This window comes from Zeugodacus cucurbitae, chromosome 4 (genome assembly GCF_028554725.1).
Source record: "Zeugodacus cucurbitae isolate PBARC_wt_2022May chromosome 4, idZeuCucr1.2, whole genome shotgun sequence".
Lineage (NCBI taxonomy): Eukaryota > Metazoa > Arthropoda > Insecta > Diptera > Tephritidae > Zeugodacus > Zeugodacus cucurbitae.
The window spans coordinates 58,248,050-58,536,407 of record NC_071669.1 but is presented as its reverse complement, the minus strand read 5'-3'; the positions used below and the strand labels follow the sequence as shown (position 1 = coordinate 58,536,407).

General features: G+C 34.8%; 4 protein-coding genes and 2 long non-coding RNA genes across 10 annotated transcripts; 3 read left to right on the top strand and 3 right to left on the bottom strand.

The window, feature by feature from the left end:
- Nucleotides 1-65,986: 65,986 nt before the first annotated feature.
- On the bottom strand, nt 65,987-162,043 carry LOC128921504 (uncharacterized). The gene is made up of 3 exons (XR_008470938.1): nt 161,491-162,043; nt 107,467-107,490; nt 65,987-67,045 (listed from the first exon to the last, which is right to left on the bottom strand). It is a non-coding gene; the product is annotated as an uncharacterized LOC128921504 (long non-coding RNA).
- Nucleotides 162,044-172,100: 10,057 nt separating this feature from the next.
- On the top strand, nt 172,101-176,163 carry LOC105220861 (uncharacterized). The gene is made up of 3 exons (XM_011197394.3): nt 172,101-172,577; nt 175,596-175,794; nt 175,859-176,163. Exons 1-3 carry the CDS (start codon nt 172,191-172,193, stop codon nt 176,161-176,163), a joined length of 891 nt encoding a protein of 296 aa, XP_011195696.2. The 5' UTR covers nt 172,101-172,190.
- A 161-nt stretch (nt 176,164-176,324) lies between these two features.
- Nucleotides 176,325-178,502, bottom strand: LOC105220862 (dynein regulatory complex subunit 2). The gene is made up of 6 exons (XM_011197395.3): nt 178,227-178,502; nt 178,057-178,170; nt 177,862-178,000; nt 177,108-177,730; nt 176,864-177,037; nt 176,325-176,581 (listed from the first exon to the last, which is right to left on the bottom strand). The coding sequence occupies exons 1-6, from the start codon at nt 178,413-178,415 to the stop codon at nt 176,339-176,341; spliced, it is 1,482 nt and encodes a 493-aa protein (XP_011195697.2). The 5' UTR covers nt 178,416-178,502; the 3' UTR covers nt 176,325-176,338.
- A 3,536-nt stretch (nt 178,503-182,038) lies between these two features.
- Nucleotides 182,039-202,963, top strand: LOC105220863 (sialin). Of its 5 annotated transcripts, none has more exons than XM_011197396.3 (7): nt 182,039-182,296; nt 197,786-198,029; nt 200,880-201,183; nt 201,259-201,372; nt 201,486-201,912; nt 201,974-202,250; nt 202,315-202,963. In XM_011197396.3, exons 2-7 carry the CDS (start codon nt 197,965-197,967, stop codon nt 202,652-202,654), a joined length of 1,527 nt encoding a protein of 508 aa, XP_011195698.2. In that variant the 5' UTR covers nt 182,039-182,296; nt 197,786-197,964; the 3' UTR covers nt 202,655-202,963. The 5 variants fall into 5 exon arrangements, with proteins under 5 accessions (XP_011195698.2, XP_011195702.2, XP_011195699.2 ...); XM_011197400.3 differs by having other exon boundaries at nt 182,039-182,302; XM_011197397.3 differs by lacking the exon at nt 182,039-182,296 and adding an exon at nt 182,662-182,801.
- Nucleotides 202,964-216,536: 13,573 nt separating this feature from the next.
- Nucleotides 216,537-216,804, bottom strand: LOC128921425 (uncharacterized). The gene is made up of 2 exons (XR_008470889.1): nt 216,664-216,804; nt 216,537-216,620 (listed from the first exon to the last, which is right to left on the bottom strand). It is a non-coding gene; the product is annotated as an uncharacterized LOC128921425 (long non-coding RNA).
- On the top strand, nt 216,705-231,581 carry LOC105220864 (dual specificity protein phosphatase 18). Its single transcript, XM_029046035.2, has 2 exons — nt 216,705-216,964; nt 230,571-231,581. Exons 1-2 carry the CDS (start codon nt 216,705-216,707, stop codon nt 231,166-231,168), a joined length of 858 nt encoding a protein of 285 aa, XP_028901868.2. The 3' UTR covers nt 231,169-231,581.
- The last annotated feature ends 56,777 nt before the right edge of the window (nt 231,582-288,358 follow it).

Here is a 288,358-nt window from a genome sequence, read left to right as displayed (position 1 = left end):
GAAAATGAGAGTGCAAAAATTAAATAAAATAAAATTGCAAAAACAATAAAAGCAATAAGAGCATCCATTGTCATTGTTTCGTGGAGCGTGGCAATTACAAATGCAAGTGTAAATATATGTATGTATGAAGGTATGTATGAATATGCATGCCCGTCTCTGTTCTCTGGTGATTTATGTGAGCGGTTGACGGCTTTTCGGTGCATTGTTTGACTTGCCGATAAGGTTGTTCTTATTGTGCACAACGTGTAAATAACTGATTGTACTCGTATTTGCAAATTAGGTTTATGTACCTACTATATAGATTTGTATATATATATATATATATGTATCCGCAATATTTCGTTTTTGAGTAATAAATTCGGCAAGTGTTTGAATAAGAATATAAATATTTAAAGCTCGGTATTGACTGTTATTTTTGTGTGACTATATATATTGCTCGCTTTTCATCATAATATTTAAGACGTATTCTTCCCATTATCGCTGGGACTTTCCTCATTCCATAATTGGAAGATCTGTCTGACCCATTTTGGTGGCCGATCCGGTCGTAACAGACCGTATTATTTCATAAAAACAAGTCCCAATCCCATTCAGTCCAAAGATTATAAGGCAGATAATAGACACAGGTATTCGTCGCTGCACATATCTCTTCAAAAACCTTCAATCTAATCTTATGAAAATTGGATAGACTTAATAAAAGTTTCAGTTTTCTGTCCATACTGTTCCTAATATTAAAAAGGATGATCTAGTCATAGTTAAATGAGCTTAACGCGAGAAGTCGAAGAGAATATATATATATATATATATATATTTGGCGTAGGAACCGCTTTAAGCGATTATAGCCGAATTCACCAGAGCGCGCCACTCATTCCTCCTTTTTGCTTTTTGGCGCCAACTGGAAACACCAAGTGAAGCCAGGTCACTTTGCACTTGGTCTTTCCACCGGAGTGGAGGTCGTCCTCTTCCGCGGCTTCCTCCAGCGGGTACTGCATCGAATACTTTCAGAGCGGGAATAATGAGCGACTTATAGAGTTTGATTTTGGTTCGTCGAGAGAGGACCTTACTTTTCAATTGCCTACTCAGTCCAAAGTAGCACCTGTTGGCAAGAGTGATTCTGCGTTGGATTTCAAGGCTGACATTGTTGGTGTTGTTAATGCTGGTTCCCAGATAAACGAAATTATCTACAACTTCAAAGTTATGACTCTCAACAGTGACGTGGGAGCCAAGACGCGAGTGCGCTGACTGTTTGTCGAAGAGAATATAGAATATAAAATTGCCGATGACGGAATGGTCTCTTAACCATATTTGAAAAATCCCCAGATCTGAAGCCAAATTTAAAGAATCAAAATCCAACACATAACTTCTGATCGTAATGAGTTTATTAATATTGAAATCAGATCCACATCTAGATCAACTTTGTAACAATTTCTGAATCTTCCACGATTCTTGAGAACCGAGTGAAACATCCGACACTAAATTGCCAGATTGATAACCACAAATAATCTCTTTCGAAGCCTATGGTAGTCTACATATTTTTTCCCAGGATTTGATCAAGCTTCGTGTTCGGTTCGCAGTGGTTATATTGAGCTTATCCGGCAAATGAATGATTCGAAAAATATATCGATAAGTTTGTACGGCATATTTAAGAAAAAAAAATGTATATCGAATAAATAATTAACCGCTTTCTGGCACCCTTATGGGATGAGAAATCGGCATCATTACTCCAAATTGGTGTTTATTTTCGCACAAATATTTCTCACAAACAACTCATTGACCTCTTATGCTTAGCGGTAGCATGAAAAATGAAGCGAAATCAATTTTTTTTTTTGCTTTTTTTGTTGTACTACTTTGTAAAGGGCTCACAATTTACACAACTCATTGCTTGCTTTTCGCATTAACCAAAATTGGTATTGTTCATTACAATTTCTCCCATACACCCCAGCTTACTAAAATCTATTTTTGCACCATTATGTAATCACACTTCGGCAAATATAATAATACCCAGGCATTATTAGGTTGTAACAATTAATAAGCTACACGAAATTTTTGGCAAGCCTCTGGGCCAGGCCTTAATGAGGAGGTCGTGTGAATGGGAAACGAAATGAAATCATTGAAGGCGAAACACATGAATGAATATACATTTGTGTGTTTATAAGAGTGTATACGCCTAATGAAATCGCAACGGTAAACAAGTGTAAGATAATAACTGTCTGCAGCGAAACGAAAATATAGAAATCAAGTAGAAAAATCTGCAAAGAAAAAAATTTTGCAATTATTAATGACAGCGGCGGCAACAATGAAACCGATTCGCTGCGCAGCAAAGCTATGAGTACAGTAGGCGAAAAAAAACAATAAAAATTTCGAATTCGAATTCGAACGAAATACACGCAAGTAGGCAGTCATAATCACAAAAGAATTGTTGTAAGGGATTTAATAATTGGTAATAGTCGAATTTTTTTAAGTTTTTTTATTTTTCAAATTTTTTTTGAAGTTTTTTTAATTAATTTTTTCCAACAACACCAACAACATTTAGCACTTATTCAGGTTAGATGTATATAATTAGTTTTTCATAAATCACAAGCAACAAAAAACAGCAAAAAAATTCAACAACAAAAAACACAACAACAAAAAACAAAAAAAGTCACTACAAAAACAATTGCGTATGTAAAGTGAGCGCAATGCTCATGGCTCAGCGGCTTATGAGTGTATTTGGCAACAGTAGCAACCAACGCCTACGGCAACATGTTGCGAAGGTGGTCATATATGTATGTATACATGAATATGTGTATAATATTATATTTGTGCCACAAACGTCAGTATGTTGTTGTTTTTTTTATTTTTTTGCTTGGGAGTAGGTCAGGTACACGCACTTGTTGTTTTTTCACATTAACTCTGCGAGCTTAGTTGCATTGAGAAAGTGTTTTTTTGTTGTTATTTTAAGTTTGTGATTTTATTCGCGATTTTACGTGTGTTAAACAGCAGCGGAAATAAATATTGCGAAAATTTGCGAGGTGCAAAAAAGTTTTGATTGATGTACACCTACTCGTGTGAGTGAATTTCTTTGCTTTATTCGAATTTCATCGCAATTAAAGACTTCGGAGCTATACGTATATCTATCGTATTTGACCTTACCATAATATGACCGAAACTCTGGAACCGTTAACCGTTATATGTCATTTCGGAGTTGTGATGAACAAGAATCTATATGGTCCAAATCACAAATCTTAATTTTGTTATAATTAAATATTAGGTTGCCAAAAATCTCCCTCCGCCTTTTTGTCTTTTGAATTTCGCGGATCTTTCGATTCTTTAAGAGGTCATGACATAACCTACAAGACGACGATATTGCGTTCAACAGTTATAGACGTGCAAACATGGAGTTCACTAACGCCGAAATTCGCACTATTTTAAAGTTTTCCTTCGTTAAAAGCAAATTCGCTATGGAAACGTTCCGTAAGATTAATGATGTTTTGGGGGATCGTAATTCATTACTTCGAACTGCGGAGGAATGGTTTCGACGAATCAGAGCGGGTGAAATCGACACCATGGATAAGTCAGCCGGGGGAAGACCTGTGACAACGAATGTCGATCAAATCATGGAAGACATCGAGTTAGACCGGCATGTGGCATCTCATGACATCGCCAATGAGATGGGAGTTAGGTGGGAGTTAGGAGATGGGAGTTAGTCAAACCATTTTAAACCATCTGCAGAAGACTGGATACACAAAAGAGCTTGATGTTTGAGTGCCGCATGATTTAACGCAAAAAAAAAAAAACACGTGGGCTGAATCAACGCCTGGAATATGCTGCTGAAACGGAACGAACTCGACCCATTTTTGAAGCGGATGGTGACTGGCGACGAAAAATGGATCACATACGATAATACCAAGTGAAAACGGTCGCCCTCGAAGGCCGGTGAATCAAACCCCAAACAGTGGCCAAGCCGGGATTGACGTCCAGGAAGGTTTTGCTGTGTGTTTGGTGTAATGGGAAGGGAATCCTCCACTCTGGGCTGCTCCCATATGGCCAGACGCTTAATTATACCATTTACTGCGAACAACTGAACCGCCTGAAGCAGGTGATAGACCAGAAGCGTCCAGAATTGGCCAACAGGAAGGGTGTAGTGTTTCACTAGGACAACGCCAGACCACACACTTCGTTGATGGGTCGTCAGAAGCTAAGGGAGCTCGGATGGGAGGTTTTATCGTATCCACCATATAGTTCGGACATAGCACCAAGTGATTACCACCTGTTCCTGTCCATGGCGAACGCCCTTGATGGTGTAACGTCGAACTCAAAAGAGGCTTATGAAATGAATGGGAGACTTCTACGAGGAGGTATTATGAAGTTGCCGTCTAGATGGTAACGATTATCGAACGAAACGGCGCATATTTGACCTAAATCTGATCACTGTAACAGTATAGTTCTATATAGTTTATCGAAGAAGTCCGCCTTCTTTAAGTGAGTCAGCAACGGAATTAGATTCGTTGGCTTAGCCTGGACCCGAAATATGGTTGTTTCCAGCACAATATTCTACCAAATAATATACAAAACAACGTGACTATTTTCAGATCGAAAGACTCTTAATGAAACCAAATTTGCTATCAATTTCTCACATCCACTCTCTGAGAACACAATTCAAGAGACTGAGATAAGAAAATTCGGAAAAAATTGTGCTAGACAGCGCGAGCGACAAGAGAACAGTGTTGAGGAAGAAATAGAGAAAAAAAGATGCCGAAAATTTAATATAATAATAATAATAATAGATTTTTGAAATTCAATCAAAAAATTATGAGACTGGGGAGAGGGTTTACATACTAAAGTATTAATAAAAAAAAGTTCTGTAATCTGTGAAGTATGCTATAAACTGAAATATCAATGAAAATTGATTATATAGAATTAATAAAAATATGTCAACAATAATGCAATATTCAGCACCCTGTATATAATTACAAATCCTGTTTTGCAACTTCCACTTGAATCCCCCTACTTACAACTGTCAAATTCTAATATTTTTCGCTACTAATACCAAATTTATGGCACTAAAACGGATGACATCAGCGCCATTTGTTAACACAAAACTGTTAATCGCCTGTCAGAATGACAAGCAATAAATTAAAAAAATTCTCTACAGTGCCAAGCGACAAATGCAAGCATATAGTAAGTAAGTAAATATGCATTTGCGACCACAAGTTTAGAACGGAAACTAGGTTAGGTAAACAAGAATGAATTTGAAACAACAACAAAAATGGCTATGCCTCAAAGTGCTTGCAACAGCGCCGCCAAATAAAAGGAAGTCAATTGGAAAAACAGAACCAAAACGGAAAATTTGTCAATGCATTTTGCCGAAAAAGAGCTGGCGAACTGGCATTATGACCAATAAAATGGTCTAAGCATAAAAGAAACTGGAAATCATAAAATGGTGAAGAGGCGGACCTGGATGGGGTCACTGCAAAGCAAATGAGTGCAGAGTGTCAACGACAAGCGATTGTAAATCAAAAATTCCCACATATAAAAAATATTATTGACTTTTGTTGTTATTTTTTTGTCAATGCTCTGGTAGTAAACAGTCAACAACAACAATTGCAACAATTGCAAGAAAAGACCAAAAACGTTAAACTTCAACAGCCAAAGCAGCATATAAATCATTATTGCCCTCAAACTACATGGTTCGCGGAGGAAATGGGTGAGCTGGTGAGTAGGAGCAGTTGAAAGTGCCGTTGCAAATAATATTTATGCTTACTAGGGTGGTTCACAGAAGTTGATATGTATGGCCTCTTTAAATATCACTTCCTCAAAAGGGTGTTAGCAAGGTTCAAGATTGCAGATACAAATATGGAATTGAATTCTTAAGAATTTAAAATTTGAAATAAAAAATCGGGACACAATACCTTAAAATTTTGGGATTTCTAATAATTTACTGTTAACTAAAAATTTCTTCTCTTCAATTTTTAATTATTAGGTCTACTACTTTGCTTCCGCCGTTCTTCCAATAGATGTCTCTAGGGTCAAGCACTGGTCGATTAAATCGACTAAATCGTTTTATATCGATCTTGGACATTTGTGTCAACATTAACCCAACAAAATATTTGTAGAGATCTGTTTGCATCCCAAACTTATTCTCAACTGAAAATGTCATTTTTTGAGCCGTATTCTCGACATTTGCGGGAAATTTTGCTTTTCTTTTTTAATTCCAAGAAAAGTGCGGCTGAAGCTCATCGAATGCTTTCGTATACGTATGGTGAGGCTGGCCTAAGTGAAAAAAGCCTTAAATTTACAAAAAAAAAACGGCGGAAGCAAAGTTGTAGACCAATAACATTGTTAAAATTCCCATTAAAAAATCGGGTAAAATTTCGGTATCCCGAAAAATTTACTGTTAACTCCTTTTTATCTTCGCAATTGTGGGAATAATATCCAACGGATATTCTTATATGTCTAATTGAATTTAAAACTATATTTTACTGGAAATTGTCCTTTTTTATTTAAATAAAGTTCCATTGAAAGGTAAAAATTAAAATATAATAATGACACCAATTCCAAAATGTCGGGATGCCAGAATACGATCCAAATAATTCGGCGAGCTCTAAAATAAGGTTGGAGCATTTTGAGTTTCAATATTAAAAAAAATTCTACATACATATAAGAACAACCCTAATCCAAACACCTATACCTCGTCTAACTGTACAACATGCAATTGAAGATGACAATGCATTAACAAATGGGTCAAGTTGTTTTAACAAAATGCCAAACAAACAACAATACAACAATAACAAAAACAATCTAACACTCGAAGAAATGCCAAGGAAGAATCTGCCGCTAACGGATCACGGATGCGCTGTTGACGCTACACAAAGTGGGTGGTGAAGGGTGGAGGTAGGTTGTGGGTAGCGAAAAGTAAGCGTTGAAAGGGAAACATTTTAAAAATAAAAAACGAAAATGAAAAGTTAAAACAAATAAAAGTAAAATAAAAACGAAAATATCGCTAAAAAAGTAAAAAAAGAAACAGGTGTTGAAGGCAAAATGTGGCACAGAGTGACTTCAATAAATTGACAGCTCGGCATACCAGCCACGCTGCCACTTCATACACTCACGGCTTTTTTTCACTTCTGCCACAGGAACGTGCAACATTTATGATGCGCCAATTTGCAGTTAGTTAAGCTCTGCGCTTCTCATTGAAAGCAAGATAGATGCTAGAGTATGTTTGTATTCATCTCTATGTGATGATGTGTGTGTAACGGTGTGTCGCTTCTCAAAACTATTTCAATCATGTAGTCGTCGTTAGAGACGCTGTGATTGCTTGCCTTCATCAAAATTTCACATTGCGGACGTGCAAATATGCCGGCGATGAAAGGAAATTGCGAAAAATCTAGTCAGGAAAAGTGAAGTGTGAAATGTTGCAAGTGAAAAACGGCGCAACAGCGGCAAGTCTCTAGGGACGATTGCAGGTAACTTTGTTTGGCTTGTGATGAATTGCTATGAAAGTTGTGATGTGGAGTTATTTAAGCAAAATGTTTCAAGTCTCTGATTAATGAAGTTCTTTAATAAAAACATAAGCCAGAGGGATTCGAAAGAATTGAATTTATTTGACTGTACTATATATCAGTTAAAACCACATAAGAAAGCGATATACTCGGAGCTGTTTGGATACCAATAAAGGAAAAAAATGTGGAAATTGAAAAAAAGTGTGGCAACCTCATTTAACTCGACTCGACAATATCCGAGATGTTGCGAAGAGCTCTCAGCTGACATAAGCTCTAAGGTGATCTTGATGATATATTCTCTGTACAACTGAAGGAGCTTAGCTAGGGTTCGACTCGAGTTCTTACTATATTATTTTGGAATGGAATCTGGATATAATTATATACATACATATATCTAGGGAAGAAAAGTTATTTTTTTCAGTGACAAAAGTCTTCTGATAGAATATAAATAATAAACATAATCTCGTGCGGTAGTCTCACTCTTTCTTTCACTCTCTCTCTTTATCCCTCTCTCTGGGCAAACCTTTCGACTAATCCCTTGGAGTCATAATATATTATATGCATTCTGATTGGTATATCATTCCAAATGTTTTTCAGTAAGACTATGATTGTCGCGAAACGAAGGGCGCTTTTCAATTTTTAGCCACTTCTCTGGTTGTTCTTTTTTGCTTGGACCAATATAAGAAAGAAAACGGCCATGACATAGCCATGATTATGTGAAGAACTGTCGCCTACCATTTATTGCGTCTTTACAGATCCAGCCCATGAGAAAGCCTCAGCAGCTTTTTTAACTAGGTCCTATGCATAGAGAAATTTACGAAACTACGGCTGGATGGGCTTTATATCCTGGACTTTGGTGCTGTTTATCGGAATAATGGTATGTAGTATATTCGGAGCAGATCTAGATGTTCTAGAGGAATAAACGGACCTGCAAGTGAAGCTTGTTATAACAGTTAGATATTGATTTAGGGATTTTTGAAATTTATGGCTATTCTAAGCTTAAAATGCACCAAATAAGTCACTTTCCAAATTGTCTCAAGTAAGAGTGAAAATTTTGGAAAGAAATGATACAGCGCTGTCTACTTCAGGGCAGATTATTGAGCGGTTGAGCGGACCCGGAACATCGATCGATGTTTGAAGATTACGATAATATCAAATCAACTCTCGTAAAATGTAATTACTGGTTATTGGAACTCATGTAGGGTTAGTAGAAACTTCTCTAAAACAAATTTCTTGTTTCTTATGAGATATGGGTTACGGTTTGAAGAGACACAGCTCTAAGTCTAACGGTTTTCCTTTTTTCGGTCAAGTAACCTAACCTAATCTCACCTAATATTTAGAGTTAGAGTTTACAGGTATATAAGTAAGCTTTATTGGTAAACAAAAGTAAAAAAAAATTCTAATTGATCTGGTTATAATGAGTATTGAAACTTTTAATCTATTTTTTATATTTTCATGGATTTCTTTATATGTAAGAAAACAAATTTTGTTTATTTACTCGCCAACCGGCCTTTAGTTAATTGGCTGAAATCACCGCCGCTGCGCATAAAGACGTCAATGTTTCAATAATGCCGCGGCGTTGTTGTTAGTCGTTGTTGCAACTTTCACGTTGGTGCAACAAAACAATTTATGCGTCTCAATTTAGATCGACATGTATCAATTTCACATATTTCACCTCAGTCAGCCAGTCAGCCAGTCAGCCCATTTAGTAAGCGTTCGCTCAGCCGTGCAGATAATTTACTAGTGGCGGCTTGTTTTCTTGTTTTTGTAAAGCGCGTCAACAGGCGGCCGTGCAGTAGCGGCACACAAACACACCCATATATGTATATGTATGGATGTAGAGGCACGTATTTGGTAAGCTAAACGGTTCATTAATCATTTCTCTTCACACTTTTCTCATTTCTTTTTGTTGTTGTTTGCCTTTTTATTGTTTGTTTGACGGCTTGGTTTGGTTGATGGGCCAGTAAGGCGCTTGGTCGGCTGGTGGCAGCGTTAAGTGTTAACAATTGTGCGAAAAATAACGCACCGCCTTGCGTCAAGCGCATGGGCGATGATTGTGGTGGCGCATTGTTGTTGTTTTTGGTGTTTGCGTCAACACTTTTGGTGGCTGAATGAGTTGCTTACACTGTTGTAGTTGTTGCTGTTGTGCGTTTTCGGCGACTGCGGTGTGACAGCAAGGCGCCGCTGGGCGCCACAGTAGCTGGTTGTGTCAGTGTGCGTGATTTTTTTTTAATTTTTGTGTGTTTTTTTTTTGCCTGAAAATCGCTGCAAAACATTTAATTTGCCGAAGAAAGTTTTTGCCGCCGCGCGTTGTCGCTTTATTATGACATTAGTTGTTCGTTAGGCCGTCGCCGCGCTCTGTGCAAATAGTATGTCTGTGACAGCGCATAGAAATTGAATTGCCGCCACTTAAATGTTTTCATTTTCACCACTTGCCACACTGCAGCTGTTGTGCAGCAATAACAAAAACAAGTAAGCATGCCGCAACAAAAGCTGGTCAGCGCTGCCCATTTGTGGCGTTGTGGATAATTGTCAAATTCGCCGACTTTTCATACTCGTGTTGACATTTTCGGATTCGGACAACAGGTCCACCGTCCGCCGTTGTTCGTTTGATGCGCAAAAATGTTAATGACGGAACATCAAAGAATTCTGCAGCTTCATTGCAGTGGGTAAGAGTGAAATTCGTGTTTATTGGCAGCTGGGCGGCGCATTGTTGCCTGACATTTAATTGAATTGCGCTGCAGATCTCTATATGGCGTCAGCGCATAGCTTGGGTTTGTGCTTTGGAATTTGCCAAATTTGTTTACTGTCATTGCGGCTGTGATTTCATGTCACTCATACGTCCAGGTGGTCCCTGTGCGTTGTGTGAAAGCAATTTGCATTGATTTCTATTTATTTTTTTTTATTTTATAATTTTACTTTTGTTAAATCTGTGCAATATACTGAAATCGAAAATTAATTTGGAAAATAAAGAAAATGAAAGAAAAATAAAAAAGTAATTCTCTTATTCAGCGAAATGTTGCAGAACTTTTATTCGGCAAGAGATCTGATCAGATCTGACCTAATTTGTTTTTTATTGTGAATGCTATTTTCATCACGACAGGATTTAGAAGTATTTATTTAATACTATTTCAAGGGCTCATACTTAAAAACTCAAAATTTTGCATTAATTTCTTGTTTCAACATATTTTATTTTATGTTTCAATTATCTTTTTTTTAGGTTAGTCTTTTTCAATTCATCAGTGTAGTTCTTAAATATAAAAGAAATGCTTATATAACAGAAAAAATATCTCCCTTCCGCCTTTTTGTCTTTGTTTTGCCTAGTATCTGGCAATATTATACATCTTTGAAAGGTCTTGACATAACCTACAAAACGACGCCATGCACGCTTAGTTTGGATATTGCGTTCAATAGTTATAGACGTGTAAACATGGAGTCCACTAACGCCGAAATTCGCGCTATTTTAAAGTTTTCCTTCGTTAAAGGCGAATCCGACAGAGAGACGTTCCGTGAGCCTAATGGTGTTCTGGGGGATGGTACTCTATCACTTCGAACTGTGGAGGAATGGTTTCGAAGATTCAGAGCGGGTGAAAACTACACCGTTGATAAGCCAGCCGGCGGAAGACCTGTGACGACGAATACCCATCAAATCATGGAAAACATCGAGTTAGACCGGCATGTGGCATCTCGTGACATCGCCCAGGAGATGGGAGTTAGTCTCCAAACCATTTGAAACCATCTGCAGAAGGCTGGATACAAAAAAAGCTTGATATTTGGGTGCCGCATGATTTGACGCAAAAAAAATTCTGGACCGAATCAACGCCTGGGATATGCTGCTGAAACGGAACGAACTCGACCCAGTTTTGAAGCGAAAAAGGTCGTGGTCGAAGGCCGGTGAATCGTCCCAAACAGTGGCCAAGCCGGGATTGACGTCCAGGAAGGTTTTGCTGTGTATTTGGTGGGATTGGAACGGAATCATTCACTATGAGTTGCTCCGATATGGCCAGACGCTTAATTCTACCATCTACTGTGAACAACTGGACCGCTTCAAGCAGGCGACCGACCAGAAGCGTCCAGAATTGACCAACAGGAAGGGTGTAGTGCTCCACCAGGACAACGCCACACCACACACTTCATTGATGACTCGTCAGAAGCTAAGGAAGCGCGGATGGGAGGTTTTATCGAATTCACCGTATAGCCCGGATATAGCGCCAAGTGATTACCACCTGTTCCTATCCATGGCAAACCCCCTTGGTTGTGTAAAGTTGAACTCAAAAGAGGCTTGTGAAAAGTGGCTGTCCGAGTTCTTCGCAAATAAGGAAGTGGGCTTCTACGAGGGTAACAGTTTATCGAAGGAAAAGCGGAAGGGAAAAATGTGCCTACCTAAAATTACAGATTTCAAGGATTGGATTCTTTTTATACTCTCGCAACAAATGTTGCTAAAGAGAGTATTATAGTTTTGTTCACATAACGGTTGTTTGTAACACCCAAAACTAAACGAGTTAGATATAGGGTTATATATACCAAAGTGATCAGGGTGAAGAGTGGAGTTCAAATCCGAATGTCTGTCTGTCCGTCCGTCTGTGCAAGCTGTAACTTGAGCAAAAATTAAGATATCTTGATGAAACTTGGCATACTTATTTCTTGGTACCATAGGAAGGTTGCTTTCGAAAATGAGCAAAATCGGACCATTGCCACGCCCACAAAAGTGCCATAACTAAGCCATAAATAAAGCTATGGAAATAAAATTTGGTATGAAGAATCGCACTATGAAGGGGCATATTTGTATGTAATTTTTTTGGGGAGGTGGGCGTGGCCCCGCCCCCAAATAAGTTTTTTGTACATATCTCGGAAACTAATAGAGCTATATAAACCAAACTTTCGGCAATCGTTTTTTTAGCCACTTCTTAATACAGACCAAAAATGAAAGAAATAGGATAATAACCACGCCCATCTCCCATACAAAGGTTAGGTTGAAAATTAGTAAATGTGGGTTAACTCACTAATGAAAAACGTCAGAAACACTAAATTTCACATAAGAATTGACAGATGGTAGCTGCAATCAGATTTTTTTACAAAATGGAAAATGGGCGTGGCGTCGCCCACTTATGGGTCAAAAACCATACCCCAGGAACTACTACCCAATGATATGTTGTGAAAATAGGCTAAATCGCTTCACAACCACGCCTACTTTCTATATACCAGAACTTTGAAGACAATCTGAATCGTTTACTTTACAATATATAAAGTAAGTACTAGTGAAGATATCGGTGCAGAACTTTGCACATATACTATGTTAATAGTGTGGCAGCCCCATTATAAAAATCGCCGAAATCGGACCATAGGTTTTTAAGGCCCCATATATCGAACACGAGCAACACGGTGCCTCTAACCTAATACTATGGGTTCCAACTTTCAATGGACTTTATACAATATATATGAGGAATATGTGGGTCAAATTGTGTATTATATAATATTAATTAAGTTAAATAAATAAATTGCGAGAGTATAAAATGTTCGGTTACACCCGAACTTAGCCCTTCCTTACTTGTTTTGAACTTATATCAACAAATCCGGAACCAACAGTTCTATTAGCCATGTGGAACTGAAGCAAATTTGTGAATAAGTCTCATAATCTTTCCCTGAGAAAGTGGAGTAATTCTAGTTTTATTACTAATTTTACGTAGAGATCCTCTTTTCTAGTAATCTCCCATATTTCCATATCACAATTTTAGAACAAACAATATGTTCCTATAAAATATACTTCTTCTTAACTCTTGAGAACACGGAAAAAGTTACTGCGACCAGATCTCTAGAATTTTATAGAAGTATGAGGAACTCGAATGTACATATATACTTGTAATTTTCTCATCGTTTTCACAATTTTTTGTCACGGCAGAGTCGCATCAGAGAGAGTTCAAATGCTCTAGTACTCCAGAGCGATATGTTTATAATATTTCTTTGGTATTCAGGGCACCCTCTTCGATCAACGCTTTTCTATCGTCCATCAAAAATATTTGTTTATTAATTTTTGGGCTTTTATCTGTACCCGTCCCTATTGGATGTCCGAATTGATTTCTACGCCTGGGACAGAGCTTCTATTAACTAATATTGGTACTTTGGTACAAACAAAAATTTCATTCACACCGGAAATACGTTATTCGCTAGTTTTTGTCGTTATGCCAAGAGTTAAGTTACTCAAAATGCTATAATCTCTCTTATACATGTATCTACAGGATCTTAGATTTTAAAATACTCAAATCTACTAGCTCACTTTTATAGAAACGAGAGGGATCTCTTTTGATTTATGTATAAGTATTGATTTAATTTTAGAGAATTTATTCGAACCATTAATGCAATTTGTTCTGTTTGCTATTATCATGTGATGTTCTTGCCACAATCATTGTAGGTTTCAGTTTTTTCTAAGCGAACTTATTATTTGACTAACACAATTTTGTATTATAAACCTGTGCTTAATTTACTTTTATAGTAAAAAAATATAGTGAAAAAAATCAAAAATATTTTCCGGATTCAAAACAACCTTGACCCACAAGCTCAATCAAAGAAATATGTAAACATATTTAAAATAAGTAAAAAAAATCTTTATTCATACACGTGCCCATGCCTACTCCCAACCTTAATTAGAATGTAATAGTAAAATGAAAAAGAAAAAAACAATTGATTAATCCATTGACTTGCGGGTGGTCAGTACGCTCAATTTGTTTCGTTTGCCTTGATGCAATTAATTTGCAACTGTTGCAACGCTTGTCTGCCTGTTAAATTACAGTGATTATATAATTAAGCAGTTAATGGAGAAATAAACAGTAAACGCCCGTTCAACAAATTACACACCTTTATACAAACAAAGCAGGCGAACTGGCTTTTTTCCACAGCTCATTCACTCGCTCGCTCGCTTAAGAGGCACTTTACGTGTGTTTGTGTGTGTGTTTGAATGTTATATTTCTGCTTAGTCCAAGTGAGTTGGCATGCAAGTGTTGGCAATACATTAGATCAGCGAGAGTGGAGAATAATAGTAGCATTTACACAGACATGACGTTCGTTCATTAGACAGACGGCTAAGCTAAGCTGTTCAGTGTATGGCTTTAATGAACAAGACAATGCAAGCTTTTGAAATGGACAAGCCAGACAGATTGGATACAATATAAAGACACAAACGTACACATTCATTGGTGGACAGTCAATCAGACGCATAAATAAATATATATGTGTGTGTTTGTGTGTTAAAATGTGGCAAGTTTGTGTCTCACTTTTGCTTCAATAATGCCAAGTAGCCACACCACATTTTGTCTGTCTGTCTGTCTGTCTGTCTGTCTGCATTGCTTGGCTCATTATGTTGGCCAAAGTTTGGTTTTGTGTGGCTGCAACCAGGCACTTCGTTGGCGTTTATCAGACAGTCAGTTGGTCAATCAACGTTTAACACCTGAGTGATTTGTGCAACACAGCAACAAAAACTTGTCGTTTTTGTTTATATAAAATAGATGTAAGTAAGTGGGTAAGTAAATATCAATTATAATAAATGACTTAAATAAATTAAAATCGCAAACATGCAGCACGAATTGCAAAAGCTAGTGGTGCAACAACAACAGTAGTATATTATAGTAATGTTAAAAAAATAAGAAAAACATTTAAAAATGTGGCATAAACAAATACTTGCCACATATTAAACACTGCACTGCATTGTTTTGCGACATGCCACAATATGTTGCAGCAACGCATGGCTGTTTTTTTATATAGTAAGTTTCTAAAATCGCAAGTTTATAAACAACATTCCATGGCACTAACAAGTAGCGTAGCAAAGAGAGACAGCTGTGCGAGTTATAAATAACTGATTGTTTATATATATAAATATATTTATTTATCAAGATAAAAGCTGTGGCATAAATGTCAATACAAAAGCGCTTTCAAATAAATTATAAAAAAATTACAAAAAAAATACAAAACCACTACTCGCCAGCAGGTGACAAAGCGCCAATTGCTGCAGCAATAGAAAATAATTGGCGAAACGAAATTCGACGCGACGAAATTGGACCATTTGTTGGCGGTCCATTTGTTGCATGGACAATGTATGAATGATGTTTGTATTCAATGTAGATTTTACTTCATACAGAGGCTTTTTTTATATATTTATATATGTATATGTGTGTGCATATATGTCTGTATTTATACTAGTGTCGCACAGTGTAACACAAATTAATTTCGCTTACGAGTCAGTCTTTTTTGTAAAGTAGCGAAAAATTGGCCTTTTATTAACAATTTTACATGGCTCGCTACGCTATGTGCCAGTGAAATCTATAAATGCTGGAATGTTTTGCAAATTAAGTAGTTTTAATTGAACATGTATTTGCGCAGGCGCCATATATTTTGTCTGTCAGCTGCTTTGTTGCATACAATATTTGATGATATTGATAAATTCAAATAAAATAAAATAAAATAAAATAAAATAAAATAAAATAAAACAAAATAAAATAAAATAAAATAAAATAAAATAAAATAAAATAAAATAAAATAAAATAAAATAAAATAAAATAAAATAAAATAAAATAAAATAAAATAAAATAAAATAAAATAAAATAAAATAAAATAAAATAAAATAAAATAAAATAAAATAAAATAAAATAAAATAAAATAAAATAAAATAAAATAAAATAAAATAAAATAAAATAAATTCAAATAAAATAAAAAAAAAAATAAAATAAATTCAAATAAAATAAAATAAAATAAAAAATAAAATAAAATAAAATAAAATAAAATAATATAAAACAAAATAAAATAAAATATAATAAAATAAAATAAAATAAAATAAAATAAAATAAAATAAAATAAAACAAAATAAAATAAAATAAAATAAAATAAAATAAAATAAAATAAAATAAAATAAAATAAAATAAAATAAAATAAAATAAAATAAAATAAATTCAAATAACATAAAATAAAACAAAATAAAATAAAATAAAATAAAATAAAATAAAATAAAATAAAATAAAATAAAATAAAATAAAATAAAATAAAATAAAATAAAATAAAATAAAATAAAATAAAATAAAATAAAATAAAATAAAATAAAATAAAATAAAATAAAATAAAATAAAATAAAATAAAATAAAATAAAATAAAATAAATTCAAATAAAATAAAAAAAAAAATAAAATAAATTCAAATAAAATAAAATAAAATAAAAAATAAAATAAAATAAAATAAAATAAAATAATATAAAACAAAATAAAATAAAATATAATAAAATAAAATAAAATAAAATAAATTCAAATAAAATAAAATAAAAAAAAAATAAAATAAAATAAAACATAAAAAAATAAAATAAAATAAAAAATAAAATAAAAAAAAATAAAATAAAAATAAAATAAAATAAGATAAAATAAAAAAAAAAATAAAAAAAAAATAAAATAATATAAAAAAGATATTTTCGGTGAAAAATTACACTTAGGCGCTGAGTTTTTCATATTCGATATCCGGGGCTTTAAAAAGTTAGAGTCCTTCTTCGCCAATTTTTCCACAAGCCACAGCTCAAACACCATATTTGTGTAAAGTTTCATTCCGCTATCTTCATTGGTTCCTTACCTATCTATACTACTATTATAAAGAGGAAAGATTTGTATGTATGTTTGCAATGAATAAACTCAAAAACTACTGTGCCGATTGCAAATTTTTTTCCACCATTGGAAAGCTACATTCACTCTGAGTAACATAGGCTATATTTATTGCTAGAATCTCAACTTTCTGGAAATAGTTCACAGGTGAGGGTATAAAAAGTACTCCGTGATGGAGAATCTTAATCTGAAACTGAAAATCACCTTGCAAGTCAAGTTTTAACTCATTGCAAATAAAATATAATTTCATGTTAGAATTTTCCACATTTTACTTTTTTAAATGAACACACGCAAGAAACGGGAAAGTACATAAATACATATGTATGGGAGAGTGTGTATAAGTTTGTAAAACCTTTTGAAATTTTTCTTTAAACCCTTGCGAAGCCGTAGCGGTCTGCTAGTATATTATAAAGTGAACGAATCAGATGGTATTCAAAATTGGGTTATATGGGAAGTAGATGTGGCTGTGAACCGATGTCGCCTATATTCGTCCGTGTCATCACGGTGTTTAAAAAAATATTACATACTGAATTGCATTAAAATCGGTTGAGTAGTTTCTGAAATATGGTTTTGGGCCCAGACAGACAGACGGACAGACATCCGGATTTCGAATCCACTCGAATTCATCATTATGCCATTGTTATTTATATATAAAAATATAACGTCATATCTTTTTTATTTCTGGGTGATACGAGCAACCGTTATGTGAACAAAACTATAATACTCTCTTTAGCAACTTTGTTGCGAGAGTATAAAAATATAATCATTTTGCATTCCAAATTATACAAGAAAGAAACTATTTTTGGATCTCTGAATCTCTGAAAAAACGTGAAACAATTCATTATCAAAATGGAATATAGCCCTGAGGAGAAGAAATATATTTCCTCTATTGAAGAGGCATGACTCATTTAATTTTGAATTGTTTTGGAATAATGCTAGAATTTGAAAACACTAAGTTGGAGCTCGGTTTATTCCCATTTACGATCAATATAAAGGAAAATGTTTAATTACAGCATTAAGAGTATTTTGTGCCATCAATTATTGCCTAGCAAATAAAATTAGTTAGAGAGAACTAAATTTGCTTTTAAAGTGATTTTTATGAGAAATATACCTTTTCATCTACATCGAGCCTATAAAATATAGCCTAAATTATATGCTGTAATCATTTCCGTATATATTTCATTACTACATTTCTTAATCTCTACAATTTGTTATACACTTAAATTGCAGTTCCCCAAGGTTACATGATGACTCTACACCTTTTAACTGCCGCCTCAAACATTCGCTTTTCATTGCGTGTGCAAAATCTAGTAAAAGTGTATTAAGTTATCCTTATGAGAAGTTATAAGTACTAAGTACGGTGTGGCTAAAAATAGCTATCTGCCGGCCACCCGAGTTGAAAGTAACGATCAACATAAATTGTAATAATAAATGACAGTTCTCGCTTATCGCGCGGCGCATTTAAAGTGACGGGCCAATAAAGTCCATAAAAATAATAGTAAAAATGCTGGCTATAATATTCTTGAGAACAACAACAACAATAAGAGCCATGATCAACAATATTACAACAACATTTAAAAGGCACAGCAACAGCAACAACGTGTGTTGATAGCATTTTTAATTGCATGCAACAACGCGGCGCAATGTCGTGAATGGCAACACAAAGTGAACGCTAAAAAGGAAGCGACGACGACCATCATGAGTGCATACTGAAGCTGAAGTTTGCGACTTTGAAAAGTTGTTGCAACAAGCGTTGATGCTGCTGTTGTCTGCCGCCGCGCCGCCAATCGATGTTGTCCGCAGCTTGACTCTTGGCTGCTTGTGGTTTTGTGTGGGCAGTAGAGTAAATGTGGCAAAAAGCATACGCCGAGCAATCGAAAAGCCAGTGACAACAGGCAAATGATAGTGGTGAAGGGAAGGGAGTCAGTTGATGACTGTTGTTGCTTGCCGCTCTTGCTCTTGATTGCGCTTTGTTATTGTTATGGCAATGTCTGTTTGCTCTCATTGTTGTTGTTGTTGCTGTTGAATTACTAAAGTGCTGTTTTTACAACTCTGGCGTCTTGGCGTTGGTGTCGTTGGCGGCTAAGGTGGCACACCGTGCTGCTGGCACTGCCGGCGGCTGCTGCGCAATCGCTGACTTCACCTAAATGCATTTACTTGGTGAGCGCTAAATTGGCAGTTGGAAGTGAAAAGCGTGATGCTGCGGAAGGCCGTTCATTGACACCGAAAAACGCGAGCAGCATACACACTAGCAACAGCAACAACAACAGCAGTTGTGGCACAAATGGTGCAACAAGAATATTGACAGTGACGAAAAAGTGCAAAACAAGTGCACACAAAAAAAGGAAAAACACTACAACAACAACAATAATTATAACAACAACAATGATTACAACAACAACAAAAATACAAAAGCAGCAAATCGTGTCTGTTTTTGCATTCCATATCAGTTTTTTTCCCATCACTACACCAGCGACAGCCTGCAGCTTGCGATATGACACACACACATACAACTCTGGCCATATGACATTTGAAATATTTCATATGCGCCCATGTGTCCATGTGTCTGTGTGCGCCATTTTTAAGGCAATGAGTCGACAAGTTGCCTCTTTGTAGGCGACAGTCAATGCCAATTGTTGTTGTTTGTGCCAACGATTTGCTTGCTGTGGTGACTAGTTGCCTGCTGCTTGCTCTTGGTTTGCTCGCTAGTGGCTGCTGCGGGCTTGATTGCCAGCGACCACTCTTCGGTTTGTTGGTGGGTGGTGAAAAGCTTAATTGTTTGTTGCCTTATTTGTTTTAGTCACTTTATCGGATTTCACCGTTTGTGGAAATGGCAGATTTTTTTTCTCTTCTGATTTTGGTCTTTGCTATGGCATTGTTGGCCATGTGGCTATCAATGGGCTTGCAGTAGCGCCGATTGTGTCTAATTTTGATTGAAAGCAAATGCTAATGGAATCTCGGCGCTTGATATACAAAATGTCGCTAAATTGTTGCAGCTTTACATTTGTTGTTGTTGTTGGTGGAGATTTGTTAAGTGTTGTTGCAGTTTTGTTGTGGTAGCTTCGATGGAGGTTCGATAGGGTAGTGAGTGATTAAGAGCGTTAATGGTGTTTTTTTCAAAAAATAAGTATTCATGTTTTAACCAGTGTTCAAACCTTTAAAATAATGATGAAAAATATTCCATCTGAATTTCTTCAAAATATCGGAGAGACTTACTTATATTTTCGCAAAGAAATTTTTTTCGTTGTTATATATATGGGGCCTCGTGTTCGATATATGGGGCCTTGAAAACTTATAGTCTGATTTCGACGATTTTTAGAAGAGCAATGCCACACTCTAAATGCAGCAAAGTTCAGTTCCGATATGTGCACTAGTGCTTACTTCATATATTATAAGGTGAACGATTCAGATCGACTTCAAAGTTCTGGTATATGGGAAGTAGAGATATTTGTGAACCGACTTCAACTATTTTCATCACCTGGCATTGGGAAGCTAGGAAGATATTATGAACCGAATTTCATTGCAATTGGTCGAGTATTTTCTGAGATATGGTTTCTGACCCAAAAGTGGGCGGTAGCACGCCCATTTGAAATTGTGTATATCATTTTTAGTTCGACTGTATACGGATACCAAATTTCTTTGTGGGCGTGACAGTGGTCCTATTCCGCCTATCTTCGAAAGCAGCCTTCCTATGGTGTCAAGAAACACTTGTACCAAGTATCATCAAGATATCTTAATTTTTACTCAAGTTATCAGTTTCACAGACGGACGGACAGACAGACATCCGGATTTCAACTCTACTCGTCACCCTGATCACCTTGGTATATATAACCCTATATCTGAAAAAAGGGGAAAAAACTATTTATTCTCTTAGCAACTTTGTTGCGAGAGTATATAAATATTTTGATGTGGCTCAGGATAGTCTACCAAAGATTTCAATTTTAATAAAACTTTGAGAACGGCATGGGTATACGGCTAAAAGTTCCTAGTTCTATCTAAGTTAGAAACAGCCACCTAATGTCTTCGGTTTCAAAAATAAAATAATTCTGACACTACAGACACCACATATCTCAGCTAGAAATCAAGTAAAGAATATCTTATTTGTGGTTACGGGTGTATTGGGCATCCAAATCGGCTTTATTTTTTATGATATTTGATAAAGATTAAGCCCAATTACAAAAAATATTCAAGAGAGTTTAGTAGTCAGCTTTTTTTGAGGTCCCATAAAACTATTAAAACCGTTTTTTAGTCTCAATTTAACTTGAAAAATTGGAATTTGTTATAATAGAGTTCGTAAAAAACCCCGACAAGATCGCGACTCAGACAATTATAGTGATTTTTTCGAAAATTTTTCATTTATATTATTTGGAGAATTCTATTCGGTTTTTATACTCAAATGTTTCTTGCTTCATAGTTTGAGAGAACGTATTTCAAATGTCCAAGTCTTGGCTTGAATTTTATGCAATTTTCTCAGATTATAATTTATATACAAAGACTGAAAAGCGATAGTCATGCAATAAATGAAAAATGTAATTACTACCTACAATTGTTTCGTCAAATAACCGTTAGAATACTTAACATACAAAATAAAAATCACAAGAAAATTATGTCAAAGTTCATTTAACTCGATGTGAGAGCAGTTCGTGAATACATATACTACAGACAGTGATTAAGAAATAAGAACACAAAATGCCATTGTCTTCAAAATTGTGAGAAAATTCAAAACAGTTATTAACAATTGCCAGTTCTTTTCCAAACTCACTAGTTTTCGTCAGCTATACTAACAACTAAGTAAATATATAAACCGTTTTTGACGCAATCATCAGAGGATTATAATAGTATTCCCATAGAGTATAGAGTATAAAGTGGTTGCGCCCATTTTTAGCAAAAAGCGCATAAATGGAAACAGCACAAATATGCTTGAAACAATTCATAAATGAAACTGCATGCAAATTTAGTTTAGTTATGAGAAATTAGCGCAAAATATAAAAAGTTAAAAGGGCAAAAAAAAAATTCGCTTCGTGAGAACTTGCAACTTTAGTTCTATAGTGAGTATCTCAAATATCATTCATTGTCCACCCACACTTCATTTTTTATTTACTTTATTAGACGTGCTTTTATGGTTAATATGTGTTTGTGTGTGTATAAATATGAACCACACAATCGTCATGGGAATGATTTCGTTGCGATCGGTTAGTTTTTCCCTTATTTAAGTCAAAAGCAGTCACTCAAGTGTCTGGCAATAATATTATTACTATTTTATAGTTAGTGTCAGACGTCATTTGATCTTGGTTCTTGCTACTAATTGCTTTTACAACAACTACACACACAAACTGGTTAACCTGTTACGCTTGGTTAATAAAATATAATGAGTTAGTATTGAGCTTTTTGTATGTTTTATAGGTGCTAAAGTACCTGATTCTTATAGTATTTAAAGTTCAGTTTGAAGGTGTGTATTTGGTTTGAAATGTAAAAGGAAATATTTTATATGAATTAAAATTCAAGTTGCTGACGAAATTCTCTCCAACTCAGAATGAATTGGCATATCTATGAAACAGTCTTAAAAATTTATTTTTTAATGAAGAACCTGGTATAATAAAAGGAAATACTTAATTATACTCTCGCAACAAAGTTGCTAAGAGAGAGAGGTCGCACTAGGAAGGAGCATATTTGGATGTAATTTTTTTATACAAATCTCGTATACTAATAAAGATTTACCAACCAAACTCTCTAGAGTTGGTTCCTTTAGACACTTTCTTAAACAGTATAAAAATTGAGAAAGTCGGATTATAACCACGCCTATCTCCCATACAAAGGTCATGTTGAAAACTGCTAAAAATGTTTTAATTTACTAACCTCAGAAAGACCTCAGAAACGCCAGAAGAAATGGCAGAAATAAGTTGCACTCACATTAAAAAAAATGGAAAATGGGTGTGGCGTCGACAACTTACGTGTCAAAAACCATATCTCAGGAATTAAAAATCGGATCATAACTTTCCCTAAATCCATTATACCTAATCATAGGGTTTTTCAAAATACGGTGGGTTTTATTACGCATATATCGGTTAAAATGTGATATACCTTAGCAAAATTAAGAGAGTGTATAGTCTTGGATATAGGGAACCTTGGTGTTGAGAATGAGTGAAAACGGTTCAAGAATTATTTCAGCCCTCACATACTACATAGGTATGTTGATTTTCGTAATTCTTTATAACTTTATGTCGAATATATGGGCCCACCGCCAACAAACTGATTGGACCTTATCAGTGTGGCTTTAGACCTGGAAAGTCCACCATGGACCAGATATTCACCATGTGAATAATTTTTTTAAATGTCTATATGAGTAAAGCTAGATTCTCAAAACCCAGCAGGGGTTTTTTTTTATTGCTAATATGATGGTATTTGAGCTGAAAGTCCAATTTCTAAGAGTTTATCCGTATGAATTGACGTTTTCTGCAATCTTGGTATGATCCTTCTGAGAAAAAGTGGGATTTATCATGCTCGGCTATTTTTTGTAAATAACTGTTAACTATATTCATCCTAGATAGAGAACCCATTTAATAAGATAGAGGTATGTAATTCGGAGAATAAAACCTTAATAGTTTATCTAGGATAGTACTAGACTTTGAAAGTTTTTCGATATGGGAACTGGGACATATTTAATACTCTTAAAAGTGAGGACGCCAAGAACTATCCATACTAATCTATTTCAACTTGTTACTGTTCTAGGTATACACTTTTAAACTTTAATGTTGATGGGGACACAAAGTTCCAACTTGGGTAAGAATATAAACTCTCAAGTTCCTGGTTTCACACTCAATCATGAATCTCATGTGTTCTTTGATGATATTATTCCACACCAATACCTTCCCAAGAACATTTAGTTACTTTCCGGATTCATTTTCTCAACTCATTTGAGACTGTTTCGAGAGGTAGCAGTAAAGGTAGGGTTTCAAAGATGAAATTTACAAGATTGGTAGAACCAAACCATTATTTAGATTTCTGGCTAGAAAAATAATATGAAGAATGAATGATTCCAAAATAGACCTGAAACCACTAAACATCTTTGATTGCAGTTTGATATTAATATGATCATGAAGTAAATGAATAAGCTCAATTTCATATCTGTCAAAGTCGGAACTTCGTTATAATCATTATTGGCAAGCAGTTATATAAATATTTTTACAAACAAATCAATGAAACATAGACAAACCAGGAAATACAGTTCGATAAGGTTAACTAACATTTCCACAGCCGATGAAGGCGGTCTTCCTCACGACTTGTCTTCCATAATTCAACAAGTAATTTTCAGTAGCAATAAACCGAAAATATTTTAATTAACTAAAATATTTAAAACAGGCTCAAACTCTCTTTACTTTCATGAAAGTGAAATTCGGAAAAATGTTAAAGCCACAATTCAGGCGTGTAGTGCCTACCACAAACTGAAATAAAAAGCAAAAATAAAGAGTCAGGAGTTCACGCTGGTCACTGCTACACAAAGACTTGACGGCCTTTTAATTATAGGCTCGTAAGTACAGTTATGACCTAAAATGCTTTAACAATTTTGCACCTCCCTGTCATAAAATGGAGTTGTTCGAAAAAATATTTGCCAGCACGCGTGTGTGTGTATGCAAATGAACGCTAAAAACTATGTACTTTCAAAAGTAATAAAATAGAATAACAACTTTGTGAATAGACGAAAACAGAGTTTTAGCAAAACGAAACGAAACCAAAAGCACGGCAAACGGTAAACGTGCTCCGTTAAATGTTTGCCATTTTTTTTGTTCGACAGCGAACTTCATTAACATTCGGAAATTCATGGCAGAAGTGACTTGCTTTTTAAAAACTACAAGCTTGTAAACAATCATGAAAAATCTCTCACTTAATGACGCGGAGCTCGTGTTGGGCGCGGTTGTTCACATGTGTTTGTGTGTGTGAGTTTCTATGTGTAGTTGAGAGAATTCATTTCACTTTTTATGGAGACCTATAACAACAGTTGGCGTAATTTTTAAAAAATATTAAATTTACCATATACAAGCTAAGTGATAGCTTTTGCTTCAGTGATGAGTGTGAAGAATTGGAATTGATTTCATTTAACTGAATTTAAAATATATTTTGTGTACTTTCTTTAGAGTTTTTGAGTGATTAAGATTTTTCTGATTACCAGTTACCCCTAACGCACTAATATATGAATTTATTCCACAAGTATGACTAGTACGAGGGCTGCTATATATATTTCTGGCCTAGGCAACACTAAGTGTTGCCAGGTTCAATCTGACATTCCCATTGGAAAGTTTGACATTTTTTAGCATAACATCGCTCAGAACGTTTTGTCATTTAATCGTGAATTGTTTTATTTACAGGGAATTAAAAAATTCATCTCGGCCAAAAAATGGAATAAACTCGTGAACATTTTCGTGCGATAATTTTTCACAACTTTCGACGTGGATTATCGCGACAAGAGTGCATCGATGAACTAAAATCTTTGTATGGCTATGAAGTACCATCCTATAGCACTGTGAAAAACTGGTACAACGAATTCAATCGTGGCCGACGCTCGCTCAATGACGAATTCCGCGAAGGTCGTCCAAAAACAGCCGTTGCGCAAGAAAACATCGATGCCATACGTGAACTGATAATGCAAGACCGTCATGTAACATACCTTCACATAGAGGCATGCCTATGCATTTCTCCCACCAGCATACATTCGATATTGCTTGAACACCTGGCCGTAAAAAAGGTTTGTTCTCGTTGGATCCCGCACAATCTGACAATCGCTCAAAAAAAGGCTCAAAAAAGGTGCTTCGAAAATTGGTTTGAGCGCATGCAAAAGTGTATAAATCTTGATGGAGAACATTTTGAAAAACAATAAAACCATTTTCGTTGATAAATATTCCTATTTTCATTATTAGGCCAGAAATATATATAGCAGCCCTCGTATTACCACAGGAACCACAGGAACATTTGCGGCAACGAAAAAACAGACGAATTGGCAAAGGCAGAAGTTTTTCTAAACGATCCGAAGCAGAGTTAATACCAAGCCCGCTAGGATCGATCAGGAGAGAGTTCCATATACAATTTCAACTATTGTCAAATAACAGATAAAAAGTACAAGGGAATGCAAAATAACTGAACAGATATGGTCAAAATGTAACAAAATGTAACAAGAAAGAACACTTATTAAATAGGTCTAGGAAAATTATCTTCAGCCTTATTGCTACCTGCGAACTAGCAGGGAATAAGGAAACAATTTTCCACTTCCTCAGTGAATGCCTAGCCCTATTGCAGATCCCACACAGAACACTGGGAATCCATCAAGCATCAAACCTTGAATTGATGTCTACAAAACGCATAACGGACATTAGTAGCTTCAACGAAACCATAAAATGGTTTCAACGAGAAGATGCAACGTGATAGCAATAATAAGAAGTCAACGCCTAGTGCATCAAAATGGCACAGCTAGTGCTAATTGAGCCCGAAATATAACAGGGATGCACTTCGCCTACCTACCTATTATATATGGTTTGGTATATTTAAGAAATGTTCAAACACCATTAGATCAAACCTGAATTAGAAGAAATAGGCAAGATTTCTTTAGCTTTTCGTTGATGAAGGAAGTTTTCTAGAACGTATCGGAATCTCATACAAAGGTCCATGCTTTCACTGCCACAGTTCAATACGTCAAGATCGGGTATTCAAATATCAAATCTTTGTTTGATTTGACAAAATTTGATTTAATGTTAGGTTAGGTTAGGGACCGGCCGATTTTGGACCATTTTTTTTTGGATTTGGTGAACTAACCGTTTTTCTTAACTGATAATATTTCGAATAATTCAGAAAGATATCTTCTATGCAGACTAATTAGGTATCTATTTGATAAAAATGCTACTTCTACAACAATTTTCTAAAGAAATGTCTATGAGAGCGTCTTTATACCCCATTCTATCGATCATAGCAAGCAAACGAAAAATATTACTACTACCGACCGCATGGCCAGCTGGAAATAGCTAATGTTTTGTTGGAAAACCACACTCATTAATTAAAAAAAAAAAAATAAAAAATATAATAAAAATTTAAAAAAATATGAAAAATTAAAAAAATATTATCTCTAGAAATGATTGAGTTGTGACAAATCTTCAGTTTCACTTTCAAAAAATGACACTTCACAATTTTTGAGCAGGATGTGCTCATTTTTTAATATTTTCAAGCTTAAAAAGACAGATGAAAAATATGAGCAAAATATTAAAAATGATATGTGGCAGGGATGAACTGAAATCAGATGCTTAAAAAACAAAAATAATAATTGCTGGAGATGCTCGCCTGGCATAAAATTAATTATTTGTTCTTCGGAGTAAAGTTAATAGAATGCATATATGGTATATGTGGGTTGCAAGTATCAGCGATTTCAGAGCATAAATAAATTTAGGTCAACTCCGCACGATAAATGGTGCACACTATTTTATTATGTTTTTTAATGCTTTGTATTTTCTTTATTTCAATTTTCTTTAATTTTTTTCTATTTTTTATTTTCGTATTTTTTTATATTTTTATTTTTTTTTGGGTGTTTCCCACTGCCATAATGACTTCATGTATTTTTCTTTTATTTTAGTTCTACACTTCAGCAGCTCCTCTTCGGATTAATAGCGCACATGCAATGAGCCGATATGTTATTTACTTAAATGCATTGAAAAAGGCCAAATGACATCAACTCTTGCATGCCATGCAAAGCCAGCAGCGCTGAGCCGAGGCTCACTGCATACAACTATTTATGTATATATAGACCGTGTGGCTATAATTAGAATTTGTTTTCAATCACATCACGCCGGCATGACTGAAAGTCTAACGACACAAAGCGCTTTCCACGCTCTTCGACATTCGTGGCTTTTTTATGCTTTAATACAAAAACACTACAGTAGTGTTGTTGTACGCTTTAGATTTATGCCCATTTTTCCTACATCTCTGCTCCAGCATTATAGGCTGCCAGTTTTGTCTATGATACATGTGCTGGCTGCCGCATGTGGCATGTTGGTAGGTGTCGTGTGGCGTGTTCAACGAGAAATTCCACTTTCCAGCATTCATTCGTGTATGTATGTCCGTCCGTTTGCCTGTATGCTGATGATCGTCAACTTCATCTAGTTGCATGTTTGGTCGCTTCATTTTCATGCCAATCTTTGCTTTATTTTTAACGCCTAGTTGTTGCTGTTGTTGCTTTGCTTTTTCTTCAGCAATTTTTCTTTTCTAACGCGGCAGCAAACAAGTCAACGATGCTAATGCCGCGCAGCAGCGTTTCATATGGCAATTTTTGAGGTCAGTGTGGCAACGAGTTAAGCAGTAGCAGAGTAGCAGCGCTGTCTGTCATCCAAAGCTGAGTGAGGCATTAGAATTTTTTATGAATGTGTCTGTATATATTTAGTCATTACTTTGTATATTTAATGGTGTTGTGTTGGTTGTTGTTGTTGTGCACTCGAATGTGCAAATATAGAGATTTGTCAGTGACTTATGACCTCCGGTGTGTTTTGTTGGTGTTGCATGAAATCATTTTCACTGCTGTTGTTGGGTATTTGTCTTATTCGAATTTTTAAGGAAAAAAAAATTTTTTTTTTTTTAATTATGAGATTTTCATACTTTTATATTTAATTTAGAAATTTAATTTATTTTTATTTTTTGAAATTTTTTTAATATAATTTTTTTTTTAAATTTTTTTAAATTAAATTTTTTTTATCATTTTATTTTTGACATTATTTTTTATTTATGTATGAAATCATTTTCGTTGCTGTGGGCATTTGTCTTACTCGGATTTTTTGGAAATTTTTTTTTTTTAATTATGAAATTTTCATATTTTTATATTTAATTTAGAAATTTAAGTTATTTTTATTTATATATTTTTTTTTAAATGTTCTAAAATTAATTTTTTTTATTATTTTATTTTTGATATTATTTTTTATTTTATTTTATAATCCGGTGTGTTTTGTTGGTGTTGTATGAAATCATTTTCGCTGCTCTGGGCTATTTGTCTTACTCGGATTTTTGTGGAAAATTTTTTTTTTTAAATTATGAAATTTTCATATTTTTATATTTAATTTAGAAATTTAATTTATTTTTATTTATATATTTTTTTAATTTTTTATATTTTTTGAATTTTTTTAATATATTTTTTTTTTAGTTTTTTACAATTAAAATTTTTTATTATTTTATTTTTGATATTATTTTTTATTTTTTTATATGTTATCAATTTTTGTATTTTTTTTTTATAAATTTTTTATTCAAGTTTTTGCGGATCTTCAACTTTTGCCTCTCAAGTTCCAAATAAATAATTAAATATCTAGTTATTTATTATTAAATAATATTCAGTCAGCCTCTCCATACTCTTCATTTCAAGATTTCATCTTCAATAAAACAACAAAAGTACCACTTTTGAAAGCTGAGATGTCAGCCGCAGGCCACAGATTTGTGAATTTGAAAGCCGTGATAGGTGAAGATCAATCAATTTCGTACGCAAAAAACCAGTTAATAAAGTAATATTACACAAAAAAAAGCCTAACAATAATAGTTAAAAAATACCTGAAGAAGAAACAAAAAATGTATAAACAACAACAACAACACTCATCGGCAACATCTTAAAGCGTTGGTACAAAGGTGAGACTATCTCATTTTGAGGCTAAGCGTTGAGCCATTAGTAGCAAGACACGACCAATCACATGAAGTGGATCCGCGTAGACGAAACAATTCATTTTCCAAAATACCGTGCCATAAATGAATTTGCAAATAATTGCCAATTGACGTTAAAGACTCACTCAAGTCAAGTCCAAGCGCGTCACGACTAAAGCCGCTCTGCTGTTGAACTCGACGCTGGTCGGGTGCGATTATTATGCAGGCACTTCCTGCTGCTCGCACGGCATTGAAAGCTTTCTACTTGCGGCCATTGTTGACCTTCAGCTCAGTGTGCAGCCGTTGCTGTTGCATATTCCTGATAAAAATAGTAATTAAAACGCACCAAGAGGTACTAAAGTGGCTATGTGTTGTAGAAATTAGAATAACGAGTTTTTATTTATGTACCCATGAAGGCCTTGAACATAAATTTAGTTTTAATTGAGTATTATATCATTGACTCGTTATCTTAACGGTATATCTAAGCAATTAGAACCACACTAATGTGTCGCGAATTATTTCGCAAATATTTTTTGTAGTTATTATTGCACTCAATGAGATGCTTTATCTTAATAAAATAATTTTTTGATTAAAAAAATCTTTAAGCTTACCTTTATTTACAGCTTAGTTATGGTTTTCGCTTTGATATGAAAATAAATAAAATTCGAATTATAATTTGAAAATTTTTAATGAATTAATAAATAAAGAAAAATAAAAGATTATATTATAATTAAATCGATAGCGTAGAAAAATGTACATCTCTCATACGAAAAACTCGTTTGCCTATAGAGATGATAGATGGCGTTATTGTGTTTTTGTTAGTTTAGGTAGAGCAATTCCATAGAACATGTCAAAAAATCGATTTTTTGTCCGATTATATTTTATTTATACCATCAAATTTTTAATTCGATCCGACTAATAGCCTTAGAGATACAGACTGAAGACATCGCGTGCTCCAGGCAGGTAGTTTGGTATTGTCACTGAACCTTTTGGGTACGTTTTTCTCAAAACTTCGAAGTCGATTATCAAGATCTCTCAAGTTCTACTCAAGAGATCTTGATAAAATTGAAGATAGATCTTCGAGACACAGTTTTCTAGGACTTGGAAGCAGAATTATTTTCTACAAAAAAAAATTTTATATTAAAATGTTGAGTCAAATCTATGCGAAAAATCAAATTATAATTTTATCCCCTTCTTTTTCTGAGTTCCAGTTTAAAGTCTTGATCAAGTAAGTAACTGTTCTTTTCACTGCAGATGATCCTGCTATAAGTTATGTTGTCAAGGTGGATGCACCTTTTTCCCGAGGGCTCGCCTGAAATGACGTCACAATACCGACTTTTATAAAAATTTTCTTTATAGCTTTAAGGGGCTATTCCAGTGTGACACTATATTTTTTATTTATTGTTAATTCGATAATTTATACTTTCCAATATATCCTGTGAAATCTTATCTTGAATAGTTTTTGAATGACAGCGTTCTAAAGAGTGACCGCTCGCAGGTATAAGCCGCTATAGTCGAAACTTTAAACGCGTTTTTCTCGAAACGATATTTTCCAAAATTACTGACATCATAACTCAACGAGAAATTGTCCGATCGACTTCGAATTGAAACTGAGTATTCAGGAATATATTTACTATACAATGACCCACGATATGTTTGATTGCTTGAAAATTACAATTTGTCATTATAAAAATCGAATCGCAACAAAAGTTGCTAAGAGAGTATTATGTATAGTTTTGACAACATAACGGTTGTTTGTAAGTCCTAAAACTAAACGAGTTAGATATAAAGTTATATATACCAAAGTGATCAGGATGACGAGTAAAGTCCAAATCCGGCCGTCAGTCCGTCCGTCCGTCTGTCCGTCTGACCGTCCGTGCCAGCTGTAACTTGAGTAAAAATTGAGATATCTTAATGAAACTTGGAACACGTGTTCCTTGGCACCATAAGAAGGTTAAGTTCGAAGAATCGGACCACTGCCACGCCCACAAAATCGCGATAACCAAAAACACATAAAGAGCTATAACTAAGCCATAAATAAAGTTATAAAAATAAAATTTGGAACATAGGATCGCATTAGGGAGAAGCACATTTGAATGTAATTTTTTATGGAAAAGTGGGCGTGACCCCACCCCCAAATAAGTTTTTTGTATATAACTCGCAAGCCAATAAAATTATATAAACTAAACTTTCTGCAGTCGTTTATTTCAGCCATTTCCTTATACAGTCCAAAAATGAAATCTTATAATAACCACACCCACCTCCCATACAAAGGTTAAGTTGAAAATTACTAAAAGTGCGTTAACTCACTAACGAGAAACGTCAGAAACATCAAATTTTACATAAGAAATGGCAGAAGGAAGCTGCACGGAGATTTTTTTACAAAATGGAAAATGGTCGTGGCGTCGCCCACTTATGGGTCAAAAACCATATCTCAGGAACTACTCGACAGATTTCAATGAAATTCGGTATATAATATTTTCTTGACACCCTGATGACACTGGTGGAATATGGTCGAAATCGGTTCACAACTACGTCTACTTCTTACATAACTCAATTTTGAATCCTTCTGATTCGTTCACTTTATAATGTATACATAAGGAACCGATAAAGATAGCGAAATAAAACTGTACACAAATACTGTATTTGAGCTGTGACATCACTTGTGAAAAAATTGTCATAATCGAACCATGACTTTTCAAGGCCCCTGATATCAAACATGAAGAACTCAGTGCCTTAGGGTAATTTTTCACCGAAAATATAGGTAAATCTCTAAATAAATTGCGAGAGTATAAAATGTTCGGTTACACCCGAACTTAGCCCTTCCTTACTTGTTTTTCAATATTTTTGTAAAAAAAAAGAAATCTTAAAATAGAGCTGAAAATATACCTTTTTTATGTCCAAAAAACTTCGAAACATTCGATCGAGTAGTTTCTTTAAAAAAAAAATTCACAAAAATTGGCTAATTTTTAATGGGTTACACTGGTATATAGGACAATACAAAGTTTAAACTAAATATTTAATTTTTTATATTAAAAAGTTATTGAAAATAAGCCGTTTTTTCGGAAGCCCTTAAGGGTAGGAATTTCATTTCAGAAGTTGAGATTCTTGATTAACTTTTTCGTCTAAGTAGGAGTATGGCCATCTGGACTTCTGATTTCATAGAAAATATTCATTAAAACGTATGATGATCGGTGATCAAAATATTCTTTATATAATCCATCATGGCATAAATTGTTTGTAATAAATTTCCAGACAATTGTCAAACATCAGAATTAGTTACTTAGGAAATATATTATGGATAACTGAATAAATTCTCTTAAATCCAATTTACACTTACTTTTTTAATGCAGTTTCATACTATTCCATAAGTACCGTATTATTTGCGACCTTGTTGAAAGTACATTAAACAACACTACAAAATACAAAGGAAATACCTTTTCACACTTTCAATTATAATTATGCAAACCTGGTTGCTGAGTACATAAAAAGTGCATTCACTACACTTGATTACAATGGTTCAATAAGTAATTAATTAAAGCTCTGAACAACGCTTTGGCACAACTTCAACTTAGCTTATGTTCGATAAATGAACAATATAATTGCCTATAAACAGCGTTGCCAGTCTCCAACCAATACACACAAACCCACAGACACACATACTCAGATATTCATTAAGCAAAATAATTAGTCAATAAAATGCCGACTGAGCAATTATATATGCGCAGCGTGAGAATTACCTTTAAACATTTGGAACGCTGTGAGCCGACCGATTCTGACTCATCGCACAACAACAACAACAACAACAAACTAGTTTAAGTTGCACAAACTCAGGGCGCAAAACAAAAAATATGGGCAGACTCCAACAAGCTTTGGACCGCCTAGAAGGGTATTAGGTGCAAATTTATTGTATATAGTCATAGTATATACCTTGTATTTGCATGTGTAAAATGCTGATTTGTTTTTGTTGTTTTTCTTTTCTTTATATTGTTGTAATAGCCACACACAGTGCGATTCATTTATATAAATTCTAAAGTCCGCCATAAAGCCTCGCTTGTTAGCTTGCTAATTACAATCCGGTGTAATAAAGTTAATGACTTTTTAGCAGAATTGGTCTTGCGTAAAAACAAGTACGAACATAAAGTTGTTTGTGTGGCTGCTTGCTAATTGGAAAAATACTCAAGTGCGAGCTGGAGAGTTTGACGTGCGAAGCAAGAAACGATGAATATGGTAAATAGTTAGGGGATTACTGGGTTGTAAATTTAGTTGTTTAGTATGTATTTCTAGAAAAATCAATGAAAAATTTGTTGCAGAGTTGATCAATGTGAGTTGTGAGTATGTGAGTCTATGAAATTATAATTGTGTCAGTAACTCGAAAGAGAGCCGAGTTACTTAGAGAGAACAGTATATCAGTATCAACCCCACCCACCCCCACCCAAACATCACGCTTCTTTTGTGTATCCAGCATTATACAGTTAGTTTAAAAAGGGGTGGTGACTAACTCCCATCTCCTGGGCGATATCACGAGATGCCACATGCCGGTCTAACTCGATGTTTTCCATGATTTGATTGGTATTCGTCGTCACAGATCTTCCGGCGGCTGACTTATCCATGGTGTCGTTTTCACCCGCTCTGTATCGTCGAAACCCCATTTCTCCGCAGTTCGAAGTGATAGAGTACCATCCCCCAAAACATCATTAATCTCCCGGACCGTTCCTCTAGCGGATTTGCCTTTACGAAGAAAAACTTTAAAATAGCGCGAATTTCGGCGTTAGTGAACTCCATGAACTCCGGATGTATAGTATTGGCAGATACGAGTTTCTGTAGCGCATTATACATAGCCGCGAAATTCAAAAGACAAACAGGCGGAAGGGAGATATTTGGCAAACCTAATATTTCGATATAATGATAAAGATTTCGACGCAAAGAAGTGCTTCTAAGATAAATAAAGTGGTTAGAGGTCATTTACTGACGTGAACAAGCCACACGCTTTGGAAAAATGTTGAGTCCATCAAATACGGTTCTTTACTTTTTACGAGGAATAGTTATTCATGTTTCACAGCTGTTCAAGATTGTTAGAAATAGAGGTGGGTAGCCTTTTTTCAAAGTGCTTAGTTGACAGACAATATGATGTGTAGCGTCGATCTTCTAACTCGTGAACTCCCTGTTGACACAGGCGACAAAGCGAAATTATGGGCTACTGAATAGATGACAGTACAGGTCGGACTATTGATGAGCTCAAAACTAAACTTCGTGCCGAAATTATGGTTTTTCCGCCCGGGTTGCTTCTTAAAAAAAAATATAAAAGACAGATTTTTTGAAAGGAATATATACGTTTTATATTGACTTAAATAAATCAGAACCTGATATTCTTTCATGCTAGTCTTCCTCCTTCCCTTTCTCCTGTAGTTGGTTCAATTATAGGTTTCTCGGTTAAAATAACCCGAAGCTCCATAAACTGTCCGTAAAATACGCGAATAATATTTTATATGTGAGTAAATAAATTTAAGCATCTCCCATTCTGTGATTAATAAAAATGAGATATTAGCCATAACATGTTATTAGCACTAAATTACGCTTGATTGCTTTAAAACTTATCAAATTAATGTACACTCAGCGCTTATAATTAAGACACAACTACTGAAGAACACACTACAGATTAAGAATTCCATGGAAGTTGAAGTGACGTCAGTACAAAAGCCACATTACTTTTTCTTTAATAGTGATATTTACTATTTATATATTTAATGCTCAGGTTTACTACAGAGTGTATGTATATTAGGTATAGGTTCTATTATGTCAAAATTAATGACATCATCTTCAATACAATTATCAGCTTGTAATATTTATAATTTGTCACTAAATGTAGTAATTAGACATATTACGACATTTCACGATTGTCTAAACGACTAATTTAATAGTCATATTATTGTCAGTTAAACTGACAACTATGTCATTAAATTTGACATAGTGGAAATCGCGCATTAAAAGTGATTTCATTCTTTGAAGTGCCTATGTTTTATATATGCTTTGGAGTATAAATAAAAATTAGCAAAAAATGTTTAAAGATTATTTGGATTACATAAAAAAGTGACTAAATAATATTAATAATAAATATTTTTTTAAGAAACAGCGCATTAAATAAAAAATAGAAAGAATAATTAGAACATTATATTTCGAAATTTTATTTTTCGATTTTCGGTTTCTTTTTCTTCTATAATCTTTTCGAACCTTATATAACATAGATAAACCCACATAGCCTTACTTCCATTAAAGCACACTCTGTGTACAGCCTTAGACACCTCAAGGCATTATCATAATTAAATGCTGTGATAATGACTGTATTAGAGGCGTAAATTATTTATATTCTTAAAATGAAACTTGTATGAAAAAAATTTTAGTTACGCTTTAATATATAATTAAAAGCATATATGTATATCTAGCAACTTGACCCGAAAACATGCAATAAATTTGCTTCCGTAATTATACGAAAATTTGTAAGCCAGTAAGAGAGAACGAACGTGAAGCGTGTGATAAGAGAAGAGTAATAATTAAGTTGAAAAATGAAGATGGTCGAAAAATTGATATAAAAAAATGGGAAAAGAATAAATAAGAAAAAAAAAATAAAAATAATTCTTAGAAAAAAACAAAATTCATATTTTTATAATTTCGAAAATATTTTTAAAAATTATTTAATGCAATAATTTCGAAAATTAAAAATAAAATAAAAATCTCAATATATCAATACATATTTCTTTTTATACTCTTGCAACAAAAGTGCGGTGGTTGGTATTGAAAATGGGCGAAATCGGACCATTGCCACGCCCATAAAATGGCGAAAACCGAAAACCTATAAAGTGTTATAACTAAGCCAACTGTATTATGGCAAAATAAAATAAAAGCAAAATTTTTTATAAAGGATCGCACCAGGAAGAGGCATATCTGGATGTAATTTTTTTTTTTAAGTGGGCGTGGCAAGTGTGAATATCTTGCAAACCAATGAAGCTATATAAACCAAACTTTCTGCAGTCGGTTCTCTTATGTACCCCATCACACACCACAAAAAATTGATATAATAGGTTGATAGCCACGCCCACCCCCCATACAAAGGTTAGGTTGAAAATAACTAAAACTGCGTTAAGGGAGGGGTAAGGTTTAGGTCACTCGGAGAAAAACTAACGAAGTTACAGCAGGTTGAATAACGGTACCTTCAGCTACCTGCGCTGAGTGTACAAAACTTTGAATCGATTTTCCCAAATATGTCATTTTTAAAGTCGGTGACCAGCCTACAGAAAAAACTACTGCATCGATCGTTTTGAAATTTTTGAACAAATATTCTACATATACATAGCTCTCGAATGACGTCGAGTTTTTCCAAAAATTTGAATTACTAACAATTTTACAATAACAAATAGGTCGAGTTTTTCGTAATAAACTAAAGAAAGCATTTTGATTTTTTGGTTTCGGATGATCCAGTGATGCTGTAGGCTGGTCACCGCACAACAACTTTTTTTTCGAGGTGCCTGCAGACCGACGATAAATCCGTTATTCCTCGCTATTTTTCGATAAAACTTTTTTTTTAAGTCTCCTTCAAATGTTGTACTTTCATATAATAATAAGTAAAAGAAACCTACAGCAATAATTTTTTCTTAAAAAATTCATGAAAAAAGGTCTTTTTTCGACGAAACAAACCTTAGCCCCTCCTTAACTCACTAACGAAAAAGTGAGTTCGCCAGCAACACTAAATTTTACAGAAGAAATGACAGAATGCAGCTTCCACTCAGATTTTTTTACAAAATGGAAAATGGGCGTGGCGTCGCCCACTCATGGTTCAAAAACTATAACTCAGGAAGTACTCGACCGTTTACAATGAAATTCGATACATAATAATTTTCTTGACACCCTGATAACACGGATGGAAAATTGGCGAAATAGGTTTACAATCACGACTACTTCCTATATAACTCAATTTTGGATTCCATCTCGTTCCTTCACTTTATAATATATACATTAGGAACCAATGAAGATAACGAAATAAAACTTTACACAAATAATGTATATGATCCGTGGCTTCACTTGTGAAAAAATTTTCGATAACGGACTATAACTTATCAAGGCTCAGATAATCGAACATGGTGAACTTAGCGCCTAAGCGTAAATTTTAACCGAAAATATGGGTAAATCTCTCAGATAATCTAATGTAATTCAGAGGAAATTGGTTTTCGAATTATTAAAATCGGGTCATAACTTCTCCTAGCTCCCATATACTCAATTGTAGGTTTTTAAAAAATACGGTGGGCTTTATTACGTATATATAAGTTAATATGTGAGATATCTTAGCAAAATTAAGTGACTGTATAGTCCTCTCTCGACGAACCAAAATCAAACTCTACAAGTCGCTTATCATTCCCGTCCTGCTTTGTGGTGCTTAGACGATATCAACATCAGATGAGACGACACTAGGAGTTTTCGAGAGGAAAATTTTGCGCAAGATTTATGGTCCTCAGAACATTGGCAACGGCGAATACCGCAGACGATGAAACGATGAGCTGTACGAGATATACGACGACATTGACATAGTTCAGCGAATAAAAAGACAGCGACTACGCTGGCTAGGTCATGTTGTCCGAATGGACGAAAACACTCCAGCTCTGAAAATGTTCGATGCAGTACTCGCCGGAGGAAGCCGATGAAGGGGAAAGCCTCCACTCCATTGGAGGGACCAGATGGAGAGCGATCTGATTACATTTGGAATCTCCAACTGGCACCGAACTGCGAAGGAAAGAGAGGAGTGGCGCGCTCTCATCGATTCGGCTATAACCGGCTAAACGGTTGAACGTCAATCACATACATACATACATACATAGTCCTGAATATAGTGTACCTTGGTGGTGAAAACGAATGAAATCGGTTTAGGAATTACCTCAACCCTCATACGCTATATATGATGATTTTCGTTATTCTATTGGACTTTATACCGAATATATGGGTCAAATTGTGTGTTATCTTTATAAAATTGCGAGAGTATAAAATATTCGGTTGCACCCGAACTTAGCCTTTCCTTACTTGTTTAATTTAAATTGATAACTCTTAATTTATGTCATATGCCATACAAATACATCTAATTTCATTCAAATACTCAATTAGTTGTAATATGCAACTCGCAACAGATAAAAGTCGTCTAATTTTGAAATAAAAATTCAAATGACAAATAAAATTCACGGAATTCACTGCATTCAGTCCGTAATAATTACATAAAATTCCCCTTAATTACAAATATAAACTCATACCGAATGCTGCTACCAACAAAATTAGTTGTAGTATTTACAACAACAATCACATTCATGAACATAAAAACTACTGAATGAAATTGTTCATATTAAACTCAAGCATTTTTATTGGCGCCTAAATCGCGTCATTCAAAATTTATGTCAAAGCAACAAAAAATTACATAAACTATTAATACAACAACAAATACAAAAACACAAAAAGAAGAGTCCACATTTATTGACTGAAAAGAAAAATGTTGCAAAGTAGCTGAAAGAATTTTTACGATGGCCGCGATTAATCGCATACAATTTATCGTCGCTTTGGGTGATTCGCTTGTGAGGTTAAGTCGAGTTGAGTTGAGTTGAGTTGATGAAGTCTATTGTCGTGCCAACATTAATGCTGATGAGCATATAAAAATTTATATTGATGTGCAACAACAACTAAAGTTGGACATTTTTTATTGTATGCTATTTTCAATGAATATTTTTAGTATTTTCCTGAGCTGCAGCACGCGACTGTAGCAGTAATTGTTGGAGATAGAGAGAGAGAAAGAGTGGAAAATGTGCAAGAGCGTGACAGAGCATGGCAGCGAGAGTGAAAATGATCGGTCGCTTGCCTTTTTTGACCTTTATAATTAGCTGAAAGCTTGATATGCTAATCATTGACTTATAGGCCTGCATGCGCCGCTTAAGACTCATTCAATAAAATTACCATTAATGGATTTAAATGCTTAATAAGGCTAAAAAAAAATACATTTTTTATAGTCTACAATGAATAGCGCTTGATTGCACTAACACGCGGTAGTTAGCTAGAAAGTAGCTATGTAAATGACTTGGGTTGTGTAACTCAATACTTTGGTTTATAAATAGAGATGCTTTGAAAGCGCGTATCGATGACAAAAAGCTTTTTAATCTGAAGAAGAAAGCTACGATTCTTCAATTATTTATTGTTGAAGGTATTAATTTGTATAAAATTTCATAACTTGGTTCAAATACATACATCATATTTATAAATAGATTGTATAGATAAGATAATCAGTTATAAATCTATATAATTTTAATGAATAAATATCTCTTTAATATTATTAGCTACCAAATGATAAATTTAACATTTGTTTGCATTTCAAAGAGAAAATAATATAAAATAAAGCAACTGCCTTTATTATGCCAAAATTTGGATAGTGACGAATCGAAGAAGCAACTCACATAAATCCTATATACTGTACTAATGAACTATATATTGCATTGAAAGAAGTGATATAACTTTCATCAGTTAGCTACTTACTCTCCAGTACTGAATTCGAATGGATAACACGCTTAATGCTAGCACCTGGAAATTTTAAGCGAGTAAAAAATGGCGAATCGAAATTCGTTATTCTAACGAGTATTCAATAATAATTATGAATAAGAATTTATAAAGCCGCCTTCGTTTTGCTCAATAATGAATGAAATAATTATAATTTTCCTGTAATTTATATTTTTTCTAATAAATATTTAATTCAATGAATGTTATAGAAAGTTTTTGGAAAATAAATTAAATTATACAAGTTTTCTGAACAAAACTTAAATTTACAGAACGAAATAAGTATAAAGTCACTTTGGTTATTCTTCATATTTTTAATACTTAAAAGAAAAATATAATGTTTAATAAGATGTATGACCTCCATTGAAAACGGTTTGATCAATTGTTGCCCATTGTCCGACAGTGGCATTTCTGAGGCATTTAACATTATCAAATTGCCATCCCTGTTCGAAAACCTTGGCTGATAACGTGGACCAAAGGGTTTAGGTCAGGACCAATTGCAGGCCAATCGGGAAAATTTATATTTCGAGACAGCAAGAAATCAATTGTTTACTTTAAACGATGGATTGCAGCATTGTCTTGCTGGAAAATTAAATTCTGTCCAATAAATTCCTCTCCGAAATCAATTAGCACTTCATCAAGCAGCTTAATGTAGTATTCCGAGTCCATTTTTTTGTTACAAAGCAAACAGGAGTCCTCCCTCTGTAAGCTACCCCAGCCCGAACCATGAGTGATAATGTATATGCAATCAAGCTTCTAGAAAATCATTTCTCACATATTTCCCCAGCATTTTCTTCAGTTGAAAACATGTTGCAAGAGTAAAACAAAATCTACGTAAACCCAAGTAAATGTAGTTGATACTTGAAATGAAAGTTTTAAGATAAAATATATTCTTGGAATTTCATAATTTTTGTAATATTAACATGAGATCCAACAAACCAAAAAATAATGATCAAAGCCGTGATCTTTATCTCGAAGAGATCATAGAACTTAGCATAGTCACACTGCTATAGTCTAGTCTATGCAACCGTAGGTCGCGGTTCTATAGATGATGAAATTCTATCATCTCACCTAAAAGGTGATTTTGATTTTTGATTTCAATACAACAAACACATGAGCTGTTTTCATTGTTAACCTTTCGAGATAACGAAATCAATATTGAGTTGTTTCGCTCTTTCGCAACATAAGGTTCTAGAGTTAAAAAATACTTTTCCATCTCCAGTATTTGTATGAAGAATCTTCAACTCTTCTATAGCTATGAAGTAACTATAAAATCGTGTCTCAGCCAATATAATATTCTTGAGAACTTACAAAATCAAAAAGATGCATAAAAGGTCAGTGTTTTCGAAATATTAAGTAGAAGAAGACAATAGGTGGGTTTAAGAGGCTAAAAATAAGGTTTTTTACAATGTTTTTTTTAAATATATGCAATCATATATTTCATTTAAACCATTCAGCATATCAAAGATACATATTTACACAGTATTTTCTAAAATTGTATCTACAAATTCTGAAAACTCAGTCGTTGGCATCACATATCCCACAACGTGTTTCAAAAACAAAAGGACTTGCGTTGGGCATCATGATTGGTTCATCCAAAATCAATAAACCAAAAATATTTCGATAGTTAATGGATAAATCTAGTTAAAGAACGAAGGAAAAAAGAAAATATTGAAATTTGAATTTTTGACAGAATTTTAATCAAAAAACTCATTATTTTGGTCAAATTTTCAGAATATATTGGCTCGAAAAAAATAGTTACAATAAAATAATAAAAAAATACTTCATTCAGTATCTAGATAGCGTTATTCGAAAGATGTGTGCAAAATTTGAACAAAATCGCTTAATTACTTTTCGAGAAATCGTGTCCACCGATTTGAGAAATTGAGTTTTGAGATAAACGCGTTTAAAGTTTTACATTTAGGCTGACGTGGCCTGATAGGCGGAACTTCTAATGGAAGTATATTATTCGGATTGATTTGGTTTTTTTGGATAATATTTTCAACATTTTCCACTAACCACTCCACGAACCTCTTAATGGAAGATCTTCATGAAATGTAAAATACATTTTCGAAAACGCTCCGGAGATTGGAGTATTGGAAATGGGGAAGCAAGTACATTAGGACCGAGTGGGATTATTTTAATGAGAAATTTGTGATACTGATGGTCTTAAGATAACCACATCTACTTTTCTAATAAATTTAATACTAAAGTGATCCGAAATCATTATAAGACTCTTCTATTTTGACCATTGGGAAAATATTCAATCATACTTATTATGTATATGTAATATAATTAATTTTTCCCTTGATACATAGCTGTAGAATTGAAAGCTATGAACTCATTGAACCCGCACTATTTTCAATAAGCCATCTCATTCGAGTGCCAACAGTCCTAAGAAAGCAAATGAAGTTCAAAGCAAATGTATATATAAATATGTCTGTGTGTTCAATCCGTCGTCGTCCAACCAGATAAAAGTGCAGTCGTTGCAATTATCTATTTTATACTTCATTATTAAAAATAAACTCATTTACATACACACACATGTAAACATGATAATCTGAATTCTTTGCCGGCTTAAATTCTTTGCATGCAACGTCAATTGTTGTTGTTGTCGTGAAAGAAAAGCGAACGAAAAAAGAAGCAGCAAGGCAAGTAGAATGCATTCACGCGGACAATAAGACTTTCCATTTCTATTGCAGCTACCTGCACGCTCATTTCGTTTTCATTCACATAATGCCGCGTGTGTTTCCCTCACATTTTTCAATGCGCTTATACATACATACAAACATATATACCCATAAATATGTGCATTCATTTCACTTCTCTGCTTTTCATGCAGCCAGTATGCGTCTGCCTTGTGGCGTTGGTGTGTTGGCAGCATTTCACTTTTACGCGCAGCTGCCGCAAGCGTTGCGAGGGAAATCTTCCTCCTTCTTTCGACTGCTGCTGCTTTATTTTATTGCCTTTGTGGCACACATACATGCATACACATGCGTGGCACATTATTTGATGACTGCTCATAAGTAGTTGCACCCACACGTCGCAATATGCGGCTCACACGCCTCACTGCTTGGCTGTGCAACCGCCGGCCTCCGCTGGCCCGCCTCCTGCTGCCGCTGTGTCGTAAATCGTGCCACTGCATGCGGTGCACAGGCTTAGTTTGTGGAAAATGTGTAAATACAACAACAACAACAACAAAAAGAAATTGAAAGAAAAATATTGTTGTCACAAATACTTCCCTGTGCGTATTTTTACTATTTTATTACAATGCATACGCTAAAATATACACAGTTAAATATAAATAAAAATAAATATATATCTATTTCTATATACATATACTACACATATATATACAGAGGCATAAATATATTCTCTAGCGTCGCCTCTTTCAAGTTGCGTGGCTAATATTATACAATTTTCTATTGTCTTTTATACTTGTTCGCATTGTTGTTGATATTTTTGTTGGCATTATTTTAATTGTTATAATTATGAACAATTATACAACATGCTGTTAATTTAATATTAGATCGCATGCACGGTTTTTCATATAAAGACACACACATACACACATATCCACACAAATATGTCTGTATACTGTAGCAGCTACTGCCAAAGCATGAAACATTAAGTTAGTAGTATCTGTCTAAAGCGTAACGTTACAACTAGGCTAAGCATTTAGTCAGTCGGTCACGCTGTTGAAAAATTTTTGGGGTACATACATACAAACATTTTTATACTCTCGCAACAAAGTTGCTAGAGAGTATTATAGTTTTGTTCACATAACGGTTGTTTGTAACACCCAAAACTAAACGAGTTAGATATAGGGTTATATATACCAAAGTGATTAGGGTGAAGAGTGGAGTTCAAATCCGAATGTCCGTCCGTCCGTCCGTCCGTCAGTGCAAGTTGTAACTTGAGTAAAAATTAAGATATCTTAATGAAAATTGGCACACTTATTTCTTGGCACCATAGGAACGTTGCTTTCGAAAATGAGCAAAATCGGTCCACTGCCACGCCCACAAAATGGCGAAAACCCAAAACACATAAAGTGCCATAACTAAGCCATAAATAAAGCTATGGAAATAAAATTTGGTATAAAGGATCGCACTATGAAGGGGCATATTTGGATGTAATTTTTTTGGGGAGGTGGGCGTGGCCCCGCCCCCAAATAGGTTTTTTGTATATATCTCGCAAACCAATAGAGCTATATAAACCAAACTTTCTGCAGTCGTTTTTTTAGCCATTTCCTAATACAGTCTAAAAATGAAAGAAATCGGATCATAACCACGCCCACCTCCCATACAAAAGTTAGGTTGAAAATTACTAAAAGTGGGTTAACTCACTAACGAAAAACGTCGGAAACACTAAATTTCACATAAGAAATGGCAGATGGAAGCTGCACTTAGATTTTTTTTACAAAATCGAAAATGGGCGTGGCGTCGCCCACTTATGGGTCAAAAACCATATCTCAGGAACTACTCGACCGATTTCAATGAAACTTGGTTTGTAATAGTTTCCTTACATCCCAATGATATGTTGTGAAAATAGGCCACATCGCTTCACAACCACGCCTACTTCCTATATACCAGAACTTAGAAGTCGATTTAAGTCGTTTACTTTACAATATATAAAGTAAACACTAGTGAAGATATCGGTGCAGAACTTTGCTTAAAATACTATGTTTATAGTGTGGCAACCCTATTCTAAAAATCGCCGAAATCGGACCATAGGTTTTTAAGGTCCCATATATCGAACACGAGGACCTCGGTGCTTCCAGCCTAATATTAGGGTTTCCAACTTTCGATGGACTTTATACAATATATATGAGGAATATGTGGGTCAAATTGTGTAATATATAATATAATGTAAATAAAGTTAAATAAATAAATTGCGAGATTATAAAATGCTCGGTTACACCCGAACTTACTTGTTGAATATCAACATGTGATGCAATATATAATTTTTTAGACATATGGTCACAAGAATGGGTACAACACGCTGATAATTGTATATTGTCTGCAGGGAAGTAAGGAATTTATATGAAAATATGCCATTTTGTATATAGAAATTCCCGTCTATAATTCAATTAGACAGAAATCAACAGTTGAAAGTTGAATTGTAATTAATACTTTTTTCAGAAAAAAAGGCCAGGAACCTCGTAGAAGTAAATTGAGTATCTATCTCTATCTCTGTCTTTATGTTTATCCTTTATGCTTTATTCTGGTTCTGTTTCTATTTCCATTTCTATTTCATCTCTATCCCTATATCTCTATCTCTATCTATCTCTATTTTTAGCTTTCTTTCTAACTCTATCTCTATTTCTACCTCTATTTGTATCTCTATCTCTATCTCCTTCTCTATTAGACAGAAATCATCAGTTGAAAGCTTAATGGTAATGAATATAATACTTTTTTCAGAACAAAAATAGCCAGGCACCTCTCATAGAGAGAAGTAAATTGAGTCTCATTCTCTATCTTTATCCTATATTATATCTCTATCTCTATCTCTATCCACATCTCTATCTCTATCACATCTTTATCTCTATCTCTATCTCTATCTCTATCTCTATCTCTATCTCTATCTCTATCTCTATCTCTATCTCTATCTCTATCTCTATCTCTATCTCTATCTCTATCTCTATCTCTATCTCTATCTCTATCTCTATCTCTATCTCTATCTCTATCTCTATCTCTATCTCTATCTCTATCTCTATCTCTATCACATCTCTATCTCTATCTCTATCTCTATCGCTATCTCTATCTCTATCTCTATCTCTATTTCCATCTCTATTTCTATCTTCAACTTTAGCTTTCTATATACTAAAAACTTAAACTAAAAAGTCGGATAAACCATACAAATGGTTGCATCTAAATCGCTTTAGAGATGATCCAGATATAAATATTTACATCTAAGATCCAGATATGGTCTCATCAACCATATTTTACCCGAAAATACAACTATTGAAACCCTTCGAGAAAATGTAACCTAACCTAAATCCATTTAAAAAGCAAATCTTTCAAATATTTTGAAACTCCTACCATGATCCTAACTGTTACGACTAATCCCGAACCGATCAATATTTTTAGAGATATTTCGATAAATATTTTGATAAATAGTAAATAATCGAGATAAACAATGAAATTTTATATCTAAATTAAAACTTTAGATAGAGAGCAGAAAACATATGGAAAGAAAAGTAATATGGGAAACTGGAATTTTTTTTATCAGGACACTTTGTGAGAACGAGATTCGCCATTTTATGCATTTAATATGAGAGTAAATTGTAGAATATATGACAATTCAGGTAAAAGAGATCCAAGCGCTATTGAAAGAATATGAGAATATACAATGCTAAAAATCATTCATTAAACCAGGGATACGCACTATAGAGAACACCGCAGAATGCTTAAGAATTTATGAATGATTCTCTCGGATATTACGTATGTAATAGTAACTAGATAATCTTTTGGATTCGTTTAGACCTAAATTAAAGTTGGATCAGATCGTATAATCCAGAAGATTTCAAGCTCCAACTCTTCAGAAGAAAATTGTCTTATATACTCTGAAAATCGGGCTCGTGTCAAAGGAACTCCTATTCGGAATGGGAAAATAGTGTTACTTTCACAGAAATCCCGGAGTTTTTAATAAGCTAGTACGTACATCAATAACAACAAAGTCCTCAATAAAACTCGATAATTGGTATTGTAATCGATACTGAATGCAAACGATATTTACTGTTATTATAGAGTAATCATATGTGGCATGCATCGTATTAACTGAAAACTATGTTAAAGATTCTTTCCACTTCAACTTACTCCACACAGTTATTCCATCACTTTTTTGTGCCTCATTATTGACAAGCGTGTTTCACATTAACACACATTTGTTTTGTCTCAATTCCTCTTTATTTACTTAATTTTTCCTTTATAACGACGGACAACACAAGCAATTTATTACCACTCCCCGCTGTTCGCTCTTACTTTTTGGCTTTTAATTCATTTATTGAGGTTATGTTTTGGTGGGTAATCAGTTAATTTGTGAGCCACCAGCGTTTTATGTAATTTGCCAGTTAATTGACTACTTTTTTCTTATTTCTTGTTATTGTTGGCTTTTTTTTCACTTCACTCGCTGGGCGTAACAAACCACTTTTGCACGCGTGTGTAGATATGTATGTACATATGTTCGTCTGTGTACTTGTCGTATTTTCCCGAACTAATGCATTTTATTGCAATTTATTGTCTAACTTTCATTGCTTTTTGTTTTATTGAGTGCTCAGCTGATTAGCTTGTTGGAAGCTGTTTACCGGTTATCTGATATCTTAAAGTTTATGTGCTGAATTTAGTGGCAGAGAGTGTGAGTTGCTTGCATAACCTATAGTGGTTCGCAGTGGGAAAGGCTGAGTGTACAACTAGTTACTTTTGGTCCGATCTCAGACTTTAGTTTATTTCAAGACCTTATTTGGAGATTTTTTAATACTATGCAGAGTCTTAGGTTTTGATAAGGTATTTGATATATGATTTTAGATCTTAAGAAGTACATAATGATGGTCGAAATAACATACTATAATATTGGAGAGAAAATATCCGTTTCTACAAAATTCCGTTCTATTTAACTAGATCGGACCCAAAAATTCGGAAAAATCAAATCTTTAAATTTATATATAAATTATTATAAACAATTTTAAAATATACTGTATTCTCTCTAATAATGGACAGAATTAATTTCGCATTTGTTGTTAATTAATTTTGTTGTTATTATGTGATTGATGGTGTTTCTGATATGCGAATCTACTTGTCGAGATGCTTGTTAGATTATTTAAGCAAAAAAACAAGTTTGTTAGTTGTTAATTACATTTAATGAAAATGTAGAAAATATTCGAATAAAAAGTAGACAGTGCAGTCAGAAAACCATGTGGAAAGACTAGATTTAAAGTAAAGAATAATAAAGCTTAGAGGAAAAATATATATGTATATCTATATAGAGAAAATACGAATATACTAAGAAACAGCTAAGAAGCTTTAAGATTTCATAAAAACAGTGTAAAGCATGGAGAGTAAAGTCTAAGAGAAGGAAGACGATAGATAACCTTTAGAAATATATTATATCTACTATATGTATTTTCATCTTGACTGGTCTTGAAGGTGTCAGTGTTACCTTTTTCCGTCTTTAGTCGGCGTAGTTTACTAAATAACACGATAGGAGGCGCTGTGATTGATGTATTAAAGATTGTACCAGATTTGAATAATCTTTTAAATATTTTTCATAAAACACATACTTAATAAGTACCATTCGACGAATAGTTTGTTTTATAGGTATTATATATTGGATTTTTTACGGTATAACATTTCTCAGAGAGATAGCCGTCAAACTAAATAATCTCGAAAAATCATTTTCATCATCACATATGGTGACGAAGGTTTGGTAGTCGAATCACATGAAAATTTGTAATTGAAGCCACCTCATAGGTTAAATGAAGGAAGAAGGCGGTCAAATATACTTTTCTTGTCTGAGAACACTTCAAAAGTGGTTGGACAACCTTTCATTGATACTTTATCTGTCTGCTTCTTACTTTTTCCATAGTAGAATTGTATACTTCGGTAAATAAAAATACTATAAGAGCTGATGCCCAACATACACTAATTTTCACAAATTTTAAGGCCTTGAGTTCATAATATTAGTAAACTATTAATTCTACGGAATTTCTCAGAAACCATGATCCTTCGTTGAGTCCAGCAAATACAAATAGTATTCAAATATAATATTTCTGCCACAACGATTTCTGTAACTTTTTTAATAAAGCATTTTCAAACACTGAGGATATAAGTTACATAAAGAGTTTTAAGATAAAATATCGAAACATAAAAATTATATAGACTATAACTAAAAAAAAAAAATTAACAAAATCCGAAATTTTATAAATTCAAAGCTTTCATCGAAAAACAAGGAAGTTTTAAATCGAAATTTGACAAAAGTTTCTACTTAAAGTATCGTATTTCACTGCCATAGCTCAGCAAGCCATTAAAGTTTTAAATTTTTGGCAATAATTTCTTGCTGGTGAAGTTATGAACGACACAAAGTCGTAATGAAATCAACAATATTTTTTATTGTCAATAAAATTCAGATAACAACACACGAAAACAAACAAAAATAAATAAAATGAAAATTTAAACAAAAGCGACAGAGAAGCATGTCAGTGGCTTCGATTGGGTTACAAATGGTATGGAATTTTATTAATTTAAACAATTTTTTCGAAAATATATATTTTTAAATATTTTTTAAAATATAAATATTTAAATATTTTTTAAAAATATTTTTCTCAAATAATATTAAAATTTTTCTTATAAAAAATTAAAAATTTAAATTTTATAAACTTTTTTTTATAATTTTTTTTTTAATTTTATAAATTAAAATATTTTTATATATTTTTTTAATATTTTTTTTAAATAAATATTAAAATATATAATATAAAAAATAAAAAAATAAAAAATTTAAATTTTATAAACTTTTTTTTTTATAATTTTTTTTTAAATAGAAAAGTTTTAATATTTATTAAAAAAAAATATTAAAAAATATATAAAAATATTTTAATTTTATAAAAAAAATTTTATAAAATTTAAATAAAAAAAAAATTTTATAAAATTTAAATTTTTTATTTTTTGTAAGAAAAATTTTAATATTTATTAAAAATAAAAATATTAAAAAAATATGTAAAAATATTTTAATTTTATAAAAAAAAAATTTTAATTTTATAAAAAAAAATTATAAAAAAAAAGTTTATAAAATTTAATTTTTTTATTTTTTTATAAGAAAAATTTTAATATTTATTAAAAAAAAATATTTAAAAAATATATAAAAATATTTTAATTTTATAAAAAAAATATTATTTTAATTAAAAAAAAATATTTTTAATTTTGATATACCATCAATCATCATGAATGGTATAAAACACACCAGTGACAACACGCACGCACTCAAGCGAAGTATCGATGTCCAAGCAGAAAGTTACTGGTTAATCGCCGGTAATCAAGGAATAATCATAATGCCATAAAAATCAATAACTATTATACGCACACAAAGGGGCAGCCAGCGGCTAAGCAAAAACAAAAACAAAAAAAAAAACAATACCAGCGCGCATGCTAATAAACCAAAAGCAACGCAATAGAGAAAAGCTTTAACGCGCCAACAACAACGAATACAACTTTCAGCAACGCCAAGTACTTAGAAACTCGTATGTTGCATGTTGCGGCCCATGCATGTGGCAAGCAACAAGTGGTCGGTAGCGATAAGATCGCCAACACGCACATAAACTCTTTGGCATTCGCTTTTCCCTGAATTTGAGGGGAGAGGGGGCACTTATACATTCCACATACGCCATGTGGTGCTGCAACAGGTGGACAGGTGTTTGCTGTCGCTGCTGCAGATAGATATATGCGTTAACTGCCACAAACTATATACATATTGGCATTTATGCGCAGATTTATATATACGAGTATTTCACTTTTTATGCTGCAAGCTCTCGCTTGTGGCGCGAATTTTATAACCGTTTCTGTCAGCTCTAGTGGGCCTACTTACTACTTCGGCCACTTGTTGCCCTGTTGCTCGCTCCATTATTCCGCACTCAAATTTTATATAGTGCAATAAAATTGTTATTCTTTGATGCATAAACATTTTTTATGGGCGTTGCAGAGCAGCGTAAACTGCTCTGGAGAGTGATAGTGGCGGCGTAGGTTGGATGGAGGGAGAAATGTGTCGTCGAATATTATTCGTAGAGAAATTTAAAGTGGTTTGTCGCAGCAAACGAAACTATGTCACTGTTGTTTTCGTAGTTATCGTTTCAAAAAGTGAGGTTAGAAAAACTAAAACGAAACGGGAAATGTATTTCATCAAAAACTGTTATTATTTTATGTTGGGAATAGATTACAAAAATTTAACTCAATGAATTCGGTAAGAAAAAATATCCACTATTTCATATATCATATGTAACGATCTATACGTGGTATGAAATATAGGTTAAAACTGTTTTTTTTTAATTGATCTCGAGATATTTTTGAGAAAATTTAGCTATTAACGTTCCGTTTTTATACTCTTGCAACAAAGTTGTTAGCAACAAAGTTGCTAAGAGAGTATTATAGTTTTGTTCACATAACGGTTGTTTGTAACACCCAAAACTAAACGAGTTAGATATAGGGTTATATATACCAAAGTGATCAGGGTGAAGAGTGGAGTTCAAATCCGAATTTCTGTCTGTCCGACCGTCTGTGCAAGCTGTAACTTGAGTAAAAATTAAGATATCTTGATGAAACTTGGCACACTTATTTCTTGGCCCCATAGGAAGGTTGCTTTCGAAAATGAGCAAAATCGGACCACTGCCACGCCCGAAAACCGAAAACACATAAAATGCAATAACTAAGCCATAAATAAAGCTATGGAAATAAAATGAAGAAGGCTTAGGACTGATTTTCGATAAATTTTTTTAGAAATTTCAAAATTTTTTGTTTTACTTTACATACCCACCTAGAAACATTGAAAAGATTACACAAATTATGGAATTGAATCTGATTTTGAATCAGATCGCAATTTATTTATTTAACTTAATTAATATTATATAATACACAATTTGACCCACATATTCGTCATATATATTGTATAAAGTCCATTGAAAGTTGGAAACCCTAATATTAGGTTAGAAGCACCGAGGTCCTCGTGTTCGATATATGGGGCCTTAAAAACCTATGGTCCGATTTCGGCGATTTTTAGAATGGGGCTGCCCCACTATAAACATAGTATTTGTACAAAGTTCTGTTCCGATACTTTCACTAGTGCTTACTTTATATGTATATTGTAAAGTAAACGGTTCAGATCGTCTTCAAAGTTCTGGTATATAGGAAGTACGCGTGATTGTAAACCGATTTGGCCTATTTTCACAACATATCATTGGGATACAAGGAAAATATTACAAACCGAATTTCATTGAAATTGGTCGAGTTGTTTCGGAGATATGGTTTTTGACCCTTAAGTGGGCGGGACCACGCCCATTTAAAATTTTGTATACCATTTTGAGGGCAGGTCTTCTGTATCTTCTTTATAATGAAATTTAAGGATTCTGTTGGTGTTCCTTACTGAATTAACGCATTTTTAGTAGTTTTAAACATAAACTTTGTATGGGAGGTGGGCGTGGTTATTATCCCATTTCCTCCATTTTTGGACTATATAAAGAAATACCTGAAAAAAACCACTCCTGGAAGTTTCGTTTATATAGTCTTAGTAGTTTACGAGATATGTGAAAAAAACTTAGTAGGAGGCGGGGCCACGCCCACTTTCTCAAAAAAATTACATCCAAATATGCCCCTTCCTAGAGCAATCGTTTGTACCAAATTTTACTTTCGTAGCTTAATTGATGGCTTAGTTATAGCTCTTTATGTGTTTTCGGTTATCTCCATTTTGTGGGCGTGGCAGTGGTCCGATTCCGCCCATCTTACAGCTTGCACGGACGGACAGACGGGCGGACAGACAGACATCCGGATTTGAACTCCACTCTTCACCCTGATCACTTTGGTATATATAACCCTATATCTAACTCGTTTAGTTTTGGGTGTTACAAACAACCGTTATGTGAACAAAACTATAATACTCTCGTTAGCAACTTTTGTTGCGAAAGTATAAAAAGTTCGTACCATTGAAAGATCGAGGGACCAAAGTAAAAGGTGATCCATTTCGAGGTTCCCTACTTAAAAAAAAAAAAATCAAATGTAATGTGGAATGTTTATTATCATTTTAAAGATCATTCTTTGGCATTTAGCTACGTCTCAGATGGTCCATTCGTTGAGTCCAATTTTCGATTACTCGTTCGAGCATTTCGACTGGTCACTGGTGAATGACACGCGTGATGTTTTGCTCCAGGGACTGAATCGAAGTGGGTTTGTTCGCATAGACGGTGTGATATCACATGATCTTGTTGGCCAATCGACCGGCCCGAAACGTGAAATTATCTGCTCACCAGAGTGTTCTCTCCATAAATCCATAAGTGCCGCCGTCTTATTGAAACCATACGTCGCCGAGATCACAAGACTTCAATTTCAGGCATCAAATAGTCGGTTATCATGGCGCGATAACGGTCGCCATTGGCAGCATCATATTTGAAGAAATATGGACTTCTAATTCCACCCGCCCACATACCACACCAAATCATTGTTTTTCCTGAATAAAATGTCAGCTTTTGAATCCCTACAGGTTGCTCTCCGTCCCAAATCCGGCAATTTTTTTTGAACGTGAATTTTCGTCAGTAAGTTGAAGAAATTGTAAACGTTGTTCAGGCGTAAGTCTTTCCGTGATGAAATGAAAAACAATACTGAACAAAAATAACATGACAGCTTGACGCGACTCACGCGAGATCTTTCTAAAAAATACTATTGAAAAAAGTATCTCTACTTGGATCACCTGTTAGTTATGTATTGAAGGTATGTATATATAATATATATATGTATTATTATAAACCCAAACGATTACCCTCCTCCCGCCCAACCGACGCGTGGGGCGCAGTCCGCATACGAGCGGAATATGCCGAATCTAGAGAGGCAAGATATTTTTAAGCGTCCAGTTCTCAAACTGCTTAGCTACAGAAAGAAATATTTCAACAGCTGAGTTGATCAGCTACGCCACAAACCACCGAGTAACGAGATTCAAGCGATTCCGATGATTTTTTCAAAAAAGCGTCCGCCATATTGGATGCGCCATTTTGGTTTTAAAAAAACCAACGCCGGATTTGAAATCAGCGAACTCGACAATCCCCGAAAAACGAGTTTCAAGCTAATCCGATGAATTTGAAAAATCGCTGTCCGCCGTATTGGTTTTCATGGGGTTATCTCAAAACCCTGATCTGATGGGGTTAAGATTCGGATTCAGCGGCCCAAAAACATACAGTACATATAGTAAGAGCCACAGGTCATTGCAATTTTTTTTTGTGTGGCTGTGCGATCAATATACAGCGAATATAGTAACATAAACTGAAAGTTGTCTGGGTTTCACCACTTGAAAAATGTAAAAACGGCCTAAAGTCATGCGGAATACAGTTTAAAAAGCATAAAAGTATACACTAACATACATATTTATATGCATGTATATGTATTGTTGTTTATAAACACCGGTGTCGATTTCCGCCACCCACAAATAAACTACTAAATCATTGCGAAAAATATCATTAAAATGCCATTAAATTTATGCAGACAACAAACAAAGACAAGCGTCGTTACATACATACAAACATAATTTTGATTTTTATTTGCAAATTTTACAAGAAATTTGCGTCCGGCGCACAAAAGTTCGATTGATTGCAAGAAATCGTGTTGCGCCGCGGACAACAACAACAAAAAAGAAAGAAATTTAATAAAAACGAAAATGTAAACATGCGAAATAAAATTGTGTCGTAACAACGTAAGTAATTTTGTTGCGTTCGAGATCGCAAAAACCAAACAAAAAATTGCCATTAATATTTGTGTGGCAACAAGCAAGCAACAAGCGAGTAAGTGCGTGGAACGACCTTAACTTTCATTTGGCATTTCCGATTTTTCGCGGATTTTTTTGTGACTCGGGCGTATTGAATAACAGTAATGTTAACTACATGTCGTCTGGATCAGCGTTTGTAGTCATGCCTGCGAATATTAAGCTATAAAGCTCCACTTATGTCTAGGCGGCATGTTGAAAGCTTCGAAAAAACAAAGTCTCCAAGAGAATTATTGGCTCATTTCGACAACTTGCCACAAACGCAATAAATGTCAGACAACCGTGGTGGGTCGATAAATTCAACAGTTTACATTTGTAATTGAAAATTCGCTTAAATGAGTCGAAATATTAACACAGGTTGTTTGAGCTTGTAATAAATTGTAAATTATCGTGAACATGTAACTGTATTTACATATAACATAACGGCATGTGTCCCAACTCGATGACAGTTCGTTGCATTTTAAATACTACTAGTTAGAGTCTAATAACGGTTTATGTTGGAGAATGTATGTTACAAGTAGTATAAAATGAAAAGTGATCCAAGCAAGTAAGGGTGCACCAAATTTGGACGAAACCTGAAATAATAATTCGGTGATATACAGTCTGATATGTGATCAACAGTCTGATATGTACTCATCCTCACGCAACCTAATTTGGTTGAGTCACATCCAGATACCCGAAAAGCGGCCACTATCGATGATAACACCACAAAATCTCCTATTAGCAGATCGCTGTTCACAGGCTTTGGAGATAACCAACAAGTAGGCTTCTCCAAGGAAAGCGTTGGCCATCAGAAACTTGTTGATGTGATGGATGCCGTTTGGTCATTCCGAACAACAGGCGAAACCGAGAGATCACTTTTCAGCTGTACTTGATGCTCGGTATTTGAAGGAGTTTCGCATGACGAAACATGGACCAGATACCAAGAAACTCTACAAAATCTCGTATTGGCAGATCACTGTTCGAAGACTCTCGAGTTGACCCACACAGTAGGCATCTGTCCCAGGAAAGCTTGGGCCATCAGAAACTTGTTGGTGTGACGGAAAGCTTGTGTCATCAGAAACTTGTTGATGTGATGGATGCCGTTTGGACATTCCGAACAACAGGCGAAACCGAGAGATCACTTTTCAGCTGTACTTGATGCTCGGTATTTGAAGGAGTTTCGGGTGACGAAACATGGACCAGATACCAAGAAACTCTACAAAATCTCGTATTGGCAGATCACTGTTCGAAGACTCTCGAGTTGACCCACACAGTAGACATTTGTCCCAGGAAAGCTTGGGCCATCAGAAACTTGTTGGTGTGATCGATGTCGCGTTTGGACATTGCGGACAACAGGCGGAGCCGAGAGATCACTTTTCAGCTGTACTTGATGCTCGAAATCCGAAAGAGTTTGGCGACAGTTGACGAAACATGAATCAGTTACCAAGATATAGTCGAAACAGTGGACTTCATTCGACGAATTTGGCCGAAGAGGTCTGAAATTGTCTTATCGGCCGGAAAGGCGATACGATTGTGGGTTGCTATCATTCAACTACGTGAAGAAAGACGTAACGGTCACAGAGCTCAACTGTGCCGAATTATTGGACTGAGTTGACGCCGAACGGAGTAAAAACCATCCAGTTTGGAGAAGAAAAAAGTGCTTATCTACCATGTCAACGCACAGGTTCTACGATTTCAATATACATTTCGGAAATAGTACCCAACTTTATCTATTTTGACGATTTCGATTACTTTTTCGATCCTCTCGTACATAACCAGAAATATTAATCGTCAAACCTCAATTCTTCGTCGAGCTTAGAAGGACTGTTAGGCATTCAGAAACCGATTGACCTCTTCCGCTGAATATTTTCATAGAGCAAACTGTATATTTATTTCGGTTACCTTATGTTTGCTACCAACAACCATTCGATTACAGGCCACAAATACCCTAGGGACTCAATCTATTGCGCACCGCTACAAAAAAAATCTACCACAACACTGAGCTTGTTAGCAACAAGTAAATCGAATTACAAAAATTAAAACTCGCGCAATCATTTCTCACTTAAGTGGACCGACGGACGGACGGACAGACAAAGCTGTGATCGAGTTATAATCGTCGGCTGCCAATGTATAATGCATATTATGAGTATTGTTGCTGTTGTTGTTGATGTTTTGAGCATTTGTTGCTGCAACAGATTATGATTGCATGTTAGCATTTAAGCCTCAACAATAACAATACCAACAACAACAACAACCGCATTAATGCAACGACAAAGTGCTGATCTATAATCATACTTTTCAACTACTCGGATTTGATATGTGCGTTTACACACAATGCCACACATACTCACAAACATATACCGTTATGTTGCATGTATGCATTGCTGCTCAATCATTACATTTGCATTTGCCGTTGATTTTTGGGTGAAAAATCGAAAGTGCAGTTGAAGTTTAGCTTGAGTGCAGCTGCGTGATTTTGTTACCGTTTTGTTTGACGGCAGCTTCAATGACGGTCCGTCATCTATTTATACATACGTACATATATAGTATATATCCCAGTGAGTTAGCTTGTTTTGGCTGCCTCTTCTGCATATTTATAATTGTTGTGGGTTCATAAGCGTTAACACGTAAGGTGTCAGTTTCTGATTGCGTAATGCGTAATTACGTGGCTCAAATTTCTTCACGCTGCAGCAAAACTTACAATTTCAGCTGTCTACTCAACTCAATTTCAATTGTTTTTGGTGCATTTTGGCACTTTTGCGGTCAAGTGATCGCTTGTTTGTTAGATGCTTGCGTCAAGCTCTGTTTCACTTTCACAAAACTTGATGAGATCTGATCCAACTTAATAATAGAAATAATAGTAGAAATAAATCCTCGTCTCTATAGGCAAAAAACTGAAACTCCCGATTTTCACAACCTACTCTTGAAGCGAATGCTTCACTATCATTCGCCAAAAATAAAAAAAAAGTCAATTGGTAGTACGAGAAACTCTCAGTCAAGATCCTGGAGCTTCTGGCGAGTCAGTATCGTTGAGTATGGCCTGGCGTTGTCCTGTTTGAGCAAAACTCCTTTTCTATAGACCAAAGTTTCCCGCTGCTGAGCGATTGCCTTCTACAGACAGGACAATCGTTGACAGTATAGCTCCGAATTAAAAGTTCTGCTTAGTAAATGATTCCCATCAACGAAGTGTGTGGTCTGGCGTTGTCCTGGTGGAACACTACACCCTTCCTGTTGGCTAATTCTGGACATTTCTGGTCGATCGCCTGCTTCAAGCGATCCAGTTGTTCGCAGTAGATGGTAGAATTAAGCGACTGACCTTATGGCAGCAGCTCATAGTAGATAATTCCCTTCCAGTCCCACCAAACACACAGCAAAACCTTCCTGGCCGTCAATCACGGCTTGTCTCCTATTTAGGACGATTCACCGGTCTTCGACCACGACCGTTTTCGCTTGATATTGTAGTATGTGATACATTTTTCGTCGCCAGTCACCATCCGCTTCAAAAATGGGTCGAGTTCTTTCCGTTTCAGCAGCATATCGCAGGCGTTGATTCGGTCCAGAAGGTTTTTTTGCGTCAAATCATTCGGCACCCAAACATCAAGCTTTTTTATGTATCCAGCCTTCTGTAGATAGTTTAAAATGGTTTGGTGACTAACTCCCAACTCCTGGGCGATGTCACGAGATGCCACATGCCGATCTAACTCGATGTTTTCCATAATTTGATCGGTATTCATCGTCACAGATCTTCCGGCGGCTGGCTTATCCATATTGTCGTTTTCAGCCGCTCTGATTTGTCGAAACCATTCCTCCGTAGTTCGAAGTGAGAGAGTACCATCCTACTCCATTAATCTTACGGAACTTTTCTCTAGCGGATTTGTCTTTAACGAAGGAAAATTTAAAAAAAGCGCAAATTTCGGCGTTAATGAACTCCATGTTTACACGTCTGTAACTGTTGAACGCAATATCCAAACTAATCATGCATGGCGTCGTTTGTAGGTTATGTCAAGACCTTTCAAAGATGTATAGTATTGCCAGATACGAGCTCTGTAGCGCTTTATACATAGTCGCGAAATACAATCCGTAAAATAAAGTAAAGGCTTCCAATAAATAGTGAATTCGTAACAAGATTTAACTGCGAGAACATTAATTTCTTCTAACTCTGCGGGAAAGTGGTTTTGTTCAACTATTAATCTCTACGCTGTGGCGGCACAGCTTGATCATTTGCAGTTTAAGGTTTTCTCTAGTACTTTACAGTTATTTTGGTTGTATATATGTAACTGTAGTACCATCTACTATTAATAGATAGTAGTTAGTTACAATTTTCTTTTATTTGTGGTCGGTAATCATAATCATCTAACTAACACGAACCTCTTCAGCGTAAATTGCAGACACGTGTCTGGAGTTTTAGTGTGCCCCCTATAAGCTTAGATATGTATTATATATACATATGTATCTTTAATTTTCTGGGTTCCATTACATACTTAATTTTAATACTACTTCAATTGTTTTGTGAGATTTTCTTTTGTTTTATTTCTACTTTTAGGGTAAGAGAGGAGTGAAGAATGACTTTATTTTTGATATACGAAATATAACTGTACACATTTTTTGTTTTCTAAATCTAAGTGCTGAATATATAACGCAACTCTGAAAGACTGATATCAGACTCACTGTTGAAGTGCTTACTGTTGCTGTTCTGCAAACTGACATTACATCAGCACAAAAGTCTATATTGTACACCAAAATAACCTCTTTGTCTGGTCCGAATTTAAAGATGACGAAGAAACCTAGAAGGGTAAGTAACACAAAATTTACATTTTTCATGGGCATTGGACCAAACTATTTTTTCCAGAAGATAAGTAAAAAAATTGTATTATCCGATTTTCGAATTTAGCCTTCAAAATTGAAATATTTGGATTCGAAGTTCAAAAAAGGACTTGTAAAAAAATATATTATTAACAGCTACTAAAAATCCAAAATATATGTAGATAAAATCTAAATTTTCTTCATAATTCAATGGTATATAAAACTTTTTCGTCAAGCTTATATGATACGGTCAAATTTGATCTTCGAAAAATATAAAAAAAAATTATATATCGAAAAATACTAGACCCTTTTCAGTGCGCCATAGCCCGTATAAATATTACAGAAATCGGACTATAACTTTTCAAGGACCCCGATATCGAAAATAAGGACCTGGAAGTTTACGGCTATTTTTTATTGATAATATCAGTAAATCTGTCAGATATTCTAAAGAAATTTTAAGGAGATGTATTTCTTCGATCAGTGCGCGTCTGAGCCAAAAATGGTCAAAATCAAGCCAATATTTACTCTAACCCCCATATATATATAAGTTAATATATAAGTTCTGATGGGCTTTATACTGTATATATCGGTTAGTATGTGAAATATCTTAGTAAAATTAAGCAAACGAAAATCTTGGATATAATGTAGCTTGTTGGCAAAAATAATTGAAATCAGTCCAAGAATTATTCCAGCTTCCATATACTATAAATAATGATTTTCGCTATTCTAGAGGATTTTATACCGAATATCTGGATCGTCTTGTGAGTTATCTTAAAATAATAAAATATATAATATTCGAGTGTAGATGAAATATTCGGTTAAATCCGAACTTAGCCCTTCCTTACTTGTTTCTTGTAAAGATATTAAAAACTTTTTCTATTCAATGGATGTGTCTAGTGCCAGAAATCAAGTCAAAATATATATAAATGATCAATGCCTCAACCGTCTGGCAGTAGTATGTAACTGATTTAGATATATGAAAATAATGTATTATCGATACTATTGTAAAAAGCATTATTGTATAGTTAACTTCTAATTTACAGCAAGTTCTTTTTGTATACATACTTGATAATTGTTTGATTAGGTTGGTACGAGTACAAGTAGTCACGATGTCAATGATTAGAGCAAACAAGAAACACTTAGTTAATCAAATATGCAGCAAGCAGACATTTATTTGAAGACAGAAGCGCGAATGGAGTGTGTTAATATTAGGGTGGGGCATAATTTTGAATAGGATAATTTATAAAAAAAAATCTATAAAAAATATAAGTTATGCAGGGAATGAAAAAGCAGGTTCTTTAATGTGGTTTTCATGCGTCTGGTATTATATTTTAAACTTTTTTGTATGACTTATTCATATTTGTATTTACATAAAAATTTGATGACAGCTGTCATGTAATAAAAACATACTAAAATTAGTATTTTATACCATCGATGTATCATTTAAAATTTTATAGAGATTGTACAGCCATAGAAATTTGATGAAACGCACTTAAAATTTTTGAAATGATTCCTATTATAAGTAATGTATAACTATGAAATGTATGAAATGATGAGATTCTAAGTGATCACAGTTTGCTGAAGTTCTAACGGTACACTCGTTTATCCCGTCTAGACTTAGTGTCGCCTTTATAAAGGTGAAAAGTCACTAAGCAAAGAGAAATTTGATTCAATGCAAGTCGTTTTTAGAACAAAAATAATTTTTTCAATTTTTTTGATGATAATTTAAATGATAATTTACAACTAAAATTGGATATTTGGATAATTAAAAGAAAAAAATTCTTGACATGAGAAGGGAAAAAAAGCTATCGCCTTTGGTAATTGCAACAAAAATAATTTTTAACGAAAAACACTTACAAATTACAAAAATGGGAGATCTGAGACCGTTGTTCGAAATTTATTAAAAAAAAACTCGAAAATTGTGGTAAGAGACCCAAGCCACAAGGTAACAAAAAGCGGATCTTGTGTGGTAAATGCCGAAATGACGAAGCCATCAAAAATTGGTGGACATGTGCACAAATAAAAAATAAATTATGTCGCCCTGTGACCAAGCGCAAGGTGTCGCGGATTTTGAGAGAAACTTGAGGTATAAAATAGAAGGAAACGATCGAGCGACGAGATTTGTCGAAGTTCCAGATAGAGACGAGGTCGGCGTTTGCACAAAAGTATATGCAGAGTGTCATATTTTCATATAAGAAATTCAATCTTGACGGTCCTGATGGTTTGAGCTTCTCTTGGAAGGATTCCGACAAAAAACATGCCCAAAGAATGATTCGAAGCTTTGGAGGGGGCTTTGTAATGGTCTTGTAAATTTTTTAGCAAGACAATGCCGCCATAAATGTGTCGAAACAAGCAAAACAGTGGTTTCATGGAAATCCATTTCTGGACTGGAAAAAATGTTATTCAGAATGTAATCCCATTGCAAATTTATGGGCGATACTGGATTTAAAGGTATACACAAACTGCAATTTAAAAAGGGTTCTGAGCTTAAGAAACGAATAAAAGCTTGTAGGACGGAAATTTCTTAGATAATTAGTAGATAGATTTTTCAAAATCAAAGCATCCAAAGAAGTGTAATTAATCATTAAATTATTGAATATTCACCAGAAAAATAAATTTCCACTGTAATTTTTTACAAAAAGTCAAATGCGTTTAATCAAATGTCTAAGTATTTTAAGCAAAATTTCCAAATAAAAATATTTTGAGTAAAAATTTTTTGTAAATTAACGAAAAAACATTTTTAAAATGATTTCTAAATTAGATATGAGTGCTATTACAAAAAAATATTAATGAAAGATTGAAATTTAATCAAATGTCTACGATTGTATCACGCTTTTATAGGTATATTTAAGGGTTTTATATCGAACATTTTTAAAAATTTTGTTAAATATTTTTGAAGAAAAAAATAATTTTTTTTAAGAAGTACCACCCTAGTATACATTGTTCTAAAACATCTATGCCACCACTGCTGTTGTCTCTCTGCAGCAACCGCTAATTAGACTAAGTAAACAATTTTATCGCACCTCGATCAAATGTCAAATATGTACATGACATTTTACTTATGTTTATGAATCACTCAAACACTATGATATGGGTGTTCTTGAGAGTTCAGTAGTCAATAATATTGAAAACTGCTAAGCACAACTACAAACAAAAGAACATATATATATGGGAGTACACTTGGAATACATTGTCTAGGCCAACAAGAAAAAAAATCGATATAGACACTTTCTGCAACATTGTCGCTTTGGCAAATATGCTGGCATACGCATATAAGTCGTGTTGCACTTTCCAAACAGTCATCCGGCGATGCCACATTTTCCAATGAACAATAACGCATCTGCCTTGTATTCATGGATATAATTATGGAAGTAATAAAAATTGACCGTCAAGCAACCAGTTGACCAACGCACAGTAAGTGCAAGGACAACAACAATTGAACAATGGCACAACAACAACAGCAGCAGTGGCAACAACAATTTTATTGCCAACGCCAATAATAGCAATGTCAACAATTCCCATGCGTTGCTGCCACACAATCGAATTCGAGCCATTAATGTGATTTTAATTTCTAATTGTTTGTACCGCCGCATTCGTTTTTGTTGTTGTTGTTTTATTGTATATTTCTTGCCATTTTTTTATGGTTGCCATTTAGCGAGTGTTAGTTATTATTATTTTTATTATTTTTGTGCCTTTTATGGTAGCATACACACAGAGAGTCGGCACAGGCTCATGCATTTTTCATAGGCGCACATTCAAGCAATGTGAACAATGCGAAATGCGAAATGCAATTTGAAAAGTGAATGAAAACTTTAATGATTCACACCGTTATGGGGATGATAAAATTGTTGTAAATATTGGAAGCCATGAATTGCCGTCGCACACATAGCATGTGGCAAGGTGACGGCGGCTGTAAAGCTCTCCAGTTGCTGGTGTTGGTGACAACTTTCCTTTGTTGGTTGTACAACGCAAGCACCTTTCTCAAAATAAAAGTTTGGAAAAAAGCATAATGAAGGATTAATAAAGGAAAGAAATAAATCCGAAATCTTAAAAATTTTAAAACGGAAGTTCAAATGTGTGTTGCATAAACAGTATTTTTGTGGCATTTTTGTCAATTACGGAAGTATAAAATCGTAAAACTATTGAAATGATTTTTCGGAAAACAAAATGTAAACAAAGTCATTAATTTGGAGCTAAAATATAGTCTTAATTGGTATCGGAAGTCAAATTTATTAAAATGAATATTGAAGCACTTCCGATTTGTGAAAGCTTTTATAGAGCTTTCATCTATTATCTATATCTATATAAAAGGCGAAATTTTAGGTTAAGCTTCTGTAGAGCTAACGAAATAATGCTATGTTTGGAGTAACCGGAATCGAGCTCTGTAAATTGAGTACTTATTGATACATATTTCAATTTATTTAAGAAGAAGAATTTTTTTTAGAAAGATTAAAAACGGTGGCGCTAAATAAGCAATCTTTTGAATCTCCCAAAATTTAGTAGAGAGTTTTAGTTTGAACAAGATTTTTAGTCGGAAATATAATAATGACCCATAAGTGATGATTCTTTGACGTAAAAACTCAAGTGTTAGAACAAAAAAATGATTTTATTGAAAATTAAAAGAACTAAAAGTGAGTATTGTGGGATTGGTCTAAACTAGAGGCAGTAAGAAGATATTATGCATACTTCAGGTTCACTTAGAAACTATTAAGTCAAAAATAACCTCAAAATATTCTTCGAAATTCGACCTTGTGTTCGAGTTAAGATGATCTAATAGGGGATGCTTTGGTTCTCTTCAACTTTTTTATGCAGTAAAATGTACTTTATGTGGTATTTTCCTAGGCAAGGGATCAATACTTCTTCAATTAAGTTCTTTTCGGGAATAAAATGTATTCTCCTTTGTATTTTTCTAAGGGAAGTCTGAACTGGTGGCAATGCCCACGATCATATACTAGTCATCGTCATGAGTTCTAACCATTAATATGAACTAAAATTTTAGTAATTAAATACTAGTGTCTGTATATTAGGCTGACCGCCTTTTTATCTATTGAATTTCGCGGCTATGTATAAAGCAAATCCACTAGAGAAACGTTCCGTGAGATTAATGGTATTTTAGGGGGATGGTACTCTATCACTTCGAACTACGGAGGAATGGTTTCGACGATTCAGAGCGAGTGAAAACGACACCATGGATAAGCTAGCAGGCGGAAGACCTGTGACGACGAATACTGATCAAATCATTGAAGACATCGATAGACCGGCATGTCGATCGACCAGAAGCGTCCAGAATTGGCCAACAGGAAGGGTTTAGTGTTCCACCAGGATAACGCCAGACCACAGAGTTCGTAGATGACTTGTCAGAAGCTACGGGAGCTCAGATGGGATGTTTTATCGCATCCATCATATAGCCTGGACAAAGCGCCAAATGATTACCTCTTGTTCCTGTCCATGGTGAACGTCCTTGGTGATGTAAAGTTGAACTCTGAAGAGGCTTGTGATTCTTTTTTTGTTTTTGATTATTTTCAAGTTTTCATGCCCTTAAATAGACTTTATGTGGCCTTTTCTTAGACAATGATTCAATATTTCTTTTATTCGCCACTTTTTAGGATTTCCCATCCTTATTTCCAAAAGAAGATTGAACCTGATCATCGACCCCGAAAACCTCCGAGTAACGAATTTCAGGCGAATCCGATGAATTTTTCAGAAAAGACTCCGTCATATTGAATTTTGAAAAAAACCAACACCGGATTCGTAATCAGCGACCCCGGAATACTCCGAATTCCAATGAATTTTAAAAATCGCTGTCCGATATATTGGTTTTCTGGGGTTATCTTAGAACCCTGATCTGATGGGATCTGCGTTCCATAGATTCGGGTTTAGCGACCCCAAAAACACATAGTAGATAGAATAAGAGCCCCAGGTTATGACACAATTTTTGTAATTCATAGGTATAGATTCAATGCAATCAGAAATCGAGTATTAGGGAATATAATGAAACTTATGAAATAAATCTTTGATTAGTATGAAGTGGGATGCTTTAAAGATGGAAGAAACTGAAAAATATTCTTCCGATGTCAGTTGAAATCACCAAGAACCGAGTTCATAGCCCAAAAGTACATGGAGTTCAGATTATAAATTCTAGAATTTTATTCCAGCTATCTCTTCTCAAATATTTCCTCAAATTTCCTTAAAAAAAGTAATATTTTAATTTATAATTTTTTTTAGATTACTTAATTCAGTCATATTCTTCAAAATTGCTGGGGTTGTTAGTTTTATTGTGGACACCAAAGCGTGTGCGGGCTTATTAAATAATATAATAAAAGTTCCATAACTCAAATGCTCAAATGAGATGCTCGTGGATTAACTCGTATGTACAAACACATGTACAATTCTTCATATTATGATTCATATAAGAACCCGGGGAAAATTAATTGCCTCCGCAATTATGTAATATTAAAATTTTAAACTACTTGTAAGAAAGACATTAAATAATAGAAGAAACTCGCAGCAAAGAATGCCAGTCTGTCTGTCTGTGTATTCTAATAGTATAGCAGTTAGTATGTCGAGAAAATTCTCATTAAAACCTTATCTTAGCACAGTGACCCCACATGCCACGCCACCGGACCGGACGTTAGTTACAACACACAGGCAGAGTTGGTGATTTTCTTTGGCTGCCACCAGCTTTTCGCTTGCATTGTTCTCCACCAGCAATGATGACAGATAAAGTCAGCGAATTTAAATTTCTTACTTCTTGTATAAATGTCCGTGTGTGTGTGTCTCTCAGCACTTAATGTAGTTTTAATTTGAAGACATAATTGCGAAGGAAAAAGACAGACAAAAGAATTTTCAGATTTTACAATTTTAGAATTTTCACTTGACAGTCGAAAAGAATCCACCGGCAGCGCCTTTAATACACCATTCATGCCACAGCGCATGCGTACAGAATCAGAGGCAAAGTGATAGTGTAATTATTATTTTACAATAACAATATAATTACGTCGTAGTGAGTCTTAGATGAAGCTAGGCTGTGGTATCTGCTATAAGTTTTTGCTTCTATGTTCGATGTTGTCGCATGTCCGGTCCGCAATAGTTCGGAAATGAGCGGTTTCCCATGTTTCCTCGCAACAACTTCGTAGATAGGTAATTAACCGGTGACTGGTGGCCGGTGAAATCAACTAGTCTTTTAAAGGTGTGTACAGTGTGCAATTAAACTGCCACCCACCCACCATACAGCAGTTGACCTGATTACTGCAATATCTAGAGTGTTTACTACTGAGTCATTTTATGTACCAAAAAAGTAAATAGAATAAAATCTACATTTTTTTTTGGAATGTCATTAGTATGGAATAAAAAAAATGATCTCGATAAAGATATTAGTATTTAAATAGAATGTACTCACTTTTGCAGCTTCAAGCGTTATTGGAATAGGGATGAGCTGAAAGAACAAGAGAAAATGTTTATTAAATAGTAGTTCAATAATGGAATATTAAATAAATCAAACACATTATGATATCTGAGATGCTAGTTATTAGAACTAAGCTCTATACTACATTACAATTTACTTAATTTATTCATAATATATGAGAAAAATATGGGATATTAAGACGAAATTGTGGTTGTTGTAGTGACATATAATGTTCTTTGAAGAATGTTACCGATTTAACAGTACATGTTCGAATCAACCTCCGAATTCATTTGGTTGATGTAGTACCTATCGGCTCTAGCGGAAATGACACGAGCTTTGCCGTTTTTTTTTTAAAAGTCTTAAGTGATCCAACACTAGATTTCTTTTGAGAAAAAAAATGTGTTTCTTTTATTTTTTTATTAAGCAACTTGTCAAATAGTCTCGCAACACAATTCAATTACAATACGTACGAAGGAAGTTAAGGAGCTATACCAGTGATATATCGAATATTTGTTTATACGATAGTTTATAAATTCAAAAATATCGTGTGAAAGCGGTAAGGGTCTATCTTGAATAGTTTTTGAATGGTAGCGTTCTAAAGAGCGACCGCTCGCGGGTTTAAACCTCTATAATTGAAACTTTAAATACGGTTTTCTCTGAACGACATTTTTTAAAATTGCTGACATCATAGCTCATCAAGAAATTGACCGATCGACTAGAAATTGAAACTGGGTATTCTTGAATATATTGACATACTATACAATGGCCTAAGACCATTTTTTTAGCTTAAAAAACGAAACTTTTTCATAACTAAGCCGTTTTGTTATTTTTGATATCCCAAAATCTTAGGTCATTGCATATTAAATACCTTAAAAATATACGAACCAGAACTCTCTTTAAAAATATTCACGAAAATCGCCTAATTTTTCATGGTTTACACAGGTATAGCCCCTTAAACACAATCGTTTTAACAACACCAGAGTAACATTAATAGCACACTCAATACTGTTTTCAATTTAAGATGCGTTAATAAAGGATTCATTGAGTTATTCGTAGGAAATTCTAAAACTTCGACTATGAAACATTTTCAGCCGATTTCGACATGAAGAATACCTTCATATTGATCAGAGAAAATTAAATATTAGAATGACTTTTGAAGATAAAACAACCGTATAGTCATGACATACTTTAATCTTAGCTTCGTAGAGCGGATCTGTCCATGAGAATGTTGCTATATCTCGGAATTTTTCATACAACCTCCATTAAAGTATCAGTCGGAAAATGCAAACAGTCGCTAAACTCAGACAGTTCCATTATTTGTCGAGATCGGGCTATAACTTTTCAATGCCCCGAATAACGAACATGAAGAACTTAGTGCCTACGGGTAATTTTTCACCGAAAATATCGATAAATATCTCAGATATTTTAATTTAATTCAGAGGGAATCACTCTACAAAAATGGTTAATATCGGGTCATAATTTCCCCTAGCTCCCATATACCCAATTAAAGGCTTTTCAAAAATACGATGGGCTTAATACCTTATAAATTACCTCAGCGTTCGTATACTGTGGATGATTTTCGTAATTTTAGTGGACTTTATGCCGAATATATGGGTCAAGGTTTAGTTTATGGTTATGGTTCAGTTGAATCAAGTTTGGACATTTGTGGGGTTTGTAGGTTAGGTTTTTTAATCATTAGTTTAAACAACCTAAAACTTCAATTGTATGATCAATGTACTATAGGAATACATAACTCACTTCCTCTCAAGAATTGAAATATAACTACATTGTAATTGATTTTCGGGACAAGGGGAAGAGTTTCATGTGATCAAACAGGGTATTGACACAGTAAAAAAATCTAAAAGTATATTAATCTTCATGATTTTTACGTTAATATATTTATCTAAATAGTTTCTGCTAGCGCCTACTAAATTTCATTTAAAAATTTCTTCGAAATGTGTTACGAAAACTCCAAAAACCATTTTTATTCGAAATCTCTTTATGAGATGAATGCCATTATTCATTGGCAAACACTCCGAGTGGAAAATCGCTAAATGTTTTCGTAAATATTTTGCATATTTTACAGCTCCCCAAATATCAAATCGTACACGCACTAATTTCTTTTTATCTTCGAGTCCCAGTATACTCATATATGAGCGCCTCGCCTGTAGTATGCTGCGTTTTCCACCGTTGAAATTTATGTACATCACTTGTCAGCGTTGCAACTCTATAAAATTTATGCCTTTGACTTTTGCTTTCATCTCGTGATGCCATTGGCGCTCATTGCAGCGATGGCAATGTCGCGGCTGCGGCTGAGGCGGCCTAGTCCGGGACTGCTGTTGGTTATGGAGCGCCTGATGGTGCCGTTGATGGCGAAAATGCACTCACTGCCGTGCGAGCGAACTCATAAATCAGCGCCTAAAAAGGCAGCAACGGAAGAAAACCGATTTTTTTGCGAGCGCGTTGGCGGTGTGGTGTGGTGGCGGGAATGCCATATGATAAATGGCATTTCCAATGCAACGCAGATTTGTTGTTGTGTTTTGATTTGATTATTGACGTAAAATATATATTTAAAGTAGAGATGGCAATAAATAGTGTGTATACAAAACCATATTGATTTGTCAAAAAAAAAAAAAAAAAAAATTATGTGACAACTTTTGTTTTCATTTCCAACACACTCGCTCTTTCACTCTTTATCGGTTGTGGGCTTATAAAGCGCTTAGCGCATTTTATATGATCACAACAAAGGTATCAAGTGAAAAAGAAATTGAAAAAATATATGTTTTATACATATATGTTTGTCTGTCTGTCTGCCTATGCACATTTCTATAGATTATTATGCACGCACGCCTCCGCAACGAATTCGCTCCATTTGCATTAAGAAAAGCATAAATTTGAATTTTACGCCACAGTCGTCAGTGTGGCGCGTCCGAGTCCACCATTAAGTTGCTGCTGGTGGCGGCGGCGGCCAAAATGTGCGGCAGACGGACATATCTAGGCCTTCGCATCAGATCTGCGACTGCGACTGTGACAATATCGTTAGCCGCGACTGACAATCACAAAACAAGTGTGCTGCGTGCATCCACATTAGTTCGTGGGACGTTGTGGTTGTTGTGGTTGCCGGTGTGGCATGCTTGCCGTGCCGCACACCGGCGTGGTGGGTGGCTTTTATTGGTTCCACTGTCGCCAGCGGGCCACGCTGTGCCGGTAAAGCGAGCGCTAAGGCAGCACAACAACAAAAAAAAAAAGAAATTAAAACAAAAACAACAACGTAATAAAACAACAACAACAATATAAATAATAAAATAACAACAACCATAAAAAATAAGAAAACTAGCAACAACAACAAAACAAAAGAAAACTAACAACAACAATTGCCACCGTTAAAGTGGCTGCTGCTATTGCCGACTGCAAAGCATTGGTGTTGTTGTTGTTATTTGGTTTACTTGGCGTCTTGGCCATCAATGCCAGGCGAAATCAGTCGCCATCAAAAGTAGAAGTTGCGATTTCTAAAAAATTTGCATTTAATTGGATGATAGCGCTGACGACAGCCGTAGATGTGCTGTCTCGTTGGTGACAAGTTTTGTTGTTGCAGTTGGTGATTATATACATATATGTTTATAAATATATTTATAACGATGAAATTGAAAATAAATGTATTTATAGTGGACTCGCTTAAATATTTTATTTCATTTTTCACTTTTGGGCGTTCTACTTTTGAAAGAGTCAAAAGACAACTAAACAGTCGTGGCAACCACTCTACACAAATAGTAAATACCTTTATTATTGGTCCGCCTTTTTCATGCTGCTGTTAGCTAGCCGGTGATTAAATGTTTAATTGATAGGTTATATGTATATTTTCAAACTCAGATATCTATTTTTTATTTATTTAAAGCTACATGGATATAAGGTGGTCCATATCAGGAACAATACTTTTTATCGAAGAAATTGAATTTTTCATGAAAAGTAAACTGCGATAAACGGATAAAAGAGAGAGCCATCAAGATCTTTATAAACTTGGAGAGTATTATTACCATAATTTCTTCCATAATAATAATTATGTTATCATCTTATGGATCGCCCTGTTAACTAAGTTGAATCACCTGGTAATAACAATTAGAATATTTTTTTAAAGCATTGTACTTCTAGCCAACCTTAGGTCCAGCCTAGTATTTTTTTGTCTTTATAACTATATTTCCATTAGAACATGAACTAAACATACATATGTATAATGATTTAATCTGGTTCTCTCTTAACTATATACGTATTTTGTTTACCAGTTTCCTACGTGTATTCGTTGAACAATCAATCTTAACCCCATGGAATCATCTTTATGTTTTATAAATCAACTCACTGTCACTCTATCTGTAACTATACATGATAAGACTATTCTTGACAGAGTATTCTTAAGTTAAAATCGGCAAGACAAGTTTAAGTTGAATAATATTTGGTGTAAGAACATGAAGGAAGGTAAGGAGGAAATGAAGGATTTTTCAATAGCGTAGCTGCAAAAGTAGACCAATAGGGACAGCAAATGAAGCCATAATTCTCCCCGCTCTTTTGACATTTCTCAGCAGTAAGGTTTGCCATGTCATCATGGAAAGATATACAATCCAACAACGAGTCGAAATAATTAAAATTTACTACCGAAATTCGGAGTCAGTGGTCTCCACTTTAGGAGCGCTCGTCATAATCGCCCTGTTGTTCACAGGCTCTGTACAAAATGTTTCCGTGCCATTGAGACAAAGAAGTGTCTGTAGTTTCGAGAATGATCAATTGAGAAAGAGCCAAATCAGTCTCTCACAGCATCTTGTGACGTCGTTGTGGTGAATTTTGCGAAAAAATCTTGGCCTACATCCTAACAAGATCAAATTGACGAAAGACCCGAAGCCGTTTGACTACCGAATGGTCGTATGTTCGTGAATAGGGGGCTGAGCAACAACTTGAAAATGGTTAGTGGTCAGGCAACAATCCACAAGTACTCCATGAGTCACCAATGCATCCCGAAAAAATTATATGGGCCGGCGGCGTCATTCGGCCGTACTTCTTCCGTGATGATCAAGACCTGCACGTTACTGTGAATGGGAATCACTAATGCTCAATGATAACCGAATAATTTGGCCCGAATTTGATTATATGGACTTGGACGATATGTGATTCCAACAGGACGGCGCCTCAAGCCGCACAATCGATTTATTGAAAGCCAAGTTTGTTGAACGTGTTATCTCACGAGATGGCCCAGTCAATTGGCCGCCGCGATCGTGCGATTAGACGCCGTTAGACTATTTCCTGTGGGGCTACGTTGAACTTCGAAAAATATCTAACGTGAAATTGCAGCAGTATTATCCGATTTATGCTTGAAAACCATCGAAAATTGAGTTCAGCGTCTGGATTTCTGCAAGCGTGGACGTGGTAGCCATGCAAAAGAAATCGAGTTTCCTACATAATGGCATCGAATGTAACGGGTGATTTTTTTGAGGTTAGGATTTTCATGCATTAGTATTTGACAGATCACGTGGGATTTCAGACATGGTGTCAAAGAGAAAGATGCTCAGTATGCTTTGACATTTCATCATGAATAGACTTACTAACGAGCAACGCTTGCAAATCATTGAATTTTATTACCAAAATCAGTGTTCGGTTCGAAATGTGAAATCCGCTTTTTTATCGACAGATTTTGTTCAGCGATGAGGCTCATTTCTGGTTGAATGGCTACATAAATAAGCAAAATTGCCGCATTTGGGGTGAAGAGCAACCAGAAGCCGTTCAAGAACTGCCCATGCATCCCGAAAAATGCACTGTTTGGTGTGGTTTGTACGCTGGTGGAATCATTGGACCGTATTTTTTCAAAGATGCTGTTGGACGCAACGTTACGGTGAATGGCGATCGCTATCGTTCGATGCTAACAAACTTTTTGTTGCCAAAAATGGAAGAACTGAACTTGGTTGACATGTGGTTTCAACAAGATGGCGCTACATGCCACACAGCTCGCGATTCTATGGCCATTTTGAGGGAAAACTTCGGAGAACAATTCATCTCAAGAAATGGACCCGTAAGTTGGCCACCAAGATCATGCGATTTAACGCCTTTAGACTATTTTTTGTGGGGCTACGTCAAGTCTAAAGTCTACAGAAATAAGCCAGCAACTATTCCAGCTTTGGAAGACAACATTTCCGAAGAAATTCGGGCTATTCCGGCCGAAATGCTCGAAAAAGTTGCCCAAAATTGGACTTTCCGAATGGACCACCTAAGACGCAGCCGCGGTCAACATTTAAATGAAATTATCTTCAAAAAGTAAATGTCATGAACCAATCTAACGTTTCAAATAAAGAACCGATGCGATTTTGCAAATTTTATGCGTTTTTTTTTTTTAAAAAGTTATCAAGCTCTTAAAAAATCACCCTTTACTTTCACAGGAATAAAGAATGAACCGCTCTTATCGAAAAAAGGTTTTTCGATGAAATTAGTGAGTCGTGAACAGCCTAGAGAACGAATTATTTATAACTGTTATGAACATTTGACAACTATACATACTAATCTGTTTGTCCAATCTTTTGCAATCAATCGCACTCTCTAAAATCAAGCATTACTGATTCGAACTTCCTCGTAGGAACTGTCATTGAGCGTTTATTTCTAATTCCATGAATTTTGTATAGTGTAAAAAATTGTATTAAATATTATGATAATTTAAAGACGTTTCTCACTTCATTTTAAAGTGATTTGCTTTTGTTACAGAATGCATATTTTATCATGACTTATTTATTTCATTATTTATTTATTTTTTATTTCTACAATTTTTTACATACAAAACAGTCCAAAGTTTAGTTCTATTAAACATTTTTTTAAGGAAACAAAAATAAACAATAAAAACATGTTTTCTACAAATCAGATTAGTTTTAACGTGAAAAAATGTTACTAGTCGGCCTGAAGACAACAAAATAAACCCAGCAAGTCTCTTCAATGCCAAATCAAAAATTAAATTATTTTAATGCCTCCAACAAAATCGGCTAATCTGTCTAGCTGTCTAGTCGCAGACCGGAAAGGTTACAAAATAACAGACTTTGGGTGATGATGTTGGCGTGAATCGAAACAATTTATGTGCGAAATTTGCTCGGGGGCAAAAAATCGTACATGAAAATATATTTAAATATTATATACATATATATTCATACATACATATCTACATTTGCATTTTAATTAGCATACTTAATTGCCAGTTGTTTTTTTTTTTTTTTTTTTGTTGCTGTTAATCAAATTGTGTTCGCGCTGATATCTGCTGTCGTTTCCGATTTGGCAATAGTTGTGTTAATCAAAAAGCCCACAATCAGTCAGCAATAATTTGTGCCACAAAATTCGATTGAGAATTGTCAACTCATTATAAGAAAAAATAATTGTTACAGCGCACTGTAGGCTGTAAGTAGGGTTTGACGAATTTGAATTCTATACAAAATACTGCAAGTTGCAACTTAATGCAGGTCATGCCACAGTTGCGACTTTTGGGCGGTCAAAGCGTGGCGTTGTCAAGCCGCTTATTAGAGACAGCGTTCTGGACTGGCACAAGCTTTACAAAGTTCTAAAATGCTTAATTTAAGAAACAACAACAAAATTCTTACAATGTTGCAAGCATTTTGCTCCAGTGTTCATAATGTCTGAGGCGGTTTAGAATGTTGTTTTATTACTTTTCACTTTTTTTCTAATTTATTTCTCTGTCTTTTATTTCTACTTGTACAAGAGACAAAAATAAATAAATGCAAAAAATTAAAAAAAATAAATAAATAAAAAAAAATCTGCTGAGTTGCTATAAATGTAATTTAATCGCCGGTTTGTACTTGAAAAGCATTTGGCTACCGTTTGTTGTGTCGTTTACAGTGTTTTGCAATCGCAAAGTGATAATTATACGAGTTTCGCAAGAATATTTTTGCATTTGCAACACTTGCGAAATCCGAGAATGCTGCGAGGCACAAATAATTAACGCAGACAAAAACAAAAAACTCAAAAAAATACTAAAAATTGTTGATAATTTACATACAGTAATTAAAATTTGAAAATTGCAATTGATTGAAGTTTTTTATCTTTCAAAATTTATCTAATTTATTAAAATTTGATTATATAATTGTCTATGCAATTTTGGTCGAGGTCAAGGAAGCCTATTTTATTTATATTTTTTCAATAAATATTATCAAAAAATAAAAACTAAGCCTTTCTGAATTTATATACCAAGAAACGCACTGACGGATTTTCAGATAATTGAAATTTTTTTTCTGAAACTACCTTTTTCTTCGTCTCTTTTTCATGTGTTACTCAGTTTATTTCCCTTGTTAAATAAGTTGGCTAAAATTATAAATTTCAAGTGAAGCTTGGACACCCTTTGCTCGCCGAAAGCAGTTGAACAAAGTACAAAACAAAAAACAAAATCGTCAAGACTGAGGCTCTTACTATGCGTGCAATATGTTTTCGGGGTGTTTCGCTGCATTCGAATCCGAGGTTCATTTAACCCCATCAGATCAGGGTTTTGAGTAGCGAATCGAACAAGTCATTCGATCGGCACAGAATAGATAAGTGGCGAGTTGTAGATGATATTTGGTTAGATAAAAATTGATCAGTGTAATTATCAAAAGCTTTATCACTTACATCTAAAACCTTTTTGCTTACAAAAATATACTTTGTCTACGATTATTATGACTGATAAATTATTTTGTGGATATAAAAGTTGATTAGTTGTGACTCATCATTTTTTATTAGAAGAAAAAGAAAGAATTTAACATGGAAACTATTACTTAAACTGGTAGCTAATCTGCAGTGGGCCAAATAATTGGCAAAGCATATACTTTTTCGATGTTTAAAAGGAGTTTTGGTTACTTCGGTTGTTGAAAGAAGTCGACCCTACGTGATTGATTCCTGAATATATACTAGGTCAACCGAACGAAAGTTCCCGAAACTTGAAGAAAGTGAAGAAGTCGACACTACCTGATTGATTCCCGAATATATACTAGGTCAACCGAACGAAAGTTCCCGAAACTTGAAGAAAGTGCAGTATCATGACTATCATCTTTTGGTATTCAAATAGTTCCTTGAGAGTCACAAAAAGATCATCGATCGATTATTATCCTGCATGTGGGGAATGACTCGATGCTAACTTCGAAAACGACTACTCATTTTATAAATGAAAGAGTAAAGTCGGAGGTGGTTCGTTAATTAGATATTGTTATTGTTGTGAGAGTATGAAACTCTCTCGAAATTAATATGAGAGTAATTACTGAGTCGTTTATAAATTAATATTCATTCTTTTGTCGACTACTTGGGGAACGAGGAAATTTATGTGTGGAATCTATTTTTTATTTATTTACAATTTAAAAATTTGTTAATTTTATATGATTTGTTAAGAAAAAATATTTTCTTTTTTTCAATTAAAAATATACAATTTGCACTTCATATTAAAATAAAATTTCCGACTCGAATTTGCATTTCAAACAATTCGTGCGCATTTGATTAGCATTCGTGATACTTCACAGTTAAAAACAATTGCGAATTAGTTACAGTTTATCCCTAAACCTTATCGGTGGCTAAAAGGAAGTGAGAATGATGCATGCGTGCCACTTCAAAGAGAATTAAATATTCAAAGCGGGGAACAGCTACAAATAAATTTGTATAATAACAGCTTAAAGCACACGATAACAACTTTTGACAGTTAAATGGTTGCAATTGCACTTAAGTGTTGGAGGGTTTGAGAGCAAAAGTGCTTATTTAAATGCCCTTGAACTTGACATTAGCGCTAACACCCTCGTCGTTTATCAAGTGTGTGTTGCCAAGCTCTCAAGGAAATAAGGGGTCACGGTCAAGAACGCTATAATTTTCCAATTAAGAAAATTGTTCGTATTTTTTTCCATTGTTTTGTCGACAATTTCCATACACTTTCGCAGCTTTTCACTTTTTTTTACAATTTTTTATGGACACATTTTTTATTGTTGTTGTGATGTGTCTGCCGCATGTCCTGCGACGACGTCTGACCAGCGCACAAAGGGTTATTGTTATTAACTGGCGGAGAGTGTGTATTGGTGGGTGGGGTGGTTGCTTGTGCAATGGAAACCAGCTGCAATTCAAATGGTTTTTGTTGTTGTTATTGTGGTCTGTTTTTGGTGCTTGGCCCTCCTTCGACTCTTTGTCGTCTAGACAGGCGCAAATTGATTTTTGTCCGCCACGCGATCGTAAAAATATTCACACGAAGTGGCGAAATGGAAAATAAAAATAACAAAAACAATAACAATAAGTACGAACAACTGCAAAATGCATAAATAAAATGAGAGAAATAATGCAAGGCGTGTGCACATGCAAGAATTAAAATATTCCTCTACTTTATCGCTCTTGCAGCAGTTGTCATGAATAACAACTGTTGGCGCTTGCTATTGTTGTTGTTGCTGTTCTTATTGGTGCTAGCGCCGCTGCTGGTTTCTTTGAAGCGCTCAACGCACAGTGTCAACAGAAATGCGGCGAAGGAGTTGCATGCAACCAATGCAAAAACACAAACAAACACATACAGTGATTCTTATATACATACGTATGAGTTCTCCTGCTCATCGCCAGCAAGTCGTCCATCGCTCGAGGGATTTCCATGTGGCGCTTGTGGCACTTGCGGGTGCTTAAACTGCACTTAAGCCACTTTACGACTTTTGCTCCACGGCGTGGCAGCTTATGTTTTGCAATCATTGCTGTTCTTATTGTTGCTGTCATTGTGGTGTGTGTGTTCTCAACCGAAAATCAACGCCTTCGCTTGCTTCAGCGCGAAATTAAATTCCTCGCATGCGATTTTACGAGCACCACATATTCAAATGCTGGCCGAATTTATGTGTGTGTTGCACAAACGTATTTAGTACTGCATGCAAATGAATTTTCGAGTTAAATACGAAGTAAGACTGTGATTCCTTGCCATTCTTAAGTTGGCATTAGTTTCGAGAATTTATTTGTTATTTGCGTGTTATTGTAATTCGCACAGTCACATATCCGGTTGCATGTGGAGTGCGCTTTGGTTTGCCATGTTGCAAGTTCTTTCGTGTGGCTGAGTCAAGTCAAGGCACGAAAATTGTCAGAAATTGCATTTTAATTTCGAATCGAATATTTCACAAGCAATTTGAGCAGGTCCACTTTTGTGCAGAAAATAGAACTCGTAATAAATTATTTTTGTGGAAATAATAAAAGGCGTTGAATTGTGAAAAAAACGGTTATATTTTTGGCAGCAAGTAGTTAAATCGCTTAAGAATGCAATTTATTTGAAAACGTTGAAATAAATTGATTTTTTTTTTAATTTTTCTGATTGCAAATATACCCTAAGTGTCATTGTTTTTAATGTCTTCAGTTAGCTTTTATAGTTTTATATAAGTAAAGTAGTTCTCAAGCGTTCCTATTTGGCAATAGGCTATACTAGCCGCAAACCAGTTCTGAATGCACCCCAAACTAATATTGAACTCATCCCAAATCAGTTCTGACATAATGCCAAACCAGTCCTATACTTTTTCCTAAACAGTACCCAAACTAGAACCAATGAGATTTTAATTCAATTCAAACTAGCTATAAAACTAGTCCTGAACTTATCCTACATATAGTACCTATATTATTTCCATAGAGAACTGAGCTAATAATTTTAGAAAGACTTAATAATGATTTTTATTTGTATTTATATATTATGAAAAAACTAGTTAAATCGTGGTTAGACACAGGAAGTCTTTGGTATCCGATCGTCAAGTTAAGATAACAAAAGAGATAGTTGCTATAGAACTACAATCGAAATTTTTCGATTAATCACCTTAATATCAAGAATCGTCTCTCTGTCATTTTTTTCTGTTCCTAAAGCTGAAATGTCTGCTCTGTGGTGCGATCAATTATGTATGGAAAGCATTGTTCCATGAAAATTAATATGGTTTATATTAATAGGCGCGTTTAATTCACAATTTCTTTGTTCGAGAATTGTCCTCTCTTCTAAAAAACGTTACTTTTGAAATTTGACTTTTCGATTAAAGAAAAATACTCGCTTTACTAGTCTCATTCACTTATATCAGTAACATGTTCGGCGGATGCTATTATGAAAAACTCGTTGGAATCTCTTGAAACTTGTTACACGGCGGTTCTCGGGTCGCTGATTACGATTCCGATGTCGGTTTATCAGAAAGTAAATACAACGAATTTTTAAAATGTGTCTGCCATATTGGTTTGCCATTTTGAATAGTTTTGGGATTTTTCAAAAATCGTAGTTCATTGTTTAGGAAATATCTTCAACTTTAATAACATTTTTAAATAGTTTTATCTCAGCTACTCATTCGGCCGGATTCATGTCAACTGTTGGGGAACGTTTTTTTGACACCTCCTGTTTGTAAAAAAATCTTAAAATATAACTGAAAATATACATATATACCTTATTACGTCCAAAAGATTTCGATAGCTTCGATCGTGTACTTTCTTTTGAAAAAATTCACAAAAATCGCCTAATTTTTCATGGGTTACACTGGTATAGCCCTTAAACGACAAGATTAACGATTGAGTAGGGTTATAGAAACATATCTACGAGAAGAATCAATTTCAGAACAAAAAATTAAATTTACAAAGTATTCGGAGGACCTTGAGGAGTATGCTTCAATAAGAATACATACGTATACTTCCGAAGGATTGGTGATTTTTCGAACTTCTAATTATGTGATTATGATCGTAATAGTGTCACTTCTTATTCTTGTTCCTCATGCGATCTTGTCTTGTTGCCTTCCGTAAGCCAAAACCTGTCTTGTTGAGCTAATGAAGAAGCATTAATTGCCTAAAATATAATTATTCCGCCTCAAGATTGTAAAGATACCTTATATGCCCACAAAACTTCGAAACACTCGATCGTCTGTCTTTTAAAAAAATTCACGAATATTGCCTAATTTTTCATGGGTTATACTGGCACTTTAATAAATATAATAATTCCAACTACTTTTTAATATTTTAGCTTAAATAAATTATCAGTGGTACTAGTAGCAAAAATATAAAGAAGTCGGAATTTTTGCCATTTTATATTTACAAAACAAAAACTGATTAAATAAAAAATAAATGTTTGAGAACACCGAATTCATACTTTATAAATATACTCAAAATGACAACAACTCGTGTATATATTTAAACAACGATGTAAAGCTATATTCAACGCACTATTTATTATTACTTTTAGTGTGAGTTCAAGATCAACAAAAAGTGATTGTCTATATGGCTGTATAAAGCATTAACACAACAGCATAGCATTTGTGTATAACTTTTACTCTCGATCTATAAACTCGCAATGCACACTTTACGTCATCAAAATAAAAATATTTGCTTAACGAAGTCTATCAACAATTGTAGTAGTTGGCGGCGATATTTGCAAAGCTTAATGACTACGCAAATAAAGTGAACAAGCAAATGGATATTTTGTAGACGACGGAGTAATCACGAACTCGCTTTTTAGAGGACAACAACAGTAACTTTAACGGACTGAAAAAGTGTGAATTTTACTATAATTATAGTAAAAAATAAAATAAAATATAGTTTAACATTTAAACAATTATATTTTAATACATTACAATTATAATATGTCGCTTACAACTTATTGGTTGTTAGGGAAATGTCAGACAGCTTTAAAGCTCTCTTTAAACGGTTGATCGATTTTAATTAGACGGTTTGTAATGGATTCAGTCTTTTATAGCCGCATTTATTTCAAGGTCGTTTTTCAATTAAAATGCGCTTTAAAAGATTTGTTAGCTGTGTGAATGAAAAAAACTGAGCCGCCACATAATTAGCTTCCCTGGTAATTCCTAATGAGCAATTGATTTGAGACACCTGTAATATAATTTATATGGAAATTACACAAAAAGTGGAGTAAGTCGCTTACAGTTTTCAATTTCAAAGACACTTATGGTAATTGCTTAAGGCATTTACACTTCAAATGTCTCATCTATTTCCGGCTCAATGGGTTTATATTTCCTTCAGGCAATTTGTCAGTCTGCTGATAATATTTGCATACATTGTACTATAATACAAAGGGTGACACGGTAGTATATATGGGGTATTTATTTCTTGTCGAAGTGAACGATCAATGACGGCTTCGTCCAGTTTGGGAAATTTAAATTTTAAATGGATTGGTTCTCACAGCATGACTATTAAAGATTCCATATTCGCTCAGCAAGATAGTTGTAGACTATTTTAACCTCTAATCCAAGGAACAAGCCTGGATCTCGTTAGGAACAAGAATAAGAAGTGACACGATCATAAGATCACAGACTTTTTAGAAATTCGAAAAATCACCAATCGGCAGTATAGTAGAATCAAAGAAATGATAGATATGCAGTAAATAGATAAACTTGCTGCAGATAAGGGTACTCAGAATACTTTGTAAATTAAAATTTTTGCTCAGCAATTTTTACCCAAAAGTCAGTCTCTCGTGCATATGTTCTCGTTATTTTTGTAGTTCGTGCAGCTTGGGGTTCCTACTAAGTGTAAAACGTAAAAATCTTTGTCTGTAATGACGAATTTTGGTAAGCATTTGATCTTTACAATTAAATCAAGAGCAGTTAACGACATTTTTTAACCTTTTGTTATGCCTATGTCACACTTCGACTTCATTCCGAGGTTATTGGATCACCTCCATACCGCCGAGCATAACTCTGGAAACAACTGATCTTATTCCTTCGAGGGACCTTTGGGCGGGAAGGAGTGGCTGAGGTGAGGCGTGGTGAGCTTCATCACGGATGGGTCGAAGTCCGCGGGAAAGGTTGGTGGGGGAAGTTACTGTCGGGATCTCCGCATTAATCTTAGTTTCAGGCTTTCCGATTATTCCAGGGACGGATATATTGCTTCGAATTTAGAGATGTGACGATTCACTAGGATAGTAGAGCGGCGATACTAGCCCTAAGTTTACTGACCCTAAGTATAACTGACTAACGCCTATCCTCACTGCCGGTGGCATCGTTATACTTTTTCAATTATATTAGTCTGGGTTGACATCCACAGCGGAATCGCGGGAAATTGTAAGGCCGATGAGTTTACAAGGTCAGGAACTTCAGACTCACTATTAGAAGCATGGAAGTATAAAGGAGCACCGTTGCAGTTTGCTAATAGACAGATTTGGCTCGACTGCGATGGGTAGGCGCTGGTCGGTCACTAGCACATGCGCACTCGCAAGATCCTTCTGGCCCAAGGTAAACCGCGGAAGGTCTACCGAGCTCTTCGCGCTCATTAAAGCTAACCTCTCCTTAGTCGTAGGAGTACTTACTGGCCATCAGGGTCCCATCGGGATCCACGTTGTAAGCTTAAAAATCTTACCAGACGCTAGCTATAGAAGCTGCATGGAGGATGATGAAGTGGAATCATCTCATCACTTTCTTCTGGAATATCCCGCCTTTGCGAGATCAAGAAAAAGATTTCACGGCTCTCACTTTTTCGAGCAAGCTCACGAATATAGAAGTTAAAAATCTCCGCAGATTTGTTGTAGGTTCAGGGCGCTTTGTCGACTCCTAATTACTGAACTAGGAGAGAGCCAGGCTTCACAAAGGACTGTCTTTTAAAGTCTACGCGTATTTCCCTTTTAGGGAAACAGCCTTACAATCTAAACTAGCCTAACCTATGGCCTTTGAGAGCAAGTATGTTCACTACTCTACTATATGTATAATTAAAACTGGCTTGATTGTTGGAATTTGTTTCTGTTTTATAAAATTTGATTTATTCAACACAATCCGAGCTGAAACACCCTGTAAACTAACAGCAAAATAAGGTGCATTTGAAAGTAAAAAACAAAAATTTTGTTTCTTCTACTCTGCCACTGAAATACGCAATCCAATGCAGCAATTGATAAATTAGCCAAGTTGAAACGCACATTTCCATTTCATTTCAGTTTCATTTATTTAATTTCCATTTCATGCAATGGCGGCATTCATTTAACGGACATGCGTTTTTGTCCATGCGCCATGAAAAACTGAAATATTTGCGCACGTGGAGATAACGAGACGTACTTTTTTCAAAGAGAAACTACCGTTATTTATATGAAAGTATTTAGTAATTGCATGAGGAAATTGCAGCAATCCGGGGCTAACGGCAGGCTGGACGAAGGTGGTGTGGTGGAAGTATTTCAGGCGCTGATTACGCAGATTGTTGTTGCTGGCTGTTGCTGTGAGTTGTTGTTAAACGAGTTTTTTTTTCTTTTTTGAGTATATTTGCTGCAATTAATAGTGTCAATACAGTTATACGAGTATATATATATTTATTTACTCTCACTGATTCGTGTGCGCTAACCACAGAGTTGTATGGAGATAAATGAATTCGAATTGAATTGATGAGTAGTTATTGGGCTTTTATGGCGGAAATTGTTGACTGATTTTGATTTTCATTTTCATGTATTTGTTGTAAATATTTATTGTAATTGGTACGAAGCGCACAAGTTAGGGCTAAACGAATTTATAATTGAATAAATTTTGAGAAAAAAATTATTTTTTTTTTTATAAAAAAAACCAAAAGCGCCAACAAACACCATCATTAAACACTGACTAACGGCAAAAGGGCTGGACCATTACTTGGGCTTTGCAGCGGTTAAGTCAAAAGTGATGGATTACGTTTGCGGTTGTGGCAATGCGCCGCAAATAGGGGCGGATGAATGAACACCAGTGGCCCGGATGCAAGTTTGGTTGCACAAAATATTGCGTTGCAATAACAGTGGTAATGAACAGCGGAAGAGCCAATGAGATAGGCAACAACAAGTAAGCATTTACAACAATAACAACTTAAGTCTTGAAAACACACTTGAGGTGTCGGCGCATGCGCAGCTGCTGTGGGCGCAAAAAAGGGCAACTGCGCACCGGCAGCGCCAGGCTTTGACTAGTGATTGGCTTTTCCGCTTTGGCAATGAAATGGAGGCGGACAGCCAGTGTCAAATAGACAGCGAGAAAAACACAGATATCTTATTATTAATTTTATGGCTATAAGTATTTAATCACATGGAAGCATATATATACATATGTGAGGGCTAGAGAAGTCATAGACATACATATGTACATATGTATACATATACATTTCTATAAATACATATGTACCTATGCTTGTAAGCTCAGCCCTTGCTTGGAGGCGAGGCTTATATTTTAATTATTCAGTTTCTTGCTTTCAAACACAAAGGCCTCGCGACTAGTGTATATATATATGTATGTACATAAATTACGTGTAATAAGCCACTGACTCCACTTTTTCTCTGCTGGCATTGTTGCTTTGTTGCTCGAGGCAGCGCCGAAATGACACTCAAAGCCATAGAGCAGTGGAATTTTTTTCTGAGCCAACTTGGCCATTAAGTTCTTATGCTTCATACTTTCCATTTTTGCCTAGTCATATACATATAATATATGAGTACTTAGGTATAAGTATTTTTGCCAAATTCGCAGCGCAATTAAGAGCCATGACTTAACACGATTGCGCAGCTTTGCAAGCAATAATAGAAATAAGCTTTTGAATTATTTACTGGGTTTTTTGCAATAATTTTATATTTTAGGCTCTAAAAAGCCGAATATATAGTATAAATCTGTGAAAAAAAGTTTATTGTGCCACATTAAGAGTAATAGGCTTAATTTCAGACCAAACTTTGTATAAAGAAACTTAAGCTGCTTTATTTTTCATAGGCACAGCTGCATGAGTTTGTAAATTTTTCTTTGTGAAAATTTCCATTAAAAACCTAACTTATTAAGCCCTAAGCGAGACCTTTAAACCACAAGACTCTGGTCTTCATTATTCAGTTTCCCCACTTGACATCAGTAACAAGCCTAATGTGCACAAATTCATTGCGGCCACGCCTTATTTTTAAGCAATATACTGAATTTCAAGTCGTTTTTTTTAGCCACTTCCTAATACAGTCCAAAAATGAAAGAAATCGGATCATAACCACGCCCACCTCCCATACAAAAGTTAGGTTGAAAATTACTAAATGTGGGTTAACTCACTAACGAAAAACGTCAGAAACACTAAATTTCACATAAGAAATGGCAGATGAAAGCTGCACTCAGATTTTTTTACAAAATGGAAAATGGGCGTGGCGTCGCCCTCTTATGGGTCAAAAACCATATCTCAGGAACTACTCGGCCGATTTCAATGAAACTTGGTTTGTAATAGTTTCCTTACATCCCAATGATATGTTGTGAAAATAGGCCAAATCGCTTCACAACCATGCCTATTTCCTATATACCAGAACTTTGAAGACAATCTGAATCGTTTACTTTACAATATATGTATAAAGTAAGCTCTAGTGAAGATATCGGTGCAGAACTATGCACAAATACTATGTTAATAGTGTGGCAGCCCCATTCAAAAAATCGAAGAAATCGGACCATAGGTTTTCAAGGCCCCATATATCGAACACGAGGACCTCGGTGCTTCTAACCTAAGATTATGGTTTCCAACTTTCAATGGACTTTATACAATATATATGACGAATATGTGGGTCAAATTGTGTATTATATAATATAAATAAAGTTAAATAAATAAATTGCGAGAGTATAAAATGTTCGGTTACACCCGAACTTAGCCCTTCCTTACTTGTTTTAATTTTTTTTCTACGACCAGTAAATAGATAGAGCCTTAAGTTTATAATCGTTTATTAACATATATTTCGACAGTATATAAATATAAATTTTAAATATTGTGTAGCACAGAAGTTACAGCGTTCTGAACACCCCAGCCTCGAAAAAATGGACTCGCACTTCCTCCACCATTCCAACTGATTGGCTTAACGGAAACAAAAAACATTTGCGATTTTATAATCTGTAAGCTTAAATGCATGGAACGCACTACAATCAAGTGAATATATGTATCAAAATTGGACTTTTGATAGACATGTGAAAAAAAAACTTGCGCATTTTGCGATTTTTTTTAGTTTTTTGTTTTAAAAAAAATTTTCGGAATTTTTTGGGTCCATGCGTTTACATATGCTGAGTACACCCAAAAATTTTATGTCATTCGGTCAAGCCGTTTTTGAGATACGATAGAGGAAAGTTTGAAAAACACGGTTTTGAGAAAAACTAGTTCAAAGTTTCCAGCTGCCAACTGAGCGCTTAGGACAGCTCCTTCTTCTAACTGCTGCAGTTTTTAAACGACTTCGAATTTCTAAAACTCTCTTTACTACCGTATTCTAGACGTGTTAAGAAAGCAATTCATGATATAGGAAAAAATATTTTTTTGAGCCATTACACGGGATGACCCCCTTAATATGAACCTTATATAAAACCAAATTGGTTGTACAGAGATAGTGATTTTATCTAAACATTTTAGCACTCCTTTGTCGAGTTATCGAAGAGTTGTTAACTCCATAATCAAGAACTATCAAGCTAAGCTAAAATGTATTGAATTCAAAGGAATTTGACTGGGTAGCCTTATGAGAACTTTCTAGACGAAAAAGTTATGTCTCAAGTAAATATATTTTATAAACAAAAACAGAAATCTAGGTTAGGTAAATACTCATATAATTAAAAAGAAAACATATGTATTTGTCAAACTATTTAAATTCTTGGTTCTTAAAGTCGAACATTCGGTGATCCACAAATCATGATTTGGCTTTGAATTCGATTAACAAATAAATATTGTTAAAGTGACGTCATTAATGAAAAAAACAAAAATTATCAAACCTTTGAGCAGAGTCTAAAAGTTAAATCCCATCAAATTTGTATACCGGAGTTCCTTTTAATACATTTCTACTAAAATGGCAATACAATTTTGCTATATTGAAGGCCTTTTGAAGATTATGCCTAACTAAGATATATGTATATTCAATTTTAGTAGACCTGATGGAAGTTTTTTTAACTGTCTGCTAGAACTAAATACTTATTATTATATATATAATATAATAATAATTTTGTATACATTTTTGGTGCATATCAACTTGGTCTCCTCCACTACAAGAGCACAATAAATGGTCTAAATTTCACAAGTCCAGCACAAACATATTGCAGCCGTTACAAATAGTTGTTGTCTTGCTATATTGCGAGCCACGTTGACAGTGAGTGAACAAACCAACCACGAAGAAAGCTCTTTGCCGAGTCAAAGGCTACTAAGTGGCTGTCTATTTCATTTAGCTGGCAATTTGGCATTCCAACATTTATAAATTTCAGACAAAACATAACATGTGTGTCTTTCATTTAGAGCGTCGTGCAGGAAGGCAGCTTGAAAGATAAAATTAATTAGTCACCAGTTATTTTTTTGTGCGTGTCTCTAGGCGCAACTGTTTGTTGGTGTGGGCGATGACAGACACTTTTCACAAATAAATTCTTGTGGTCTTTCCGAGTGGCCAGTCCTTCCAGCCAAAATGTTTCCTTGTCTTCACGCCTTCGGCTTCAAAGCACCGCTACTTGTCGGGAAGCTGGACGCTCAGCCGTTCGTAGATGTGCCGAAGCAGCCAAACGATGAGTGAAATTGCAGCCGCAAATGACTGCGGCTACCGGGATTGCGTGGGCCTTGTGCTTGTCTCGACTAAACTAATGCGGCTGTCAAGTGTTTGTGGACGCATTAATTTCACACTTTGCTGATTTCGTGTAGTTCAGTAATTTGTTGCTTGCGTCATGTCGCAGGCGGGCCAGAAGGGGGTTCCTGCGAGTACACGAGGCGACTTTAAATGATTTGTGTGCATGATTATTTCGAGTGCACACACTCATACGCAGTCTTTCGAGTTGTTGTCAGTGATTTTGTGAATGAATTGCTTGCTGCAACTGCTGATCCAGACGCAAAGACAAAAGGTTAGCGGAGATAACGACGCAGGTTGCTTGTATGTATATTCATATGACTTTTAATTAAATGCACAACTTGTTGCCAGACGATGATGCTGCTTTGTGAAAAGCCGCCGCCAATCTTTTTTGCACACAAATAGAATAGATTTGTAATGCCAAAGGACCAACGTGTGGGGAATATTAAATATGATAGTAGAAGGAAATGTCGATGCCATTTGTAATGTGGATTGTCCACATATTTCTGGGTCATTTTGAATTCATCAAATACTTCCTTATGACGAACGAGAAACCATAAAATTTTATTCATAATCGAGAGTATGAACGTGTGATACATTTTTCGAAAATCTAAAGGGTTTTGAACGAACTTTCATAGCTGGCGGCCACATCCGAAGGGTTTAAAGTATTTCCGGATACAATTTTCATCTAATCAATATACTCTGGTCTAGACTTAAGACCCCACTGTTATATATTGAATATAAGATTTCGTATAATCAAAGGAAGTAGTTATACACTCAGAACACAATGAAGATGGAGTTATGTGCAAGGGTTTTCGGACGAAACTACCAGATAAACTGTAATTATTAAGAGACTTCTACTAATAATCTGTAATATTAATCTCTTCCTTGACCTCATTCTCAATAATTTCGGAGTTCCTCCCTACGCTCATTGAGGTCTCTACGGCATTTAGTTCCCAAAATTTATCGAACGTAATTTTGTAATTCTTGAAATTTTCAGTCAGGATTTGCGGTCATTAGAAAATTCAATAGTCAATTAGTTTAAACATATAAGTCAATTCCTATCTGAATCTATACGTCAAGGATGATCTCTGTATATGTAAGGAACATATAAACTAACTAAACTTGTCACTTAGTTCGCTTTGAACTCCCTTATGAATCTATGAATCCTTAGATATGCTTTGGAAAATGATATAAGAGTCTTTCTGAAGGTGTTAGCTCTATATACTGAGGAAATCGACAGAAATTTACGTCGGTAACGAAAGAACAAGCTTAGAACGAACTTAGCTCAACGGCTGTCGGACATCATTGAGATCAAGTGCTATCCCAATAAGTATGTCCGCGAGGAGTGGAACTTCTATTAGAACCTAATAAGACATTTATTTCAAAGTTAGTGAAACAGAGCCACGATTCCCTCCAGCAATTTTGAAAACTCGTACAGCTACTCCTTGAACTTTTATGTTTAACGATATCAAGAATATTATAACCATAAATAAAGGTTTTTCTCAATAGAGACGCTACAAAAGTAGCTCGAAAGGACAGCAAACGACGCCATATGTTTTCTAGAAAAGGTATTTCAACCAAATTGCCCAAAGAACAGCTTTAAGCTGCCAATCATCTCCAATAGCGCTAACGAGTCGCTTGGGTCTATTCAAACGTCATCTTCTGAAATTATTAAAATCATAAAAGAGCTGAATCCAAAAAAGTCGGCAGGACACGATAAAATTACTCCAAAAATGCTAATTGAGTTACCAAATATTGCTTTAACAGTGCTCTCCTTGCTCTTTAACGCTATTTTCAGTTTCGGGTACTACCCAATTTCATGGAAAAAGTCGCAGATAATCATGATAGAGAAACCAGGTAAAGACTTGACACAGCCGTCTTCATACAGACCAATCAGTCTTCTACCCTGTCTTTCTAAAATATTTGAAAAAGTGTTACTATCAAAGATGTCTCCTTTCCTCCATGAAAATAATGTAATACCAACGCACCAATTCGGTTTTCGTGCAAAACATAGCACTGTAGAACAAGTACATAGAATTACTAACGAAATCAGAAGGGCGTTCGAGTATAGAGAGTACTGTTCTGCTATATTTCTAGATGTGGCTCAGACGTTCGATAAAGTGTGGCATGACGGGCTTTTATATAAGATTATGCATAAAACCTTGGAGTCTTATTTAAAAAATAGAAAGTTTACTGTCAAAGTAGGAGACTTCATATCTGAAGAACGACCAATAAGAGCTGGTGTACCTCAGGGCAGTGTTTTAGGGCCAACTCTATACATAATATATACAGCTGACCTTCCAAGAGCTAGTAATGTTTTGACATCAACTTTTGCGGATGACACAGCTTTAGTGAGCCGAAACAAATGCCCAATTATAGCATCAAGAGTATTAGAAGATCATTTGATTTTTGTCGAAGAATGGCTAACCAACTGGCGTATAAATGTAAACGAACAAAAGTGCAAGCATGTTACATTTTCCCTAAGACCAAAATCGTGCCCGGCAGTTAAAATGAACAATATTTTAGTGCCCCAAGCGACTGAAGTAACATATCTTGGTATTCACTTAGATAGAAGGCTCACGTGGAGAAAACACATATCGAGCAAAATAACCTGCATGAAGATAAGAGCTGCAAATTTAAATTGGCTTCTAAACAAAAAATCAAAACTTAGCCTAGACAACAAAGTTCTGTTATATAACGCGATAATAAAACCGATTTGGATGTACGGCATTCAACTGTGGGGTACGACCTGTGCAACCAATATCGATATAATTCAGAGATTTCAATCAAAAATGCTTAGAACAATCACGTGCTCACCATGGTACATGCGTAATGAAAATATCCATAAAGATCTTGGTATTCTCATGGTAAAGAAAGAAGTGGAGAACAGCAGACACAAATATTTATCCAAACTCCGAGATCACCCAAACCCATTGGCTAACGCTTTAGTACATTCTTGCAATCAATCACGTCTAAAAAGAAGAGATATGCCAGCACACTGATGAGCAACGTTTCACCAAAACAACTCAATCACTTGGTTGAGCTTGTCTAGTTTTAATTAGAATTAAGATTTAATAACTTATTGTTAGGCTCCAAAGAGCAGATTCAATAAATAAACAAATATTGAAAAAAAAAAAAAAAAATATGTTTTCCCGCTATTTTGACATTTCTTCTGTAATGTTTGCCCATTTCATCATGGAAAGAAACGAGTCGAAATTATTCAAATTTACTACTGAAATTCGGAATCAGTGGTCTCAACTGTAAGAGCGCTACGTCCAATTTATGGTCAGCTCATTGCTGGCTGAATGGCTTCGTCAATAAGCAAAATATGTGTAATTGGTCGGGCAGCAATCCACACGTACGCCTTGAGTCACCATTGCATCCCGAAAGAATTACGGTTTGATGCGGTTTATGGGCTGGCGGCGTCATTGGGCCGTACTTCTCCCGTGATAATCAAGACCGGCACGTTACTATAAATGGGAAACGCTACCGCTCAATGATAACCGAATATTTTTGGCCCGAATTGGATGATATGAAGCACAAGCACAAGCACAAGCTACACAGCGAATGTCACAATCGATTTATCTTACGAAATGGAGTCACTTGGCCGTCTCGGTCGTGCCAGTTGACGACGTTAGACTATTGCCTGTGGGGCTACGTCTAGTCTATGGTCTATGCCAACAACCCAGAGACGATTGATTGATCGTACGAATATCGAACATGAAATTGTAGCAGTATCGACCGATTTATGCTTGAAAACCGTCGAAAATTGGGTTCAACTTCGGGACTTCTGCCCAAAAAAAAATCATACATAATGCCATCTAATGTACATTCACACGAATAAACTTTTGTAGCGCCGTTATTGAAAACCGCTTTATTTAATATTTCTTGAAGAACCACTGTGTTGTAGCCATGCTTTGTTGCATATAAAGGGTGGTCTGAACGGTGAAAATATTTACTAAAAATTAAAATTTCTCCAAGATATTAACTTTATGAAAACATTAATTTTGCAAAAAACTTTGGAGAATGGTGAATCAAACAAGGAAGTGGTATGATTCGAAAATTCTGACTTAATCAAAAATATATAGAATAGCAAGCGATTATACTACTTTATTGATTTTATATACACATTTTTAATAAGAGAGTAGAGCAGAGCAACTATAACGAGTAGTGAAATTGCGAGACGAAGACATCTGCTTGCCTATTTAGACGAGTTCATACAACTATCTACCGAATCTGAATCGCTTTGTATTGATTTTGCTCACTTTTGTTAGCCACTTATTATAAATGTAAGCAATTGAATTGCTAATTTTTCGAAAATATTCATTTCCTTCTTAACAATTTGAAAGCATCTTCCTGTCGATGGATGGCAGCCAGCTGGCGAGCCGATTTGCAAACTAGTTAGGCGTTGTGCCAGTTCCTTCACTATGAATAATGTGCTGTCGGTGAATATGAAAAAACAACTTTGCTATGCATTTCCGTTGACAAATCCATACAATTTAAATGAAAGCCGAAAGCAACAACAACAACAAATACATATATGATTTTCAAATGTATATTTCAATTATGCTTTTGCTTGTGGCAAAATTTGTAAGTTTTCAGCGCATTCAAATTTATACAAATCATTGCATAATTTATTGGCTTACAAAGCTACAATAACGTATTGATATTACTCAATTTTTGTATTTTTGTTTTTGTTTGCCGAACTCAATGCAATAAAAGAAAACCATTAATTAAAAATAATATCGAAATGAGAAAAAGAAATGCATGAAATTCCTAATTAAAGTTTTTACTCTGCCAGTGCCAGTGCCAACGTTAGAGTTGCCGCGGCAGAGCTTGCGGCGTTTCGAAGTGAGGCGGCCAGCTTCCAGTTGTTGGCCGCTAAGCCAGTGCAACGCAAACGTAAATTGCAGTTACACATTTGCATATAATCGGACATAGTGCATATATATGTATATATACATCCCAATGGACCTCCGCATAGCCAGCCACTCACTTGTGCGCATATGTGAGGCATGTTTTTAATTAGCATAGATCGTTAAGTCTGCAACTGCCAGACACCAGCAGCAATGCAGTCCACAGTAGTTGTTGTTGTTGTTATTATTGTTATTGTTGTAACTACTCTCTTTGTTGGCTTATTACGTTTGTGCCGCATTGCCGGCAGCCATTCCTTCGATTAGCCAACGTCCGCTTGTGGGCACACACACCAACACTGCCATTTATAGATGCGTGTGTTTGTTGTTGCATATGTCCAAACTGTCGTTTCGCCAACTGCTCAGCCCATTTTTAGTGTTTTACTGCAATTTGTGGAATTTCAAGATTTCAATTTTAATTAAGAAAAGCAAAAGTGCGGAAAGATATTTGCTGATTGCCGTTGTTGTTGCTGTTGTCCGCACCAAGCCGTCCGAGTGTGACAACACCTTCAATTGTAAATGTTAAATGAGTGTTGCCTTGAGTAATTGTGGGTGTGATGTTGTCGATATGTTTGGAGGTATGTAGAAAAATATAAATCCTACTTATATTGAGAATATATTGCCTTCGTGTTCAAGTTCATTTCTTCTAAGTACACCTTCTATAATAATCGGGTTAAATCGAAGACCTTTCTTTTGACTTCTTTCTAACTTCCCATTCAAGACGACGTTCTCATAAAGTTAATACAAAAATTCAACACAGGAAAAAAATAAATAAATACTTCTGCAAACAAGTGCTACTTTGGATTGAGGAGGCAATTGAAAAGTAAAGTCCTCTCTCGACGAACCAAAATCAAACTCTTTAAGTCGCTTATCCGACGGACGGGGCACCTGCTTCATGGTGCAGAAGCGTAGTTGTCAACATCCGATGAGACAATACTAGGAGTTTTCGAGAGGAAAATTTTGCGCAAGAATTATGTTCAGAGGACCATTGGCAACGGCGAATACGGCAGACGACGGAACGCTGAGCTCTACGAGTTATACGACGACTTTGACATAGTTTAACCAAATAAAAAGACAGCGGCTACGCTGGCTAGGTCATGTTGTCCGAATGGACGAAAACACTCCAGCCCTGAAAGTGTTCGATGCTGTACCCGCTGGAGAAAGCCGCGGAAGAGGACGACCTCTACTCCGTTGGAAAGACCAAGTGGAAAGTGGCCTAACTTCACTTGGTGTTTCCAGTTAGCGCCAGAAAGCAAGAAGGAGAAATGAATGGCGCGCTCTGGTGGATTCGCTGACTCCTATTCAGTCATATCAATATCGATAGATTCCCAAGAATAATACAATAGAACTATCGCCTAGAGCTCAAATTATGATAAGACAACTCTGTGGTTTATTTTAGAAGTGTATAGACAAGTTCAACAAGAACATGTAAGGAAATGCTAAGTTCGGGTGCAACCGAACATTTTATACTCTCGCAATTTATTGAAGAAATTTTAATAAGATAACACCCAAATTTATCTATAAATTCGGTACAAAGTTTAATAGATTAACGAAAATCGTCCTATATAGTGTATGAGGGCTGAGGTAATTCCTGAACTGATTTCATTCGTTTTCACCAGCTAGGTACACTATATCCAAAACTATACACGCACTTAACAAAGATATAGTATCTCACATATTAACCAATACATATATGTAGATTAAACCCCACCGTATTTTTGAAAAACCTATAATTAGGCATATGGGACCTAGGATATGTTATTATCCGATTTTAATAATTTTTGGAACAGAGACACACTATTAGAATAAAACAATTTCCACTGAATTACATTAAATTATCTAAGAGATTTACCAATATTTTCGGTTCAAATTTACCCTTAGGCGCTGAGTTCAACATGTCCGATATCTGGGGTCTTGAAAAGTTATAGTCCGTTTTCGACAATTTTTTCTCAAGTGAAGCCAGAGATGATATGTACTATTTGCGTAAAGTTTTATTTCGCCATCTTCATTGGTTCCTTATGTATACATTATAAAGTGAAGGAATCAGATGGAATTCAAAATTGAGTTATATAGGAAGTTGGTTATGAACCGATTTCATCCATTTTTCACATGTGTCATCAGGGTGTCAAGAAAGTATTATATACCGAATTTCATTGAAATCGGTCGAGTAGTTCCTGAGATATGGGTTTTGACCCATAAGTGGGAGATGACACGCCCATTTTTCATTTTGTAAAAAAATCTGAGTGCAGCTTCCTTCTGCTATTTCTGATGTAAAATTTAGTGTTTCTGACGTTTCTCGTTAGTGAGTTAACCCACTTTTTGTCATTTTCAACCTAAGCTTTGTATGGGAGATTTCTTTCATTTTTGGACTGTATAAGGAAACGGCTGAAAGACACGACTGCAGAAAGTTTTGTTTATATAGCTTTATTGGTTTGCGAGTTATATACAAAAAACCTATTTGAGGGCGGGGTCACGCCCACTTTTCCAAAAAAAAAATACATCTAAATGTGCCCCTCCCTATTACGATCCTATGATCCAAATTTTATTTTCATAACTTTTTTTATGGCTTAGTTTATAACACTTACACTTTATAAGTTTTTGGTTTTCGCCGGATGGACGGACAGACAGACATTCGGATTTTGACTCGTCTCGTCACCCTGATCATTTTGATATATAACAACCGTTAGGTGAACAAAACTATAATACTCTCTTTAGCAACTTTTGTTGCGAGAGTATACAAATATTAGAATCAAAATTCGTCGCACTCGTGATATCTAAGGAATTTATTTTATGAAATTATTAAAAATATCACAAGGAGAAATGGTAGCTTAATCAGGCATTCATCCTGGACGAACCCGACCTTTTATGCTATTATTGTTTTTCTTTTAGGGCCACCGTCCTGATGTTGTATTTAGGGACTGGTTCTGCGAGACCTATTCAGAACATCGGTTTGGTTTTTAGCTTTCAGCAAAATGAAAGCAGTCCGAGAATTGGCAGTATAAAACCTCTTATTGAATAGTATACAGTATACCTGACAGTAACATGCTCTTCATAAAGTGCAACAAACGTTCGGTGGTAGGTTCAGACTTACTCAATTTGTCGAAAAGCTTCTCTCACAATTATTAATATTATATTAGAGGGACAAAAAATTGTTCCAGAAGTTTTGTTCTAAATACGAACAGTCTCTTCTTAAAGTTATTCTCTTTCGTTCTTATCGTAAGGGATACATAGTGGGCATAGCAATGAAAAATTGTAAGTAAGTCTACAAAAATTAAACAATCTAAAGCTCTCCGAATTAGTTGTGTGCCTAATCTCATATTGAATCGTTCACAGTAGTTGTTATTTATTTGCCCTAAATATATTTAATATATTCACCTTCAGGTCGTTGAAAGTATTTATATATAATGGAAGTCAGTGGATAATCTGAAAACCAAGAAACCCTTATCAAAAGTCATTATCATAAGAGGTCTTTATTAGATATAAAACTTTCTTCCAAACAGCCCGGAGAGATGCTCTTACATTTGTTTTTTCAAAATATTGGATGCCCTCTGAGGCGACTCCTCTCGTGGATGGGCTAAAGAGAAGACCATGTAGTGATAGGCTAAATTACTTGTCGAGTCTTTTATAATTTTAAATGGTAGAAGGAGCGTCTGATTACAATTGGCAGATAGCCAATAGTTTTCTAGCTGCCCTAACAAGTTCTGAAGATTGATATTTTCAGTACCACCGATACAGATGGGATCGCAAAATACTGAAAAGAAGCATCTGGACTAGACTAAAAATACTATCTAAGTGGTATACTAGACTTACTAAATACAAAACAAGCAAGAAGACTAACGCTGATGTGCCTACTAATTACAGCAATGACCGCCGTTGACAATGCCACAAATTGAAATGTTATTTATAAATGATTGATGGACTTGAGACAGCGCATCAACGGGCATGGTATTTACATGGGAACATATTATGTGCCTGTATATACTAATGTAAGTCTCACGAATTTTCACAAAGGCAAAATTTCCCAGTCAAAGTCATTACCCCCACTCAAGTAGCGAGACGAGATGTCCAATTGTAAGTGACACTGATTGAAATCGGCAAATTAACATAATATTAGCACCTCATAAATTATGATGTATGACTCTCTATGTATGTTTGTATGTGTGTGTTTATACGTTTTGTGGCATGGTGTAGTGTTGGTGGGTTTATGTAAAATTGGAAAATTACAATTTCTTATCAGACAATTGCGATCGAAATAAGCAAATTGCTGGCAACAACAAATATGTTTGTATGTAAATATATATGTATGTAGGTGTGTGTGTGTTGCATGAATGAAATGACGATTGTTGTTAGCAATTATCAGACGTCAGTTGTTGTTGTTATTGTCATAAGCAATTTGTATGCAAAACGCATTCGCCTTTGACTCGCTGGCAAGTCTCGCTTCAAACTACAACAAATGCATACAAATGCGCCACACACACACACACACATACACCCAATCACATGTGAAGAGCTGCAATCAAAGGCGAATCGAAGCAAGGCCAGCCAAACGTTGACACGTGACAAGTGAATGTTGTAAAAATTAAATTTTTTTGACATTTTACAAAAGTCCACCACATCTACAACAAGAAAATGTAGGAGGCGCAAGCGCATGCGCAGAAAATGAAATTGCAAATTTGTAGATAAATCTGAAAGAGCCACACAAACTTCATTTCAACCGCAAACGGAGCCACAAAATAACCGTTTTGCCGAATGCAACAACACGTTTGCGTCTTTTGTGGCATGAAATTAAATTAAAGTAGCCATTTGAAGTTATTTGAATGGCTGCGCTGAGGTGAAGTGGAAAGAGAGTGTAGAAAAAAATTTAATTTCTTCAAATGCAAATGGCAAGCGATAAGACAGACAGTCGCACAACAACAACAAAATAGCAACAAAAAGCTTTACTATTGTATGTGCGTGCCACAGCGCGGTGCAGGCGGCGGCGGCGTTGGTGGCGGCGTTGCGTTCAAACTATGTATTTTGACAGATGAATAGAAATGAAATGAAGATGCAAATCAGTGGAGAAATTCATTGCTTCAGCGGTTGTTGTTGTTGTTATTATTGTTGACTGTTTGTGAATGAGTTGTTTTGCTGCTGCGTGCAACTTCTTTTTTTCAACGATTTTGCTTGCTCTCAGTCGCACGTCGCACGCGCAATGCAAATAGAAATCACAAATAACCAACTGTTGGTACGTGCCTGGCATTCTGATTAGGTGTAAATCTGCAAATTGAAGTCACATTGAGATGGTGAACTTTGTTTGACGAAACTGTTGTTGCGGATGTAGGTGGAAGAGTAGTGCTGATGTCTGCTGTTTGTCGATGTAGACTTTCAAAAAATTTTTTTTTTCGTACCATCTTTTGGTGAAGAGACCCATTTTGGTGTCAGAGTTGCATGGAACTCGGATAGCTCGGGTTTATAACAAGAGATCCCGGATCTGACAGAAGATGATGCTATAATACAACATGGTAGAATATTTTGAGTGGTAACGGTACTTTCCAGGTACTGTCTCCACAGTAATGTATGTATGTATGTATGTAATAAGTAGAAACCGTTTAGCCGGTTATAACCGAATCGACAACAGTGCGCCATACCTTGGCGCCAGTTGGAAATCCCAAGTGAAACCAGGTCGCTCTCCACTTGGTCCCTCCAACGGAGTGTAGGGCTTTCTCTTCCGCCACTTCCACCAGCAGGTACTGCATCGAACACTTTCAAAGCTAGAGTGTTTTCGTCCATTCGGACAACATGACCTAGCCAGCGTAGCCGCTGTCTTTTTATTCGCTGAACTATATCAATGTCGTCGTATAACTCGTCCAGCTTATCGTTCCATCGTCTGCGGTATTCGCCGTTGCCAATGTTCTGAGGACCATAAATCTTGGACCGAGTGCGCTGACTGTTTGTTTGATGACGGGAGATATTTCGTCTTGTCCTCATGCATCTCCAGACCCATTCGCTTCGCTTCCTTATCCAGCGGCGTACGCCAGTAGCTGAACAATATTATAGAAGATTTTACCTTCGCTGTTAAGCTCTGCAGAAGATCGAACAGGTCGCACGATAGTGAGTCGCCCTATCTGAAGCCTCTTTTGGTATAGAACGGCTCGGAGAGGTCCTTCCCGATATTGACGAAACTTTTTGTGTTGCTCAGCGTCAGTTTACATAGCCTTATTAGTTTTGCAGGGATACCAAATTCAGACATAAGAGCCGAGATGGGCTTTTAATTGAATAATTATTAATTATAGCACTTGAATTTAATCACCAATAGGACGTTTATATTTTTGAGATTTATTTGAAAGACCTCCTTCATCTCGATAACAAAATCTACCGAACTTCTTTAAATATAGAAAATATTTTGAAAAGTCTACGGAATTCCGAGCAATTACAGTGCCAATGGATAATCCCTTAAACCTCTGAGACTTTTTGGAGCTATTAATTTGTTACAAAAATATTAAACAAGAAAAACAACAACAACTATTTTTATAATTTGTTTCCCCATAGCCACTGCCAAGACAACTTTTCTCTTATAAATTCCCAAATGAAAAAAATCTGCAAGTTTTCGCTTCAAATGACAAGCTGTCATGTCATGTCAAAAGTGAATAAGGTAAACAAATGTTGATGAATAATATTTGAATAATTTTTTCCAGAAAATATGATTAGAAATATGTAGATTTGTATATGATGGTCGCAGTAGTTGAGTATATTGAGTATGTGACTAATAGTTGGTCGATCTTTGGTACAAAACACGGTGTGTTGTTCAAATTAGAGATTTTTAAATATTATAAATATTATTACAAGATGGCAACCCTAAAATGTAAACTGCTTACAAAGTTCATCAACCGTTGAGGTACCTCAAAATAGAAGTACTAGTAATGAAAACCAATATTGAGAGGAGAATTTCGACCTAAATTGCAGCGAAGGGGTAACCATCTAACCTTATATTATATATTTGTTAATACATACTTTTTTCGATTTCCACACACAATTTATTGAAAATATTTTACATATTTGAAAAATCAAATCCAATCAAAGTAATAACAAGTCGCTAACTGAAAAAATACGCAAAAAGCTTTTAGAGCGCAGCTGCAAGTACTCGCCAACTGTCTGGACGACTGCATATCTTTCATGCATTTTAGCGTCTTCCTGCCGGTCAATTCAATCACGGGGCTATTTATATACATATCTCTATATAATATATGCTATATGGCGATACCTAAGAGCGCCTTGAACGCGGTCACTCAATCATTTCTTAATGCCGGCAAAACGTTGCCACTGCCAACAACTCATACATACATATGTATGTACACATTTAAAGTGATTTTCTTTCACTCATTGTCATTTACGAGCATTTCATCGTCTGCTATTCACTTGCCTGGCATATCGGTTGGTTGGTTGGTTGTTGCTAGTTATTTGATTTTCCAAGCGCCAGATGCCGGCTACTTCACTTTCAGCGTGATTATCGGCAAAAACAGGCGTCCAACAACAACATCCACACACACACACACATACTTTATTACCAATACACTTGAACGTCTGTTTGTTTGTGTTGTTGTGCAGTGGCTGGTTGTGTTGCAGAGCGTTTATTATTGCCAATTTCCGCAAATTAAAGCAAATAGTTGGAAAGCCAAGGCAACACAAGCGCGTATATTTACTTATTTATGTATATGCTGGTCTCTAATATACTTTATTACAAGTACAATTTAATTTTCTTTCTCTCTCTATTTATATTTGTATATGTGTGTGTGTGTTTGAGTGTGCCATTTTCGCTACTACCATTTGCTACTGCCATTTCCGTTGCTGCTGCATTAAAGTATGCTTGATATAATGCAAGGAAGTTGCGTTCTACACAAGCGCTGAGTGGTTGTTATCCTTACAATTGTTGTTGTTGTTATTGTCTGATAACCATTTGAAAGATATATTATTGGATTTAACAAATGACAGTTATCTTTATCGAAAATCGATGGATATTTCCTCTTAAATTTTAGCAGTGATGTAGCTAAGTAGAGTTGCCACATATTTGAAAAATTTTATTAAAAAAAAATGTAAAGTTAACTAATGTTGGTTAAGTCTGTTGTTTCCAATCTAATAAATTTTTGAAGTGAGTTGCCACCTCTTTAAAAAATTTTATTTAGTGAAAAAAAAATAAAAATTCCTAAAGTTTTAAAATCAACTTAAGAATGCTTCTAATCGAAAATTTCTTCGCAGTGGGTTGCCACCTGTTTGAAAAATATTATTTCCGAAAAGTAAGTAGGAACATTATATTTACGATGTGAATATATATACAGATTATTAATTCAATGTCTAAATTAATTTTTTTCACGTATATAGTAACTAAAAGAGTTGCCACCTTTTTATAGACTTATATTAAATAAAATTTATAGTGAAACTGAAATATACAACTTCGATATACTGTTATATGTTAGCCGCCGAATATTTTTTCGAAGTGGTTTGCCACCTGTTTGAAAAATAGTACACCAGAAAATTATGCAGGAAAGTTATATTTACGATGTGGAATAATACAAATAATTTGTTGAGTTACTAAATGATTTTTTTTCTGGATTTTTAACTAAAAGAGTTGCCACCTTTCTGTAAACTTATATTATAGAAAATTTATAGTGACAATTAAATATACAACATGGATATGATGCTATATTTTAGACCACATGCAAATATTTTTTCGAAGAGGGTTGCCACCTGTTTGAAAAATAGTACACCAGAAAATTATGCAGGGAAATTTTATTTACGACATAGAATAATAAAAATTATTGATTGAGCTCCTAAATTATTATTTTTTGAATACACTAACTAAAAGAGTTGCCACCTTTTTGTAAATTTATATTATAGAAAATTTATAGTCATAATTATATATACAACATGGATATACTGTTATATTTTAGCCAACAAGTGAATATTTTTTCGAAGTGGGTTGCCATTTAATTTAAAATAATTTTCCAGATAATTTCTTTAAATTTTTTGTAAAAGTGAGTTGCCACCTTTTTAAAAATCATTATCGACAAAATGGAGAGTGTAAGTGTATACATTATAGCTTTAAAACAATAAATTCTGAATAGGAATTTCTGTAAAAATTATTATAGAAAAGAGTTGCCACCTGTGTACAAAATTTTATTCCGTTAGATTAACTAAATATTTTCAATATTACGATTTTTATTAAAACAATTATGATATATAAGATTGTATGGAGGCCAAAATATTTCTGTTGAGTGTTGCCACTTCGTTTTAATATTTAATGCAACTAATTTGATATCTATAATATCGAACTTTTTATTAACTTAGAATCACTGGAACGATGACAAGGATTAGAAATTGTAAAACTTTTTAAGAAAGATAATCAAGAGATTACTTTTCAATCTTATAACCTGTACCTCAGTCAACAGATGCCGCTAATTTCATAAAGGAAATAATTCCAATTAAATTTTCGCTACATTATTTCCAACTCGCATTCTTGCGAACTCAACTCTTTGCGTTTAATCTTAGCAAATTGCTGCATTGTGTCCCCATTATTCAAAGTCATTTCTCAATTAAGTGGACAATAGCAAGTAAACACAAAAACAATTGAGCGCACGTCGAACGTTCGCCAAGCAGCTAAAGCAATCATAGAAATGCAGAAATTCTATGCTAATAATGCATAATTCTCAATTAAGTTCAAGCAAAGTAAAGAGTCAAATATTTCCGGGTGTGCTAATTTATGCCGACGAGTGGACGTGTGACGCGGTGTGGTGCGGACGAGTGGGAAGTTAAGTGGTAACAGACAGCAGCTTCTTGGGTATGTTGGCACTCAAGTGTTTGTGTGTGTACGCAAATTCTTAGGGCGGACATAGTTGCTACATCAATGCTGAATCCATTAAGTCTATTCATTTGGAAGAATTTCGTATGCAAACAGCACAAGCTTGTGCCTTTAATTAATTTACTCAATTCGGTATGGGTTGAGATGAGGCAAACTATTTTTATTCTAGCGTGGAGGGCCTAATGTAGATCAAAATTATTTTTTTTGTATTAGAGAATATTTTAAAAGTCTTGAAGAGTGGTTTTGAAAATAGTTGTCATGGGATTTATAGTTGAGAATTTCAAACTAATCCAATTCCAATCTAGAAACCATAAATCGTTTTCAGAACTTCGATATCAGTGAAGAACGTTGAATACTCTCTCAACTTACAAACCATAATAAGCAAGTGGAGTGGGGATGGGCTAAAGGGGATTCCCTAAATCACTTATCTGGCAATGAGATCTCATACTGTGTCTATAGTATAATGTTTCGAAACACCTGTCAGTAGTCTTAGAAAATGGTATGAAACCTAGAGAACACCCCGATTAATTGCGAATTTTTCGAAGTTGAGGCCGACGCAAAAGGTTTGAAATCATAATATTTGGGAGTAAATCTTGACAGCATGAAGTTGAGAGACCTATATAAGACATCTCCATACATTATTGAGTTAAATTATAATTATATATTACACACAAGGTTCTCAATATAAAAGTAAACCAAAAAGATTTGTAGAATTCGTTCTCAGTACATCAGTATCCTGGATTGAATGAAGAGTTATGGGTTCAAAGGACAGTTAAGAGAACACATTTTGTATGATAAGGTCTATGCTTGTGAGTAAAAACCAATAATTCGTAGAACTGAAGCTATGTACAGAATAGTAATGTCATGAGAAAGGTTCTAGAGTTACAACTTTCTCTTTAAACATGAATTCTAATCTAAAACTTTTTAGGGGAGATTTGCTTAATTTCCCTTAATTCTTATACACAATTCGTTTCTAAGAAACTCAAGAAAACTTTAAGATTAGAGATAATGGTTCAAGAATCTTGAGAATCCGGTCTGTTATGAGCTAGATAGTTGAAGGTTTAAATGCCTTCAAGACATTTATCTACTTCTCATATATTCTAAAGTCGATCTTTGCTTTATTTGGTTCATTCTAATAAACGTTCTCAATAAAGATTAGGTCAACATATTGACTTTCTTACCATCTAAGGTATATGTACTTATTCTCATTTCCCTTCGTATTAAGCATACACTCCTTCACAGATAAATAAATAAATAACTGTCGAAGTGTAGTTATGTGTAATTGAATGCACATTTCAAAGATCCGATGTGACCCAGTTTCAACATTACAGATAATCGCAATAGCTAAGTAGGTATGTCGGTAATTACAAGTACACAACACAGGAAACTAACTAACAACAATAAAAACAACAAACTAAGTACTGACATATATCAACAACAAATAGCAAATGATGTCGGAATGGCAGTCGCCAAACAAATACAAAAACAAATATTTAATATTTATAATGGCAAAAGTGGATAAAGGAAAGTTTTGCGGTGCTGTTGTTGATTGAAAGTCAAAGACCACAACAAAGCGTTGCGTTTACCATTGGAGGCGGCGAAAAGATGTCGGCAGATTAACGAACCAACTCATTTGGACTGATTATCCCATTAGACTATATTGCCAAGCAATTGACGCGATACAAATTTGCGAAAATGTGTGCCAGTTTAGAGGGGAAAGGGCAGAAGAGTGTGGTGGATAAAAATGAAATAATAAATATTTTGGAAAATCAACAACAAGCAAAGCTTAGCTTTAAATATTTATGTTAAATAAACAATGTTCATGCTAAGCTGTAATTTAAGAGGTTTTGTTGTTGTTATTTTTTTGTAGTTGTAATGAAATAATGGTGATTTGAACGAATATCTATTTAGTTGAAATGGTTTCCGTAATTTGGCAACATTGTTTTTAATAGCTGTTTATCATTTAATACAATATTAGGTTATGACAGCTGGTTGATAAGATGATGTAAGTCATGGTTGAACGGTACTCAATTTTAAAAAGAAGAAAAAAATTTATGAAGATGTAATAAGAGAAAAGAAAAAGTTAAATTAAAATTCTAAAATTTACAAATATTATATGAAAACATTAATTTATTACGACCTAAGCGATCTTAAGTTCGCATGGGTCCGAAAATTCCCAAGCAGATTGACTCATTTGTAATTTTCATCACATTGAAGTTATTCTATCAAATATCACATCCTGTCGAACCTATTTAAATATTTTCCCATCACATCGGATAACACACACTACCACATTTTGACACATTACTCTTTAGAGACTTTTGAAATTATTTCCGAGTGATGCCATGGAATTAAAGATCTCTCTCACTACTGTAACTTTCTGGAAAACGTCTAGGAACTAATCTGATCTGGGGTGTTTTAATGGGATATGGATAAACCGAAAAAGTTGATTTAGTAATATATTGGGTTAGATCCAGAGTCACAACTTTTTAGCTGGAACTTAGCAATTTTTAACTTCTATATTCACTATTTCGGGAGCTTGTTCGAAAAAGTGACACCAATGAAATCTTGTTCTTGATCTCGCAAAGGTAGGACATTTCAGAAGAAAGTAATAAGATGATTCCACCTCATACTACTCTATGCAGCTTCTACAGCTAGCGTCCGGTAAGAATTTTAACATTACAGTGTGGATCCCGATAGAATAATGGCCAGTAAGAACCCCTACGACTAAGGAGCTTTATGGAGGGCGAAGAGCTTGGTAGACCTCCCCTGGTTTACCATAGGCCAGAAGGATCTTGCGACTGCGCAAGTGCTAATGACTGACCAGCGCCTGACAAGCCCAGCCGAGGCCCATCTGACCATTAGCAAACCGCAATAGGACAACGGTGCTCCTACATATTTCCATGCTACTAATAGTGAGGATGACGTTCCTGACCTTGCAAGCTCATCAGCCTTACAATTTCCCGCAATTCCGCTGTGGCCTGGAACTTGCAACAAAATGCAATTATTGAGGATCAGTCAAAACATGGACTAAATTTGTAACTAGTAAACGATCTTAAGTCACTAAAGAATACATAACGATTACATTTTTTAGACCCAAAAAGTAATATTGTCTACAGTTAAAAGGCTTCTTCTAATTTTGGAGAAAAATTAAAAACCTTTTTAAGAGAAATGAGATTCATTTGATATATTCCAACGAAAATTCAAATGTTCGGGATATCAATGAGTTGCTAAGGGACTTAAAATAGCAAAATGAAAGAGAGATTATGATTTAGATAAAACTTTGAAGTCATTTAGACACGGTCCAGAGTGATCAATGATTATAGAATTACAAATAAAATAGTATGGATTCTAAAAGAAATCTTCTTCAGTTCTTCTAATTTTAAAACCATTTTTTGCAAGTTCTTGAACTATTGGAGTATAATAAGGACATAGAAAAGCTTATGTGTTTTTCAATTTTTTTTTTGTTGAATTATTGTGAGAATTGAAAAAGTTCAATAAACCTTGCGACACTCAATTAGTCAGTGCAGTCATTAATACAATTTCAGATTGCATGACAAATCGCACTTAAGTCGAGAAAATATTTATTAAATATCTGCAGTCTGCAGACTTAAAAAGTGCAATCAACCCAGAAAAATGCCAAATATTTACAAACAATGCCAGTAATACACCACAGAGCACACATGCATATGCATTACTACAAAGACACGCCTCATAAAAGAGTCAGCAAACAAGTCAATTGAATTAGTTGTCAAAAGCCATGAAAAAGCCCCAACCAATTTCAACCGAAAAACGGTAAAACAAAAGCGTTGCTTTCTTCTTCTTTCTTTTCATCAAATTTACCCGTAAGTTAGTCCGACAGACGGCTTGAGTGCGCGCCTTAATTGAATTCGGAACAATTTTGATGCAGCACTTTGACACCGACAGCGCCGGATTAGCTGCGTTCGTATGGGAAATCATCGTCGCTGCTACACATTTTCGTGTCAACAATGACATTTCGCTATTTGCCACATGCCAAGCGCCCTCAGACGGAACGCGTTGAAAGTTCACACTGTGACTATGAAAGCTCGCAAGCTCACTGGGTGTCGCGTCGGCTCACCCTGCATGTGGCGGTAATCAATTAGTTTAATGGCGCTTACAAAGAAATACAAAAGCAATTTTTCGGTATTAAAAAACTTTGTAAGTACGAGTATATATGTATGTACACTATATGAATTACTACTTGTCTTTTTGGCGCACAGTAATCCACCTCATTATTTCCGACTTTTCCAAATTACTCTATGAATTTCATGTGAATTATGTGTGAACTTTACGAAAGTAAACCCTAAAAGCAATAAATAATAATGAAATAATCAAGCGGTTGCTGAACTTGGTAGTTCACTTTGTTGTGAATTTGTTACGCTTATGGAGTGAACGTAGACTTGTTGGTAGGTTAAATGTTAAAAGATAATAGTATTAAAAATAATAAATTAATTATACATTTTAATAATTAAAAATATGTTTTATATTCTAATTATTGTTAAATTGTGTGAAAAGCTTAAAACTTTAAGGGGTTATGTGGTTTCAGAGGCTAAAAACAAGGGTATTTTTACAATTTTTTTTAATAGATGATATATTTCATTTAAATAATTCAGCGTATCAAACATACATATTTAAACAGTATTTTGTGATATTTTTATTTCAAAATTCCGAAAACTAAGTCATTGTTCAAAAAAAGCTCTTGCCGTGGACATCATATCTCATGATTGGTTCATCCAAAATCAATAAACCAAAAATAGTTCGATAGTACATGGATAAATCTAGTTAATAAAATAAGGAAAAAGCAAAATATCAAAATTTGAATTTTTGACACAATTTAAACCAAAAAACTCAATTTTGTATTATATATTGGCTCGAAAAAATTCTTCGTTCATTAATTAGTTAATGCTATTCCAAAGATGTGTGCAAGTTGAACAAAATCGTTTCATAACTTTTTGAGGTATCGTGTCCAGCGGCTTGAAAAAGTGAGTTTTGAGATAAATGCCTTTAAAGTTTTACATTCGTACTGACGTGGCCTGATGGGATATTTTACTGGGATTGATTTGAGATTTTGTGATAATATTTTAAACATGTTGCACTATTTAATAAGAGAAGAAAACATTTCTTTTTCAAAATTTCAAATATTGAAACCCACCCTCCACTCCTTAAGAGAAGTAAAACAAATATAGTGAACTTTAAACTTTTGACTTACCAATAATTTATACCAAGTAGTCTTCTGAAATGAAAAAAAAAAATAAACATTAGTCTTATATCATTCCCATATGTGTATTTATAAAAAGTTAAACTTGCATTTATATTAATTTTATATAGTCAAGATGGGATCTTTATTATATCGAGGTCATTAATTTTGACAGAAGAGTCGATGAATAAAACAATAATGAAATGTTCTTTAAAAAATATCATCGATTAAAATATTTTTTCTAAGGTTATCTTTTAATTTTTTCTACAGTTGAACTTCTCAAACACGAATCACCACATTCCACAAAAAACCTTCGATTTTGAGTGACTTCCGAGTTACGGAAGATAATTTGTATGAAATTTGATTTCTATTCAAGAGTTCGAGTTATAGAAGTTCAACTGTATATAGGTAGAGAATGGGAGCCCTACAAAGTATCTCGAAACTCTCATTTTGAATTTAATATGGCAGATTTTCTTCAGACTTCTAACTGGTCCCTTTGAAAAAACTGAATGCCAGAGCACTTTTATGAACCCTTTTAAAAAGATCTGGATCATTACTGAGATTACTTATATTTTTGGTAAAAACCCGTTGTGATCTAGGTGAGTCTGAAGATGAAGATGTTCATTACTCTTTATAAAATACTATTGGAGAAACTTGTTCAATCGTAATGTCTCTTTTTATGTAATGAAATGTACCTAATATTCAATTAAGTACAGAGAAACCTCTCCTAACGGAAACCTACTTGAGTGGACATTTTTTCATACATCAAGTTAAATTTTTAGAACAAATTACCCTCTCTTAGGCGGACACCTCTGTTCGGACAAAAATCGCTTGTTGGTGAGTGTCCGTCCAAGAGAGGTTTCACTGTGTAGGATCTGTATATGAGGATGATATATACGACGCATAAGCATATGATTCTTGGTGCCAATTTTGTGATTGCCAACTTATATAGTGGTAATTTTTTAATTTTGAAAATGGACATCTCTCACAAGGGAATTTTTTGGGTATCTTATGAGAATGAAGTATCAATTTGGAGCTAATTTTTTCGAATATATAAAATATACCATGATACATCCAAGGCAAATTTAAGTTAAATACAAAATAAAATTTTTAGATCTATGATAGTTAGTAAGACTAATTTTTTAGAATATTGTGTGAGTAATCATTTAGTATCTTCTATCAATATGCTATTTTTTGACTGAAAATTTTGTAATTATTGGTTTCTGATGTCACTATTTTTAAGTTGGTATATTTTTATATGAAAAAATATTTGAATATAAGCAGCAGATCTAACTCAAAAGTCGAATTGTTTCCAAGTATAATCATCACTAAGTAATTAAACAATCCATTTCGTAAATATCATCGATATTGAGGTTACGTAGTGTGAAAAGCAGATATTTTAATTGAATTGAATTGAATAAATCAATAATCTAGCACTTCCATTAATCTCCGAGATGCTTTATTCATCCATTAATATCAATTGAAATAGGTTAGTGGACAGCTCTAGGACATTTGAATGATTATTAATAGAGATTACAATTTAAAATTGCAATCCATTGCAATACGGTTGAGATACAATTTCAATTCGTTAATTAATGACGTAATTCAGTATAGTAAAAAACTGAATTTCTCGCTGAGCTTTAACGAATTATACTCCATTACTCAAAATAGTGATATTTAAATGGCACATCACGACTTTTTAGTGGGTGACATTGAGAGGTGAGTGAAAAATTTAAAAAATTAGGAGAATTTCAAAGTAAACCAGTTTGGTGGAAACAAAAATATATAGATATATTTTTCTAAATATACTAGTTGTTGTTGTTTTATTTATTTCAGTTCAACTAAAACTTAAAAATATTGCCAACTGCTATGAAAGTACTCACAACTACTCATTCCTTCTGTGTCATCGTAACTCAACTCAACTACTGGTTTTCAAATGCCAACAGGTGTGAGTGCTATGTACCTGCCTGCTGACAAATTACGGTAAGTGAATATAAATTAATAAACTACAAAAACAACAGCAACTATAGCCGAAGAGTAGCTAGCATTTAATTCATTGTTGGCAACTGATTTTTCCCCGCTCATTGGTGGCATTACCACATAGGAGTCAATGCAATGAGCATTTGGAGCCGAAAATTGTATTGATTTATGTGCGATATTAATTGTTTATGACAGCATAATGAGCGTTTGTATGTATATATGTATGTGTGTATGTTCAACACTTTCGCCACCAACAATATGTCCGCATTTTCGACAAACTCGCCACTTGCGGTGGCATGAAAAATGCTAATCACTTTATTGCGAGTGTCGCGTTGCGTTTCACAGCTGTGGCGACCAGGCCGAAACGAGTATGAGGAAATGCAGCGAATTAAACACTTACATACACACATATCCATATGAAGCTATGAATACTTATGACTCAATTCGTATGTTCGTTTTGGCAAAGCTGGCGATATTTCTTTGCTTGCAAAGTGAATGTTAAACTTGAATTGAAGCTTATTAAAAGTGAATTTTCCATTAAAACTCGCATGTAATTTTTCTTTAATACGGTAATTTCAATTTATAATTTAAACAATTTGTTTTTAATTTGGTAAAAATATGCACATGTGCTCGTAGCTAACAAACAGTGAATACTGTTAAGTGTTAGGCACAGGATTTTGCAATTAATATCAATTATTCATTAAATAGACCTTTTATAGAACAAAAAATATTTTTTTTTATTGATTAAAAAAAATTTAAACAAGTAAAGAAAGGCTAAGTTCGGGTGCAAACGAACATTTTACACTCTCGCAATTTGTTGCTATATTTTTATTAAGGTAACACACAATATTACCCACATATTAGGCTTAAAGTCCAATAGAATAACGAAAATCATCATATATGGTATATAAGGGCTGAACCGATTTCACTCATTTTCACCACCAAGCTATGTTAAATCCCAGACTATATGCTCACTTAATTTTGCTAAGATATCCCCCATATCAACCGATATATGCGGTATAAAATCCACCGGAAGTTTGATAATCCGAATATAAGGTATATGGGAGCTAGGGGAAGTTATGACCCGATATGAATAATTTTTGGCACAGAGACACACTATTAGAAGAAAAATATTCCCTCTTAATTAAGTTATGTTATTTGAGAGATTTATCGATATTTTCGGTGAAAAATTACCGTTAGGCACATGTTCGATATCAGGGACCTTGAAAAGTTATAGTCCGATTTCGAATTTTTTTCCACAAGTGATATCACAGTACTTGTGTAAAGTTTTATTCTGCCATCTTCATTGGTTCCTAATGTATATATTATAAAGTGAATGAATCAAATGAAATTCACAAGTGAGTTATATGGGAAGTAGTCGTGGTTGTGAACTAATTTCACCATTTTCCATCTGTATTATCAGGGTGTCAAGAAAATAGTATATACCGAATTTCATTGAAATCGGTCGAGTAGTTCCTGAGATATGGTTTTTGACCCATAAGTGGGCGACGCCACGCCTCTTTTCCATTTTTTTTTTAAAAGCTGAGTGCAGCTTCCTTCTGGCATTTCTTCTGTAAACGTTTTTGTCTGATGTTTTTCATTAGTGAGTTTAGTAATTTTCAACCAAATTTGCCCCTTCCTAGTGTAATCCTCTGTACCAAGTCTATATATATATCATATTAATGAAACTTGGTACAGATATTTCGAATATTCCGATGAAAATTGGATATATATATATATATATATATATAATTCTTACTCAACGACGGACAACCGGACAGGCAGGCAGACGGACGGACAGGCATCCGGATTTCAACTCTACTCATCACCCTGATCACTTTGATATATGTTTATAACTCATCATCCACGCACTTTGTCATAACAACTTACTTGGGCTTAGACATCGACGAATAATGAAACTTCTTCTAAAACCCCCTACCAAAAATACATTGAATTCACTAAGAATAAACACTTCTCAAATCCAGAAAACTGGAAAGGAATTTTTAATTCGAACGCAGCAACAGCACCACAAAATAACTGCCATTGGCAGCACCGAGTATGAGTCATACCGAAATCTGGTAGCCAAACTCCACAAATCATGCTTGAATAGCAGGCATAGAACAAAAATCGAAGCAAGAATGCAAAAAATAAGCAAACTTGATTCACATTGATTTCCAGGAAGTAACATTGCCGCGGTTGTCTTGCAGCCAGCTTCACTCCCTCTTTTGCACTCCCCGGCGCTCCGCTGATAACAAGTTTGAATGTGTGGCAAAAGCCACACTGGCGAGCTAATAGTCAGTCATCCATATGCCCGTGCAAATGTTCTGAGAGTCAGTGAAACTGGTATTTGAAGCTTTGGCATCATTGCCTGAGTGTCGCTTTGTTTGCTCTATACGACTCCTCCGCGCTTTCCTGGCACTTCTTTTTGGCCAGCACTTATACAATTCCTCCCTTTTGTGCCCACCGTTGTTGCTCACTTAGTTTTCTGCACACGACACGTTTGTGCACGCGGTGTGTGTTACAAATATAAACTGATTCTTCCAGTTTTTGACTGTGCAACTTCCGAGTCGCTTGCACCACCGCTCCCCTCTTGCTGACTTGGCAAACTTGGTGGCACTAGAACCACATCATTCCAATAGCCATTCTGGTAAGAATAAGCAAGACTTGCCACATTTCTCAGCGTTCTTGCAAGCTCATTCAGCTTCCTCCGCCCGCACCAACAAAAACTCATATATGTTGTTGTAGTTATGTTGCTGTGCAACTTTTTACTTTTTGCTTATGCTTTCTTCACTTTTTTGAGTTTTTCGTCGTCTTTTTAAGGTATTCTTTTTTAATTCGCTGTCGTCTTTTAATAGCAGGTTAAGTTGGCATTTAAGTTTGTGTAGCCACACATGTGTGTGAGTGTTTAAGATTGTATGTGTGTGTACATGCGTTTGCGTGTCGAAGAGTGCATTGTACTTTAACTGACCGTCATTGAATGCCTGTGAGTCAATGGATCTGGCATCGCGTTTTGGCAACAACAACTTGGCGGCAAATTATAGTATAATTGTGATTACATTAAGTGATATTGAGTAGTTCAGACAGTTTGGTTAAAATAAAATCGATAAAGGACTAAACACTTTGCGATTCTAGTATTGAACTTGAGACAGAGCAAGAGAGAAGCAATACATTTGATTATGGTCAAAAAGGTATAAGTCTTCAAGTCAACGTATACTTCTTGGAAAATGTGGTTATAAGTCATTCTTTAAAAACCTAATTGAACTAATTTCCTTGACAATTTCGTATAGAAAAGAGAAAATTGACAACTGTTTTACTCGATATTGCACTAACCTATAAACTCAGCTCAAATTCACATATAATCAATCGCCAAAATATGTATCTCACTACTACATACGTTGCCTACCTTTTGGCGCATTAATCAATTTTAGTGAGGCAAAAGGGTTAAGTTTATGAATGGTAATATAGTTAGAAAATATTATTATTATTACAAATTATTTACTACATTTATGAAAAATCTAATCAATATAAAGGGTTTTCAATAAGAGCGCTTCAAAAAGCATATTGTCCAAGTCCATATCATTCATGGAGCCATTCAGCCAGAAATTAGCCTCATCGCTGAAGATGATTTGTCGATGAAAATCTGGATAATTTTCAAGTTGTTGCTCAGGCCAATACACGAACATAGGACGATTCTGGTGGTGGCTTCAGTTCTTGTGTCAATTTGAACTTGTAAGGATGTAGGCAAAGATTTTTTGTAAAATTCGCCACAACGACGTCACAGAGATGCCCAAGGCTTGAGAACGACGTGAGAGAGACAGATTTGGGTCTTGCTCAATTGATGCGCTAGCGGTAGCAATATTCTCACTGGCATGGGAACATTTTGTACTGTGTCTGTGAATTGAAAATGTTTCCACTAGACGCTCAGGACGATTATGACGATCATAAATTGGACGTAGCGCTTTTAAAGTTGAGGCTACTGATTCCGAATTTGGGTAGTCAATTTCAGTAATTTCGACTCGTTGTTGGATCGTATAACTTTCAATGATGAAATAGCAAACCTTACTGAAGAGAAATGTTAAAAGCGTGAAAAATATGGCATCGTTTGCGGTACCTATCGGTCTTTTTTAGCGCCCTATTGAAAATCCCTTTATATCTTTTATCTTTATATATAAAATTCTTCCGTACAAGCGTATGTCACAGAACTTCTCTTAAACGGCTGGACCGATTTGAAAGAAATACTTTGTGTTCTTCAGCTGGATTCGAGAATGTTTTGTAATCACTATCAAGTTCAATTTAAATGGTGCATTTAATTAATTTTAAATTTATAAATGCTATTTGCCAACAAAGTTGGCGTCATTATTATTGTACGGAAACAGGTTAAAGGTATATGGAATTGTTTTGGGATAATTTGTTTCGCATATTTATCGAAAAATCCTCTGCCTATCCGATTTAATTAAAGTTTTTTTCTAAAGAGAATATAATAGTGGATTCGAAATCCGGGTGTCTGTCCGTCCGTCTGTCCGTCTGTCCGGCTGCCCGTGCAAGCGATAACTTGAGATATCTTAATAAAACTTGGTACACATAATCCTTGGCACCCTGAGGAGGTTGGTATTGAAAATGGAAGAAATCGGTCCACTGCCACGCCCACAAAATGGCGAAAACCGAAAACCTATAAAGTTTCATAATTAAGTCATAAATAAAGTTATGAAATTAAAATTTGGTACAGAGGATCACATTAGGGAGGAGCGTATTTGGGTGTAATTTTTTTGGGGAAGTGGAGATTTTTCACCGAAAATTTCGATAAATCCCTCAGATATTTAATGTAATTCAAATGACTTTCTTTCTTCTAAAAGTATGTTTCAAAAATTATTAAAATCGGGTTATAACTTTCCCTAGCTCCCATATACCTATTTATAAATTTTTCAAAAATACGCTGAGCTTTACCCCGCATATATCGGTTAATATGTGAAATATCTGAGCCAAATTAAGTGGTCATACAATCCTGGAAATGTAGTATGTTGGCGGTGAAAATAAGTGAAATTGTATGATGATTTTCCTCACAAACCTTGTATAATGATTTTCCTTGTTCTATTGGACTTTATGCCCGATATATGGGTCGAATTGTGTGTTATCTTAATAAAACTATAGCAATAAATTGCGCGAGTATAAAATGTGCGGTTGCACCCATTGCCTTTCATTACTTGTTTTAGTTAAGTTTAATTACGAGTTTTAATACATAACCTAACCCAGCATCACATATCATAGCAAACAATGTAACATTACATAACATAACATAACATACATAAATCAGCATTGCATGCGCTACCAACATTTAATATCTATGTTACTCGCATATTCATTAACGCCGATCAACGTAAGCTATTAGATAAATTGCAAAGCAGCTATACATTTCCATAAGTATATAGCCTATATAGTATAGTATATAAATAAAAGCTATGAAATAGCCGTGAATCACTTGTTGCTTGCTTTAATACAAAACGAGCGAGATTTTTTGCTCAATTTATTACAATTAGTAATAGTATTATTATTACGGTTATTGGAATAATTACGTTTGTCGTTGGCAATAAAGTGAGTACGGTACGATATTACCGCTAACAAACCGATATTACCGACCTCAAACACACAATGGACCAGCAATTAATTCTAAAACAGTTTAGTGTGTGTTTCTTGTGCATTCATTATATTGTATCTACACAAATTTTATATTTTCGTTCAATATTTTGAACATTTTCATATGTGTACGTACAGTATTGTCAGTTATTTATGTTCGACATTGACATTAGCCGCTGACACGCATTAACAAAGCTTGATAAAGCATATGTTGCCGCCATGTGTCTCAAAGTCCAAGTGGAAATGGTAAACAATTTTATTAACGTTACGTACCACAAGTCCCATAAAGTCAAGTGATCTGTGTTTAATGCTTCGTAGTCATGCTATGTGGCGAGTTATTAAGCTTTTGGCTATGTTCGTGTAATATGTATAACTTGTGTTCAGTTGTAGGTTGTAACATTGCGAAGCTTGTCTTACAAGTTTATGTTACACCATGCACATGAGTTTGGGCACTTTCATCCATATTTTATGGCTTTTTAATGCCTATTATTACAATATATAATATTTATATTGTTTTGAAGTGCAAGGCTCGGTTGATGGGGTTTAACCCTCTCATGTTTTGAAAGCTTTTGCTTTTATTGGTAAATGAATTATGACGAGGGTTGAATGAAACAACTGGGCTTTATCCTCACAGATATTTGGGAAGAGTTTAAAGTAAAACAATTTATATATCCCTAATTATCCGATAATAATGTCAGACTTGAAATCCAACGCATAATCACTCTTGCCAACAGGTGCTACTATGGACTGAGTAGGCAATTGAAAAGTAAAGTCCTCTCTCGACGAACAACGAAACTAAACTCTACACGTCCCTCATCATTCTCGTCCTACTTTATGATGATGATGCAGAAGCGTGGACGATGTCAACATCCGATGAAACGGCACTGGGAGTTTTCGAGAGAAAGGTTTTGCGGAAGATTTGTGGTCCCTTAAACATTGGCAACGGCGAATGGAACGATGAGCAGTATGTATTCTTCGACGACAGACATAGTCCAGCGAATAAAACGACAGCGGCTACGCTGGCTAGGTCATGTTGTTCGAATGGACTAAAGTGCCCCAGCTCTGAAAGTGTTCGATGCAGTACCCGCTGGTGGGTTTTTTGGATGGAAGGTAAAGTGTATAACCTTAAAATTTACTAGAGAAATAAGCTTAATAACCAAGTTGTCTTGGAAGAATTTTTGGCTCATATATTTGGCTTCGGGCATCACCGAAGTCATAAAAGTAGGCGACGATTGGCAACCACTTTTGTTCTGGTGATGACAACAGCATAGTGCATAGTGTTACGGACTAGGTTCTAAGTATACATTTGGAAGATCCATTTTCTTAATATAAAATGGCAGTACAGTTAGTTCCGCCTTCTAGATTATATTGGGTGAGAGAAATAGGGGGTCTAGTAGAGAATTAGGGTAGGATAAAATAGGACCATTTGTTTTGATTTGCGAGTTTCCAAAAGGTTAGTTGTCGAGCTAATTGTTCAAAATAATCTCACTCTAGCCAAATCTTACTTTGGACTTAGTAGGTTATGCATAAATATCTCCCTCGCTTAAAAAATAATATGAATTATTCGGTATATAATAATTCAAGTTCTTAAAATGTAAATATAAATGAAGACAAAACAATATTGTAGCCGTGGGGAAGTTTGAGAAGGTTTCTGGAAGTGTTAAACCTTGTAAAAGCGGATGGTGCTGTGCTTTGAAAGAACCGAAGTAGTGATCGCTTTTGGCTTAACTGTTCCGATTTTGTTTCAGGAATGATTAAATGATTGGGTTCCACTGCAGATTTGACTTCTATAATGGTTAGAGAGTCGCAGGTCGAATATTGAAGGTCTTCCATGAAAAGAACCGAATATATTTCGATTATAACGGCAAAAATCTGCACAAAATCAGACTCTGAAAGCTATGTAAATTTCATTTTTAAACCAGCATCTAGTCTAGAAGAGGACTCACGGCAAAATGAGAAGGCTTATACCGAAACAAATTTATTCTAATATCCAAAATGCACCTTCTTCTTGCCAAAATGAAACTGATTTATGGTAACAGTATTATATTTAACAGTTACATTACATTTCACAGTGAATTTCCATTAACGCTCAAAGCGATTTGGGTCAGTGGGTTGCCAAATGTGTCCTGCCACAAATTAACAATAAACATTAAACTAAAGTCTACACACAACAACAACACCTACCCACACAGAACGACATATGTATGTATGCCTACTATTACCTACTAAAGTACCTGAAAACATCACATTTTTAGTGAATATGAACTCAACATGCCGTTTGAAAACTTAAGCAAATGAAGTCATAACAATATTTTTTAGCCCACTTTCCATGCACTTTGTGTGCAACGCGGTGGCAAAGCGGCAAGTGGCGTGTGGGGCGCGGCTGTGAGATTTTCACGGTGGCTTTAAGTAGGCTGTGGTGCGGTGGCGTGTAGGTGGCTCACCAGTATATAGTATGTGAGTTGGTGCAAGTGTGCAATTGGCATACTGACTGTTTGCCACAAAACAGCCCAAACAGCCGTTAGCGCTGCAGTGGGCATTTATGACGGGTATTTTCTGCTAAACCAGATTTGGCACATAAACAAAAGTGCTGCTTAATTTTATGACTACCGCAAAAATAAGAAGGTTTTCCAGAAATTATGGGCGTACAAGTTATTGAAGTGATTGACAAATGCAGCGCAAACATATTAATAGTGCATATTGTGGGTTATATATTTGAATGGTCGATTATTAGGGTGGTTCTAAAATTATTAAATTCTCAGACTAACAAAATGGTGAGTAAAAGTATGACCGAAAATAAATTAAAAATTTAATATTTAATTCGGATTAGAGGCAGTTGAGTAGTCCAATTCTGTGGTTAAAATTCAGACCACCCTAATAATAATATAAAAATTAATATTAAAGTTTTTGAATTTTATTCTCAAAATTCTCCAATTGTGTGGTAAAATATATCAAATATAAAGTAAATAAAAGTCAGGAATTAGGCCTGAGTATAGCTCCCTGAAAAACTTTAATTTTGACAACTTATTTTGGAAAAAAAACTGTAGAATTTCTCTCTATCAGGGTTTATTAAGCATGGATATATAAAAAATTATATTGATATTTGGCATAAAATGGGCCGATTTTTTAAATAAAAACTATTTAAGAAAGCCTCTAAGGGCGCCGGTAACGAACTAGAACTCATACTGGTTAAGACTTGATAGTATTTCGAGATAAGTTTGAAATTGTATGTGCTGAGCCGACAGACCCGAACAATATGCGAATACAGTATAATGCAATGAAACCAATTCATCTACACCCTTCTCCCTCTTTTGAGGAACAGTCGTAGAACCTAACCTAACATCCTTTCCCTATAGTCCGCCACCATCGCAACTTCTTGCTTCCTGCCTTTTCCTGTTAAATAAGCTTAATTACAATTAATTTCCCTCTAATTAGGATCTAGATAATCGTTAAAACAACAACAACAATACAATGGATTTATCAGCGATTCTTTCTAACTCGTCTAATAATTAAATAATGGGTTTAGGAAACTGAAATGTAACTACTTTAAGTCAAAAAAAGTGCAATTTTTGAAAATACTCGACCTTAAGAGATCAAAGTTCAAAGTTATTTCAAACGTCTCCTAACGACACTAAAATTTAGTGGACGATTCCCTTCCCATCCCATCCTGGCCGTCAATCCCGGCTTGGCCACTGTTTGAGATGATTCACTGACCTTCGACCACGACTGTTTTCGCTTGATATTGTCGTAAGTGATACATTTTTCGTCGCCAGTCACCACCTGCTTCAAAAATGGGTTGAGTTCAGCAGCATATCGCAGGCGTTGATTCGGTCCAGAATTTTTTTTTGTGTCAAATCATGCGGCACCCAACCATCAAGCTTTTTTGTGTATCCAGCCTTCTGCAGATGGTTTAAAATGGTTTGGTGACTAACTCCCATCTCCTGGGCGATGTCACGAGATGCCACATGCCGGTCTAACTCGATGTTTTCCATGATTTGAACGGTATTCGCCGGCAGACTTATCCATGGTGTCGTTTTCACCCGCTCTGCATCGTCGAAACCACATTCCTCCGCAGTTCGAAGTGATAGAGTATCATACCCTAAGACAAAAAAGCGGAAGGGAGATTTTTGCCAAGCTAATATTTCATATCTCTGACTTCAGTCGATTTAAATTTGAAGAATTTTGGTCCGATATAATTTTTTAAGAATCACCCTAATATAGATTTATACTATACTCCACTTGACGCTGGTGACACTATATTACAGATATATGAGTATATAGTCTATATGTATATTACTGTATTTATTGTAAGGCAGTGGGTCGAACTAATGTCCGGCTTGTTGACGTTTTAGCGTATGAAGTCATTCACACTCACGTTTGCCAACACGTTACGGCGCAATTAACGGTAAATGCAAATGCAGCATGCTCTGAACTAGCGAGCAAGCGCAACGAAAGCAATAAATAAAGTCAGAGACACATATATAGTATATGTACAGATGTAGCTGTAAACATATGGAAATATCACAACTAATGCCAAGAAGGTGTTGAACAATAAAATTTTAAATTAAATCTAACAATAAGTTTTTATGCGCTAGTGTAGTGCATATGTTCATATATGTGTAAATATGTATATGTATGTATAACAGCATGCAATTCAGTTCCAGTTAGACTCTAACTGTAAGAGTCAAGTCTAAGTCAGCAGCTTGGGCATGCTGCAGCTTCAAAGGTTTTTCGCTCGAAATTCAATCTTTGCAATGGACACACATACAATAGCAACAATAACAACAAAAGCAACACATACTCAGCCGTTGACTTGCTCTGAATAATTTATGGCGCTCCAGTGCACGAAATGTTCAAATTCGCACGCAGCGCGCAGCCGCATAGTCGCCGCAGCCAATTGTTGTTTGCACTTGCAAATCTCGACGGTTTTACGGCTTCAAGAATTGCCTTACATTCACACACAGCTTGGCAGTAAAAAGGAAGTTGCGCAATCTCAGTTGGTAATAAATTCTTTGGTTTTATGACAAGACGTACTGCCATGGCGTGGCAGCAACAGATTGGCGGCTGTAGAATTTAGCGCAGGGAGGGTGGCATAGGCGCTGGCGGACAGCTTGCAACAGCTTAAAGCAACTTGGGCATAACGCAATTCTTGTATGCGCTTGTGCCTGGGCTATGGCGTCACACGCTCAGATTTTTACTTTCGGCGCAATGCGGACAGTGCGTGCTTGCAACATGTTGCAGCAATGTGCAGTGGAAACGCGAATTGTGAATGAACAATGCGTTGGAGATAAAATATATATGAATAGTTTATATGATATTCAACATGGGAATTATATTCTGGGCTTGAGATATTAAAAATAACAAAAATATAATTTTTTGCAATTTTTATTTTTATTTTGAAAATTTGTGTCCCAATTTTCTAAACCACAAAATATTGCATGATAGCATGCAAAGCAGTTTGATTTACGACTCACATGTGCAAAATATGTCGCATACCTTTTAAATGAGTAAATTGTAGCTATTATTTTACTATAGTGATAACTTCGACCCATTTTTTGTAAGTACAGAAAGTAGAAGATTAAATCCAAGAAAATGTAATACCTAGGGGATCAGTGGAGAAATATACATTATGTAGCTCTGCTCGAGTTCGCTTCAACATATAGAAGATTACGGTAAAACCGCCTTCTAAATATAAAAAGTGTGTTCTAACCTCCACCAGATCTTATAAAACAAATCGGTTTAAAAAAAATTTTTTTAATCGAACCCATACTCTTGAAGATATAACCGATTTATGTTAGAGGCGTCAGGCGACGGCGAGAGCTTCTCAAAACTTTAAAGCGTTTTTCTCGAAACAGTGTTTTTACGACTGGCGCATGAGGTTACTCAAAACCTTTAAATCCAATCGGTTCCTAATTTTAATACGTATTCTATACATATATAGCTATGGTATGAACTAGGAAAAATCAAATCGGTGAAGATCTTCATTACGTTTCAAATTGTTTTGTGGTTGAGAGAGATTGAGGAGATTTTCAAATATTAAAATTTTAAAGGTCCGCCATTTTGGTAATTTTTGTGCGAAATTAATAATACTAGTTCATGCCAAACATGTACTCTTTCTAATCCCGTTGGAATTTTTGGTTTCAGATGTTCCAGTTAGCGGAAATCCTATGCACCGCCGAAAAGAAGGGCTTTTGTTTGATCACAAAAAACAACAACAACAAAAAAAATTATATAAAATTTTGTTCTTCTTTTTTAAGTCTTCAAATAAATGTATGGAAAGTTATAACCCAAAAAAAATTGTATTCATTTAACAGCCCATAGAAAATCGTCAAAATTTTAAATCGAGAATGGGGCGCCCCTTAAAATATCAAATATGGCTAGCAAAGATTTGATAAAACAGCTTTTGGGACGATTACTGTAACGACCTCCGATACTTGATGGGCACTATGATTTAGCACTGCGCATGAAGTCGTCGCGATAATTATTTTCAAATAAATATGTATTGTGTTTAATCTCCTCGATTTCAATATGTGTTCCGAACTGCGTTGCTGCTAGATATTTCTTTTAGGAAAATCCATGGTTTTTCAAACACCACTCTCTGGAATTGACCAATCGATGAACATATCGATAAAGTAAACAAAATCGTCGATCCCACTGTTAAACATAGAACAAAAAACCATTTGAAACAATTTAGGTAAGGCTGGATACAAAAATAAGCTCCAAGTAAAGTCGCCACATGAGTTTAAGCAAAAAACCCCATAGACCGAAGCCAGGATAGGCCAGAAAGGTTTTGTTATATATGACCCGTACGACCAATTTTTTTAATCGAATCTATACTGCCAACAATTTCACAGTCTAAAGGAAGCAATCGCTGAGGAGCGGCCAGCTATGGTCAATAGGAAAGGAGTTGTGTTCCGACAGAGCAATGCCAGAAACCATTCATCAATATTGAGTACCCAGAAGCTCCATGAGATCTGTGGGGAAGTTTTTATATATCCTGCTTAAAGAGCGGAACTGTCATCCAAGTCATTACTACCTGTTCCAGTTAGAGACCACAAGGGAAAAGAGTTTATATGAGAGTGGCATTATGAGTTATGGAGGAAAATTAGATATAATTCGTATTATTTTAACTATGCTAAAAGATATTTTCAATGTGACGCAAAAGTAATGCATTTTTTACTCGAACTTATAGTACCTGAATGCTCCTTTCAATTCAAGATAACTAATAGTTCAAGCACTGAACGATGTAAACCCGTCGACGGACAGACCTGATACGACCTATCTTATGAGATTTTAATGTAAATGAATTGTCATCAATGCTTCTACCGCCCGCTTTATAAATCGTTAGACCATTTTTATTTGTTGGATATGAGTTTTGATTTCTTTCAATGCCTTCAAGTAAACTATAAGTATAGTTGACAGTAAATATCGCTATAATTACAAGTTCTCAGTACAAAACCTTCATATGTATTTGAGACGAACTATGAATTTGGTTAGAGTTGACGGTTGACAACCTAAAAATTGTCATATATTATATAATATAATCTTTCATATATTTTCAGCTCCACTTTTGTGCATCCTGATGTTGCCCCGCATATACAATGAGTTTTAAGCATTCAGTCATATAAACAACCATTCAAAGCAATCAACAAAAGGAAAAAACTTCCAGATCCGGTAAAACAAGAACAAGTTTACTAAAGAGTCACTAGCTAACTCTATGGACGCCAAATGTAAATACGCGCTGATATATCTCTAAAGCGCACAACCACAAGCTGCCACAGGAGTTATTTAGGGAAGAAACAGACACTAAAAATAAAACGATAATTGCAAAAAATAGCGAAAGGCGAAAACGAAAACAAAAAGACGCTGCCTTTCGGTCGTGGCGAGCACGCAAACGACGGCATGCGGATTCACGACACGCAAAAAGCTGAAATCTGAAAACTACGCGACAGCCGCACAACGGAATGCCAGAGCCAAGAAGAAGCGAAGAAGCGCCAGACAATAATACCACGAAAATCATTCCTGTGGCGCGGTGTACTCAGCTCAGCGACGGAAGACTTATGTGAGAAACAGCAGTCAGCGATTCCCAAAAGACGCGGTCATAATCCGTAGACAATGCCAGCATGCGCCGCCGTTGCCAAGGCTACACTGTGATGTGGCAAGAGGCAGCAGGTCCTCACAGCAACCAAGACACCATCAATTGGGTTGTACTTGTGGCAGTCAACAGTCAAAATGAGTTGACGCGTTGCAACTTTGCTGCGATGCAGTGCGGTGTGGTGGTGGTGGTAAAGGTATATACGTGTGGCATGCGGCAACAAATCAAAGGTTACAGGCAAAACAAAAAGCTGTTTGGCTCGCCATGAACGGGAAGACGCGGTGAATGCAGCCAAGTATTTTGGTTTTTGTGCAAAATTATGAGAAGCAATTGCAAAAACAAAAACAATTGTTGTTGGTGGTGTAATAGCGGCAGGTAGACGCGCACCTACACCTACAGCCGGCGAGAGCGCGTCGAAGCGCTGAGTTCGGGTTTCGCTGTATCTTAGTTGACTGCCTTTGACATTTTGGTTGAAATCTTCGCTGGCAGTCGCTGGCAGTCGCAGCATTAGCGATCTTTGTTTTATTATTTGTTCGTTGTTGCCTCTCGACTTCAATTGCTGCTAATTTGTGTAGTGATTGACAATCAATAATTTTAGTTGAAAGAATTTATTGCTCTTGAGGTGAAGAGTGAAAGAAAGTGTGATAAAGTGTTTTTAGATGAGATAATGAAATCAAATTCATATTTTTTTGTTAATATACATAATAGTTTCTTGATGGCAATACACTCCAGGTTTTTCCTTAAGTTGTTGGGAGCAAAGGCTATTCAGTAAATATAATAGGACGAAGAGTAGAATAGAAAACAAAATTTGATCTTAAAAAGCTAGAAATTGGAATAAATAGATAACAGAATCATATTATTAAAATTTTGAGAATGTTCGGTTTTGAAGACGAATCGACCAAATCTTTTCCAAATATAGAAAATTGGTTCGAAGGACGCGGATTTTATAATAAGGAATCTTTTAAACTATGTAGGGAGAGTGAAGAAAACACTATGAATTATCTCATAACCCAAATTGTTAGTTTTTCAACACATTCTGGCTCAGTCCTCCGTTTTTTTTCTACCGGACAATTAAAATGTATCAGTGAAATTCTTTATTCTTGTGAAAGTAAATCCGATACCATTATGTATGGAAACTCGACTTCTTGTGCATGGCCATCATGAGTACTCTTCCAGGAGTTCAGACGCTGAAACCAATTTTCGACAGTTTTCGATATTCGTACGAAGTTTATGAATCGTCGCTGGCTTGTTGGCATAGACCATAGCCTGGACGTAGCCCCCCAGGAAATAGTCTAACGGCGTCAAATCGCACTACCGAGGCTATTTCGTGAGATAACACGTTCACAAAACTTGGTTTTCATTAAATCGATTGTGACATTCGCTGTGTGGCTTGTCCAAGTCCATATCATCCAATTCGAGCCAAAAATATTCGGTTATCATTGAGCGATAGCGATTCCCATTCACAGTAACGTGCCGGTCTTGATCTTGTTAGGATGTATGCTAAGATTTTTTCGCAAAATTCGCCACAATGACGTCACAGAGATGTCCAACGCTTGAGAATGAGATGAGAGAGACTGAAGTGTATCTTCTTTAATTGATACGCTAGCAGCAGCAATATTCTCGACACTACGGACATTTCTTTGTCTCACTGGCAAGGAAACATTTTGTACTGTGCCTGTGGATTAAAATTTTTCCACTAGACGCTCAATTGTTGATCTGACAGGACGATTATGACGACCATAAATTGGACTTAAAGTTTAGACAACTGACTCCGATCCGTTGTTGGATCTTTTCATGATGAAATGCCAAATATTACTGAAGAGAAATATCAGAAGAGCGGGGAGAAATATGAGGTCGTCTGCTATTACTATCGGTCTACTTTTGTGGCGTCCCTATTGGAAAACCCCTTTATTAGATGATTGAGTTTCACGTGAGCGATGATAAATAATCAGCATCTGCGTATTTGGAAAATCCAACTAGCTCAGATTAGAGCTCGATAATTCCTTCCTTCCTTCAAAGCAGTGAACTTACAAAAAGGTTATTTATTTACAAAAAGGTTGTCCAGTTTGTCGTTAGTATTTGAGAGTCTTCAAATTTGTACCTAGATAATTTTGGAAAGCGTTCCAACTGTCGAAGTTAATGATCAACGACGCTAGACTTGGTTTCGAAATTTACTTCACCCGACCTGACCCTTAGCTTTATGGAACCGATTGAAATCTATTTATTAATTTCCAATTTCTTCTACTTTTTGTCAAATCTACATAAGGAGAAAAACTTCAACCTTCGGCAACAGAAAACTTATGGTAGGAATTATGGTAGGAATCATCACAGCTTAAATAACCAGCGATAACACAAATAGTTTAGTTCAACTAATAGTTTGGGCAGCATCGGGTGAATGTAGAGTATGAGACAAGAATCTGTTAACTCTGAAATATGTTTCGCCAATGAAAATTATTTGTTTTTGATGGCAATAATTACACTTCAATGAAATTATACACCCTTTATATTATGTACTTATAGCAAATGTATATATAGATTTCGAACCAGTTTCTCATAATAAAGCAACAACTCTGACAAAACAATAAGCGGCCGAGATATAAGAAAGTCTAACAATTAAAACTGAATTAATTATAAAGTAAAGAAACTTTCTTTTCAATAAAAATGAAGGCACTAAATAAAAAGTCGCTTATCACCCACGCTACAATACTCCTGAACTGACACCAAACAAAAAAGTTATAAATACGCCGAGAGCGGACTCTAACTTGTCGTCGTCACTTGGCAAGGTCTTATGTCAATCACTGTCACCGCAACTACAAGTCAACGGCGATCAACAATAAATGACAACAACAATAATAACAACAACAAGCATATTGTCTCACCAATAACAAGCCTGAGCCGCACTACTTACGCCAACGACGCGCCGGCGCAGCAAATTCACGGCAGTCGCTTTGCGCCAGCGAATGTTGGTTGCAGCCGTGATTTATTTCAGCTCATTTTTGGCGTTTGTCGGTTTTTTGTAGCGCCGCTTGTTGGCTACCAGAGTTGCCAACAAATGAGTAACAGTAATTGTAACACAATGCCAATGCCAACAACAACAGCAACAAGGAGCGTTGCACGTTGCCACCTTTTGTGGCAAGCATGGTGGCGTGTTCGATTTGCAGCAGATGCCACCAGCAACAACGACAACAAAAATATTTGTTGTAACATTGATTGGTGAGCGCTTAGCAAAAACACACAAAAAAAGGTTTGTTTGGATTTTCGACAACAACAATAACAACAGCAACAAATGAAAAGGCATAACATTGACGGCTAAACAAAGGCAACGAGAAAAGTAGAGAGAAAAATATAATAAAAAAAAAATAAAAATTTAGGTGAATAGAAATTGGTGGATCGAAATTGCATTTGAGAGACGCGCAACAATGGTAGTGGAAGTGGGAGGACGCGCTTAACATATTGTGGCGTGTAACACAATAACAAGTGTAACAAATGCCTTGGCGCCTATGAAGTTGACGTTGTTATTGTAATTGTTGTTGTTGTTGTTGTGATTGCTGCAGTTGCCTTTGAAGCCATGGTGTATGCCAGTAAGTTATTCACAGTGAAGAATATAGTATTCTGAGCGACAAGGCTGCGACCGCATTGTTGTTGTTTTTTTTTCAAATCTTCGTTGGTTTGCTGGCTTCGTTTGAGTGGGAGGTGCGGCCGTAGATAAGAGTTAGCTGCTTTGCTTTCAACCAACTTTTTCCATTCGTTCAATTTTGGCTTGTTCATTCATATTGAAACAATAAGAGAATAAATTACACAAAACAGACGTGCTCCTAATTTATGAACACGAGAACACGAGAGAAATGCGGCAAGCGCTGCAATGGTTCGATGCATGCTTGTGTTGTTGTTGTTGTACGCCGATGCATCCCAAGCGATTTGGGAAGTTCGCAAGCGAAGCTTGTTGTTATTGCTGTTAACGCTGTTACTGTCACTTGTTGTTGTTGTTCTTGTTATTATTGCAATTGTTGCTGTTACAGCCACTGCCGCGTTCCAACGTTGTTGCCACTGAAGACGACAGACAATAAAGGTGATGAAGGCAACACAACCACAAGGAAAATCCCAAGCACGCGAGCATCTCGGAATAAATAAATTTCTTCGTTAGAAAAAATGCAAAAACAATAGCAACAACAGCAGCAACTAGTATTACAACAATAGCGCTATTTTTGGTTGTTATAGAAGTGTAGAAGAAGCTGGCGCTGGGCGAAAAAAAAATCACACCGGCACACACACACATGCGCACACGCTGCTCATTTCATTAAAGTGAAAGTCAGTTCACATAAGAGTTCAGGATGGATGACTTTGTCGGGTGACTTCCACAACGCAAATTTAAGCGCCTCAACACAGCGCCGTCAACAACACACAGGGGTATAATAAAAATAGCAGCACTTCCAACACTTTTATTTAGCACTAATAACAATAATAATGCGAAATTGGTGCCAACAAAAATGGCAAGGCGAAAAAAGAAAAGCAGAAGAATTACTGTAAAAAAGCTAGAGAGAAATTCCTGCGAGACAGCGCTAAGTGGCTGCTTGCATGTTTAGGTTGTAATAATGAGAGATTATATAGATTAATTCGCAATTACATTGTGGTTTGCGACAGGCATATGGGATTAGCGGTTCACTAAGGTATATGTACTTATTGGTATGTGTACTTGATGAAGCGGTAAAATATGTGCTGGTTATGGGAACTTTCCAACACAAACTGAATTAAGCTAAAATTTGTATTATTCGAAATATGCCACAAAAAATTTTATTTCGTAAAATTTTAATAAAAAACTAAAAAATATTTCAAAAAAACACAAAATATTTTAGTAAAAAAATATATAGAAAAATATTAAAACAAAAAAAATTCGTATTTCGATAAAAAAAATTCCAGTTCAAATACATTTTTATAATTAAAAAATATTAAAAAATAAATATAATATTATTATTTTTTTTTTTAATTTCTGCTGCTTCTTGCAGGAACTGTATATAATCTAAAAATAGTTTTTATAAAAAATTAAAAATTTGAAATAAATACAGTGGAACTTTAATTTTTAATTTTCGACACTCTAGATCCCCAAATAAAAATCTTGAAAATAAGTTATTATTTTGTAAGTTCGTTCAGTCATAGATCAGAATTTTTAATATCCAAATTTCAGGATTTCTATGTTGCCATTCGACTCGTGTGGGTACTCGGTCACCGCTTTATAGTGGACAAGCTTGCAAGAGAGAGTACTCTAGCAACATTGTCGTCGGAATGGGAGCGGGTTGGTAGTCCATGGTGGAGCCATGGTCCTGGTCCTTTGATCTGGTTTCTCTTGCCAAGGTCCATCTCAGTGCGATTATTGGTGCGTTTACTGGACGTTGAGATCGTGGCAGATGCAAGTTGCCAAAGCTGTGTGGAGGAAGGCGAGGTGTAATAATCTAAGCATTTTCTTCACCACTGTCCAGCTTTTGCCAGACAGAGGTTGAAACACTTCGGAGGGCCAATTTTCGGCGATCCTAGCGAATTGGTTAGAATCGACATTAGCCGACTAAAGAAATTCGTAACAGAATCCAAGCGTTTTGCTGAATCTTAAGAATCTTTGATCCATCGGGAGTTTACTGGTATCACAATGGGCAGCGTTCTAAACAGCGTTCTAAGTGGGATGTTCTGTATTTGCAGAGATCTGCCTACAAAGCTAACCTAACCTATGTATGTATGTATCCATAGACCAAAAAGTGAAAAAAATATGTAATATTAAAGATGGAAACCTAAAGCTCAGTACACTAGAAAATAAATTGGTTAACCGAATAACAACTCATCTCATCATTTTCGACAATTTCTTTATAATATACTAGCAGGCCACTCCGGCCTCGCACGGGCTTAATCAAACAATTCAAAAGTTATAAGTTTTTACGCATACATACATACTCTCCGATACATATGTTTGCAGTTTCATGCGTGGGTTAAAAAAATTCGAACATCAAAATATATTTTATTTGCAATGAGCTAAAATTTGATTATGGCCTCTAGGCTTTGATGACCATTGTCGTTCTCTCTGATTTTGAAGGGACCGCACAGAGTTCGACTCCCTATTGTGACTTGTATATTTCTAATATTTTGTTCTTCAAGCCCCTGCACACGCAAACAACTCCGAGCACTAGTTACTTGACTCTCTGGTACGCGATTGCGAAACGAAGAGAATGACTTGCAAGACGATTTTCAGTTTCAGGTTAAGATTCTCCATCACGTAGTCTTTTTGTTGCCCTCACATGGGAACTATTTCCAGAAAGTTGAGATTCTAGCTATAAATATAGCCTATGTTACTCGGGGTGAATGTAGCTTTCCAATGGTGAAAGAATTTTTGAAGTCGACGGAGGAGTTTTTGAGTTTATTCAATACAAACATAGATACCAATCATTCCTCTTTATTACTATAAAATATATACAAAATGTATAAAAGAAATATTAATATATATATATATATATATATATATATATAATACCATCATAAAATATATAATAACTGTATATAAAATATCATCATATCCAGCTAAGACCAAATATCTTCCATGTTTACATCATAATCTGACTCAGATAGACTATTACCATCATCAAAATCTAGCCCATCTTCACTCTCCCAGAGCACTTATCATATTTCACCTTTTTTGAAAGTACTCGCAGAGGGTTCATCTTCTATCCCTGATACAGATTCTGTCCACTTTTCAGGTACTGGGCGGCAGATAACAACACGAATATAAAATATAAATTCTAGCATTTTCACAATTATACTATATTGGATAAAGAATAATATTATTATGTTAATACAACTCTAACAAATAATTTCGACCAAATTAGTTATCACAAAAACGGTACTCACGGACTTTTTTTAGATCATTAAAAGAGAAATAATTATTTCATACATATCTTTTGTGTATCTTGAACCGCTTTCGAAGCGCAAGGAACGGAAGCCCTCTAAGATAAATAATTTCCCCCGTTTTCTACACATTTACCACTGTTTCTTCGCTCCTATTGGTAGGCGTGATGCTATATAGCCTATAGGCTTCCTCGATAAATGGGATATAAAACACAAAAAGAATTATTCAATTCGAACCAGTAGTTTCGGAGATTACTTTACTTACGGAGAAACTCTTCAGCTTTATAATATTAGTATAGATAGACAGTTTTTTTCTAACGAAAGTAACCACAAATTTCATTTCCCGCGAACCAACACAATTACATTACAATTTCTCAGAGACCACGCATGGATTATCAAATGGTGACAAATTTTATGATGGAGCATGGAGTTAGAATATGATAATGCATTAAGCTTTTTTATGAAAAAAAAAAAGATTTCAAGTTCTGATATTTTATCTTAGTAAGAGTGAAAAATCAGGTCAAATAACAGGGGCTATACCAGTGTGACATTCTCAAACATTCTATTTTTTTATTTTTTGCTTATTCTAGTTTTTACTTTTAAAAATATCCTGGAAAGCTGTAAGGTCTTATCCCGAATAGTTTTTAAATGACAGCGTTCTAAAGGTATAATTTTATCTAAATTTTTTTGAGAACTACGCCATTTTGTTAATTTTAGATACTTTTCAAAAATTTTAGGTCATTGTATAGGAAATACCATCAACTTAGAAAAACTACGAAACTTTCTTTAAAAAAATATCAGGAAAATTGACTAATTTTTAAGAAGTGCATTGGTATAGCCCCTAAAAGTTATAATAAATAATATAATGTAAAAAATAATATTATATGAATTTTTACTATTTTTTATTAATTCATATTATTATTCTTCAAGCCACAAAATGCCACTATTACTCATAAACTATAAAACTATAATATAAATATATGAACATTAATAAATTACCCACCAAATTGAAAGGTCAATATCAAAAACGCTTTTTGTAGGCGTATCAAGACACAAAAACAATTTTAATGAACACACAATAATAGCCACTCCACATTTACGACCTTGAATTAATTCAAAAGGCACTCTCCACTGCCCATAGTCCAGCTGAAAGGTAAATATGCCAAGTGATCTGAATGAATTGCAAAACTGTAACGCTAAATCTTATCAGATTAAACATTTTTGCGAATGCTTGCATAAGAGCACCCAAAAACTTGCAACTCATATGTTTATAGTATGCAAAAAACATGAAGGGAACACATAATGAAAGGCAATATGAGTTAATGAAAATGCACAGAAATAAGTGAGTAAGCACATTCCAAAGGAGCTGCATATGGTTTGTATTGATCGACGTATGTTTGTATATATGTATATCTGTATAAAGTACCTTGAAATTATGATATTATATTTTAATATATATGTATGAGTATATATGTATGTATGTGTGTATGAGGGTCTTCAGCAATTTTGCGCCCTTTTTAATTAGTTTGTATGTCCCAGTATTAACTTTGAGCCACTATTACTCAATCAATTCGAGTCTCGAACGATTTTGCAATTTTCAGCATACTTTAAACTGGGTTAATGGTATTAAAAATATATTACATAATTTATATATTATCAGCTGCAAACAGAAGGATATATGAAGCAGTGAGAAAAATACATGGATTACATAATAATGATTAATAAATTAATTTAATGTCTTCATAAATTTAATATTTTTATAAAAAAGATGATACTAGGATATAACATAATTATAGTGCATATCATCTGACTTTAGACTCTTTACTCTATGTAAACTTTTAGTGAGAGGAAACTTTTTACAAACATCGCTGCTATGTACTACGAGGGCTGCTATATATATTTCTGGCCTTGTCAACACTAAGTGTTGCCAGGTGCAATCTGACATTTCCATTGAAAAGTTTGACATTTTTTAGCATAACATCACTCAGAACGTTTTGTCATTTAATCGTGAATTGTTTTATTTACAGGGAAATAAAAAATTCATCTCGGCCAAATGGAATTAACTCGTGAACATTTTCGTGCGATAATTTTTCACAACTTTCGACGTGGATTATCGCGACAAGAGTGCATCGATGAACTAAAATCTTTGTATGGCTATGAAGCACCATCCTATAGCACTGTGAAAAACTGGTACAACGAATTCAATCGTGGCCGACGCTCGCTCAATGAGGAATTCCGTGAAGGTCGTCCAAAAACAGCCGTTGTGCCAGAAAACATCGATGCAGTACGTGAACTGATAATGCAAGACCGTCATGTAACATACCTTCAGATAGAGGCATGCCTATGCATTTCTCTCACCAGCATACATTCGATATTGCATCAACACCTGGCCGTAAAAAAGGTTTGTTCTCGTTGGATCCCGCACAATTTGACAATCGCTCAAACAAAAAAAGGCTAAAAAAAAGGCTCAAAAAAGTGTTTCGAAAATTGGTTTGAGCGCATGCAAAAGTGAAATCTTGATGGAGAATATTTTGAAAAACAATAAAACAATTTTCGTTTATAAATATTCCTATTTTCATTATTAGGCCAGAAATATATATAGCAGCCCTCGTATATATATGTAGGAACTTCTCTACATTTTGTTATTATTTCTTCATTAAAATTTCAGCAGCTCACTTTTTAGAATCTGGGTATATAAATACATAGATCTTTATCTACTCTTATCTCTTACTCAGAGTTCTTCCACTAACAAGAGTAAATCTCTTCTCTTTTTATATCCATCAGCTCCCAAGTTAATTTGCACTCTCTTTCATTCTCAATTTTGTTCACACTTCCTTTTCCGTTCTCTCTTTATGCAGAGAGCTTTATTTCCCCTTCCTGGAATTTCTTCTGCTTTCCGCTTCCGAGAGTTTTACAGCACTGTAGAAAAAATGTTTTTTCAATAACTTACAAATCAATACTAATTCTCGCAATTTTCTCCATTTCTTACAATTATATACTCTCATTTTGAACTCTCAAAAATTGTAATTATCAGGTATTATATTAACATGCATCGTAGTTTCGTAGCCACTTTGTGTTTGTGCCCAGTGATAGTTAAACTTTGGAAGCTTCTTCGCACAAAGTATATACATATGTATATAACGTATATATATACTTATATATATTAAAATAAAAATATTTTTAGTATGAAATTTTACATATGTATGTCGTAATAACGAAATAAACATCTAGTTAGAAAATCACATGTTCATGGAACGATGGGAGATACTTCTCTCCTGAGTTTATTATCTATATTGCACATTAAGTCACTACTCAGAAGAAGCTCCTTGCTGTTATTATAGATTAAGTTAATATAATTATAAACGATTACCTGATGTTAATTTATTGGTTGTATACGATTTTTTTGGAAGTTACGTAGCTTATACTAAAGTCTCTCCACAATCAATGATTTTAAAAACACTTTAAACTATCAATTTTCCCGAATAAACTCCGCACGTGCAGAATTACAACCGTTCGCTTCTAAAGTCGCCGTATACTAATAGGAGCTGCGTAATTGATTTAAATTTCTTCCTTCCAGTGAAAAAGCGTTGATCTCTTTCCATAATTCCAGGAGTATAGCCCACAGTTTAGTTTTCCTTCCGTCTCCTATTACGCTTCTCACATTCAGCGCGCTTATTTTCTCTAGCTTAAGGAGAAGGCACAGGCGCAAATATCCTAACGGTAAATTCTAACGGCGTAGTAACAAATTTATGTACAATGTACATTGTACATACATAATTGCATACGGATAGTTATAAGAAGAGCGCATGTGTACTCTTCTTAAGCGCTGTTTCCAGTTGGAGAAACGTTGAGTGTCTGATTGAAAGAGAGCAAACTCTCGCAGTTTATGTGCCACTGTAGGTTTTAATGAATGGAAGTATTTAATAGATTTTAAGGAAACGGAAATAAAATAAAGTTGTTTGAGAAAAGCATTACTTTCCAATGAGATTTACAGTTTTGCTCGGCTACAATTGGCAAGCTTATATAGATAAATATTTTCTCAGAGAAGATTTTATTGGAAACAATAAAACGAATGATGTGATTTCGAAGCATTGCGGGAAATTTGGAAGGGGAATATTAAAATAAATATTAAGGAGTAGTAGATAAAAGCTTAATAAATGAGAGAGAAAATAAATATTTTCTTTTTCCGAAAAAGAAAAAATGGGAGTGAGAAAGTTAATCCATGAAACTCTCTATTGAATTTTATTATATTTTTTTCTACTTTAACTTTACTCTTTTTACATATTTACTCTCTTTTCTCTCTCTCTCTCTCTTTTCGATTCATTCCTGTATATTGCATGTTCTCTACGTGGTCTTCCAAGTGCATTCCTTTTACTGAAAATATACAAAGCTACATACACATACATATCAACCATATATTATGAAGATTCTTTCCCAAGACAATAATAGTATAAATGTCAATTATTTATTATTACCTTAATATGTGTAGTTTAATGTGTTTTCAGCGCAAAGTAATTAATAATTCAAAAAAGACTTTCACTACTGCTTTTCTTTATAAAATGTTTTACACGCGCAAAATAACAACCACTCACTTCCGAAGTCACCGCGTACTAATCGAAGCTTCCTTAACCTACAGTGTTACTTAAACTGTTATGAAATAATTTGCTGTCATTTACTCATTCCAGAGGTACAGACACCTACATCTTATGCTTCTTTCTTTCCGTTTCCTAGCACTCATACAGAAGAGAAAAGCTTAAGGAGAATGCACAAGCGCAAATGGTGCTGGATCGGAATATTACATTCCAATGAGAATTCAAAGATATCTACCCCTTTAGGGCCGAGAGAGTATTGTGAGTGTCACAAGAAGCTAAGTTAGGCGAAGATCTATGTTGAGATTGTATTATGCATAAAAGAAAGCAAACATTAACAGTTTGGCTGCCAGTGGAATCTTTACTATAAGGAAATAACGGATACCGCTTAAGAGAGTTTAGGAAACGGAAACTTATTAATGGTAATGAAAGGAACTAATTACACGTATAAGAGATTAAGATTGTTCGCGTATAATCATGTGATTATTGAAATTCATAACTGTAAATAGTTTTTTACTTGAGTCAAGAGAACACAACTTTATATGTACACATATTGCATATACAAGAGAGAAAGAGCAGGCAATATGAGGTTAGCTATAATTTTAATGAAATCAGAAACCATTGTCATTTCAGAAGGTTGTCAGAAGGTTCTAAAACAACAACAACTATATACTATGACTTTTTTGAGTGGGAAACAGAAGTTATAACAAACGGATAGATGAATAAACTCTCGGTGGAGCGCTTAAGTAAATTCGAGAGAGTTAATACGCTTTCCTTCAAACAACATGGACTTCAATATGTCATGCAATCAGTATATATCAGATATAGAACATTTCGATAAATATATTACAAAAGAGAGAGAGCAGAGAGTGGACAGTATATAAGTTTTTTTTCAAATTCTGTAAATTTCTATAAAATATTAAGCATTTTATTTATTATCTTATGTAAATATAAATTATTACGTAAAAACCCGCACACACATTTGTACTTCTCACACTAATGAGGAGTTTTGAGCAGAATTGCAAAACAAACTCATTGACATTCGCGGCAATTCTCCTTAATTACTCAAGTACGAATAACAGCAGGACACCAACAAAAGTAAACAACTGCATTCATGCCACCTACCATATACCTACTCACGTACTAAGATATAAATGCAACACAAATTACAACAAATATAAGAGTCAAGTGAAATTCCGCAAAATATGCATTATGCTTCTCTCTCGCACAAAATGAGATGGGGTGTGGGTAATAATTCAAAGGCCTGTAATTTCATTTCGTTGACCTAGAATTGTGAACCTAACATTTAAAGTTCCTCACTTTATTTGCATGTTTGTGTGTGTGCCTGTGCGAGTGCCGGAATGAATGGGCGTTTGACTGCCTTGCAAAACACAGAAAAACATGAAAAGCGGCGTCGAAATGTTTTTTGTGCCTTTTGACAAGCTTTTTGCATTTGCCATTTGTTCTTATTTGTTTTTTGCTTCTGTTATTGTTTTTGTTCTTTCCACTGCGCCGCACTAAATGCTGACATTAAACACAGAAAAGTATGCAAAACTCAACAGCAATGAGGCAAACGGCAGCTAATGTAATGGCATCCACTGAAATGCTGCCGCGGGCACCCACTTTTCTGCTCTGAGCTATAATGTTAATGTTGGTTTTTAAGTCAATTGCATTGAGTGCACGACAGTGTTTACACAAACAAATGCAAAGCATTACATGTTCACACTGGTAGGCGCATATGTGAATGCCCTGCTTGTTCGGAAATATTTGAGTAATCAGTACATGCAAATTGTTTAACAACGAGTAGCTTACTTTTTATACACATGATACGGATATTCCAAATATAAAATACGATATATATAGACCTAGTAAGAAACATTATTTACTCCCATATTGGTTCTTAGGTCTAAAGATAAACTCCAAGAAGGTATGGTACTGAATTGAAGTCACATTAAATCGACAACTCTTAAAATCTCTGCGATTCTTCTTCAATCTGAAACATAAAATTAGTCAATTTTTTCAATAGAAAAAAAAAAAATTCCAAATTGGGGTTGCCAGATTCATCAAGGCTTCACAAATGGTTATCAAAACTAAATTTTCTTGGATAATAGAATAATAACATTGAATAGAATGACAATATCACTCTCTTCCGAATTTAGGAGCAAGTTGCTTTTTACAAAATTAAGCGAAATAAATACAAAAACAACATAACGCGACTTTTCTCATACTTTAATTTTAAAGACAGTCCTTGGCCAGTGATAAATCAGGATTCCTTCCGGTTACATAAGTCCGACTGCTACTTTAACCACTAATAGTTCTTTGAAAATTATATGGTTTCAAATACTCAATCCATTACCATGATAGTGAGTCAATTAGGATATTTATGTCATGTCTACAAACTCTCTGATGAACAAATAAAAAAATTATCATTTAATTGGTCTCAATTTACCATCTAATGAAGCAATTAACTAATTACTCAATTAGTATTTAATTTAGAATAAATTAACCAAAATTTTAATTAAAAAATTATAATTTAAATTTTCTCAATTTAACATCGAATGAATTCTTAACTAATTACTCAATTAGGGTTCAATTTATAATTAATTAATTAAAATTTTAGTTTAAAAAAATTGTCTTAATTTACCATCTGGTGAAGCTATTTAATAATTAATTACTCAATTAGGGTTTAATTTGCAACGATTTAATTAATCAAATTTCAAATTAAAAAAAAATGAATTCAAATTGTCTTAATTTACCATGCAGTGGAGCAATTAACTAATTACTTAATTAGTATTTAATTAAGAATAAATAAATGAGAAATTCTACATTTAATTTAAATTGTCTCAATTTAACATCCAATGAAGTAATTAAATATCACTCAATTAGTGTTTAATTAAGATGTTTATTTGGTTTATTAATACAGAATTTCATTTGCAACTCTATTTATTCATAAGAGACGTCTTAAATAGTGAATAAAATGTTATGACAGGCATAATATTAATTAAGAACGCTTCAATATCAAACATCATGGGTTAACAAAACAACAACAAAAATCTTGGATACCGGATATATTAACCTCAACTTAAAAAAAATCGTTCTTCCGAACTCTTTAAAAATTCCCGAGTATTTGGTATAAAAAAATTACTACCGCATTGACTTTTTGTATCGCCTAACCGTAACAATTCCGTTCAAGCTATTTATTATTGTTTTATTTTTAAATTGTAGCTTGACTTTTTTGCCTCAAAAACATGCTTTTTTCGAGCAATTTGAATTAGATCGCCCCAGAAACGCGTCTAGTGCAGCTGCAGACACACTTTCCCGTTATTTGTAGAAGTACTTTGTTTGCATGTTTATTTATGATTTTTTGTTGTCGTAATTTACAACTCTCTGCTCATATTTTCTTGTTCTTTTTTTATTCTTTCTTGCGACAGCCAGCACGTTCTTGAGCTACTCCAAAAGCCTTAGCCTATTATTGATAATTTCTGTAATTTTCTTGTTGATAATTTCGCTTTTGAAAAAATTCGCAAAAGTGGGTTAAGAAAACGCAAGTGCTTGAATAAGTGTGCGTGCTGCAGCCACTTACTTACTTACTAACTCACTTACTTACTTAGTACTTCCCTCGCAAGTAGACGGCGAGTCAGTCATTATGTTGAGAGTTGTTTGGTAGTCGACAATTGTAGGGTAGGAAATTGTATTTGTTGTTGTTGTTTCTTTTTTTTTTTTGCAAATTTAAATTGTTGCTACATTTGAGTTTGTAGTACTACGTGGCAGAACGGTTGTAAGCTTAAAATTATTTTATGGAATTGAAAATTAAATAGAATTGGGAGCATAACAAGGTTAGAGCGTTGCCACCATTTTGTGAATTTTAATTAATTGAAAACTTAATAAATTATACAAAAAAAAAACGCTATGTGAAATTGCTTCCGAAATTTAGAGTAAGTTTTCACGACAGAGTTGCCACATGTTTAAAAATATTTATATAAATTGATTAATAGAATAAAATATTACAATATGGTTATCAAATAAAGGAGGTTTATAAAGGCTAATAGCTAAAAATATTTGGGGGTAGTGTTGCCACCCTTTTAATTTTTTTTAAATCAATTAGATCTCTATTGAAATCGAAAAATAAATTAGAACGATTTATTAAAAAAAAGTTGAAGAATTCGTTTCGATAGTAATATAAACAAGTAAGGAAAGACTAAGTTCGGGTATAACCGAACATTTTATACTCTCGCAATTTATGTATTTAACTTTATTTATATTATATAATACATAATTTGACCCACATATTCATCATATATATTGTGTAAAGTTCATTGAAAGTTGGAAACCCTATATTAGGTTAGAAGCGCCGAGGTCCTCATGTTCGATATATGGGGCCTTCAAAACCTATGGTCCGATTTCGGCGATTTTTAGAATGGGGCTTCCACACTATAAAGGTAGTATTTGTGCAAATTTCTGCATCGATATCTTCACTAGTACTTCCTTTATATATTGTAAAGTTAACGATTCAGATCGACTTCAAAGTTCTGGTATATAGAAAGTAGGCGTGGTTGTCAAGCGATTTGGCCTATTTTCACAACATATCATTGGGATGTAAGCAAACTATTACAAACCAAGCTTCATTGAAATCGGTCGAGTAGTTCTGAGATATGGTTTTTGACCCATAAGTGGGCGATGCCACGCCCATTTTCCATTTTGTAAAAAAATCTGAGTGCAGCTTCCATCTACCATTTCTTATGTGAAATTTAGTGTTTTTGACGTTTCTCGTTAGTGAGTTAACCCACTTTTAGTAATTTTCAACCTAACCTTTGTATGAGAGGTGGGCGTGGTTATTATCCGATTTCTTTCATTTTTGGACTGTATTAAGAAGTGGCGAAAAAAAACGACTGCAGAAAGTTTGGTTTATATAGCTTCATTGGTTTGCGAGACATATACAAATAACCGATTTGGGGGCGGGACCACGCCCACTTCCCCAAAAAAAATACATCCAAATATGCCCGTTCCTAGTGCAATCCTTTTTTCCAAATTTTACTGTTATAACTTTATTTATGGCTTAGTTATGACACTTTATATGTTTTTGGTCTTCGGCATTTTGTGGGCGTGGCAGTGGACCGATTTTGCCCATTTTCGAAAGCAACCCTCTCACGGTCCCAAGGAACGTGTGTTTCAAGTTTCATCAAGATATCTCAATTTTTACTCAAGTTATCCGTTGCACGGACGGACGGACGGACGGACAGACAGACATTCGGATTTTGTCTCGTCTCGTCACCCTGATCACTTTGGTATATATAACCCTATATCTAACTCGTTTAGTTTTATGACTTACAAACAACCGTTAGGTGAACAAAACTATAATACTCTCTTTAGCAACTTTTGTTGCGAGAGTATAAAAATTTAGTGGAGTATAGAAAGAAAGGGGATCAACTCAGAATATTTCTCGGGATTTTTTCGGAACATTTTAATATTATATTAAAGATTTTTGGAACTTTTTAGTATATTTGAGGAGCTTTGTCACATTTCATTATCGGAACTACTGTTGAACCAAATTGGGATATCTTCGGAACGAGTTTGGGATCATTAAGTGGTCATTTTTTTGGACTATCTCATAAATTTGAGGAGGGTTGCCATGTTGTAATATCGAAATGCCTTCAAAACCACTATTTGCCCATTCTGTGTTTTCGGCGGGTGTATGTCGGAATATTTTCGGAATCATTTCGTACTATTTATTTTTCATTCATCAGAGAAGAGTAGGCCCTGCTGAAGCAAGCTACACGTTTTCATAAATATTTAAGCAAGAGAGAGTGAGCTTTTAATAAGAAATATGAGACAAAACCGAATTAGTTTTGTCGCAAGGACATTTTTAATACCGCATAATGAACATTATGGACTTACCAAAGTCAACGCCCGAAATTAGTGAAATAACATGAAGAAATTTCGTAAATTGTTAATAATAATTTTATGACTCATAAATTTGCAAACTCTTCAACCATGGAATATTTTCATATTGGATTTACATAATAGAAATATGTGTTTTTAACGACTCTAGGTGTTAAAACAAAGCGTCAAAAGCAAGCGTGGCAACTTCAATTTATTATATGACAGATTAGCTATTGTACAAAAATGATAATCTGTCACATAAAAATTACTCAATAAGCATAAAATGTGCTGCTTCACATAATGACTTAGTGAATTTGCACATTGTGAGCTTAAATTAAAAAAAAATATATTATTATTATTTATATTTTCTTAAAAATAAAATATTTTTTGTTTTAAGGTTTTTTTTAGGATTTTTTTGAAATATTTTTTTATAATTTTTAAGTTTTCGAAAATTTTTATTTGTTTTTATATTTTATTACTATTTTTAATTGTAACATTTTTTTGAAATTTTTTTTTGAAAAAAATTTTATTATTTTTTAATTATACTGTTGCAATTTTTATTAATTATTATTATTATTTTTTAATATTTGTTATTTTTAGATTAATTAATTAAATGTAAAATATCATATTTTTCCAACCTCTAGAAAAACCAGAAAGCAATTATAATAAATTTCCCAAACCAAAAAACTCTGTGGAAGCACTTTACATTTCACAACATTGTGCTTTTTTCGCACCACTTTTTCCAGCTTCCGTTGCAAGAAAGTCTGCGATATCAATGTGTAGATGCAAGAAATGTGATAAAAAGTTGCCATAAAATCAACAAGCGTTGAAATTTAATCGGACACACTTATAAATTGTTGTTTAATTATTAACTAGCGTAACCTTAGCTGCCTTTTTTAAACAGCGACACAAAGGTGCAAAAACAACCAACTAACAACAACAACAATAACACAAGCAACCGCACAAACTATTCATATACACAACAAGTAGCAATTCAAGTGTTGTTGCTGTTTGTTGTTGTTTTTGTTATAGGTGCATGTTGTTAACAACTTAATTAAAAATTATTGAACTGAATTTAATGAACTTCATAAAGAGATGGCTTCAGCGAACACACATACACAGATGCATATTCAACACGCATACAAAAGTATATTCACCACATACAGACACAATACACCCACTTTGACACTGTGTAATTGGGTTATTGTTGTCGGCTCGACGTTGACCGTTACGCGTGGCATATTTTCTGCATCAATGCGGTCTTATAGCTAGATATAGATAGTTGGTCGGTTATAAATATAGTCACTTGCATGAGTGTATGTGTGTGTTCGAAGGCAACAATTTCAGTACGCCTTAATGGCTAACTTGCTGGAGCCGGTGTTTAGTTAATTGTAGTGTTAACTTCACCCGACTGTAACCAGAAGAGGTGGATTATAGTGGTCGGGTTAAAGTACATTGTACTGAGGTGTGAAGTGAGAATTTTATATGTGTAAATGTACTTGATATATAATCAGGCCTATTGGAAATGAGTTCATACTTTGAAACAGAACATTTTTGCTTTTCATTTCGATACAGATGGCATCCTCTTAATGTATTTTTATTACTCAAAAAGTTATAATACTCCTTAATATATTACCCATATTTTTTATATGGTTAATATGGTTTTTTATTTTAGTGAGGGTGGCCACCCTATGCTGATTTAAAATTAAATTTTAGGTTTTGAAATTATTTAAAAAGTTTCAAAATTCAATTTAAAATGTTAATTTTTTTATTTTTTTCAAAAAAATATTAATTCCAAAACAGTGGGCAACGCCAGAAAAAATTATTGTATGCTTAATGCTTAATTTAAAGTCTGAACTCAAAGGATTGACAATTTTTTTTCAAAAAAATATTAATTTCCATCAGGTGGCAACTCCAGAAAATATTTTATGCTCAATGTCTGATTTAAATTCTAAGCTCAAGGGTTTGACAATTTCTTTTATTAAAAAAATATCAATTTCAATCAGGTGGCAACCCCAGAAAAAATGTTGTATGCTTAATGCTCAATTTAAATTCTTAACTTAAGTGCTTGACATTTGTTATTTAAAAAAATATTAATTTCAATCAGTTGGCAACCTCAGAAAAAATATTTTATGCTTAATTCTTATTTAAAATTCAAAACTTAAGAGTTTGACATTTTTTTGTTTTTTATTTCGAAAAAAAAATATTAATTTTAATCAGGTGGCAACGCCAGAAAAAATATTGTGTGCTTAATGCTTAATTTAAATTCTGAACTTTAGAGGTTGACATTTTTTTATTTCAAAAAAATATTAATTTCAAACAGGTGGCAACCCCAGAAAAAATATTGTAGCTTAATATAAATTCTAAACTTGAACGCTTTTGTCAAGTTCAATTAAATCAATCATGATTTATACTAATTGTAAACAACTATTAAATGAACATGGCAACTCTGTTTGGCTTTTTTTTAAGTCTACTTCGTTTTCAGTTTTTTGAACTCAAAAACCACAAGTGATTGACCAAAGGATTCAAAGAAATTTGTTATGATTTTATTAATACATACATACATACAAACATATGCATTTCTACAACAAATATCTATCATTATGTAAAACTAAAGATTTTATAACTCACCAAATTGCGAAGGCGGAAAACGGATTTAAATGCACACACACACACACCCACCGGCACTTGCGCGCATGAAAAAGTCAATTTAGCCGCAAAATTAATTACTTCATTTCCGTTATTATTATATTTTCTTCTTCTTCTTTCTTCATTTGCACACTTTTTTTGTTATCGCATACGTAAGTAAGATTTTATCTTCGCCATTTCTTTGTCTGCGGCGGAAATTTCGCATTGTTATGTGCCGCAATAGGCCGGCAACGCCACCACAAACGGTACTGGCATTGTATTCATTTTATAATGAAAAGCAAATAAATTAAAATTTTTAACCAAGTGCGGCTTGTTGCGAAGAGAGGGTGCTGAGGCAAAAAACAAAAAAAAAGCAACAACAACAAACGCTGATAAAAGAAATGAATTAATTCCGCCGGCAACGTTGTGGCAATAAAATAAAGCAGCAAAGCAAAAAAGAAAAAAACAAAATTTTTCTCAATATTGTTGGAAAAAAGCAACAATTTGCCATAAAAGTAGAAAAGTTTGCAAAAAATGTAAATTGTTAATGCCAAACACACGCACACACACTCACAGCTGGCGATGTATTAACACCGACTGCACAAATGCGGTGAGGAATCTGCTGTGCGAAATCCACAGTCCAAATAAAGCTTAATCATTTATACTTAACCGTTATATAAAAATGGTATTAATATGTATTTATGAAATCGCTGTCGAAAACTATGGCCAACATCCGATTCATTACGCTAAACTTTATTTTACGCCAATTTTGGCAAATGAAAGTTAACGGCTAATTTATATTGAAAAGCCGCGGGCTGCGCTTTTGGTGCGGCTAAAATTAATTCAATAATATTATGGCCATAATAAGGCAATTAATATTATTTTCACTTTTATTAATTTTTAATAATTTTTCCTATTCCTATAAATATAATCATACTATATACTGCCACCGGGCTAAAGTTTTGGAGGTGTTGTTCATTCATTTGCCAAAAAAAAGTAATTAATGTTAACACATTAATTTAAAGTTTCGAAATTATTCATAGTAAAATAAAAAAAACTATTTATTTTTTATTTGTTTATTGTAAACATATTACCATATTTAATCACAATAAAATTCATATATATCCAAATTACAACTTTTTCAACTTTTAATTCCATATACATTTTGGTTATATGCGTTTCAGACAGTACCTAATTAAGTCAATTAACTATTTGTACTCAATTAAAGGGCTATACCAGTGTGACACCTTCAAAAAACCATTTTGTTTTGTTTTTTGCTTATTCTATAGTTTATACTTTCAAAAATATCCTGCCGGTAAGGTAAGATCGTATCTTGTATAATTTTTTAATGACCGCTTTCTGAAATTCGACCGCTCGCAGGTATAAACCGCTATATTCGAAAGTTTAGATGCGAAATTGACCGATCGACTTCAAATTTTAACTGAGTATTCTTGAATATATTTACTATAAAATACCCACGAGACCTACGATCTACGCCATTTTGTAAATTTTTGATATTTAAAAAAAAGTTGTAGGTCATTGTATAGGAAATACATTCAACTTTAATAACCTTTTTGAATTTTTTTGTTTCAGCTATTCATTCGGCCGGAATCATGTCAGCTGTTGGGGAACTGTTTTTTTTGCATCTCCGAAGACATCACATAACTCCGTTATTTTTCAATATATTTGGAAAAAAAGTCTTAAAAAATAGCAGAAAATATAGCTTATTATATCCAAAAAACTTCGAAAAATTCGATCGAGTATTTTCTATAAATTTTCTTTAAAAAAATTCACGAAAATCGCCTAATTTTTCTTTTTGCTTTTATGGACTATTTTTATAGGACTGTCTATTAGATTTGCTTTAAAAAACAACATTTGTTCCTCAAGTATCGTTGAAAGTTACACCGAAGTTTAACAATAAATAATCTAAAGGGTTGCCACTTGTTAAAAAAAATTGTCAACAATATTTATGAGATAAAGAGCTAATAGCCTTTTCACACAGAAGCTAATTGGCAGTGTGAAGGGCAAAAATTGGTTTCTCAATCAGAATTTTAATTGATCAATTAATTTGGCTGTGTGAAAAGGCTATAACATGGCTTGAATATGTTTAAAAAGGCTTTTTATTGAAAATAGTTACAAGAGAGATGCCACCTGTTTAAAAATTTAAAATTTTCTTGTTTTAATAATATGACTACCAAATTCGGCAAAAATTAAGTTCTAGTTTCAAAAATACTTTGCAAGAGTTGCCACCTATTAAAAATTTTATTATATAAAGTTAATATTTTTTTTAAATAAGGAAAATACACTAACATATGACCACTAATTCAACCACTAGAATAAGTTTTATTTTCGAAAATATATTGCAGGAGTTGCCACTTATTAAAATTGTATTATATATAATAAAGTTATAAATATTTTTAATAAAAGAAAATACACTAAAATATGACTACCCAACTCAGCAAAGATTAGGTTTTAATTTCAAAAATATTTTGGAAGAGTTGCCACCTATTTAAAAAAATGTATGCTATAAAATTGATTAATTTCAAAGGATTAATTAATTAACGGCTATAGAAATGAGAATATGTAAAAAATACTTATAAATGGAACTAATTGAAGATTAAGTGGCAACACTGTTTAAAATTTTAGATGTAATTATATTAATTTCTATAAAAAAATTACAATATGCACATAAAAAATCAGTATTCAAAAAAATTTCGTGGTGATTATGTTTGAAAAGTGTTGCCAACTGTTTTAAATTTTTTATTCAAAAAATATTTTTTTCTACAATTCCTCAGTTTATATAAATCAAATAATATTGTAGACATACATACATACATAAATGAGTACTATAGTGGATTGTTCTCAGATTTTACTTATGTTGAGTTATTTCATGAGATATATCCCATGCTACATGTTGCATATCTTTACAATTACTTGTATAAATAAATATATAGTCAAATATGCATTCTAATAAATAAATTTCAAAGCGTTCATTTATCAATGAATTGCTCTCGAGATTGCAATTGAACCACTTCCCAGTTACCTCGCGCCATATCCGGTGGCTTGCAATTGAAATTACATTTGTCTGGCGACAAATCAATAAAAAATTCCAGCAGCCAATGCAATTAGAAGTCAACAAATATTGTTGAGAATAAAAACTGTGTTGCAACAAAGCGTTGTGGCAGCGACAATTGCTTTTGATTAGAGCGAGCCGACTCACGGACATTCATATATGTATATTTGCACATGTGGCAACTCCATTCAAGCAAAAAAAAAGTTGTTGTAATAAGTAAACGCAACGGAAATATGTCTTCAACGGTGCAAATAAACATATGAAAAGTATAAACAATTCATTCAAGTTTTATTCTGTTTTTATTTCAGTCTAAAGCAGGCTGCATGAATATGCCTATGGCAACATCACATTCAAGTCTGCAAAGCTTGTAATATGCATAAATTATTTGCTAAACGCTTTGTTAGTTGACAATGCTGCTGATACAAAGCAAGCAGCAATTATCCTGCGGCGAGTATTTTTGTTTATTTATATGTTGTTGTTGCAGTGTTGCACTGTGCGCAGCTGCAGTTGATCGCTGGCAACATGTTTATATACATATGTATATTGTTTGTTGCTGAAATTGTTGTTGTATAGCATACAAATTGCAGATTTTGTTGTTGTTGTTGTTAATGTGGCTATTACATTATTATTAGTTTATTACTATTATTTTTTGGCGTTGTTATTGTTGTTGTCGATATTTTTATTTTTATACCCTGAACAGGGTATATTAAGTTTGTCACTAAGTTTGTAACACCCAGAAGGAAGCGTCGGAGGCCCAATAAAGTATATATATAAATGATCAGTATGTTGAACTGAGTCGATTTAGCCATGTCCGTCTGTCTGTCCGTCCGTCCGTCTGTCTGCATATATACGAATTAGTCCTTCAGTTTTTAAGATATCGTTTTGAAATTTTGCAAATGTTATTTTCTCTTCAAGAAGCTGCTCATTTGTCGGAACTACCGATATCGGACCACTATATCATATAGCTGCCATACAAACTGAACGAAACTGTATGGAAAACTTCCGCATTTTACTACATATCTTCACGAAATTTGGTGTGAGTTATTGCTCATAGAAATAATTTAATCTCCGAAAAAATTGTTCAGATCGGTTCACCATAGCATATTGCTGCCATACAAACCGAACGATCGGAATCAATGGCTTGTATGAGAAATTTTCGCATTTGACGTGGTATCTTCACGAAATTTGACATGGATTACTGCTTAAGGTAATAATTCAATCTCCGAAGAAATTGTTCAGATCGGTTAACTATATAACCTTTATGTTTCTAGCAAACAACCCGGCTAAAAAGAATTAGTAAAATGTTTTCTGTTTTTTTTACTTACTTTTTCTTACGTCTTTAGATTTACTTAAACACATAGTTACCAAAAGAAATGCACTTGTGAAGGGTATATTAGCTTCGGTACAGCCGAAGTTAACGTTTTTTCTTGTTTTTGTTGTTGTTGTCATTGCATTTTTGATACTCTCGCAACCTGTTGCACAGAGTATTATAGTTTTGTTCGCATAACGGTTGTTTGTGTCACCAAGAAATAAAAGAGTTAGATATGGGTTATATATATATAAATGATCAGGATGACGAATGGAGTTGAAATCCGGATGTCTGTCCATCCGTCTGTCCGTCCGTGCAAGCGATAACTTGAGTAAAAATTGAGATATCTTAATGAAACTTGGAACACATGTTCCTTGGGACCGTGAGAGGGTTGTTTTCGAAAATGAGCAAAATCGGTCCACTGCCACGCCCACAAAATGGCGAAAACCAAAAACACATAAAGTGTCATAACTAAGCCATAAATAAAGTTATAACAGTAAAATTTGGAATAAAGGATCGCACTATGAAGGGGCATATTTGGATGTAATTTTTTTGGGGAAGTGAGCGTGGACCCCCCGTGTATATATCTCACAACACAACGAAGCTATATAAACCAAACTTTCTGCAGTCGATTCTCTTACGTACCCCACCACACACCATGAAAATAGTTGATATCGGATAATAACCGCGCCCACCTCCCATACAAAGGTTAGGTTGAAAATTACTAAAAGTGGGTTAACTCACTAACTAAAAACGTCAGAAACACTAAATTTCACATAAGAAATGGCAGATGGAAACTGCACTCAGATTTTTTTTACAAAATGGAAAATGGGCTTGGCGTCGCCCACTTATGGGTCAAAAACCATATCTCAGGAACTACTGAACCGATTTCAATGAAACTTGGCTTGTAATAGTTTTCTTACATCCCAATGATATGTTGTGAAAATAGGCCAAATCGCTTCACAACCACGCCTACTTCCTATATACCAAAACTTTGAAGACGATCTGAATCGTTTACTTTACAATATATAAAGTTAATGCTAGTGAAGATATCGGTGCAGAACTTTGCACAAATACTACGTTTATAGTGTTGCAGCCCCATTCTAAAAATCGCCGAAATCGGACCATAGGTTTTCAAGGCCCCATATATCGAACATGAGGACCTCGGTGCTTCTAACCTAATATTATGGTTTCCAACTTTCAATGGACTTTATACAATATATATGACGAATATGTGGGTCAAATTGTGTATTATATAATATAAATATAGTTAAATAAATAAATTGCGAGAGTATAAAATGTTCGGTTACACCCGATCTTAGCCCTTCCTTACTTGTTTTATTATATTTTTTTGTTTTTATTTGATGCCATTGTTGTTGTTGTTGCTTTTGTTTTTTTGTTATTGTTGGTGTAGCCTCAATTTTGTTGTTGTTGTTGTTGCTCATGCAACAGCTATTGTTGTCTAACATCATTGTTGTCACAAACTGCTATAGTTTTTGTTGTTGATATCTGATAATTGTCGCATTGCAACAAACACATGTCTGCATAGTATTTGGTCGACTCATACCAGGCTTGCCGCCAGCACTCGTAGCCCAGTTATGTCCATCGACAAAATATTTGATAAATAAAAATTTGCTTTAAATTGGCCTTAATTGCTTGGCAATCGATACGGTTTGGTACGGTTTGGTGTTTATCTGCGGCAAATCGGCTGCTAAATTGCTGCTTGTCGCAGTGGGTAGCACATACACACGTCCAAACATACTCAGAGGCCTCCAGTGTACATATGTATTAGTGTGTGTGTATTTGTAATAAATAATTGTCAAATCAAATGCGATTTGGTTCAAATGAAAATTTAGTTTTTAAAAAACTGATAAACCATGTGAATATTTCTTTGGCAGAAATCAAAGACACACACATTCACATATCCACACTCGTGTTCAAAATATATACTCGCTGACAAGCTGTCAGCTAAACGAAATTAACATGTTCACCTCGCTGTGGTGGGAAAAATGTGTGAAATTCGTTTTTAAAACGGGAAACAATGTTTGCGATAAAAGCACACCCACCTGTTAGATACACCGACTGATTGCAGTTGGACAACGCTGCGACACTTAATTAGTTAATTGGCTGTGAGTTCTGGTATTTTTCTCATGGCAGCCGCTTTTGGAAGTTATGTAATACTTATGTTTCGATAGCAGATAGTAGAATTGGTTACCAGGTGCACTATCATGCCTATCTCACATTGGTTGAACGAAATTTTATATCAGATATCTCGAATGACATTTGAGATATACAGTACATACGTACTTGACGAGCAATCACCCACAATACAGGAAGTACTAGGTCAATGAGTAACATACAGAAATTGTAATAATACCTCAGTGGGAATATCTAAAATATGGATCTCTTTGAAGGCCCCGATCACGTATTTGATTAGGATTGATTGATTTTGAACAATAAAATGCTATAAGCTGACTATGGTTCAACCCATGCTGGATAAGTCAAGACGCCTTTAATCGTCTGATACGACAACATCCCATTGCTTGATATGAGACAACCCTCACCGAAGAAGGCGAGACAAGAGCGCATGCTCTTTTGGTTTAGGTTAGAGCAAGATATGTTTTGTGTATTATTAGTCAAAGATGTGTTTGACTAATCCGGTGTGGGTTGAGCCTATGACAGAGCAATATGATCTCGATATTACAAAAGCCGAAAAAACTAACTGGAACCTCGAATTTATCTGCTTTCAGCGATTTATAAAATATTTGAGAGTAAAACAATGCTGAAGAGGGAAAAACACAAAATGTTAAGAAATCCCAGAAATATTTCAGAAATATAATATCTCAGATGAAGAAACCGATTAATAACGATATCTTCGTGCGAAACAGTCTCAAAAGTAATGCCAGAAGACAGTAAGTCGGAATTCAGCCCGAAACAAGCTAAAAATCAATGAAGAAAAAAAAATATGTGATAATACTCAGAAACCGTGGAAATTTATTTCTTGACCCAAACATTCTTACCGTTAAATTCTGATCAGCGGTTGGGAATATTTCAGGCCCAACTGGTTCGTAAATTGCCGCACCTTTGCAGAAGAAAGTTACTGTCTGGTGCATGGGGTTTAATAACCCAATATTTTATAGCTCTCGAAAGGTACAAAGCCAACGGGGTTTCAGATTCCGTATGGCAGATTTCGTTGGGCAACCATTTACTATCGGATTAATTTCAAGAACTGTGTCAGCTGTTGTAGTAATTATCTAGACCCTGATTGGAGAGAAAGTGCATAATTGATTGTCATCGAGGTGATCTAAGAGGAGGCCCAGGAAACGAGAGATTTTTACATAGTTGGATCATAGCTAGAAGGATGTTAGATAAATCAGGTTCATTAGGTATGCAAAGAAGTGGTGGTTTGACTACAAGAACGCTATTCACTGGCAGGGAATCTAAGTAGCTGTTAATGGGGTTTCACTGTGAATGGCGTTCAACGCCTTTATAAAATTGACTGGGTCCGAAGTCTAACAGTTTATTTGGCCAGGAATGTTATATTACTCCGTTACACTACTTCTGTGAGGGTTCCTTAGAGTTCAGAGGTCATTCAAGCTCAAGCCGGATCTAAAGCAAACTAGTCTTCAAAATAGAACCGAGAGGATGGTCTTGAAAGGACCATTTTTAACCGTTCCATATACGGGTATTTGCTTGAAGTAAAAGTTGCTATTTGAAGTAAAAGTCCTAAACCCCTCAAACCAAGAACGCTTCCAATTACACTTGTTTGCATAAATGATTATCCTCTCTGCATAATCAGCCTCCAGCAGTAAAGCTACTGCAAGTGCGCGAGAGTCACGCACTAAGCCTGCGGCGCTGTAACACTTACCCAGTTTCAAATTGACCACTTCCCGGCCAGTGGAATTGCGGGAAAATGTCATGTCTTCAATTACACGACATCGCCGCTTAAAGCTTACCAACAGACCCACCCGCCCTCAGTTCTAAACTCACGGCTACGCAAGCCAACTTGGCTGATGAATTACGCTTGAGAACGCGCGCTTTAAGTGCACTTAAGTGATTTTGTTTTCTTCTATTTCGGTTTGTGAAACTTTCATCTAAGCTCACGGCTACAAAGCAATTGTCCAGCTGCTGGCCTACCCACAAACAGCGAGTTTTCCAGTTTTATTTGATTCTTTTGCTCAATTAAAATTTGCTGATTAAGCCCGCAATTGTGGGTCGCTCGAGCTCGCGCTCGCTGTGGTTGCTATTGTTGTTGGCGGTTTTTTACGGTACTTTTAATGACCGGTTGACAATAATTCGTTACGCTGTGCCGATTCTTTTAAGTTTTGTACTTTTTCATTTTTTATTCTTTTCGCTTTTAGCTTTTTTCTTTATTTTCATCAAAGTGCAGCAGCTTGGAATTGTGGCTGAAGAATGGAAAAAATATGAAGTTAGCTTGTGCGCACGCGCAGCTTTGTGGCATTTTTCATTTATTTATTAAGTGAGCCAAGATGACTAAGTCTAAATAATGCAGTGATATTATTTTTTTTTTTTTTTTGAATTTATTGCTTTGTAGTTATTATTGGGAGAAAATATAGTTCTTTAACACAGAGAAAATTTGTAAGAAGAAACATTTATATCTTTTTTGAAAGCATATTTTTTAAAATTTTTCAAACAGTTAGCCGTTGCCTTGTCATATTCTGAGAATAATTAAATTTGTAAGAGCGAAAGTCTATTTCATATTCCCGTCAGCCTTGGTTATTAAGATGTTATTACTAGAATAACTCATACCTATGAAGCTTCTACTGTCTATCAAGGAAGAATTTACATACTATAGGGCATAAATGATAGTATGTGAATTCTTCCTTTATAGACAATAAACGCTTCTAGTGAAAACAAGATTTCTATTAAGTTCTAACCAGGTTAAGATGAAGATTGTTCCGACCATTATTTAGCATAATTCCATATTTTAAACGGGAAAACTTTTGCTCAGGTCATTTTCAATAAATCCTCAACTTTTAAGGGCTTACATGGGTCTCGTGGGTTCAAAAACTGATTTTTTGTTTTTGCTTATTAATTTCTACAACATCTCAAGAATTTTCAAGTCGATCCGAATAATAGTTTCGGAGATACAGCCTTTAGAAGGTGTGCGCTCCAAGTCAGGCATTATTGTTACTCAAAACTCTAAGTGCGTTTTTCTCGGAACCGCGTTTTCAAAGTCGGTTGTCAAATGTTCTCGAAAACTACTCAACCGATCTTGATGAAATTTTCCACAGGTGTTCGAGATACAACTTACTCGTGCTTGAACGAATGATTTTTTTAGTCAATTACAACTATTTCAAAAAAAAATTCAAGCAAATTTTACCGAAATTTTTATTTATTTTTTTTGGAAAAATTTCTGCCAAAATTTAATTTTTTACTTTTTTTGTCTTTCTTTCATTCAAGCACGAGTTTATGGTCTTACCTAAAAAAATTATTTTTGTTATTTCATTTTGGATGACCCTATCAGGAGTTATGCTGACAACGCGAACGCACCTTTTTTCCGAGGGGTCAACGGAAATGACCTCACAATGGATGAGTTTTAATTTTTTCTTTTTGATAATTTCAGAAATTAGATTTTACATAGAAAAAAACCCATGTAACCCCTTAAAGATTGATTCAACAAAAGGAAGAGATTATCCACTAGGCCTAAAAATCTGTTTTAATTTTGACCTATTCGACAGGAAATAACTAATTCACCTTTTTCCCGTTTATAATTCGAATTATTGTATGTAGATCATTTAATAAATTTTTAAAATACTGTCGAACTTCTCGAATCACCATAGTCCACACAAAAATGTCGAGTTAGAGAGATTTCGATTTTCGGAAGATTTCGAGTTAAGGAAGTTTGAGTTATGGAACTAAATTTGTATGAAATTTGATTTCTAAACGCTACTGCCAATTCAAAAGTTCGAGTTATGAAGATTTTCGAGTTATAGAAGTCCGAGTTATGGAAATTACACTGTATGTATAATTCGTTCACAGCGCCATCTATCAGTTAAAAGAAGCACCTATTTTAATGCAACATTTGAATACTTTGACTGCAGCGACACCTATCAGATGCGATTTAAATTCAGACGATGATTGGGGTCCAATTGCTTTGAACAGAAAATAGTAGTTTCAGAATAATTTGACCGTTCCGTCACAAAAAAAGTAGTTTTTCATCAAAATAGCCTATATAATTAATATAAGAATCAAATTTGGACAAAATACAGACTTTTGAGAAGAAAAATGGGTACAGTGCCTTATACTACAGTGTAACTAATACTATTGTAACACAATATTTCATAAAAAAATATATTTAATACTGAAGAAATTAATGAAATTAAAAATTAAAAAAAAAATTAGCATATCTGGGAAGATATACTAGGCCTTCTGTCTCAATAAATCAGACTTTAACATACATTTCCGTAAACAATAATCCACATATAATATTTTCAGAATTTTTTTACTTAAAAACCGTTCGAAAAAAATATATTTTTTGTCAAATATATCTCTTACATATCAATATCGACTCTCTGTATTTTCATTATTTATATTTTTGAGTGTACAAAACCAGCAACCACAATCTGATTTAAATAATTTATAGCCAACCATTCAAATACATATTGTATTATATATGTATATATGTAAGGAGACATTCTGGCTTTTCTTTCGAGCTGTGAAATTTGGCAAGGCTGCTTGCTTGCGGCTGTTTGTTTGCCCTCGAACGAACGGTAGCCGCAGACGGCTTAACACCATTGTGATACTTTCCAATGATAATGCGCGAGAGCGAGTGCGGGTCTACACATACATATGTATATAAGTATGAATGGCCATCCGGTGCGCTCAATCTTTGATTTGGCCATTTCTTGATTTCTTGGTCATGGTCGGTGCGTATACATGCGACAAGTGTTTCCTCAGCGACCATTTTCACCACACTTTCCACTAGAATGACACACACTTTATATGAATAGTGGATTGGGCATGTGAACGCTGTTGAGTGGCTGCTGCGGCTGGTAGCCAGTGGCTTAGAGGCCGCCTGTCGTCGGCAGCAACACGCAGCTAGCAAACATCTGTCAAACGGTCACTCACTCAGCTACACGCTTTGACTGCGCATTCACTTAGGGACAGTGCGACGGTGGCGGCAGACGCATTTCTGGCGAATGCCATACATTTTAATTGGAAAAGTAAACAAATGAAATGACGCACTGCCGCCGCACACGGTGGCTAACGAACCGTCGAACGCACTCCACTACCAGCAGCGATTTAACAAACCAAGCGACAAGTTTTCAAGACACACATTCTTCCATATAATACATATGTACATAGTAGATACAGACATGCAAAGTAAAGTTCTCTTTATGGTTTTTTGAAATTTTCTTTGCACTTTTCAACAATTTCCTTATTTGTGTTTGTTCATCCAGTTTTGTTGGGTTTACTTGCTGTTTTGTTTTTATAACACATTTCTCCACAATTCTTGTGCTGGTTTACGAGGTTGGTTGGATAAATTTCGAACTATTTGATCTTAACGACCATATTTGAGCTTAAGAAACTCAGTAGATACTCAGGAGTAAGGTGGTTTTTGGATTGAACTCTCGAATTTTCCTGGACTTGATATATGTATAATATTTTCTGAGACAGAATGAGGACTTTCCTAGAAGCGAGTATGGTAGTAGGTATTAGATAGACTGTGTACACTAAGACTCAAGTATAAAAAAGTCGATTGTGAACTTTGGAATAACCTAAAATTTGTAACGATAATGATTGGAAGAAAATTCGTACGTTTTACAAAAATAGGTCTTATTGGAAGTATATATAAGAGGCACTTGGAAGTATTCTATTGAATGTCGGCCTGGATCGCTTGAACAACAGGTTCGAAAAATCTATTTTTAAGGTGATCATCAGCGAGTATAATTTTAAGCTCTAGAGCCAAGAGCTCAAGAGCGAGCGAAACTAGCATCAGTCCGTTCTTGATTAGACCTTTTCACCTCATTATTATCTCCAAGATATTGGTACAAAACTTGATCAAGTGTGACATCACCCATCTTAAAATCACTGAAATCGGGGACTATAACATTTCAAGGTCCCACATACCGAACATGAGAAACTCTTCGCTTGTGACTTATTTCTTGCGGAAAATATACTTAAATCTCACAGATACTATAAAGAAATTGAAAGGAAATATATTTTTCTACAAGTGTGCTTCAGTGCAAGTAGTGGGCAAAAAAGTTCAATTCTACTTGTTCCCATATACATAGTATACGGAATTTCCATGGGAATGAATTTACAGTGGGCTTTAAACCGTATGTATCGGTTAATATGTGGGATATCTTAGCAAAATCGAGAGAACATATAATTATGGATATGATGGAGTTGGGTGGTGAAAATGAGTAAAAACGGTCTAGGAATTATCCCAGCCCACGTATACTATATATTTAGTGATTCTCATTATTCTAGTTGACTTTATTCTGAATAAACACATGTGTGTTAGAAGAAATGGTATAGATTGGATGTCCATAAAGAGGTCTTCACTATTTTTTAAAACCTTCTTTCGAGAGTTTTTTTGGGAATATTTAAGATCTATGTAGCTTACATATACAGTCTACATAAAGAATTTTCTTTTTGCCCAAAAGCAAGAAATCACCTTCTCTCCGAACTCGCCTCGTATTGAATGTCATCTAACGATTCGTGTGATGCCTTTGGCAGCTGCGTTGTTAGATTGTCTCTGCAATTGTGCGTCTACAAGTCAGCCTTCAGCAGCAGAACTTTTATTTTTTTCTTCAACATTTGTTGCTTTTCCTATATAAAGCGCATTAGCATGAGCTTCTATATAATATACATATGTATGTGTGTGTGTGTGCACTCGTTAGTTGGTTCGTTGTCCCAGTTACAATTTTGGTAATTTCTATTTTCGCTTGTTTTGCTGCGACAACTTGGCTGAAATGGTCATTGGCCATTTTTTAATGCGCCTCAAGGCCTCCAGTAGACAAACACATATATATGTACATATGGATACACATATTTATATACACTTGTAGATCATTGACGTTCGGTTGCCTAACTTTTTCTTTACAGTAATCGATTGTTTTTGTTGTTTTTTATATTTTACTTACTTAACTTTTACCGCTTGCAGCTCACTCTTAATTGATCTGGCTGTTTCTTTTTTTTTTTTTTTGGTTGCTTCTGTGCCTCTGTGCGTTTGGCTCTCTGTTTACTTTTTTTATTTTGTTTTGTTTTGTTTATTTTGTAGTTTTCTTGACAAGATCTTTGTCTTTTCAGCAATTAGCGCGCGAGTAGAAAGCGTACGCTTGAAACGAGTTTATTAATCTTGGCTTAGAACTAAATAATTTATTCACTTTAAGCGTTTTCTTATTTTCTTATTTATTTTTGTTGTGTAGAAAATGTAAGTAAGTAGCTGAGTTCTGGTAAGCAGTGGGTTGTCTTTTTACTGGAATAATGGATTTTATTATTATTTAATGCTCTTTTGGAGCATATATATGCTAGTATGAGTATATATACATATATTTGGTTTGGGTTCAAACTTAGCTTTTCATCTATGTTGAAGGGTTTGGAGAGGATTTTATAGCAAATTTATATTTAGACAATAGAAAGATTTTATATTTTGAATTTTTTCACGGATTAAGGAAAAAAATATGGTCTACTGAATCAACCTCATTATAAGCTTATCTGAGTATTGAGCAGATTAGATGTAAATTTTATGGTTAAGAGCGAAAATTTACTTTGACCTATCTGAGGTAGATTTTTGAGGTTCCAGAACTTGGACAACTGGTTTTATAGGAGATCATGGTTTGTACGACATCAGATATATCTCTCATATTTGGAGTGGATGAAACACTACTATATGAAATTTAATTACAGTATACTCTCGAAAAGTAAATTCTCAGAAAGTAAATAATCGCGGAAAAGTTAATCACCTTTAAGATTACACATGCACCTCGAAAAAGTAAATTTTTTAATTTACTTTTCAGAGAGTGTGATAAAAAATTCGAAACGAAACGAAGCAAGCAGCGTTTTTTACAATGTTGCAAAAACACTTACTCTCTTGTTTATCGCGTCTTTTTTGTAAATAAACTCTCCTACTTGATCCACTGGTTTAAAAATGAAAACGATGCAAATCAGAAAAAAAACAAAAGAATATTCAAGATTTTTTCTCTTCATAGTAAATATGTATGTATGTAAATGTAAATAAGTTTTTCATGTAAATCCATATGTTTTATTGAAGCAAATAAATTAATGATTTTTTTAAGTTTAAAAATGCATTTAATATTATAAAAACAGATAATTTATGTATATATTTGGAAAAGTATACCATATATATATATTACTCAAAATACCAATCGATTTACTTTTCGAGAGTATACTGTACTATAAAGATTCTTCAAAGATTCTTTACTGTACTTTTCAACAGCAAATAACGTGAATTAAATGGATAATAACAACAACGAACTCTTTGTTTTTTATGCATACATAGGAGGATGAAGTCACGTAAGTGAAGAAAATTTCTGACTGACATTGGGAGTGGCCCGTATGATTATTTTGCATATGACTCACGACTTTCGGTTTTAGACCAAGTATCCCCTGGAGAGCCAACGGATATCCGTTTGTAGTCGAGCTAAAGTGAGAACCCGCTTCTGTGGTTGCGCCTAGAGTTTGGGACCCGCCACATAAGAACGAATTACAAATGAGTGACCTAACAGCGCCACCGATGAGAACAATGTCAGTCTCGAAATCCAATGCAGAATCACTCTGCATTGATGCTGCATATGCTACCTTAGACTGAGTAGGCAATCGAAAAGTAAAGAAGAACTCTCAGCAAAGCAATCAAATCCAAAAATTTTTAAAAATTTGTATTGGGTATAGTTTCTTGACTGTTAGAGTTGCCAAAGTGGTTAGCTAAGTGGGCATACAATGTCGACCAAAGAAACAAACTTAGTCCTGAACTACCAGTCTCTAAGTTTTGGGGAGAAAACTAAAATATAATCTGTATAAAAAAATTGCCTAGTTCTAGAAGCCAAGAAAGCACACATTGATCAATAAATTCTACCCAACCTCTACTCTGAATTGATTTTAATTATCTCGGTGTTATTTAAAGATTTTGATATCTTAAAAGATATCTTAAATTGATTATTGATAATATCATAATTTTTACTTATTTCTTAATACTATTAAGAAAATTAAGTGTCAATTTTTTAATCTTACTCCATAAGCTCCGCCAAACAAATACTCATCTGTCAAAATCTATTAAATTAGTGAAAATCATTTAATGTTCGAACAAACTTCAATTTCATGCTATGATTTTCAATAACACTTGTTCATTTCATTTTATTATTTTGTGAGCTCATTGCTTTGACATTTCTCAAACCCAGTCCGTTTGTCTTCATTATTTTAAAATTTTGCTTTTATTGCCTTTAAGTATCTTCGAGTGTTTTGTTTTTTTTTTTTTTTTGTTTTGTTTCTTCCTTCGTATGACTTTTGTGTGTCTTTGTGTTAAATGTGAAATTGGTAGCGAGTCAAGTCCAGTTTGTTTTCAATGATAATTTTTCAGCTTGTTAGACTACTTTTCCTTTTATGGCAAAACTTTTTGGCGTACACATGTGATGATAAATAGATAGACGGACGAGCGGTTGCATTTTTTATTTTAATGTGAGATTTCAACTGTTTGCTTGCACTTTTCGTTAAACATAATGGGTAATATTAGAAAAATAGGAGATATGTGCAAAGTAGTATGCAATTACAACAAATATGAGTAGGTGACTTTGTTTTTCAATTTAGAATAATTTTATAAATAAAAAATCATAAAAATATTGTTCTTAAGGGTTAGGTGGGTTTCAGAATTTAAAAATTTGAAAATAAAAAAAATGTCTTATTAAATAGTGAAATATTAGGTTGTAACTGGACCGCTTGAAGCAGACGATCGACCAGAAGCGTCCACAATTGGCCAACAGAAAGGGTGTAGTGTTCCACCAGGACAACGCCAGACCACACACTTCGTTGATGACTCGCAGAAGCCACGGGAGCTCGAATGAGAGATTTTATCGCATCCACCATATAGCCCGGACATAGCGCCAAATGATTACCACCTATTAAGTCTACAACTTTGCTTCCGGTTTTTTTTTTTGTAAATTTAAGACTTTTTTTTTGTATAAAAACGGTTACAAAAATGTTATTAAAAAAATTGGCCGTCGACCATTCTTTCTGGCAGCATTCGTATTCCGTGCAAATGTCGAGAATTCGGCTCAAAAAGTGACATTTTCAGTTGAGAATAAGTTTGGGATGCAAACAGATCTCTACAAATATTTTGTTGGGTTAATGTTGAGATCGATATAAAACGATTTAATCGACCAGTGCTTGACCCAAGAGGGTAAAGTGATCCGATCACTGTAACACTTTTTATAAAGCATTGAATAAAGAGCAAAAAAGCGGAAGGGAGATATTTGACAACCTAATATGTCTAAAATATTATCCAAAAATATCACATTAATCCGAGTAATATTCTAAGAAATATACCTCTTGAAAGTTCCACCCATCAGGCCACGTACGAATGTAAAACTTTAAACACATTCATCTCAAAACTCACTTTTTCAAGCCGATGGACACGATAACTCAAATAGTTATGAAGCGAGTTTGTTTCAGTTTTACACACGTCTTTGGAATAGTATTATTTAGTTAATGAACGAAGGAATTTTTTATATTTTTGTAACTATTTTTTTCGAGCCAATATATTCTGAAAATTTGAACAAAAAAGTGAGTTTTTTGATTAAAATTCTGTCAAAAATTCAAATTTCAATATTTTCTTGTTGCCTTCGTTCATTAACTAGATTTATCCATGTACTATCGAAATATTTTTAGTTTATTGATTTTAGATGAACCAATTATGAGTTATGATGTCCACCGTAAGACGATTTTTTTTTGGACACGTTATGGGAGATGAGGTGCCAACGGCAGAGTTTTCGGAATTTTTAAATACAAATTTCACAAAATACTGTTTAAACATGTATATTTGATTCGCTGATTATATATCTTAAAAAACGTTTGAAAATAATCTTGCTTTTAGCTTCTGAAACCCACCTAACCTCTTAAAAAACTTAAAGAAGTTTTACCCAAAATATTAAGGTCAGATTTTTTCCGACCTTAGTAGTAGTAGTAGTTACTAGCTATTTAAGAAACCCGGATATATGTATATCTAAAATAATGTAGAAAATTTTAACTCAAAACTGCCATCTCAAAAATAACTCAACCACAGCGCCAGCTAGCGGATAATTTTTAGGAGATAACTTATCGAACAGCAGCTTTTCACTCTTGCCATGCAATTTTCATAATTCTTATAGATTTTTTTTTTATAATTTAATTTATTTAATATTTATAACCTCTTCTCGACTATCACTCAATAAATTTTATATATTTTGCTCCTGAGTATGATCAAATGAAAATGTGATTCCCACAGTAATGATAAAAAACCGATTTGTTGAGAATATAACAACAACAAACAGGCATGAGTGTAGATTGTTTTCATTTCCTATTTCCTGAAATTAACTTTTTATGGCATTCGGTGTGTAAGACAGCCAGCAGTTAAACTAAGCAGCTGAGTAGCGCTCTGGAAGACACTTGCGCAAAGTGGAATTAGAATCACACAAATCGAGTATATTGAATAAAAAAAAGAAGCGCATTGAAGAGACGAGAAAAGCAAAAGTGCTGAAACAGAGACACTGTTGTTGTTGGGTTTTTACCTTTTGTGAGCTCGCTTGTATTTATTGTTGTATTTACTTACTAAATTTTTTGCTTGATTATTTGCTTGCTTATTGCTGTGAAGAACACATGTGCTCAGCAGATTTTTTTTTTCATTTTATAAATATATATAATTTTCTACACATGTGCAGACACTTTGAGCCAGGCGACCCAAACTTGGTATGCCGGAAAGCGCTGGCAGCGCGAGGGGTACTTCACTCACCTTAAACTGTTGACTATCTGTCTGTCTATATGAGTGTGCTGTATAGTGAATTTCCGCCGTGTTCAAAGCCGCTTAGTGTTGCGCTTTGTTTTTGTTGTTGTTTTTTTTTTGTTTCTTTATTATCTTTTGCGTTTTGTTTTTTTTTCACCAGTATTCTGCTTTTAAATGGCGTGCTGTGCTTATTAACTTTATTTTTACGGCGTTTGCATGAGCGTCACCTCAGTGGCTTGAGGTAGGTTGCTCACACGCTTGTGTGCGATTTGAAGCACTTAATGGATTAAGTTTGCAAGAAAATGGCAAATACTGATTTTTTTGTTGTTGTTTTTTGCGATTTTTGCATTTTATGTTTTGATAATGTAAGATAAGATTTAGAATATGAGCCGTTCTCTTTATTGTTTTTAAATTTTTTATTTTTGTTGTTGTTTTTATTGTAAAAATTGATTTGCTTTAAGAATTCGAATTTATAATATTTTTAATCATATTTTCACGATTGAGAAAATTTTTGTTGTTGTTGTTTTTGTTGTAAAAAATTATTAGTTTCAGTAATTAGAATTTATAAACATCAAATTTGTAACAGTATGCATTAAAATCATATTTTCACGATTTTAAAAATTTCAGAATTTTTCACCAACACTTCGAAAAATTTATTTTTCAAAAAAATTTCGATTTCGAAAATTTTGAAAATCGTAAGTATAGTAACTAAAAATTCTTCCAATTTTAAAAATTTCAGAATTTTTCACTCAGCACTTTAAATAATTTAGTTTTCAAAAAAAAATTTCGATTTCGAAAATTTTGAAAATCGTAATAACATTTTAAAAATCACTTTAATATACCTCTAACCGTGTAAACCGCTGACCAGAACAACAGCCAGTCAGCTAAAGCTTCGTTCTGACCGGAATAACTGTGCACGACTAATTCCCGACTTCAGCCTGCAGCGGCTGGAAAAACAACACACACACGCCTCTAATCTATTTATCCTAATTTGTTACCATTCAAAAATGTTAACACAAAAGTGTAAATTTTTCCGCAAATTAAAATTACAAAAAATTCCGCACAAAATTAGCACAATAACCGTTACACATACGACCGTACGACTACACACACTCTAGCACACGCACTTGCACTCGTGTGTGTGAAAGATGCGAAAAGTGTTGCGCTTGCACATCCGATTTGAGCATCCGCAACGCAGCGACAACGAATTCCAACTGTTCAACTGTCGGCCGCGAACGCAATGACTGAGTCCACGAGTGCACAAGTGCAGTCCAATTGGACGGCATTCGCGTCTTGAGCGCTGCATTGAGTTGCCGAGTGCGGCTGTGTGTCGGCGCAATGCAACGCAGTGAGGTCGGGTGAATTGTGGATCGTGTGTGGTTGGTTGCAATTTTCTGCGGTGTTTCTTCAACAAAAGCGAAATTGTTATTGCCACCAACCAGCGGCGGCAGCAATGACAACTGGAAGGTGGGGGGAAAAACTTGTAAACAAAATTCATGCGTGTGTATGTGAATGCCTTAGAAGAGAACTTGCATTTGATGTTTTAGCAGGTAATGTTTGCTGATGCTGGTAGTGGTACAGTGGGATGAATGTGCGTAATCTTCGGAAACATTTTGTATTTCATAAAATTTAACTATTTTTGCTCTTCACATATTCGTCAGTTGTATCTTTTCCTTCACATAATCGTATATAGTTTTGCCTATATGTTTGTTCCGCCATTGATCCAATTTTAGCAAATTCCTATGAAGTCAAAGAAGTGAAGATTTTCCTATGAACTGCAATGGAAAATAGTTCTGTTTGCATCGAGTAAATGACTTGCCTATTCTATGAGGAATATTCTTATGAGAAATATGCTCAAATATTGGCAATTAAAGTACTTTCGCGGCCTCTGCTGCTTGTATAAATATACGAAACGTTTTTTTGACCCACTGAACCGAAAAAGAAAAGTGAGGATATGAGTATTTTCTCATCAAAAGTAGTTCTGCCACACTACACTCAATGCTTTCCAAGTTAGACTGATGAAACGGTTTACGAAAGGCACGCAAAGTAGTGAGAGTTCGTAACAAAACATATCAAGTCTGTTATAGCCTATTCACACAGCCAAATTAATTGATCAATTAAAATTTTGCTAAAGTTATACAAGCTATAAAATTTGGTATAAGGATCGCACTAGGAAGAAGCATATTTGGATGTTCTTTTTTTTTCTTTTTACATTTCTTTCTTTCTGCAGTCGTTTCCCGTTCCATTCCATTAAACTCTATTAAAATTCATATAATCGGATATTAACCACGCCCACCTTCTATACTTACTAACGGAAAACGATATCTCTCAGATTTACAAATAAATGGAATCGCCCCCTTATGGTTCAAAAACCATATCTCAAAAACTACTCGACCAATTTCAATGAAACCCTGATGACACGGATGGAAAATGAGGTCACTTCATATCCGGTTACTCCATACCCGGTTCCGGTAACATTATTTCCGGTTTGGGTTGCCTCACATCCTGATCCAGTAACATCATTTCCGGTTCCCCGGCCACGTCATATCCGGTTGATCCATATCTGGTTCCGGTAAAATGTTATCCCATATCTGGTTCCGGTAACATAATTTCTGGACCTGGTAACATCGTATCAGGTTAACCCACATCCTAAAGATAATTTCCGGGACATGTAACATCATATCTGGTTCCGGCAACAGAAGACCCGGTTACCACACCCGGTTCCGGAACATCGTTTTCGGTTCTTGTATCATCAGTTCCCATATCATCATATCCAGTCACATCATATCCGGTTGTTCCCATTGCGGTTCCGTTAATATCAGATATTTTAATGTAATTCCAATGAAATTATTTTCTTCTAATAGTGTGTCTCTGTTCCAAAAATTATTAAAATCGGGTTTCATTCCGTATATATTGGTATACCTTATCAAAATTAAGCGAGCGTATAGTCTTAGATATAGTGTACTTTGGTGGTGAAAATGAGTGAAATCGGTTTAGGAATTACCTCAGGCCTCATATACTATATATGATGATTTTCGTTATTCTATTGAACGAATATATGGGTCAAATTGTGTGTTAACTTAAACTATATCAATAAATTGCGGTATAAAGGATTGGTAAATCGATCTAAATCAGTGTTTTAATCGAACGAAGGCCGGTTAATTCATCAATTAGATCCGGTGCGAAAAGCTTATTAAGCTCTTGAAACTCGAGAGATTATTGTTGAAAATCTCTAAAAGATCGGTTAAGTATTGTTTAAGAGCTCAAAATCATCTGCGAGCTCTTCCAGGTTCGGTCATAGATAACAGATTTTTAAGAAGCAATGTTGTTCTACATCTAGACAACAATCATTTAAGATCAGACCTGCATATAAAGGGCTTAAAATAGGCCTAAAAATTAAATAAATAAACTAATTAATTTGCAAATTACATAAGTCCAGCTGTTCTACGATGCAAATATTCTCCATTAATAAATCCAAAATTATACTTAGTTTTCCACTTAACTGATTGCACATATGATAATACGAGTTATATGCCACTATTGAGGTATGAACACTGGTAAATGAAAATGAATGCAAACAATGAATTTGTGGAAATTGGTAGCAATGAGGCGATGACTTTCAAGCAAACGAATGCGTCGGAAAATGAACTTTACACGCTTTCCACAAACCACGCTCTCGCGCTCTCTCGCTTACGCTCTTCTTAAGCATTGAATGCTTGGTGAGTTCGCTTTTTTCTTGTTTTTGTGCATTTCCTTTTGTTGATTGTTGTTCAGCTGTTTTTCGCAATCTCACCGCTTGCCGGCTTTTGCTTTTGTTTGCATCGGTGTTATTGTTGTTGCTTGCTGCTTACCGCTGCTCACGTGCAAGTATTCGTGTTTGTGTTTGGTTGCGTGAGCCGGTGTTTGGTCGTCGGCAGCAGCTCGTCAGCTGCTTTTATTTTGATTTTTCTTCTTTTCCATTTCCTTTTGCTTTTGTTCACCGGGCGACTGCGCTAAGTGCATTGTTGTTATTGCTATTGTTGTTGTTGTTGTTGTTCTTGTTATGGCATGGCGTTGTTTTAGGGTGGCAGCGCTGTCAGTTAGTCTGTCATCTGTACGGTCACGTCTTCGCTAGCGCCACAACGCGTTTCCGACATGAATCTTCTGTTCTTCTTCGCATGGAGGTGATGAGTGGCATTGTTGTTGTAATTTTCTATTTTTATTATTTTTGCACACTTTCAAAGGGTGGTTGGTTGGTTGGTTGGCCAGACAACTGCAGCTGTTCGGCATTGTTGTTATTATTATTGATTCTATTGTGAACGTAATTTGGACTGATGTTGCTGTTGATTGTTGCTCTTGTTGTTGTTGTTATTATTGTTGTTGATGTTGACGCTGATGGTGCGTGCGTTGTGCGTTGAGGCAGTCGTGCGACTGACGCGCTCGGCACTTAAGTGAATGGGTATGGCGAATTTTTCGGCATTTGTTAAGTGTGCGGAATTTAAAGTGGGGGAAGGCAACAACAACAACTCACATACATTTAGAGATACATAGATCTATATACATAAGGCCATATACTTTACTATCCTTACTCGCTGATAGTCCACCCTTAGTTTGTTATGGTTGTGAGTATGTAGTGTAGTGGTTTTTACTACGAAGGTTGCGAGAGTCCCAAAATGTTCAGACTCGCATTAAATTTTTCAAGGGTAATCCTACATACACATATTTTTATATAGACAAGTGTGTATGTGCTGTTATTTTTGTGAATTTAAAACGGAAGTTCGTGGATGTTTTAAGTGAGTTAACTATAAGTGTGGGTGGACATACATGCATACATATACATATGTATAAGTATATAGAAACAGCTTAAGTACTAAAATTTTGCTATTTCAAGGGCGTTCCTATGATTTATGCTGGCATTTAAAAACGTATTAAAAAGTTCCAATAAAAAAAAAAATGAAGCGGAAAATATTTTTTACGCCAATCAAATTGCTATAAACTGTCTTTAACTATTATTAATTTTGCAAAAAATCGTATAAGAACTTAAGGAGGGTGAAATATAACGAGATCAGAAATTTTTAACTTTTTGTTTTTATAAATTTTTAATTCTCAGCTGTTGAAATGTTTGTTTCTGTAGCTGAGCAGTTTGAGGACCAGACGCTTAAAAATCTCTTGCCTTTCTAGACTCGGCAAATTCCGCTCGTATGCGGACTGCGCCCCACGCGTCGGTTGGGCGGGAGGAGGGTAATCGTTTGGGTTAATAATAATGTCTGCCAATATGCTGATATATATTAAAACTATATTAAAGGGCAACTTAAAAACATTTCAACTAGTAAATACTAATGTTATCTCTTCCTTTCTGAGTCTAAACTTGATTCAAACATCAATTCTATAGACTAGATAAAAAATCATATTATTTGTTACTAATTAATTGGGGCGTGACAAATATGCCGTTCCGCCCATTTACCCATTTTGAGATTCCCAAGCAGCAGCGAACAAACAGAGGTGCGGACGGAAAGACAAATACCCGGAAATCGATTCCCCTGACATTAGTTTTGTAGTGATTTTTTCGAATTTTCTTTTACGACCAAAAAATAGATAGAGACATGAGTTTATTGTGAGGTGTGCATTCGCTCCGATAGCAGAGCGGAAATACTGTACTTCAATTCGATGACAGTACGCTTTAAGATAGTAAGGGAGTGTCTGACATCGTTATCAGTAGCTTCGAACTAATCCGACTTGTGTGGGTACCCGGCCACCGTGGATTCGCTGGAAACTGCAAAGCGGATCAGCTAGCAAGGGAGGATACCCTAGTAACATTGACGCCAGAGTGGAAACGAGTGGGTAGTCCACCTGTGCTATAGCGCTGGATTCACTGACGTCGAGCACTGGTCCTTCCAGTCGCTCAGAAAGATTAATCTCTCGGCAATCATTGGTGTGCTTTCTGGCCATTGACCAACAGGCACACACGCGGTGAGGCTTGGAATCAAGTCAGACGCTGGAGAGCAACCAGTACTTGTGCAGCAGCGAGGTCTTTCTGGCCTGCAGGGGATCACAAATGGTCCTTCCAGCTGCTGTCGCTCAGTAAGGTTCATCTCTCGGCAATCGTTGGTGTGCTTACTGGCCATTGTCCAATAGGCACACACGCGGTGAGGCTTAGAATCACGTCAGACGCTAGATGCCGAAGCTGTTTGGAGGAGGGTGAAGAGGAATCATCCAAGCACTTCCTCCTTCAATGTCCAGCATGCGCCAGACTTAGTTTAAAGCACCTAACACATCTTCGGCGAACCTAGTGAAGTGACTTGAATCGACATTAGCCGATTTAAGAACTTTATAATAGAGTCCAAGCGCTTTGTCTTACCATAAGGGTCTTAAAGATACGTCAGGGTATTCGGGTATCACAAAGGACAGTCAAATCTGTTCGAGTGAGATTCTCGACAATATAAATGTAAATTTTCAACTAAAAATATTGTTCATATGAGCTACAGCGTTCTCAACACCCTGCACTCGCACTTCCTCCACGATTCCTCCACGATAGTGCATGGAACGCACTACGATCAATCGGTGAGAATCTATTACCTTTGTATACAGTTAATAATGGTACACATAATAAACTATATGGACGTCCAAGCGTGGTCCTATATGCTAGTTATTGGGACAGAGAAATATAGAAAAAAATAACAGTTTTATAAAAGAATAATTTTTAACCTAAAAGAATATTCTAATAAAATTCCGTCAGACAAGGCTAAGAAGTATAAGCAACAACAACTTTCGATGGATTATCGGATTATCATATACATATAAGTATACTATGTATGTATATAGTAAACATACCTAAAACCGAAATCTTTCTCCTATATGCTCTATTCCATCACTCCTTCACCACATAAAATTGTCTTTTTGTTTGATTTTATATTTCCTTTCTTGTTTTGCACTTTATTTGCACGTTCCCTCAAGCTGCCGAAAGACATAAATTATTCGGTTAGCATTTATTGATCAATGTTTGTTGGCCAATTGAAAACGAGTTTCGAAACAAGTTTCGATTTTGTTTAATAACTGGTTTCATTAAAAGGTTCTTCCCTTCAGGCAATGGCCAAAGCGCTAAATTAAAAGGTATAAGCAAATAATGCTAAAAATAAAGCCAATTGGACAAGCCTGAGAATTTGTGGAGATTGGTGGCGAAAGAAATGTGAAGGCAAAAGAAATGCGAAGGCGAAGGAGTGTTGGTGAAAAGAAACAGCGGAAGAAGATTGAGAAGAAGCGGAAAGCTACGCTTTTGTTTTCAAAAAGAGAATGAATCTGTGAGTGATTGAGACTAATTTTGATTTAACAAATGCGCAATAAAATTTAATTTCTATGGAAGTTTGGATGGGAACCTTAGAAAATTAATTTTGATTATAAAAAAAGGGTTGTAGTCAGACCCATAAGGGACTGGAGACAATAATAAAATGTCCTGGAAGGGATGTTTGGTAATATCAGATCTCATTTGGCAATAATCTTGAGGTAAATAAATTGGAAGACCCACAAACGTCCATTACACGTACTCTGAGAGATTGATACTTTACATCTGAGAGAAACATATTTATTATAATTTTGAAAATAACTCTGAATTCCGTTCGAGAAAAAGTAAAAAAAAAATGCAATAAATTAGTATATTCTCTATATAATCGGCTGATGATACCTACACTATTTTTTTTAATGCAATACGATCTGACCAATCTATTAATACACCCTTGACTTTTTGCATTATTTGCGTACCTCATGTGGACGGCGCGAGCTATCGCAAAAGCGCGTAGCCAAACATAACGCCCATTATATCGAAGCGCTAGAGGCTAGAACCTCCTTCGCTTACACAAGGAGAGCTTGCGGACACCCAAACATGTGTGAGTTGAAACAAAACGCCTGCAATTGCGGCACTTGTAAATGCGTTGAACAACATATTGCATGCAATAAAATGCGCCTGCCGAATCGAATCATCGATACTTGGCTGACTGACTCCATTGACGGCGGTGCATCGCTGTAGGTGGATTTGTATTGTAATGCTTTATGCTGTACTTTATTGCGGCGCTCAAGTTCAAATGCGTTGCACGTTGTGCATAAAATGCACCGATTCGACGGCTCCGAGGCATGATACGACTATTAATTTGTGGAGTATTTGTAAATATTTGCATGCAATTCATGGCCGCAAGGTTGTTAAATGTAGAGAATAAAATAAAAAAAAAATAAAATTAAAGTGGAACTAAAACTTGCTGTAGAAGAGCATAATTAACTTGCTCGCGACAAGAAACTCGTTGGGAGGTTTAAAAATGGTTAAAGTTGTGGTAGGTTTTTGGTTTTTTTTTTGTAACTGGGAGATCCAAATTTTTGTAGGTATTGCCTTCATAATGAATATGGCTATTTGGAGATTTTTTATGTGAAATATTGTAGTTTGTTTTAAAATGTTCAAGTTATATTGCATTCCACATGAAATCCACATGCATTCCACATATGTTCTACATACAATCCACATTATTTTTTACATCAACCCCCATTCCGCATCAAAATCTTCGAGTCGGACTGCATTCCACTTATAATCCACATACAATCCACATCAGTTTTCACATAAACGATCATTCCGCATCGACTAAGTACTGCTGGAATCAGTATAAACTCGAAATTATGTAAGAATAAACATTCACCAAACAAGCTTAAAAGGGAGCAAAGAATATATGTGATTTTTTAAGGCTTACTTTATCTATGCTTATTAATTTTAAAACGGATTCAACTCTAGGTAGAAAAAATCATTAATTTTAAACATATAGTCTAAAATCCAAAGTCTGTCCTAACTCTTCTTCAGCAGTTATAACTTTCTGTATTTGCCTTTTTTGTATCAATGTACTATGTTGTCTTATAATTGATTCACCTTTCCCTTGCCCTTTAAAGAATATTAAATATCTCGGATTACCAATACCCAAATCAATAAAAACCGTTGAAAAAAAACAGTCAAAACTAAATGCTAGACAGCTAAAATTACCTTTGCCATAGAGTCACAAAGGTATAATACAAAAATAGCAACAAAGTAAAATGCCGACTTAAATAATGGCGTACAGTGTTTTGGTTGCGAAAATGCAAAGAATCCAAAATAAGTATTTAGTAGTAATTCTGCAGTGAATGATCGTTTGGTGTGCGAGACAAATCAAACCCAGTGGGTAAACTGAAAAATTAACCAAAAAAACTAACTGGAAATGTTTAAAATATATAAAAATTCCATATTTATATTTTCTTTTGAAAATCGTTGAATAATATATTAAAAAAAAATTGAAACACGGACTGTTATTGGTCCAAAAAGTACTATTATAGGACCAGTCCGTAAAAAGTGTATTAAAATTTTTGACTGAAAAAAAATTTTTTTTATTTTAAACAGCTCAAAATAATCCAAAAAAATCCATAAAAAAATTATAAAAATATTTTTTTTTCAAAAACTATAATTTTTTTTAGCTCAAAAAAATATATTTGTTTTTAAATAATTGAATCCAATTTAAATTTAAAGTCAACAAACAGCTTTCCATCAGTGATTTACTAATAACCACATTTCACTACTACTGGGCTACTCCAACATACACAAAAAAACGCATATAGCCACCAGATCTGACCACCGTCACGACTGTGCGCTGCCACAAAACTGCTAATGTGCAAAGGAGGAGGATGATGCTACCATGCCCGCCAGCACAAGCAAGCAGTTGATGCAAGCGCGCACAAGACTTAAGCTCACCGAAAAGCGTCTTCTAAAACCAATACAACAATAACAACACCAACGATAACAAATCATAAAAATTAAAAATGAAGAGTTAAAAGGACGCGCGCAAAATCTGCAGACGATGATCGCAACGCCGTGCTGGATTGGCAATTTGAACGCTTTTGTCTGGCCCAGACGGACAGCAGGAACCCTTTGCAAACACACACACACACAGAGTTACAAAGTTTTCGACTTTTCGTTTTGATTACGGTGATAAAGTGGCAACAAAGCAGGCAAGAACAGAAGATAGAGGTGCACACCAAACCGAATAAAATGAGTGAAAATAAATGTGGCAAAAAAATGAAAAAGAAAAAAGAATCCCTTTATGTCGGTGCTTGCAGAAAACTGGTTGGCGCAGATTTACACCACTGAGTGTCTCTGGCTATGTGTGTGTCCAGCACTTTTACTTGCTGAAGCGCTTGGTTCGTAGCTGATTCTTTGCGAGGCATAATTATATTTTTTGTTGTTGTTGTAAATTTTTATTGTTGTTGTTGTTGTAATTTTTTTTTTAATTTTTATTGATATTGTTGTTTTTTGAGTCCTTGTTGTTATTGTATTTTTCATTATTGTTGTTTTTGTTGTTGTAATTTTTACTGTTGTTGTTCTTGCATTCAGTTCTCACGTTGTGTCGCGCCGAAATTAATGTAGCCACTTTGGCTAACTTATCGACTGGCAGCGTTTAACAAGCCCCAACACAAGCGGCAGACACTTCTCAAGAGTTTGTGCCTTAAGTCTTCTGTTGTGCTTGTAAGCATGTAAATTGCTTGGCATTTTTACACAGAATCGCTCGCAATTGCTAAATTAATCGCGCTGAAACCCTATAGCTGCTGCTCAATCAAACAATGTGAGACAAATAAAAATGTGAAAAGTAAAAAAGAAAAAAAACTCCAAAAACAAAAACATTCCATTTCACTTCAAATAAAAGTGAAATATAAAATAAAAAATAATTCGAAAAAAAATGTTAACAAAATTATTAGTGAATTTTGATTGTAATTTTTTGGCAAAACGCGTTGCAGCAAATTTGAATAGCTTCCCCTCGAATTGCGCCGTTTGGCAACGGCCCGCGCATCGCGCTTTTCACGCTTGCCTATGCTCGCCTCAGAAACCAGTCGGTAGTGCCTCGGCTCTCGTTAGAACGCCGAGTTTTCGCACGTGCACCCGTGCGTACGCGAATGATTGGCAGAAGAATTTCGATCGCAAAAATGAGCAGCGCAAGACCATACCAAAATTGGTTTACTTGCATAATCCCTGGAAATATTTTGTGACGAAATGTAATTTGTGGCGAGTGCGTTTGATATGGGATCGGAGTTTTAACGAGAAGGACTTCATACGCGGATCGAAGCAGGTAAACGGATGAAATAGTATAACACAGAAGTTGTTGTTGTTTGATACTTTATAGTTTGCACTTTGTGCAGCACTAAGTTGTAGGAGACCGAATATATAGTTTTCATCTAACAAGTGTCTTCTATATACATATGTATATTAGGAAGCCAAATATCTCCCTTCCGCCATTTTTCTTTTGAATTTCGCGGCTATGTATAAAGCGCTAGAGAGCTCGTATCTGGCAATACTATACATCTTTGAAAGGTCTTGACATAACCTACAACATGACGCTATACATGATTACTTTGGATATTGCGTTCAACAGTTATAGGCGTGTAAACATGGAGATCATTAACGCCGAAATTTGCGCTATTTTAAAGTTATCCTTCGTTAAAGGCAGATCCCCTAAAGAAACGTTCCGTGAGATTAATGGTGTTTTGCGGGATGGCACTATTTCACTTCGTTGGAATGGTTTCGACGATTCAAAGCGGGTGAAAACGACACCATGGATAAGTCAGCCGGCGAAAGACCCGTGACCTTGCTTGGGTGCCGCATGATTTGACGCAAAAAAACCTTCTGGACCGAATCAACGCCTGCGATATGCTGCTGAAACGGAACGAACTCGACCCATTTTTGAAGCGGATTGTGACTGATGACAAAAAATGGATCACATCCGACAATATCAACCGAAAACGGTCGTTGTCGAAGGCCGGTGAATCGTCCCAAACAGTGGCCAAGCCGGGATTGACAGCCAGGAAGGTTTTGCTGTGTGTTTGGAGAGATTTGGAAGGGAATCATCCACTATGAGCTGCTTCCATATGGCCAGACGCTTAATTCTGCCATCTACTGTCAACAACTGGACCGCTTGAAGCAGACTATCGACCAGAAGCGTCCAGAATTGGCCAATAGGAAGGGGGTAGGGCAGACTTCGTTGATGACTCGTCAGAATCTCGGATGGGAGCTTTTATCGTATCCACCATATAGCCCGGACATAGCGTCAAGTGATTCCATTTCCTGTCCATGGCGAACGTCCTTGGTGGTGTAAAGTGTAACTCAAAAGAGGCTTGTGAAAAGTTGCTGTCCGAGTTCTTCGCAAATAAGGAGGGGGCTTTCTACTAGGGGGCATTATGAGGTTGCTGTCTAGATGGAAACAGATTATCGAACGAAACGTCGCATATTTGAACTAAATCCGATCACTGTAACATTTTTTATAAAGCATTGAAAAAAGAGCAAAAAAGCCGAAGGGAGACATTTGCCAAACTAATTTATAACCTATTGTTCCATAGATCGATGTACGATGTCAGAACTTCTGACAATTTTTTCTCATTAGTGTATCAGTTCGTAGTGGCTTTCTATAAGTTTTTTTTTTTGATTTTACTCTACAGCTTATCATGAGTCGATGGGTGGTCTTTTTTAATTCATATTTGGTCTGACTCAGGACCGGAAATCGCTTTGGTATCAGTGTCCCAGTTTCTCGATAACACTATACGGCAAAACCGATTTTTTTTCTGGGTAGTGGACTAATCTAATTTTTTTCCAGAAGATTTCGAAGTACCAAAAATTGGTCTTAAAAAACATTATTAATTACAGGGTATGGATTCTAAAAAATTCAAAATATAGATATGTATATGTAATCTAAAATTTCTTCTTTATTCAGTGGTATATAAAACTTAGAGGTCTAGAGTTTTTCGATATACTATTTTTTGAAGTTCAAACTTTGACCTTTCATAGCAACTGTCATATAAGTTTGGCCGAAAAGGAAATTTTAGATTACATCCATATTTTATATTTTTTAGTAGCTACATATATCCTCTAATTAATAATATATTTTTTTTTCAATTCCTTTTTTCGAGTTTTGAATCCAAATATTTCGATTTTGGAGGCTAACTTCGAAAATGGAAGAACACAATTTTTTTACTTATGACTCAATCGCCGGAAAAAATAAGTTTGTTCCAATGCCCAGTCGAGTGTTGTACAGTGTAATGCAACCGTATTATTCTAGACCCTTAATAGGACGATATCGGCACTTCTCGATTATTGGTTAAATATATACCAAATATGAGGAAGTTGATTTTATATATAATAACAAGTATTATAAAGAATTAAGTGAACATGTTGTCTTCATAAAATGGTATTAAAATGGATAAAATAGGTATCGACCTCATGCTAACCCCTTATACTGGGTATCCCAATATTTAAAGTTCCCACAATAGATTCTACTTAACCGCAATGGACGCCAAAATTCTTCAAAATCACATAAAGAATAGTTTATTATCATACAACAATAACAATAAAATTCCGTCTTTTAAGCAGACTTTAAGGAAGCTACATATATCCATCAATATGGGAGATATCTGACTGGCTGTGTTCCCATTTAGCCCTCTTTACTTCCTTTTTATTAATTTTTAACATTTGTTAAATTTAATAATATTTCGAGAACAAATCAGAATTGTACTCAAAGCAAAATAATATATTTAACAGTTTGACTACCACTGTAATAATCTACATATGTCTCCAAAACGCTTATTCCTACGGTTCAGAGCTGTACTCGCAACCCACATGTCTCCAATTAATAAAAATCAAATTTAGTCTAGACACAAACCTTTTACAGTGTGGTAGATACCTAAAACCACCACGATTAAATATATATATGAAGAATTTGAATATGAGAAAGTCACCTATAAACTACTCTATGCCAATTTCTGAGAACTACCTGATACATTGATAATTCCTAAATATTTAAACACCTTTCAGAATTCTAATAGATTTTAATATGGATTTTTAATATGAAAAGAGTGAGGTTAGGCGGGAGTGATGCATCTAGCGTGATTAGGCTTAACTTCATCGAATCTATAGGTACTCAACAAAAAAGTGGAGAGAAAGTTAAAAAGGTGGTATTTACATCCATCCATATAATCCTATGAACACATTGAGAACTCCCACGAATCTATAGTATACTTCAATCTCAACGAAAATCCACTATTGGTCTATGAACTATTACCAAACCTTGTAAATAATTAAATCTGATTTATCTCTACAGGCCGCCATTGTGATCACCGACATAATACGCACACAGAATACCGGTAAAATTAGTCAATTCACCACACCAGTGGGGTTTCAACAAATCACGCGTGATATGTTGCTGTCACGCAACGACTCACGACTCAAATTAGTGAAATTCGGTACGGAGCACATACGCAAAGCGATACCCATGAAAGTGGCGACACGCAAGAATTTCGGTAAGCGGTTGAAATTTTAATCAACTTTAAATGAAATCCACCACTAATCCAATTAATATTTTAGGCCGCCGTTACTGCTTCATTGACATGCTATTTGTGGGCATGCGCAATACGAAGGATTTTGATTCGCCCGAAGAGTTGGTCGAAATTAACGATGTGCTGCGCAAGTTGGATCAGGATCTGCGCACACCCATTGAGGTTACATCGGTGCCACATCGCATTGTCTTCGCTGAGATTTTCATGCGTTTCCGACGCGATTACACGCGTCAGACGGACAATGAATCGAATAATGTGCGCGATCGCGATTGGTCGGTGTCGTTTTACAAAATACTCACATTCGATGTGCTCAACTATGATCCGAGACCATGAAGTCAGCAGAGTGGAGTTCGTCAATGAGAGAGAATTTAAACCTCATCGAAATATATATATTTTTATGATTTTTTTCACAAAAAATTATATCCAAAGCAATGCCAAAATTACAATTAAAGTACAAATGTAGATAAGAAAGCTTAATTGTTGTTGTTGTATTATAATTTCTGTTGCATCATTTCATATGGTATTTATTCTCACATTGTAGCTCCTTCGGTAGCAATATCGACGTCACTGTGAAAGTTTTCAACATATCATCGATATTCTCGCGTTTGCTCATGAGCTTTATGAAATCCTTATATTTTTGATTCTCTTCAATTAGTTCACGTTTTTCTTTGGCTAAGAGCAGATTTTGTGTGGAAGCGAGTGCTTGACGGTGCCAAAAGTTTTTCATTAGATACATGTGCTTTGAAAGCTCCTGTGATATGATGCATAAGAATAGTGAAAGCTTGCATTGTTAAGATTTTAAAAAACTGCGTAAAAGCTTTGAACTTTTTGGAAGCTTTTAAAGCTCAAAGCTACTTGTAAAGTACCAAAAGTTTTCGATAAAAGTACATATCCAAAAATAATATGGCGTAGCCAAATTAACAAGCAATTAGCTCAATATTGAATGTAGAAATTTAAAAGCTTTTAAGCTCACAAATCTATATCTCTATCTATAGTTCTTACATTTACAGAAAAAAAGTATATTTTGACTTACCGCCTCGGATATATCAATATGAGCTTTCAAGTTTAAAGCCTCTAGTTCAAAAGCCGATTCATCGAGCTCTTCATACTTCGGAACGACAACCTTCTCTGATTCCGTTTGTAATTTTCGACAATTGGCTGCATGTGAGAGCAGCAGTTCGCCGTATTTAAGCAGTTTTTGGTAGTCCTGCATCATACACCAAAAAAAAAGGAACCTCAAGCAAATATCATAAACTGCTTTTATGCCAGACACCAACCTTCAACATGCCATAGCATTCACCGGAGAGTGTTTGTAGCTTCGCAAATGTGACACTCCGATCATTATTGATATTTCGTTCGATACCCTTGCGCACCTGCAGGAAATACTCCTGCTCTAGACGCAAATCCGAGAGCTTACGTTGCGCCTCCACTTCGCTATGCACCAAATCACGTTGCAATTCGCCGGCGCTGCGCGTCAGTCGAAATTCGATATCATTCAGACGTCCCGATTCGCTGACAAAATTACGCTGACGATCCATCAGCATGTGTATGTGTTCGTATTTCTTCGTATCCAACGTGGTATTCACCAATGAGTTGATAAAGTCGATGAGTTGTTTGTGTAGTGCTTTCATTTTGGCAATTATCGCGTCGCGCAAACAAAACCGTTTCTCAATCTCTGTATTCACTACGTTATCCTGCTTCTCGACGTAAATGTCGAAGTCGGTAAGCATTTGATTCTCCGCTACCAAATTCGTGCAATGCATGATGTTTTCACAATTCAAACGGAAGCCATCTTGTATCTTCTGATGTGCGTTCAGTTCGTCTTTGAACTCTTCGATACGTTGCTGAGCCTCGCTTTCGTAAAGTTGTTTGGAAACCTCAATCAAAGTGTTGTAGCAACCTGGTTTTAGTTGAGGAAATTTGCAATAAATTTAAGCAATTTTAATAAAACGTTGCCTACATTTAGGATTATCTCTCATTTTATCGAAGTTTGGTCACAACCTCTAATAATAATAAAATTTTTTAACTTACTGATGGCGAAATCCAACACCTGCAAATGCCGCTCAAAATTCCTTTTGTGCATCTCCTGTGTGGACTCGATATCTGCGAGTAGGCTATGCACTTTCTCATCTTTTTGTTGCATCACACGATGGGTCTTCTTCGACCACTCCTGCGTAGAGCCGAGATAAAATAAAGTCACAACAATGAAATGCTTGCTATACATACCAAAACTTCTGTTTTCAATTCTTCTATTTTGATCTCACGACATATTTCCTCCCAGTCCTCTTTGCCACGTAACGCCGAACGCTTAGATAATTCGAGCTCACGTTTGAGATGTTCCTAAGTTTGAAAGCTTATGAAAACGACTACACCCGCGAGATTACATTTCAACATACCGTTATCTCCAATTTCTTAAACTCCAGCTCCTTTTGTAGTCGCAATTCTCGTTTTTGTGCTTTGGTCAATTTCTTTTTCTTCTTTTTGCCCGTCGCCTCTTCTGGTGGTGGTTCTTCGGCGTTTATATAAGATGCGGCTTTCGCTTCGGTGGCTCGTTTTGCCATTTCAATAAAATCAGCTGCGTCCATTTTTTGTTATTTTCTCGATTATAATTTGTATCTAAAATGATAATTTTCAAAAAATATATTTTTCTATTAGGCTCTTTGTGTGAAAATCAATGCAAGAATAATTATTATATCTGAGCTTTTTGAAGTATTTCACATATTGAAATGGTTTGTAGAAGAAAAGTATAGAAAACCTACGAGTTCTTCAAATTAATTTGGTATTTAGGGGGGTTCTACTGTTCCCCGAGTAAAGTTTTTAAAGATTAATCCCCAAGAAGTCAGTCGGGAGACATGGTACAAGTATTTATAGCTTATAGCTTCCTATAAAGACCATAACTTTCCAAAGCCCTCGATACTGAATATGAGGAGCTTAGTAACTATGACTAACCTTTTAATAAAACTTATAATTTTTTTTTTAATTTTAAAATCTGGAAATATCTCTCAAATAATGTATGGAAAATCAGTATAAAATTTTTTCTTTTAATAATATGCCTCTGTACTAAACATGGGTAAAATCGGGTATTATTTCATCTAGCTCTCATCAACCTTATAACGGATGTTTTTGTTTAGTAGTGTAGTTTTCAATGAGGAAATACTTTTTTCGGAGTTGATCTTTTTCACAGATTTTACTTGATTTATACTCAGTTTGGTTTGCTAATTCATAATGAATAGGCTTATGCCGGAAAACGTTGACATATGGCTCCAATTGCTGCAAAAAGTGGTAACAAATTGGGCTTCTTAGCTTCAAATGTTTTCTTCTTTCTTTTTAAGTGGGTAAATTAGAAGATTTCAAATTTAGAGAAAAAAATGCTGTCTTATTAAATAATAATAGTAATGGTTTCAAAACGATTCGAGTATAATTTTAAGAGATAGATCACTTGGAAGCACCGCCCATCAGGCCACATCAGTTTCAATTTCAAACCTTATAGCCTTTTCATACAGCTAAATTAATTGATCAATTAAAATTTTGATTGAGAAACCAGTTGTCCTTCACACTGTCGGCTACTCGATAATCGATCAGCTGTTAAATATTTTTGTTTTTGGTTTTCTTAAGAAGTTGTTAAGTTTCATCAGCTGATTGTTGTTTTTAGCAGCGACATCTACCGTCATGTAGCGTGAACAAAAACTCGCACACAAAGAACATATATGTATTTACAAATACGGTCTTTGTCGCAGAGTTGCATTTCATTTTCAAGTCAATTAAAAATTAATGTAGATTTTTATTTTGTATGGTAAATCGATCTAAATCAGCGTTTTAATCGAGCAGAGGACGGTTAATTATCAATTAGCTCCTGTGTGAAAAGGCGCCTTTATCTCAAAACTCAATTTTTTAAGTCTGTGGTCACGAATTCTCGTTTTGAAGCATTTTTTTTTTAATTTTGGAGTCACTTCCTTTAGCCACTGCCTTATATACCCTAAAAACGGCGAAATTGGATTATAACCACTACCATCTCCCATACAAAGGTTATGTTGAAAATAACACCAGAAAACACCAGAAAACTTAAATTTCATTATAAAGATGGTACAGAAGAGCTGCACTCAAAATGATATACCAAATTTTAAATGGGCGTGGTTCCCACACTTATGGGTCAAACACCATATCTCAGAACGTTTTGTCATTTCATCGTGAATTGTTTTATTTACAGGGAATTAAAAAATTCATCTCGGCCAAAAAATGGAATTAACTCGTGAACATTTTCGTGCGATAATTTTTCACAACTTTCGACGTGGATTATCGCGACAAGAGTGCATCGATGAACTAAAATCTTTGTATGGCTATGAAGCACCATCCTATAGCACTGTGAAAAACTGGTACAACGAATTTAATCGTGGCCGACGCTCGCTCAATGACGAATTCCGCCAAGGTCGTCCAAAAACAGCCGTTGTGCCAGAAAACATCGATGCCGTACGTGAACTGATAATGCAAGACCGTCATGAAACATACCTTCAGATAGAGGCATTCCTATGCATTTCTCCCACCAGCATACATTCGATATTGCATGAACACCTGGCCGTAAAAAAAGGTTTGTTCTCGTTGGATCCCGTACAATTTGACAATCGCTCAAAAAAAGTGCTTCGAAAATTGGTTTGAGCGCATGCAAAAGTGTATAAATCTTGATGGAGAACATTTTGAAAAACAATAAAACCATTTTCGTTGATAAATATTCCTATTTTCATTATTAGGCCAGAAATATATATAGGAGCCCTCGTATTAGATTTCAACATTTCAATGAGCGTTGGTCAATGGTGTGTTATATTAATAAAATTAAATAAATAAATTGCGAGAGTATAAAATGTTCGGTGACACCCGAACTTAGCGCTTCCTTACTTGTTTTTAGATACAATTTAATTTGTTACCGAATATAGAAGAAACGAATACCGATTATACCGTTAACCTAAATATACTTTACCCCCTCTAGTTAATCTAGACGATAATGATGAGAGATTAGATTATTAATTAACATTGAAATTAAGGGAACATGTAATGCTAGACGAAATGTGGTTTGTTATGGATGTATGAGGAGCTCGGTACATACGTTCCATTAATCTTTATTTACTCGCTATAATTATTTTTGTCTATGTGGTTGATCCTTTAATAATGTGTATGGGTATTTTGTTTCATTATAAATTTCATTTCGTAGACACTCAGAAATATTTCCACGTCTATTTCTATTCCATTCTTAGAAATTACGCGTATAAAAAATGGTTTAAACCGAACTTAGTAGCACCTTACATGTTTAATTGCACAATAGTATATGTGCGGCTATGTTTTGATTGTAATAAACTCCATAAAAATACTGATTACCAGATTCGCTCACTGATTGATAACAGATTGATTAAACTAACACAAGGTCCCATTGTGCGTACAACCATTCATCCATCGTTCCTACTACAATTGTGGCAAACACAACATATCCACTTAACGGCTATCACTCCCACAGAGACATGTGAGTTCTATAAAGTAATAAACATTTTTTATCGCGACCACACGCTTGCTTATTTTCAACTATTACACCATAAAAATATCTTTTAATAGTAAAAACAGCAGGGGGTAAATATTTGCACAGATATTTTCAACAGCACTATGTATGTGCTGCTCTGCGCTGTTGTTTTTGTGCTAATTCATGCTTTATGATGCTTATGGTAGGGATTATGACTTCAAAATCGACACTTTCACTCTTGCCAAAGCACAAATTATCTTTATGATCTAACGGTTAATTGCTTAACAATCTTTTTTGAGGGGGTACATACATATAAATAAAGATTTATGTATATGAGTTGATATGGATATGTGTGTAAGCGTGGATTGATAAGACGCATACGCCATGGTGTACTTAGAACATCAAAATTCTTGTTGTGTGTGTGTGCCTCACTGTGTCCATGTGCGTTTACCACCAAGTCGCTACGCTAAATTCTGATAAGCCATATATTAATGAAAAGTTTATTTTGCTTTTTTTTTGTTTTTGTTTTTTTGCTTTATAGTGTCTCGTAAAACCAGTTGGGGAAGAGATTAATTACGCCAATGTGTTGGTCTACGTATTTAGCTATCAATAAAACAAAGCGTTCAACAAGCGATCAAGCGCCCAAACGTCGCGGCAAAGTCAAGTCAAAAGCGTCGAGTGACTTTGTAGAAAAGAAAGTTGGCCGACAATAGTTCCAGACGGTCGCTCAGTCGCTTTTTGAGACTCTTACGCTGAAGGCGGTGTAACGCGCTTGTGGTTTTCAGCACTGCACTAGTTGTTGTTGTACTGAAATTTAGTTGTTGTTGTACTCAAATTTAGTTGTTGTTATATTCAAATTAAGTTGTTGTTGTACTCATTTATAAAGTACCGCGAACATAACTCCGAAGTTGTAACAACAAGACGGTGGCGGCGGCGCTAATAATCAATTGGATTCATATATTGGTAAGAGTAAGTGTACGCAGGCGGAATTTGAAATTAAACAAAAATTTTGTTTGCCTTATTAACATAAGACGAGACCTGTGTTTTCAGTTATCAGGTAATTTAGGCAAGTTGTTGTTGTTGTTGTATATACAGCTGTTCGCGTAGACATGTGTAAGTTTGTAGCAAAGCTTGTTCGGCTTGAAATGCCTGTGGCTTTATGACACGCTTTTATATGATACATATATAATATATCTACATATATATATGTACCTCGTGAGCGTAGCTTTGTCTGCTAGCAAGCCGAAGCCGGAGCAATTTTTCAGCAATCAGTGCACTTGCACAGCTGAGCCGCGACAAACGTGTTTCAATCGAGGCGGTTTCAAAACAAAAAACGATCGCGAAGCATCTTGTCTCTTTCGTTAGTAACGGTTTGGCGGAAAAGTACTCAGCGAGCGGTTCTGCGCGTGTGCAATTCTTGTGGTGATCTTAAGCTTGTGGCGCATAGACAAAGGAAAAGTATACAAGTGTAGGTCAATTATTAACACTTAAGTATGCAGATTTTTTGAAATTTTAATCAAAATACCAAAAATGTTAGAAAACTGAGCTCTTCTTGATTAATAATTGGCTTGACTTGGCTTATTAATTAATATTTTGGTTGGAGTGCAAGTGCGAGGGTGCAGAGTGTGACTTGTTAACTCTTATTATTCAAAATGTGTAGAGAAAATCGCAAATTTTAATTTACCAAATATAAAAATAACTTCGGCAAAAGTTGAACTTCGCAAAGTTCAGCCTGGAGGGAGACACGCGAAATATCTAAAAAATTAGGTTAATGATATTAAATAACTACGGGTTTTGCTAACTAATTATATGTGCAAAAATAGTAGCAAAAAGTACAAATAATACTATTGATTATCTTTTGTGAGTGTGAAAATTATGCATGGACAGACATACATATATACACGTGTAACTAATTTTGCATTTAAAATATATGGGAAAAAAATAAAATAATACTCGTAAATTACAAAAATTGTAGCTTCAATGAAACAATAAAAAATAATAAAATTAAATGAAAACATATTTTTTCTGTAATGTAAAAAAAAAAAACAAATAAAACAGAGAAAAGCATAAAAAAAAACAAAATATTAAAAAAATTACTATATAAGATTTAAGTAAAATATTAAAAAAAAAAATTATAATTTTTTAGTTACTATGAAAATACGATACAAGCTCAAACAAAATATTTTTTTTTTAAATAAAAGAAATTTTTAATATAACGCAACTTAATTAAGTGGTTAGGGGTGGTCAGAGAGTCGAAAAAAATGAGTATTTTAGGTAATTTTTTTGCCATTAAATCATGTTATTTTACAAAAGTAATAATATAGCATTATTACACAATGCTTTGACTTGTAATCACCAAAATTTGGAAAAATTATAATTTCCAAAGTTATAGCTGTTTGTGTTGACCCAGTTCCGAAAAAATACCTTTGAGATGCATCTAACAATCGGTCAATCGGACTTTTACTTTATAAATAGATAATCCTGAAGCTTTTTTGTTTTTCAAAAATTAACAAAATGGCGCTCACAGGAAATTTTTTTAAAGATTTTTGGGGAAAAAATAAACAGTTGATTGGTCTTAAAAAATCGAAATTTTTGAAATACAAAAAAAGCTTCGATCAGGCCTAGCATAATAATGTATTCTAAAAGCTGTATAAATTTCATTAAACTCTACAGAGCGGTTTTCGAGTTACAGTTGTCACCAGTTCAATAAACAAAGTTTTGAGAAAAACGCATTGAAAGTTTCACACTAGCGTTTTGGAGTGCCTGAGCGCTCTTTGTTATTTGTCGAATAACTCGAAAAGTAACTATCAGATCAACTTCAAATTTTCAGAGAATATTTTTAAGATATTACATTTAACGAAAATGCAAAATTGATTTTTTGAAAATCCTGACTACCCCCAACCCCTTAAAGTAATAAAATATTTTTTTATAACTTGGGTCTATTAATATTAACATAAATTTAAATAAAAAATAAAATTTTATAAAGTTGTGAAAATTAAGTAAAAAGAAAAATTCGCAAATTTTATATAAAATTTTTCTTACTAAAAATACTAATTTTTTTTTATTATAAATATAATCAATTTCAAATACATACAAAACTAAATAAGTTGTTTAATAAATTTTATTTTTTTTTAATAATTTATTTACAAACAAAAGGTACAACAAATAGTTTTTAATTGAAAAAGAAAATTTTATAAAAAATTGATATACCTAAGAGTAATGTTTTAAAATTTAGAAAAAATAAAAAAATAATTGCATAAAACAATTAAATCAATTAATTTAAAGTCATAAAAAATAGTTTAAATAAAAATATATAAAAACAAGTAAGGAAGGGCTAATTTCGGGTGTAACCGAACATTTTATACTCTCGCAATTTATTTATTTAACTTGATTAATATAATACACAATTTGACCCACATATTCGTCATATACATATATCTATTGTATAAAGTCCATTGAAAGTTGGAAACCCCAATATGAGGTTGGAAGCACCGAGGTCCTAATGTTCGATATATGGGGCCTTGAAAACCTATGGTCCGATTTCGGTGATTTTTAGAATGGGGCTGCCACAGTATTAACATAGTATTTGTGCAAAGCTCTGCACCGATATCTTCACTAGTACTTACTTTATAAAGGGTGATTTTTTAAGAGCTTGATAACTTTTTTTGCAAAATCTCATCGGTTCTTTATTTGAAACGTTAGATTGGTTCATGACATTTACTTTTTGAAGATAATTTCATTTAAATGTTGACCGCGGCTGCGTCTTAGGTGGTCCATTCGGAAAGTCCAATTTTGGGCAACTTTTTCGAGCATTTCGGCCGGAATAGCCCGAATTTCTTCGGAAATGTTGTCTTCCAAAGCTGGAATAGTTGCTGGCTTATTTCTGGAGACTTTAGACTTGACGTAGCCCCACAAAAAATAGTCTAAAGGCGTTAAATCGCATGATCTTGGTGGCCAACTTACGGGTCCATTTCTTGAGATGAATTGTTCTCCGAAGTTTTCCCTCAAAATGGCCATAGAATCGCGAGCTGTGTGGCATGTAGCGCCATCTTGTTGAAACCACATGTCAACCAAGTTCAGTTCTTCCATTTTTGGCAACAAAAAGTTTGTTAGCATCGAACGATAGCGATCGCCATTCACCGTAACGTTGCGTCCAACAGCATCTTTGAAAAAATACGGTCCAATGATTCCACCAGCGTACAAACCACACCAAACAGTGCATTTTTCGGGATGCATGGGCAGTTCTTGAACGGCTTCTGGTTGCTCTTCACCCCAAATGCGGCAATTTTGCTTATTTACGTAGCCATTCAACCAGAAATGAGCCTCATCGCTGAACAAAATTTGTCGATAAAAAAGCGGATTTTCTGCCAACTTTTCTAGGGCCCATTCAATGATTTGCAAGCGTTGCTCGTTAGTAAGTCTATTCATGATGAAATGTCAAAGCATACTGAGCATCTTTCTCTTTGACACCATGTCTGAAATCCCACGTGATCTGTCAAATACTAATGCATGAAAATCCTAACCTCAAAAAAATCACCCGTTATATTGTAAAGTAAACGGTTCAGATCGTCTTCAAAGTTCTGGTATATAGGAAGTAGGCGTGGTTGTGAAGCGATTTGGCATATTTTCACAACATATCATTGGGATGTGATCGGTCGAGTAGTTCCTTAGATATGGTTTTTGACCCATATGTGGGCGATGCCACGTCCATTTTCCATTTTGTAAAAAAAAATTTAGTGTTTCTGACGTTTTTCCTTAGTGAGTTAACCCACTTTTAGTAGTTTTCAACCTAACTTTTGTATGGGAGGTGGGCGTGGTTATGATCAGATTTCTTTCATTTTTGGACTGTATTAGGAAGTGGGTAAAAAAACGACTGCAGACAGTTTGGTTTATATAGCTCTATTGGTTTGCGAGATATGTACAAAAAACTTAGTAGGGGGCGGGGCCACGCCCACTTTCCCAAAAAAACTACATCCAAATATGCCCCTTCATAGTGCGATCCTTCATACCAAATTTTATTTCCATAACTTTATTTATGGTTTAATTATGGCCCTTTATGTGATTTCGGTTTTCGCCATTTTGTGTTCGTAGCAGTGGTCCGATTTTGCTCATTTTCGAAAGCAACCTTCCTATGGTGCCTAGAAATAAGTGTGCCAAGTTTCATCAAGATATCTTAATTTTTACTCAAGTTACAGCTTGCACAGACGAACGGACGGACGGACGGACAGACAGACATTCGGATTTGAACTCCACTCTTCACCCTGATCACTTTGGTATATATAACCCTATATCTAACTCGTTTAGTTTTGGGTGTTACAAACAACCGTTATGTGAACAAAACTATAATACTCTCTTTAGCAACATTTGTTGCGAGAGTATAATTAATAAATATCTAATATCAGATAATTTAATGGGAAATAATTTTAGATCAACGTTAAAACCAAAATTAATAATATTTATATCAATGCTGGATTAGCTTTAGTCAAGGTTATTTTTTCAGGTTAGAACTAATTAAGGATGAGGTCGGTCTCAGAGACTAAAAACAAGGGTATTTTTACAATTTTTTTATAAATATATAAACCCAAACTCGCCCAACCTAAGCACTTCTCCCGCCCAACCAACGCGTGGGCAGCAATTCGCAAGCGAAATTTCACTTATACAATTATTTATTTCATTTTAACAATTCAGCATATCAAAACTACGTAATTGAACAGTATTTTGTGAAATTTTTATTTAAAAGATTCGAAAACTCAACCATTGGTTCCAAAAATAAAAAAATAATACTGCCGTGGACAGCATATCCTATTATTGATATAAAAATATTTCAATAGTACATGGATAAATTTCGTTATTGAACGAAGGAAAAAACAAAAATATTTGCATTTGAAGTTTTGACAGCTTTTGAACAAAAAAAAAACTAATAATAATAATTTTTCAATTTCGTTATTCAAAGAACTACATTGCTTTAAAAACACCGTAAGAGTTAAAAATATGGTATGCCTTGCCCAAGATTATGCATGTTGTGACTTTAACTTTTTCAACTATTAAGATAACCTTAACTACAAAGAGAATTGGACTTCATTTAATTATAACACTCAGTTATCATTAATTAATTTTTGTTTTAATTTCACTTTCTGCAAGTTATATAACACTTTCAAATTTACTACAGCATAGTTCCCATAAAATTTATAAGCACAAACCTCATTAGTCTTTAACATTCACTATGCCGTAATGGAGGCTTGGTAGATTTTAATAAATGACTTTAATTTACTACTTCTTTGCTCATTATGTTAGCGCGCTGTTTTCAATGTGAAGGCAATAACAAAATGATCCAATTAAATTTTTTACCAGAGAGTATGTAGATACCTCATTAGTGTGGTATAAACGAGTAGAGTACTATCTGTACTTGATTTTGCCAGTCTATTTGAATTATACCAGTTGATTGTTCGATTCACAACTATCTAAGGTTAACGGCTGTTATGCTTGAATGAAAGTATGTGGAATTTATCTTTTAAAAAATATAGATAATAACTTTTAGATAATTAAAAACTGTAGTCCTACACACATTTTAGAAAATGTATATAATAGGGATACCACCCTTCTTTAATAACTCTCAAAAAATAAGCGTATTTTTCTATTTTCTCCGTGTTATTTTGGACCATTCCTTAATTTACACCATATAAGTACTTTATAGAGTTAAGTTGTGATGACTTGTAGTGGGACTACAACTATAAATTTTACAGTTCTCAGTTTCCACACGCTCGAAACAGGGTGTGTTTTTTATTACTTTGTAGTATTTCTCAGATTTTTTTTATTTCTGGCTTATAAATTCTTTTCGCTTTTTCAATTGAGAATAAAAAATATTTAAATGAAATTAGTACTGATATGTACTGGTGAGTATGTGACCGGAACGATTCCATCTGGTCACATACAAAAATAAAATTTTATTTATTTATTTGTAAAGTAAAACTTGAAGGCATATCACCTAAGGGAAGCTTCTTTGTAGTTAGCGTGAGGTTAGTACTTGTAGTAGGAATTATGAATATCATTTTGATCGTATTTATTTCTCATGGAATTATCATAGCTTTATTTAATTAAGGTGAGATCCTCAGGATCGCTTATGAAAGCTGCGGTGAAAGCTTCAGGTAAATAGTGGAATTTTTGCGCATAATTTTTAATTTATTGCTGATAATATAATATTAAACACCAAATATTCGAGACTTTGAGGTTTTGAGTAAATTCCGGATGTAGAAGAACTGATAAAGTGGATAAAATAAAAATTGAAATCAAAGAGAAAACTGGTTTTGTATTGCAATTTCGACATGTGGTGTAGATATGTACACATATACATATATCACCTATCTGGATATTTCAAATTTATTGTATTATAATTGATTATTTTGCCTTCAGCTAATGCGAATTGGATATGTAATATACTGTCTATATACATTATTATAGGTAAACAAGTATCTCATATCATTATATATGCATTACTGAATCTTGGTTCAAAGCACATTTGAAAAAATAAAAATAAAACAATAATAAATCACTGACAATTGCTACCAAAAAATGTTGGTATTGTAATTATTTTTTAATATTTTTTTTTTTTGCTTTATGTATGTGAAGAAGAATCACTGAACTATTCGAAAAGTTGTTGATAAAATATTTTTTTCACCTAAATAAAAAAATTGCAACTTCTTGAATCTAAAATCTGATGCTCATAGCAACAACAATAACAATTTTACGAGAAATATTGAAAAATAAATCTCACATTGGTGCTCGCTCATTAAGCAAGGCTAGCAACTCAATTAACTTCTTTTGCATTCCGAAAAAAATTCGCAAGAAACTCTTAAAGCCTTTGTTAAGCTTTTTACCATTTTTTATAATTTAAAAATTAAATTCGCTATTTATTAATATAACTGTATTCAATTAACACCAAGTGAGTGACGTACTTGCGTCTGTTTGTATGGGTATTTATTTGACAGCAACAATTGCAGTTGTTGACATTTATTTTGAGACGTTGAACTTTATTGCATGTGCAATGCATGTGTACGAGTATTAACTGCAAAAAAAAACATTAAAAAATAAAATAAAATAAAATTGAAATTCTCAGAAGTCACGCGTAAAATGTACAAGCTGTGCTAATAACACATCGAAAACGACGAAATATTGGCTTAACACAAAAAAACCCCTTCAACCAGTTTATTTTTCATCGGAAAATTCATAAAATATTAAAGACAGTTTACTGAAACTTGAAATAGATAGCTAGAAGTCGGCTGACATGATTTAGCGTAAAACTGGCTGTATTAAAACGGCCTAAAAACTTGTACTCTGTACAATAATCTTCTTTATATTTGAAGAAGAAGCGATTGATAAGTTACTTCAGTGAACTCAATTAGGCTTGCTGAAGCTTTAAATTATTTGATGATTTAAAACCTTATAGCCCTTTCACACAGGAGCTAATGTTCAATTAAACTGCTTGTGTTCGATTAAAACGCTGATTTAGCTCGAATTACAGCACAAAATAAAAATTTCATTGTTCCAATATTAATTTTTAATTGAATTTTAATCGACTTGAAAATGAAATGCAACTCTGCGACAAAGACCGTATTTGTATTATATATTTACGTTCTTTGTCTGCGATTGGCTGAAATTTTTGATAACATAAGCTACGGTGGATGTCGCTGCTAAAAATAGCAATGAAACTTACCAACTTCTTATGAAAAGCAAAAACAAAAATTTATAACAGCTGATCGATTAACGAGTAGCCGGCAGAGTGAAGGAAAAAAATGGTTTCGGAATTTTAATTGATCCATCAATTTGGCTGTGTAAAAGCGCTATTTGACAACGGCGAAAACGTTAAGAGCTTTCAAAGCAATCAAGCTTAGTTAACTTTTAAAGCACTCCGAAGTATATACCATTGAAGCAGAGTTACATTACAGAACTCCGTCACTTTATTTCTACTTGGCGTGTTGAAATGCCGGTTTTCTGTGATTTCTAAAACTTCTACTGGTTCGAGAAATCTTTATGTACCGACGAATTGTTTCGAAAAAATTTGATTCCTGTGTTGAGTTAATTGCTGAGTTGATCGAAGATATTACATTCAAGATTGCACAAACTCAATCTAGCGAATACTCGACGATAGCGTCGGATGCTTCTATCTCGCTTTCTTTGAGACTACTTTGACTGTTGGCGACCATCGAAACGTTCAGGCTCACCGTTTATATACATATAGATCATAGAATGTGCTACATTGCAAAACTTGGCACGTGTCGGATGTCATTTGGTAAAAATGTTTACAAATTAATAGCTATTAAATAGCTTTATATAAGAGTTATTATTGAATTATATTACTTTATGACAAATAAATTAATGGCCTTACTATGTATATGGTATCTTAATGATTTGGTTTTATTTCCTAAAAATGATTTATTGATTTATCGCTGCTATTGGCTACGGCGATAACTTTCCTTGAATGAAAGAGTTATCAATAGCTGTTGAGATTATAAAATCTGCATACAATATACAGCTGTTGTCAAAATAATAGAAGTGCTATTGCATATCTAATTCTTATTGTTGTAGTTTTTGGGTTGTAGAAATTTCTTCTAAAGTCAACTAGACGTTGGTCTATGCACCATTGAGCTAGATCTCTAGTGGAGAATTTCACATGACTGATTGGAAGAGCACCTGCAGTGATCTATGGTTATGTCGTTATTATAAATATATGAGTCATTACGAAAGTTGTTCTAATTATATTAAATAAAAATTCAAACAATTACTTACCTCATGCACCATAAATTTCAATTTGTTAAAAAAATAAATAAATTATTTGCTTTACAAATTCTATTTAAAAAATCCGGAATTCTCGTGCGTTAATACACTATATTTACATATTTTTTATCAATAGGCATTTAAAACAAACAAACACGCGGTTTTTTATATAAGAAATTAGGAACTGTTTGGTCTTTGGTTATATGATGTTGGTTGATAAATTTTACAATATTTTCGTTGAACAATTATTAGTTTTTCATGGGTCGAATCGAATCGAACAAAAAATTAGTACAAATTACCTAAATTGGTATAATTAAAAATATTTTTAAAATTATTTTTTATATTATTATTGTACTTTCAAACCTGTGGAGTAGCGATTAAAACAAACAACTGGTATAAATTATATAAACTGGTATATAAAAATATCTAGGTTTTAAGCCACTCTTGAAAAATCGACACGTATCCCAGTCAAATAATTATATGTGCATTTCTGCATTTGTTTATATTTCTTATTCACAGTAATTTTTTTGATTTCGGTAAAAGTGGACTAAAAGGTTGATATGTTACCGTTACTATGCAACGAAAATTGTTTCATACTTTTCTCGTTCGTTGTACAGTTACATTAAGAATGTGCTTGTGAATTGGGTATTGCATAGTAAATATTTATGTGTGCAAAATCAGTTTAGCGGATCTTTCTTACTGATAGTGTCGCAGCAAAAACTTTTTTTGCTAAAATTTGTTTTCAAAATTATTGCAGGTGCATTAACTTAATGAATTATTAAAAATTTGATTACATTTACCCCATTAATTATGGTATAGTGCGACGCAGCGGACGAAAAACAACATTGTTGAGCGGTGCGAAAGGACCTAGTTATGGACCTAGTTAAGAGAGAAAATCACCATAAATATAATTTTTCCAATTATACATAAAAATCAGTTTCTGAAACACACCTCCATGGCACCTAAACCAACGCTAAAGAAATACACAATAAAGCACATTTGAGGTTTGCAAATAAATACCAATTCTGTGCCGATGAGTGATACGAGTAGAATACGGCACCTTGATTACATGGGCTGCATTTTGCTGCTGTGGAAAGCTATCTACATGTTTTATATTCACTCAAATAAATGCTAATATCAAAGTAGATCTTTTGGACAGCGAGTTAATAAAATTTGCTGGCAATATTTATGGCATATAACTGGACATATCGAAAGGATAACGCTTCAATCCAAACGAAGAACATCTTTAACGACCGGAAAATTCCCGTATTACAATGTGCAGCATTTAGTTCGAACCTTAATCCTATTGAGGATCTCTGGGGGAACCTCTCTGCTCCTGTTTTCCAAAACGGAAAGCATTTTGAGACAGTACGTCACCTTAAATTAGCCATAAAGCAAGAATTTGCCAATATTTAATTAACTATTCTACACTCAGTAGTTAATTCTCTGATTAAGGGGCTTAATTTAGTTTTAAAATGTAAGTACAATTCTACTGACTATTAAAATAAACATTTATTTCAGTTAAACTCAAATGTATAGGCTTTACTGGTAAAAATAGTAAATAGTAAAATGCACATATAAATACTTACTATTAGCCTAAACTTCAATTCTGTTTTATAGTTAAAAAAAATATTTAATATTGGGTTTATAAATTAAAATATCGTATACATTAATAATAACAAACCTGCATACTCAGAAATATTTTGCAATTTTGTAATCTTTAATTTTTTTTTTTGCAAAAAGTTCATGCACATATAATTATTTGACTGAGGTATTATATTATTCTCCTGTATTAAGTGCAAATCTAGCAGGTTGTTAATCGAACAATCGATTATACCAATTCACAAAAACTGGTATAATAAAAAAATTAAAAAGAGACACGCATTTTGCTAATCTCTCATTAAAGTCACATGCGTTGCATTTCCTACTGGGTGTATGACGTTTATGATTTTATTTAGTGCAATTTGACTGTGATTATATTTATTATATTTAGTGCTTGTCTGTTTACTCGTCAGTGTATTTTTTTTTTTTTTTGGTTTTGACATTGCATGTTGGCAATTTAAAGAAAGACTCAAAAGGTTGCGAAATGCACATAAGCAGATAAATACAACAACTACAAATACAAATTGCATAATTTCCTTTAAAAAAGCACAGTTATTTACCTACAAAGCTACTTATGTGCATGCAATGCCATTTCTACTGTCTTGTTACTTTTATTGTTATTGTTGTTTGCATTTATATATATAGCTGCCAGGCACTTAATGAAATTGCCTACTGGCAGTGTGCGCATTAGTTAATGAGTATAAATGCATGTGCATGTATTGTTGTAAAATAAACTAACTGCACTACTGGCAGTCGCAATCATTCACATCAACTGAATATTTATCTAAAACCATTTTTTGTGATTTGCGAGCGAAATGTCAATAACAATTGTCATAATTTTGAAAAACATGCAAATCCGCTGGCTCGGCACGTGGGTCGCCCGCTTTATGGTTATTTGTTTAGTTTTTTATTATTGTTTTTGGTTTTTATATTTTTTTATTATAATTTTTGTTGTTTTTGCTTTCTTTCTGCTTGATAAATTCCATTGCTGATAACTGTCAAGCAGATTAGCCTAATCGCAATTGACTGAGGGAAATTTTTGATATATACTTGTAGATTGGCGGGGAGATTTCCGTCATTTAGAGATTTGCTAATCGAAATACGTGTGTACATAGAAATATAAATGCAAACATATACCTAATAAAAATTTATAGACAGATAGGAATGTTCCTAAGTGCAGTTAAGATAGCGGAGATTAGTCAGCGCTGGGAGTTGTAGTGTAACTAGATACCATAATTTGGCATAAAATCGCATATAAAATACTGCAAATACTACAAATTGATCAATTAACCGGCCTCGATTAAAACGCTGATTAAGATCGATTTACCATTCAAAATAAAAATCTGATTTTTCTACATTAATTTTTAATTGAACGTTAATCGACTTGAAAATGAAATGCAACTCTGCGACAAAGACCCAATTTGTGGTTATATATACATTCATTGTCTGTGAGTTGTTGTTCACGCTATAAGACGGTAGATGTCGGTGCTATTAATAGCAATCAGCTGATGAAACTCACCAACTTCTTATGAAAAGCAAAAACAAAAGTGTATAACAGCTAATCGATTATCGAGTAGCCGACAGTGTGAAGGGCAAAAACTGGTTTCTCAATCAAAATTTTAATTGAACAATTAAATTGACTGTGTGAAAAGGATATAAGATTCATAATTCAGGATATTTAGACCTAATCTTCAAAAGATGCCTGTAAAAATGTAAGGGCTAAATGACAATTAGTTCGTGAGTTATAGTTCCGAACAGCAAATATGAGCACGGAAGACCAACGCAGGTCGTTAACACAAATGAAAAGAAAATAACTTTGATTAACATATGTTCTCTATATTTGAGCCCCTCGAGCTCATGATAGATCCAACCCAAATAAGATCCCGTTATACAATGACAAGGGAGAAGAGAAATGTGTCAGACGCGTGACGATTTTGTTTAGACTTTCATGGATCACCTGACAAATGGATGCCTTCCCCGTTGCCATGTGTACACTTTTCGCCTTCGTTTCAAGTGCTGTTAATTGTTCTATCTCGAAAAAAAATTTGTGAAAAAATAATAGTTCAAACAATTAGCTTTCCATAAATTTACTTTTTATATTTAATGATGATTTCTGACCTAAGCCTGGTAAAAAAACTTGTATGGATTTAATATATAAAATAATAATATATGTAAATATAAAAATCGAAATGTTTACTTTTATTTATTATTTTATTTTATTATTAGAGTTAAAATAATTATTTTAACATTTGTACATGGATTATTTGCTCACGCCTAAAGTTGTGCAATATAATTAACACTGTAATTGAATGTAAATAGAATGCATTAGGCTCATTAGTGTTAATTAAGTAATTATACACACACTTTCATATTTATTTTATAGGCTTTGTAACTTTGGTGTTATTTATTTAATTGCCTCATAATACAAAGAGTCCTGTCTTTGCTGAGCTATCTCACTTAGTAGCCGTTATATTAGGTATTTCTCTTCCACCATTTTGTCTTTTGAATTTCGCGACTATGTATAAAGCGCTGCAGAGTTCGTATCTGTCAATAGTATACAACTTTGAAAGGTCTTGACATAACCTGCAAACGACGCCATGCATGATTAGTTTGGATATTGCGTTCAACAGTTATAGACGTGTAAACATAGAGTTCACTAACGCCGAAATTAGCGCTATTTTAAAGTTTTCCTTCGTTAAAGGCAAATCCGCTAGAGAAACGTTCCGTGAGATTAATGGTGTTTTGGGGGATGGTACTCTATCACTTCGAACTGCGAAGAGCGGGTGAGAACGACACCATGGATAAGCCGGCGGAAGACCTGCGACGAAGAATACCGATCAAATCATGGACAACATCGATTTAGACCGACATGTGACATCTCGTGACATCGTCCAGGAGATGGGAGTTAGTTACCAAACAATTTTAAACCATCTGCAGAAGGCTGGATACACAAAAAAGCTTGATGTTTGGGTGCCGCATGATTTGACGCAAAAAAACCTTCTGGACCGAATCAACGCCTGCGATATGTAGCTGAAACGTAACAAACTCGACCCATTTTTGTAGCGGATTGTGACTGGCGACGAAATATGGATCACATACGACAATATCAAGTGAAAACGGTCGTGGTAGAAAGCCGGTGAATCGTCCCAAACAGTGGCCAAGTCGGGATTGACGGCCAGGAAGGTTTTGCTGTGTGTTTGGTGAGATTCGAAGGGAGTCATCCACTATGAGCTGCTGCCATATGGCCATACGATTAATTCTACCATCTACTGCGAACAACTGGACCGCTTGAAGCAGGCGGTCGACTAGAAGCGTCCAGAATTGGCCAACAGAAAGGGTGCAGTGTTCCACCAGGACAACGCCAGACCACACACTTCGTTGATGACTCGTCCGAAGATAGGGGAGCTCGGATAGAAGGTTTTAAGTGATTACCACTTGTTTCTGTCCATGGCCCTTGGTGGTGTAAAGTTGAATTAAAAAGAGGCTTGAAAAATTGCTGTCCGACCTTTTGGTCGGAAGGGAGATATGCCAACCAAATATATGACATTACTGGATGAGCGATGGAAATCATACATAGGGAAAAGTGTTCTCTGAATTTAGTTATTTTCGGTACCAAGTAAAGTACGTTCTGTGATGAGTATTTCATTCACTTTGAGCTCTTTATATTCATTTACCCAGCTAAAAGTCCAACAATTTAACCAAATGGGGGGTATTTTGAATTCTGTTAGTCTTTCCGATTTGCGTCAAATATTTCGAACAAAGAGTTGTCACAAATAATCGTCCCTGTCATAATATTTGATTTCGTCTAAATTTTAGTTCAAGTTTATTTTCTTTTTCAATTACTAACATTCTCTGCGATCACACACATTTAACGGATACACGCTTATCAGTTATTTCATATTTATACTCGAGCATAAATATTTATTTACCAAACTCACGAGCGATTTTTGACAATTTTCGTGCAAATTATGCTGGCAAAACCAAATGTATGAGTGTGTTTAACAATTTCTAGAGAAAATATTTGCTTTATTAATAATAGCAAATGTATGTATGTAAGAAGAGGTCTATTACCAGAAAACAGCTGTGCTGAAAAGTAATCACACATTTGCTAGTAAAATGCAGCACATTTATTTATAAATTTATAAATTATTTTAGTAAAGTATACACTCGCGTGTTTATATAATGGGTGTAAGAAATAAAATAATAATAAAAGGCAGACAAACAAACAGTTTAAGTTAAGTTGAGTGAAGTGAAGTTAAGTCCAAGTCAAGTCATGCCAATTGAAGTAAATTAAAGTAAAGTAAAGTCAAGTCATATCAATTCAAGTAAATTAAAGTAAAGTAAAGTCAAGTCATATCAATTCAAGTAAATCGAAGTAAAGTAAAGTCATGTAAAGTGAAGTCAAGTCATGTCAATTCAAGTAAATTAAAGAAAAGTAAAGTCAAGTCAAGTCAAGTCATATCAATTCAAGTAAATCAAAGTAAAGTAAAGTCATGTAAAGTGAAGTCAAGTCATGTCAATTCAAGTAAATTAAAGTCAAGTCAAGTCAAGTCAAGTCATATCAATTCAAGTAAATTAAAGTGAAGTGAAGTCAAGTCAAGTCAAGTCAAGTCATATCAATTCAACTAAATTAAAGTAAAGTCAAGTCAAGTCAAGGCATATCAATTCAAGTAAATCAAAGTAAAGTAAAGTCATGTAAAGTGAAGTCAAGTCATGTCAATTCAAGTAATGTCAAGTCAAGTCAAGTCAATTCAAGTAAATTAAAGTCATGTAAAGTCAAGTCAAGTCAAATCAAGCCAAGTCAAGTCATGTCAATTCAAATAAATTAAAGTAAAGTCACGTTGAGTTCGTAAAAGCGACATAACGGTACTATCTGAACTGTCTTTATAAAAAATAGCACTAAGATCTTAAAAAATCAGTTTTAATCAATTTTCAATTCTATTATTAATAAAATTAACTGGCAACTCCTCCAGCTTTCTTTGCTCTAAAATAAATCTAAAATTTAAAACATATGTCTAGAAATTTATTTATAAATTTTTTATATTTATTTTAACAAAAAACTCTTGTCTTTAATTAAAGGAAATGCTGCGCGCATGAGTTAATCAGAAGTTCACAGTTTGCACAAAAACACCGAAACAACAAACATAAAGCGACGAATTGCTCAACATTTTCTGGTTTATAGCGCAATTATAAAATCAGCGTTACTTGTGCAAATTAATTAAATCGTAAACCGCGTAAAGGGAAGCCACTAAACCGCAATGGAGGACGTTGTAAAAACCGAAAAATTCAATGGACACAAAATGGAGATTGCACACCATGATCCGTAAGTCATTCGGTTGTACAGTCTTATGAGACGCAAATTAACATTTAATAGCTTTAATATACATACATACATATATTATTTCTGCTACTCCTTCTGTCCACTTTTCATTTTCTTTCGCCTACCCTCGTAAACATTTTATTATTACTTAATATCTGCATAACTGAAAACCGTCACTTCGTCATTAGCCCGCCGCTTTGAATAAGAAAAAAAGTTGTTTGACCAGAAAGCCAATTCACTTCAGACCGCCAGCTGAATAGACAAATGTTCCGCATGTCTCATGCATGATCAATAAGATAATGAGCATAGATATGTATGTATATATAGCGGTAACTTTCGATACATTGCTGAGCACAGTATGTCACTTTCGAAAAATGTATACATAAAATTTTTTAAAAAGATGTGTTCACTTATACGCGTGTGTAGTAGCATACACTTTATGTAATATTGCATTAATTTAATAAAATTCTTAACAGGTGGCAACACCTTTCAAATTTAATTTCAACTAAATTCGTGCCTCGAAACTATTTTTTACTTAGCTAAATTGTAATAATTCATGTATTGCATCAATATCATAGAAAATATTTTTTAAAACAGGTGGCAACACCTTTCAAAATTAAAAAAAATACCTCAAACTATTTTATAAGTTATCTAAATTGCAATATTCGACATTCCTAAATATTTTTTGTTGGTTAGCCATATATTAATAATTCATTTGAAAATAATAATTAATTGAAATTAACAGTTGAAACAGGTGGCAACCCTATTAAAATTAAATTTCAAGCTTCACAGATATTTTTTAAATTTTTTAAAAGATCGTAAAAAGCTAAAAAATTAGATAATTTTTTCATAAAATTTTTAAAGAAAAAGACCATTGTGCCGCCTCAACTCAAGCAAGAACAATGTAGCTGGTAAAAGAAATATTTGCGTTCAACAAAGAATTGCAACCAGCTTATGTGCAGAGTCTGCAATATTTACATATATATAAACATAATATTTTTAACTACCGACATCTATTATATAATAAATATGTATGTAAATAGAGCATATATATTTAAATATGTATGTATCTAGTAATGTTACTAAAAATAAAACAAATCGCTAAAAACCAGTTACTTAACTATGCAAAAGCAAAAACAATGACAACAATATACGCTAACCAATTTTTCCCATTCACCCGTTCATTAAACCTGCCGCTGAGCGGCGGGTAAACATAAGCACACTGAAGCTCGCTGTTGTCTTGACGAAAGCGAAAGTTAGACGGAATTGTCTAGTACAACTGTGGACTTAAGCACAGTAAATGTAAATGTAATGTTATTTAGGTACTGGAACTGTTTACATGAGTGCAATTCTGAACTTTGTGTGTGGTAAGCAGTCAGCCTTGAATGCCGTTGCAGCTGATTAAACACGGTGGTTTGGTATGTGCGCCACCCACAAAGCTTTGTAACATTCAACGGCACGCCAATAGACTATAATGAACTGCGTCATTCTTTTATTAAGCTGTTTTTGAGTTTTTATTCAGGGCTTTGAGCAAATTTTGAAATTAGATAAAGGCTCAATTAGAACTTAATTGAATGGAAAATTATAAGTAGAAACCCTGTAAGCTTATACATAGAAGAATGAAGTGAAACAGAGGAAATACATTGTCTTAAAAGTAGGAAAATAGTAACTTAAATGGAGTGCGTTGGAACATATATGTCTTAGTTGATTCAACTAATTGGCAACGATCGACTACAAAATGAGAAACAGTTTGTACGCCAATTACGATTAGATGTAAGAAGAGATAAACGCTTTTACCACAACATAAGACATTCGTCATAGAAATGCTATAAAAAATAGAGCATGTGTATAATATTAATTCAACGCCTCTAATTGAGTGAACATGATGTCATCCAAACATTCTGACTTCCTATAGCTACTGTGAAAAGTTCATTTTTAATGTAGAAAATAGTCCAATAAAAATACATTACTCAAATGAGAGTGATTAAATTTGAATTCCAATTAAATTAGCTCAATTTAACTAATTGAATAATCAAAAACTTAATTGCTTCAGAAAATATACCATTTTTTAGCATAGAAAAAGAAACAACAACAAAAGAGTTTGATAAAACGGAAAATTAATAAATGTAAATGCTAATTGAGTAAGCATAATTAAGCCAATATGAATAACAAACTGGGCATAATTTACAGCTTAATTAACTCAAACTGGATAAATTTATTGTTTTTTATTACAATAATTATTTTTAACAAATTTACTATCAATTAATTGTAAAGTACTAATTGAGTGCGCCTAATTGAATAATAATATAATTGAGTCTATACGAATACAAACTTGACCTTATTTACAGTTTCATTCTTTTAATCTGGATTAGGATATTGGTTTTTATTTGAGAGAAAAAATCTTTAACAAATTTATTATCAATTAATTGATGTACTAATTGAGTGCGCCTAATTGAGTATTTATAAATATTCAACTTAATTACTGCAAAAACATTTTAAAGGGCTTACTGTTATTATGACAATTAAATTACTAATTGCACAAATTTATTAGAATTGTGACTCAAGTAAGAGAAAGTAGAGGCCCATTTCATACTGTAAGTTTTTCCCAGAAGAACCCTTGTAATATTTTAAGGAACATAATGAATAAATTAAGTAAAAGATAATGCCATCATTCACGAATCTTAAGATTCTCCCACCGATTATTTTTTTTTAATATTTATTGATAACTACTACTACATTTTGAAATGGAATCTATTGCGAAAATTTACATATAAATGAAATTTATTTTAAAAATTCTATCATTCACAATATTCAGATTAATTAATTGCGACACTCTCTTCACACTTCCCACAGCACCGAAATCGTTGAAGCCGAACCACTCTCTTGGAAATTTTGGAAGAAGCGTCGCTATGTGGTCGTCTTCTTGGCATTCCTTGGATTCTTCAATGTTTACTCGCTGCGCGTTAACCTTAGCGTCGCGATCGTGGCAATGACTGAGAATCGCACAGTAATCGACGACGCTGGCAATGTCTCATATGAACAAGATTTTCCTTGGGATTCAAAGCAGAAAGGTCTGATATTGAGTTCATTCTTCTATGGTTACATAACAACACAGTTCATTGGTGGTTTTATTGGCGCCAAAATTGGTGGCAACATTGTGAGTAGCTGCGCATGCGCTTGGAGTTTTTGTTGTAAATAATCACATATTACTTTTTGTTTGCGTGTCGTTTAGGTATTTGGCTTGGGTATCGGTACCACCGCTCTGTTGACGCTACTCACACCCTTGGCCGCTAAGCATAGCTTGGAAATGTTCCTTTTTGTGCGCATCATTGAAGGTGTTTTTGAGGTGAATATCAATTGAGTTTATAAAATAGAAGAATCGAGGCTTTTACTACATGGTCTTCAAGCCATTTTGAGACTTATTTGTCTAATTACAAATCTTTCTCCAACTCCTTCCAGGGTGTCACCTTCCCCTGCATACACGCTGTATGGTCGCGTTGGTCACCACCTTTGGAGCGTTCGCGTATGGCCTCCATTGCATTTGCTGGTAACTACGCTGGTACCGTTATAGCTATGCCTTCTTCGGGTCTCTTAGCGTCGGCTTATGGCTGGGAGAGCGTCTTCTATGTATTCGGCACAATCGGTTTAATATGGTTCCTCGTTTGGATATTGGTAGTGCGTTCAGGTCCGGATCGTGATCGTTTCTGCTCGGACGATGAACGTGAATATATTCAAAAGAAAATCGGTTATAACGGCAATAAGGAAATTAAACATCCCTGGAAGGCGATATTTACCTCGAAACCATTTTATGCTATCATCGCTTCACATTTCTCCGAGAATTGGGGTTTCTACACGCTGCTCACGCAATTGCCCACATTTTTAAAAGGTTTGTACACATATTATTTCAGAAAATAGTTTTGTGATTTCGATATTTTTCTGCTTTTTAGATACCCTCAACTTCAATCTGGATAAGACTGGCTTTGTTTCTGCTGTGCCGTACCTAGCTATGGGCATATTGCTCGGTGTCTCCGGCTACTTAGCTGATTGGCTGCAAATCAAAAAAATTCTGACGACCACGCAAGTGCGTCGCTACTTCAACTGCGCTGCCTTCCTCGCACAGACCGTCTTCATGATTCTCACCGCCTACTTATTGGATCCAATCTGGTCGGTTGTGTGCATCACTATTGCTGTCGGTTTGGGTGCCTTCGCGTGGTCTGGTTTCGCGTGAGTACTTTAACCGTTTTTCGTTATCTTTTCTCAAATTCATTACATTTCTAATCCATTTCAGTGTCAACCATCTCGATATTGCACCGCAACATGCCAGCGTTTTGATGGGCATCGGTAATACATTCGCCACCATTCCCGGCATTGTCAGCCCCATGCTGACCGGCTATTTAGTCACGAATCAAACAGCTGAAGAATGGAAGGCAGTGTTCTTCATTTCGGCTGGTGTCTATCTCATCGGTTGTCTCATCTATTGGTTCTGGGCTTCGGGTGAACTGCAAGAATGGGCGAAGACACCCGAACAAAAGGCGGGAGAGGCTGAGCAGCGTCAACGTATCGCATTGGCTAACAGTAATGGCAAGGAAGGTTATGTGAATGCCGCAGCTGAATTGAAGGAGCAATAATCGATATTTATAAACAAACATACATAAATACATGTATATATAAATATATAAATACATATGTATGTACATATCTATGTATACATACGGAAAAGTTGTGATACAGCATGTAAGAAGCAGCGTAGAGGCGAATATTGTAGGCGAATATTGTAACCCTATGAAGTTGTCGTGATGAATTGATATTTAGTTAAACGTAGACAGTTGTTTGTAGTTATATGCGTAGTTTAAGTGTAATTATGGAATGAACAATTCTTATTTGAGCGACTTTAAAAATTAAATATATAAAATACCTAGTATTCTTAAAAAAACTTACTTTGGTCTTGACTTATTTGACGGCCTAAAAGTAGGCAACGATATTTGCAATAGCACAAAGCTGCTACCCTGCTGGAAATTGAGAGGTGAGGTACAACTACAATTTGTGAAGTAATTAGTAACGGTAAGTAGTAAAATTTGAAGTAAAAAATAAGAAGAATCTGCGTTTTAGAAGTGTCTAAGAGCCAAAGAGACTTTATCGATAAAGAAGCAGTTAACAGTTCGGTAACAAAATGAAGTTGTACCCTCGGACACTGTGAGCAATGTGGTGGCCGAAAGGCCTGACCAAGAAGTTGAACCTGAAGCCGAAAAACTCTCTATTTCGCACTACAATTTTTATCAGTTTATGATATCCTCCCATCTGTGATGAATTTGATTCTGAGGACAAAATTGTATTGTAGAAAGAACTTGGAAAAATTCAGCATATTACAAAAGAGGTTCTGCTAGTATCTATACAATGGACAATTCTAACTTACAATGCACTGATCTAAACAGGCTTGACGATGCTTTACCACAAATCTGGATTTCTTTTCTTATCTACGTGATCTACATATACATTAGGTTGGCAAATATCTCCATTCCTTCCTTTTTGTCTTTTGAATTTCGCGGCTATGTATAAAGCGCTACAGAGCTCGTATCTGGCAAGACTATACATCTTTGAATGGTCTTGGCATAACCTACAAAACGACGCTATGTATGATTAGTTTGGATATTGCTTTCAACACTTATAGGCGTGTAATCATGGAGTTCACTAACGCCGAATTTCGTGCTATTTTAAAGTTTTCCTTCGTTTAATGCAAATCCGGAGAAACGCTCCGTGACATTCATGGTGTTTTGGGCGATGGTATTCTATCACTTTGAACTGCGGAGGAATGGTTTCGACAATTCAGAGCGGATGAAAACGACACCATGGATAAGCCAGCCGACGGAAGATCTGTGACGACGAATACCGATCAAATCATGGAAGACTTCGAGTTAGATCGGCATGTGGCATCTCGTGACATCGCCTAGGAGATGGGAGTTAGTCACCAAACCATTTTAAACCATCAGCAGAGTGCTGGATACACAAAAAAGCCTGAAGTTTGGGTGCCGCATGATTTGACGCAAAAAAACCCCTGCGATATGCTGCTATCAAGCGAAAACGGTCGTGGTCGAAGGCCGGTGAATCGTCTCAAAGAGTGGTCAAGACGTGATTAACGGCCAGGAAGGTTATGCAGTGTGTTTGGTGGGATTGGAAGGGAATTATCCACTATGAGGTGCTCCCATATGGCCAGACGTTTAATTTTACCATCTACTGCGAAGAACTGGACTGCTTGAGGCAGGTGATCGACCAGAAGCGTCCAGAATTGGTCAACAGGAAGGGTGTAGTGTTCCACCAGGACAACGCCAGACCACACACTTCGTTGATGACTCGTCAGAAGTTATGGGAGCTCGGATGGAATTATTTAATCGCATCCACCATATAGCCCGGGCATAGCGCCAAGTGATTACCAACTGTTCCTGTCCATGGCGAACGCCCTTGGTGGTGTAAAGTTGAGCTCAAATGAGGGTTGGGAAAGGTGCCTGTCCCAGTTCTTCGCAAATAAGGCGGGGGGCTACTACCAGAGGGGTATTATGAAGTTACCGTCTAGATGGAAACAGATTATCGAACGAAACGGCGCATATTTGAACTAAATCCGAACACTGTAAAATTTTATATAAAGCATTGAACAAAGAGCAAAAAAAGCGGAGCAGATATTTGCTAATGTAATATTACATATTATGTCAATTAAAGTCTATATAAAGTTAGGTGTTATGGCGAATTCCCGATCGGAAAATTCATTGGTACAATTACAGACAAGTGCTCTTGTTACGAAACAAATAGCACGCATATTCCGGAAAAGCATCTTGATTCCTTCGAAAATCTGTTAAATCGAAATATTTCCATTCCTGCCGCCTCATCAAAAAGTATGGGGCCCATATTGCTTTTACCTCACTCTTACGAATGCAGGAAGAGTAAGGAAGAAAGTTAGGGAATACAAACTCGGGAATTGGAACACAGAAAAAATTTTGGTTCAGAATGGAAGATGACTGAACGCAGATCTTGTACTGGTGAGAGATCAATCTTATAAATATTACTACCAGAGGTAGCCCACATACTGGCTGTTAGGTCAACAGCAGTTCGCTAACCGGACTGATGTGAGGCCGACGGATCTCCAATCCAAACGCTTTCTGTTCAATTAAGACAAAATTTAGTAATAGAATATAGCAAGCTGGACTTAAAAAAGACATAGAAGAGTACGCAAAGAATGAAGCAAATAATTGATAAAGGATTTTGCTAACATTTTGTATATATTCAGAGAAATTATAAACAAGATGAAGACTATTTGTACAGACAATGTCATTAGAAATTCTATGTGGCATTATAGAACATAAAGTGGTTGCCAGACCTTCTGAAGGTAGCCAGGTCGTTTTCTCGTAAGCGAACTACAAAGAATCCCCTAAAATTATAATCTGAAAATCCTCTTCAAAGAACAAAGAATTATGGAGCATATGTTTCTACAGCTTAGATATGTTTGGTGAAATAATTTGAGTTTGAACGGTGACAAATACCATTGAAGAAAGCCTTTGTCTTGTGTCTTCAAAACACTATTTTTCCCACTTACTCGTTACATCAAAAGGTTCTAGTGGACTCTCAAAGACAGATACACATTAATAGTCTCTAAAAAAAGAACAATACTTGAAGTAAATTGGATCGTTAGTCAATAATCTGTCAGTATTGTCACTCTATAAACAATTCTTACAGCGATTCTCTGCAATATTTCATAGCTGCAAATCAATATTATCGAAAAACTAACAAATCAAAAGTCACAACATGTGAAAAAGCAAAAAAAAAAGTAATAGTAAAATTTGACCAACAAAAACACTAAAAATAGTAAATACAAAATCACAACAAAAACAAACAAAATATTGAAACAACAAAACACAAAGGCCAATACACTCGGTTGGCGTGAAAAATGCCGTGCAAAAGAGTTCATATTTACAAAATGTTTTGTGAAAAAAAAATTTAAGCGCAGCTAATAAAAATACACAACAACAACAACAACCACACATACACACACATATATGAAATATAATTTAGTGTGTTTGTTGTTACGATGTATCCTACACACATTTTTAAATACAAATTGTAAGCACAAAACAATTCACTCGCCGCGGCTGAATTTGGCACAACGCCAGCTTCCAACAACAACAACAACAACAAGCCAGAATTTTATCGAAATTAATTGGCAAATTTTTGGAATTCCAACGCAAAATGAGCGAAACAGCGAGGTGTACACATCATCAGCAGCGGAAAATGAGTTGGAACATTGGGCCGTCGGGCAGCTACCACAGGCGGAGGCGGTGGCCGGGCGTTGTAAGGTGTTGAAGGGTGTTTACATTAGCCAGCTACAATGTGTATGGCGTTGTAATAATGTATTTAAGGGTCTAATTTAGATTTTTGTTTGTATGTCTTCTGGCGATTGCGTGGGCCCACTCTTGAGGGACTTTGTGGCAATTATAGTTGTTGGGTGTTTATATTTTTGGCTGTTCGCTTACAAAAATATACGCAAGAATGTATTTTAAATGTAAATTTTACACGATTAGTTCTGGTGTGATTTAATTTATCATGGTGCGTAGGTGGTTTATAAGTTTAGTAATTTATGATACCGTGCAATCTGCACATTTGGGTCTTAAGTTGTCCGTTTTTATTGCAGATTATTCACATTTCTCATTATTTTTTTTGAGAGATAGTCCCTTCGGAATTCAAGGGCAATATCATACTAAATACTAAAATAATATGTATTTATACGCTCACTTTACCCAAAATATTCTTCTTCTGCTATAAACATCAGCTACCATAATGAAGATATCTTCTGACCTGAAACCTTTGAACATATTTGAATAGTGTGAACTCGTAAAGAGGCCAATAGATTTCTCATAAAATCCATAATTCTTTGGTAAAAAATAAATGTCTTTTATTGAGTTAGGGCTTTCTATGAAGCGGTAACAACGATAAACTCATAAATTTGTTCTTAATTTGCTGTTAGTGTTGACCTAAAGACGTATGCTCTGAACACCGATTAGTTGACATCCCGCAGAAAGAGATTCCAAAGCTTCATGCACTAGGAAACAAATTTAATAAAACTTGGGCTTACAATGCAATGGTTTGGAAGTTCAGAGTGCCCTGCAATTTATTAAAAATAATTTGTTCACATTGTGCCACTTCAGATTGAGAGTTCGAACTCCTACATATATGCAATCTAAGAGATATAATTTCATCCCGATCAAATTTAGTTACTTCTTCTTGGCCAAAATAATGTTGTAAAGATGCCCCAGCCTCCATATTAGCGAGACATGTTTCCGATACCTTTATCCTTTTTCCAAAAATATAGAAAACCTTAACTAGAGCCTCGTTTTGCAAGAATAGATGAAATCGCTGAAAGAGCTAAAATCAAATTTGAAAAGTATTTCGACGATTGAGGAATGTTGTCTGACACAAAAATAATTTTCAAAGGTTTTTATATCCTTGATATAAATTGACCGAAATGATCAGGATGACGAGACGAGTTGAAATCCAACGGATAACTTGAGTAAAAATTAAGAAATTTTAACGAAACTTGGTACATATGTTCCTTGGGACCGTGAGAGGGTTGCTGTTGAAAACGGGCGAAATCGGACACTGACCGCCCACATAATGGCGAAAACCGAAAAAACATAAAGTGTCATAACTAAGCCATAAATGAAATTATAAAAGTAAAATTTGGTACAAAGGATCGCATTTGGCAGCGGCATAATTGGATGTAATTTTTTGGGGAATTAAACACGCCCACCTCCCAAACAAAGGTTATATGGAAAATTGCTAAAAATGCGTTAACTCACTAACGGAAAACGTCAGAAACATTAAATTTTATAGAAAAAATGGTAGAGAAGAGCTGCACTCAGATTTTTGTAAAAAATGGAAAATAAGCGTCGCCTATTTTAATTTATATTTATGGGTCAAAAACCATATCTCGAAAACTACTCGACCGATTTCAATTAAATTCGGTATATAATAGTCCCTTGACACCCTGATGACACGTATAACGAATGGATGAAATCGGTTCACAACCACGACTACTTCCCATATAACTCAATTTGGAATTCCATCTGATTCCTTCACTTTATAATATATATGTACATAAGGAACAAATGAAGATAGCGAAATAAAACTTTACACATATACTGTATTTGAGCTGTGACATCACTTGTGGAAAAATTGTCGAGATCGGATTATAACTTTTCAAGGCCCCGGATATCGAATATGAAGAACTCAGTGCCTTATGGTAATTTTTCACCGAAAATATCGGTAAATCTGTCAGATATTTTAATGTAAATAATTCAGAGGAAATCTGTTTCTTCAAATGCACTATTAGGTCTTGCTTCCGCCGTTTTTTTTGTATATTTAAGGCTTTTTTCACTTAGGACAGCCTCACCGTACGGATCCGAAAGCATTCGATGAGCCTCAGCCGCACTTTTCTTGGAATTAAAAAAGAAAAGCAAACTTTCCCGCAAATGTCGAGAATTCGGCTCAAAAAGTGACATTTTCAGTTGAGAATAAGTTTGGGATGCAAACAGATCTCTACAAATATTTTATTGGGTTAATGTTGACACAAATGTCCAAGATATAAATAAAATCGATATAATCGACCAGTGCTTGACCATAGAGACATCTATTGGAAAACGGCGGGAAGCAAAGTTGTAGACCAATATATATGATAATTTTCGTTATTCTATTGGTTTATGCTGAATATATGGGTCAAATTGTGTGTTATCTTAATAAAAATATATCACTTTGTTGCACTCGAACTTAGTCTTTCCTTACTTGTTAGTTAAAGAAAATCATAAATCTCCATGTGATGTATGTGATTGGCGTTGCAACCGTTTAGCCGGTTATAGCCGAATCGACGATAGTGCGCCACCTCTCTCTCTCCTTCGCAGTTCGGCGCCAGTTGGAGATCCCAAGTGTAACCAGGTCGCTCTCCACCTGGTCCCTCCAACGGAGTGGAGGCCTTCCTCTTCCTCGTCTTCCTCCGGCGGGTACTGCATCGAACACTTTCAGGGCTGGAGTGTTTTCGTCGATTCGGACAACATGACCTAGCCAGCGTAGCCGCTGTCTTTTTATTCGCTGAACTATGCCAATGTCGTCGTAAAACTCGTACAGCTCATCGTTCCATCGTCTGCGGTACTCGTTGCCAATGTTCTGAGGACCATAAATCTTGCGCAAAATTTTCCTCTCGAAAATTCCTAGTGTCGTCTCATCTGATGTATATATGTATATTATATGCCACTCATTAGAAGGTAATTAAAGGGATTGTGTCAGTGTAGAGCTCTCCGTCAGAATCGCAACTATAGTGTAGTGGATTTCACTATCTACCAATTGAATAATTTTTAGGACCTTAATGTGAACTTTAAAATTATTTTTTTTTTAATCTTGGACTGATTGTAACACGTTTATTAATCAATTAATTAGTTTAATTGGAGTCTGGATAAAAATATCGAATATGTTAAATTGAATAAATCTTCGAAATAATAATATAATAATCTTCGCCATCAGCTCGTCAGTTAAATAAATAAAAACAATTGCTCATACGCCGTGGTGCCACACGTCATCACTAACGCAGACTTCAAAAAAGAACGGAGACATTTTTTTTTGTATATGCAGTGTGAATGCAATCTGCATTCAACGTGTACAAATATAGAAAAATCAACACTGCGACCAAAGCACGCACTTCTGTCACGGCTATCAACAAAGTATGAGCAATTTGGGCAGCCTGCAACTAAGAAAACCGCCACACAGCAGTAAATCAAGCAATTGGCGCCAGCTGCCACGCAGCCGCACAGCCACAATTGTTGCATTGCCAACAGATGCGTGGTGAACATATGTGACCACAGCAACAACACACAATCAAACACAGAGAGACACACAGAAGTGCATAGGAAGACAGAGTAACCGTGGCGCCTGAGGGGCGAAGCCGCTGAAGTGTGTGACTCGGTAAAATGTCGCAGCAAAAGTTATGTTATTTATTCTTCTTGTTGTTGTCATTATTATAAACACCAAAATGCACAACACTAATGCATGAAAATGAAGCGAGTAATGGGTGTCAGCCGAGCGCCTGTCAACCAGTGGCGACACTGCATTGCCTCCCTTTGTTGTTGTTGTTGTCATTAGTTTATGGCAGTTTTTGTCGGCTGTGGATTGATATGGGGAGCGTAAAGGAGCAGCAGCAACAGCAACAGTTGTCACTTTTGAAGTGAATTTTCGAGAATAAAACTGTTTCCGCTGCTGCGGCAAATCGCTTTTGATGCGGCGCGTAGAAATGTATTTGGGCCAAATGCTAATAGTTTGCCGTCACCCACATTTACCACTAGAATAGTCATGTATGTATGTATGAGTGTTTGTGTGGAAAAATATTTTCTTATATTCATCGTAAGTACGAAGGAATTTGAAACAACAGCAGCAACAACTAATTGCATCTGCTGTGCTGTGCCACATTCCAAGCGATGAGAAACATGCACTCACCCATATTATACACGCATATTTACATGTTTTAGCATTTCTTGTATTGACATATCCCGCAAGCATTGAGATGCCATTCCAAATGAGATTGTTGTGTTGCTGCACAGTGGGGTCTTATGCGTTTGACAATGATTTTTGAATTTTTTTCAAGCTAATTGTTTTGTTAATCTGTTAAGGTATGTCCCAGACCGAGGTCTACGTGTTCTCGATTAGGTTTATCTTATATGTACCTTCCGCCTTTTTGTCTTTTGAATTTCGCGGCTATGAATAAAGGGCTATACATCTTGGAAAGGTCTTGACATAACCCGCTAGAGAAACGTTCCGTGAAAGTTAATGGTGTTTTGGGGGATGGTACTCTCACACTTCGAACTGCGGAGGAACGGGTCGACGATCCAGAACGGGTAAAAACGACACCATGGATAAGCCGGCGGAAGGCCTGTGACGACGAATACCGATCAAATCATGGACAACATCGAATTAGACCGACATGTGACATCTCGTGACATCGTCCAGGAGATGGGAGTTAGTCGCCAAACCATTTTAAACCACCTGCAGAAGGCTGGATACACAAAAAAATTTGATGTTTGGGTTCCGCATGATTTCACACAAAAAAACCTTCTGAACCGAATCAACGCTTGCGATATGCTGCTGAAACGGAACGAATTCGACCCATTTTTGAAGCGGATGGTGACAGGCGACGAAAAATGGATCACATACGACAATATCAAGCGAAAACGGTCGTGGTCGAAGGCCGGTGAATCGTCCCTAGCAGTGGCCAAGCCGGGATTGACGGCCAGGAAAGTTTTTCTGTGTGTTTGGTGGGATTGGAAGGGAATCATCACTATGAGCTGCTCGCATATGACCAGACGTTTAATTCTACCATCTACTGCGAACAACTGGACCGTTTGAAGCAGGCGATCGACCAGAAGCGTCTAGAATTGGCCAACAGGAAGGGTGTAGTGTTCCACCAGGACAACGCCAGACCACACACTTCGTTGATGACTCGTCAGAAGCTACGGAAACGCGGATGGGAGGTTTTATCGCATCCACCATATAACCCGGACATAGCGCCAAGTGATTACCACCTGTCCATGGCGAAGGACCTTGGTGGTGTAAAGTTGAACTCAAAAGAGGTTTGTGGAAAGTGGGCTGTCCGAGTACGTCGCAAATAAGGAGGTGGGCTTCTACGAGGGGCGTATTGTGAAGTTGCCATTTAGATGGAAAGAGATTATTGAACGAAACGGCGCATTTTTGAACTAAATCCGATCACTGTAACACTTTTTATAATGTATTGAATAAAGAGCAAAAAGCGGAAGGGAGTTATTTGCCAACTCAATATATCTGGGAGAGTATGTGACATACATATGTATCCTAAGTTTAATAATTTGTTATAATGAAATAACGGTAAGTACGCAACTTTTTGTGCTTCTAAAAGTCGAAATGTTTTAGTTTTTTTTTTTAAAGTTTATAAAAAATTTCGATTAAGAAAATTATGATTAACACCAGACACCCTGTAACCATTGACCGTGTTTGCTGACCCACTGCCCGTCGACAGCATTCCGCATGCCAAAACCACATTTAACGACGAAACGCTATTTCTGTTTCAATTGACTATTGACTGTGTATATTTCGATTTTAAAATAGGAATTCCCTTTGTCTGCTCTGTGCTCAAAGCAGCTATAAATATTCGACACAAAGCGATTAGGCGACCTTCGAACGCGGACACAATCAAAATGCAGACATCTAAAAAGAGAGCAGAATTTTTGCATTTCTTTTTCTAATTGCGTGCAATTTAAAAGTATTTACAGACTTCATATATACTAAGGAATGTATATAGATATAGGTAGATATATAGACTACCGCCTGCTAAATCGAATTAATTTGCATTTTGGCAATGATTTTGTATTGGCTGAGCGAAATAATGCGGTAATCGCATTCAATTGTTGTCTAATAGTACGATAACAACAACAATAGCAATACAAATTGGATGGCTTAACAAGCTTGGCAAGCACGGAAAGAAATCAACAACAAAGATTGACAAATAAATTGTTCACTAAGTAAATATTTGTGTTTTTTATGCTTGTGTGTTGATAAAAAACATCAAATAGTTTGTTAATTTATTTGTTTAACTCACCTGTCGCTGCACTTAATTGATGTAATACTTGATAAAGCTACCTCTTGACCCCTATATACAGGGTGGTGTTTCTAGGAGATATTTGTATAGATTCTTAAAAAAGTTCCATTGACTTTACAAGTTTAATCTCGATAGATCTCAACTTCGAAGTGACTAGTTGAGATGAGCGAGACGAATGATAACCGGGATAGAGAATTTCATGTGAATAAAAAAATGACCAGGGTAATTGATTTACGACAATATGTCTCATGGCACGAAAACAAAAGATAGTCCCGTTTCAATCATTCAATCTCCGATCCACGAAAAATTTATCTATGGTTTGTCAGCCTAAGAAGAGTGTATTGTCTACAGCATTTTTAAAAGTCAACAGTGGACACTTGTCTAAAATATGCAACAAAATATATCTTTCTGATAAAACATGATTTCGTGGATTCCACATGCTCTCTCAATGATAGTGTCACTCTATCTTTAGAAACAATTTTTCGAACACAATCTTTACAATCAAGTTTCCTATGGATTTTCGCGATCGAAGCGACGTTAAGTAAAGTACTGCTTATAGTAAGTAAAGTTAGTCTGTGATAATAGGAGTGGGCACAATAGACCTTAGGTCGCAGTGCGTTCCTCAACCCTCAACTCTTAATATAATCCAATCTAAAGTACTACACAGATCACCCTATATTTTTAAAAAAACATTTGAGTAAATTAGCTGTCATTGAATCGTACGACTTTATTGCTTGAAATTGGAAACTTATCTTGAAACGAACATAAATTTAAGTGACAACTGAAAGAACTGTTGTAAATATAGAAATTTACTATTACATAATGTTGTTTAGTGATCATAAATTAACAACAAAAATGACTTTAACATGAAATAAACTGATGTTAATTGATTGTTGAAAAAAATTTACCAAAAAGTATTTGTTAAGGATTAGTTCAAATTTTTAAGATTTTATCATATCCACTTAAAGTCTACAATTCGGTATTTCATTTCAAGTCAGAAATACATGCTAATATGCTATCAACAACATGATCTAAGCTTATGCTGAAGATCCTTGATATTTAGACAAGGAGTCACTGAATATTTGGCTATACATACTCAGCAGGTCCGGATAGTTGAGTAAAATCACGGCGGACATTAGAAAACCCAAAGAATTATCTGGTAATTGAGAATTTTTTAAGAACTTATGGCGTCAAAGTGGATAATTTCTGCTTCAGATATTTGTCGGTCTCATTAGGAAATAGTTCCTGGATATAGACAAACATAAGTATCTCGATGTTTCGAAATACAATGGACAACTTTCAATGTAATATTCTTTGTATATAGTATCATGTAGAATATAATCTGGAGGATGGAATGAGACAAAAGAGTTAATTTAACTATATTTTTAGATTTATAACAATTATTACATGTAGGGACCGAGGAGGTAATCTGGTAACGGATGTCCAGAGCATACTGGGATTATGGAGGGAACAGTTCTCCGACCTGCTGAATGGCAGTGAAAGTACAACACCAGAAGATGGCGAACCCGATTCCCCAATCAATGACGATGTAATAGATTGTTCCATTACCCGACCATGAAGAAATTCGAATAGCAATTACCCGCTTAAAGAACAACAAAGCAGCGGGGGCCGATAGATTACCGGCAGAACTATTCAAATACGGCGGCGAAGAACTGATAAGGTGCATGCATCAGCTTCTTTGCAGAATATGGTCGGAAGAAAGCATGCCTGACGATTGGAATCTCAGTGTGCTCTGCCCAATCCATAAAAAGGGAGATCCCACAATCTGCGCCAATTACCGTGGGATCAGCCTCCTAAATATCGCATACAAGGTTCTATCGAGCGTACTGTGTGAAAGACTAAAGCCCACCGTCAACAAACTGATTGGACCTTATCAGTGTGGCTTTAGACCTGGAAAATCGACAACTGACCAGATATTCACCATGCGCCAAATCTTGGAAAAGACCCGATAGAGAAGAATCGATATTCACCAACTTTTCATCGATTTTAAAGCTGCCTTCGATAGCACGAAGAGGAGCTGCCTATATGCCGCGGTGTCTGAATTTGGTATGCCTGCAAAACTAATACGGCTATGTAAGCTGACGTTGAGCAACACCAAAAGGTCGGTCAAGATCGGGAAGAATCTCTCTGAGCTGATCGATACCAAACGAGGTTTCAGACAAAAACTAATACGAGCTATGGAGCAAAATAGAGAAGGTACAATCTCCTATAAGAGTGTACAGCTGCTGGCGTATGCCGATGATATTGATATCATCGGAAGCAACAACCGCGACGTTTGTTCTGTTTTTTTCAAACTGGATAAGGAAGCGAAGCGTATGGGTCTGGCGGTGAATGAGGACAGGACCTAATATCTCCTCTCATCAATCAAAGAGTCAGCGCACTCGTGTCTTGGCTTCACGCCCCTATTTATACAATAAAGAAATGCAAAATTGGAGGAAATCCTTTAGTATTATAGCATATTTCTACTACTAGATGGATTTCAGTGACAATTCGAATGGAATTCTCACCCACTGTCGCACAGAGAATTTTCATATTTTGTTTTTCAGGAAAATCTTTGACTATATAAGCCGGTTCGACGCGATTTTCTTCCAGTTCAGTTGATAGAAGTATAAAGCGATGCATTGGTCTTATTTTCTATGATTCACATTTTTATAGAATAAAATTCAAATATAGACAAAGAGAGAGAGATAGAGAGATAAGTAAAGAGATGAAGGGAGATCCTGGAGCCATTTACTGCTAAGACACTTAATATTTAAATTTTAATATTTTCGCCGAGGTAAATTCTGTTTTCTTAGCTATTAATCACATGACTGATGTAGTCGTAAATTTTTAAATTTTGTTTATTTTCAACAATTTACAGTTATACGCGCATAACTTGCATGCAATGCCTTTCAACATCATAAAAATGCACTTAAGACATCAAAAATAAAAATATGCATATCACCGATTTATATGAGTTCGTGTGTTTGGGATAATATTTCGACTGCTTTGAAAAACAGCCAACGGAAATATTTCTGGCACGAAAACCCACATCTCGCATGTTGCGAGTACGAAAAACACACCTGAAAAACGGCACAATGTTCGCTATGCCTTTGGCAAAGTACCGACGAATGTGTGAAAATTCGAGCATTTTCAAACAAAGGCATGTAAATATGGTAAAAATATTTGCACGAAAAAAAATCAAACGAAAATAAATAAAACAACAAAAAAGTAACAACAATGTTACAACAAAAAGCTGAAAAAAGAAACGAAAATAATTTAAAGATATGTCTCGAGTACTCATAACCACAAAGTGCTGTAGAGTGGGTGGTTGTTGGCTGGCAAGCCATGTGGTGAATTTCGTGGTGCGTCACACATATTCACCAAAATGAAAAACAAAAAAATAGCGCAATTTTCCCACCTTTGAATACCAACGCAGCTGATTCACTACGCCAGCGATTTGAGCTGTAGATTGCTTCAGCAGCGAGAGGGTCGCCGGTGGCAGTGTATGGCGTGTATGACGACTGTGGTGACTTTTGCTGATGTTCATTGCTGTTTGTATGAATGAATGAATTGCGAGTGCTTGTGGTAGGAAACTTGGTCTTTTGGATGGTCGTGCAGCGTCGCACATTCAGTCAATTGGCAGTCAGCAAGAGTGAAAGAAGTGAAATTCTCTACAAAAATACAAAAAATTTCGATATACAAAATATCGTAGAAGCAGCAAAGACAACATAAAAATTCAAAAATATCGTGACAATTCGAAATTTATTTTGAAAATATTTTTGAAAAATTTTTTTCGGCAAATATTTTTGAAAATTTTTTTCGTGAATATTAAAAATTTTTGTAATTGGAATTCGTGCAAATTCTTGGCGCTATTTATAAAAATTTTAGCACGAGCGCACATAAAAATAAATTGAAAATTGATAAAAAGACACATAAGTCATCTTAAAGTCTCAAAATATTCTTAAAAAACAACAACAAATCAACTTAAAACTATAAAAAAAGACATTAAATTCAACTCAACGAAAATGCAAGTCTTACTGCCCGATCAAAATTTATCCACAACCTTAGCAGATTCGGTGGGCGATAAGTTAAAAATCGTCGATGAGATACAAAGCCTGTTGGAAGCGGCCAACGTTGGCGGCACCAGCTTAGCCACTGCTGGCAATAAAGAAAATGTTGAAGAACCGAAAGTTGATAACAGAACCAGAAATGCCTCTAAACTTGATGACAACAATAACAACAGTGATAAGAGCAATTTGAATGTTGGCGAGAATACAGTGGAAAGGTAATTATAGATTTTTTTTATTTCGAATTTAAGAAAATCGCAAAAATGTGCTTTAATGCAAATTTCACGCTTATATTTGTTCAGCAAGATTTAATTAGTAAGTGGTTTACTTAAAATATCGCGAATTAGGCTGGGAGCAATAATATAAACCTTAAGGTGAAAAGTGAGTTAAGTCAAGTTAAGTGTTAAGCAAATCAGATCAATAATTTGTGGCATTTTTACATTTTTCACACTTCATTAGACATTAATTATTCTTATTTTCACGATAATTACTTTTTTATTGTACTTTTAATTCAATATTTTATCAATATTCATTCAAATAATTGAAAATTCATGTTTATTCGTCATTGCCGACTTAAGCCATTCTTTCATTTCTTGCCTAAAAAGAAATTGTGTATATGCATTTCAGTTAATTACACAGCAATTACGTTATTTACGACTTTTTTAAATTACCGGCATTCTAATATCAACTGGTATCTGGTATCTTATCTTATCGAAATCAAGGCATACAATTGTAGATAATCAATTTTTGAAGTAAGCTTTTCTAGATTCATAGTAGTACTGATTAATTGTCAACTACTTATTGTAAATTATGTGAATATTATTCGGTATAATATTAATTATAAGTATAACTGGGCAATAATGTTTACGATTACTTTTCAATTACGATTACTGTAATTGTAATTATTGAAAATATATGATAATGATTACATAAATAACAGTTTTCGTATCGTGTTAATGGAATACCATAAATGGTTCTGAAAAATATATTGCATTCCAAACAGTTCGACAGTAATCATTATCATATTTTTGATTACTTAAAATCAAAAAATTTTAATACTTGCCAGTAATCTTAAAATCATTAAAATTATGAAATTAATGCAGTTGAGAATTACATTTAAAGTAATCATTACCAAACATGAGTATTTAAATACATTTAAAGATTACGGTTGTATAGTAAAATACTTTGAATTTTATTTAAGTAATCAAATATGAGTAATTAAACAGCTTTAAAGATTAAATTTTAATTAAAAGTAATGCTAATAACGAGTAATCAATATTTAATTGTAATGTTAGAGAAGAGAATTATCAAGCTAGTGTTAAAAAGAGACATAGTATACTTTTTAACAAATTAGAGCTTAGTGAAATATATAACGTAGAACAACTTTACTAAACTGAATTGGGAGTGCCACAGACAGAACTTCACCCGCGAATATATTGCGCATAATATTTGTCTCCCCACAAAAATAAGAAAGGTGTGTAGAAAGAAAGAAGAGAAGAAATTCACTTTTACGCCCACATCAAAAGAAATTATAAAGGGTCTATTTTACTGCGAACAACACTGAGGTCTTGACATTGCCATTAGTGCGTCGTCAATCTAATTGACAGCCTAATGGCGCCATCATAAACCAATACACTCGTTGAAACACCTACACCTACGAGTGTTTACCATTGAAATTAGTCGACCGACGGGTGGGTGTGAGAATAAGCGCGACTACCTCAATGTATTCATATAAGCTTTGTTTTGCGACGCTCCAGTAAATTCGCTGTCAAGGCCAAATGGCGTCATGCATTGTGCCGCGACAGCTCAAACAAAAACAATAGCAAAAAAGAAAAAAATAATAAAACAACAAAATCTTTATGGCTGTGAACACGCGAACAAAAAGGACTAAATAAACGCTGCAAAGGTACTGGAGCAATTGTGTTGCAAGTGTGAGTATAATTACATGTTCATTTACAACAAATTTGCCAGCGCGCAAATAAATACAAAGGTTGGCGCTATGAAAGTGGAAATTATAGCCGGCAAGCAATTGAGACTTAATTTAAGTGCTAGTAAAGTAATATTGTATTTGAGTAGCAGTGACGCAATGCCATAGGTCATTCGCTGGTGTGAGTAGAGGAGGGATCGCGGCGTGTGTTCTGAGTTTAGCCACGAGACTTAGATATGCCCGTGTGATTTTAATTAATGCAATTAGGAGTGCATATATCTGTGGCATATAGCGGTAATTTAGCGGTTTATGTGTTTTGCGGTGAGAGCAACGCTAATTACAGGCAGCAGCTAATGTAATTGCTCTGTGTGGTGTGAATTTATTTACATTACATACATAAAACTCATTGTTAGTAAAATGTGTTAACTCCAAATTTGTTGGTTTCCAATTTTTAGTGGAAATTGTTACAAACATTTTTAACTATTTTTTAAACATAAAATATTTATTAAAAATATCACTGAAATATATTTCTTTTTATTTTGAAAAATTAATTATTTATAAAAAATAATTTTTAGTTAACATTTCCAAGAATTTTATCAGGTTTTATCCGAAATTTTTTTTTATTGTTTTTGGTATATTTAAACTATTTCTTTGTCAGTTAAAAACCAGGAATTCGTTGTGGGTTAAATAATATTATTTCGAAAAAAATATATGTACATACATATAAAATTATATTATAATAAGTAAGGAAGGACTAAGTTCGGGTGTAACCGAACATTTTATACTCTCGCAATTTATTTATTTAACTTTATTTATATTATACAATACACAATTTGACCCACATATTCGTCATATATATTGTATAAAGTCCATTGAAAGTTGGAAACCATGATATTAGGTTAGAAGCACCGAGGTCCTCGTGTTCGATATATGGGGCCTTAAAAACCTATGGTCCGATTTTTCCGATTTTTAGAATGGGGCTGCCACACTATTAACATAGTATTTGTACAAAGTTCTGCACCGATATCTTCACTAGTGCTTACTTTATATATTGTAAACTGAACGATTCAGATCGACTTCAAAGTTCTGGTATATAAGAAGTAGGCGTGGTTGTGAAGCGATTTGGCCTATTTTCACAACATATCATTGGGATGTAAGGAAACTATTACAAACCAAATTTCATTGAAATCGGCCGAGTAGTTCCTGAGATATGGTTTTTGACCCATAAGAGGGCGACGCCACTCCCATTTTCTATTTTGTAAAAAAATATGAGTGCAGCTTCCATCTGCCATTTCTTATGTGAAATTTAGTGTTTCTAACGTTTTTCGTTAGTGAGTTAACCCACTTTTAGTAATTTTCTACCTAACCTTTGTATGGGATGTGGGCGTGGTTATTATCCGATTTCTTTCATTTTTGGAGTGTATTAAGAAGTGGCTAAAAAAACGACTGCAGAAAATTTGGTTTATATAGCTCTATTGGTTTGCGAGATATGTACAAAAAACCTATTTGTGTGCTTCCTTCCCTTTATAGTGCGATCCTAACGAATTTTATTTCCATAGCTTTATTTATGGCTTAGTTATGGCACTTTATGTGTTTTCGGTTTTCGCCATTTTGTGGGCGTGGCAGTGGTCCGATTTTGCTCATTTTCGAAAGCAACCTGCCAAGAAATAAGTGTGCCAAGTTTCATCAAGATATCTTAATTTTTACTCAAGTTACAGCTTGCACAGACGGACGGACAGACGGGCAGACAGACATCCGGATTTGAACTCCACTCTTCACCCTGATCACTTTGGTATATATAACCCTATATCTAACTCGTTTAGTTTTGGGTGTTACAAACAAGCGTTATGTGAACAAAACTATAATAATCTCTTTAGCAACTTTTGTTGCGAGAGTATAAAAAGAATTAAAATCATTAAAATTATTACTTGAAAAAAAAAAAATTAGATTTCCCAAATTATAGCATAAAAATTGTTTTGAATTAATTTAGGAAAAATAAAAAAAATTGCCCCAAAAATATATTTTAGACATTTGAGTTATGTTTTTTTAATATTAAGAGTAAAAAATCTAAATTCAAATATAAATTTACTGAATTATACTGAGTATTTCAAAAAAAGTTGAATGACGTTGCCATATTACAGCAAAAACTGATATATAATTTCTTTCAAACTGGTATACAGTTTTTTCTGGTTTTCAAAAGTGGATTTTTTGAAAAAAAAAAATTTAATCTGAATTCAAAATGAGAAGTTATGATCATATTTTCTACTTACTTAAGAAGCTATTATAGCTGCCCGCTGACATTTTCGAACACTGAAAGTAGAAAAATTTCACAATTTATTAATTTCATATAATATTTTAGTATTAAAAAAATTTGGATGAGTATGTACATATATATTTTGAAACAAAAAGTATGAAATGTTAAAAGAAAATATTAATATAAAAATTATATTAATTTTTTTTTCATATAAAATATTTTTTTTGCGTTTTTAATTTTTTTAATATTCATCTGTACAATAGAAACAAATATTTTCCCTAATTAGAAAAAAATAAAAAAAATTAAGTACTAAAACTTACAAAGAAACCCCACATCCTACAAAATATTACTATTCCGCTTGCCACCTGCATTTCATTATTTGCTACATTCACATTTTCTCTATTTTCAATTTATCGCGTTTTCCTTCTATATTTTTTCTATATTTGACACCATTCTCCAAGCCATCAGTCACTGCTCAATATTCTAAATATTTGCGCAAAATGCTTTTTAAACACACACACACACTCAAATGCATACCTGCGTGTAAATAAATTGTTGCAGTGGCATGTTGCATGTGGCTGCTGTGCACCAATTCGAAGTTTATGCACGAAATGTGCGTTAATTTCTTTCGTCTATTAGAATTCCACGAAAAAAGCGCACATTTTATGGCTCATTACGTTTCTGTTGGCTGCTGCAGGCGGGCAGCTGTTTAGCTTGCGCGATTCAAGAGACTCGAATATGCTTGAGGCGGAGGTGAAAAATGGCCAGCGACATTTATGACAACATCAATTACGGTGATGGTGAAAGTGTGTCAGTGGTTGTGTGCGTGTGTATGTGAGTGGTTTATTTATAGCGGTATATCGGTGTGTATGTGTGTTGCCATTAGTCAAAGTAGCTGAAGAATGCGAACAAATATTTTTGGAATTTTTTTTTAATATATTTTTTTTGGCTTGAGAACTTTATTTTAAGTAAATATGTATTTTTTGATAATAAAAATAAAATAATTTATTTAATAGTAATTACTATTGACAGATCATATAAATAATTAAAAAAATAAATTGAAAAAAATATTACCAAAAATTTTTGAAATATATTTTTTCATTCTTAAAATAACATTAAATCACAATTTTCTAACGGAAGTGTAACAAAATATCGCAAATATTCGAAATAAAAATAAATCCATTAATACCCACATACAAACTTTCAAAAAAAAAATCCATGTCACCCAAACGCGAAATCGCTTCAAATTCCTAAAGCATACCGCCATACAACTTAAAAATAATTTCACTTCACTTGCAACAACAACAACAAAATAATTTAGTCATAAACATGTGCTTTAAGTGAAGTGCCCTCCAAAGCGACAGTGGTCTCGTGTGGCAATCACTCATACGCCGCGTACGTCACCCGGCGCCATAAAAACTAAACAATTTCCGACATATGCATTTCACTTTTCCTCTGAGTAAATGTATTGATTTTAGTTTTCACTGCCATTAGAAAGCATTTGCATTGAATTTTCATGATTATTTCTTAATTTTTTTGTATGCCAGAGATGCCACTCAGCCGCTTCTGAGGGAGGCGTTGCCGACGCCAACCTTGACTATGACAAAGAAAACTCATGGAAAGTGTGAGTAATGAAGAAATTCGCAATGTCAAAACCACATTTCAATTTAAAAGCATACAATTGAAGAAGAAGGAGAAGAAGAAGCAGCAGCAACAGTAGCACTTATGCCAGTTTTAGTTTTAGTATTGTTGCCACTTATGCAACTATTCGTCGTATATGTGACCTTGTCAGTGAAAAGTCTGCTTGAAATTTCGTTAATTACATTTGATTTTTTCGCCTTTGGTGTTGAGTGAGTACAAAAGCGCACATTTTTCTTTAGTAATTGTTGAGTAGAATAGTCTTTTGTGCTGAGGAAAATTTTTTAGATTTCAGGTGTGAATGATATGTGCGAAGTGACATATGCGCGGTGACTTGTAAGACTATAATTAATGCGAAAATAATGTGTGCTTTAGTCTTAGTTGGTAGTGTCAACATAGGAGCAGCTATTTTAATATTTTATAAGAATTTTTTGAAAAACATTTTGATTATTTTTCCCATGTTTTAGTTTTAAAAAAGTGTTACCAAATTTTTATAATTAAAAATTTTGAAAATTTTAATTAGGTGGCAACGTCATAAGAAGCAAATTTTTGATATTTTTAATATTGTACGTTTCATATCCATACTGCAATTTAAAGTTTTTTTCTGTTAATAAATTTATAAAAATTGAATAAGTGTGGCATCACCGTTTTAGCATATTCTTTAACTTTAGCCCAATGGATTACTAAGAGTTTTATTTCACTAATTTAAAAATTTCCTACTTATAAGTTAAAAAAAAATGGAAATCAGGTGGCAACTCTTTTATAGATATTTTATAATAAAACATATTTAAATAAAGTTTCCTTAATTCTTAGGTGGATTCTTTGAATCATTATAACACTTGCACAATTTATGTGATACTAAATATTCCTTATTCAAATTCCTGTGGCAACACCGAAAATTACAAATTATTCCAAATAGGAGTAAGGTTAATAATATTTATTTCTTAAAATAATCATGTAATATATTGGACCCAACTAAGTTTTTCGACGAGATTGAGTCATAAGCAAAACAAATGAATTCTTGAATTTATCATCCAAAATCGAAATATTTGTATTCGAAGTTCGAAAAAAAAGACTTTAAAAATTATTATTAACAACAGTATATCGCTACTTAAATATCCAAAATATGGATATACTCTACATTTTCTTCTTAATTCAATGATACGCTCTTTGTATATGACAGATGCTATGAAAAGTCAAAGTGTGATCTTCGAAAAACAGTTTTTGTTTTCAAAAAATACTGAACGCCTTGTAACATTAAAAAATAATTAAATTTGTTTAGTTAGTTTGGTTCAACAGTCAGCCGAGTACTGTATAGTGTTATTGAATAATATTTTGATTTTTTTTTGTCGCATTTTCGAAGACAAATAGTTCTCGAAAACAAATGTCAGAAAATATTGAATCCTAATACTTTGGTTTTTAATTTGGAATTTTTTACATTTTGATAAGCAAAAATGACAATTTTTTTGTATTGAAATAAAAAACCCGGAATTTTCATTAAAATTAAGTGGTAAATTGTATATAAAATAAAATAAAAAATAAAATATATATGTATATAAAAATATGTATATTAAATAAAAAAATCTTTGTTGCTAACCGATTAGCCAGCGGTTAGCTAATAATTTGAGTCACTTCTATATTTATGTATAGTTGTGAGCAAAAAAATTGCAGAAAATGATGCTGCAGAAATTTTACTTTTTTTTTAAGTTAATCGAAGTTATCGAACTGACTTATAGTACTTACTGTGGTTAATGAAATTGAATCAAGGAAGTTTGGTTCAAACTGTTAGAAATTATTAAAACAAACATCCACGAAACGTCAAAACATATGACATTTGTTGTATTATCTTGATAAATGTCGAAATAAATTATAAAGAGAGAGAGATTTCTATTAAGAGCTTTTCTTATAGATATATTGATCCTTAACATTTTATTCATGATTTTATATCCACTGAAAAACTTCTGACTCACTGCATTTTTAACGCTCACAGCTGTTTTCAAGCATATATGCGCCAACTTTTTTTATCTTTTCATCATTTATTTTATTTGTATTATCAACGAATAAATTTCGGCTTAATGGCCTTAACCTTATTTCACAAATTCGCTTATTTTTCCTCAATATGCTTTTTGCTAAATAAACAAGGGGAAAACAAAATGCCATTGAATTTTTTGCGACTGTCAAGATGTGGTCATGTGGAGTACATGTAATAATAAATTAAAATATTTATGCATTTCTGTGTGTAAATAAGAAAGGACGGGCATTTAAATGCGTAGAAACGTTAGTACTTTTTGAAGGGATTTTTTGTTAAAAATCATTTTTTTATGTTAAAAATATTTTTTTTTTGTTAAAGAAAATTGAACAGGTGCAACTAAATATGAATAAAAACAATTATTCGTCTGTCAAATAGATTCTTACATATGTTTAAATATTAATTTTTATATGAAAAATATTTTAAATTTTTTTATTTTTGTCATTTTTTTTTATTTTAGTTATTATTATTTTTAAATAAATATTAAAAAAAAATTATATTTATAAAAAACAGTATTTTTCCAATTAGTTTTGTGAAAAAAAATCTAAATTAATACGTGTAGTGATGCACATAAATTTTATATCAATCAGCAATGCCGAGTATTAAAGTGAATTCGCCTAATTAAAATTGCCACAAGGTCACAAACACAATAATTAAAATTATTTTAAACATTTATCTTCCGCCATACACTTTTTGTAGTTGTTGCCAAAAATTAAATATGAAAAAAAAAAGTTTTTTTATGATAAAATGCTAAAATGGCTTAAGTCGGCTTAAGCTTTTGCTAATATTTTTATGTCTAATAAAAAATTGTCTGGTTTTTTTTTCCCTATTTTATTGTAGTTTAAGACAATTAATTGGAATTTATTATTAAAAAACAAAAAACTACATCGAGTCTGGAAAAAGTTAGTAGATATAACTCAAATTCGGAAATTAATTTAAATCGACTTAAGATTTTTTTAATTTAATTATCAAAATTTATTCTTTTCATTAAGAAAATAAATAGCAAATTAATTATTTTAAGCACAAATAATCTTGTTTATGTATTTTAATTTATAAAACAATAAAGTAAATTTATTGAAATGTAAGCGAAAAAAATCACAAAAATCACCGCAACTATCCACATTCTCTTTATTCAAATAATCAATTTTTGACATTCGCTGCGCCTTTAGCGCTACTAATTGTTGTTGTTGTTATTGTAGCTGTCAACGCACGTTGTCGTCTAGTGAAAGTGTTGATGATGATTAAATTTGGCCGCAAGCCAAAGGAATTTCGCGCTTAATATTTGCGCACACAACAACAAAAAAAACAACGACGTAATTATTATTTAATATTTGTTTGTTGTTGTTGTTGCTGTTGTCATGACAAATAAATATTTGTATTTTATCGCACAGAAAATGACATGTTGCAAATGCATGCATGATGCTTGGTGTTTACCATTGCATTGCTGTCTCTGTTTGTTTGTTTGATTGTTGGTGTGCGATTTGTTTTGCTCTTCACTGTGAATGACAATTGAATTTGCAGCAGCAAAGAAAATTTCGACAATTTATTACAATCTCTTTTATGGCCAGCTCAATTGAGTTGTTTGTCATTTTGGTCGTTTTTCCACGGTTGAAATTGCGTTTATTACTTATTTTTATCAGCGCAACGGGGTAATGCACCGTAATTTGATGGCGCATTTAGTGGATTTATTTACATGTTTATCTGTTTATATGTATTTTGATGTATTTGTTTTGATGATTTTGAGTAAATTTTTATTATCACTTTGGTATTTAAGTGTTTTTTGAGAGGCAAAAAAAAAATATATTTTTTTATTTTTCTCGATTTAAAAACATTTATATTTTTATTTTTTAATTTTTTTGGTTTTTTGAAAAGAAAAAATATTTTATTTATTTTACGAAACAATTATTTTCTATTTTAATTTTTTTTGTTTTAAATAAAAAATGTTTGAAAAAAAAATATATTTAATTCTTTTTATACAAATTATAATAATAATAATAATAAAAAATATTTTTTTCTTTTATTTTTAAGTTTTTTTTACAAAATTTTTTTTTTGATATTTTATTTAATTTTTTCATTTATATATTTTCAATTTCACAACATTTCCTGAAAACATTTTTTTTAATTATACATTTTTTTAATATATTTTTTAAATTATTTTTTTTTTTTAATTATTTTTATTTAATTTTATTTTGATTCATTATTATTTATTTATTTTATTTATTATTATTTATTTTTTTTATTATTATTTATTTTAATATTTTTATATTAGTTTAATAATCTTTTTTGTAATAAATGTACATATAACGTTCCTCTCTTCCCTATATAATATCAAATTTTATAACCAGCGCCTTCTTGACGTAGAAGACATTAAGTTTACCAGCATTTCCGGTTCGTCATAATCGACGATCACGCACACTATTATATAACTCGAATTTTTAAACATGTTATTTACACTTTAACCTATTTTTACTTTCATCTGATAAAAATAGGGTTGCTTTGTTTGAAAAATAAAATTTGAGTGACTTTAAAAAAAATAAAATTGAAAAAAACTGAAAACAACATGTACCTGACAACTAAGACATAAATCTGCGACCACTTAACTAACACATATACAAACATACCTATATTCACCATGTGGTGAAAACAACTAATTGTACTCTAAATTGAAACTAGTAACAGACAGAACTTAAACTAGTTGCCTGACTAGCAACTATGAAATATATTACCGCCAGGTGACGTATTGTATTTATGGTGTGATATATATGGATCATTTTTGAGAAATCGACATAAAATTCAACAATCCGCTAGGTCGACAAGTCTCTAAAAATACTTTAAAATTTCGGCATTATAAAATATATGATGAAGGTATATTTGAGAGACTCTTTCTTTCTTGTAAAATTTGATTCGAAGTTTTTTGAAAAATATTTAAACAATTAAACGGTATTTTCCTGATATTGGACTCCTTTATTTTAAGTCAAGAATTTCTGGTTCAAAACTACTTTCTTTAATACTAGTTTGAGATATTTTTGTAGGGTCTTCGAATATGTATATTGCTGTATGTGCCTGTCAAAATATATTCACCAAAAAAATGTGAACAAAGAGCAGACTATAAAGTCAAATGTCTCACATAACTAGATACATTTGCTTTATGCGCTGTCTGATGAGCCATCCGTCGACTTATTTTGACTGCGGAAAAAAACTGTAGCGAAACAGATAAACAAATAATTCAATGACGTCAGTGGGGCAAAAACGTAAAAGTGAAAATATTAAAAAAAGTGATGATGGCATACCGCAAATGAATGGGAAATAATAATAAAAAAGGCAACTACAAAAAAAAAGTAGGCAAAGCAAATAAATAACATTTCATTCAAAAATTTGCGCAAATCAAAGGTGGCGCAAAAATTTCCGCTGAATGGAAATTTAAATAAAGAAAACTACAAAAAAAAAAACTAAAAAGTGCGCGTAAACAATAAAAATGCATGTTGCCGTATGGGCAAAAATAATAATTCATCAGCGCTGGAAATGTTGAAAATATTGAAAAATAAAGAAAAATAATTTTTATCAGAAAAATTAAAAAAAAAATGTTTTTGAAAAAATAAACAAAGTTTGTAGAAATATACAAAATTTTGTTGAAATTTTGTTTTTTTCTTGTTTTCTAATAATATTTCCAAAATTAAGATTTCTATTTTTTGCAATCTCTTAAGCTGTTTACTTAACACTTTCATTGCTTGCATTGTTCGCATACCAAAATTAGGTTATTTATGTGCGCCACCCAAATAAATGCTATATTTAAAGTTTGAAGAAATCTTTTTTTTTCGATTTGCACATTATGTTTTTCACGTCTAAATTTATTTGTTTATATACAGTTTAAAAATATATGTGTGTATTTAAATTTTACGTCATACCAAATTGTGGTACATTGCAGTCACGCCGCGGAACCTCCCACCTCTTTAACGTCATGGATACTTTTTTTCTAACTTTTTTATTTTTTCCAAAATTCTTGTTATTTTTTATGTTTGTTATCGAGGTATAGCCAAAGTTTATAGTGTTATTGGCATATATTAAACTATTTTGTTTATTTTATTTTATTAACGTAAACAAATTTCCTACACTTCGCCCACGGCCTTGTCTGATAGTAAACAATGAGGATATTGTAATCTTATAAAATATTAAAAAAAAATTAATGCGCAGTTTTTTTTCTAAAAATCCAACAAGTAGTCTTGTAGTCTATAAAAAAAATTTCAATTTTTTTCTTTGAAGATTTCTTATAGTTTTATGCATCAATAAATTATAGAAATATATGCCATTTTTATAAGAATTTTTTGCAGTTCATATTTTAGACCAATGTACATTTTGACTATATCAAATTAATTGAAAATCTTAAATCAAACATTATTATATCTGTTGCTGAAGTGATATCTGACGTTCTCCAACTTTGAGATACCAATTATTCACCGCTTCAAACGAATCGAACAAACAATTGGTATAAAACATAATATTTTGCATAAACTGGCATAAACAGAAATCAAATACTAAGCGGTTAACCACTTTATTGAGATATCTTTTATTGAGTTCAATTAAAGAACTTTATTTTTGCTTTCACATCTAAAGTGTCTGACATATTTGAACAGAATTCCAATATAGCTAGTGAGAAAATGGCGAATAGAACGCTAACTAAAATGAGCTTGATTCATTTCTTGTTTAATTATGATGAACGGAATCCTTTCTGTTAATTCTAAGATCTTTTAATTTTGAAAATTTAAAATTCATTGAAGATTTCCAGCAAAAAATAGTCCCAGACGGAATATATCCCAAAAATAAACGTATATGGTAACATACTTTTTGTCAGGTGTCATGCATAAAAATACACAGAGTAAGAATAAGTACCATCAAAACTTATGGCGTAAATAATTTCAAAAATAATATAGGAATATATTGACAAATCGTCACCTTGAACTTGTTTTTTCAATATTTCTATTAATAAGCATTCATATTTTTAAACGAAACTCATATTTTTCACTCAATTTCGATTGTTTTCGCTACAGGGCGTTCATAATTTTGTACGAAAATATTTTGTGTATCAAAATAATATAATCTACTACTATGTATGTGAATAAACACCGATCTATAAATAGGTGAATAAAAACACTTTAATGATTTATAAAATATTTGGCAGCTAAGAAAGCAAATTGAAGTGTCGACAACAAGTTATTTAATGTGTTGAAAATTAATTAAAAATATGCAACTCGGAATGCTGTTTGTAAACAGCCGGGTATATTATAAAAAATATTATATATATTATAAGATTGCAATGAAAATGGAAAATAGTTTCTTAATGCTGATTTTAATATTTATTTAACTTAATATATTATAATTTTATTTTATTTTATTTTATTTTATTTTATTTTATTTTATTTTATTTTATTTTATTTTATTTTATTTTATTTTATTTTATTTTATCTTATTTTATCTTATTTTATTTTATTTTATTTTATTTTATTTTATTTTATTTTATTTTATTTTATTTTATTTTATTTTATTTTATTTTATTTTATTTTATTTTATTTTATTTTATTTTATTTTATTTTATTTTATTTTATTTTATTTTATTTTATTTTATTTTATTTTATTTTATTTTATTTTATTTTATTTTATTTTATTTTATTTTATTTTATTTTATTTTATTTTATTTTATTTTATTTTATTTTATTTTATTTTATTTTATTTTATTTTATTTTATTTTATTTTATTTTATTTTATTTTATTTTATTTTATTTTATTTTATTTTATTTTATTTTATTTTATTTTATTTTATTTTATTTTATTTTATTTTATTTTATTTTATTTTATTTTATTTTATTTTATTTTATTTTATTTTATTTACTAAAAAAAATTATTATATTTCACATTTTGTTGTATATTTTCATATCAATTCTTTAATACTAATTCCCCTACTTTCTCTTTGTTTACTTCAAGTTCTCTACATACGCCCATTCACTCGCACACCCCCTTCCAAGGCATCTCACAACTGACACCGAGCCTCTACTTATGCGGCGCCGGCGTTGTCATGCCAATGGTACTCGATCAGCTGGAAGTGCGTTTCATCATCAATGTCGCTCCGGAGCTACCCGATACGCCGCTCTCCAGCGTCACTAAACCACTATACTTGCGCATCAACGCCTACGATCGACCCAGCACCGATCTGTCGGTGCACTTCGACGAGGTGGCCGATATGATTGAGGAGGTGCGTCAGCTCGGCGGCAAATCGGTGGTGCACTGCGTGGCAGGTGTCAGCCGTTCAGCCACGCTCTGCTTGGCATATCTCATGAAATATGGTGGCATGTCACTGCGCGCCGCCTACTTGCACGTCAAGGCCATACGCCCACAGATACGTCCGAATACAGGTTTCTTCCAGCAATTGCGTTGCTACGAAGAACAGCTGCGTGGCTCCTGCTCAGTGCAGATGATCTACTACGAATCGTTGAACCGAGAGATACCGGACGTTTACGAGCCGGAGTATCGTGCAATGGAAGAGTTCTACCAACGGCAGCGTAAAGCTTTGAAGCGGCATTGAAGCGCGTTGCTTCGTGGGAAATTATGTTTGTGGGTGTTTCACATAGTAAACTTTATTCCAAAGGGTAGTTTTAACTGTATGTTTGAGCGGGTTGTGCAAGGATCTGTTTGTAGTATGTATGCTTGAGAGGGAAGTGCTTGTAATAATGTAATTTGGTCGATTTTATGAAAAAGTATTGATGTGCCTTAGGCTCGACTTAGGTCTGTATTCGAAATTTTTTAGTTGTGAAATCATTTGTAGTTCCTAGTGTTATGTATTTATATGGCAACTTTTTCCCAGCCTAGTGCCTAGTAGTGGTATATTTTTGCTGAATTGTAAAGTTTTAGTATTTGTAGATATATTCTATTTATAAAAAGTTACAAATATCTGTAATAAATTTGAAAATTATGTGTAAAATAAAATTAAAAAAATTATATTTTTTTTTATTGAAGAAAGGGTAAGTAAGTATTTGGAATATGTGCACATGTGATCTTCAGTTATATCCTCAATTCTTCACATAATAGTTTAAAAATATATATTTTTTTTTGTGAGAATGAATAGGTCAAACAGGGCAGGGTACAATGGCGACAGAAAATGCTGTTTTAAATTTCATGGTTCAGTCAATAAATATACTGTAGGTTCTTTAAAATTGTTTCTCAATACTTAAAAGTCGGGTAAATAAAGCTTTTGGAGAAAAAGTAAACCCCGCATACGATTTTTGATTGTTCGCTATAGAAAATAAAGATAATGTCAATATTAAACGGCTTTATTCAAAATTTGATCGGCGATCTTTAGCTACTATTTTTCTTCTTCTAAAATATTTTTATGCTGAACGTGCATGAAATCATTATCACACACATAAAAATACAATGGAGCTTGTCATCGCTAAGATTCTTTACACAAATGATCGGTGTGGTTTCCATCTTTGCTTAGCAATTTTTGTTCATACTATGCTCGATGCGATCACGATCGCCACTTTTGCGTACATACTTTTAGGCGCATGCTTTTTGATGCTTTGAATAAAATGGTAGATTCTTCGTAAAATTGTCGATGTTTTTGGGTCGAAATAAGAAAATAGATGAAAACTGAATTCTTGGTTAAAAATATATTAAGCGCATAAATTCAAATATTATATTAGAGTTTAAGGGTAGTTAGAGACACGAAAAAATTAGAATTTTCAGTATTTTTTTGCTATTAAATCATGTTATTTTACAAAAGTAATAATATGGCCATGTCTTAAAGTCACGAAAATTTGAAAAAAAAGAATTTCCAAAGTTATAACTGTTTGTGTTGACCGAGTTCCAAAAATAGTCCTTGCGGTGTCTATAATAAGTCCTTCGAGATTCATTTAAAGTCAATCGGATTAGAAGAATTAGTTTTATAAGTAGATAATCCTGGGCCGGATCGAAGCTTTTTTTTCAAAATTAACAAAATGGCGTCCTTGGGAAATTTTTTATAGATTTTCAGGAAAAAATCAACATTTGATTTGTCTAAAAAAATCGAAAATTTTTAAAACAAATAAGCTTCCATCAGGCGCAGGATTATTATGTTTTCCACAAGTTGTATAAATTGCATTAAAACCTACTGAGCGGCTTTCGAGTTACCATTTTCACCAGTTTAAAAAACATAGTTTTGAAAAGAAACGCATTTAAAGTTTCACCCGGGCGTTTTGCAGTGCCCGAGTACTCTTTGTTATTTGTCAAATAACTCAAAAAAAAAATTTCAGAGAATATTTTTAAGATATTACACTTAACGAAAACGCAAAAAAAATTATTATTTTTTAATCCCGACTACCTCTAACCCCTTAATAAAGGTTAGAGTTTTCAGACTAAATATTCGCCCAAGTAGAGTTGTAGTATCCTGGTATCGATTACGGTAAATCGAATTACTGATTTTTATACTCTCGCAACAAATGTTGCTAAAGAGAGTATTATAGTTTTGTTCACATAACGGTTGTTTGTAACACCCAAAACTAAACGAGTTAGATATAGGGTTATATATACCAAAGTGATCAGGGTGAAGAGTGGAGTTCAAATCCGAATGTCTGTCTGTCTGTCCGTCCGTCCGTCCGTCCGTCCGTCTTTGCAAGCTGTAACTTGTGTAAAAATTAAGATATCTTGATATCTTGAGCAAAATCGGACCACTGCCACGCCCGCAAAATGGCGAAAACCGAAAACACATAAAGTGCCATAACTAAGTCATAAATAAAGCTATGGAAATAAAATTTGGTATGAAAGATCGCACTAGGAAGGGGCATATTTGGATGTAATTTTTTTGGGGAAGTGGGCGTGACCCCGCCCCCTACTAAGTTTTTTGTACATATCTCGCAAACCAATAGAGCTATATAAACCAAACTTCCTGCAGTCATTTTTTTAGCCTCTTCCTAATACAGTCCAAAAATGAAAGAAATCGGATCATAACCACGCCCACCTCCCATACAAAAGTTAGGTTGAAAATTACTAAAAGTGGGTTAACTCATTAACGAAAAACGTCAGAAACACTAAATTTCACATAAGAAATGGCAGATGGAAGCTGCACTCAGATTTTTTTACAAAATGGAAAATGGGCGTGGCGTCGCCCACTTATGGGTTAAAAACCATATCTCAGGAACTACTCGACCGATTTCAATGAAACTTGGTTTGTAATAGTTTCCATACCTCCCAATAATATGTTGTGAAAATTGGCCAAATCGCTTCACAACCACGCCTACTTTCTATATACCAGAACTTTGAAGACGATCTGAATCGTTTACTTTACAATATATAAAGTAAGCCCTAGTGAAGATATCGGTGCAAAGCTTTGCACAAATACTATGTTTATAGTGTGGCAGCCCCATTCTTAAATTCGCCGAAATCGAACCATAGGTTTTTAAGGCCCCATATATCGAACACGAGGACCTCGGTGCTTCTAACCTAATATTATGGTTTCCAACTTTCAATGGACTTTATACAATATATATGACGAATATGTGGGTCAAATTGTGTATTATATAATATAAATAACGTTAAATAAATAAATTGCGAGAGTATAAAATGTTCGGTTACACTCGAACTTAGCCCTTCCTTACTTGTTTTATTTAAGATTGAATGATAAATAAAATTCGGTCCCTGGAATTGACTTATTAGAGTCTAAGATTAACACAACGTAATTTGAGAATATTTGAATAATGTTTATGGATCTAATACTGCAACAACCGATCAAGCGCAATTTTGTTTGTTTTGTTTTTTTGTCGTTTTGTCCTCTGGAAAGCCAAGTGGCGTAAATTGTCTTACCGACTTCGGGCTTCATGCAAGCACTGCTTCGATTGCCCAGGAGCTAAACATTGCACAAAGCAGTATTGAAATATTTAATCATGACTAGATACAAGAATATGCTCTATATATGGATATCACAAGAGTTTAAGCAAAACACCATGACCGAATATCTATCTGCGAATCGCTCCTGAATTGGAACAAAAGCGTTAAATTTCTGTATCGGATGGCTACTGGTGATGAAAAGTCACTTGTCACTTATGACAACGCACGGCGAAAACGGTCATCCCAGTTTGTTATAACAAACGGTGGCCATGTCAGAAAGATTTTGTTATGTAAAACTGCAGGAGCTCAGTTAGGAGGTTCAACTTTTATTCATGTTATAGTCCAGAACTGACAACAAATGATAATACCTGTTCATGTCTATGTCGACTAATTTTGCTGGTGAACAAGTTAACTTAAGAGAAGCTTCTGAAAGTCGACTTCCTAACGCCGAGAGCTTGCATGAGAGTGGCATTATGGAATTACCTCCAAAAGGGCAACAAGTTATCGAACAAAACGCTCTCGATTTTAAAGCTCCAGATTTAGCTACCTGAGATTTTAATTAGTTGGTTTGTTTGTATCGAGTCAAAAGCTCTGTCTATTTTGAGATAAATAGTTTCATAAGAATAAAGCCTATATATTCACTATTAACGATAGACTGCTAAAAGAAGCACTTTTTGGTTCGATGATTTGCATATTTCACTGACAAATTCTTTTTCCATTCTTTATTAGAACTACAGGTAAAGGTCAGCGTGACCATGACCATGACCATAACCATGATCGTGCTTATGACCGTTGAGATAAAATGATTTCTATAAAGATTAAGTCATCAAAAATAATAAAAAAAAACAGACACAAATTAGGCAGCCCACCAAAAATCACTTTTATCCAAAATTGTCTTCTATGGCATGAGGGACAATGAACCAATAGAATTACACACATACATATATATGACAGAGCTCATAGTTGAGCCATCAAACGTAGCATCAAGTTGAGTAATAGTCACGCTGTCGAATTCCACAAAAAAAAGGAAACAACAATAACAAAGCCAAATTCTATTATGCGAGCCTAAGTGAAATCGTGAATTTACTTTTGCGTTTGCCTACCCTTCACCCACTTCCCCACCATAATTGCTTTGCTAAAATCTACGCGTGCGCACGCACTTTCAATCTCATGCGTTCGGCTCCGCGATTCGCTCATGTTTTAGTTCAACGCCCGCTCATGTGAGTGTGTAGATAGATGTATGCATGTATGCTGACTTGTAGACAGGAATTAGCATAATGAAAATTGATTTATTTCGCATTTTTTTCGCAGCTTTCGATTTGCCTAAGCTGAAATGAAATTTGAAATATTCACCCATGTTTATGTGTGTGTTTGTTAACCATGGTATTCGAAATAGAGTTGTATAGATCAATAACTCATAGTTTGTTGATAGGTGCTGGTATTTGTGAATAGCTTAGCGAGAGTGTTTTTTTTTTCTACTTTGTTTTTGTTGTTGTTTAGTGATTCTTCTTTCTTCTGCGAAAGTGTTTTTGTGCGCGCTTTTTTATGAGAGTTCGCACTGACCTTCAACTTGGATTTCGATGTCACATGGCAGCTTGTAAAGGTTTATTGTCTTAGGAGTTAGGTATACACAGGCTTACCCAACCTATCACAAGTCAAATATGATTAATGATTTATTGGAAAAGTTATTAGTAATGATTACAAATTATTTATTTAAATGAAGATTTCGTCGTTTTTTTTCAATATTAGTTATTATTATTCCCTCTTTTGCTTATGGGAACAATAATATTCGGATTTTGTTTAATAAATTATAAGAATCCGTGGGAAATGAAAAATAAAAATGCAAAACAAGCTTGGAAGGGCTATGTTCGGGACAAATGCCAAACAGCCATGTATTTTAGGAGATTGGAAAAATTATTATTCAAGTATATACCTACAAACTAGTCTCTAACGCTTGGCGAATCGAACACGCTATACCAGTTGTTCAGATATGCTCACCATGCTTGCTATGCAACTTTTGACTAATACATAGTCTAACCTAGAACCCTCTGATAAAACTTTTGTTAAAGAAAGTGGTTACACCTTATACTCTCTTACATTGAATTCAACTCGCTTAGTTTGTTGTTGCTTTCAAATGTAAATTTTTTATAAGAGAAAAGCACTAAGGTATAATTAGGTAAAATGGCGAATCGATGACGGCTGTACTATGCGACTTAAATAGTAATTTGTACAGAAATGAAAGTAAAGAAACAGGATTCTCCAATAGTATAGCAATAGTATAGAATATATTAGGTCTACAACTTTGCTTTCGCCGTTTTTTTGTAAATTTAAGTTTTTTTTTTGTATAAAAACGGTTACAAATGTCGATGAGCCTCAGCCGCACTTTTCTTGGAATTAAAAAAGAAAAGCAAAATTTCCCGCAAATGTCGAGAATTCGGCTCAAAAAGTGACCTTTTCAGTTAAGAATAAGTTTGCGATGCAAACAGATATCTACAAATATTTTGTTGGGTTAATGTTGACACAAATGTCTAAGATCGATATAAAACGATTTAAACGATTTAATCTACCAGTGCTTGACCCTAGAGACATCTATTGGAAAACGGTGTAGACCTAATAATATAATAGAAGATTCCCAATGAAAAATTTACTTGAAAAACTCAATGTATGCCCTCGATAGGATATTTTTAACGCTATAGAATTTCTTAGAAGGGTGGCTGTCAATTGTCACATGCATTTGACAGTTATGTTGAAATGGCTCTGAAAACTGGTTATATATATATGTTAGGTGACTAGATTTAGATAAGTACAATTATGTGGGGAAATGTCCTATAAAATTGGATCTGTAATTCCGAATGGTTTGCACTCGCGAAATTCTAAGATATTACAGTTTAAAAATACCAATTTATGGTTAGGTTAGGTTAAGGGGTAGGTCTCCGCATACTGCAGAGAATCTCACTTGGACAGATTCGACTGTCCTTTGTGATACCCAGATACTCCTGACGGATCTCTAAGATCCTTATGATATGATAAAGCGCATGGACTCTACTTTAAAGTTCTTAAGACTGGAATCGACATTAGCCAATTTATGGTGAATAAAATTTAACATACAGGCATCACTTTTTTAAGAATGTATTGATTATTATAAAATTGTGGAAAAGTTTTACTTATATGGTAGATTCTGGAAAAGAATGGTCGAAAACGCCAACTTTTTACTAGTCTTACTACTTTATTAAGTATTTCATGAATATTTAGCGGATTTAAGGAGGCCATGTTATGGCCAGCGTTCTGAATACCCCGCCACGGAAAAAAAGGCTTGCACTTTCTCCACGATTCCTACTGCTTGGCTTATCGGAAAGTTAGCGGCGTTTAAATCTGTAAGCTTAAATGCATGGAACGCACTACGATCAATTGAAGATACCTAAAATTGGACTTTTAATATTTAAAATAGTTTAGCTTTTTGTTATAAAAAAATCCAAATGTTTAGAATTTTTGATTAATAACACCGGTCAACACGATTTTTGGGTCCGACATCTACATGTTAAATTTAAGTTTCTCCTATGACAAAAATAAGGAAAAAAAATTTTTCCGGTTAAAGTTTGATTTTGTAGAAATTAGAGCAATTTTTCAATTTTTAAGCAGAAATGACTGATTTTTATATTTTTTCTACAATTTCACTATAGATTATTTTGATTACTGACTTTTAGATTAAAATAGGCTTCATAGGCTTCGCAAAGTTTCAAATTTGTTGATAAAGCAAATTTTTTACTTCTAACTTTAATAAATTCACCGCAAATAAAACCGAATGAATCAACATCATTTTTACACTGACTAGATGCCATTTTTTAACTGAGTAATACACTAATATTGTTGTTACAGCTATAATAAACAGGTTAACATTCACTACTGTGCCTCTTATAAATAATAATACTGTTTACTTTCGTGTTAATCAAAGTGCTGCCATCTTTGATTTATGAAATGAATTGAAATATACTTATCGATGTAGATCAGCCCAAAGCAAACTTAAAGAACTAAAGATTAATATTTAATTGTTTTTCAATGTCTAGAATCAGAATTCAAGCATGAGAACAGAAACCCCCAAAAAAATATATTTTTTTTGTTGACCGGTGTAATAGAACATTCCATGCGTTTACATCTGCTGAGTGCACCCAACAAATTTCAAGTCATTCGATCAAGGCGTTTTTGAGATACGATGGAGGAATGTTTGAAAGATACTGTTTTGATAACAACGCGATCAAAGTTACCAGCAGACAACCAGGTGCTTCGAACTGCACCTTCTTCCAACTGGTAACGCAAAGGATTCATTCATTTAAGCTAGAATATTCGATGACAGAATAGTATTAATGCTTCATATTTCTAACCGTGCAGTTTAAACCTTACCCATCTCGGCAAAGAACGAAAAGAGGCATTTACTTGGAATTCAGCTACTTCAAACACTAAATTCCTAAGGATGCTGTCAAATATGTATATGGTATAAAGTCCATCGAAAGTTGGAAACCCTAATATTAGGTATATGGGAGACATTTTGTGGGCGTGGCAGTTGTTCGATTTCGCCCTTCGAAAGCAACCTTCCTATGGTGGCAAGAAACACGTGTACCAAGTTTCATCTAGATATCTAAATTTTTACTCAAGTTACAGCTTGCATAGACGGTCGGACGGACGTAAAGATAGACAGGCATCCGGATTTGAACTCCACTCTTCATCCTGAACACTTTGATTTGACTCTATATCTAACTCGTTAAGTTTTATCACTTACAAACATCCGTTATGTGAACTAAACTATTATACCCTCTTTGCAACTTTGTTGCGAGAGTATAAAAATAATATGACATTTATTAATTTTAGTTGCTTGTGCTAGCCAAAAAAGGGATACAACTGACAAAATTATCGAAGAAAAACTACAAATACGCATAAATATAACCAAGACAAAAATATAGTTAAAGTAAAAAATCCTCAAAAATCCCAATTATCAATCATTCGCATATTTATTCGTTGAAATCATGTCCACTAATAATTTCTTCGTAGCTCAAATTGAAAAGAAATATTAATTTTAATATTTCGCGTGGTAAAAAAATGAAAACAAAGCTACTAATTCATCGAAATTCACAGCTTGCTGATATTAAATATTACATAGTTATACACCTTAGTTAGAAGAATTCACACAAAAACATTTGAAGGTCAAGCGAGTTTAATTGCATACGAAGTCCTCCGGGAATAATGACCACTTAATGGGCCTCCATGGCTCATTTACATAACAATAGTCAAAAGAATGCCTGCCTCTATGCTTTGCACTTGCTTACCGGCGTAGAAACTTTCTAATTGTTAGTTTGGGATTACAAAAAAAAATTGAAAACAAAAATAACCAAAAAATGTAAACTTTAAAAAAAAACCTTTCAATGTCATAACATTTTGCGCATTATGAAATTGTGAAAGGCAGGGAAAAGGCAAGCGAATCAAAGAAAGCGAAAGAATCGCAAAGGGAAAGGTGAGATAATTTCATAACAACGCAATAGTACAACAAACACTTTTTCTTTTCTTCAGTTTCAGTTCTTCTTGTGCTAACCATTTTTTTTTTGGTAGAAAAGTTCAATAAACGCATTTATACAAGCAAATGTTACAAAAACACCAAAAAACATACAAAACACAACAAAGAGGCAAATAGCAAAGCGCTAATGTAGCAAAATATACCGAAAAAAGTAGCACAACAACAACAATAAAAACAACAATCGAAAAGCACAAAGAGCAACGATAGTCAGCCAGCGGGCATTCAACTATTTTCGGCAGTTTTCGTCCATTATTTAGTTGGAAGTAGAAGTTGATAGACAGCGTTAGCGACTGGCGTTAATTGTGGTGGCCACGCAGCGAGGCGTAGAAATTCCAGCGAAAAAAAAGGCGAAAATAAAATATACATTTCACAACTATTATATGTACATACATACATACGCACATACCCTCAAATTTTTTATGAAGCTACATACATTATATGCGCATCCGAAATGATGTAATGCCCAAAAACTACTAAAAGTGAAATGTATGTACAATGGGGAACAGCGAAAGGTGTTCAACTGGGAATTACATGTCGAATTTCGAGTGGGCTTTGCTTTTCACACTCTCAAGGTTATGGTAGAAGCTTGTGTCTAGTTCATAGAACTTCAAGACTATGATGGAAGCTTGTGTCTAGTTCATAGAACTTCAAGACTATGATGGAAGCTTGTGTCTAGTTCATAGAACCTCGATTGAACTTCGAAAGGAGGGGGCTGATAAGCGCGAAGGATATTACCATCCTGAAGGTTAGGTTAGGTTAAGTTATAGAGCAGATCCCACTTGGATCAGTCGTCAGTCCTTTGTGATGCCGCAAAATCTTCGAAATGAATGCTATGGATCCTCAAGAGCCGGCAAAGCACTTAGAGCTTTTCCCAAATTTGTTAAGGCAACTAATATTACTAACAGTTTATCTGGTTTGCCGAAGTTCGTCCTACTGAGAGGTTTCAATCGCAGCCTAGCAAAAGCTGGATAGTGAAGAAGAAAGTGTCTAGACGTCTAAATTTCACCTTCTTACATGAAACTTTGACAATTCGCATCTGAAAGTATGTTTTGCTTTACAGCATGTATGATCATCGGATAGTTTCTATTAAGAACTCTTATCATTGCAGCGATTTCCTAAGAGCATATAGCTCAGTAGATCTCCTGTGATCCATTCAAAGTCAGAATGTTCTCACAGTCGCACATTTACCAGTAATTAGTCAACGTCTATCGTGTTCAATTGAGAACCATGGATCCAACGTCAAAATGCAACGGGATAACCTGGCATCAGCTCGTTCTCAATCTGATGAGATTATAGCTAGGGTACCCTTACCATCATGAAAATATTAAAAATTTGTTATGTCATGTTTTTTTTTTAGTTCAAGTCACTTTTAGTTTTAACGAACATTTTTTTCAAGGAACATTTCATATAAATTTCACAAGACGCTTTGGTCAGAACGATTACCTTATAAGGTTTGTAGACGAGTGAGTTGTATGGATGTTTCAAAAATAATATAGTATATACTGATTAGAAGATGCTTCGTGAATATCTGAATTACCCAATTTTGGTTTCTGGATGTCTTCAATTCTATCAGAGTTTTTGAATTATTTAATAGGTTTAACGGATATATGGAAGTTTGCCACTTCTTCAAACATTAAACTAACAAAAAATTCAAGAAAATTAAATCTCTTTAACGCTATCCCAATGTAATGAAATGAAACCGAATTTGTCTACCACATGCTTCAGTAGCCATCCGAATAGACGATATCTTTTTGAAAAGTATAAATTATGAAAGCACCCAGTGAGCTTTCACTTTGCCTTTGAAGCTTTTTAGTATACAACAAGGTGATAATTAAGAAGTGGGATTATATTAAGAGATTAGCCGATCATATAATTATTGAAGGAAGTCCCCACTAAAGTGTAAGTTAGCAACCATCACCGAGCTTTCTAGTCGCTTCAGAGCTTTTAAAAAAGCTTCAAACAGAGTTCGACGGTTGACGGCAAGTACAATGTTAAGAGTTATCATAGTTCCATTCATTTCAGCTCTCAATGTGTGTTAGTCTAGAATTCTTTTGAAGCATTTAATTTTACCGAAAAAAAATCTTCTTAAGTAACACATTCTCCAGTTCCTTGAAAATAACATTGTTTGACTTCAGTAAGAATCTGGTGGCAAACATAATAGTTCTATTAATATACCAGGGTTTCAATACTCAAATGGGTGTTAATTAATATTTAATAAAATAATTAAATTTAATGAAAGTAGATGATCTTTGATTGAGACGAAAATATAAACCCAAAATTTGCAAATTCAGAAGAATTCCCCAAAATTATGTTTTCTAACGTTACAACAAGAACAATATAATCTGTATTTATTTTTTTCAATTTAACAGCTGACAATTACGTTTATGGAATGCCAATTATTTTTGTACGTATGTAGCTTCAACAAGCTTACATAACTCATATAAGCGTCTACGTAATATCACAAGTGTTAATGACCATCACCAGTAGCAGCAGCACCAACAACAATAATAGCAGCACGGCAATTGCTCTTTGTTGCTACAATATAATTATTGTACAATTTCATGCCATTCAACGGCAACCCTACAACTAGACACATACACGAACTGAGCTAACTCTAAATATAACTCTCCTAATTACACATGAGTTTAACTACATTTGTTATTGCACCGCATCATTTGACTTTCGACTTCATTGTTGACCAGACAAAAACAACTTCACGCCACGCCACTCATTTTTCTGCGTTTGCACTCTCACTCCCTCTTCGGACTCCTTTCCACTGCTCGCTTGACCAAGGCAGCGCAAATTATGACATAATCGCTTGACTTGTTGCCACTCAGGCCCGGCATGTGAAAGTTACGTGCGAGCGTGTACGTTGAAATAAAGACGCTTTAATATCCCCATTACAATTTTTTTGTGGAGTTGAAAATTAAAAAATTGTAAAAAAATCTCATATATAAACGAAATTTCATTTACTAATATTGCTTGGTGTCTCTCGGACTTTTACCTTCTGACTGATTGGCTAAATTTAAACATACTTATATTGTATATATGTACATTTGTAAATAAATATGAATGATGTAGGCGCATGAGGTTTCTTAATTTAAGATTTCAATACGCATTCCAAAAACAAGTTTCGGATGACTTTTGCTTTGAGGTGTGGCCCACATGTGCAGCTGATTCATTATGTGAGCATTTAGAATTCTTGCAAGCACTTGTTCATTAAAATTTGCATAATTGAAGAGAATCCCCTTGTGACGCATGTGCTATGTGCATTTCTGGCCACGTTGAGTGGCTTTGTGGAATATTATTAGAATTTTGTCATATTATATGTATTTATATGTTTAAGAGGGATTTTTCCACAGTTCCGCTGTAAAGTCCTGCACCTTTTAAACTATTACTCACGTTTTCTGGAAGGGCGGAGAAAAAATTTATTTAAAATTTAATTACTTATTAAGCGAGTGGAGCAAAATAACACTCGCTTAAATAACCAACTCGAATATTTTTGCTAAGTTCATGTTGAATAAAAAATTAGCGTCTTCAGGGGATCACTCTATGTGACGGCCTGTTTTTTAGTGATTTTTAGAATTTTTTTTTCTACGACCAGTAAATAGATAGGAGCTTAAGTTTATTTCCATTTATTAAGGCAGTAGTCTGCTTTAGAAACCGAAAAAAACGTTTTTTATAGCAATTTTTTTATGAAAGGGCAGGAAATGATTGAAGTAAACGGAATTTTAAGACGTTAGTGTACTATATTTAAGGCTTAAAAAACAATATTTGTTATTAAAAAATATTGAAATTTTTGCAAAGTTGTAAGTATTTTTCTGGAGCGCCTGGAGTCTGCACTTGTAAATCGGTGCTGGTGATGGAGGTCGTGCGATGCATCTGAAACAGTCGAACCAATTTTTTTTAATTTTTATAAGTTTATTTTCGTTATGAACTAAAAAAATATCGTAGAAGTTCAAAAATTTCAAATTTTTTCAAGTTTGAAAAAAAAAAATCACTTTAAAAAAAAAAATTACTTTAAGTTGAAAAACAAGTAGTTTAAATAATACTTTTGTCCAACTTTTTTAGTTCAAATAGAAGATAATTTAATACTGAAGCTAGATCACTTTGGTTTTTTTCAATCGGACATATATTCTTTTTGCCATCGCCGGCACCGTTAGTTTTTTGTGAAAATGAAAACTCGAGAAAACACGCTTTAAAGTTTTCGGTCCAAAAAAATATATATCGCACCTGTTCGACGCTCGGCCACTAAAACTGCTCTAGCTTCTAAAATATGTCGCATTGGCCTCTGGAATTTTAAAGACACATTCTTGGATAGTTTTGGAAGAGATTTAAGACAAAACAGAAAAATCGATTTTTTGAAGCCTGTAAAGCAGACTACTGCCTTAACATATATTCCGACAATATAAATATATATTTTAAGCTAAAAATATTGTGTAGAACATGAGTTACAGCATATATAATCAACGGCATTTTAATCAGTAAGCTTAAATGCATGGAACGCACTACGATCAAGTGAATATACCAAAAATTGGACTATTGATATTTGAAAAAAAAATTTAGAATTTTGCATTTTTTGTTAATTTTCTTGCTATAAAAATTCGAAGTTTTTGGCATTTTTGATCAACAACAAAGCATTTTATGTGTTTAAATATGCAGAATGCACCCAAAAATTTCAAGTCATTCGGTCAAGCCGTTTTTGAGATATGATGGAGGATAGTTTGAAAAACACAGATTTGAAAAAAAAAGCGCATTCAAAGTTTCCAGTTGTCAACTGAGCGCTTCGAACAGCTCCGTCTTAAAACGACTTAGATTTTTGATATTTTTGTTTATAACACTTTCTTTTTGAGCCCATCATACGGGATGATCTCCTTAAGAAAAGAATGAAAGATCCATTGTGAAAATGGTTTTTAAAAATAATATGTATATTTCAAGAATAACCAACAACTGTAGCCAACTTTAACCATCAAGAAATAGCAAGTATCTTATGAAGCAGTGTTGCCAAAGTAGTGAAATACGCTTAGAGCAATAAAACTGTAATATTTTTCAATTAAGATGTATTTCATAAATACTATAAAGTTATGAAGTGATTAAGTTCATTTGAAGGTAATCTCTTCTAGACTCAAAAAACCAATAAAATGTCTTGTCTTTCCTGGCATACACCAAAAATTTTGTACAACGAATTCATGAATTATTTGCCAAAAGCGAAGAAAAATGCGATGATTGTATAGAATTTATGCTCAGAACAACCATATAAGGCACAGCCATTGTACTCAATTTGTGTTTAGTTTCAATATCTAAGGATTAAATTTAAAATACGCAGTTCTTGCTGTTTTTAATAGCATCCTCATTGATCAATTAACCGGCCTCTGCTCGTTTTTCTATATTTAGTTCGAGTAGCCGGCAGTATGAAGGGCAAAAACTGGTTTCTCAATCAAAATGTTAATTGAGCAATTAATTTGTCTGTGTGAAAAGGTTATAAGTTCTCTATTAGATAATGATAGGTATGTATTTACCAGAGTAACTTTAAGCGGGAAAGGTACAAACTGGTTCTATAGAACCTTTTTTAATTGCAAAATAAAAACATCATAGAATATATATATTTCGCCATTTTTTTACTCGATCGGGTTCTTATACTTCAATTTCTATTGAGCTAGGAATGACATTGAAAGAAGTAAATTGTTTACCGAGTTAAAAATCTTATTATTAGATATACCTATGGATAATATTTCATAGTATTAGTTTGAGAGCTTTGAAAAATGTTCTATAGTCGGAACATAATAGTTTATTATCTATAAAATCATATTTTTATATACTTGACTATTTTCAAAGAAAAGAACTCGGTGACAGTTACTGGCTCTAATTCATAAGTTTGCTTACTCGATATTGACATAGAGCTTTCTTGAAATCTTGAAACATTGACAGTATATTATCATGAGATCTAGTTTTCGAGAAAAAAGTTGGGCTATATTTCTTCTATTTGTCGCAAGTATCACATTCATCTCAACATACAACAAAATTTCTGTACACATTTGTCCAACCAGTTGTCTTCCGTTCAACATTTTGATTTCATCCACATTGAGATTTATCTCCAAGCGCGATTGGCCGCAGTCAATGAACTCTAAACTTTCGACCAAAAATTCGATTTGTCACACACCTTTCTTTTTTCACGGCTTTTTGTTTGATTCTCACAGAACAAACGAACCTTACCCAACAAAGTCGGTGACAGTGCAACAACAACAACAGTAGAACACCAAAAAGTCGACTGCTAATGCACCAAAACGACACGAACGGGAATTCTATACAACAACAATGGTCAAAGAGTTGAGACAAAATGAAAAAGTAGAGATCAGCTGATCGAATAGCGAAATCGATGAACGCACAACAACCAAAAAACAAAAAGTAAATGGAAACACAAATGCAACAACAACAACAGGTGTTTGTTTGAGTGTGTGTGCGAGCATCAACAAGTGAAAAAGGCCAATGAACCTTTCTGGGCAAAATGGGATGAAAAGTAAAATGAAATGTAATCATGGTTGCTGCAGCGTGGAATGCCAAAAGTGCATTTTCGGTGTGTGTCTGTGTGTAACCAAAAATTAAAAGCGAATGCGGAAGTGTGTGTGTGTGTGTAGAGCGCATGCGTAATGTTGACATTAATAAAATCGATGCCAAGAAGACACGAAAAAAACCAAAAATTTTGTTTTGAGGTTTTGAGATGAAGAGAAAATTTTGGCTGTTTCTTGTAAGAGAGCTGGTAGAATGATGAGCAGGTCGCCCGGAGAGATATAAAAGTGGTACATGTGGAGTAAAGTGAGTGTGTGGCTTAAATATTTACAAAAGCGGAAGTATTTTGAGTTGGCTAAAAGCAAATATGAGCGTACAATGACCTTTTGGGTTGTAAAATGGTATTTTTGGTAAATGGTAATATTTATAGGATAAAGAAGTTGTTAAGCAGTTTGATTGCGCTGTGTTTACACAATAAAGCGCTTAAGTCGAGATTAAGTCGGATTTTAAAATTGTGTTATATGAGAAGTAGGTGTGTATGTTGAGCGATTTCTGTAAGTTTTTAGGCTTAATATCAGGATATCAGGAAAATATTATGTACCAAATTTTGCTGAAATTGGTCGAGTGGTTCATGAGATAAAAAAAGGGAAAAAGTTAAGGTCAATTTAGTACTGTTTCTACAATGTTATTTATAAGATTAAAATTTCAATCTAGCCACATAGATTTTGGAATTGAGCAGTGTGTCTAATGGTTGGCAACATTTTGTCATTTTTGTACGATAAAACTTGTTGCCTATCTTTAGGATGATTTTATGAAGATCCCAGCTAATAAAAATTCCGATTGATTACATAAAGGCTGTATAAACTAAAAAAGAAACTATAGAAATGCCTTTGATTATCTATTTGGAAACTCTAAAGGGTGTTGAGGCTCTCAAAAATGGTCTGAATTAGTATATACAAATTTGCCTAATTATAGGCAACGTTTTTATACTCTCGCAACAAAGTTGCTAAAGAGAGTATTGTAGTTTTGTTTACGAGTAAAGCCCCCCTTTCCCCGCTCCCTACTAAGGCTTTTGTACTTATATCATAAAGTGCTAAAGCTATGCCAAGGGAACTTTCAAGAGTCTTTTTTTTTTTACGTACTAACTTATACAGTCCAAAAATTGTGGAAATCGGATTATAACCACGCCCACCTTCCATACAAAAGTTATGTTGAAAACTACTGAAGTGCTTTAATTCTCTAAAGAAAACCTCCAGAAACTTAAATTTCATTATAAAGATGGTAAAGAAGAGCTGCACTCAAAATGGTATACAAAATTTTAAATGGGCGTGGTTCCGCCCACTAATGGGATAAAAATCATATTTCCGTAACTACTCTACCAATTTCAATGAAATTCGTTATGAAAATAAGTTCTGAAAATAGGCCAAATCGGCCAAGCCTACTTCCTATATACCAGAAGTTTGAAGTCGATCTGAATCCTTAACTTTGCAATATATTAAGTAAGCCCTAGTGAAGATATCGGAACAGAACTTTGCAAAATTACTGCATTTAAAGAGTGGCATCGCCCTTCTAAAACTCGTCGAAATCGGTCTATAAATTTTCAAGACCCTATATATCGAATATGAGACCCTCAGTGATTCTAACAAATTTTTTACCGAAAATCTAGGCAACTCTCAGATATTTTGAAGAAATTCAGCGGGAATATGGTTTTTCTAATAATATGTCTCCGTGACAAAAATTTGTGCAATCGGGTCATAACTTCCCCTAGCTCCCATATACCTAATATTAGAGTTTTGTAACTTTCAATGGATTTTATACCATATATGTGCCGAATATGTGAGTCAAACAACGATCGTGGAAATACAAATATTTTTCAAGAAATTCTCAAAACTAAACTTTGCCACTTTTTCGATTTAAGCAGTGACTAGTAGCAGCCTAGTGAAGTGATTATGCACATGCGCGCAAGGCATCACGTAACTAAATTCCATAAAATTGTGCGCTGAACTTTCGGCTAAGCTACAAAATACTCTACCGTGAAGATGAGTCAATAACCTCTGCGTACAAATGAGAACAGCTGGTGGGCTCCATGAAAAACTCAAAAAACTCAAATGAAAATTAACGCATAGAAAAATCAAAAAAATCACAAAACAAGAAAAAAGTAAATTACAATAAAGAAATTTGTTACAAAATAAAGCTAACAAAAGTCGTGTTAAAATACAATTACAACAACACTGCAGGCAGCAGAGTTCACTGACACCGTTTACAGGCAGTACTACATTGTAATACGCAACAAAGAAGCAAAAAAAAAGCATAACCGATTTAACGAATGAGCAGGAAATGAAATGCGTTCACTGCCACGGCCCTTTCTCTCTCTCACTGAGCGCAGCAATGATGATGTTTAAGCCCAAAATAACCGGGCTGAGTCAAAAATACTTATCATTCATACGCTACGGTGGTGTGTGTGTTTGTTGCCATAATTTGTGTTGCTTTTTGGGCCTGCCAACCATATGCCGCTCACTCACTGCCGCTGCGCAACGTTGGCAGCGCCGTCGACACATTTCACTTTTACCGGCCGGCTTTGAAGGCCAAAAAGATAACAACTACAAGTGATAATCAACAGAATTCCAGTGCAAGCGCAAACACACACATATCTATACATACACACACACAAAAATGATTGTGATCATCGGTGTGAAGAAGCTCCATTAAAAGACTCTTTCGCTTGTGTTACAAACACATTGAAAGACAAGTGTATTTATTGTTGTTTGTGTTGGTGATCCTTCAGCTGTACGCATGTAGACTCGCTTGTTCGGGGGTCATTGACCAAATTCGTTTTCCCAAAACATAAAAACATCAAAAAATATATATGGTTTTGGTCAGCAGCAATCAAGTCTCCATACAAGCACATACATATCCACTCCAGAGTTTGAGTTTTGGTTTGCGGACAGCGTGTAAAGTGTTGCGAGTGCGTGAGAGCGTTAGTTGGCTTAGTTTGCTTGCGGAGTGCGTAGAGTTATCACGGCACTGCTTGGGCGGGAATTTTTTTTTTTAATTTTTTAAAATAATATTTGAAATTTGTTCTGAATATGATGGATATCTAGTTCTATATATACTAGTTAACACTTTTTAATAAACTTTTTGTAAAAGATATTAGTTGGTCAGATATTTCGTGGGATAGTTATTAAGGGGTCACTTTTAAAACCAAAAATTAGGGTTTTCAAAGAGCAGTATTCTTCTGGCATACATCGAAAACTATTGGAGTCTGTTTCTAATATAAAAAGGGTAAAAAACTTTTCAGAAGAATCTTAACAGAAGACCAGTGATTTGTTGAACAGTTTTTCGATGAGATGGTGGGCTAGTAGAAATCGTAGTATAAATGATATTGGTTGGCAAATATCTCCCTTCCGATTTTTGCTCTTTATTCGCTGTTACAATGATCGGATTTAGTTCAAATAAGCGCCGCTTCGTTCGATAATCTGTTTGAATCTAGACGGCAACTTCATAATACCCCTCTCATAGAAGCCCCCTCCTTATTTGCGAAGAACTCGGACAGCTACTTTTCACAAGCCTCTTTTGAGTTCAACTTTACACCACCAAGGGCGTTCGCCATGAACAGGAACAGGTGGTATTCACTTGGCGCTATGTCCGGGCTATATGGTGGATGCGATAAAACCTCCCATCCGAGCTCCCGTAGTTTCTGACGAGTCATAAACGAAGTGTGTGGTCTGGTGTTGTCCTGGTGGAACACTACACCCTTCCAGTTGGCCAATTCTAGACGCTTTTGGTCGATCGCCTATTTAAAGCGGTCCAGTTGTTCGCAGTAGATGGTAGAATTAACCGTTTGGCCATATTGGAGTAGCTCATAGTGGGTGATTCAATTCCAATCCCACCAAACACACAGCAAAACCTTCCTGGCCGTCAATCCCGGCTTGACCACTGTTTTGGACGATTCATCGGTCTTCGACCACGACCGTTTTCGCTTGATATTGTCGTATGTGATCCATTTTTCGTCGTCAGTCACCATCCGCTTCAAAAATGGGTCCAGTTCGTTCCTTTTTTGTGTATCCAGCCTTCTGCAGATGGTTTAAAATGGTTTGGTGACTAGCTCCCACCTCCTGGGCGATGGCAAGAGATGCCACATGCCGATCTAACTCGATGTTTTCCATGATTTGATCGGTATTCGTCGTCATAGGTCTTCTGCCGGCTGGCTTATCCATGGTGTCGTTTTCACCCGCTCTGAATCGTCGAAACCATTTCTCCGCATTTCGAAGTGACAGAGTACCATCCCCCAAAACACCATTAACCTCACGGAACGTTTCTCTAGCGGATTTGCTTTTAACGAAGGAAAACTTAATAATAGCGCGAATTTTGGCGTTAGTGGACTCCATATTTACACGTCTATAACTGTTGAACGCGATATCCAAACTAATCATGCATAGACCTTTCAAAGATGTATAGTATTGCCAAATATGAGCTCTGTAGCGCTTTATACATAGCCGCGAAATTCAAAAGACAAAAAGGCGGAAGGGAGATATTTCGATATTCGGCTCCAAGTAGCGTATTAATACTCTTTAAAAGTAATAACAACCAAATCAGATTAATAACCTGATTTTAGGTTTTTCGAAGTTTATAAAAAGAACTCTGTGGTATTAACTAATAGCTGCAGAGGTTTGGGATTCTACAGGGTATATATAATAAAAAAATAGGTATTCCCATTGTGAAAAACAATTACCAAAAATTCTAATTTTCGAAGATCAAACGATATTCGAATTTTGAAAAAAAGTAAAAAATTCTCGATTTGCCAGTGGTAATTAACTACCAAATCCATCAAATTTGAGAGACTTTATTTCACTCCGAGCAAGTAGTTAGCACTTTTGTTAAGATATATACTCGTTTTCATTAAGAAAGAGGTAATAAATGCATAGCGATTATTCACTCACATTCGACTTTTATTTTTTCTTTAACTCACACTCTTTCAGCGCACCGCCACATATTTTTCGACTTCAATCCGAGTATATCACCGTTTACATTGCTAAGTGTGCTTAAGCCCGAGTGAGTGTCTGCTCTTTAGCGGTAAACTTTCTTGGCTACATTTGCTCAGAAGACTGCAGTCTAGACAATTAAGTGGGCTTTAAGCATATACAAGAATAGTCGTGTGTGTGTGTGTTCAAAGAAATTCGAAAGTTCTGAGTCTCAATTTGAGTGTGGACAGACAGAACGTTCTTCAGGCGCTTTAAAATAATATTTGTATAAGTATATTTACAGAGTGTTGGGAATGTAGAGACACTCTTTGGGGTAAATATACGTATGTTACTATATATATCTACAATGTATGACTGATTTTGTATGCTCTACGCGTTAGCGCTGCTTTGAGTGAGTCTAAAAATCACGCACATATGTTTAAGCTTTAATTTGTATGTGTATTCATATACATATCTATATGTATATATGATATACATATGTATAATATGTATCTACTTAAGCATTGTTCTATTTTTAAAGTTCGTTGCTTAAATCTTTCGTTTTATATCTTTTCGTTTATTTATTTATTTTTTTTTTTGACGAATCATTCTTTTCAGTTTGTTGTTCACTTATTGTCCGGGAGTTCATTCAACTTCGGTGTTACTTTTCTTCGTGTCGTATTCAATTCTGTAATTTGTGTGGTTCAAATTTGGAAAATGGTTTTTAGAGCGGAAGCAGCGGGAGTTTGTTAGACAGCGAATGCGCGTTAGACGATCGTATTTAAGCTTGTATGATTATATATAAATTATATTATTGTAGATCTATTTTTTAGTTTTACTGTAATATGGAAAATAGTTGTTGTTGTTGTATCCAACCTGGAGTAGAGTTTTTCAAGCAGATAGGTGCGACCAAGGTACTAGTGTAATTACTGCTGGGTCTTCAGTGGTCCTGCATATGCAATACAAAAGCATAACTGCAATACTAGGTTTAAGCTCAAGCTTAGTTATAGTTACCACTTCGTTGTCTTCTTCTTCTTTCTGGCACTGCAGCTGTAGGCAGGTCTGGGTCGAGAACACAAAACTTCGTCAATTGCCTCCAACCTTTACGAAGTCACATCAGTTGTACATCCGAAGTGGAGACAGGTCTCTTTACACTTCATCTTTCCATTGTATGTGGATCATCATCTTCCTAACGTACGATATGACCTAACCAGTGCATTTTTTTTGGATTTTTATGCGTTGTATTATAACCTTGTTGTCCTAGGTCTCATACAGTTTATGGTTCCATCTGCTTCGGTACTCCTCGCTCATGCGGAAGGCCCCAAAGATCTTACGGAGAATAGTTTTCTCAAATGCTATAAGTACCTTTTCATCTCGTATTCTCGGAAGATCTTCCGCAAAACCTTTCTCTCGAAAACTTATAGTGTCGCCTCATCGGATGTTGACATCGTCCATGCATCTGCGCTGTATATTAGGCCGGAAGTTATGAGAGACTTATAGAGTGTAATTTTTATTCGTCGAGAGAGGGAACTACTTCACAATTGCCCACCGATCCCAAAGTAGCATATGTTGGCAAGAGTTATTATGCATTTGATATCCAGTCTTAGATTATTGATGGTATTTAAAGTCTCCACTTCGCTGTTCACTTGGAGTTTACCACAGAATGGACCGCAGCTCAGTACGAGTAAGTAAACAATCAATGTATGATCTGTTCAGTCTGAGTCAAAGTAGATCGCAACAGCTTCATTGAACTACAATATTTGATATTAGTAAAGTTTATCTGGCCTTGGTTGTAGCCGTCCGATCTGGTCAATTATCTGAGTTGTTTCGAAGAAGGATGGTAAGGTAAGAAGGCAACTCATATCAATATTAATATAGCCGAGCCAGTTCTCAAAGCGAAATAAGTTGTCTGAAAATATCTGAGCTTAAACGACATATTAGGTTGTAAATATATCCCTTCCGCCGTTTTGAGTTTTGAATTTCACGGATGTATAAAGCGCTACAGAGCTCGTATCTGGCAATACTAGACATCTTTGAAAGGTCTTGACATAGCCTACAAAACGACGCTATGCATCTTCCGGCGATCGACCGGAAGCGTCCAGAATTGTTCAACCGGAAGGGTGTAGTGTTCCACCAGGACAACGCCAGATCACACACTTCGCTGATGACTTGTCAGAAGTTACGGGAGTTCGGATGGCAGGTTTTATCGCATCCACCATATAGCCCGGACATAGCGCCAAGTGATTACCACCTGTTCCTGTCCATGGCGAACGCCCTTGGTGGTGTAAAGTTAAACTCAAAAGTGGCTTGTGAAAAGTGGCTGTCCGAGGTCTTCGCAAATAAGGAGGGGGGCTTCTATGAGGGGGTATTATGAAGTTGTTTTCTAGATGGAAACTGATTATCGAACGAAACGTCACATATTTTAATAAAATCCGATCACTGTAACATTTTTAATAAAACATTGAAAAAAGAGCAAAAAAGCGGAAGGGATAGTAGGAGGGTAGTATCACAAATCTTTGGTATTTAACTATGAGTGAATTTCAGATATCCTATCTAACCTAACCTTCATTGCTTTGTTGATCAACTTGATCTATTGAGGTGAGAGCTAATTAATCTTTTTTTATTGAATAACTTCATAAAACTGATTTTCCTATAAAAACGTTTGCCTTAATATTATTGTTCGAAATGATTTTGTGTTTAATCTTTGAATTTTTATGAATTTCTAACCAAAAAAATCTAAAAAGAACGCTCACTGCACACATACAAATCTAAGTTTACACCTCTATTAATTAATTAGCGCTAATAACTTTTCCTTTATAATAACATATCTAATAAATTTTCTTGATTTCGCTTTACTCGCTGTCAAACGCACATATATATTGATGCCAGTGTTTGTACGTTTCGCTTTTTATTCGGTCAATAAACTTGCCATTGGAAAATCATCAACAATGGCCACAGCGCAGACTACCGCTGAGCGGGTGCTGCCTGCTACTTGATCAATGGATTGAGTTGCCGCATCTACCGCCGCGGCGGCCGCTTCTTCTTCTCATTGTCGAAGGAAGAAAGTAAGAAAATGCAACGCTACTTTCTTCTGTGGCCAACAGCTACTATGAGACGGAAATTTCTCCGAAGCAGCACATATGTGATTGTGTTGTTGTTGTTGTGGCAAGCGCAAGAATGCCGGTCGCTTGGAAAAACTATGGACTAAACAGTGGCAAATAGAAAAGTAGAAAAGTCAGCGCTGCGCTGAAAATTCGAAAAGAAAGCAAAGCAAACTTTCATTTGCCAGCATACTACCGACTAAATATGTCGGTGTCTGCAAGCGAAACTGTTTTGAGCTTGAAAATGAGATTTGCAATAACAACAAAAAAAAAACAATAAAAACAAATGAAAATAAGACAAAAATCGAATACAAGCAAATCAAAGGCGAAAGGAGGCAAAACTGCAAGTGCCAAGCATTTAGCAAGTGCTAGTGAATAGTAATGATTTAGCTTAGCCTAACTTGCTAGCAGTCAACACTTGCTGCACGCTTACTGTTTATGGCGGAGACGACAAACGGCCATAAGAATTTAGAAAATGAAATGAAGTGCAATGCAATGTGAGCGCTTCAACGCTTCTGTGTCGCGCTTTCGTGCGTTGCCTTTCTTTGCACACACAAAGAAAAAAAGAAATGGCAAAAAAAATTAAAAAAAATAATAGAAAAGGAGTTTGAACAAACAAACACAACCAACGGAAAGTCAAGGCAGTCCAAATTGCAACATACATACATACATACATACATACATAGTTGGCAGTGGCAAATGTGTTGACTGACTGTTCAGTTAGATTTTCTTCACACACTCAGACACATATATATACAAATATATATACATACATACATATGTATTGGATGCAGCATGCGCCATTTATGTCATTCAGTTTGGCGCATGCAGCGCGTCACTGCTGCATTGGCGCAAACTTTCATTCTACGCATGCGCCAAAGACTTTGTTTGCTGCGGTGGCGATGGTGATTCTAGCGGCGCTTTATTGGTGTTTAGCATTAGAAATAAACTGTGAAGAACGAGGAAGGCATAGAGAATCAATATATATTCATTTCATTCATCGACAATTGATGACTGTAATTCTTAACTAGTTTAAATATTTCTGTGTTTCACAACCTACACCTAAAACTTAAATATTTTTTTAACATTTCAAAACTTTAGCGAATCAGGTCATCATTCTCGCTTCAAAATTTTACTTACACCATATAATATTATATATATTTTCTTAGAATTGTTGAAAGTCACCAGTTTTTCCAATTTTTTTAACAATTTACCATTTCCAGTTTGTGCAAAAGAAAAGAGTTATATTCTTATGATTTCTGTGTAACATCTTAAAAATATTCTCTGGAAATTTGAAGTTTATCTGATAATTAATTTTCGAGTTGTTCGACAAATAACAAAGAGCGCAAGGGCATCCCAAAAGCTCGGTTGAAACGTTAAATGCATTTTTCACAAAACTATGTTTATGGAATTAGTGAGAACTACAACTCAAAACCGCTCAGTAAATTTTAATGAAATTTCTACAGCTTTTAGAATACATAATAAACATCCTGATCGAATTTTTTCAAAAAATTTCAATTTTTAAAAACCAATCAACTGTTGATTTGTTCCCGAAAATCTAGATAAAAAAATTCCTGAGGCCGCCATATTGTTTATTTGTGAAAAAACATAAAACCTTCGATCAGGATCAGGAAAAAATTTATGTCTATTTACAACTTTGCTTCTGTCGTTTTTTTTTTGTAAATTTTAGGCTCTTTTTGTATAAAAACAGTTACAAAAATGTTATTCAAAATATTGGCCGTCGCTAGCTACTACTTTTGACCATTCTTTCTGGCAGCATGCGTATTCCGTGCAAATGTCGAGAATTCGCAATGTCGCAAACAAATCTCTACAAATATTTTGTTGGGTTAATGTTGACACAAATGTCCAAGATCGATATGAAACGATTTAATCGATTTAATCGACCAGTGCTTGACCCTAGAGACATCTATTGGAAAACGGAAGAAGCAAATTTGAAGACTAATTTTTCTTATCCAATCGATTTTAGATGAATCTCCAAGGACTTATGATTGTCGCCGCAAGAACCATTTTTTGGATCTGGGAAATGATTTTCTTTTTCAAATTTTCGTGACTTCAAGTAAAAATATTATGTAATAATATCATATTATTACTTTTGTAAAATAAAATGATTTAATACCAAAAAAAAACATAAACTTCTCTGACTACCCCTAACCCCTTAATCTACGATTTTTTAATATTTGATCTTTATCACACTAGATAGATACTAAAAAATATATTGTTTTTTTTCTAATCGGTTTTAAAAAAATTACATAACAATTATTTTCCAATTTCTGATTTTATATCAAAAGTAATGATAATGTCGAAAAAATATATCGTTTATTTACTGTTATCGAAAAAAATTAACATAATTGTAAATGAGAAATATTCTTGAATAAATCAAAATACCAACCTCAGCTATTTTTTTGTAATCGACAAAATTTAATTCAAAAAGATCGATTATTTGTTATCGAGTATGAACACATATCGATTTTTTTATCGAATATGAAAAAATATCGATTATTTTTATCGAGTGTGGAAAATAATAAATAACATAAAATTTAATTACAAATTATAGAATTTTTATTGAAAACATAAATATCAAAAATATCGATAAAACGTTGTAGTAAAGACTTTTTCCAACTATATCGTTTAAAACATGATTATTTTTAAATAAAATTTTGATTTGTTGCAGTTCTATGACAATAAGTATTTAAGTTATCCCCCTTCTGGCAAGGGGCTAGCTCTGGTACAAATTTATATTTATTTTTTAGTATGCTCCTTGAGTCTATACAAAATTTGATAATCGAAAATAAAAAAAATAATTGAAAATGATCAATATACGGCTACAATCGCACACTAAACTACCTTACTTGTTTTTAATTAATAAACAAGTCCAATGCATTCAATTGTCGTGTTCAACTGCATTCGAACGATTCGTGTTTACGTAAAGAAAAGGAAATCGAGTTCAATGTTTGCACTTCACTGCGAAATCTTCACTCGATTCCAAGAAAATTTTCACTTTTGCTGCATTTCGTAATTTTTTTAATTGTGGCAATGGCGAATGGCAGAATGAAAATTGATATAATTTTTTTATTTCTTGCGAGTGGTTAATACTCAAGATATTCTACTAAAAAGTAACAGATTTGTTCTTGTAGCCATTGATTTTGAGAGCAAATATGAAATGATATAAATTTAGACTTCAGTCTATATAGACGTAACTAAATTATTCAATGATTTCAGGAAGACTAAACTTTTTTTCAAAGTTTCAAAAATTTTCATTTTCCAAAAATATTTGAAAAAATTAAAATTAAAATTTTTTTTTTAATTTGAAAATAGGTTTTCATACGATTAGCAAGACAATTCAGCTCTTCTATATTTACACATTCACATTTAAGAGAACCAAAGCTTCTACTCTTTTGTGTGTTTTGCGCTCAATCTCAACCGTATTGGAGCTTTTGTTGCCATTTTGCCGCTCCAGTGCTATTTCTTTGGCTCATAAACGTTAATGTTACGAAACCCAACGAATGTAGGCCAACGACCGCCAGCACCACAAAGTCACCGACGCATTCACTGCTGCAGAGTCGGAGTTGACGGTCACGTATTCGTGTGTGAGCGACTACAATGGGGCTTCAAGTCACAAAATATTGGTAATTTATGACACTTATTTCAATATTTTAATGAAATAGAGGAAATCAAAATTAATAGACAATTTGACAATTTTTCTTTCGTAAAAAGCGTTTTTGTCTTAATGAAGTAATAGATACATTTTAAACCGCAGTTCTTCCATGAAATTATTAATATCTTTAAATTATTAAAGTCTTGTTTCAATATTTCTGAAATTCTCCTTTTATTTTTTAATTCCTTTATATTATGCATATCTGTATGTATATTTATAACCAGTTTGCAAATTGTAACAACAAACGAAAAAGTTTATTGACCTCAACGCTAAAAGTAGACTGCTAAAAGAGATTGGTAAGTTAAAGTAAACAGTAAAAGAGCATAGCTGAAGAGAAATGTAAATATAGCAGACCATATTATGCAAAGATAAATACAGGCAGACATCTTTTAATGTAAATATTTTATTGTAATTTAATTTAATTAAAATTGAAATAAAAAAAATATGTATACTACGAATATTTGAAGAAAAGATGTTTTGAAAAATTTTAGAAAATTAATTGAATCAAATTTCGGTGAAAACAATTTCTTTATCATCTTAATGTTTGTCAAATATCCCTTCCGCCTTTTTGTATTTTGAATTTCGCCGCTATGTATAAAGCGCAGCAGTATCTGGCAATACTATACATATTTGAAAGGCCTTGACTTAACCTACAAAACGACGTTTTGCATCATTAGTTTGGATATTGCGTTCAACAGTTATAGACGAGTAAATATAGAAAGCCGAGATTCGTGCTATTTTAAAGTTTTCCTTCGTTAAAAGCAAATCCGCTAGAGAAACGTTCCGTGAGATTAATGGGATGAATGGGGATGGTACTCTATCACTTCGAACTGCGGAGGAATAGTTTCGACGATTCAGAGCGGGTGAAAATGACACCAGGGATAAGCCATCCGGCGGAAGAACTGTGACGACGAATACCGATCAATTCATGGAAAACATTGAGTTAGATAGGCATGTGGCATCTCGTGACATCGCCCAGGAGATGGGAGTTAGACACCAAAACATTTTAAACCAGGTGCAGAAGGCTGGATACACAAAAGAGCTTGATGTTTGGGTGCCACATGATTTTACGCTAGAAAACCTTCTCGACCGAATCAACGTCTGCGATATGCTGCTGAAACGAAACGAACTCGACCCATTTTTGAAGCGGATGGTGACTGGCGACGAAAAATGGATTACATACGACAATATCACGCGAAAACGGTCGTGTTCGAAGACTGGTATATCGTCCCAAACAGTGGACAAGCCGGGATTGATGGCCAGGTAGATTTCGCTGTGTGTTTGGTGGAATTGGAACGGAATCAATCACTATGAGCTGCTCCTATATGATCAGACGCTTAATTCTACCTTCTATTGCGAACAACTGGACCGCTTCAAGCAGGCGATCGACCAGAAGCGTCCATAATTGGCCAAGAAAGGGTGTAGTGTTCTATCAGGATAACGCCAGACACTTCGTTGATGACTCGTCAGAAGCTACGGGAGCTCGGATGGGAGGTTTTATCGCATCCACCATATAGCCCGGACATAGCGCCAAGTGGATTACCAACCTGTTCCTGTCCATGGCGAACGGTCTTGGAGGTGGAAAGTTGAACTCAAAGGAGGCTTGTGAAAAGTTGCTGTCCGAGTTCTTCGCAAATAAGGACGGGGCTTTCTACTAGGGGGCATTATGAGGTTGCTGTCTAAATGGAAACAGATTATCGAACGAAACGGCGCATATTTGAACTAAAACCGATCACTGCAACACTTTTTATAAAGCATTGAGAAAAGAGCAAAAAAAAGGAAGGGGGATATTTGCCAACCTAATATAATGCAGATTTATTGAAATCGGTTCATGAATTAACTCAGCTCTCATACACTATATATGATAATTTTCATTATTCTAGTGGACCTTATGCTGAATATATGGGTAAATTGGCTTATTCTCATACTGAAATCACATAAATAAATTGTATAAGTATAAAATGTTCAGTGGCACTCGAACTCAATCCTTCCTTACTTGTTAATTATTATAAATTTTCTTTAAAACCCTCTATAACATAAATATGTTTTTCAACCAAGTAAAATTGTATTATATTTTAGAACTTTTCAATATTTTAACTCATTTATGAAAATTACACTCATTGAGCTTATCATGCACTTCAATAGTGCATTAATTTCAGTTCAGTTTATAGCATAACAGTTTCTATTAGACATTTGCACTCACACCTCTCATATTTGATATCCGCTAATAATTGCTTTTGAAATTCTAATGAGCGCAATAATGAAAATTGAGTGGTTGTCTTTGAAAAAATTGCATTTTGCATGTATATGAGCTAAGAACTCGCTTCTTACATATACAAACATTCTACTCTATATTCTCCCTACACATTTCATATAACACTCTGCGCTCAAGTAAAAGCAAAGAGAGCCTTCTTTCTGTATTTATGAGATGTACTAGATGTGTTTGTAAACTCATACATACTGAACATATTAACGTCACTCCTAAAGCTTTTATGCACTCACGTAGTAGCTGCTGCTCTCCCAAATAGTCACACCGTGTCGTATGAGCAACAAACCGAAATGAGCGCATAGAAAAGGCATTGAGCGGTCACATATATTTTTGTAGCGAAAAAATGCGGAAGAAACTTGATCTTGAGCTTGGCCAATACATGCACAGTTAAACGAATGAGTATGAGAGTTAGAGAGAAAGAGAGCTATTTGTTATCATTGTGTGTGCGTGTGTTTGTCGATTTGGCGCAGCAATGGAAAAGTTCAAGTTGAATGTCGTCGCCGTTGTTGTCGTTATTGTTGTTGTTGTTGTGAGTGCTGTTGTTGTCGTCGTCATAGATGCATGTTATGTGTGTTCCGTACTCGCTATCAGTGTGAGCGCGGCGCTTTTTTGCTATTTGTTGTTGCACTTTTTTGTGCTTTTTTTTTGCAGTTGACGTCTGCTTTGCAGTATTTATTTTATTTTTTGTTTGTTTTTGCTGTTTTCATTGCATTAATTTTCAGTTGAAATGATTTTATTGTTGCTCTGCTTATTAACATATGTACATTCATACTTTTTATTTATTTATTCGATTAGCTACATTGTTGCATTGCTATCAGAAAGCATATTATATTCATATTTAGTTATGTATATATTTGTATTTGTATATGAGTCAGTGCGTGAAGGGTAAATAGGTGTATATGGAAATATGTGTGCGTGTTTGAATGCACTGCACTGTCTAATGTATGAATGAGCATATAAATTAATAGACGAGTGGGTAGATAGTATTAGTTGGAAAATTTATTTTATACACATATGTGCTGAGAATATTCAGATAATCATTTAGACGGATATTTATTAATAACAAGAATTAATTTAGATGGATATACATATATTATTAATTTGCATTTTCAAATAACATTTGCTAATTTAGAGCATTAAACTTTTGTAAATAACACAGAAATAGTCGAATGAGATGTATAAAGTCTAAGTCTCTAATTATTTTTCATCAGATATTCATAACTCATGACAAGACTTTGTTGAGAAATTATGGATTACATATGGATACATATTCCTGATTATCCGTACATGAATGAACTATGTGAGTCCGACGGTCTTATAATAAAAATAAAAATTTACAGCGGAAAATCTGAGGGAACTACCCATAATGTAGGTCACACTGCTGACGTTGTGGCACAAAAAGGTTTCACTTCATATTATAGAGATATATGTATGTAACTGATAAAGTAAGTGATGTAAACTGATAAAGTTCAGAGAAGAATTCGTCTTGGCGTTGATTGGAGATTTTCAACCACTTTTTAAAAAAATAGATCTAAAGAGCTCCATTATTTAGAGTGTTTACCACCAACGGAAAAAAACAGCGTCCGACAAAACCATGTCGTGTGTGTACCCAAGAAAAGAAACGCCGAGAGACGCGTTACTTCTGTCCAGCCTGTCCAGAGTAGCCAGCCCTTTGTGTGGAAAATTGTTTTAAAAACTACCACAAACAATAATATATTGCTTTATTTATTGTATTTGAGTTAATTTTTCCATTATATTGAATTAATTTTTCCATAATTTTTTTTTTTTATAAAAAAAAAAAGCTCACGGAAGCCAAACCCAAAAATTTTTTATTTTCCCAGAAGCCAGTTATCTTACTATCTCTATTATAATACGGTTTTACTCGTAGCTACACAAAAAGTGGTAGTTTTAGGTAGTACGAGATAACTCGTAGTTGGCTTCCTGGAAGGGAAATCATACTACGAGTTATCTCGTAGTTGGCAGTCAACGTGTTAAGAGGTATATCAGTGTGACTTTTTCAAAAAATATTTTTTTTTATTGTGCTTATTCTATAGTTTATACTTTCAAAAATATCCTGTGAAAGCGGTAAGGTAGTTTATTGAATAGTTTTTGAATGGCAGCGGTCTAAAGAGCGACAGCTCGCAGGTATAACCCGCGATAGTTGAAACATCAAACACGTTTTTCTCGACTCATCGACTTCACATTGAAATTGAGTATTCTTGAAAATATTTACTATACAGTAACCTACGATCTATTTGATTAGATGAAAATTTCCAATTTGGCATTAAGAAACGACAATTTTTTTCAGAACTACGTTATTTTAATTTTTAATATTTTTCAAAAATCGTAGTTTTTGAATTTTTTTGTTTCAGCTACTCTTTCGGCCGGAATAATGTCAGCAGTTTGGGAACTGTGTTTTTTTGACACCTGCTAAGCAAGCACATAACTCCGTTATTTTTCAATATTTTTATAAAAAATAATAAACTATTGCTGAAAATGTACCTTATTATGCCAAAAAACTTCGAAACCTACGATCGAGTACTTTCTTAAAAAGAAATCACGAAAATGGCCTACTTTTTCAGGGGTAACATCACCTATGTAACTTTACCCGAAATCATCTTTCTCATTCCCTTAGTAGTAACTGGTGAGCGGTAAACTATAAAACATTCTTATGATTATTTCTAGTTCCTTTCAGAACACTGTTGATCATTTGCTTGAGGCTAAATCTGTAAAATATCGCATTAACTGTGTTAGCTAGCCTGAACTATGTCCAACGTTTTACTGACTTTAAGGACTTAGTAACTATGTTCACCTCAAAGTGTATCCGAAAAGCTAGAACGTTATATTATATATATAAAATCAAAGATTTCTAACACCTCTCAAGATTTATTATAAATCATCAGAATATGACTGGGACACCTTCAAACTTTAATCACTTCCCATGAATTCCAATATTATATAACATCTGGATATCTTTTGGCTCAACAGAACTTTCTGATTTTGCCAAACGTACCATAGATTTTTTTATATCTGAAGTTTTGTTGATTGTACTAACTAGACCCTAAATTGCTAAAAATCTTCTATAATGAAAGAAGCAGTCTGGAGACTTAAAAATCATTAAAAATTCTCAAAAAATTTCGACAAAAAATTTTGTAAAAATTGGAAATTTGAGAACACTTATTTTTGGACTGTTCCAAGTTCAGCAAGCTATCCAGTTTCATAAAGCAAATCTTACTGATGGTCTGCTATAATTCGAAATTTTTACGATGATAACCTAACCTAGCCTAATTTATCTTCAACTACATCTAACTAGAAGATCTTGCTTAAAAGCTAAGAACCATAAAGCCAGTAACAAACAAAGAAACAAAAAAAAAGTTCCATAGAAGTAAGCAGCCAAGTGTTTATTTAACCTAATTACAAGCATAATTTTAGAAGTGACAATATTTACCCAAAGCCAATTGCGCAGACACGCACTGCAGCGGTTGCTCGCTGTCTTCTGCTGTCTTCTGCTGTCTTCGGTGGGCTTCATTAGCATCAATGCAGGAAACTGACCTATACAATGCAACATCGATTGGTGTTTGACGTCTAAGCAGCGAACAAGCAACAGACGCCGTTGCAAAGTAGTTGAGCAATATTGATACAACAACAACAATAGCGTTCGAAGAAAGCAACAAACACGAATGAGTGCACAAACTTCTTGAGATTGCTTTGCTTTCTAAAATCTCCAGCATACAGCAAATACGAAAGGAGTGCACATAAAGAGTAGAGGAGAAAGAGCAAAAGAGCCGAAGAATAGAGTTTAGATGAAAGAAGAAAGAAGAAAATAAAAGAAAATCGCAAAACAGCTAAATCGGAGTAAAAGAGAGTTCATTGCAATGATAACAGAAGAGTAAGAGCCGGCTGTGAGCCCACCAGATAGACAATCGACGAACTGGTTGGCCATAAAATACGAAAGCGTTAAGAAAAACGGCATCTTAGCGCCGAACGCAGACGCGACTGCAGTCGCCACAACTCGTGTGGAGTGCAAAAGGCGAATGAACTCTGCGGCCGAGGTGCTGTTGCATGCAGCGAAAGGCGAGAACGGTGAACGCCATAAAGAATGAAGAAAAATAGTGATCAGCGTCGCAGCGACAGTCAACCAGTTGTTCAATCGAGCCACAGCATGACGGCTTTGATCGTGGTTCTTTTTTCTCTACAACTTCTCGTCCAAAGGACGGCGCTTGGCAGTCACATGCTGTGCAAGCGAATGAAAGTTATGCAACGACTGAAGCGCACAACGAACAACAAGAAGTGTGGCCAGATCAAGGCAGCAGTCTGACTCTGGGTGCGAGTGAGTTCGACTCCTCAATTTGACTTTCGTGTAGAAGTGGAGAGTTGTCTGTGAGTCGCAATGGCACTCCACGCCTTGTGGGTAGGGTAATAATGTAAATATGAAGAGAGATATATTGTTGGTTAAGGTTTGGTAAAGGACTAAGTTTTGCTTATACTTTTGTAATACTTTTTCGCCTTAATTTTCATTACATGGGAAAGATATTAGAATTTCGTCTTCGATTAAAGAAATCGCATGACATCTCTCTTCTCATCTTTTGTGAACAAACTGTAGCATTTAAGCGTCATCTAGTTCTTCGTCTTCGGTTCGCAAAAAGTTAAGCCTAGTAAATACAAATCTATTGCTCAATAGTTAGCTTTAGTAATGTGTATCTTTCAAGGAATCAGTATGATTGGGTTAAAAAAGAAACTTATCAGATAGTTTTGAGACTGCTTGACTCATTCCGTTCCGATATTTTTGATGTCAAAGAATGCTCTGGAAGGCCAATTGTAGAAAATATCGATAAGGAAATGGAAATCGTGGGATCTGGCTTACATGTAAACCCTTGTATCAATTGCACAGGAGATAGACATTAGCGCAAAATTCCTCATGAGAGGAATTTCATCTGCGAGTCGCTACTGAATCGCATTGAAATCGATCCATTCATGAAGCGCATGATTACTGATGATAGAAAGTGTGTCACTTGTGACAACGGTGATCAAGAAAGGGTTGACGGTCGGAAGGTTGCTATGTGTTTGATAGAATGACAACAATCTACTAACTGATAACCTGCCGTCAAACTTCTATTTCGAACTTCCACAGTTCACACTTGGACCGTCTGAAGGAATCAATCGCCCAGAAGCTGCAAATAGAGAGAAGTTGTGTTCCATCAGAGCAATGTCAGGTCGCAAGAAGTTCCAGGAGCTGGGTTTGGAGCATCCATCTTTTAGTCCGGATCTACTTGTTTCTATCTACTGTGTATGGTTTTCTGGTGAGAAATTTGTCTCAAGATAGGCATGTGAATCGACTGTTCTATCTGTTTGCCAATAGGTACAAGGGTTTCTATGAGAGTGACATTATAAACATACATTCAATTTGTTAGTAGGGTTACCATAATCGTTTTTTAGGAATCCGATTAAATATAATAATATTTTCTTCCACTTTTATACTACATTCTGGTCTATATAATGTTTCTGAGAAGGTGAAATTTATTTATTCAAATAAATTTAAAAAAAACATATAAGACATAACAAATAAATTTTTCTTTGCAGAATATTTTAGAGTAGAGTTGATACTTTTCCAAAATTGAAAAAAAAAAACTGAAAACAAAATAGGTACTAAATCATCATCATCGCCTCTAGAATGAAACAAGAAAATAATATTTAAGGTTCCCTGGAATTAAATACACATATTTCGCAATATAGTTGCCATTTATAAAGGGTTTTTCAATATAGGGGGGTCTATAAAAGTAGACCGATAGGGACAGCAAATGAAACCTTTTCCCCGCTCTTTTGACATATCTCTTCACTAAGGTTTGCCATTCCATCATGGATTCAATAACGGAGTCAGCGGCCTCAACTTTAAGAGCACTAAGGCCAATTTATGGTCGTCATAGTCGTCCTGTCAGATCAATATTTCAGCATCTAGTGGAAATATTTGAATCCTCAGTACAAAATGGTCCCGTGCCAATTGAGAAAGAACCAAATCACACGTCGTTCTCAAGCGTTGGGTATCCCTGTGATGTCGTTGTGGCGAATTTTGCGAAAAGATCTTGGCCTACATTCTTACAAGATCAAATTGACGCAAGAACTGAAGCCGCTTGACCACCAGAATCCTCGTATGTTTGTGAATTAGGCTGAGCAACAACTTGAAAATGATCCGGATTTTCATCGAAAAATCATCTTCATCTTGATGAGCCTCATTTCTGGCTGAATGGCTTCGTCAGTAAGCAAAATATGCGTTATTGGTCAGACAGCAATCCACACGTACTCCATGAGTCACCATTGCATTCCGAAAAAATTATATGGACCGTAGGCGTCCTTGGGCCGTACTTCTTCCATGATGATTAAGACCAGCACGTTACTGTGAATGGCAATCGCTATCGCTCAATGATAACCGAATGTTTTTGTTCTGAATTGGATGATATGGACTTGGACAATAAGAGGGTCTAACAGGACGGTGCCACAAACCGAACAACGAATGTCACAATCGATTTATTCAAAATCAAGTTTGGTGAACGTGTTATCTCACGAAATGGGCCAATCAATTTGACCTCGGTCGTGCTTTTTGACGCCGTTTGACTATTTCCAGTGGAGCTCCTTCAAGTCTATAGTCTATGCCAACAATCCAGCGACGATTGAATAATACAAATATCGAATGTGGAATTGTAGCAGTATCGGCCGATTTGTGCTTGAAAACCGTCGAAAATTGGGTTCAGCGTCTGGACTTTTGCAAGCGTGCCCGTGGTGGCCATGTAAAAGAAATCGAGTTTCATACATAATGGTATCGAAAGAACTTTCACAGGAATAAAGAATTTCATTGATATCCCAAAGTCTTATAAATATTCAAACAAACTTAAGGCGATTAAAAGTCATTTCGCGGGATTTATTCAAAGAGATTTTAATGTGAAGATATTAAGGCAAAATATTGTAAAATTTCGACTAATTTCAAAACTAATAAAATAAAATATCATAAGCACAATTCTAATACTACAATTAATATGGTATTTATGAAAACTTACCTTAGACCACACTGCTTATTACTGCCTTAGGTATACCAGCATGGCTGAAAATATAAAAGTTTCAATCAGAAAATTTGTTTTTTTCTATATATAATACAACAAAAATCAGCAGCATAAAACCTGTATGCATTGGCTGCAGTGTTTAAACTTTAGATTCGCCAATTTGCAGCAAACAAACAGCTAAACAACAACTACAACAACTACAAACATTGAACGATCACTAAACAATTCAAAACTGTACATTCACCCACTTTTGCCAAAGCAATTGTAGTCAACCTTGTTGCTAGCGCGGCATACTCGTTGTTGTGGTTGTTGTTGAGTTTAGAAATGCAACAACAAATGCAACAGCAAACATTCGCTGCACTCTGTGTGCACGTATGTGTGTTTAGGTTGCACTCGTGAAAGAATAAATTTGCTGAGAATGCATTCATATTTGCCAGTGTATGCATGTGTGTGTGTGTTGGTGTTGTTGTTGTCATCGAGCAAAAAGAACTGCTTTCTCTGTGCAGATTTTCCAACGGCACGGCAACCAACTACTCATGGCGGTGCATTGCAGTGCTGCGAATACGCGGCGAAAGCAGAAACGCCGAAGAAAGCAACGAACGGCGAGTGAAAAAGGCAAACAGCAAAGTGGAGACAACAATGCAATGCAAAAAATACCATAAATTGCCACTGCAATAGAAAATGTACCGTTATATTGCATGTACATACAATACATGCGTTCACCATTTCACTGACAACCACCAATCGTTCGCCGTTTTCGGTTGAGCAATGTTGTTGTATGTAGCAGCTGTCATAGCAGCGCGCTCTCTTTAGTGGTAGTTGTTATTGTTGTTGTGTTATTGCAATGAAGCTGCGTCAGTGCAAAGCGCCGTTAGATCAGCATACACTACACTCCTGTTATAGAATCACAGTGAAATGGCTGGAAATCATTGAGAATGCGCGACTGCGACGCGTTGCGGCATGAGAGTGCAGTAGGCGTGCGAGCACTGCCAAGCAAAAGACTAAAGCAGCAGAAAATTGAGCTGAGAAGATGAATACTTAGATGATTTGGATGAAAAAAAAATAAAAAAATTCGCTTATCACTAAAATATCGATAACTCATACACAAATCGATAAATTTCAAATCAGATATGAATCGATAACTTTGTAATTAGTTTTGAATTATATGATGATAATGATTATGGATATAACATTTGAGTAACACTAAAATATCGATAGCTCATAAAAAATCGATAAATTTATAATAACACATGAATTTTCGGTAAGAACTTTATAACCAGATCAGAATTATCGACAAAATTAAAATCAGTTTTCATTTTTGTTTGTTTGGTTATCATTAATATATCGATTATTCAAATAAAAATCGATAACTTTATAATCAGATCTAAATTATCGACAAATATGTTCAGATGAAGATAATGAATGCACAATGAGAGACGTGCACACGTGCATTACATTTGGGTAACATTGAAGTATCGATAACTCATAAAAAAAATCGATACAATTCTAATCAGATATGAATTATCGACATCAGTTCTGAAGTATAAAAAAAAATCGATAATTTTATAGTGAGATATGAATTGTTGATAAAATTAAAATGAGTTTTTATTTTTGTGAGTTTGTTTACTATTAAAATATCGATGATTCTAATAAAAATCGATAATTTTATAATCAGACATGAAATATCGATAACTTTATAATAATTTTTAAAATATATGATGATAATGCAGATGGACAGAATATTTCGTTATCACTAAAATATCGGTAACTCATACAAAAATCGATACATGTATAAACAGATATGAAATATCGATAAATAAATCGATAAATTTATAAACAGTTTGAATTATATGCAGATAGACGTAAAATTTGACCATCGCTTTTAGGATATTTTCTAGGTTTATTCCTTTTGAGCCAAGTATCCAAGAATATCCACAATAGAACTTTTGCATGCTCTAACTAACCAACCGCTATGATTATATTCTAGCTGCACCATTAGCACTATTGCTGCTGCCACAGCCACTGCCAGCGTCATCGAAGTGTTGCATTTTGCGCATGCGCAACTCCTCTTCCGGGGTAAATAAACCAAAAATGGGTCAATGGGTGCATTTGGCGCTCAGCGTTCAACTTCTCTCACAATATTTACGATAAACCAGCAATTCTATGGTCATTCCCATTGCAAGTATACACTATTCTATTATATTTATGTTTAGCTTGTATATTCGCAAATTATAGCTTGGCAATATTTTATTATGATATGATATTCTCATGCATGGGGCTCCATGAAATAAATGCGAAATGCAGCAATAAATATTCTATCTGTTAATGCATAAAGTTTTATGTAATTTGATGCATTGGAATTTTAGAAATAATTTTTCTTTAAATCTTTCACATATGCTTCCAGGAGATGGCAGGTCTATCTTTTTCTTTCGCTTCTTTAGACCGCTTCTTTCTAAACTGTTTCCAAAATAACATATTGATGGATCTTCAACTGGAACTGGACCCTTATTTTGGTCGAAAAAATATTCTGGGATAATAGACTATTAATGGAATCTGAAAAAAAAAAATCATAAAATTTAAGATAGACCCAAAGCGCTTCAGCTATACGTAAGAGTCTTCATTGAGATCCATACTTAGGAGTCTTACGGTATCATAACGGACTGGTACCTTTAGCTGTCCCAGTGGGAGCCACCGTAAAACCTATCGCGAAGGTCAGTCCTTTCTACCTAACCTAACTGAAATCTCTAAGAAACTAGAAAGAATTCTCCTAATGCCACAAAATTCGATTCATCCATTTTTCTTAGCAATGATCAACGTTTAACTTCCAGTCCTTAATCTGTAGAAATTGCATTAACGAAATCGAGCTAAGCTGCTCCATGGTTTTGTTTTTGCAAATTGTATCTTTCATCAAGTAGTTCTGGAGAAATCTTGACAACCGACTCGTTTGAGAAGATAATAAATCTACCCTGGAACGCCGAATTTCTTCATACTTCATCTCCAAAACTATTACTAGGATCAACTAGAAATGAGGCAGTCAATGTTTTGAAGTCCTGAAACTGATGGGATACCTTTATCCCAGACTTACTCCCTATACCTAAACAGTAAATATTTTAGCACTAACTCTGATCTATGCTAGAGCTTCAATGTTATGGAAATACACTTGATCTCATATATTTCTAGTAATTCTATTAGATTTTGAGATAGATGTGACCTCTTCCGTTAATCCCACTATAGCCTGGAAATTTCTTCATATGAGCGAATTAATGGAGGTGGGTGAAGAAATCATCACTGATTTTGCGGATTATTAGTCATTACGAAATTAAAAAAAAATATTTTGAAACAATTAATTTTTCAAACATTTTTCGAAGCTTCGACTGTTAGAGCGATTTTGAACTGGATATTTCCTAAAAGATTTTATGTGAATCATATACAATTTAAGTAAGAAGTTTCCATATGCACGTTTAATGCAATAATCCAATGCGCATGCGCGACTAACTTTTCGCACCGTTGGCCACAGAACGCCACACACAAACACTTAAAAAACTTGCCAGTTGCTGCAATCTACCGTTGAACTCCCTTCCGGACCCCTTTGACACTTCTAGCATGATACTGCAAGCGAATCGCTATAGTACCGTTGCTTGCATTTCTGCGACTATTCTATACAGTGGTGTTGTTGTTATTGTTTTTGCTGCTTTTATGATGCTGCTGCGCGGCCTTTCTTCGCTTGGCGTGATCCAAACAACGAATTTCTGTTTCTTACAACCAACGAGCTTGCAATGTCACTGTGTTGTTGTTGGCATTATTGTTGTTGTTTACTGTTGCATTTGCAGTTGTTCTTGCTGTTTATGCTTTTGCTACCACTTTGCGCTAGCTGTTTTCTGTTTTGTTAGCTGTTGTTGTTTTTGCCTCTTTTTTTGCTCGACTGCTCGTTAACAAAAGTGTGCCAATGAACTCTGGCGGCCGAGTGAACGGTGAATTTTGCACTCAGCTCAGAGCTCAGCTGCTGTCTTTTTGTCTTTGCATTGTTCTTTCGTTATCTTATACTTTTCCGCTGTGTCGCCGTTGTTCTCAGCTCTGTGTATAAGTTGTTTGTGTTTTTGTTTACTTGCTCTTGGTGTAAGTGTTTTAAGTTGTTGCTATTGTTGTTGTATTTGTTAGCTATTGTTTGTTGTGTTTGCGTTCAACACTTTTTAGCAGACTTTTCTTACTCTGGAGTTTGGCACTTTTTCTTCATTCTCCGCTTAAGATCACTCTCCTCTGATGTTGTTTCCTTCTTCTCTCGCAAACTAATCGCATAGTTTACAGATTTGTGTATTCTGCAGTCAGCAGCTTCTAAGCTAAGAACTGTTAGTCCAAACACTCTTCCACTTCTTCTTCTTCTATCTTTATTTTGCTTTGGTGTTGTGTGTCTGCCAATTTGTTGGTCCAACTGTCCGCCCAATGTCTGTCAGCAGCTTAAACTCGTTTTCGTCGGAAATTATTTGCAATTTTTTTTCGATTTTAATTGTTGTTGTTTTGTAGAGGTTATGTATACTTAATACCGTTATTTACTGAATATATTTTGTATATTTTATGTATTTTCTGTTTTTTTTTTTCGTTGAGATCAGTGATCTTCATCTGCTGATGAAGTTTGAATCCTTTCTTTTTGTTGTCTAGCATCAAGTCATGAGACTTCTGTACAAAATATTACCCGGTAGACGGCGCTGTGGTCAAGTTTTGCAAAAATTCATATTTACAGTTGGAATATGGATTGCAAATGGAATGGAAAGAAATTTCCAAATAGGAAATATCAGTTAAGTCTCGCCGGTGTTGGACATCTGTCAATTATTGGGTGAAAATATTTTCTATATCGCATATAAGAGACCATGAACTATATTCTTAGCTGCTGGATTGACTCTAAAAAAGCACGCATCTCATCAGAACTAAGAACAAATTACTCAAATACCTTTATTCATAATTTTTTGGAACTATTTTTCAATAGTAGGGCCCATCATTAATATGAAAGGCGAGTAAAATTTCAGAAACATGTGACTGGGTCGAATGCAATGTCTGGCACTTTTTATATATATATATATATACCGGAAGGTGCAATTGAAGGCTTCATTGAACTACAATTTTTTTTTTTTTTTTTGTCAACGTGGATCCGTCATCGTTATCACTTGATCAGATTAGATCACTTGAGATTCTCAATTCACAATGTTTTAGCAAAAGTAGATCCCGTGTTGATCCAGTAGCTAACGGTTCTATATTCACTGCAGACAGAGAATTTTGCGATATAGTTGATAGTTGACGCCGCCCTCAACCTTAAGCTTCAGGGATTTTTGAAAGAAAAACTACGGGTCCAACAAATTTTGACTGTGTAGAAATCGATAGACTATAGGTTAGGTTAATCTAGTAGGCCAGAAAGCCACACATAGACCGGTTTTGGTCCGTTGCGATACCAGTTGGAGTGCCGTCACGTAATTAATAATCCTTAGGATGCCTGCACTTGACGCGAATTTCAAAAGGTTATGCGGCTTCACTAATGAAATCTCCTCCAAAGTATGGTAATGTGAAGTCCCCAAATGCTGAAGCCGTTGCCTTGATAAGGCAGGATAATCACACAAGATATGTTCCATTGTTTCTCTGGTACCTTGCTCTTGACATTTCCTTCAGTCTTCGCGATCTATCAGTCCCATCTTGTAGGCGCCTGTTTCTTGCGACATCCTCCATTGCTGTACTTCCATACAGGACACTTTTGGACGATACGCAGAAGGAGGATATTGCCTTGATTGCTGCCTGACTGTTGGTGCGCCTAAGGAAAGCTCATCAGCTTTCCCAATTACAAACAACTCCGCTTGAAATATACTGCAGTGATCCGGTGACTATAATATAGTGTGATTTTCGAGATGTCATAAGGATGTAAGTAATGTTTCCACCCCCTCTCAGCAGTATCTCCCGATATTTCAAAAAAAAATTATCTCAGATTATTGCTGTCACCATTACAGCCTACTTTTTATCTTTTTAGCCAAAATTTGGCATAACCGAACCCACATCAATATTCTATATAGGGTATCTACAATTCAGCATTACTGGTCGCTAACGGTTTCATTCAGAAATAGTCCGGTTTTTATTTTCATTTTTTTTTTTGCTAAGATAACACAATTGATAAAAGTAACGGTATTATTATCGTGTTTGCATCCCACACTATAATGGGCTGAGCACTTGGCGCGAAATAAAGTCACGTTCAATGTTGTTGCTGTCGCTGTTGTTGTTGTTAGACTCGATTTTTATTTGCTTGGCCGCAGGCGTTATTATTCACGCGAATTTTGTGCAAACATATTTACGCACATACGCACACATACAGACGCAACTGCTTCAAGCACTTGTGCCCCAATAGTCTGTAGTCTAATACACCTACATGCCTATTAATATGTACACATGTGTTGACATCTGTTTGATCATATGGACATTTGTTACTGCTGTTATTTGTTGTTGTTATTATTGTCCATCGCATTGATCGCTTGAGTTCAATGGCTCACTGCTCTGCAGTTGACAGTTTGTGTACAACAATAAAAAATGAAATAAACGCTTATACCGTTATACAGGAAGTAATTTTACAGACGGCAACTTCGTAATCGCCAGGTTACCTGCCGTCGAATCACATCTATCATTGGCGGTCATCAATTGTAAATTTGCTATTTTGCATGACGTTGAATGAGTAACTGGTTTTAAATACCTAAAATGTATATGTATATGCGTGTATATCTGCATCAGTGGCTGTTGAGTGCCATAATCATATACAAAACTGCACGGGATCAACCAAAAATAAGCAGATTTTTATACAATGAATAATATTTTATAAATATTTAAGAACTATTGTTTCCAAAATATCCAAGAATTCCACGGGATTAGCACTTTTATAGAAAAAGCTCTGAAGGTTCCAGAGATATGCTCATGTTTTGACTTCAGAGATCCATTCACCTTACTATTAACCGAAATAACAGAGATCATAAAAAGTACCTGACATTGTTACGAAAAGTCCAGATTCTATAAAGATCCGGCACCATATAATTTTGTTTTGCACTAAGCTTGATTGGAACGAAAAATAAGCTAACAGTATATCGGCGATAAAGCTTTTAGAACACTTGATATAACGATAGATCTTCTCAAAGATCCATGGGTTATTAGGGAGGTTCTTAAGTATGTTCAAATATCAATTGATTAGGTTCGTTCAGTACGAAGGGTACCAAGCAGATATCTTAAAAATGACAGTCAACTAAAAACAATGAGAAATAGTGTGTAGAAAAGCTAATGAGACGACCTTCTTGGTTCTGAGATACGCTAATTCCGAATCAAGTCATGGAGCTAATGAGATATAATCCGAAGACTTTAATCTAAACATTGGCGAGAATAATCCACAACTGACAAAGAAGTTACATCGTGTATAAGTAATAATGTTCTCATTACTGTATAGGAGAGAAAAGAGAACTGATTAAATCTTAGTTCAAAAATGTTTGTTAGAGGGCAACAATAATCCTGAAATCGCTGAGATGATTGATGATCGAAAGGTCAACTGTTTAAGAGTTAATCAGACGTTACAGTTAGTGGAACTCTCAAATGTATCTGACACGAGACTGAGTGAAATGAAATCCATATAATCTTAATAAGAATTCATTTGATTGCTTAAAAAACAAAAGAGGCAAATAGAGCGTGATACATTTTGAGGCTCTCTACTTTTTCAAAAAAAAAAATACAAAAAATTAAAATTTAATGGGGAAGGTTTATTATTATTCGAAAGAACATTTTTTGGCATTGATTTTTAAAGATTATCTCTTTGAAATGTTTGCCGCGGCTACATCTCAGATGGTCCATCCGAACTCAACGGACTCTGGACTTCGATGACTCTGGCAACTGGCGAATGAAACGCGTGATGCTTTGCTTCAAGGCCCGAATCGAAGCGGGATTGTTCGGATGGACTTTAGACTTTACATATCAACACAGTATAGGTCCAGCGGTATGATATCACACGATATTGGTTTTCTCTCACTAAATTTATTAATGGATGCGAGGTGTTGGAAGTGACGCCGTCTTGTTGAAACAAAATTCGCCGAGATAACGATCTTTAATTGCAGTCATCAAATAGTCGGTTGACATGGCGCGATAACGGTCCGAGTTGCTGCGAACGGCGCCGAATCGACTTTCCACGGTCTTCGTGTACACTCTCAGCTACGGCGGCTATATATTCTTCACTGCGTGCTGGACGTGGTCTATTCGGTCGAACATCATCCAATAATGAATGCTGAATCTCAAGATGGATGATGATGTTGCGAATAGTACACTCAGTAGGTCGATTATGATTATAAGATGAGCGAAACACATTCTTTACAGCATAAAGTAGAAAATTTATAAACGTTGTTCAGGCTTAAGTCTTTCCATGATGGAATTCCAAACAAAACAGAACAAAAAATAATATGACACTTGATCTGTCAAAAAGGGCTATTGAAAAAAGTACCTCTATATATATCACTCCTACATACCATAATATATTATATATATTAAGCAAATTTCCCGAGAGTTTCGTATAATATTTTTTGTAGATGAAACGAATTAGATAGCATCAAGTATATGAACTTCTTATTCATTCCATTTGAATCTCCAACAGACAATAGACAACTTCCTCCAAAGAACGGAAAATTTTTTTCTTAACTCTGCAAATGATAACAGTCTGCTTTGGCTTCCTTCTTATTGCTTTTCTTTATTAAAATTGTCAACAAATTGAACAAAGATGCCCTGTATATCAGACCTGTGATGATGTGTTTTAGATCTGTTCAAAAACAAAGTTATCCAGTGAACTTCAATACAGAAGAGCCCACTCCTGGGTGCTATAACATCATATATTTATGTTTATATTATATATATATTTCATTACATTTCTATTGATTATACCAGATTTTTTTTTTTAATTTATGCCAGTTACTTGTTCTATTCGACACTCTCGAAAGTTTAACGATAGTTCGAACGAACTTCAACAGCTCATGGCCTTTTTGTGTTCAATTTTTGTTGATTATACCAGTTTAAACGATTTATGCCAATTTGTTGTTAGATACACCGCATATTCAGGGTTTAACAAAAAAAAAAATTATATTAATTTACAAATAACACTCAAAACAACTTAATAAAGTACCGTTGCAATTCGATTAAACATTCCGGCGAAGATATCATTTTCGTACACTCAAAGTAATCATTTGATTATTCTCCCATAAAAGATAATGTAATTGTCCATCGCTGCTGATTAGGAAAGTACTTAAAACTATTGACTGCAATTTCAGTCAATTATGAGCTGCAAGCGAGAGCCAAAAGCAATTTACTGCCGACAGAAATTTGAAACGTGCCGATTGTGTCCAACACACAAGGCAAATGCAAAAACTGTGTTAATTCCGTTAAAAAAAAAATATTTTTTGTGGGCAGTTCGGCGTTGAAACCACAAAGGTTTTAGGACTTTTCCATTGAACTCATTCGCAATTCGGAAAATTCACCTACATACACAAACAACAACAACTACAACGACACACAGAGACAATGCGAATGCAATGGCGGCGCTGCGGTTTCGTTCTTGCGCAAAAAATACCGTTAGAATAGAGAACGGCTTTTGCCTTCGAAAAATCACTTTTCTATAACGAGCCCAAACTCAATTGCTTTGTGATGGAAAAGTGCTAAAGTGGCTTTGTTTGTTGCTATTGCTATTGTTGTTGTTGGTGGTTGTTGGTCGAGCGATGAGCTCTTTTGTGCAGCCGCTGCATTCTTGCGCTGAGCTTTTCTTTAGCTATTCACTTTTTTGCTTGTACAAAATGTAGGCGCATGCGCAAAAAACGGCGCCGCATAAGAATTGACAAGCTAACTGCAAGAAAATGCAAAAACAACTACAACTAAAGTTGCGTTGTACAACAAAGTAACAACTTGCAACAACGCATTGCTGTGCTGCGCCGAGTTGAGTTGTTGAAAGAAAGGCTTTGTAAATGCAAGCGAAAAAAGTCATCGCCTTTCTCTTTGCAATTTTCTAGGAAAATATCATAAAAATACTGGTTTACCGCTGCACTGTTGCAGGTATAGACACGTTGCATACATACATATTTGTATGTTCATATATGAGAGTGTTGCAACAACTCTGTGTGTTTGGCCAATTCATTGCAGTTGGTGTGAAAAAGTGTTCAACGGTTTTGCGGATTTTTTATGAGAACTTGCGGTTTTGAGTTCTGAAAACTATAAATAAAAGGTTTCATAGTTTCTTAAAACTTAAACTCTTAAAGTGGTTTGAACTCGAAACGATATTTTTCGAATTTTCGAAAACTTGTATAATTAAAATTTTTTTTTTCGATATCGACAAGCTTACTGTATCAAAAAATATCGATAACTTTTACAATCGATAATTTTTTGATATCGACATATTTATAAATTATCGGTATTATATTATTAATTATCGATAAATATCGCTATTTATCATGGTATCAAAATTTTATAATCGATTTCGTTTTGAAATCAATATTCTGTTGATATTGATAATTATCGCGAATTTTTATAATAGATTTGTTTTCAATATCGATATACTAATGAATTATTGAAAGTTATTGTTATTTACTATAATTTACAATTTACTATCGATATTAAGTATCCAAATTTTATAATCGAATTCGTTTTCATATCAACCTTCTTATAAAGTAATATCTTCTTATAAGATAATTATCGCCAATTTTTATAATCGATTTATTTCGATATCGACATATTTACTATAATCGATTTATTATCGGTATTGACATGCTGATGGAACACCACAGAATAATTATCGGTACTTTTAATCCGAACCCGTTATTTTGTCTAATGTGCGAAGATCTAGAGGTAAACAACAGCAATAAAGGTATTTTACATTGATAAATTCAGTATTTTCATGGATGAAAAGAAATTCGAAAACTTGTCAATTAAATTATGGATAGTTTTTATAAACAATTATTTCGATTACAACAAGCTTACAATATTATATATATATATATTTGGCGTAGGAACCGCTTTAAGCGATTATAGCCGAATCCACCAGAGCGCGCCACTCATTCCTCCTTTTTGCTTTTTGGCGCCAACTGGAAACACCAAGTGAAGCCAGGTCACTTTGCACTTGGTCTTTCCACCGGAGTGGAGGTCGTCCTCTTCCGCGGCTTCCTCCAGCGGGTACTGCATCGAATACTTTCAGAGCTGGATTGTTTTCTTCCATCCGTACAACATGACCTAGCCAGCGTAGCCGCTGTCTTTTTATTCGCTGAACTATGTCAATGTCGTCGTATAAATCGTACAGCTCATCGTTCCATCGTCTGCGGTATTCGCCGTTGCCAATGTTTAGAGGACCATAAATCTTGCGCAAAACCTTTCTCTCGAAAACCCCAAGAGTCGTCTCATCGGATGTTGTCATCGTCCACGCTTCAGCGCCATACATCAGGACGGGAATAATGAGCGACTTATAGAGTTTGATTTTGGTTCGTCGAGAGAGGACTTTACTTTTCAATTGCCTACTCAGTCCAAAGTAGCACCTGTTGGCAAGAGTGATTCTGCGTTGGATTTCAAGGCTGACATTGTTGGTGTTGTTAATGCTGGTTCCCAGATAAACGAAATTATCTACAACTTCAAAGTTATGACTGTCAACAGTGACGTGGGAGCCAAGACGCGAGTGCGCTGACTGTTTGTTTGATGACAGGAGATATTTCGTCTTGTCCTCATTCACCACCAGACCCATACGCTTCGCTTCTTTATCTAGTCTGGAAAACGCAGAACAAACGGCGCGGTTGTTGCTTCCGATGATATCAATATCATCGGCATACGCCAGGAGCTGTACACTCTTGTAGAAGATTGTACCCTCTCTATTTAGTTCTGCAGCTCGTATTATTTTTTCCAGCAATAGATTGAAGAAGTCGCACGATAGTGAGTCACCCTGTCTGAAGCCTCGTTTGGTATCGAACGGCTCGGAGAGGTCCTTCCCGATCCTGACGGAGCTTTTGGTGTTGCTCAACGTCAGCTTACATAGCCGTATTAGTTTTGCAGGGATACCAAATTCAGACATCGCGGCATAAAGGCAGCTCCTTTTCGTGCTATCGAAGGCAGCTTTAAAATCGATAAAAAGATGGTGAGTATCGATTCTTCTCTCTCGGGTCTTTTCCAAGATTTGGCGCATGGTGAATATCTGGTCCATTGTGGATTTTCCAGGTCTAAAGCCACACTGATAAGGTCCAATCAGTTCGTTGACGGTGGGCTTTAGTCTTTCACACAATACGCTCGACAAAACCTTATATGCGATATTGAGGAGACTTATACCACGGTAGTTGGCGCAGATTGTGGGGTCTCCCTTCTTATGGATTGGGCAGAGCACACTAAGATTCCAATCGTCAGGCATGCTTTCTTCCGACCATATTCTACAAAGAAGCTGATGCATGCACCTTATCAGTTCTTCGCCGCCGTATTTGAATAGCTCGGCCGGTAATCCATCGGCCCCCGCCGCTTTGTTGTTCTTCAAGCGGGCAATTGCTATTCGAATTTCTTCATGGTCGGGTAATGGAACATCTATTCCATCGTCATCGATTGGGGAATCGGGTTCGCCATCTCCTGGTGTTGTACTTTCACTGCCATTGAGCAGGTCGGAGAAGTGTTCCCTCCATAATCCCAGTGTGCTCTGGACATCCGTTACCAGATTACCTTCTCGGTCCCTACATGATAATGCTCCGGTCTTGAAACCTTCTGTTAATCGCCTCATCTTTTCATAAAATTTTCGAGCATTACCCATGTCGGCCAGCTTTTCAAGCTTTTCATACTCACGCATTTCGGCCTCTTTCTTTTTACGTCTGCAAATGCGTCTCGCTTCCCTCTTCAGTTCTCGATATCTATCCCACCCCGAACGTGTTGTGGTCGATCGCAACGTTGCGAGGTAGGCAGTCTGTTTTCTCTCCACTGCGGAACGACAATTCTCATCGTACCAACTGGTTTTTTGGCGTTGCCGGAGACCAATTGTTTCGGCTGCAGCGGTATGCAATGAGTTTGAGATGCCGTTCCACAGCTCCCTTATATCGAGATGCTGATGAGTGCTCTCAGAGAGCAGGAGTGCAAGTCGAGTAGAAAATCGTTCGGCTGTCGGTTGTGATTGCAGCTTTTCGACGTCGAACCTTCCTTGTGTTTGTTGACGGGCGTTCTTTGCTGCACAGAGGCGAGTGCGTATCTTTGCTGCTACTAGATAATGGTCCGAGTCAATGTTTGGTCCTCGGAGCGTACGCACGTCTAAAACACTGGAGACATGTCTTCCGTCTATCACAACGTGATCGATTTGATTGCGCGTGTTTCGATCAGGGGACAGCCACGTTGCTTGATGAATTTTTTTATGCTGGAATCTGGTACTACAGACAACCATATTTCGGGCCCCAGCGAAGTCGATCAGCCTCAGGCCGTTTGGCGATGTTTCGTCATGGAGGCTGAATTTTCCGACTGTTGTGCCAAAGACACCTTCTTTACCCACCCTGGCGTTAAAATCGCCAAGCACGATTTTGACATCGTGGCGGGGGCAGCGCTCATAGGTGCGTTCTAGGCGCTCATAGAAAGCATCTTTGGTCACATCGTCCTTCTCTTCCGTTGGGGCGTGGGCGCAAATCAGCGATATGTTGAAGAACCTCGCTTTGATGCGGATTATGGCAAGACGTTCATCCACCGGGGTGAATGCCAGGACTCGGCGACGTAGTCTCTCTCCCACCACAAATCCAACACCGAATTTGCGCTCCTTTATATGGCCGCTGTAGTAGATGTCACAAGGACCCACCTTCTTCCGTCCTTGTCCCGTCCATCGCACTTCTTGGACGGCGGTGATGTCAGCCTTTAGTTGTATGAGGACATCAACCAGCTGGGCAGAGGCACCTTCCCAATTAAGAGTCCGGACATTCCAGGTGCATGCCCTCAAATCATGATCCTTAGTACGTTTGCAGGGGTCGTCATCAAAAGGGGGGTTTCTCATCCGAGGCTCGGTGTTTGTTTTCATTGGGGAGATTTTTTTATGTGGTGGGTCCCAAGCCCTACGCACAACCGCACAAGCGGGCTTCGCCTTCTCACTTTAGCTCGCCTCCAAACGGATGTCTGTTAGCTACCCAGGGGATACTTGGTCTAAAACCGGAAGTCGTGAGCTGCTTGAGTCATATGCAAAAGAATCGTTCCTGGCCACTCCCAAGTGAATGGCAATCAGAAACTTTCCTCACTTGCGTGAACTTCTACATATGACCCCATCCCCCTTAGCTTACAATATTGAAAAGATTTTTTATAATCGATTTATTGTCGATATCGACATACTTATTAGTTATCGAAATATATCGATAATTTTTATTGATTAACATTTTTTTGTGTATCATGTTTTCGGAAAAACCGATACTTTTTATAATCGATCAATTTTTGATATCGATATACATGTCAATTATCGATAACTATTGCTAAAACCAAAAAAAAATCGAAAACTTGTATAGAAAATTATATGAAATATTTCATTCTTCAAAATGGACAAGCTTAGTTATATGGTAAGAAGAATTATCGATAATTTTTATCCGAACCCGTTATTTTGTCTAATCGGGGGGGATGATGAGAGCAACAACAATAATAACAGTGTTTCGAATTAAGAATCTGCTGCAGTACATAGAAAAAATACTGATGGATCTTAAAATTGAGAATCTTAAAATATTTATGAGAGATTAAGTGAAAAAGTCGTAGCTGTAGGTGAAGTCAACCTGAATAAAGATTAATTTTAGTAAAGACTTCCAGCTGCATGAAATTGAAAGACTAGCTACTCTTCTTTGCTCAGTTCTAATCAAACATAAGAGCTTTAATAGGTTCTAGTCTCTATATATTTCCTTTTTATGAATAACCACTGCAATCTTCATCAAACGTTCTCTACTTCATTAAGCAGATATTCATTAAGATGTCTCAAGCCAGAATCATACGATTCACTACACAAATCTCCACATACAAACCAGCATACAACTGCACATTTCTGCAAAGATCATTTGTTCCTTTCTACTCAAGAACTACCGCTTTTCAAACATTTCTCGAATGTAAGTTACTTGCGGTCATTGGCTTAACGGCCGCCACAACTGCACATGCGCGACGATGGCGTTGCCAAGCAGCAGCCGAGTCTTATGTCTACCAATTCGCTGCTGTCGCTTGCAATTCTTCTGCAACTTGATTTTCTGCAAGTTGTCTTTCTTTCTTCGTTTTGTGGAGCTTTGCAGTTTTGCTTCTGCTTTGCGCTGCTGTTTCGTCTTACCTGCTTTCTGCGCTTTGCCAACAGCGGTTTTCACATTCACATGCAGCGAGCGCATGCGTCCCGCACACTGCCTGCGCCGCTGCGTGCAATAAAACAGTTAACGGTTCGGTCTCGCCTCGCTCAGACCGCGCCAAACTGTTCAGTTGCATTTTCTAAGGTTAGGCGAGGCCATTGGTCTGATTTCCATTCCTCCATGGCGCGCGTTCGACTGCAAGCGCATATTATTCATGACTCGCTCGTCGGCTCTTTTGCCTGCTCGTGCATTCAAACGCTCTACGCGCCGCCGTTGCCGCTGCGCCGTGCTGTGGTATGAGGAAGTGGTTGGGAGATTTTTGCAAGTTTGCAATTTCTTGTCTTGCTTGCAGGTCACTTCTAATGGCTTGCATTCGCTATTATTTTCAGCTGAACGTTAGTTGCTTGGATTTGTGGTAAATTCTCAAAGTATTTCAAAGAATTCTATATTACTCAGGTGGAGGCGATTATAAGCGGTATTGAGAATTCTTTCAGTATTCACATAAATAGTTATCTGAGTTCAGATTATATTCATTTAAGGTATGCGAGATGTGTACTGAATTTCTAGAACAAGCAACAGTTGGATAAAAATTTGATTCAGATATAATGCGGAGCGACATCAACAAAAAAAACTGTATAATACCTGGGTATAGGAAACTCTTAGAGCAATCATATTTTGGTGCAGGATCAGCACCTCAAATCACCTTGACATATTCCAATTGGGCCCTGCAACATCAACTAGTAGTTTCGAACCTGATATTTTTGATGAATTAGTAGACAACTTTTTCATGGTGTCGTAAGAAAGTTGTCTAGAAATTGTTTCAAATGCCAGGTTCTCAAACAAAATATGAAACAATTCTTGAAATGAATACAAGAATTGTCGTCTTAGAAAGTTTACTAAAATATAAAAAATTCTATCCCATCGATGTATTGACCCTTAGTGACGAAAAGGATATACAGCAGACTTAAATGAACTATAAATTCGCAGCACTGAAAGAGGGCTATTGAGAAAGAGAATAGATATACTTGTACACGTTTCGGAACAGCTCCCAGGCTATGTTGTTATTTTTGTTGTTTTTGTTTAGTATAGAATAGAGTATAGTTTCAAGCAACCGAATATGAAAATTATTTGATTAAGGGCCTAATTGTAGGCAACAATTATTGTATTGTTGACATTATTTCATACATAACGCTTAGCATACATTTGGGTGTTGTACTGAAAGAAATCTTCAGCAGTACTATAATATTTTTATATTCTCGCAACAATAGTTGCTTATTGTTGTTTGAAAGTCATAAAACTAAACGAGTTAGATACAGGGTTATATATCAAAATGATCAGGGTGACGAGACGAGTTAAAATCCGAATGTCTGTCTGTCCGTCCGTCCGTCCGTGCAACGGATAACTTGAGTAAAAATTGAGATATCTTGATGAAACTTGGAACACATGTTCCTTGGGACCGTGAGAGGATTGCTTTCGAAAATGGGCCACGCCCACAAAATGAGTGTCATAACAAAGCCATAAACAAAGATATTAAAGTAAATTTGGCACAAGGGATCGCACTAGGAAGGGCCATATTTGGATGAGATTTTTTTGGGGAAGTGGGCGTGGCTCCGCCCCAAATAGGTTTTTTGCATTTATATATCTCGCAAACCATTAAAGCTATATAAACTAAACTTTCTGCAGTCGGTTCCTTTACGTACCCCACCATAAACCATGGAAATAGTTGAAATCGGATAATAACCACGCCCACCTCCCATACAAAGGTTAGGTCGAAAATTATTAAAAGTGCGTTAACTCTCTAACGAAAAACGTCAGAAACACTAAATATTAAAGAAGAAATAGCAGAAAGAAGCTGCACTCAGATTTTTTTTACAAAATGGAAAATGGGCGTGGCATAGCCAACTTATGGGTCAAACAGCATATCTGAGGAAGTACTCGACAGATTTCAATGAAATTCGGTATATGAAATTTTCTTGACACCCTTATGACACGTGCGGAATATAAATCGGTTCACAACCAGGACAACTTCCCAAATAACTCAATTTTGAATTCCATCTTATTCCTTCACTTTATAATATATATATATATATAAGGAACCAATGAAGATAGCGGAATAAAACACTATTTGTGTCATATCATCTCTGGCTTCACTTGTGAAAAAACTGTCGAAAACGGACTATAACTTTCCAATGCCCCGGATAACGAATATGAAGAACTCAGTGCCTTAAGATAATTTTTCACCAAATAATATCAGTAAATCTCTCAGATATATTAATTTAATTCAGAGGAAATCTTTTTCTTTGAATATTGTGTCTCTGTATCAGAAATGTTTAAAAACGGGTCATAATTTCTCCTAGTGCCCATATACCTAATTATAGGATTTTCAAAAATACGATGGGCTTAATAGCTTATAAATCGGTTAATATGTGAAATATTTTGGCCAAATTAAATGAGCATATCTTAGATATAATGTATGTTGGTGATGAAAATGAGTGAAATCAGTTCAGGAATTACCTCAGCCCTCATATCCATGTATATATGATGATATTCGTTTTTCTATTGGACTTTATGCCGAATATATGGGTCAAATTGTGTGTTATCTTGATAAAATTACATTAGTAAATTGCGAGAGTATAAAATGTTCGGTTGCACCCGAACTTAGCCTTTTCTTACTTGTTTGAAGATACTATAGATAGAATACTATAAATCAGTATCAAATTCTTGGAATTAATAAAAAAGAATTAGCTTATAGTTTTTTCTTTTGAACAAAATTTCCTAGAGTATTCTAGATCCTTAGCTTTGAGTCCCTTCAATTAAGTATGTGAACTCATAGTAGTTATAGCTATTGAATCCCGAACTTTTTGAAGACTTTTTTTGTGAGGATATATAAAGTCTAATGTCTATGCGGACATTTCAGCTTCAATTCAGAACTTGGAGCACAACATCACGCGTGTCATTCACCAGTTACCAGTCGAAATTCTCGAATGAGTTATTTGACTGAACGGATGACGGATCCATCTGAGACGTAGCCGCGGCTAATATTTGAAAGATAATCTTTAAAAAATAAATGCCAACGAATGATTTTTAGAATGATAATAAAAATTCCCAATTAAATTTAGTTGTTCTGTGTTTTTTCCTTGAAAGAGTTGGTATTACCTCGAATGGTTAACCCTTTATTTGTTGCTAATTTTCTAATAAGTTGATAATTTCTAAAAAATTAACAGATTGTTGGCATACGAAAATTTATACAGCAATAAACCACATATGAGCTTACACCTGCAACTACACCCATGCACCGCTACATTCATCTCGACACACATGTAGCATACACCTTCCACGCCACAGTACGAGTATAAAACGAAAGACTTAAGCGAGCAACTTGTTCGTTCGCATTTGCAATGAAGCAAAAAAAAAAATCAAGAAATAAAGAAAAAATACAACAAAAAGGCAACAACAAATCGACAAGCCTGATCAATCAAATCATTGCTGTCGCGGTTCGGCTTACCCGATAAAACGGCCCTCACGTCTCAACGCTTAGCCGCTAACCATAACTGTAGTTGTTGCTGTGCCGAGTTTTGCTGGCTTGCTGCTTAGTCCACAGCAAGCAGTTCAACGAACTCGCGCGCAAATCTAGGCTAAACATTTGCTCGACGCTGCAATGAAAACGAAAAGTACCGCAATTTTACCGCTATTCGAACCTGAGTGAGTCAATGAAGTGACGACAATGAACGTCGAACGTCACTCGAACCATTTCGCCTCCTCCGTTTACACACACTCGCTCAGCTACTCAGAGTTCTTAGCCACAGTGATAAGGTGATCAAGTGAAGACTCAAGTCAGCGAGTGTGTGTGTGTTTGCGCTCGGTCTTGAGTGTGCGACAATGAGCGGTGAAAGAGAGCTGGAGTGAGTGAGTTCTCGGTTGAAAGAGTAGAGAAGGGAGTGTGTGCATTTCTGGCGCAGCCTTTGCGCATGCGTTGTACGCTTTTATCAGTCTTGCATTGAGTGTGCGCTTTGAGAGTGGTTTGGCTTGCTAGTGCAGTTTCCGTTATGCCTGGTAGATGATAGTAGTTACAGCATTATTATTAGCTGTTAATTTATGAGTAGCTGTTTGGGTAGTAATTTCTTAAAAATTATATACATTTTTACAATGATTTTTATTTTATTTGCTTGATAATTGCAATATAGGTTATTATTTATGGTCTTAGAAGCTCACACATAATTCAAGATATGTAGAGTTTATCACTTTTCTGAGTTATATAAACTGATTAAAAAAAAAAATTAAAAATTGTATTTGAAATTTTTTTCTCTCTTTTCATTAAAATTAAGTAATAAATTGCCTTAAAAATATTAAAATAGAAAATCTTAGTAATTTATTTTATCACAGCTAAGAAACTACTGTCCACTGATTTTATGGGCTTTCTTCTTTATGTAAAAATAATATTTCTTGTATTTTCATTGAACTAGTTGAAGGATTATGAATAAAAAAGCTTATTTCAGGAATTGGTTTTATGGAAATTATGTGTTTTAGACGTCTGTTCTGATGGCTTCTAAGCGTCTCGGGAAGTTGAAGGATGAAGCGAACAATGCCATTTGAAAAGCTCGTCCACCCGTAGCATAAGGTAAACATGGAATAGACCGAGTTGTTTAGAGGATGCTTATCACAGTACCTCTGGGGAGTACAATGGGCCTAAGTGCGGGCGCTCGCGGTTAGGCTCACTTTGCCTCCCAACCAACCAATCAATGTCACACGAAAGCCATTTCATTTAGACTGATATTTTTGTACAATACTCTCAGTACTTGCTTTCAAATCAAAATCAAAAGATAGATTCCTAGAACTACTTCTCTTATACGTGGTTTTTGGATGGAACTTATCTTACAAATGAAGAGGTATAAATGCTTTAGAAGGACCTCTCCGAGCCGTCCGAGGAAGGGGAAGGTCTCCACTCCGTTGGAGGGACCTGTTGGAGAGCGACCTGGTTACACTTGGAATCTCCAACTGGCGCCGAACTGCGAGGGAAAGAGAGGAGTGGAGGAGAGGAGCGCTCTCATCGATTCGGCTATAACCAGCTAAACGGTTGCAACGCCAATCATATACATACTTTGGGTAACCATCAAACAGCGTTTTGGAGGCGAGCTTAAGTGAAAAGGTGAACCCGCTTTTGCAGTTGTGCGTAGGGTTTGGGACCCACCACATAAAAACGAATTACCAATAGAAAATCGATTACCGCAGACGATGGAACGATGAGCTGTACGAGTTAAACGACGACATTGACATAGTTCAGCGAATAAAAAGACAGCGGCTACGCTGGCTAGGTCATGTTGTACGAATGGACGAAAGTGCTCCAGCTCTGAAAGTGTTCGATGCAGTACCCAACAGAGGAGGCCGAGGAAGAGGAAAGCCTCCACTCCGTTGCAAAGATCAGGTGGAGAGCGACCTGACTACACTTGGCATCTCCAATTGGCGCCGAAC

Excerpts from the sequence above, each read along its gene's own strand:
- LOC105220861 (XM_011197394.3), top strand. The coding sequence starts at position 172,191 with ATGTTAACAAAATTATTAGTGAATTTTGATTGTAATTTTTTGGCAAAA. Across the intron at positions 172,578-175,595 it reads TCATACGCGGATCGAAGCAG|GCCGCCATTGTGATCACCGA; the intron begins GTAAACGGATGA and ends TTATCTCTACAG. Across the intron at positions 175,795-175,858 it reads GGCGACACGCAAGAATTTCG|GCCGCCGTTACTGCTTCATT; the intron begins GTAAGCGGTTGA and ends TTAATATTTTAG.
- LOC105220862 (XM_011197395.3), bottom strand. The coding sequence starts at position 178,415 with ATGGACGCAGCTGATTTTATTGAAATGGCAAAACGAGCCACCGAAGCG. Across the intron at positions 177,731-177,861 it reads GGTGTTGGATTTCGCCATCA|GTTGCTACAACACTTTGATT; the intron begins GTAAGTTAAAAA and ends AACTAAAACCAG. Across the intron at positions 177,038-177,107 it reads AATGCTATGGCATGTTGAAG|GACTACCAAAAACTGCTTAA; the intron begins GTTGGTGTCTGG and ends TGTATGATGCAG.
- LOC105220863 (XM_011197396.3), top strand. The coding sequence starts at position 197,965 with ATGGAGGACGTTGTAAAAACCGAAAAATTCAATGGACACAAAATGGAG. Across the intron at positions 201,184-201,258 it reads CCAAAATTGGTGGCAACATT|GTATTTGGCTTGGGTATCGG; the intron begins GTGAGTAGCTGC and ends CGTGTCGTTTAG. Across the intron at positions 201,913-201,973 it reads ATTGCCCACATTTTTAAAAG|ATACCCTCAACTTCAATCTG; the intron begins GTTTGTACACAT and ends TCTGCTTTTTAG.
- LOC105220864 (XM_029046035.2), top strand. The coding sequence starts at position 216,705 with ATGCAAGTCTTACTGCCCGATCAAAATTTATCCACAACCTTAGCAGAT. Across the intron at positions 216,965-230,570 it reads GGCGAGAATACAGTGGAAAG|TTCTCTACATACGCCCATTC; the intron begins GTAATTATAGAT and ends GTTTACTTCAAG.